The sequence below is a fragment of the Coptis chinensis genome, chromosome 2, assembly GCF_015680905.1.
Source record: "Coptis chinensis isolate HL-2020 chromosome 2, ASM1568090v1, whole genome shotgun sequence".
Lineage (NCBI taxonomy): Eukaryota > Viridiplantae > Streptophyta > Magnoliopsida > Ranunculales > Ranunculaceae > Coptis > Coptis chinensis.
In genome coordinates, this window is record NC_141457.1 from 106,096,842 (window position 1) to 106,335,438 (window position 238,597).

Here is a 238,597-nt window from a genome sequence, read left to right on the forward strand (position 1 = left end):
TCCTTGAGTGCCAAGACGAGGGCGAGAAACACAACACCTATCAAAGCTGAAGATAGAACAACGACTAGTATAGAAAATTTGGCTACCCTTGGTCTCCTTGCTCCAAGTTCATTGGAGATTCTCACACTGCAACAAATATATGATTTAAATGCTTAATAGATGATATGTGGAATCTTTTGTTGCTATAGGAACATAACATCCATTTAAGTGCCAATAATATACACATTGCTGATTAATTGAAATCTTGAGGAACTCTTGAGATATGAAATTCTAAGTGTTTGAATGCTTTTCATCTTAACTCGAGAATTTCCCGGCAGAGTTGTTTAAAATCGCATACCACGATTCCAAAAAGCAAGTCCAGCAATGACCATGTTCTCAGTGGAAACAACATCAAGCTCTAGTGTTGTTAGATGACCTGCAAATACTTGTCACTGCTCCAAGTGAGTATTGTGCTATAGCAGTAAAGATAGCTGGACCTGCTATGTACCATAACTTCTTATTCTCAATTATAGCTTCCTTTACAAACTGACCAAAAGTAGTGATTTCATCTATATCTGCTTCACCTCCAAGCAATGTATTGTGTAAGTCACTTCTAGCCATCTCAAATTTTCTCCAATGTTCGTTTCACGGGCTGTAAACTTGATTTTGTGTTTATGGGCTTTTATGGACGAGAATCTCGTGGGTTGGCTTGGCACAGACTTCTTGTGGGCTTATTCTATGCCTCTGTTCCTCTGGTGAGTGGTGAGTGGTGAGTGTTAGTTGTATTGGATGTTTGTCTCTCTCAAATTTTTAACTTTTCCAACACTTGTCTTACATATTTAGTATTGTCTACTTGCCTTCTAATGACGAGTTCGCCTAATTAGTAAAAGGAGCAGGTGAGAAAATTTATAACCTTTTAAATTGAGGGAAGATTAGTAGGCAATGTTATTGTGGTGGTTGTTGCTGTATTATTATTAGACCACACACTACTCACCCCAGTTGCTGCTACGATTAGGAAAAATATGATGGTAATCCAACAGTGGTACATAAAACGATTAGGATTATTGCTCTTGCGAGGTGGCTTATTTGTAAGAGTAAGGTGGTTGGGTTGTGTCAGTACGGCTCTATGATAATGATTGCATCTGGATAATGGATGATGTCATTAGGTGGAACGTTCTGCGTGAGGGTGTGCGAACTGATGATGTGAGTCGCTATGAATCGAGTTGATGATGTGAGGTTTTATTTGTCTCTTACAAATAAGGAGATGGAGGGGAAATGATTTGGGAATTGGTTTAGACCGAGTTTGTTGTTGAGCGAACTGCCTATATATCTTCTCTTGATTCTAGGGGAGAGAAGAATCAAGTCTAATGTAGCTCCAGCGAGGGTATCTATATCTGTTGAGCTGAAAACATGTCTGCTACTTGGCGGTATGTACGATGTGTGTCAAGATCAGGGATGCGTATAGAATTGGTGGTGGTAGGAAGTCCGCAATGATGGGGAGTGGTTGGGTTGTTCAAGCTAATCACGTAATGATTGCATCTGGATAATGGATGATGTCACTAGGTGGAATGTTCTGTGTGAGGGTGTGCAAGTTGAGCTAATCTGGAGCGAGCTCGGAGGACGCTTTAGATCGGCGAAATGATGATGTGAGGTTTTATTTGTCTCTTACAAAATAAAGAGATGGAGGGAAATGATTTGGGAATTGGTTTAGGCCCGAAGTTAAGTTGTTGAAATGAAACCCTGCGATATCTTCTCTTGATTAAGGGGGAGAAGAATCAAGTCGGCGTAGTTCCATGAGAGGGTATCCGTATATGTGGGCGTGAAAATCTGCTATTCTGGCGTGTATTAACGATCTGAGATGTGTGGTGAGATCGAGGGGATGCGTGTAGGATTGGTGGTGGTAGGAAGTCCGCAATGATGGGGAGTGGTTGGGTTGTGTCAGTACGGCTCTGGTAATGATTGTATCTGGATAATGGATGATGTCACTAGGTGGAACGGTCTGCGTGAGGGTGTGCGAGTTGAGCTACTCTGGAGCGAGCTCGGAGGACGAATACTTTAGATCGGGTGTGCGAGCTGATAATGTGAGTCGCTATGAAGTGAGCTAATAATGTGAGGTCGGTGCGATATTTATAATTGTGTTGGACAGGTGTGTAATATTTATTGGATGTGAATACTACTCCCTCACAACCACGATTTTGTATCTTTAAAGAATCAATAATACATCAACTTATAGTGTTGATGAAAAGAAGCCAAATGCCTTGAATATCAAATTATCAGCTCTCCACAATTAGATTACGTATCCATTGCCAAGGATCCATGTGCAGTACCTGGTTTACATGGGACTTGGATATTGGACGATCTAAAATGTATGCATAGGTAGGCCATTTGGACTCTTGTACTTGAATGACCCAGGGTCCTCGGGATTTCTATGTGGACCAAATCCAGCTAAGTTGGATGTCGACAGATTGCACGGATAGTCCCCAATATTGAAGTGGATTTGGTCAATTTTGCGTATAAATCACAGACCCAATAAATAACTTGGTGGGGTCTTAGTAAGCTATTTTCCAGCCCACTGTCAACCACAGAACAGGCTTCATCCACCTAAAATGAACTCACAAATTGAACCCCACCATCCCAATTCCCATACATTGAACTGAAAAGTCTGAAAGTGTCGAAAACACCTCAATGCCTACCCACCATTTGCATTTATCACAATAGAGAACTGATAAGTTGTCCCATATCTCTTGGATACAGGCATACAGCCATACAGACAGGATACCAAGTTTACTTGTAAAATCTTAGGCCTATGACTTCGTGCAAGGCACTTGCCGCAAGGGGTACAAGGTCAAATGTTGGCGGGCTTGCATGACCTTTCAAAAGGAAAAGGAAACTACGCCATAGCCCACTCCTTCGTTCCAGAGTTCCTTAAGACGGTCTAGGCATGGAGGAGCAACTCTTCGCCAACGAGGTCAAAGAAAAAGTTCAAAATATTTTGTTAATTTTCTAATATCATAATTTTACGGTTTTCTTGTTCAGGGTGTTTTATTTTGTGATTCACATGGATATTTATGTGGCAATACTACTACTTAAGCCTATGAATTTGCTAAAATATTCAACTTTACCCCATATATTATTTTTAGAACGCAAACCACCTTAAATTTGTAATAAAATTCCATTTTATCTATCCGGCCCATTTTACATCCAGCTCCATTCCATTTATCCGACACAATGATGTGGCAGATGATACATATCTTGTGTCATTGTGTTACACGTTATGTATCATCGTGATATATGTCATGTATCATTGTGTAAAAAGGTGATATATGTCATCAAGGGTGGACCCAGGAGTTTCGTCGAGGGTATTCAAGCTAAGTCGGAAATTTAACAACGAAAATTTTCTTTAGTGTTATGTAAAATAAATAAATAAATAAAAAATAACGAGTATAAACATATGATTTCAAAAAGCAAAATGATACCCGCAAGAAATTAAATTGAGAATTCGAGATGGTTTGATAAATGATAAAAATGAATCCGAGAAAAAATGTCCAAATAATTATTCATTTGGGTAAAAATAAAAGGTGGATTGATAGGTCTTAAATCGAATCCAAAATGTTAAAAATCATTTAATGAGAAATTTTTTTGGCTAAATACTAATGGGTTAAAAAAACTACTATTTTTAATTTTATTTTTGGGAAAATTTGAATTATTCATTTATCCATGCGCCACTGGAAAAAAATAAAATAAGGTGTGGATTTGGGTTTGGCCTAAAAATAGTATATGGTCTTACAAATATTTTAATAATTTCATAGACTTAAGTGATAGTATTGCCTATTTCTGTAGTTCCATAGGACCAGCCAATATTGGAGAATACACTTCACATTGTTTTGGTACTTGACTATATACTTGTTTATAATTAAGCATTTGCACACCCTCACCAAGCAAGCCCGGTTTTCCGGGATAAGCTCATCTACCCTCTAGTTTTAAAAAGTTTCGTAACTTACTGAGCATATTTTTTCCTTTCTTCTAGACTTAATTGTGCATATATAAAACAGCACACATCGAATTGGGCTTTTTTGACTCTCCTTTCACAATAATTGATGAGAGTCGCAATCTAAATTACCTGAAAAATCTGATTGATAGAGTCGTTAGGATGTCAAATGAACCAGCTTCCAAAATGACCATTACAAATCTGTTTGGAAGCTACGTTTTCCTGACCATTAGAAACGATGTGATATCTCTTTTGATCTTCTAATCATTTAAGTTAGGTCTCATGAGAGTACCTGCTAGTTGATTTGGAAATGAGGCCGCATTTGCCTTCGTGTGGTGTATAATATCCAGCTTAGAAATTTAGTACACTTTTGTTTGTGCGTGGTCTTATGACCGGGACCCTACCCACCACCTAATTCCATCTATGCGGACACACATTGTTCAAATGGACAAAGCTGAATTTGTCGAAATTCGATAGACAAGCCCACGACCCTTTTGTCACATTTAAATTAAAGGTTAGGTAAAGAAGATATATCCTTTGTACTATAGAAGATTGAAATATTATCCGTCCATGTATCATTTCTCCCATATCACATTATCACTTACTTCGGAAATGGATCCATAGATATTCATTTGATTCAGTGGTTATGTCCCCTTTCCCTCTTAATTGACCCAAGGAAGAGCACAATGCAGCATGCGCTTTTCACATAGGAAAAGATAAGGCCTTTGTTACTTCTGTTTACGTGCAGTGTTATTTTTGGGTAACTACATAGTACGTACACTGAATTGTGATGAACCACAGACCGAACTACAGAAAGTGAATCTATGCAGAAAAAAGGAAAGACGCGACTATCAGACTCTGGTGGTGGCTTGACCCTAAACCAAACCACGAGCTGGAATTTTATGATCGATCAATTCTGCATTCTATAAAAAAAACATTCTTATTGGCCGGTGAGAGATATTTGTCACACAGGATTTTAGCAGAGGCCTTAGGTTATAAACTTCAACTTGCTTGGATTCTAATTATCGACTTCTTATCATTTCCAAAACTTGCAATTTGCCGAAGTACATACAGTTACTCAGTTAGGCCTAAATCATTTTCCGGCCTGAAAGTGTTCCAAGCATGCTCAAAAAAGGCTATCTGCTATATGTAGTTTAGCTAATCAAGTTCATCCTTTACCTCTGAATCTACGTCCAATAATTTGATCACTCAAAGCAATATTGCACTATTGCACTATATATGTGCAGTGTCTATGTGTCTACAGCTAGCCATGAAGTAGCATATCCATACAAAAGTAGTTCATGACTTCATGCACCAAAACCAAGTTTCTAAAGTATACTATTAAATCATAAGCTTAATGCCCCTATTGTTCCTTCATTTCCATGTAAAAGGGGAAGTCCAACTTGCACTAGAGTGAGTGATTAAATGTTCATGCCTTCTTTACTATACAATGCTTTATTTATTTTCTTACCTCTTTCAATCAAACAAATCTCATGGTTCCTCTTTCCTTGTTTCACAAAGTTTTCGTTGTTTTTTGTTAAAAGTACCTAAAATGAAATTTTATGCTTAAAACAAATAAGTTGTAGGGTTGGATTCCATAATAAACACCTATATGGGAAAGGTTTTCACTGAGTACTGTCAACTTCGACTCGCATATATGCTCAACAATTATATATGAAATTATGAAAAGTAGGTTGGACTTGCGACTGTGGGACTCATTTGGTGCTATCTGAGTATCTGACTTCTACTATGAAAACAGAACAAGTTCATGCTGTGTGAATCTACTTTAAACGTCCATTTTAAGTACAATTTAAGAAACACTTTTTATTCGCTTCATTGACAGATGATGTGTTTTTGAATTTTGATACCTTTAATTCTCTAACTGACGTTTGGAGCTCTGTACGTGCAAAATACACACGTTCCTTAGCTGGTGATGAACTGGGGATTGGTATATGTATTGATTTATGTTCACGATGGTTTTCAGTTTTCACCATAGTTCGACTTAGTTAGAGTTGCAAAAAAATAAAATAAAAAATAACAATTCAATAATTTTATGGCCCTAATTTTATTCTGACCGTTTGATTCTAATCAAAATAAAATGTTAAAGATTTTCACAAAAATATTTTGTAAGGGCATCTCCAATGGGAGTGTAAAATTACACCTCCATATAGGCTTCACATACGTGCTATTAGGATTTAACAACTACTTACCCACTAATTTATAGATGGCATACATCCACACTTTATGGAGAGATGTAAAAGTAAATAGATTTTCAACTTAGCGTCACTTGGAGTGACATTTGAGTTTAATTTAATGAGGACATATGAGTTTAAAAATTAGAAATCAACACATTAGAACTAAAAAAGAACATCAACGTCCAAGATTTTTAACAATTTGTATCCGGGTGGAAAATTCTCCACTTGCTCTATTAGTTATTACCTTATTAACTATGGATTACAAGTCCCATTGGAAAGAGTTTTTTGAATTTAGGAGAATAAACTTTACACATTACACCCCATTGAAAATGCTCTAATACTCGTTGTAAAACCACTAAACAAGAGTACAGATTGGAACATTTACTGATTCATACGCTTGATTCAAAGTCATATAGTTGCAAATACAATCAAAACTTGAGTAACATTTTCAAACCACAGAAGCTTGATTCGATTTAATTTCCATGCATTGAGATCTCATGGCACACCTTCCAGATTTCCTTCACAAACAGAAGTTACAATTTATTGTTGCAGAAGCACAAGCCATTCTATTTGTCAAGTCGAAAGCGCAATGCACATCTTCAATAGGGCAGTGGGCATTATTACTGGACTATTCTGAAAAACAAATAAAAAGAAAAAAAAAATGTCAAAAGCAAAATCTGAAAAAGGGAGTCTTATCTGTAGGAGAGAACAAAGTGTGGGATCAATAAATATGCGTGAAACTAACCATCTTTAACTTCCTTTAAGTGGGCCCCAACGCTGACTCTCTCTTATTTCCCTGGTTTTCGTCTTCCCTTTTTTCATCCTCTTTTTAAATGGTGATAAAGAGTGACAACAAAAATCTTCATTTCCCTCACTTAAACACAAACAAAACCAGTTCACTCCTCATTTCTCCTCTTCTTCTCTATCTCTCCAAAAAGAAAACTTTTTTAACAAACAACAAAAAAAAAAAAATTATCTTTTCTCTGTTATGATTTGATGTATCTTGAGATCTAAAGCTTTCATTACCACATATTTTTTCTCTCTTTCAGATCACCATCTTCTCCAGCTGTTGAAGCTGACCCACATAGGAACAAAAAAAGCCAGAGAGAATGGTGAGTGGTTTTTGTTTTTTTGTAAAAAAAAGGTGTGGTATTTAAGGTGGTTTTTGAGGAATTCTAGAGTCTGGGTTTATATTATTTTGTGGTTTTTGGTTTCAGGTCTGAAGGAGACGTTATTTTTGAACTAAGATGGATGACCAGACACTTGTCTTTGAAAAAAGTGGGAGAAAAGGTGTGTTTGACCTCCTTTTTCCATCTACCCTTTCATTGTTTCATTATTACAATATATATTAGTGGTTGTGAGTTTTAGTTTCAAGAAGAAAATATCAACAGGGTTTAGTCTTTAGACCCCTTTTGTGTTTTCATATGGTGTATTAGTGAAGATATATTTGTAATCAGTTATGTTCTGTTGTTTTTATACTGAAGGTGTGCAAGGGGTTTGGGTTGAAGTTTGAAATGCATCCCTATTGGATGTGGAGAAACTGGAGGCATGTCTGGATGAGATGAGGGATGTTATCAGGATTGATGAATCTTCTGAAATCCTGTTGGGGGCCGTTGTCGCCGGACCAATATGTTCACAGTGGTTCAGATGCAGTGGGTCGACAAGATGGTTTACTTTGGTACAAAGATACTGGACAGCACTTGAATGGTGATTTCTCCATGGCTGTGGTTCAAGCCAACAATTTACTTGAGGATCAGAGTCAACTTGAATCTGGGCCGTTGAGCTCACTCGAGTCTGGCCCTCACGGAACTTTTATAGGCGTATATGATGGGCATGGTGGCCCTGAAACGTCGCGCTACATCAACAATAATCTCTTCCACCATCTCAAGAGTAAGGACCTCAATCCATGTGGAATTCAATACAAACTGAGTTAACTTATTAATAGTGAATGTTGTTTTCTAAAGGTGAATTAAGTTTAACTTCAAAAACTTTAGATTGTGCAGCACCTGTTGCTACATTCATTTATGTCATGGTTAAATTTTTTTTGATGTGAGGGGTTATATATTTGGTATTGAATGGGATTTGGTCTCTATTCTAGATGGTAAATTAGATTCTATTTTGATTTATTTAGATTCATCTGCATTTTTTTTTAAATATTATGTTTTGTTACTGTCACTTCCGTTCTGTATAGATATATGGTCTTTGTTCTTATACCGCATTTTTGGCTGTTACCCTGTTGCAGGGTTTACGTCTGAACAACAGTCTATGTCAGTGGATGCAATACGGAAAGCATTTCAAGCAACCGAAGAAGGATTTTTCTCAATTGTTAGTAAACAGTGGTCAATTAAACCCCAGATTGCGGCTGTTGGATCTTGCTGCCTGATTGGTGTTATATGTGGTGGAAATCTCTATATTGCAAATGTAGGTGATTCTCGAGCTGTCTTGGGGAAGCTTGTCAGGGCCACCGGGGAAGTTTTGGCAGTCCAGCTGTCAGCAGAGCATAATGCTGCTATTGAGTCTGTGAGGCAGGAGTTGCATGCTTTGCACCCAGATGATTCACAGATTGTAGTTTTAAAGCACAATGTATGGCGTGTAAAGGGCCTCATACAGGTAATATGATCTTTGCAGGGATCAATGGTGATTAATGTTTTCCTTTTTTCCGCTTGTGAGTCTCTTTTAATTGCACTTTTTTCATTATTCCCATTATCAGATTTTTCCAGAAACTTATTTTACTGTACGGTAATTAAAAGCATGTCGTTTACTGGGAATGCAACTGTCTTTGAGTAGTGAGTTCAGTCACTAGCGTTCAATGAGCCAATAGGAAAGCAATTTCATTGTTGTTTCTCTGTTTTAAGGTATTGATGTACTTGTGAAAGGTGCAATGAAGCCATGTTTGATAATGTAATTGTTGCAACTTTGCAATCATGGGACTATAAAGAACCACCCTTTTAGTTGGAATTAGATCCATACTCATAATTTCTATTTTCGGTGAAGATATTATGGGACAGTAAAGCACCACCCATTTATTTGGAAAGAAATCCCTACTCATAATTTCTATTTTTGGTGAAAAGACCAATGAATTTCATCAGTGTGAATTAATCAGTACCCTTGACTCACAATGTTGACGTAGGAATCTTACATACTACTTGAAATGATGGATCAAATTATCAAGGTTGGCTGAGATATATTGGGTGACTACACCATATACTGCTTATAAATCAGGAAAAGTTGGTTATGTATTCCCATAATACCATAATGATTAGTTCCGGGTGTACCTTTCTTTAGAAATCGCAAAGTTTTCGATAAATTTATGCATGCAATGCATATTATATGAATTTACTTCCACTTTTAAAATTGAGTTATCTTATTTTTCATCGCAATGTAGGTAATTATAAATGTTCTTTCCATTCCTAATTCTGTTTCCATGTTACAAAGATTTAACCTAACGAGTGAATAGTTGGGATTTTATTGACTCTTGGTTTATGGTTGACGGAACAATTCTGGATTCAATCCCCCAACAAGCCTTTACGTGTGATTTAAACAAATTAATAGAGAAATTGTGTCCCAACTCCCAAATATATCTCAAGTGTTTGTGTAGCATATTGAGACTATCTGTTTTTTGATAAATCCCTTGCATGTGGGGTTAGAGCGCCTATAGAAATGAATGCAACTCCTTTGGTTTATAGATCACTTGGCCATAATTTTTTAGCATAAGCTTCAACAACAAAATTAACTCCCTGATTTTAAAAGCTACAAGCCTACAAGTGGAAACTGATGGTTCTAGGTCTTACAGATTTCTAGATCCATTGGCGACATATATCTGAAAAAGTCTGAGTACAACAGGGAGCCATTATACGCCAAGTTTCGTGTTCGTCAACCTTTTAGAAGGCCAATTCTCAGTTCTGAGCCAGCAGTTACTGTCCACAAACTGCAATCACACGATCAGTTTCTTATATTTGCATCAGATGGGCTCTGGGAGCATCTTAGCAATCAGGATGCAGTTGATGTAGTTCAAAATAATCCTCGCAGCGTAAGAATTTTCTCATTGCTGAAACCTCTTAGCTCATTTGTTCAAGTGTTTTATTCATTGCTTTTTTGCTCATAAATTTACTTATTTGATGGAGCCTTTCCTCAAGGTTGGTGGATTACTCTTTTTGGTATATATAAACATATATTATTCAGATGGATACACAACTTGGAGTAGATCTTGTCTGTACATTTTTTTCCCAAAAAACTTTTTCTGTACCAATTTGCTGCATCCCATTTTTTTGTGTACAATTTCTTTATATGCTTTCAAATGGTTTTGAAATATCCATGATAGAATGATAGCGGGATATATTGCTGATATACATCGGTTGTTGGTCCACCCAATACAAGTACATTACAGTCTAGAAACATCGCCTTTGTTAGGATTTTTCCTGTTAAAATAGTAACAATTGTTTGCCTTCTAATGCCAGGGAATAGCTAAAAGACTAGTGAAAGCTGCACTGCAAGAAGCTGCTAAGAAAAGAGAAATGAGATACTCAGACTTGAAAAAGATTGACCGTGGAGTCCGCCGGCATTTTCATGATGACATTACAGTCATTGTTGTGTTTCTCGATTCTAATCTCGTGAGCAGGTCTGGCATTGTAAAAGGTCCAACTGTATCTGTAAGAGGGGGTGGGATCAACATACCATCAAACACTCTTGCCCCTTGTGCCACGCCTACGGAACTTGGTGTTGCCTAATGAAGCCAATCTTTGTTTACCCTTACTAATCTCAATCCCACTTGTATCCTATGTGAAGATCTCTCAGGTTATATCAAACATGGCAAGGACCGTGCGGATTTAAAATTCTTTGATGTACGCTGAAATGATTAGCTAGAAGATGAGTATGAGTCACAGTTCAGTGAAGGAAAGAGGCTTGAAGGTAGCCAACGTCCTGCTTAAAATATTTGTTATTTTTAATCCTGTTTTTTTTCTCATTTTTTTTGCCCTCTTGGGGTCTTTTGGCGTCTGTATATCGTGGAGTATCCTTAGCAGTTTAAATTTCAGCTTCTGTTCAGTTGTTTACTTTACCCTTGTCGGTGGTTCCGTTAGGTTATTTTAGTGTTAAGTCCCAAGACAGTTGAGAAGGACGAGTGTATTGACGCTGTAGATAGGTGAAGATGGCACTGACCATGCCCCGCTGTGATGAAACATGAAAATTATTATTACTGTTACAGTTTTTACTGGTACCTATGATGAATGCTGTTGGATTTTGTATCGAGTGTTTTGTCCCACATTGGTTGCCTTGTACATTCATATAAATAAAGGGAGAGCCATAAATTTAACCCGGTTGATGGCTTGGTTGGAGGACGGTGGCTCACCATGTTCGATGTGGGACAATAATTTAAGCTTACGTTAAATCAGAATAGCTAGTAATCTGGAATACGTAAGGTTTCGAAATGTGGCTAGTAACTCTGGCCACCAGACATCCAAACTAGAAAGATAGTATGATAGAAATGTTCGCCCAAATTTACTTCGTATGTGCTTCGCAAGTCGCAACAAGTACCTTGAAGAAGACGTTTCTTCTATGCCGAATTCTTTTGGTGACGAGCTTGTTATAAATCACAAGTTCGTCAGCTACACGTAATCAAATGTTCGTTGTGCAAATTCAACAAGTTTTGGGTGAATGGGAATTGATTGGATTTTTTCTCAATGTTGGCAAGCGAGTGAGATTTATGCAAAGCATAACCACAACCTAACCAAAACAGACCACCAGTTTCGGCACTAATTCTTAAATTTTCTCGCAGTCATTTACATTTAAAGAAATTGATATTAGGCAATGATGATTATTATGGTAAGGAGATTGCACTTCCCGGATATGAAGCCTGACTGAACTTCGTGCCTCAGTGACACGGGATGACTAAGTGTGACAGATATCATTGGGCACTCATCAAATTGGATTGGGCAACCCAAAAAAAATATATATATTACAAGTTTGTCATTTTACAAATTTGCCATCAAAGTCCAGACCCAACAACCAATCTAATCGGTCTTGCCATAACAAAACTATCGGGTCGTTTGAGTGTACACTCAAACGGTCTCGCCATGTTGTTTCACTGTACACTCAAGCGGTTTTCGTGTGTTGTTTGAGACAAAATTCTTGGTTTTTAGCTAAACGATATGGCGGGGTCGTTTGGGTAGTCTCCAGGACAACATGACGGGGTCGTTTGGGGACTCTCTTGGACGACATGGCTAGGTCGTTTGGATTTAAAAAATTCGGTTTGTTACGATGTTCATTTTAAAAATCTACTTACACTTATTCAACCCAAACTCCATCAAGTTTGGGTAAACTCGAACTCAAGTTTAATCAACCCAATCTTCCATCCAAACTCCAAAAAAACATAAAGTTTTAAATCATCAAGTTTAATCAACTCAATCTTCTACCCCAATCAAATTTAATCAAGTTTAATCAACCCAACCAAGTTTGAGTATATACTCAAACGGGACACAATTGGGTGAAGTCGCTAACTTCAATTCTTATTGTTGATTCACAACTTAACACTCGAAGTATGAACACGACAGAAAACTCGAAGTTGGTTTTTTTTTTTTTTTTGGGTTCAGTCTCCCGAGAATGATGATACCGGCTAAAAAGATTTGAAAAAAATAATAGCCAGTATGCGTTGAAGTGGGGGGAGAGTGTATTGGGCTATTGTTGTTGGACTTAGTTGTCGAGCTTAGGCCGAAGGCCGCCCAATGCAATTTTATCAGTGCCCGATTAAATCACCTATCATAGTCATTCCATAACACTAAGGAGACGTTGCCTCTTCAATGTACCAAAAAAAAATGAAATAAGGATAATAAAATTGGATTATCTTTATCAAAAATGAAAAATAAGAAGAAAAGCATACAAATAATACAATGATTAATTAGAGAATTAAAGTGCCACCTGGATCATTCATACTTAATTACCTAAGCTGAAAACTCCCAAGTTTTACCGACTACTTTTGTCAAGCAAATATGATAAAATCATGGAAGGGTCAAGGATGACTTATTCTCAAACGACTTTATTCTATCTTATCCTGTTTTAAATTCATCTCAATTCAGCTACCGTGTAGTTTAAACATCTACTGTGTGATCACAATTGAGTAACTGAAAATCACACATCATGTTATGTTATGTATGATCGATGAGAAAAATAGGGTGTCATCTTTCTCAATTTCTCTCCCCAGGCCCCATTCAGTCAGATCGGGCCATTGCTTCCTCTACCACTTCTATCGAATAATAACCTTCTATATCACCATTTTCTTTTGACAATTTTCTAGTTTTTTTTTTATTATTATTTTTTCGACCATGGTGCAAATGTTGAAAAGTATATATATTGATCTATTGCAACTATTTAACAAAACACCAGAAAGTTTTGGATATGGATCCGTTGGAGTTTTAGACAATCGATATTTGAAAGTTTCAAAATATATACTTATATTTAACCAACTTCATGTGGCCAAAATATTGGAAATTTCTACGTGTGCATACCAAAATTTACCACGGCACGCCCTTTTGTATCCATGGTTGATATTTCAGACTCTGCCACGGTGCGCGTAAATTTAGTCCCACATCGTGAATTTAGAACCTTGTGATCCTGAGTCGTAATCTGGGAAGAACGATCTCAGAAACTGTAAATCCTTCTTGAACGAAAAAGTGGAACTAAATAAATACAACACGTGAACATGATAATGACTTGATTCAACTTCACAAGAATGATTTGCAATGACTCAGTAAGTTTTTGTAGTCCCACATCGTGACACAGATTATTTTACAATCATGCGATGACTTGCAACTGTATCGCAATCGTCTACGCTCTACACACGCCTGTAGGCCAAGTGCGCAACCAGAATATTTTGTGACATTCTTCAGACCCATGACAAAAAGGATTAATGAATCAGAGGTCGAAACTTGAGGTTAATATCATAATATGATCTGCCCTATCTCCCAAGGCCCAAATCTGTTAGACCCACACACCATGAGAGCCTTGGATCTAAGCATAGCATATATCCTACGCCGACGTTCGCAAGGCCTAAACTTATAAACCCACATCGAAAGCGTTTAAGACCAGAGTATCTTATAGTCCAATGGCGGGGGAGATTCAGAACCTTGTTGATCGTGGTCTTGATATCTCGAATTCATGCGAAAAGTTACTAACGATCTTATGAACCAATGAGTAAATTGAGATTACTAAATAACTGCAATACATTCCCTTTTTTATCAATATATTGAGGGTACCCATAAGTACACAAAAATGGTCTGATGTTTCCTTCTCAGAAGTACTTTTGTAAAGGTTCGTCTGACAATATTCAAGTGTAGTGTGGAAGTAATGTGTGATTTGGAAATTTAGATCACATTCTCCTGTTGGCACTGGACATTATTAAGGTTCAGACTTGAGACCACTTCACCTCATGTCAAACACAATTATAAAAGGTAAATTGACATGCATTTCTCAAATTTCATGCAATGATGGTGTCAAATTTATTAGTGATCTGCTAAACAATTAGGTTGTTTAATTAGATGGCTGAAAATAAATAAGAAGACGGTCAAAGTTGATTGAGGAATGCGGACTCCTCAGTTCACATATGACATTCAACACTGCCAAAACACTTCTATGTTAGACGCCTCTGAGTTCAGACTACTAAACTGACATGCATCCCAAAGACATGATAACAAAATAGAATGAAGAAAAGCTCAGTCTTACACTTCAACGTCTGTCTTTAAGTGGATTGCAATTTATCTCAGAAGCTATAAAGTATAACCAAGAGAAACAGTAAACAGAAGCTCTATGGCGTCTATCCTCAGGTGAACTGACTATTGCTTAGCATTGATTTAACTCATGTCAGATGCTTCAGCTTTAGAGTGCCATGAAATCAAAAAATACATATGATGGCACTATTGACTAACAAGAAACACAAACTTCAACATCTAATTTCACTTGCCATCTATATTGCATTCAGAACACAACATTGCAATGGCAAGCGTGAAGAAAAGTTCAGACCGCAAGGTCAGATCTCACTTGCTATCTATAACTGGTCAAAAAATTACTCCAAACTAATCTTATTCCTTTCCGATGCTTCAGTATTTAGAGTAACTGCAATCCCAAACCCAGGGAGAAATAATATGAAGAATAAGCTCAAACTGCAATGTCTGCCCTAATTCGCTACTATAAATGGACTAGAGTTTACTCATTCACTTTAGTTTATACTATGAACAAAGCACATGAAACTCTAGAAGAAGCTAAGGTCGTCTGAAACAACAAACCGTAAATAAAATCAAGGCATATGCTATAACTGCAATAGATGTATAATTCAACAAGTCCTTCCTATTGAGGCCAGATGAATACCCAAGATTAACTCGAGAGCTGATTATAAAAATTATTAAATAATTTGTATATACTAGATCTCATTTAAATTTAGATAGAATATACAAAATGTTAGCAAATTAAGACACTAAATATTGCTTTATTGAGTCATTTAATGTGAAAGATTTTCAAAGCCACCTGTCAAAAGGTGACGGGGATTAGTTGTTTTCTCATTTTTTCTGCAGTAAAAGCAGAGGTAAGAGAAGGCTACAAAGATTCTCATCTTTCCACCACCATTTACCTTCTTCAAGCTATAACCATCTTGTATTACCAGAAGCATATGGCATAGTCATTTCCATCACTATCTTCTATTCCCAATAAACTCACAACTATTCACTAGAACAGTAGAACTTACTGCTATATACCTGGAGATGAGGTGGGCCAATTCATAACTAGTTTGAAATACCTACCTCTCTTTTCAATCAATTTCCTTCAAATCATATATACAAAGAGCACAGCTTCATCTCCAGTAGAGAGTTGGATTTTTCTGAATCAACAACAGACATCACTTCAATTAACATTTCTCTCTGTAATAAGTCCTAGAATCTAGCCTGACCACTATTTATCAAGATCCCCGATATCTCTATTAATCAGAAGAGATGGGCTGTGCTGTCTCTAGGTATGAAAGAATAGATGCCGTCTCACTCTGCCAAGAAAGAAAAGACTTTCTGAAATTAGCAATTGAGCGTCGAAGAGGTTTAGCTGATGAGCATGGCAAGTACGTTGACTCATTCTTAGCAGTGGCAGCAGCAATAAGATTGTTTGTTGATCGACATACTTCTCCATCTTCGCCATTCCTCCTCACACTTCATCCTCCTATATCCCAACCCATGGATGACCCAAGTTCCAATTTACTGCTGCTCCCACAAAAACAATCAGAAGAAGAAATTGATGAAGCCACCACTTGTCATTCCACCAATTCTTCATTTCTTTCAGAAGAGATGGGGAAAGGGTTATGCAAAGATGATGACGAAGACGAAGACGACGACGACGACGACAACGAAGATGAAGAGGTTTGTCCATACTTCTACGATCTAGAGCCTTCTCCAATGTCATCCCCACATAACGAATCCAAATGGAATTCCTTCGACCAGTTTGATGGCGCGAGACCTAAAGAGGTAGGTGGCAGTCAAGTTTTGCATGAGGAGAATCTGAGGGCGGTGAGGCAAGAGGAAGGGATTCCAGAGCTTGAAGAAGAACAAGAAACAGATGCAGGAGAAGGAAAAGGAAAAGGAGCAGTAGTGGCAGATGAAGATAGTAATGAGACTGGAGTTGAGGTTGGAAAGTTAAAACATTGTACCAATGTAAGTCCGGAAGACAAGGAGGACAAGAAAATGGTTAAAATTCCAGAAAGGGGCAGGGACCTTTTGCAGGCATTGAAAGAAGTTGAGGACTGTTTTGTTAAATCTAGTGATACTGTCAGAACCGCCAAGATACTGGGCACAAACAAAGTTCATCTGCAACCCAGTTTGGAGGATGTCAAAGGTGGCTTTTCTTCAACCCTAATACAAAGAACAATTTAGTAAACAAACACAGACTTAATTTTCTATCAACCTTGGTTCTTGAATGATAGAAATAGAAGTTGTATGGGTGTTTTTTTGCTTCTATGAATATATGGAAGACTACTTTAACCATGCATTACCATATTTATCTATTGCGTCTACTAATTCCATTCGCCCTCATGCACATTTACCAGTTGTATGCTAAGACTTCCACTGAAAAGGCTCATATGTTTCTTTCTTTCATGCAGGAAACTCACCTAAACTTGAGCAAGCTATCAGATGGAGTTGGTCCACTTTGTCTCGATCATCATCCTCTAAGAGCTTACTTTCACCCAGTTTCAAAAAGTCTTCAAACCAGATACATATCAAGAATGTAATTCCTGAGAAGCAAGGAGGAATGGAACCGGATAGCCACTTACTGACGTTAGAAAGGTTATATACTTGGGAAAAGAAGCTTTGCAAAGAAGTTAAGGTACAAAAACTCCACCCTTCATGACCTTACCATCTTGACCTTTGTAATAACTTATGTTAGTCTCTGGACTCTCTGCTAACATTGAATATGCTACCCGAAATGGATTAGTTATCGTCACATGGAAATTTCTTCCATCTATACCTAAAACTGACAACCTGTTGTCTTTCTTTTTTTGGTGATCAACCAGTTGTCTTTTATAGTAACGTGTAAATTGCTATATACCTATCAAATAATCATAATTTCAAATCTCGACAACCCCAAAAGATTTGTTTTAACTTTTAACATGTCTATTTATTGATCGAGAGTGCGAAGTTATTGAGCAACCACGAACACACATACACATGGGTCAAGGTGACCTACTAGCGAAAAGGGAAACATGCTAAACAAACCAAGATACACTAGGATATCCCATGCAGAACTAAGCATTCATTCCCTGAAGCTCTCAGCAGACTAATGTCAATCACAGAGAAAAAAATAAAAAGGATTACAACTGTAGACAATTCCAAAAATGTAGATTGATTAAAAAAGGATCTTCTAGGCAAGAAGTCTTCAAAAGTCATTATCAGACTATATTTAGCACTGATTAAAGGATATAAGCAACGTTGACAATTAACGCATCAGTTTCCTAATACATTTTCATCTATATTCAATCAACTCCAAACCAGATTTGTTTGTTCCCCTTCATAAGCTTTAAGTTCCAAAATATATATTTTTCTCCTCAGTGTCCATTTTGGTTGTCAACCCCCTTTATAGTGCTCCAGTACCGTTCTTTAGCACACTAGATATTGAACTAAACCTTGTTTCATGTATCATCCGACATACCAAGCCCAAATCCACAGTGGCTCCACCATCATTCTCCTCATCAGCTCTATAATGCTATCATTAATATCTTTAAAGAGATGTAGAAGTCATATCCATCATGAAGGAATTATAAATTCTTTGCATTAGAATATATTTCGGTTTAGACATTTATGATTTAAAAACATATCTCAACCTGAGCATGGATCACAATGATCTGCATTTGCTCCTCATGAAAAAATTTACCTATTTAGACATTCTTTCCATCTCAGGCTGGACAATGCCTACAGAAAATCTATGAGCGGGAATGTGCAAAACTGGGAATTCCAAAGGACAGGGAAACAAGCATACAGGGAACAACTGAATCATATGTAAATGGTTTATATGCTAGGATCCTAGTCTCCATCCAAACTGCAGAGACAATCTCAAACAGAATCCAGAACCTGAGAGATGAAGAATTTCAGACACAACTGATTGAGCTGCTAGAAGGGTAAGGCACTAAAGGACATGAATTTATCACAAAGGTCCATATACTCTCAGATTTATCTCTAACTGCCGCTTTGCACTTTTATCGTTGCAGCCTAATGGAAACCTGGATGATTATGTTGGAAACACATGAAAAACAGAATGGAATTATGCTAGAAGTGAAATCTTTTGTTTGCCCCAGTTATGGAAAGTTCTGTGAAGACTCACATCGAAAAGCCACACTTCAGCTTGAAACCGAGTTTCAAAATTGGCATACGTGCTTTGTGGGATATTTTGCAGCACAGAAAGCTTATGTTGAGGCTCTCAATGGATGGCTATCAAGGTTCAACATCCCCGAAGTTGAATTTTACTCCAGAACTGTATCTTTCGTACCACCAAATCTAGTTCGTGGTCCTCCACTACTCATGATCTGTCGTGACTGGTTAGAATCCCTTAAAAGGTTGCCAGGTAAGGCAGTTACTTTTTCAATGAAGAGCTTTGTCAAAGAGGTGAGGGTCTTGTGGATTCAGCAAGGTAGGGAACAGCAGCAGAAGATGAAGGTTGATACACTTACTAAAGAACTTGACCAGAGGGTTGTCACTTTGCAGAAAGCAGAAAGCAAGATGTTCGAGCCCAAGCAGTCAAAACAAAAGGATAAGCAGGATATGCAGCAGGAGATTGATCACTTGGACAAAAGGACTAATCTGTTAGACAAGTTTAGAAAGAAGCTCGTTGCAGAGAGAAACAAACACCATACTTGCATGCAGGAGACACAGAAAATCGCATCAAATGGAATTCAGACTGGCTTATCTTCTATTTTCAAGTCACTTACGGAGTTCTCGAAGGCTTCGCTAGAGATGTACAATGAGTTGGTCTCTTACAGTGAGAATGCACTTGGAGAAACCATGAGTGGAAACCTTGTTTCATAGTTGGCTTTCATATTTTGAGTAGAAAACTAAATAAAACTAGAATCACATAGGTATCTTGGTGTTGGATAATAAATGACTTTCTTCGTGAAATTTATAGCTTCCTGAATTATGACATATATTATGGTGTGCAGTGGTTATATAAAGAGCTTTTAGAGCAGATGGTTCAATTTTGGATGACTTCATTGTGCAGTCATATGACAGTAAGATATTGAAGTGACACTTAGGGAATAGATGTGAGGTCCCATTGGGGATCTACTTCTTATTGATATTAAGATTTCTAAGTCTTCACTACAAGAAATATATTTAGCTGAATATAATCTAGGTTACATTGACACGGGCACGCGTGTCGGTGTCCGACACGGATACGGGGTGTCGGATACGGCGAGCAGTTGAAGATCGACACGGGGACACGTATAGGAATAATTAATTAATTTTTTAATAATTATAAATTTATTAAATTAGATGGTAAATCAGAAATTCGAGGTAAATTAAATACAATATGTGTCCGTGTGTGTCCAACACGGATACGGACACGTGGATACGTATCCGACACAGATTTTTTTCAAAATATGGCATGTCCATGTAACCTAGAATATAACAGACATTTAATGTTATTTGGTAATAACTTGCTAATTGCATGTCTATAATAGTTCGAAGAGAAATTTTGTACAACTAATTGAGATTTACAGAGGAAAATCCTTTAACGATTCAATTTCTATTACATTTTTTTTTTATTACATCCTATGCAGGTGAGGCAGCTTAATGAACACGCAAACAAATACAGCACCAAGCAATTAAAGTGATACTTACAGCTACTAGAGTTACAATAACTCCTCCCAACCCTACCTTAGATACAAGGAAACCAATAACTGAGAGAAGATAATGAATTCGCTTACTACAACAGCAGGGGAGTGTATGCCAAAAAATGGGACAATGTCCACCTGCAACCAGTTCTCAACTGCCGATCCCACCACAGCACCCACAACCAGTCCCCCAATAGTTATCACAGTTGATTTTCCTGAAAGATGCACAACAACGCACTTCTTCTATACTCTCACAAACTGAAAAACTAAATGTCTAGGTGCATTTGGAAACATATTAAGGTTAAGAAAACAATCAGCAGAATAACCTTAACAATTTGACTTCATGATCAAGTCAATCAAGATATGTTGCAAGTTACAAAGTAGAGCAGGATGACAAAGACTGGTTCATGGAAGACATTTTGAAAGGCGATAAAAGCGTGTTAAGATGTTTAGTATAATCTCACATGGGACATTCAAAGCCCTTGCATAACAGAAAAGAAGTTCCTGTGCCACTTCACTCATGGGCTCATGGCTAATTGGTTATAAGCTGGATGCTCCACGGTTAAAGAACAATGCATAGAACAATACACCAATTCCAACTGAATAAAATGATGGAACTTGTTTTGCAAGGATAATGTAGTTGGAGTCTATAACGAAATGAAAGTTGGTTTTAAGGAAATACTAGTTATGGAACAACTTGACTATAAAAAGTGTGATGATGGCATAGTGTAGACATGCAACTATTGCAGCTCTGTCCATAATAGACTTCAACCACCCAAGTTTTACGCTAGCTGAATGTGAATAACTGTAAATAAATATGAAGAACTATGATGCCCCCAATGCACCCAAAAGCTCACTAGGCTTGCCTATGCTATAGATTCACCCATCAGGGATCACACATGGGGTACCTAGTCTTTCCTTGGAATAGGAAATAAATTATGAAAACTGAAAATAAATTGAGTGCATACCTAGTTTGATGTTCTTTTTAGTCAAGAAGTACAACGAAGCTCCAAAACTAGTAGCTAAGATCAGCCCAGGAACATCAGCCCCAGCATATGGCGCCGAAGAAGATGTAGAAACTCCATTGGCATACGTTAAGACCATTAAGGCTCCATATATCCCAGCTTGTACACCCAAGTTGCTAGCTGGCGGTGCTTCAATTGAAATGGGTGGATTCTTAACTGAAGCCTGTAGCCACCGAGGCATGGAACTCATTCCCTGACTACTTACAGGCTTAACATCAGCATAACGAATATTACTACTAACAACTTTTCCTGCTCGACGTTGAGTTAAACTCTGCATAAGTAACATGTCATATGCAGCTTCTACCTGAAACCAAACCCAATTTCACACACCCACACTAAAAAGTTCAATTCTTCAGCAAATATTTAATGCTTAAAACTAAAAACCCATGAACTTTAACATATTAGTAGAGAAAAAAAAGATGGTGCAATATTTGTAATATTATACCTGGGCAATAGCGTCTTGGTCATCACGACAAGTAGCAATAATAGAATTTTTGGCACGAAGAATTTCATCAAAAGAAGCACCATCAGAAACACCAAGAACTTTCAAAGCATTTTCAACTGACATCTCATATGAGTCATCTGCTCTTGAACCAGCCAGAACAACAACTCTCAGCCGTGAAGGAACAACAGCACCACTTGATTGCTTACTATTATTATTATTTTTCTCTTCCTTAACAATAATAGCTTTGTTGCACTCGGACGAGAAATGGGTCGAGTCCAAAATTTCGATTGAGTTGGTAATAAGTTATTGCACTGAGTCATCACTCGGTGGTTCGGTCCAAAGGACAAGGAAGAGGATGTTGCCATTTCTTTCATTATTGTGAGCCGTGCGTGCAGTGTTTATCACCTGATCATTAAACCGTTGTTTTTGCTTGCAAGCAAAGTAGATTCTTTTTGGTCCTAGTCTTGACTCTTTTAAGACAGTTAAGTTGGAGTGGGAAAGCCGTAATAAGAGAAGTGAGATAGACTGTTGATTTTAGAGGGCCTAGATTTAGCACATTTTGGGCCACAATAAATTGACTGGACCATATCTTTTCCTGGGTAAATATCATATTCTCAACCATGGACCATAATGACATTTAGGAGTAAAAATCAACCAAGCATAGGGGCAATTTAGCAATATTTGGTAAAATATTGGGGCAGTTTAGTAATTTCAAGTAAGAGCCGTCTAAATTTGCCCTATTCACTGAGATAAAGTGTCTCACCAACCAAAGATCTCCAATTTATATATGAATTATTTTAGTTTTATTTTGAATTGAGTTATATATGAACTACACGTAGGAGTGTGCATGGGTATAATCGAATCGGAATATTATACTCATTACAATTGGGTCTTTAAGAGCCAAACCGAACCGAAAAAGAATCAGAACCATTAGAACTGAATAGTTAAAAATCTATGGGTACTCAGACCGCCGAAGGATGTGTTTGTGGGTGGTTGGAAGTTGGAATGAATCCTACATTCCTATCCTAGAGGTCATCCAAGCCCGTTAGGGATAAATCCTACATAATTCCCACTTCACAAGACTCGAACCAACTCCCTCCTGGACTAGTTGGGTTATCATGTTGGGGTGTTCGGGCTCTTCGCTTATTTTAAAACTCAAATAATAAATGAGCATGATGAAACTCGCCTCAATGAAAACTCGCCTCAATAATCTCAAATATCTTCCCACATTGTAACATAACCAAGCTACAAGTATCAACTATATATATGAGCCAGACTTGAACTTATTTAAAAACTCGCTTAATAAACAAGTTATGTTTAAGGAAAAATGAAACTCAACTCATAAGCTTGAATTCCACAATGCAATTACTACAATTACCGGAAAATCTAATTTCTTAATAAAAAGATTATTAAAAGGCGATGTGGGACTATGTTTTGTTTTTCATCTGCATCTTCGTAGCCATTGTCGTGCTCCTTGATTGAATCTCCTTGTTCAGTGAGGCTTTGCCTATGAATATGATGCGAGTGAGTTATTTTATTTATTTATCTGTTTGGAAATGTGGGTGAGGTCTTTATATCCAGTACTCCAGTTGTAAGTTCTAATGTTGTTATTTTGAAGGCCAAATGCATTTCTCATAGGCCGTAGTATTTGGCGATAAGAGACTACCGAATGAGGGCAGATAGCCTGGTTGATATCAATGCCCACTGGTTGTAGAATTTTTTTTCCACACGCCCTTTACTGAAACTGCAGTGTAACATAAGGGGTGGTCTGCAGTTTCATCAACTTGAGTGCACAGTACACACTCTGCATCCACATCCTTACCCCTTGCGCGCAGTTGATCTGTTGTCAGTATTTTTCCTTGTTGTAAACACCAAAGGAAGAACTGCACTTTAGGAGGTACACCACCACACCACGCCATTGATAAAAGCTTTGGAGTTATAGGTTGGGGTGGGTAAGGAATGCTGTTGGCCAGAAGATTGTAATAGGATCGAGAACTGAAATTACCGTTCCTTCTTCAGTCTTTGTTGGCTTTACCTACTAGTCTGGCTAATATGCCCAGATTTATCACAAGCAAATCCATATTTGATCATGAGTTTGACATCTTGTTATTGATATATTATAACTTGGCTGCTTAAATTTGCGGCAGACGGCTGCTGGGAAATCGGTGTCTGGAGGTCTGTGGTCTTTGTTTGAAGATCAGGTGACTATGCTTCTTTCACTTTAATTACCTTTTTGGTTTGTCGTGCTTTGTGAAAGGAAGTCCTAAATTTATTATTTCAGGCACTTGCTGTCCTTGTACATGATATGGGTCCAAACTGGGAGCTTGTCAGTGATGCCGTCAGCAGCACTCTGCAATTCAAGATATACCTGATTTGGATTTTATATTTCTTACCCTAAGTCCTTAATATTTACCTCACTATTCTTATATCTGTTCGAAGACACTGTTATTAAACTTTCCAAAATTCTTCTAGTTTCATCTCTTCGTGAAAAATAGGAAATGCTAATTTGATTTTCCTGTTTGACTCTTACAGTGTATATATGGAAACCCTAAAGAATGCAAAGAACGCCACAAAATTTTAATGGACTGGAACGCTGGTGATGGGGCTGATAGTGCAGAAGATTCATCCGTCTACTTTGCCAGGCATTCCGAAGGTATGAATGTCTGGAACTGTTACAAAATTTGAGTTGTGTTTTGGATTTGGATTTTGGAGCAATAGTTTTCATATTTTTTATTGGCACTTGTCACTAGTCATTTTCCCTAATCTTATCTTTTTGGATGCCATGCCCATTCATCAGGGCAGTGCCAGACAATTGTTTCAACATCTGCAAGGACCAATGGAAGAGGATACTCTGAAGTTTCATTTTGAAAAGATCGTTTTCATTAAATAAGGGGATTATGGCTGCTGGAAATCAAGTTGCTGAGAAAGGTGAGCAAGTCATGCATCTGTTGCAAGGTCAGAGTTTGTTTTCTGGTTCAGGCTCAACTCCTGTTCAGCCGAGTAAACCATTGGTTCCTCAACCCTCAAGCTCATCACAACAAAAGGTGTTTTTGCGTTCACCTCCGTCATCTTCAAAGCAAGTCCTGCAAATGCCGTCTCCCACAGATAATAGCAATCAAGGCCAGGTACATCCAATTTCTTCCGGCAATGCCCAACAACCAGTTCTTCCATTAGGTATGCCTCCCCACCAGCAGCAATCACTGCATAGACAGGCCAGTCAATCACAACAGACTATTCGTAGAATGCTTCCACAGAATCGTCAAGCGAGCTCTGATTACTCCATTGGTCAGGTTAACCAGCTGCCTGTTAATGACACTTTTCACATGTCGACGAGCACTGATTCTACTAGTGTTGTGCCCGTCACTTCTTCAAGCGCTCCTCCTCAGTGGAAAGCGCAGGAGCCATTTTATGATGCAAGTACACCAAATGCAGCTAGTCAATTGGCTTCTATTGGAAATCCATCTTTGCCAAGTTCATCGGGGGATGAGCCAATCACTTTGCATAGCCAAGGGAATAAGCCAAAGGCAGTTCTCAGGTGGCATTCCGATTCATAATCAGAATGTACAAACACAGTGGCAGCCACAAAAGCAACCACTACTGCAATCATCCCAACAATCATCTCCCCCACTAGCACATCAACCACCACCTTCCCAGCAACCACAATTGCAATCGCAGGCACTGCCACAACAACCACCTCAGTAGCATTCACCACAAAACTCTCAAGTCGAGCAAGATGGTCTATGTGTGAGGCCTACCAACTCTGGACCAGGTTAAACACCAGAGTGTTTGGTCAGTTCACTGAGTATTGAGTCCATTCAGGTTTGCGTCGCCACACCGGTGTGACGCTGTGTACAGGTAATCTGGAGTTCTGATTTATCTGCTTATTTTTCCGAGTAGAATAAGAAATGTAGTGTTTCATGGTCAGGTGATATTGTCCTTGGAAATTTACTTACCTTTGGGATATGGATGTTTTGTTTGATAGGATTTTGTTATTTCTTTGATTTGCACAAACATATGAAACTTGACAAGTAATCTTTGGTTTTCGTGCAGATTGAAGCTTGACACTCCTAAACGGCTTAACCAATTATGGGGAGAGGTGTAAGGTGTGATGTGCAGGTTTTGGTAGAGTTGAGGGAGTTATTGAATAGAACTCTTTTTCGGTGCCTTTTGGTTCTTTTTGGACATTAAAAGTATCATCTTGGCTGTGGGAAATATATAGATGAGGGATAGAAGTAAAGTGTACAGGGATGTTGTCCCTACTATGTTCGCCCCCTTGAAATGTTTTTTGTCTAGGGCGTTGATGGGGATGATTTTTCCATTTTTTCTTGCCCCTAGGTGGTGCATGTATCAGTTAGGTTTTGGATTAAGCTTGTAATGTACAAAGGCTTCTATTTTAATTAGCACGCCTTTGGGCATTTTTGTGAAATGTAATTTATTTTAGCCATGTACAGGGATGACCAGCTAGGTGCAGGTTAGCTTACTGTCCAGGATCTGGGAATGATAACCAAAACAATCTTGTAGATAGATCTAATACATTCTCCGGGAGCTGGATATTTTTTGTTTCTGTAGTGAATTGTGTTGTCACCATGTTTGGTGTCTAGGCACATTGGAACTTAAAGTCTGTAAATTTGTTTCATGTGCATCTGTACTGGTTGTCTGAATACCTAATAACCCATGGCCGCATATTCCAATTTGCAGTTCTATTTTACTCCAAGTTTTGATGCTGCATCCCAAAATGTAGGTTGATAGCTTCAAAATATCAGAGTCTCAACCATGGTGCAAACTGCAGAATGACATTTCGGTATAAAACATTGAACACCAAAAACAAATACTTATAATCCCTACTTATAATAAATGAGGTCGCTCAACTTGTAATAATACATCCGCCCAAACCTTCCATCTTATTTTGGAAAATTGCTAGTGTTTGCAATTCCGTTCGGAATGTCCGAACTCTTGGATGCTTTTTAGGTTTTTCAAAAATTAAAAAACGACATCAAGATGGGAATTCTATTGGGTCCGTACCGTACATTCGTTAAAACAAATCACAGTATTCTGTGATTTGTGACTCTTGGTCACACTTTTTATGACGGTTTTGCCCATGTTACGATAATACCCTTACTGTCTTAATTATTCCACAACTTGCTCCCAATTAAAAGACGATGTGGGACTATGTTTGTTTTGAAGAAAAATGGTGAAACAGTGATCTCGAGAAACAGACCCTGAAGATGTTATTGTAACTGACATGGAAGCTCAACGCTCCGTTTCTCTGCGGCTTAACCGTAGAGGAGATGGTAATATTCAGGAAACCAAGGGTAAAAACACTTGCCTTTATGCTCGATATCGGTTTCAAATGTTTAACTGAGTTGTATGGTGAATGGCAGATGTTTTAAATGCTTTCTTATCTCCTTCTGGACGAATGTCCCCAGATTATCCAATGAAGATTATTTGGAAGAAGGGTTTTATACGTTTGTTTTTTGTCGTGGGCATTCTATGGATGCTACTCATTCTCACTGTGTTATTGTTTCACGTCTGGTCTTGCCAATCTTCTATTACTTTCTTTTCAGGTATGTTTAAAACTGTAAAGTTCTACCCTTTATTGTTCGATTGTGGTTTGAGAGTATGATCAGAAGAGTAATGCGTGCTTTAGCATTTCCCTAAACTTTTTTGGCGTGTGTAGCAATATATAATAAAGATAGCAAGGTAATTGTGATGCTGGATACAATGGGGCTGTTACCAAAACCACAACATCGTAAGTATTTGGAGGTACATGCCTTTTATACTCTTTAAATTGCAATTCTAAGTTAATATTCTGATATTTTTGCAACTAGGTTGTGCAATTCCTGTACTGGATGACCCAGACGCTGTAACTATTCCAAAGAGTAGAACTCCGGATAAAATTGTTGAAAATCTCTTATATATTTCGGACGAGTCCGTGAAGGATAATTCAATTCCATTTTCTGGAGGTTTTGTAAAGAATAACTCAGTTCCACTTTTTGGAGGGTACCAGACTTGGACTCAGCGAGATAATAGTTTTAAATTAAACTCGACAATGAAGGTAAACGAAACTTTATTGGAGCTGTTTATTTTAAATCTCCGTGTTGTTTTTTTTTTTCTGTCTACCTCTGTATTCTCAAATTAATAGTAAGGATGCCTGTGTCACGATCATGGAATCTTGTTACTTTATACATTTTTAAACTTTGCATTTTAGTTTAGTTTTTAAACAAAGCATGGTGAATGGAGGTATGCTCTCGAGTTGTAAATGTCCTTTTTATGGATTCAGTTATGTGTATCCTATTCTGTAAGACCTGGCCATGATTTAGTTCTACTGAATGTCAGGACAAATATAACTTTTTTAATATCTATATACTTGCTAATTTTGTGGAACGCCATTCATCTTGATTTCGTGAAAATTTCTATGTTGTCAAGCTAAGACTTAATTATACAAGTGGCTAAGAATCACAACATTGTAGTGTACCAACTATTGACATGCACTAGACATTAGTCTGTGGGGGCATCTTAATCGGATGCTACATTGTACTCCACTAGCCACAATCTGCAGATGGATTTCTGTTCTATTTCCCACTAGCCACAATCTGGATTCGCTTTTTGAGACATTGTGAGTTATAGACACTATGTTTTTCCTTTGTTTTTTTCCCCTCTAAGTGTGCCTCTTGCTTAGGTTTCAATACTTCTAGTTGAATGTGGTGTGCGCAATTTGCTTTATTCATTTTTTGTGGTATTCAGGTGCACTGTGGTTTCATACACAATGGGGGCGCAGAAATGGAACCTAAGGATGTCAATTATGTGGAAAAATGTAGATTTGTAGTTGCTTCTGGCATTTTTGATGGTTATGACACACCCCACCAACCTTCAAATATAAGCCCCCGTTCTCAAAAGCTTTTCTGTTTTCTTATGGTTGTGGATGAAAAATCTTTCAACTTCATCAAGAAAAATCTGACTGTCAGATACGATAGTGATGGGGGGAAATGGGTGGGTATATGGCGCTTGATAGTACTTCACTATCCACCCTATGATGAGCCGAGAAGAAACGGGAAGGTTCCGAAAATATTAACCCACAGGTTATTTCCTCAAGCACAATACAGCATCTGGATTGATGGAAAAATGGAGCTTATTGTCGATCCCTTACTTATGTTAGAAAGGTGTGTTGGTGAGATCTTTCATATATATATGTCATTTGTCAAATGCTTTAATTTTTATTTTATTGGTATCCATATTCATTCAGTGGTTGCATACATATTTCATATAAAGCGACAATTTTTTATCTGCACGAGGCAGGTTCCAAAGAGACTGAGATTGGCTAAATACATTTTGACTAAACCCAACATCTTCTTACCTCGGATTTTAGTTCAGTAGCACTTCCTGCCTTGTTGCCAGAGGGGCACATATATTCTTCTTTTCTTTCGTTATGCAGTTCTTAAGACTCTTTAAGGGATGTACTTATGCCTGAAAACTGAAGAATACAATATGGACTAGGAGAGACTGAAGAGCACTTTCCACATCCCATTGAGAGCAGTAGTCAGATGAATGATCTTTATTTCATACATATTGTTATAATTTATAATACGTATTATAAACATGTAATTCTTCTGCAGCAGTAAGAAAATTAGTACAATATAAAGTTTCAAGATCCATTTCAATAATTTTAAACAAATAGCTTTGGTGGTTCCTGTACCCGCTGTATCCCCTTAATTTTTTTTGGAATATGGTTGAATATTTGGCACATTGTTCCACTTGCCTAAGGTAAAGAATGAATGCTACACCTGCTTGCTGAGGCTTTAGGTGTTAAAGAGTTAATGGAAAAATCTTGTAAAAAGGAATTTACAAAGTTATTATATACTATCAATCCTGATTCCTCGTATCATTCATCAAGGTGCAGATAGAATGGACTATTCTTCGTATCTTTGCTAATCTTACATGATTTTCTTTAGCTGTATTTTCATATTTCACCAAAAGATATAGAATATGTAGTTTGTTGCTTAAAAGTGGCTTCACTGCTCCGTGGCTAAAGTTGTTTGAGACATGGATTTTGCAGATATTTATGGCGTGGGAAACACACATTTGCCATCGCTCGTCACAAACACCATCAAAGCATATATGAAGAGGCTGATGCAATAAAGCGGAGAAAGCGGTATGCCCGACCTCTTATCGATATTCAAATCAAAATATACCGATATGAGGGAATGGAACCATGGAGTCCGAGTAAAAGGACAATCAGCGGTATGAAAAATTAAACTCCCCACTCTTGTATTACTTTATTTTACTCTCAATATGTATGAAAGCTAGGAGGAAATCTAGAACCCAAAATCATGGTGTCACTGAGAGCTGTGTTTTCAAGTTTCTCTAGGGATTTGTTAAAGATGCAAGAAAATTGGGATTTTAATGTTGAACCCAAAATAATGAGGTGGTGAACCACGGAGTCTATCAACAGTGCAGATGATGATTTCATTATTCTGTTTAGAGTTAACCTTTTGACAATCTCCATTTTCTATACACATGCGATGTTGGACAAACTTTCATTTGATGGATTATTCTCTCATTAGGAACTCGTCTATTATGTATGGTCATAGTGCAGATTATCAATGTTACTTCCTCTTACATACTCTGTATTTTGAATTGTTTATATGTTTTTCTTACCCGATTTTTCATTTTAATAACATAATTGATAAAATGCAGATGTGCCGGAGGGGGCTGTTATCATTCGGGAACACACTGCCTTGAACAACTTGTTTAGCTGTCTGTGGTTCAATGAGGTCAACCTATTTACACCAAGAGACCAGCTGAGCTTTGGATATGCTCTCTACAGATTAGGAGATTCATTCAAGCTCTTTATGTTTCCAAATTGCGAGTACAATTCTATCTTTTTGTTGCATAATCATACTAGGGAGCATTCTTCCAAGGTTGAATGGGTGAAAGATTTGAAAGAATTTAAAAAGAATAGCACCGGATTGATAGAGACAAGGGGTGGATTCGGCTTATTTACTTACCCTGTAAATGTTACCTCAGTCGACCTCCCGCCTGTAACAAGAACATCCCAAGCAGGCTGACTTGTAGTCCTATCAACTTTAGTTGTCTTTGGATTCGTGGTCTCATGTCAATTTTCAACTGCTTGGGACAAGTAAGAAATGCAGTATTCAGGAAAACATTCACCACCAAGGACTGAGTTTATGGACATGAGCAGATGGGCAGGATCTTATAGCGCACAGCTGAGGTTTTGTTTGCTATATGAGATGCCAAATATTTATAATCTAGCCAGTGAGGCTGGTCCCCAAGTTGATGCTAGGATTCGCCTCATGATTTTGAATGCTGCTGAACTGTTTCAAATTTCCCAATGGATCAAATGGACCTTATTTGTTGGGGTGGAGGGGCTGGCTTGCTTACAAAGTCTAATTGCAGATTTTTAACTAGTGTTTGACTGTCCTTAGTCACCCTTTGTTAGCAAGACGCCAGTATGTGTAACATTTTGGTAGTCAATTTTCGTTTTTGCTTTTTATGAATGAGAAGTCTCTGTCACTGATGGACTTGAATTGTATTGTCCTTGTGTATGCTAAAATCATACTGGCATGTAACTACAAATTTGTAGCTTGGTTCACAAAGTTTATCATAATTTAGTGTTGCTTTACGTTTATAGGCTAATTTAGTGATAGCTTGGTTCTCAATGGATGTTGCTATCTGTTGAAAATGTATAGACACAGTAGATGTCATTGTACTATCTTGCCAAATGAAACACAATATAGAAAATGAAAATGTCACAACGATACAGCAAGAGCAAGTAACAAAAATGGAATAATATCACAAGTTAACTAAGAGTGCCACAAGTAAGGGGTTGCTGCTTTAATTGAAACAGTATCGGGCCGAAATACTATAAGTCTACAAAAAATTTCTTACTACTGACAAATACAGCCAATTTGCCAAATAACTTCATGGTTCTCCTTGCCAATAGCACCATAGCAACTTCCGAATGGAGAGTGGTCTGTGTGAAGCAAGAATTCTTTATAAGTCTAAATTCTTCCTGATCTTACTTTCTGCAGATTCTGAATTCAAACTCTTGATTCCACCAGGAGACTACAAACATCTCGCCCTGCCATTACGCATGCCAACAGCGTGTAGTTTTAGAACACATCAAGCTGCCAGGTATACATGCATGCACATTGCTGATTCTGAACTCAAACGCTTGAATCACAATAGGAGATTGCATATATCTCACCCTGCCACTAAGCATGCTCATGGCGTGTCTTTTAAGAAAACACGATACTCCTTCGTAATATACGCATTCACTTCAGCAAAGATAGGTCAATTCTCCAATGAAGTCTGCAAAATCAAATAGACAAACGTCAGCAACTATGATGCAAGACTGTAACCATCTGAACAAGACGGAGCTAAAAGCCCTTCAGGCAGGTTCTGGTTGAAGCACTTGCATAGCCAAGGTATGGCTGTCTGAACCATCCAAGGCAACTCTCGCAATAGACATCTCAGATGTCAATTAACACATGGTCTTTCTTGCGTGTGTGAAAATTAATTTCAGTTCATCCATGACTGGGATGTCTCAATTTTTTATACCAACAAAGGAGCATGCGACGAAATAAATTTGGTACCAGAAGTAAATGACTGTTTGTGAGGAACATACCTTTTTGGAGCCCATATTACGAAGTAGACTTAAAGTCTCAACAAAATCTGTAGGGGGTGCACATGAAAATTTTATACGCTCTCCAGTATGCGGATGCTTAAACCTACAATAACGCCACACATGCCATCAAACAATCTTTGATAAGTTTTCAGAATCAGTTTAGTAATAATTTGGTTGCACTCCTCGTTTGACTTGGCCAACCAAGGTGATACCAAACCGGTCTACAGAGACTCAAGATACAAATCTCGCATAAGCGAACTCTATGTTAGACCATTTAAGTTTTTTGCTGAATATCTTAGTACTACCAGAACCAATCCATTTTTGGATGCTGCAACCAACCATCACAAAACTCGGCCAAGCAGAATCCAGGATGAACAGTTACGTGGGGAATGGTCAGATTCCTCAAACCATACTTGTTAACTTATTGACTTGAGTAAAGAAATTAATATAATTTCAATAAGTCAAGTTTCCTCACCCGAGGGCCAGAGCATGGAGACAAGGCCTTTCTAACATTGAAACTAATTTTGTAAGGTCAGCTCGATGGCTGGACGAGATTCTAGGTTGAAGCAACGACAAGGCCATGCTCTTCGTTCCTCCATACACTTCATCTCCTAGCAGAGGAATTCCCAAGTACTTAGCATGTGCACGTATCTACCGCAAAATAGCAGCACAAACACTGTCAGTTGAAAATATATACAGAAAAGTTGGAGAAGAGACAAATAATACTTTTGATAAGAACTTAGGAGTTAGGATCGAGACCTTGAAAGAGTAAATAATCTTCTTTTTAGGCAACAAGACAATACAGTTGGTTATTATGGCCTATTTTTGTGTGAGTGTTTTCGCCAGTAACAAAATTACTTTTTAACACCTGAGATCCAAAAATTAATAATTCAATGTCATATACACTTAAAAGTACCTGATGAGTGCGCCCAGTTTCTAATCTCCACTCAACCAATGCAGAACCACCACCTGCAAGTACTTCAATCACCTTGTACCTAGTTCAATTTCAAAACCACTTCAACATAAAAAGAGAAAATGTACTATATGTGAAATACTGAAAAGGAGAAGACTTGACTGATGTTTAGGAAAACCAGAGAGTTAAAGCAGGAAAGGAAAATGACCTACTAGCAGCATGGCTTAACCTGTCTAGAGACACTAGGGCAAGGTATAGCAGCCATACGAATCCGATTGTTGATATCACGACCTATTGGGACCTCAACACGTCCAGAAAGGGTGGTGGGAACTCCCGAAGTAAGACTTATGTACACTCTATGAATGGTATGCTGCTTGAACTGTTCAGATAGATGGGCATGAGAATACTCGTCCTGCAAGAGATAAGATGATTCATAGAATCATATTCTTACCAAAGTTCATATACATCTATATAAACCAAAGCAATACTGAAACTCTTCTGTATTCTTTTGCCAAGAAAAAAAACATCTGGATTATCTTAAGGAATTACATTTAAAAATACGGGGGAGATAGAGAACAGAGATAACATAAGCAAAAGGAAGTCAGTATTGTGGAAGAGGTTGAGATAGGAAACTGATCAAGGAAGAGGATTGGCAGAAGTGAAGAGTCAATGATGACTTCACAAGTCGGATTACTTTGGTACCATGTTATGAAGCTACAAAAATGCCTTTAGGGTGAATACATAATGGACACAGCCCCGCAGATATATGTGAATATAACCTTCCAATCTTACATTAATTAGCAAAGTACCAATGCTCACCTTTGCAACAACAAGTAACCCGCTAGTTCCTTTGTCCAATCTATGTACAATTCCAGGTCGTATGCTAGAACCAATCTCCATAGAGGAACTCCGATCATCATGAGAGCCAGTGAACTCAGCGTCAGAATCATCATCGAGGTCAGAAAGTATAGAATTGCTTGATATATTTGGAAGAGCGCAGTGATGAAGAATGCCATTTACAAGTGTGCCATTAGCATTGCCAGGTGCTGGATGAACAACCTGAAAAATTCCCTCCCCCCCCAATTCATATTACTAAACATACATACAACTTGTTTATATGCGAATAACAAAAAGTAAGAAGAGACAATTACCATATGAGCAGGCTTGTTTACAACGAGAACATGAGCATCTTCAAAAACAATATCTAGAGGTATATCTTCTGGTTCAGCTCTTAATGGCTGCAACTCAGATATTGTGCAGTTCACCTTATCCCCACCTCTTATGACATGTGAAACCTGCTCAGCACATAAAAGTATTTATTCTTGTAAAACTACGTAAACAAAAGAGATGAAAGAAAATGATGATTATTACCTTATCTATGATTCGACCATTAACAGTAACTAGTCCAGCACGAATACTGGACTGCACACGTGCTCTACTAACATTACTAATGCGAGAAGATATCCAAGAATCAATCCTCGCTTTCGATGACCCATTATTCTCAACGGTCTCTTGTAGTTGGACTCCAGCGTAGTTTCCACTCTCTCCACCGGTAACAGGTTCTTGGGAACTGAATACTCTGAGAAGCCCAAGTGTTGGTTTTGTAGTTTTTTTAATGCGTAGAGCTTTTGCAGATGATGATGGTGAGCAAGTCAGTGCGAACATTTTTTTTTTTTTTTTCTCGTTTTCGTTTGCGCCCAGTGTCTTTCTTCTTAAGGATGATTCCGAGATTGTGTCGAAATGCCTGCCCCGATATATTTGTCAAAGTACCTGTACTTTTCCGATACATGTCACCAATATATCAAGAAACATCACATTGGTGATGCAATTACGGATATATGTTTTTTATTGTTTGTTGTTGGTACGTAATTCTTGTCTATGACAACTAAAAAAAACAAGAATTAGATTAAGATAATTATAAACGAAATTTATAAATTGTCAAATTGTAATTACCCAGCTTTGTATTGTGATACCACTTGCATTTCAAGCCTCTACTACATTCACAATTGCAACAAACTTGTTCATCATTTTTGAAATATATTTCCATCTCCTGCAAATTGAATCGGAAGACCTATCTGACCCACGTGTTGATTGAACTCATTTGTTACACGATTCTAAAATTCTTTTGCATTTTGGAAAGCACCAATAACAGAGTCTTCATTAATTTTTATCCAAGCAAGACATAGGAGCTCGATCAGTGAGTCGATTTCTTCTTTGGTTTTGATTGAGTGCTACCACTTGCTTGAGATGTCATTTGAAAGTAATTTAACTGATTTTGAAGAACTTTTTTTTTTAGGAACTGATTTTGAAGAAGAAGAAATATGATTGTTGGAAGTGTGAGTTGAAATGGAACAAATGTTGTATATATACCAAAAGTTTTAATTTTTAACTGTTTTTTACCATTTTGACTTTCTGACCGTTGTTGGATATAAACTAGCCCCAACTGGCTTGGTGAACATATCAGCCGTTTGTTCTACAGATCGAACAGACACTGGAATGATAATAGCAGCTTTGACCTTTTCTCGTATGAAATGTATATCTACCTCAATATGTTTCGTCCGCTCATGAAGTACAGAATCGGAAGCAAGCATGATAGCTGAGTTGTTATCGCAGAATAACTTCGAAGAAGGCCCTACTGGAAATCCTAACTCACCATAGAGAGAACGTAACCAAAGAAGCTCACGTTTCCCTCGAGCCATTGCCGCGATATTCACCTGCGAAAGATCCGAGGTAACATTTTGTTTCTTACTTTTCCAAGATATCAGGTGTGACCCAAAGAAAGTACATAAACCAGATGTTGACCTTCTATCTGTCTTGGAACCAGCATAATCTGCATCTGTATAACAAGACAGTCCTGATTGTCTACCTGATGCATAGAACAAACCAAGTCCTTTGAGATACCTCAAGATATGATAAACAAAGATCCATGTGAGATGTACGGGGAGCATGCATAAATTGACTAACAATACTAACCGCAAAGGCTACATCGGGCCCGGTGTTAGTCAAGTAAATCAATCTCCCAACCAAAACCCGATCTTGTAGATGGATCGAAAGTAATTCTCCGACTCGGAAGAGAGTTTTGCATTAGGATCCATAGGTGACAAAGTTGGCCTACATCCTAACATGCCCTCAGATCCTCCAACAAGTCTAGAATATACTTCCTCCTCGAGATAGAGATCCCATGTGAACGTGCTACCTCAATACCTAAGAAGTAGCGAAGGAGCCCCAAATCTTTCACATCAAATGCCTTACTCAAATCAGATTTTACGAGCAACACCAGATATATCATCACCGTGTAACTATAATATCATCAACATACACAAGAAGGAGGACCACGATGGCCAAACTTGTTCATTCGAACGAAGCAAGTGTGATCGATTGGCGTGGCCGAAACCAAGAGACAAACACCACCGGTGAAACGAAAAACCCGCACGCAGGTGATCAAGTTTCAAACCATATAGAGATTTCCAAAGACAACACACTTTCTCGACAAAACTCCCCTCACCGCGAAAACCAGGTGGAGGATCCATATAAATAGTTTCTGTTAGATCACCATGAAGGAAAGCATTCTTGATATCCAGCTGATACAGAGGCCAAGAATACGAAGATGCTAATGAGATCAAAAGCCGTACAGAAGAGAGTTTTGCCACTTTGAGCAAATGTATCACGAAATCTTTGCCAGGAACCTGGGTAAACCCCTTGGCAACCAATCGAGCCTTGTAACGATCCATAGTACCGTCTGCCAAATACTTAATAGAAAACACCCATTTGCATTGAACTGTTTTCTCACCAAGTGGCAGGAAAACCATATCCCATGTATGGTTCCGTTCGAGGGCTTCCATTTCACAGTGCATTGCAGTAACCCAATGGGGATCACGCAAAGCCTCAGAAACTGATCTCGGAATTAAAACCGAAGATGTTGCGTTCCAAAAAGCCCTGTAAGAGCTAGATAGTCCCTGGTAAGAAACAAACTTGCTAATAGGATGGTGAGTGCAACAGGTAACAATGAGACGGTCAGTTGGATGCCTATCCCGTGAAGACTTACGAAGTGGTAGCGGTGGTGGTGGTGGTGGTGGTGGGGTAACATGTGGACCAGATAATGTAATAAACTCAGAAATAGGACTAGAGTTACCGGGAAGAGGCACCGGGGGCGAGGAGTCCGGGGTGGAACATGGGAATGACGAACATCTTCCTGTAAAGGCTGCTCAAGTACCTGTGAATTAGTATCAAAAACAGGTAAAGGATAAATAGGGATAGAGTTTTCATTTCCAGGTGGAAAAGAAGAGTCCATAAAGGTATCTTGTTCTTGAAAATAGAGTTTGAACAAAGAATGGTGTATCCTCCAAAAAGTCACATCCATGGTATGATACAACTTACGAAAGTGGGGATCATAACAACGATATCCTTTTGAGAAGACAAAGATATCCCGTAAATATACATCTAATTGCTTTATCATCCAACTTTGTTCGACTTGGACTACGATTTTGGACATAGCAAGTACATCCAAACACCTTGGGAGCTATCGGGAATAAGACTCTATCCGGATGAAGAAGACGTAAGGGGGTTTTATTATTCAAAACAACTCGTGTAATGGGTTAAGAAGATAACTTGCAGTCAAAACAGCCATATGCCAATAAGATTTGGGAACATTCATTCCTCGTAAAAGGCAGCGAACGATTGCCATAAGACTCCGGTTTTTTCTTTTAGCAACCCCATTTTGTTCAGGTGTGTATAGGTGTTGGAAAGTTGTTGAAGAATGCCTTGTTGATTAAGTTGGGACACAAAGGCATTTGAAACATACTCTTTGGCATTGTCAGATCGAATACCCCTAACGGTAACATTATACTGGGTCTTAACCATTCTGAGAAAATTGGTAAATGAAGAGAGAACCTCAGATTTTTGCTTGAGCAGATAAACCCAAGTACACCTGGTGTGATCATCAATAAAAGTGACATAGTACCGGTGTCCTGACCAGGATGTTATTGGAGACGGTCCCCAAACATCAGAATGAACAAGATCAAATGCACAGGGAGTACGATGCATTCTAGAGATATAACTAGAACGAGTATGCTTAGACAAAGCGCAAATGTGACAATGAAACTTATGAGACTTGCAAGCTTTTATTAATTCGGGAAATAACAAACAAAGATACTGGAAGTTAACATGTCCTAAGCGAGCATGCCATAAGTTCAAAGACTCAGAAAAGAAAACATAAGAGCCGGTCGGCAACACGTAGCCTTTGTAAAGCGTTGGCCCGGTGGAGGTTCCCCAAAATAGTAAAGTCCGTCATGCTCATACCCCATGCCAAAAATCGTCCTCGTACTCCGGTCCTGGATAAAACATCGGTCAGAGAGAAAAATGACAGCACAATTGAGATTTTTGGCTAACTGACTAACAGATAACAAATTAAGGGAAAGGTTTGGCACATGTAGGACAGACTGAAGCGTAATAGATGGTGAAAGACAAACCTCCCCCTTACTTAGAATAGGGGTAGATGACCCATCAGCAAGGCGTACAGACCGATGGACAGTAGATACAGTGGATGTAAAAAGATTAGACTCACCAGTCATATGGTCATTAGCCCCTGAGTCAAGAACCCATGTGGGTTTAGCAGAATCCAATCTAACATGAAGAGCAAGTAGTAATTACGAGGCGTCATAGCTGTAGGGACAGTTGAATTCTGGACACGAGAATTCTGAACTATAGTGAAAAGCTGATCAATCCTAGAACTCAGCTGATTAATGTCTGCAGGTGCATCTGATGGAGTCTCAAAAGATGCTTCACCAATCGCAGAAGATTTGAGAGCACGGTTCTTAGAATAGTTCTGAGAACCAGTCTTAAATCTCAACTCCGGATACAGTTTAAAACAACGGTCTTTAGTATGTCCCGTATTCCCACAGTGATTACAAACGAATGGCTCCTTTTTGCGAGTTCCAGCAAAAGAAGCCTGAAATCGAGATCCGGAATTAACAGCAAATGCCATCTGATCAATGGGAGTAGGTGTCTCTGAAGATGGTGTGACTTTTAAATGGCGGCGACGTTCATCACTTTCTACCATAGCATAAGCCTCACTCGGAGAAGGTAGTGGAAAAGTACCCAAAATCTGACAGCGAAGGGTCTCATACTCATCTCGAAGGCCCAAAAGAAATTGGTATACCTGCTCATCTTCCGACGCTTTGTGGAGTTCCTTAGCAATAACAGGAGTCATACCAGAAATACTAGCCAGAAATTGAGACTTGTAATGAGCTAACTCGTCCCATCCCTTCTTCAGATTTCCATAATAAACCTTCACCGAGTCATTTTTTTGACTAGCATGAGTAACGTGCCCATAAATTTCGTACTTACGGATTTGGTTACGAGAATGTGCATACATCTCGTTCAACCCAGTCCATAACCCATCAACCGTATCATAAAACATAAATAATTCATAAACATCAGGCTCCATAGAATTAAATAACCAGGTTAAGATCTTACACCGGTCGGTTTCCCATTCTCGCCAATTTGGTAGAATCATTTGGTTTTGGTACCTTCCCTTGCAACCAACCAGCCTTTCCCTCGACACAAGAAATAAATTAACGAAAAGTGACCAAGCAGAAAAATTCGCCACTAAGCAATGAATTAGTAATGCGATGATGCATTGACGAATTAACTACAGTCTCACCGGCCATTATGAACCGAAAAAAAAAAAAAAAAATTGACCTGAAGATGTGTCAAACAGAACTGCAGAAGCCCACAAAGAAGAACAAGGTTTGCTAGAGAGAAAAAGAAACGATCTCCAGTTATTCTTTTCCAACAAAGAGACACCGACCAGCTAGAGACAATATAGAGGCACTGACCAGCATGTGGCAATGAGTTGATATTAATCAGCAAACTTCAGTACGTGGGAAAAAAAAAAACACACACACACAACATCTTCTCTACAGTCTATCCAAGTCGTCTTTAACCGATGATTACTTCAACACTTTGGCCTCATAGAGAAGTTTTCTAACAAAAAGAAGATAAGGAAATGAGTTCATTGGATCGAGACATGCTCTGATACCAAGTAGATTGGGTAGAAAGGCTTATCTTCTTAATAGACAAGGGTCCTATTACTGCCAGACCCCAATTTGTGTTTTAGTCTTGCGCCCATTGGTTGGCGCAACTCATAAATCATACACCCCCCAACCAAATACCAATAAACCGGCAAACCGGCAACCCCACAAACCCACACACACTCGATTTCCATTTCACGATTTCTGCTTCAAACCCTCGATTTCGCGCTCGACCAAAAACCCACAAACACTCATAATCATCCCTTCTACTTAACTTAGCCACAAATATCCTCTTTCTTTCACACACTCTGTTTCTCTCTGTTTCACACACATATTTTAAAATTTAAACAACTCGTAAGCTTGCTTCTTCAGTTAAGATGTGATTTGATTAATGTGCATCTGAACAACCAAGATCCAATCATCCAACTAATCAACGATTCACGTTTATGCGAGCCATTTTTTTCTTTAGTTATTCTTTTGTTTCCTTTAGTACTGGAAGAAGCACATATGATGGGAGTCAATTATCTCCATGAATATTTAGTGATTGATTGTGAGCTTCATTAGCATACATAAAAGACAAATACTATTTTGCTCGATGACCCCATCATTTTTTCGAAATTTGAACTCATTCAAAGGAAAGTTGGTGACTCAATTAAACTACCATCCATACCAATAAAATATTTTGCTTACAGATTGTGAACCTTCTAATCGAGCTTTGTATCCGTTGACGCCAATGCTATTAATCATCGAATGAAACCGCAATGGATTTGGCGGATAAACTCCAATATGGAGATTAAGGAAGGTCCGGTTGAGGCTTGGTCGCGAAGCATGCTAGGTATGAGGCAATGGAACCGAAAAGAATTTAGTGATATAAAGCATGAGGTGCATTCACAGCTTATACGTAAATGCAAAGACCCACAAAAGAATGTCCGGTATTGCCAAAAGAGCTACGGAAACCGCATAGAGAAGCCGCTCAAAACACAACAAATTCTATAACCGTTGTCGCTCTTTTTTGCTCTATAGCATTCATGGCTATATTCAATCTACCCGGTCGATTTTGCACCTTGACTGATGTTGGGAAAGCCAACATTGCCGACAATGTTGGGTTTCAAGTGTTTTGCTTTTAAATGCTACATCTCGTTCATATCTCTAGTCGTTGTTGTGTTCGATATACAATATGTCAACCGGAATATAAAAAGTATATACCATCGATTGCAAAACTCTCAAGCATTCTTAGAACTGTTTCATTTCTAGAATTAAATAAATTTTCCAAACAAATACAATACGCACCATATAAAGATTACACCAATGATCATTTTGCCGTTTTTGAGTGTTTGATAAGCCAATCAATGACACTGTCTATGTTGATCGAATCCTTGCATGAGATCATGTAGCAGCAGACTTCTCTATCTTTGATGGACTCCAGACCCCTTGTATGTATGTTTTGGCATTTGGGCCATTGGGCCACACCGTTTGAGACTAAGTCCAAACGGTGTGGCCACACCGTCCAAATGCCAAAAAAACAGCAAGTCATATTTTTCCAAGTACTAGTTTCAAACGACATGGCCACACCGTTCGAGACTAAGTCCAAACGGTGTGGCTACACCGTCCAAATGCCAAAAAAACAGAGAATTTTTTTTGCCAAGTTCAAATCTCAAACTACATGGCCACACCGTTTGGACTTAGTCTCAAACGGTGTGGCCATGTCGCTTGAGACTAATTATTAACGACATGGCCACACCGCTTGAGACTAAGTCCAAACGGTGTGGCCACACCGTCTTCAAATGCCAAAAAAATAGCAAGTCATATTTTTCCAAGTTCAAATCTCAAACGACATGGCCACACCGCTTTGGACCTAGTCCAAACGGTGTTGGTGTGCCATGTCGCTTTGTGACTAACTTCAAACGTTGTGGCCACACCGTTCAAGTCGCAAAAACAGATAAATCGCTTTTTCCAAATTCAAATCCCAAACGACATGGCCACATCATTTTGGACCGCAAAAATCCGGGACGGTGTGACGACCGCTTGGTGTGAAATACAAACGACCTAGCGTCGTTTAATTACTACATGCATAATTATTACATGTATAATCACCGCATAATATCAATAATTCCTACATGCATAATTATTACATGTATAATCACCGTATTACATTAATAATTCCTACATGCAAAATTATTACATGCATAATTACTACATGCATAATTATTACATGTATAATCACTGTACACATCAATAATTTCTACATGCATAATTATTACATGTATAATTACTACATTCATAATTACGTTTAATTTATATTTACTTTATTCTTATTAAATGCATCATCATCCATTCCTCTATTTTCTTCACTTTGAACTTGTTCTACATTCTCTTTTTGAATGGGGTCACTTGGAACTTGTTCTATATTTTCTTCTTGAATGGGGTCATGATGCATTACATTTTCTTCGCCATCTTCATGTTCTAAAATGGGGTTGGGCTCTTCCATTAGTGTTTAGTGTTAGGGTTTAAGGGTTTAGGGGTTTATGATTTTTATGGTGGAAGAAATAAAAAAGAGAAGGGTTGAAAAAGGTTGCAACAAGTCAAATTCACTTTGGTTTGGGTCCCCAACACAAAAACAACTTTTAATTCAATGACACATTTGTAATAAGTGTTTTAGTTTTTGGTCCGCCTAACACAATATATGGTCCGCAAAATGAAAGTACCATAGACAATAGCCAGATTTATTGATTCATAGAGATTACACTTTCCTACAATACAAAATCATATAATCTACATATGGAAAGAAATCAACATGAGTATATTCTATATCTTCCAATACGTTAGGACTTCGGACAGAATGCTTGATTCCATATGGAATATATATATATATATATATATCGAGATGGGATATTTAATTCCGTCCGATGTGTTTTATAATCAGACGGAATCGAACATCCCGTCTAAAGTTCACAACTCAACTACTTTCTCGGTAGGCAACTGCTACTCTCATTTTCACTTAGTGACAAGTGATCGACTTTTTCACTTAGTGACGAGTTTTTCCCAAAAAAAAAAAACTGTGAAAATTGTCAATTTCCCTCAATAGTGATTGTGATTGGAAATGCAAACTAATTCTCACGTGGTACAATTTACTTTCACGCGGCGTGGTGACTATTTACTTTGACTACCTGATTTACTTCTTAATTACGCAATTGTTACTGACTTTTTTACTTCTATACATAGCTCCAGGCTACAGTAGTCCAGTGAGCATAATAGGCCAAATTCTTCATTGTTCTGCTTTAAATTTCAATGAACGTTTCTGTGTATTTATAAACCATCACCTAAATCTCGTGTTCGAAAGTCGAATTAAGATATAATAAATAAAGCCTAGGTTTCTGCAATGGTCAATAACCGCGTATGTTCAATTCTACGTACGTTAGTTTTAGTTTACGGCTCTTTATCTAAAACAATATTTCAGAGCTACTGCCTTATTTTTTATGGTTTTACTCGTTTTTTATTTATGTATTCTGTTTTCCAGAGTATTACAAAATGTTTACAGGAAGGGTGTATTTGATATCATGGAAGAGTGCCTGTGTGCACATCTCACTTTGTAGTGAAGAGTTTTCCTAATGCGATTTTGCAAACAAAGCAGCTTAGTTCTTGAGGATGGTGTGTTTATTAGTAATGTTCCACTTTGATACATTGCATGCATGTTTTCTTAAATCTCTAGGATATTTAGCATTTTTATTTTGAAATAGCCTTTTCGATGTAATGAAGATTTCGATTGTTTCGAAGTTATAACTTGTCTAGTTTTGTGTTTTTTCCTTCTGGCAGTAATCTGATGTTCTGAACGTATAATCAATGTCAGTAGACATTCAAAGGATCTAGGTTTTTTCTCATTATGGTCTTGGTCCTTAGATTCCACCAGTTCATTCGTCTGATTGCCTACTTCTTCCATGAGTTTCTTGTGTTTTGTCATTTTTCCGTCTTTGCTCTTTGCCTTCGATGTAGGAATGTCTGGAAACCGAGTGTCTTCTAGGAATCAGTTAGTAGATTATTCCATCAGTTGTACGAGTTACTACTGTGTTTTTTTTAGGACTTTGTTTTTATAGTATGACTGAAACCAGCCGTCTTAGCTCAGCTGGTAGAGCGCATGTCTTTTAACCATGTGGTCGTGGGTTTGATTCCCACAGACGGCATTTTATTCCTTTGTTCCTTGATCTATAAATGAAAAAGAAGAAATATGATTAAAATTTGCTTGTTTCTCTTCTTGGGTCTCTGCCATTCTGCCGGCTCTCAAAATTGTGGGCCTTCTATGTCTACACAGGTATGTACATCTTTCGCTTGGTCTCTTTGGATTTTTTTTTTTTGCCCTTTTGATGCATGAGGTTTTCATTTATTATAGTTCCACTTGCTATTGCGCAACAACAGAGCAATTTATTCTAATTGGATAATAACAATATTTCCTTGTTGGGCAATGTACGTCTGTGCCAAATGCTGGAATAAATTCTGGTCAGAGCTCCACTTTTCTAAGCCGCTGCAACAGATGCTTCTGAGATCTGGCCAACAGGTCATGGTCCTCCATCACAAAATCAAACAGGCATCCTTCCTCATTTACTGTATGAGTTCGTGTTAATGTGTATGTATCAGATGTTGTTTACTGAAGAGTGTTGAATGAATTCTAATCTCTCATTTATTGTGATTGGACTCATGTAGTTTGCACCATCTTCTTATGGTGAGCTCCAATTTACATCAATGTTTCAACTCAGTACCAACCAATATCACAAATGAATACACATGCTATTCCTTCAGCTGGACAGCCTTAGTTGTCATCCGGAAGCCAGAGTGCACCAGCTGTCCCTGCTATGCAGCAGATAGGCCAGCAACCATCAGTTGTTGTTTTTCGCAGTTCATGTAAGGGTCTTGCTATCAATTTTTCATTGTTCTTCTATTATTCCGTTCGAGTGTTCTGTTTCTGATTCCTGGCTGTTGTTTAATGGGAATTCTCTTTTTATTTCTGTTTGTTGCAATTTTTAGTCTACAGTTATCCAGCCCAACCCAAATAGCTAAATTTTATGTTTGTTGAAGTTATGGGGAACGAAATTCAGCTGGAACAAGGTAGTGCATGATAAATTTTCTTGCGTTTGATGCTGCCGGCTGGTCTTTTTATCCAGGTACTTTCTGATTGTGATGACATGGAGAAATGGAAGGTGTGTATCATTTGCTACAGGTTTATGTTTCGTTTATTGATGATTGAGTGAAAATGGTAGGTGTATCTTTTTGGTGAAGTGTTACTTCAGGTTAATAGTTTCTTAGTTTCTAAGCCTTTCTGTTTTCCTTTTTGAGCTTGCATGTACGTCCAGTTTGAGCTTGCATGTACGTCCAGTTTATGGTTTCTATTATCTTCTTCAAAAGTAAGACAGACAATATAAGATTGTAAACAATAAGTATACAACAGTTTCATAAGATGTTTGAAATTGTACAATCTAAAACTAAAGCCAAAAAGAGCAGGTCATATCATTATTCTCCACCAAAACAACATTTGTCAGACATCCCAACCAAACACCATCCATATATTTAGAGTGCATAAAAATGTTCTGCTGAATGGGAGAAGCTTCTCATTTCTTTGTTTACATACATTCATCTTTGTTTTTCATCAGAATCATGAATCCCCTTTTTCATCATCGCAACAAACTCCTCATAATTGATTTTACCATCCTACAAAAAGGAATTCATGTAAGAGAACTTTGAATTCAACTCATTGAGTTGGTAATGCAAGGAAAAACAAGAATAAATTGATAACAATGGAACTCACATTATCAGTGTCGACATCTCTAATAACTTCATCTATTGTCGCTTCATCTCCCATTCCGTACTCACTCATGGCGTGTTTCAGTTCATCTCTTGTGATAAACCTTTTGATGACAAAAACAAAACAATGACAAGTACACAACCAAGTTTCTTAAGAGGGAGTAAACAGGTTTATCGGGGAAAAAAAAGGAGAGGGAATAAACAGAAACTAACCCACTCCCATCTTTGTCGAAGTACTGAAAGGTTTTGTACAAATTCTCTTCTTTCTCTAGCCTATGCCGATGCATAGTAGCAGTGATGAACTCAATGTAATCAATACTTCCATTTTTGTCAACATCGGCCTGAAGAAACCACTCAAACATTAAACGCATGATTATGCTTATCTACTATAAAAGTCAGTCTAGGACTCCAGGGATCGGAGTGACTTACGGCATCCATTAGCTGCTTGATTTCAGATTCTGTAAGTTTTGATCCCAGTCTAGAAAGTCCAACCTTCAGCTCCTCTAATGTAATAGTACCACTTCGATCAGTGTCCATGTTGTTGAACATTTGTTGTAACCCCTTAATTTCTTCGTCAGTCATACTCTGAGCCATGACCTTTAAACAACAGACACATAATTAAGACAAAACAGATAATGTAAGACACAAACATGCATGTCTGCATGGATCTTGGAAACAGAAAGAGGAAGGTACCAAAGGACACACCACAGATTTTCCAATTTGATGAAAGAAATGGACTCACCTTTAAAGCAAGTTTCTTTAGCTTGTTCATTGCTCTGAACTGCTTCATCCTGATTAGAACAGCACTGTCAATTGGCTTGTCAGAGGCTTCACCATCTCCCTTCATCCATGGATGTGCTGATTCATATGCAGTATATATGACAAAGTTATTCTGATGGTTGTGGTAATCAAGAACTTATTTATAGGAATTGCTTGAAATTGTTGCGCTTTTGAGTCACTGAATAATTCAAGAGGGCTAAAGGGATAAACTTACTAATAGTTAACTGTAAGATTCAAATTTGGAAGTGTGATTACTCACCAAGGGCTTGGGCAGCATTAATCCGTTTCTTAGGGTCCCATGTTAGCATCTTCTTTACAAGATCCTTCGCAGCGTCAGATATAGAAGGCCAAGGTGCGCTTCTGAGGTCAATCTTACCTTCTAAGATGGCATCAAATATACCCTTTTCTGTCTCTGCGTTCAGTTCATTCATTTAAGTGTCACAGTAAAACAGATCAGAATATTGTTATGTGAGCATTGATTTCAGCAACTGAGACATGAGACTAACTAAACTGAGGCAGTGCTTGGTTCAAGCAAAAACACTGCAGTGTGCAAAATGTAAGAGGTGTGGTTTAAATAGTCTACTTCAGAAAAACGCTGACAGAGGCATGCTAGCAATTCCTTCTTCTCTTTCCACACACAATTTGGTGCGTGCAAGATTTAAATCATGCATACTTCTATCACTATTTCATCTCTGATCTCCATTCCTTTCTTGTTTTTACTGGATATGCCACTTTTTCAGGTTTTAGACCACTAAACAGTTCTCTCAAATTATGAGTCTAGTGAACAAGCAGGATTAGACAGTAGCAGTTTGCATCTCACCGGCCCAAAATGGAGGTACACCACTCAAGAGAATATATAAAATTACCCCGGCACTCCATACATCTATTTCCTTCCCGTAGCTCCGACCCAATACCTCAGGTGCCACATAATAAGCACTTCCTACAATGTCACGATAAACTTTGCCTGGACAATCATTTTGAAACGAACAGTCAGCATAAAAAGATACGTACGTCAATTATCTCATTCAACATATCGTAAGTTATTCTAGATTTTGCAATGCCAAACACAGCTTGATAGAAACTAACCTTCTTCAATGAACACTGAGAGTCCAAAATCGGTGGCCTTAAGAGGAGAATCCTCACCCCGGTTCACTAGCAAGAAATTTTCAGGCTTCAAGTCCCTATGCATCACTCCCATGAAATGACACACATGGACTACATTAACTACTTGTCGGAAGATTGTAGCCGCAGCCCTCTCCGAATAACTCCCCTTTGCGGTAATCTTATCAAAAAGTTCTCCACCCGAACATAATTCCATAACCAAATGAACACTCTGTTTATCCTCATAAGCCCCTTTAAATTCCACAATGTTGGGCTGTCCTGTAAGATGCTGGAGGATCAATACCTCTCTCCTAACATCCTCAATATCCTTCTTGTTTAAAAGCTTCCTCTTCGATATTGATTTACACGCATACTTCAATCCAGTCGTCCTTTCGGTGCAAAGATAAGTAATCCCAAACTGCCCTCTACCGAGTTCTTTTTGTAGAACATAAATGGAGCTCAAATCACACATTGCGATTCCTAAAATAGGTCCAATCTGTGCAGATGACGGGGTTTTAGTAAAAGTAGTTGAAATGAAAGTTGGTTTTGGTAGTGGTGGAGGTGGTGCTGTTGGGTACATTTGCGGTTTTGGTTGGTAATGGTGAGGTGGAGATTGATCTGGAGAAGATGATATTGGGATTTCATGAGTTCTAGTGAAGCAAATACCCATTTGAAGAGATTGGCTGGCTTTGAAGTTTTTGTTTGTTCTTCCTCTAATGAGTTTGTTTGATTTTGTTGTAGAGAGTATTTGAAGGTGTAAGAGATAGAAGGGTATTGATTTCTTGCTTTGTTTTTAATTTTGTGCTTTGTCCACTTGGATTGTTCTTCTCACAGTTCATGATCACCTTTTTATATTGAAAAAGATAACTTCGCTTTCTTAGAGTAGCTAGAACATAAAAACGGATAAAGGTGTTGTTACAATGTTTGTCCTGGTTTTCTGATTCCAAACTTGTTGTCAGCTTCGCGCTTTAAAAGAGTTTTCCCAAAAAACCCATCTGCATAGGATGTTCAATATTAAACATTCCATGGGTAGCATTGTCACTTAAACTTGAAGAATTAGGAACAGAGAGACCACTAAAATTAAAATCTAAAATAAACTCAAACCAACTACGCACGTTTCGATCAACAGATCATTCTCACATACTTCCACTGAAATGAAATGCAGACGCGCACAGGTGCAGTAATAGTTGCGCCTACTAGAGGGCTTATCTGATCCAAAAGCCCAAAAGGAAGCACTATAAAGCATAAAATACATACTCTCTACGTGTTTATTAGTGAGAGAGAAAGAAGAAAAGAAAAAAGTGAAAAATAAATAGACAGGATTCTTTGACTAACATCCACTCCTTTACTAAGTAAATGCTCCCTAGAAAGCTTCAAAGGTTATTTATAAACGAAGGCATAATGAAGTATTTCTTTTTTGGTGGCTTGGTGATCAGAGTTTTGTTGTATTCACTTTATAGAGCAGCAAGAGATACATTTTAGAAGAGAAAATAGTATGTTTACAACTATCACTGCGACACTGTTCATTATGGAAAAGGAAATAAGACATAAAAACATTTGCAAATAGGCTTTCTATACTAAGATGATTGATAAAAGGGTTTATTCGATTTTGGTCCCACTTTTAATAGGATATTCAGCATTTGGCTCCTATAAATTGCTTAATTCATTTTTGGTTCCAATTCTGTTAGTTGACTGAGTCAACTTTAACTGTAACATATCATATTTTTAGAATGACAATTTTACCCTTCATGTGACTTGCATATGGAATTTGTAAATATCAGTTTTGATTTATTTCGATTTTGAATTCCAGTACAATTTCATTTTGTTGATTTCGATTTAAATGACCATCTAAATTAAAAAATTGACGGCTTGGATGTTAGTTTTTACATATCACAAGAAGTCAAGAAGGAGTTAGTTTATAATTAGGGTACTAAAATGACTAATTAACAATTACCCTAACAATTAGGGTTTAAGGTTACTTACAAAATTTGGGGTTTTTTTTTTCCAATTATAATTTATTTGTCAAATTGAATATAAATTGGCCAAAATTATACTATATAAATTGGGGTTTTTGTCAAATTAGACTTCTATTGTGCATATTGTACATAAATTGGCCCCAATTACATGTACACAAATAGGGGCTTTTGTCAAATTAGAATTATATTGTGTATATTATTGAACATAAATAGGCCCTAATTACACGTAACAAATTAGGGGTTATATCCAATTAGGGTTCTATTTTGCAAAGTGAACACTATGATGAAGTCTATTGGATTGTGGGATTTTAGTATATTTAAAAAAAAACCCATTTAAATATATTTTTATTTTTGGCCTCTATTTTAACAAAACTTTTAAGCTTTTAGCCCCTCCTCCATTAAAAGACTATGGGAGCAACATTCAAAGCTCAAACGGCTAGTAGCTAATGACCCATGGATGCCAACTATAAGATTTCGACACGTGTTATTTTGTTTTGTTTAAAAAAAAAACAACGTGTGGCACATGTGAGGGGTATTTAGGCCATTTTAAAATTATGAAGAGCAAAACATATTGTACCGTTAAAATTGACTCAGTCAATTGACATAACTAGGGCCAAAAATGAACCCTTGATAATACCCTATTAAAAATGGGGCCAAAATCGAATAAACTCTTGATAAAACGATGAAAAATGGTGACATAAGCCGGTGTAACATGCAACACATGCCATGGTTCCTAGATTAGATAACGAAACATTAAAACACTCTCGTACCATGACACGTTTTGTGCACTTGTACACAAAAGTGAAGCATTCTGAATTTCTGATCGTCCCACGCACTCTTTTCTGTATGCCAATGCCATAGTGCCGTACACTAGCCATTGTGGTCATCCCACCCAGGAGAGTGACTGTTTCCAGCATAGCAGCATTTAGCAACGACCTTTAAGAAATTTTAACTGATCAAAATGCTAACTTTTCTGCCCTTGAAAATGATTTTCGGCAGTGAGAAACTTCTTGCTTGGCCTGACATTGTGTTGCAAACATAACAAAGTAGTGGTATGGAGGGCTCCATAAAGATCCTAATGGGGTGGGTATGGAGGGTGCTAAATGGAGATGGAGATGGAGATGGAGATGGGTATAGAGAATCCCCACCTCTTTCCAGGAGGGGATAGGAAATTTTTCATTAAAGTATTTAGTATTTAATATGCAGTGGGGGCATGAGCAGAGAAAGAGTGGAAAAGAGAGAGACATGAGTTTTGCCCGCAATTTGAGAGAAAGAAGATAATCAAGTGAGGGGGGAGCAGTAGGTGTGAACGGGGAAGAGGTCGGCTGAGGAAAAGTAGGGAGAGAGAGAGAGGTTTGCCCAACTTTCCAAACCCAACTCAAACGTTCTCTACCGCTCACTTGATTATATATATATTTGTTAAAATGGTGCAAGAGTGAAATTCAAACTTATGACCTCATTCTTGAAACCATAATCATCTTTCTACTAGGCTAATGCTAAATTCATGAAGTGTCTTTGATATATAGACGAAAAATAGTTAATTTAGGTGAATATAAATAAAGATTTTATTTTTAAGTTGGTTAATGGAGAGTGGGGCGGGTACGGGGAATCCTTGACTGCCTCTCAAGTGGGGATCGGATGGGTAGGGGGAATGAAATTGAAAGGTATTAAATTACTTGGGACCAATATTGTTAGGCCCTTCCAAAAAAAAAAACAATTATTACAAATCATTTTCGGCAAAAGTTGTTTTGTGTTGGGCAGAAACCAACGTGAATTTCACTTGTTCTTGCAATCTTTTCAACCTGACCATCCTAAACTTTAAATCATATAAAAAAATTATATCATAACACTAACATTAAACAAAATATGCGTAGCAAGAATGAGAAAATTCGAACACGCCTAAACGAGGATATAAAAACACCAAAACACATGCAGTCACACCCAAAACGATGTTCATGTCATTTGGGATTTGGACTTAGAAAAAAACTTACGTTTGTGGTCACACCGTTTGGGTAAGTCCCAAACGGTGTTGGCCATATCGTTTGGGATTTAAACTTGGAAAAAACATAAAGGGTTTGTTTTTCCTAATGGGGTCTTTAAACGGTGTGACCACAAACCATGGAGGGACTTAATCCAAACGGTGTGGCCATATCATTTTTGAACTTACTCCAAAACGGTGTAAGTCCCAAGAATCCCCCCAAATTGTTCTTTCCAGGACTGTTTCGAGTTTATTGGAGATAAAGGGTGATTGCCCATTTAAGTGTTTTTGGTTGGGGGTGTATTGTTACAGGTTGTATGCAGGGGACCCGGCCCAACTCAGAGTCTGCCCAACACAAATAGGAGTGGCAGTAACAGGACTCAATTGAAATCTGAGATGGGGAAGGCAAACCCGCCCCATTTACATCCTAAGGCCGCCTTTCGTGTATCTCAAACATTGCAACAAATCGAGCATCAAGAAGCACTAGATAGGCGCGTACCATTTTTCAGTACGCAAGTGCTCAACTTACAAACCGGATACCCTGTTAAGCCCACAGGCGCAATCCAGTATTTCATATAAATCATATAATTAAAATTGTTAATCCTGTTCTCCATCTAATTATTAGAAAATAAATCAGACCAGAAATTTTTATAAATGGGAAGTTCTAAAATCTGAAAATGATACATTGTGTATTATTTTGAGATTTGATTTTTGTCAATCCAACTGTGAAATGTCAAATGTGATGCCAAAGTGTCAAACTACCAAGAATTTGAATCGAAAGTTTTAAGCTTTAAATTCTACAGCCTTCTTATTTTTATTCTTTTTTCCGTTGGGACAACTTTTATACTAATTTTAACTGAAAATGGTCAACAGCAGCATGGACTGATTAACAGACATACTAATTACGCAACTACAACTGTTAACATAATTCATTTGAAATATATACTTGGCCTGGACTGTACTCCAATGGAAGTTGATTAATGATTACATATACAACTTGTTTTAGGTAATTGTTGATGCGACTGTAACTGTTAACATAATTCATTTGAAATGCACACTTGTTATATACTTATATATGCATGAGTGTATGGCTTTTTTTTTTTGGTAATTGCATGAGTGTACGACTTGTTTGAGGTTATTGTTGATGCAAAACACAACTGTTAATATAACTAGCTTTCGAACCCGTCCTACGAACGGATGCCGTTATATTAAATTATTGTAAAAAATATTAGCAATTATGCATAGCTATGAGATATGAAAATTATATTAATCAGTCATTCAAATTTCTTGCACCACTCTCTATAAAAATGAAGCATCAAACCTTGATAAAACTCATTGACTTCTTTTTGTTGTTAGGTTTAATAATAGAAGTTTGATTAAAATTTTGTGAGAATGTCTAATGTGACGAAGATAATATTGAAGCTACTTGAATAGCATGACATTCTTAATCATAATAAAAAAATTATGATAAATACTACTTAAAATGAAAAACTATATTTGTCGAGACATTTATTCCCTCTTACTTATAATACAAACATGTTTTAGGGGTTATTAGTTCAATACATTTGCATTAAGTTTATGATTTTCCATTAATTATTCTTTGAAGTTAGTTCAATGTAGTACATTGCATTCGGTTTCAATTTCTCATTAATTATTCTTTGAGGTTAGTTCATCTTTCACCTCTTGCATCAAGTTTTCGATTTTCCAATGCAATTGCATCCACTTTATAATTTCCCGTTTGTTATTCATTAAGGTTAATTTAGTACAGTTGCATCCAATTTTTTATGTTTAATTAATTAGTCTTTGAGATTAGTTCAATGCATTTGCATCAAGGTTCCAATCTTCCGTTAATTATTCTTTGAGATTAGTTCAATACATCTGCATTCAGTTTCTGATTTTCCGTTATTTATATTTTGAGGTTAGTTGAATGCAATTGCATCCAATTTTCGATTCCCGTTATTTATTTTTTTAGGTTAGTTCAATGCAGTTGCATCCAGTTTCCGATTTCTCATTAATTATTATTTGTGGTTAGTTCAATACATCTACATCCAATTTTCAATTTCATATTAATTGTTCTTTGAGGTCAATTCAATGCATTTGCATCAAGTTTCTGATTTCCGGTTAATTATTCTGTGAGATTAGTTTAATGTATTTGCATCCATTTTCTGATTTCTCGTTTATTATTTGATAAGATTGCATTTGGATCTAGTTCCCGATTTCCAGTTAATTATTGTTTGAGGTTAGTTCAATGAATTTGTATCCAATTTCTGATTTCCCGTTAATTATTTCTTGATGTTAGTTCAATGCATTTGCATCCAATTTATTATTTATGCTTTAAGGTTAGTTCGATGCAAGTACATCCGGTTTCTGATTTCTCGTTAACTATTCTTTAAGGTTATTTCAGTGCATTTAGTTTCTTATTTCCCACCAATTATTTTATGAGGTTAGTTCAATGTAGTTGCATTTGGTTTTTGATTTTATGTTAATTATTTTCTGAGTTTAGTTCAATGCATTTGCATCCAATTTCTGGTTTCCCATTAATTATTATTTTTGAGGTTTGTTTAATGTTTAATGCATACCGTTTCACGATTTCCCATTAAATATTTTTTAAGATTTGCATCCATTTTCTAATTTTTCCGTTAGTTGTTCCAAATTAGTTTAATGCAATTGCATCCAACGTTTCTAGTTAATTACTTTTTGAGTTTAGTTTATTGCATTTGCATAAAGTTTTTGATTTCCAAATTACTTTTTGAGCTTAGTTATGTATTTGAATCCAGTTTTTAGATTTTCTTTTAATTATCCAATGTGGTGTGTAATACCAACTTCTACTTGATCTATCTATAGTGTCCCCAAACATGACATAAAAAAAAAAATTATGTTTGATTTACTATGTTGGATCATCAAAGATTATCTAGTTCCCAATTATTCTTTAAATTATGCATGACTCACTATATGAAATCTGTAAAGATTATCTACTTTTAATAGGTGTTGTTATATTAATTATTCTAAAAAATATTTGCAAATATGCGAAACTATTATATATTAATATTATATTGATCACTCATCTAAATTTCTTATAACCGTTTAAAACCTCACTCTCCATTAAAAAAAACTCACGTTTGATAAAACCTTTCAATTTCATTTTGTTGTTTAATAATAGAAGTTTGATTGAAGTTTTGTGAGATTTTTTTAAAGTAAGTTCATATATATTGAAGCTACTTGAATAGCAATAAGTTACCAATCATCTGAGAAACAGGATAAGATAAACACAATTTTAAATGCAAAACTATACTTATCGAGACATTCTCACAACATATAATCCAACTATGTTTTGAGGTTAGTTCAATGCATTTGTATCCAGTTTCTGATTTTCCGTTATTTATATTTTAAGGTTAGTTCAATGCGGTTGAATCTAATTTTATTCCCATTATTATTATTTTTTAGGTTAGTTCAATGCGGTTGCATCTAGTTTCCGATTTCTAGTTAATTATTCTTTGCAGTTAGTTCAATACATTTGCATCCAATTTTCAATTCCACCAATTGTTCTTTTGAGGTCGACTTCAATGCATTTGCATCAAGTTTACGATTTCCAATTAATTATTTGAGATTAGTTTAATTCATTTTGCATACAGTTTTTGATTTCAATTATTTGATAAGGTTGCATTTGCATCTAGTTTCGATTTTCCGTTAATTATTGTTTGATATTAATTCAATGAATTTGCATCTAGTTTCCAATTTCGCATTAATTATTTCTTGAGGTTAGTTCAATGCATTTGCATCGGTTTATTTTTAAGATTAGTTCAAATCAAATTCGCGGCCGGTTTCGATTTTCCGTTAATTATTCAAGATTAGTTCCACGATTTGCATCATGTTTCCAATTTATAATTAATTTTTCTTTGAGGTTAGTTCAATGCGGTTGCATCCAGGTTTTCGATTTCCCATTAATTTAATCTTTAAAGGGTTAGTTCAATGCATTTGCATCGGATCGATTTCTCAATTATTTTTTTTATATTAGTTTGATGTATTTGCATCCAAGTTTTAATTTATCGTTAATTATTATTCTTTGAGATTAGTTTAATGCGGTTGTATCCATATTTACATTTCTATTAATTACTTTTTAAGATTAGTTTAATGCTTTGCATTTTGCATCGAAACAATTTCCGTTAATTATTTTTTTTTTGAAATTTGATAGGCGCGTATATATATATATATATATATATATATATATATATATATATATATATATATATATATATATATATATATATATTATATTTGATGCTCAAAATTTATAAAATTATAAATTTAAATTGGAATATGTAAGTAATTATTATAGCCAGGAATTATGATTTTTGGAATCTTTAACTATGAATAAATGTTTAAATCCCATTGTGGATGGCGCAACAAATCGAAAGAGTTTTAGGAAAATTGTTTTCGGTGGAAACTATTGTTTTTAGCAATTTAGTTTTTTGTAATATATATATATATTTTGTAATTAGCTATATTGTTTAGGAAAAGTTGGAGAATGTGTGACACTCTAGATGGGATTATTTTTTCATAATTAGTTATAGTGTTTAGGAAAAGTTATAACTCTCTAAAACTTTATATGGGAATTTTCTTTATTTATATCCTACTTTTTATAAATAGTAATAGAGTTTAGAAAAATCTGAAAAAAATATAGATTGGTTGAGGGTATAGTATAACTATAATTATATCTAAGGAATTGGAATTTGATTTTGTGTCATTTTTGAATCCTTAAATAAATGTCTAAATCACATAAATGTCAAATCGAAAGGGTTTTAGAAAAATTGTTTTCCGTGAAATTATTGTTTTTAATTTAATTTAGTTTTTGTCTCAAAATTACAATTGTTTAGAAAAAAGTTTGAATCGATGAGATTGTTTTTTTAAGTAATTAGCTTAATTTAAGAAAAGTTGGAGATCTTATTTTTGTTTTTTCAGTTTATATAGTGTTTAGGAAAAATTGGAGGATGTGAAACTCTAAATGGAATTGTTTCTTTATTTATATCCTTTTTTATATTTAGAAAAAAAATGGTCAACATAGCTATAATATATATCTGGGATAAAGATAAATATTTGTTTCCTATTTTATCTCCTACTTTTTTTTTCTTAATTAGCCAACTACAACTGTTAAAGAGGGTAGATATATATATAAATCCTAATTCATTTAATTAAATGACACTTGGACACTCTAGAAACGTTTTTCTCAATTGAAGAGAGTAGAGCTATAAAATATAGATGAGATTGTTTTTTTTTAAGTAATTAGATTAATTTAAGAAAAGTTGGATTACATAAACAAAATGAGATTGTTTTTAAGTAATTGTTTAGGAAAAATTGGAGAGAAACTCTAAAATGGAATTGTTTTAAATTTATTTATATCACTTTTTATATTTAGTTAAAAAAGCATAAGGATATAAATTATAATATATATATATATCACTTAAAGATAAATATTTGCATATTTTATCTCATATTTTTTTTTAGTAATTGCATGAGTGTACGATTGAAGAGGGTAGAGCTCTTGTATATATAAATTATTTTATCTCCTATTTTTTTCTTAATTAATGTTGATGCAAAACACAACTGTTAATATAATAATATATATATAAAGACTAGTATGTGTGCAAGTGTTTTGCACCCCCGTGAGCAAATAACAAAATAAAAGAGTGGTGGGACCTATGAGAAAAAATAATAGAAAAACCAAAAAGCAGGGGACAAAACTGGTTGGTGGCATGGTGGGTCCTAAGTGTGAAAAAAAAAATAAGGTGGTTTCAGTTTACAAATATACCCCTATCTATATGCAAAAGTTATTGTCTGTCCAAAGGACACAAACGTCATTTCGTTCATCTTAGTATAGAAAGCCTCTTTATATACGTTTATATACCTAGTAAATATTTCTTTGGCATGCACACTTGACCTGCACTCTAGTGCAGGTTTTAGTAGAAAAACTTGTCCTATACTCTTATTTCATGGATATAATGGGTCCGCATTAATATAAAACCCATTAATCTTTAATTAGAATTTTTTGGATGACCAAAGAGAGGCCTAACATTGTTACCTTTAAATGAAAATCTTAAGCTTTGGGCCCGCAATGAATCTTCTAACCTCTTAAGACTAAGACTATGATACGATAAACAACCAAAAGTAGGGAAATATACTGTAGCATGATCATCAAGCAAGCTAGGCAAGTGGGATAACATCATTAAGTAATCTAAATTAAATAATTTCATTATAAGCTTGGTAGTCGGATTACTCAACTTACAAGATATACCAAAAAAAAAAAAAAAAAATACAAGATATAAGAAATAGTTAATTGGCGGATCCAGAATTCTCTACCAAGGGCCTACTCCTACTAATTTTTATTAGAAAAATAATATAATATTATGTTGTGTTGGGCACACTCGAAAAAAAACATAGAATTATTACAAGTTTGTTATTACATGTTTTGTGTTTTTGTGTTAGGAACTCCCCCAATTATATGAAGGTAACCTATTATAACCTTTCACCCTAAAAAACTCGAGTCCTATTATTGTCGGACTCTATATTGTGTTGGGAAGACTCTAAAAAAAATAATTATTACAAGTGTGATATTGATCTTAAAAAGTCCAAAAAAAAAAACAAATATTACAAATGTGTCATTGGTTTCAAAAAATTGAATTCGAAAACTTCAAGCTTAAACGACCCGGCTAGATCGTTCATTGTGCAAACCCAACAATGTGGTCACACCGTTTGGACTGAGTCCCCAACGATGTGGTCACACCGTTTGGACTGAGCCCCCAACGACTTGGCCACATCGTTTGGGACTTAGTCCAAACGGTGTGTCTATACCGGTCAAGAGGCCAAAAAACAGAACTTTATATTTTTTCAAAATTCAAATCCCAAACGGTGTGGCCATATCGTTGGAGACTTAGTCCAAGTCCAAACGGTGTAGCCATATCGTTGGAGACTTAGTCCAAACGGTGTGGCCACACAGGTTGGGATTTGAACTTTGAAAAAATATAAAGTTCGACTTCATGGCCTCTTGGTGGTGTTAACACACCGTTTGGACGAAGTCTCAAAAATAAAAAACGTAACTTTATATTTTTCAAAATTCGATCTCAACGGTGTAGCCACCGCCGATTTGACTAAATCCCAAACGACGATGCCACATCGTTTTGGGACTTAGTTCAACGACATCGCCATCGTTTGGGGACTTCGAATGGAACGGTGTGGCCATATCATTTTGGTTTGCGAATGAATGGCTTAAGCCGGGTCGTTTAAGCTTGGGGTTTTGAATTCAATTTTGGGACCAACGACACACTTTGTAATATTTGTTTTTTTTTTTTTTAATTTTTTGGGACCAATGACACACTTGTAATAATTGTTTTTTTTGTTGGAGTCTACCCAACACAATATGGGGTCTGTCAATAACAAATACCAAACTCTTTAAAGTTTCTCATTCTCACACACCGGGTGTGCACGGGTCGGGTTTGGATCTAAACCAATAACTGAACCAACTCTATTGATTTATATTTTTTTGGAATCGAATCGAACCGGCTATGTTATACTGATCGAACCAAACTGAACTAATTTCCAGCCGAATTGATATCCGAATCGAACCGACTGGGTTATAGTTTAACCGACTGGTTTTCATATATTTTAAAATTAAATCAATTATATATATATATATATATATATATATATATATATATATATATATATATATATATATATATATCAACTCTTAAAATGACCTTAAATAAGTATCAAATCTAAAACAATTCACAACTTTACCTACAAAATAATTTAAAACTTAATTTTTTGTGCATATGATCTACTAACCACAAATAATATCTCTACAAAAATTCAACTTGTTTGACAATTTTTAACATTGGCAAAAGATGATTGTAAAAACTAGATATTTCTGGACCATTAGATATTTTTTTAAAAGTGGACAACAATTTTTATCAAAGTTAGAGGATATCAAATGAGTTGAATTTTTGTAAAGATGTTCTTTATGGTTAGTAGATTATATGCACAAAAGATTAGATTTTAAATTATTTTGTAGGTAAAGTTGTGGGTTATTTTAGATTTGGTACTTATTTAATGTCCTTATTTAAGGTTATTTTAGAAGTCGGGCTGTGTATATATGTGTGTGTGTAGCGGGTTGGTTCGGGTCAGGTTTGGGACTAAACCGGACGACCAAATGGACTCTATCGGTTTTTAAATATACTTAACCAAATCAAACCGCCTCATAAACATAACCGACCCGAAACCGATCGGTTTGGTTTTATCGGTTCGATCGGTTTTATGCACACCCCTACTACCCTCTACATTAAAAACTCAACAAACAAAATTTCTCTATGCATCTTAATCAAACTCAATCAAAACACTAAATGGAAGACTCCAACTATTTAGAACATGAATATGAAGATTAGGTTCAACAACAAATTAGAGAAATGGGATAAGAGAAAATGAGAGATTGAAATTAGAGAAAATGAAAAGGGATTAAGAGGAGATGTGGAAGGTGAAGAAGTTGCAATGGAAAATAAAGAAATGACAATTCGAAGTGAAGAATTTGATGATGTGACTAGTCCTTTGAAATTGAAAATGGAAAATGTTTTTAATTGAAATCAAATGTGTTGTTGATAATTCTTAGCATGTCGTAGCATTCACTTACACATAAAACCCCTTCAAAGTAAAAAAATAAATCAAGTCCTTGAAAGTTCAAAACCACAAGTGTCTCGGGTTTTTGCCTTAGACGACATGCAAACTTGGTCATTTGGGGACTCTCTTAGGCAACATTATTGGGTCGTTTGGACCAAATTTATTGCGAAGTTTAATTTGTTTTTTGGTCACTTTCAAATTCCTGATTTACAACTAGTCAAATTCCACTTGAACATACATCAAATTCCAATCACCAAACAAATCCCACTTAAACATACAACAAATTCCAAAATACATCAACACACATCAAATTCCAAAATAAACCATCAAATTATCAAATTCTACTATTGTAATGCCCACCAATGTAATTGCACCGAGTCAAGTTGTACATCTCCAGAAACTCTAACCTTGCTTCCTCGGGAATAGCATTCTCACCAAATTGCAGACCTCTCTCTAGAGATGAGAACGAGAGAGAAAACTCGAGAAAATAATTGCGGTTTCCCTTGTTAGGTTGAGACCCGAGAGAGATGGTAACCTGCTAGAAAAGATTGTAATCGGTTTTCAGTTTTCCTTTTTAGGTGAGGTGTATTGGACTATTTCTATTGGACTGAGTTGTTGGGCTTGGGATTTGGGGTGTGCCCAACAAAGGACGACCCTATTATTACTACAAGTTATCATTTTTGAGGGAAAGTTGGAGTGGGCGATATCCAGACCTGACCACTCCCTAAATCGATCCGCGACCTAAAAATCCCGAATAGACACCTTAAGTAAACACCCTAACACAGAAGCATGACCAGCCCTGGGTCTATACTGCCTAAGCCCTTGCCTAGGTCCCTAAAAATAAACTAAATTCAAGAGCCCATTCTCCGTACAAAAGCCCACTACAGTGGTAATAAATTCATTACAAAAACCCACTCCACTAAAACACATAAACACAAAAGCCCATTTTCAAAGAGGTTTTGCATAGGGCCTATTGGAATTCAGGGCCGGCCCTACCCAGAAGAGAATTTTCGCAAAGGATTTAGCACTCAATGTTTTTGGTTATGCTCTCATAATCATGGAGGTCATATCTACAAACAATCATCTCATTTAATTTAGAGTAACCGTGGCAAAAATGTGGTCAAGTTTTACAATTTTTCCTATAATGGTACATCTTAATAATTCTTGAGGTTAGACACTTAGTTTTTCTTTTTGTGGTTTATCACTATACAGAAAGGTATATGGTCAATTAGATTTCGGATGACCAAGCTATATGGTACATTTATTTAAAAAAGCTTACGAGAACCCAAAATTCAAAGAATAGGAAAAAGAAATAAAGATGGCCACATATTTTAATATTTTAGTACTGTAGCTTGGGACGGAATTTTTGTATCATAGTAAAGATACCATATGTACGTCTATATTATGAACGAAAAACAATTAAAAAGGGTATTAAACTATACACCTTTTGACAATTTGGGGACCAATTTTTTTTTTCTTGACAATTTCGGGACCAAATTGTTTGTTTTTTGCAATTTAGAAATTTCTATCAAATTTCTCAAACACTGTTTCAAGTAGGGGTGTGCATGGGTACCCAATTACCCGAACCGGAACCATTTATAGCGGTTATGGGTCCTAAAATATTAGACCCATTTAAAGTGGGTCTTCAAGAACCGACCTGATAAAGAACCGAAACCGTTATAACCAAATAGTAAAAAACCGATGGGTACCCGAACCAAAATCGGAACCGATTAGTTTGATTTTGATATATAGAATTTAGTATTATATTACACTAAATAAAGACAAACCCAAACATTATTATTATATATAGTTTATATTTGTTAGGTGTAAAATTATACTAAATATATATAACATTTAGCATAATAGTGAATGTGTGTTATTAAATGCATCTTTTATAATATTATATTAAATATGTGTATTATAAATATTAATAATAATATTTACGTGTCTACGTCTACACGTATAGTCGTATACTATGAATTAACTAATGCACTGTCTATATTAACTAATGCATGAACATGTATGTGCTTGATATATTATGGGTTTATTCGTGAAAACCCCCCATTTTATGACATGCTTTTGTGTTTACCCCCCAAATTTTAAATCATCACAAAAGTCCCCCATCCCGTCCCGGCCCGTTGTCATCCATATTTACTCTATTGTCTAAAAATACCCTCGGGGGTAAACACAAATGTATGTTACTGTTATGTGAGTGTTATTAGACATCCATCAAACAAGCTGCCAAGAACAATTGACTTTGAGAAGGAGGGATCTATGGTATTTCAAATCGATGGATAATGTTCATCTCCTTCATCTTGCTTTTAACCATCGACAACCACCAATATATATCTCCATCACATCCGATATATTACAAAGTCACCATCGAAAAAAATCAAGATACAAAAATCCAATAACTATATTTCGTTTTGAGTAACTCAATAAAAAAAATTTGTGCTATATAAAGCAAAAAAAGTAAAGATTTAAGTAAATGTCGGTTTTAAGATAAAGAGACCCTCTTCATCAAGAAATTGAAGGTAATATGTATAACCAAGCTATTGGCAGCCATTAATGGTGCTTGGTTCTTTGGTTCGAAAACCCATTAGTTACATGTGTGACAAATGTCATTCTCACTATGATTCAATTTGGTGTGAATGTGGAGTCGAGTAGAGTATTGGCTCACTTCGGAGTTCCTTTGTGTCTTGAAGCTTTTCAATAATATATACTTTTTAGGAATTGGCGAGACACTTTGATAAAAAAGTGTGAGAGCTCAATCAAAACATTCCCATATAGATGAAATAAAATCTAATTAGTGATGTATGTATGTATACTTGAAAGAAAGGGAGTGCGATGAACCGATCGAGCTTAAGAGTGAGTTGATGCCAAAGCTTCCTTTCATCTGAGATCAACTTTTTTCCGTGTTCTCGGTGTGCTTCAGCGAATCTAAATAATCAAACCCGCCATGCTTTTTTTTTTGCTTCGTAATGGATGTATATCTATCACATCATGTGGTCAAGAATCTTTTCCAAAAAACCGGAAGAATTTTTGTTTTAAAATGACCTCTTCCTTGATCAATTTATATTTCTTTTTAGAGTTATATTTGTGAAGAATGATCTTCTAGACATTGTTTTACTCCTCCTGATAATGCATTATATGGCTTAAGATCTTAGCTATATGCGGATGCAACTTGCAAATAAGTCTGCAAGTTCTCTTCCATACATTACTGTAATTCTTTGTGACAATGCATTATTGTCGCTCTCAGAATATGTACACTTTTGGAAAATAAAAAAAAATCGGTTCTGTAATCACGATGGTTTTGTAAGAGGTCTTCAATGCAAGGTGCAAAAATGCTTTATTGACTTTTCCTATTCCTTGTTGTTATTGCATAGGAACTCTTCTAAAAGTAATGAGCTATATCTTTTATAACAGGATAGAACATTTTTCTGTTTCTTCTTTTTGCCATCCACACTACTTCTTTTAAAGTCTTGGGGTCCGAAAAGGATGTTTGCCATCATTACCAGTTCAATGTACCAGGTACCAAATGTTTACTAACGCCATATCTTTTGCAATAATTTGTGTTTACCCCCAAGGGTATTTTAGGCAATAAAAATATGGATGATTTTTGGATGGGGGGCGGGATACTTTTGTGATGATTCAAAATTTGGGGGTAAACACAAAAAAGCATGCCATAAATCCTTAAACCCCATATATATATATATATTATATAATATATTGTGGTATATTTATTCTATATATATATATATATAATATATATATATATATATTTTGATTTAAAATAAACATATGCGTATAATGTATGAGAATGTATTTAAAATTTTTAGATAACTTTCAAATATTATTATTGAATTTAAAACTATTACTTCTTATGAGATGACAAAAATATCGATGACAAGTGTTATAGTCGCCGTAAACAAACTTTTATATCGGTTATATAATTAAAAAAAAATAATTTTAGCAATAAAAATGTATAATCCAATAAGGAATTGAAACCGGAACTGAAACCGGAACCGACTTAATTAATGGGTATGGGTCTGGGTTTTCAAAATATAAGAAAAAACCCGAAAAAATCAAACCCGATAGGAACCGCTAAAAATAGACCCAGAACCGAAACCGATAAAAACCAACCCAAAACCAACCCATGAACACCCCTAGTTTCAAGTTTCTAATTTGTATTAATTTTTTTTTCTCTAACACTGTTTCAAGTTTCTAATTTGTATTATTTATTTATTTTTCGAAAAATAAAAAAGACGTGGTACAACAATAAATATGTGGCTCACTAGGTCTTCCCAAATTACAGTTTCGGTGATCGAATACAGTTTTTACAGTTCTTAAAAGAAGCTTAGGAAGAACTGAAGAACTTAAATTAGCTTATATAAGCTTGACTTATTTATTAAAACTCCTGCAGCCCCCCCCCCCCCCTTCTAATCTTTGAGACTTGCGGTTTTCGTAGTAAATCTATAGGAGTCGAGATCTCTACAACCGGGTATAGAGATCATCTCTGTAACCGTGTTATCTTGTCGTTGATCTGAATCCGAGATGTGTGTGCGTGCCTCGATACCTGTGTGTGTGCTCCGAAATGTGTGTGTATGCGCCGAGATACGAAATGTGTGTGTGGTACAGAGATCAATCTCACTACCCGGTTATAGAGGAACCGGTCTCAAATCTATATGCATACGGTTCACAAAGACTTTGCAGAGTCACAGTGTTGGGATTATCTAAAGAGAAGGCTTGATTGTCATCACTTCGATTTTCAATTTTGACAATAACAAAAAAATAAAATAAAATAAAATTATACAACTTGATTTAATAGACGTGGAAATGGATAATTGTAATCGGTAATTGTACGGGTATGTTGATGATCGAGTACGCTAAGTAATTTGAAATGGAAGGTAAAGTGGTAACTCGTAATTGACTAACATGAAATATTTTATGCTCCTCTAGCCGATGAACTTGTTGCACTACTATTGTCTTCCCCTTCGTGATCCCACAAAGAGCCCACACTAGTTGTTGACCAGGTGGATAGACATTTGAGGTGTACTCATGCATTATTAAACTTTGTTTAACAGTGTCTTCAAGAATCCTATTAGTCTATTACCACATACGAATCATCAGGGTGATTAATAGCTAGGATTTGTGTTCCTTTACTATACCTGCCATTGTTTTTTTCGATCACCAAATTACAGGTTTTTTTTCGATCACCGAAACTGTAACTTGGAGAAGACTATTGTTACCCCGTCAGCATATTTTTTATTTTTTTGAAAAAAAAAAAATAATACAAATTAGAAATTAGAAACAGTGTTAGAGAAATTTGATAGAAATTCTTAAATTGCAAAAAACAAACAGTTTAGTCTCCAAACTGTCGAGAAAAAAAATTTGGCCCCCAAACTATTAAAAAGTGTAAAGTTTAATACTTTTTTAGTCGTTTTCCATTTTATAAAATCTACTTGTGATCAAGACTCAATTCCAAGATACGTACCAGTTTCATATTCAATGAACCATGCATTATTGGTTGAAACTTATTAGCTTGCAACTTGAAAGTAAACCGTGCACGATTGCACATCCAGTTGTAGCCCCAGAAGCTTGTGTATGATTTCACAGTTTAGCTGTTTAAGATACAAGGTTAAACACTTAAACTCAATAAGATATATATGAGTTAAGGAAAAAATTTGAGAGTTCTAGAATCTAGATTGCGCATGGAAGTTACAGTGATGATTGATGACACTCTTTCCATATAAGTGACGCAAATAAATAATTAAATACTCAAACTCAATACTTTATATCTGCCTTGTGATGGGATTGATCGAGCCACATCCTCATGACCCTAAGAATTAAGGACCTACGTTAAGTGTCTCGTAACATAAGGTATATTAATAAAGGGCCCAATGCTCTCTCAAGTTCAATTAATTATCCTATTTATAGCATTAAAGCAATTCCAATGGATGACTGCTATAATGGGCTGTTAAAAGGTGCCACATAGGCTTTTTAGCAGGCCAGCTAAATTTGGCAGCCCAAGTTTCTAAAACCATTCCAACGACATTTTTTAGCAGCTGGTAAGTTCGGGAGACGGACGGTTGAAATTCTGTCGTCTGTATGTTAAGTTGTAATGGATGGCAAAAACTCTGCCGTCTGTCTAGTCCAGACATCCCAACGGTTAGAAATGGCTAGTTTTTTTGAAATTACAAATTTATAGCAACTACTTCACATAACTCTCTCACAATTTGCTTTCAATTCTCATACAATTTCCATCTACTCTAACTACAACAATTACTACTCCAAATACAACAATGGATTTAAATGAACATACAACCACATTAAAAGGAAAGAAATCTACAAGGTCCATCAAATTTTCAATTCAGGAAGACGAGGCTTTTTGCAAAGCGTGGATATATGGTAATGAAGATCCAATTGTTGGTGCGGGACAACGAGTCACACACTATTGGAAGAGAATATTAGAGAAATTTCGAGAGAAAATTGGCGAAAATAACAACAAGAGAAGCAAGAATTCGGTGTCCACTCAATTTTGACACATCCAAAAAGCTTACAATCGGAGGGCGGGAATTATCTTCTCTTCGGAGACAACCGCAAGAAGTGGCACAACGATCCAAGATCGGTTAGCTGAGGCAAAAACAACATATATGTTGGCTCATAACACACACTTTCAATTTGAGCATTGTTGGGTCCTCCTCAAGGATAGCCCAAAATGGAATGAAGAATTGGAGAGCCGGTCCACAACTATATCGAGGAGACGAACCAACATCATTCTCGATGTAGATAACGAAGTCGTGCCTTCAACACCCACAACGCCGTCGGCAACTTTTAGTGGCGTTCCAATTGATCCATTTCCTACACAAGTTGGGGATGGAAGTGGAGGTGGAGGTGGAGGTGGAAGTGGAAGTGGAAATGCAAGTGGAAATGGAACCAAGAAGAAACGACCACCGATAACAAGGGGTGAGAAAGAAAGGATGAAGAAAGGAGGAGATAATTACAAGATGATGGAGAAGTATTTGGCACAAATGACAAATGCCGCCATCGATAGGGTGAAGATGATGGGGCTCAAGAAGTGAAAAGAAGACAACAAAATATTACCACAAGATACTTCTACTCTTGAGCTGGAAGTTGCCAAATACTTCAAGACGATAAAAATGGAGATAATTCACCAAAGAAAAGAGAGTAGAATGTTTGGAACTCCAAGTGGTGCTTCTAGTGGGGGTGGTGCTTCTACTACTTAAATTAATTTCAATATTGTTTTAATTATTTCATTTCCATTGTTGTTGTTATTGTTGTTAGTTTATTTCCAATATTGTAATTTCAATTTTAATTTGAATTGTCTTGAAACAACATAAAGTCAAACATAGATAATACTCAAACCATAGAACAAACATAGATAATACTGAAACTACAAACATATAAATACTCATATTACATTCCTTGATCCGCACCAAATTGCCAAAGGTGATTGATGAGGTCAACTCTTAGTTAAACATTAGTTTCTCTGCTCTTAATGTGACAAAGTGTGTTGAGTCTTCTTGCAATTTTCTCATTTCGATTCCCGACAACATGCAATACGACTGGTGGCTCCCAATCCATGTCAATTTGTCAATCTTCGATATCAATATCTCATTTATCCTCGACAATCATATTATGTAAAATTATACACGTCTTTATTATCCAATTAATGTCATCCCTACTCCACATTCGCGCCGGCCTCTTGATTATCCCCCATCTAGCTTGTAAGACACCAAATGCAAGCTCCACATCTTTGTGACACGCTTCTTACATCTTAGCAAAGAATCCCTCTATTTGAGTTGTTGGGTGAGGGATTGTTTGTACAAGTGTATGTAGCCTATTTAGGATAAATCCTATCGGCTAGATAGTAACCCATTTTGTATTGGCGACCATTCACGGTGTAATTCCAACGAAGAACATCACCACTCATAAGATTGTCAAAGAGGTGAGAACATTGAAGCACGTTAATGTCGTTGTTTGAACCCGCCATACCAAAAAAAGCGTGCCAAATCCACAAGTCTTGATTGGCAACGGCTTCCAAAATGATTGTAGGTTTCTTCTTATGTCCTACATGTGTACTTTGCCATGCCGTATGACACATTTTCTATTACCAATGCATACAATCCAAACTTCCAAGCATACCCGGGAAGCCACGATTTTCACCTTGTGCAAGTAGACGCTGAATGTCTTCTTCGTTGGGAGCCATCAAATATTCTTCCTCGAAGACTGCCAACATGGCATCATAAAAATGCCTCAAGCTTTCGAACGTATTCATCCCACGCATCCGCACCACAACCATATGCAAGCAAACGAATGCAAGTAACCACCTTTTGCATACCCGTCAAACATGGCTTTCCAATGCCATCAACCTTGTATGTGAAGTACTTGTCATGGTCAAAGACGACTTTCAAGATTCGGAGGAAGAGATGGCGGTGCATTCTAAACCTCCTACGAAGATATCAAGGGGATACTCCGGGTTTTGCATGCAATAATCTCTCATAATCCTATTGTGAGCGTCGATTCGATCATGATAAATGTACTTTTTACCAGGGACCGAGCCTCGATGATCACAAGTAGCTTCGTGCATGTTTTGTAACAACGAGAAAATAGGTATGAACATGTTCTCATCGTCATTCATCATGTTCTCATCTTCAAATGAGGAGCTTGATTTAACATAGCGAGAAGAATAAGTCATTTTGAATGTGAGAAGAAAAATTACAAAGTTGAGAATGAATGTGAGAAGAAAGGTTGCAAAGTTGATAATAATAATGTAAAAGTATGAGTGAAGGCAAAGTTGAGAAATTTGTGGTCTATAAAGTTGACATAAAAAATAAGGTTGGTGGTTGAGGAGTTGATGGTTGAAGAGTTGAGGGTTGAGGCTTTGATGACAAGTAAATGCATGTGAGTAAAAAATTGGTTTAATTTGGCTAAGTCTAAATCGTGTTGAGTGTCTGGAAAGTACGGACATCACAGTGTCTGCCATCTGTCCATTTAATTAAAATGGGAGATAGATGATATAGTTTCTGTCATCTGTACATAAATAACTGATAAGCACCCAAAACTGTGATATTATACCCCATAGAGACATAGCAATTTGGTTAATTATGTGTTTAATAATCAGGAAATAATCACATTTTCGTGCTTTTGCAGGTTAGAGCAACTAACGTAAAAATGATGATAAAATCAGCATTTAAGCACGAAATAGGAGTATACAGAAGCTTTCCGATTAAGCCCATGTGAAGCCCAACAAAATCAGGACTAAAGCCCAAAGACTTCAAACGATTACATAATCCAAAAAAAATGGGATTACGCATTACCGTATGTCAAAACTTTCGAAACTCATATCTCTTGAACTAGGACTCCGAATGTGACGAGTGAGCTGCCTCGACGATCGCATTACGAACTCCCTAATAGAAGCAAGAAGTTGTAAAAATGCCAAAAGACCGGACCGCCACTGGACACTGCACATAGACCCACTAGGCGGGCCCACAAAATTTGATGAGTCATCATGCAAGTCAAGACAAAGGTGCAAATAATTGGTGCAAATTTGACACCTTGCATAAAGTTAATGAGTTGGTTGAATTTAGGTGATGATTATTTTAAAAAATGAAAGGTGTCAAATGGGTGAGTTATGGATAAGAGAAAAATAAATGAGAGGAGAGTGTTTCACGTGGGAGATGAGAAAAAGGCTCTCTTATGTAAAAGGGGGTTGGGTTTTAGGAGTTGGCTAGCTTTTACTTCCTTGACTTTTACTTTTCATTTACTTTCCATGTCTTTACTTTTAGTTTTAGTTTTTAGTGTGAAGAAAAAAAAAGCTTGTAACTTGTTAATGGGGAACTCTCTCTAGTTTTTAATAAACTCTTTTTCATTTAGGTAAACAGGTTGTAGTTTTTTGTTTCATTCTCATTCTCTTTCATTTCACATATCTTCTTGTAGTTTAATTCAATCCTAGGATCATGAGCTAAAACTCTCCCAAGGGAGGGTTAATGATGCTCATGTGAGGATCAAACTACAAATTTAGGATTCCAGAAATCACTACTTAAAGACTTAGGTTCTATTTTTCATCCTGTCCCAAAATGACAGAGATTGACCAATATCTGATCAATTGTTGTAAAATAGAACTAGGAGTTGGAATGATATTTCAGAGATGAAATATCATTTCAATTCCACATGCTAACATGATATGTTTAGAGATAGGTATATTGTGTTAGGGATTTGAGATGGTAGTGACCTGTTTCTAAAAGACTTGTAGCTAGGCTTTGCATGAGTAGGATTAATCCTTCCTTATCTTTCTCTCTCTCTTTTATTTAACTATAAAACAAACTTACAATTTTTAGATAACTTGTGTAGCAAAAATCTATCTATCAAATCCTTCTCACTTAATTCTCCAAGGTGTAGATTTCAGTTTTGATAATTTAGATTCTTGTCTTAGGAGTGGAACGAAATCTCTACTCGAACTAGAAAAAACAGAAAAAAAATAGTGAGTAAGGAAATATTGAGTTTTAGCATGTAGTAAGTAAATTTCTAAAAACACTGAAAAGTGCTAAGATTAATAACCAACAGATGGCAGAAACTATGTCGTCCGACTCTCAAAACTTATTATGGCAAATGTTAGTGAAGGTCTTAACTTTGGCTGGGTTTTTGACTCCTTCCAAATTTAAGACCCTTTTAGCAGCCCCATTGGAATGACATTTTTGTGGCTGGGGTGCTATATTTGCCTTTACCAGCCCATATAGCCCCCCCATTGGAACTTGCTCTTATAGATATTTCTAGGATCTGGATCTTCACTTGAAGTCTGAAGACGTTTGGTGACTTGAACCCCCAAGGCCCAAACATCTAGTATCATCACCCAAAGGCGAGGTTAATTTTACTAATACTATAAGGGCATCTCCAATGGGGGTGTAAAATTACACCTCCACATAGGCTCCACCTAGGGGCCATTAGGATTTTACAATTCCAATTGTAAATTATTGTATAGCCCATAAATATCCACTCTCTATTGTTTCCAATGAAGAAATGTAAAAAAGTTCAATTTTAAACTCGGACGACACTTGAAGTGACGTCCATATTTAAATTAAAGATAGACGTAATTTCAAGTGTCGTCCGAGTTTAAAATTTTCAAATTATGACTTTAGAAATAGATAGTGACGTCCGAACATTTCTTTTGTTCAGACGTGTGTTCAAGTGTCGCTTGGGCTATTTATCAACTGATAGCGAGATGGAGAATTCCCCACCCCATCTATTAACTAATAGTCTATTATCTACGGTTTAACACTCCATTGGATAGAATTTTTTGACATTTGGGGTGTAAACTTTTCACTCTATATGGTTTACACCCCTCATTAGAGATGCTTTAAGCTAGCAGATAGTTACAGTTTCATCATCATCAACTTGATCGGCCTCGATCTGCTGAGGACACCAAAAGGACCCAACAAAAAAAAAATTATAAACTTATTCATTCTTAACAGTTGACAATCTATCGAAGCTAAGTAACTTTTGGTCATATGGCCGGCCCGCGGCAAAACTTATGCCGAATGACCAATCACCAAATTCTCACAAATCAATTTATCAAATGGATATCAAATTGTAAATTTATTTACAAAGAAACCGGTGTGACGGTGCTCTTAATTAATCTTTAAGTAGTCTAGTGAAGTACTGTCCTCCACTACTAACCCACGGTGAATGAAAGTGTGAAACACTAGTAACATGTAGGTGAATTTCTTGAAAGTCATTTACTAATTAGTTTTTCTACGACAACACACATTATGAACCGAATGGGCAAACACAATGACGTGGCAAGGGAAACTCACGTGCCTTATTTTGCTAACACCAATTCTGGCCCATCGACCCATCTTTAACCTCAGTATCATCTACTGTTTCTACATACCAAACAGGAACTACTTCTTGTAAACCGCTATTAATTGTTTTCTTATTTTCACTTTAACCATTTATCTCTTGATATATTGCATCCATCTATCTTCATTTTTCAATGATCCAAAAATCGTACAAGACAACTTATAAAATCCCAAAATTGTAGTTTTAACTCTTTTAACAATATCGCTTTTGACCAATTATGTGATTAATAAGTAAGAGTTAGTACTACTATCGTGTTCTTATGTATTTCAGGCATTGGAGTCGAATATGTGCAGAAATACGCCCCTTTTGTGAGATAAAGGAGCAATGGTTGGTTGCTAAGAAGTTCTGTGATTAAAAACCAATATTTAAAGGAGAAAAACATTTTTAAAGCCCGGTCAAAACTGAAAAGTCAAAGTCAACGCGGGTAGAAACAACGCACAAAAGTCAACAAAACTTCCGAAGGCCGTATGTTTTGACTCAGACCTCGAATTGAGCCTACCTTATATCAAAACGACCGGATCGAAAAGTGTTTTCCAATAGTCCAAGTCTTAACCCAATCAGAGGAGCAAAAGTGGATGAAAAGTCTGTAGAAATCAAATCTAGCTGAAAAGACCTCTGTGGACTAAAGAAATTGGGTTTTGGGATCGATTTTCCAAAACATAATATGGCTCCTCAACTCATGCACGAAAAAGTGGATCTGGTCTCCTCCATTTGTATGGAGAAGACTTAACTCTTAAGATTACTTAGACCTAGATCTAGATTAGAAAATTAGGTTAGACTCCATTAATTAGTTTGAATAGCTTGTTTTAGATCTAGTTTTTACCTTCAATTAATTAGTGTTAGAACAAAGTAAATTATTATTTAGAATCACTATTAGTTTTATAATAAAGTATTAGTTTTCATTTCACTTTAGTTATTGATTAAATTCTTATTTAGTTTTAGTTGTTTTAAATTCATAAATTAGGTTGTCTTCATTTTGATTCTTAGACTATTGTTAAAATTAGATTTATAAAGTTTAAATTAGTTATTAAATTATGATTTGTTATTATTGTTTTTGTGTTGTGAATAATAGTATAATGATATTAGGCTGAAACCTCCATTAGAGGAGGTTAAGGAAGTCATGTGAGGATGATTGCTTGTTAGAATAGTTGTTATTTAGAATAGAAATTTCACATCTCATTACTCTCATCATTGTTCCTTGTGTTTGATTAGTTGAATTATATTTAGTCTTGATAGATTGAGAGTGGAACGATTCCGTACTCTATATATTGTATGAATATATATGTGAGAGTAGAAAATAAAATAATTGATACCGTAAAAATTAAGTTAGAGTAATCTAGTTGAGTTTTTACGGGTTATCAACAACACATGGATAAATATCCTAAACTTTTGATATATTACTAAAGACAATTTTTTTGTAAAGTTGTAAATCTTGTTTACTGTATTAATTAATCATCAATGTACCTATCCGGGTATCCTACTTGTTATCATCATCAGTGTAATGTCGATTAGTTTCAAATAAGAAAACATAATTAGGAAGGTTAAAATCGTTCAATCCTTAGTTAACTGGATGCTCAAAATGAGGAATGAATATATATTAAAAGGTAAATCTTCTGTCAATTTGATAGTGGTAATTAATGGTAGATACAACAACAACCAAGTCATAGAAGTTCAAAGGCAGTGAAAAGAAGTATGTAAGAGACGAGGCAGTTGAAGCAGTGAAAAGAAGTTCAAGGCAAGACCCAAAATATTGAATTCGGTAAATATTTTGATGTACCCAAAAACCGATATATATATATTAGATATATTGGAAATATCGGAAATATCTATTTTTTTGTTGACCAGTCAAAATTTTGTTTTGTATGTCGATATATCAGAAATATCATCAATATATAGGTCAAAGTCAACAATATTTGGTCAAAGTCAACAATATCGATCAAAGTCAACAATATTTGGTCAAAATCAACAATATCGGTCAAAGTCAATAATTTATATCGGATATATCGGTCGATATATATCGTTATATCGGAAATTGTGATATATATCGGAAAGAAAAAGATTTAATATTCGGCTGAGATATATCGAATATATCGATGTCGGTGTAAAAAAAAACGATATATATCAGCGATATATCCGGAGATATTTTGGGCCTTAGTTCAAGGCACGTGAGTTTTTTTGCCACGTAATTGTGTTTGCCCATTCGGTTCAAATTGTGTGTTGCTATAGAATTTTTGTTTACTAATTCAGCAAGGTTAATGAGTTGTGTGACTTGTGAATGAATCACTAAATATATATAGGCGAATTACAAGTTATGAGTAGTTTATCAAGTCCTTCCACAACCACTTAATTATATTAATCACTATCTAGTTAAGCGAGGAAGGTAACAAGAAAAGGTGGAAGGTCTCATATGCAATGTTGAATTGTTGATGTTGGCATGCCATAGTCCACCTCAACCTAAAAGGGTCACACGTCAAAGGGGTGGAACTATCTAGTTAGTGGATACCCATCATGTGGGCCAAATAATCAAAGTTTTCTTAATCAACGCGTAAATAACTCTTACAATCTACATAGACTGTTTCCATTCTGACAGCCTCTCTTCTTTATAGTGTCCATCAGAAGGTTGGATAAGATCCATTTTTCTGTACACTGAAATGTTAATTGAAAGTAAGTGTGTTTTACACTTTTACCTAGCAAAAAAAAAAGAATTAGAGAATTTGAGCAGTATTCACAAAATTCAGAATATCGATCTAAGTATTTTGTTTGCACTGCAACGGAAAGTTCAGACAAATTAATGTGGCATTGCAAATCAATTAGAGACGTACTTTGCACGCCCATTTGTTAAAATTTCATACAAAGGACGTTGCCACGCGGAGTGATTGTTATTTGTCGAAAAAAAAAACGAAGGTTTGGTATAGGCTCGTGACTTTTTAAGACAGAAGAAAAAAGATTGAATAACAGTGAGAGGATTGAAAGGGAGAAAAAGAGCATTTAATGCATTTCAATTCATGTGGTTTCCTCTTATTCATTCTTCTCTTAACGACTAAGCATCATCACCTTCTGTTTCTCTCTCTCTCTCTCTTTATATATATATATATTCCCTATATATATATAACACATAACACATTCATTCACCTTTATTCCATTTCACCTCAATATTATTCATTTGATCCCTAACAAAATGGAATATTTCTCATACCACCCTTCTCCTTCTTCATCAAATCCATCTTCTTATTTTGGATGTTGGGTTGATAAAGTTAGACATATATTCAATTCTGTGGTATCTGTTGTTCTGGGCAACCTTGTATCTGCAATTCTTACATTCTCTTTCGCAGTTGGTAAGTATTCTTTTTTTCAATTTCACTTTTGATTGTCTTTTGTTCTTGTTAGGAAATTTGTTGTAGAAATGGTTTTGTTTTACATTGCTTTTTATCTTAAATAAAGTAGGTACAAGCTCGTCTTTTCATTTTCCAAGATGGGTTCTTTGTTAAATGCTTTTTAATGAGCTTTTAATGAGCTTTTAATGCTAAATAAATCAGCCAACTTCTTTACCAGAGTAATGAAACAAGATTTTGATTCTGTGGGCATGCTTCCATGTTATTACATGGTAAAGTTCTTCCAAATTGTTGTTTATTTATGTAATATAATAAGTTTGTGTGGTTGCAGTGGGTACTACCTTGGGAGCCATGACTGGAGCATTGATAGGCCAAGAAACCGAGAGCGGTTTCTTTCGAGGGGCTGCAGTTGGAGCCATATCTGGAGCTGTTTTCTCGATTGAAGTATTTGAGTATTCTCTTCTTCTATGGAATTCGGATGAAACAGGAGTTGGGTGTCTTCTCTACTTGGTAATTGAACTAGTCAAGTTGATCTTGATTTGCAGTATCTTTACTAGATGCACACCTGTTCTTATATGTATTGTTTTCAATTTAACAGGTCGATGTCATTGCAAGCCTTCTAAGTGGAAGATTAGTGCGAGAGCGAATAGGCCCCGCTATGTTAAATGCGGTTCAGAGTCAGGTACCAGCAAATCCTTGATTTGAATTGTTGATGTTGAAATTTGAAACTCTATTTGTGATCTAACGGCACTAGTAAAATTATAATTTGAATGTGTGTTAACAGATGGGAGCCATTGAGACTAGTTTTGAGGATTCTCCCGACATCTTCGCCATTGGTGGAGCCAAGGGGTTGTCAAAAGAAATAGTTGAGAGAATACCAAAAATCAAAGTCACAACTAAGAACAATGTGGATGCTTCAGGAGACAAAATTTCCTGTTCAGTGTGCCTTCAGGTTTAGTCTTAATTCTATACAAATTTCGAATATGTATTGTACAATAGATGAAATATAATGAGACTGACAAAATCGTTACATTGTTCTTGGCTTTTCAGGATTTCCAGCTTGAAGAGAAGGTCCGAATTTTACCTTTCTGTCACCACATGTTTCATTTACCATGCATCGATAAGTGGCTTATGAAACAAGGTTCCTGTCCACTGTGCCGAAGGGATATGTAGAGTGGAGCACCATTACGTGACTCCCCAATCAAGGTGCCCTCCCATTATGTAAAAAAAGTTTGTAGCACTCTTACTGTAAATTACGAGGTCGCGATAACTCTACCCTCCCCCACTTCTTTTTTGATCTTGAGGTTTTTTTCCTTCCTTCGATTGATATCCATTTTGAGCCTGTATGTATCTAGTTATGTAAACCGTATCATATCTTTGAACGGTATACCTGTGAACAGAGATTGTATACAATTTTGAATGTATCTCTACACCTTCTGTATAAATTTAATACTGTTTTCGTTTTAGATACTCTGATTAAGGAGAGTATCAAATCAGTGGTAGGTGAGGTGAATATATTTTTCTGAATTTTGGGATGAAGACTTTTGTACAACTTAGATATTAAATTTAGTACTGGAGCTTAATACAGGTTGCTGTTAGATGGTTTTAGCTCCCTCTCGTAGTCATTAGTTATATTTAGATTGGTAGGTCGGTAGATTAGAGATGTCATGGAAATCGACTTACCGATAATATGGTTGGGAGTTCCCTTAAAACCGTGATTAACGACAGACCAAGTTTCTCTTTTCTGATCAAACTTACTAGGACCAAATTTATTCAACACATGTTAAAATTCTCCAAAAGAGACCAGTTCTGTTCCACATTCTTCACCCACCAAAGAGGACTTCTTTCACTCCATGAATTTCTTCACCTCAAAACATGGTTGGTTCTGGTTTTCTGGACTTTTTATTCTAGGCTTCGGGTAGGCTGGAAGACATATCTAAATGGTAACTTTTGGAACTGTAAAAGCATATCATAGACTGATGAACCATGGTACAGGCACTACACCCCAGCTATTGAAAAAATACACATACAGAATATACATCATTATTCTGCATCAATTGTAGAATGCTTTTTGTAAGCCAAATTTAATGGCGACCAAAAGGAAAAGGATTGAAGGAATACGTAATATTAGAGATTTATTTCTTTTGTTTTTAGCTTATTCCTTTCGCAAAATGTCCACTGTATGACTGTATCTTGAGTCTTGACAAATGGCGACAACAACGAAAGATAAAGACAAAATACTATAAACTTTCGGCAACCACTAAACTAACAGGAAAAACAAAGAATTGTTTGATTCTCTCTCATGTACATAAAACTTTTCCGAGTTTTCCTCTAAACAAATTGTGGTCTATTTTCAATGAGCCAGCAACGGTTCGATGCGAACAAAGAAGATTACAATCGTAGACGCTCTAAATATCTTACGTTTATAAAAGCAACAATATATGATGGATGATACATATTGGTGTGATTTCAGCTATAAAGTTAGTCTTCATTTCAAAGATATAAACAAATAAGAAAATTATTATGGTTAATATGCTCACTTAACACTTCCATCATATTTTCTACATCTACCACTCTACCAACATACTTATCCGGTGAGAGATTACTTTCATGATTTAAAATACTTTCAGGTGTTAACAATTTACATTATTCCTCACACAACCCTACCGTGGGGCTACACCGCTACGGCACTACTTACTGGTTTGTTCAATATCAAGACATTCCTTGGCCTTGAACACATATCCTTACAGACTCTTAAACTCTTCCTCCGAGATAACGTTTACACTAGGATGATAAAGTGCTCGGACACAGGTATTATTTATTAGTTGATTCTGAGAAATTATACAATTGACAACGACATTTTTTGGAGCTCAATCTACCATTTCTGCCTTGAATTAACAGTCTCGAACAGAATCATGAAAGCTGTGATGACTAGAACTTTTTCCAGGGTTTTTTTTTCCCCATTTTAAAGAATAAAGTGTATTTATACACAACGTTAAACTAACATCAATTATTATCTCTAGTTTTCAAACAATGAGAGCTTCAATAGGATGACTATACAAAATTATGAAATTAAGCAAGCATAACATATAATAGGGGCACGATGACCTAAAGAATATAATCGCCCATTGTTCTTTACACATCTTAATTGCAGAAGCCTTGCCCATAACACTCCTGGGCACACAAATAAATAAAAAGATACAAATGTTACAAAAAGATATATCATTCTCCGAGAAAGAATAGCGTTGACTAGAATACCTAAAACTGGGACTTCAAGAGACACCGCTCATTTATTCATGCAAGATATGACAAGCTCTGTGGCCTAGTAAAGAAAGAAACAGCAAAAGAGAATCCGGGTGACCTCATGTTTAAGCTACTCAATGAACTAGGAGCAATAACAGCTTGCTTTGCATTGGTCAATTAGCTGCATCTCGACTATAGAACGCATCTAGAGTTTTAGCTGGTATACGGTGGAGAAGCTCACGCGGGAAAATCCGAAGCAGTGTCCATGCCAAATCAAGTGATTGGAAAATGTTGCGAGTGTCGTATGCTCCTTGGGCTACAAACTTCCTTTCAAATTTGTCCAGAAACTCGAGATAGAGCTGTTTCATCAAGACATAACTAAGTATTAGTATCAATAACTATTTTCAGTGAGATACGAGTATCTTGTATGCATAAGTGAGTGGGTTGTAGTTTTGTAGACAAGGATGTGTGTGTGTGAGAGAGAGAGAGAGAGATGCTTTGTGTGTGTGTGTGTGTGTGTGTGTGCATTATTAGAGGAGCTTTTAACATGTGAGTGTGTGCACACATATGTCCAGATGAAAAAGAGACCAGGTCCTCTGATGACAATGCTTCTTCTCCAACCACAGCTTTCATTGCTTGGACATCTTTCCCAATAGCATAATTTGCATATAGCTGTTTACAAAACAACAACAAGATCGGTAAGAATTAAAAATCTTTGAAACCTTATACCTCAGGATAAACAAGGATGTACACCACCAATTACCTGATTGGACACATCAGAATGGTCTCGGCGAGTCATTCCCTCTCCTATAGCACTCTGCAAAAGTTACCAACCATACGATCTCATAAATATCCTGACAATAGATTGTTACGAATTGTACACTTGCCAGCCTAATGTGAGCAAGAGGTTCAACATGAACCAAAATACCTTCATCAATCGCGAGAGAGATGGAAGGACATTGATTGGTGGATATATCTGCGTTTAGAAACAAAGCACAACATTAATTTCTGGTTACAATCATATAATAAACAATAACAGTTCATCAGATGCACCACTTTCAGAGCAGAAGTCAACCACTAATATTGCTATAAATTATGCTTGTAAAGTTGTAATGATATGACTCGGCATTTTTGCAAGCTTAACTATTCATATTCCACATATCAGCATAAACTGAGACATGTCATTGTCAACTAAGCCTTTAGATTATTCGTAGAAAGTATTTTAACTTTCGATTTAATCTTTTCAAAGTCTTTATATACTAATAATATATATAATTAATATATAGTTTTTAAAACAAATTACAAAGAACTGGTTGGGATTGGGTGTCAGGTTGGTCAATGCCTGAACCCACTCCAAGTCCAAAAATAAAATCCCATAATCAAAGGTTGGCTCACGCCAGACATGGATCATATACGTGTTTCAGCCCAATTTGTAGCCTTAAACTATATGGCACTACTCAGTTCCTTGTGTAGCTAATCTATACCTCCTCGCAGTTCACTTTATTTTCGTATTGAGTAATCAACTTTGCATTTTGTTACACTATTTTATTTAAAATAATCACATATACTATATTCTCTTTACGGATGCATCTGCCCTAACAGTTTACAAAAGATGCAAACCAAAATGTATTGACATACTTGTCTGTTGTAGAGCTGCCTATCAATGTATATCTGCCCTTCAGTAATGTAACCCGTAAGATCTGGTGTGGGATGTGTAATATCTGCTCAAGGCAAGAAGAGCATTCCTGAATATTTCTCAACTAAGATGAGACAATGTGATACAAGGGAATAAATATGGGGTTTACCATCATTAGGCATTGTCAATATAGGAATTTGGGTAATTGATCCTTTTCGCCCTTCTATACGTCCAGCACGCTCGTAAATTGTTGCAAGATCAGTGTACATGTACCCCGGATACCCACGTCTACCTGGCACTTCTTCTCGGGCAGCAGAAACCTGCAGGAAAAGGAAAATGACTATAATATAGCTTCCAATGGTAATTTCACTTTTATATGTCTACAAGTATCTGAACTTTAAGCACGTCATTTTATGAAATGATCAAGAAAATAAGAGAAAAAGCATGTGTAATTTACCGGCCTTCAAACACAATATATGAGCTATGCTAGGGCCAGTGACTGATTGCTATGCAATCGGATGGAGTGTACTCATACACAACACTTCAGTATCAAAATACCTCAAGACTATACTAGGCTTAACCACCACATCAAGAATCAAATGGCTATCAGTTATCTAATATGAATAAGTTATGAAGTTGTTGCTGTTTGCCATGATTAAGTTAACTGAACTTTGTTTGACAGACCAAACCATATTGTACAAGACCAAAAGGAATATAATAAGAGGATGTTTATTACCTCACGTAGTGCATCTGCATAAGAGCTCATGTCAGTTAGTATGACCAGAACATGCTTCCCACATTCATAAGCCAAATATTCTGCAGTTGTGAGAGCAATTCGAGGAGTAATAATGCGTTCAATAGTTGGGTCGTTGGCCTGCATGAAAACCATATTAGTGAAGCAGCAGTAAGATTAACAAGTTAAGTTTTTTTATCACATTAATAAAAGAAGACAAGACAGCAAAAACTCAACTCAATAATTACCCCCCAGCTCACTGCCTCATTAGAAAAATAAATAAAAAATGATGATGACGATGATAACAACAAAAATTATTATTATTATTATTATAAAACATCCAGTAAAATATTAATAACTTTAAAACATACCAGGTTTAGGAAAAGTGTCACTCTCTCCATTGATCCATTCTCCTCAAAATCACGTTTAAAAAACTGTGCTGTTTCCATATTTACTCCCATAGCTGCGAATACAATTGCAAAGTTATCCTCTTCCCCATCCTGATCAAAGCAATTGGACAAAAGAGGTGAGACTACCATAATGGGGAGTCCTGTAACAGAGAGAATAACTAACTTGAATCTGATAATTAAAATTTCTCAATGAATAGTAAAAATTGAAGCTTTGAGCTGCAAGCACAACTAACAATTCTAAGCAGTTCAGTAATTCAAGCGCTCCGCAGAACCAATACAGGCTTTGGCCCAACTTTCACTCATACAGCAACCAAATTTAACTGCATAGATATCTACATTACAGTTCATGGTCTAGTATGTTCCACACATGCAAGTATGAGTGTCAAGGGCTCAAATAGGGAATTAACAAACCCAGATTCATTTCCAAGTTCCGACCAGTTATTGCCATACCTGGATTTTTTTAATGGTTTTGAAAGGTACCTACGCCTTCTTTCATAACTTGGACACTCAAGTGTTATGCGATTTACAATTAGGAAAAAGAAAAAAAATGAATATATTACAAAATCCCAACTGAAGTAAAACTCAAGGAAAGAAATCATAAAACATCACTCGAAAAGAGCAAAACTTGTAAAATAAAAAAAACAGAGTAAGTGGTGCCTTAAAAATGTTTGAAAAAACGAAAAATAAGATAGATCTAACAGAGACTGAATTATCAAAACTTAGACAATAGCTCAGCATTCCCCCATTTTAGAAGACACCATGGCAATCCGCAATAGCATACCATCCACTCGGAAATGAATTTCAAATAATAAGTCGAAACAGAATCAGAAACCGACAAAACCTATTGCAACTGCAATTTTTTAGTCATTCAGGTAGTACTACCTCCAAGAGATTATCAGTTTTCTCCAACCGCTTCACAAGACCAGCCTGGCGACAGATCTGAGCAGCTATTTCATTATGGGGAAGACCAGCAGCAGAAAAAAGAGGGATCTTTTGTCCTCGAGCAATGGAATTCATGACATCAATGGTTGAAATCCCTGTCTGTATCATTTCTTCAGGATAGGTTCTCTCGCTAGGGTTGATAGAAGAACCTGAGACAGATAATATATGAATCTTTACAAAGTGAAGTCCAGGAATGACGTGAGAATTGAGAAGTGATTCAGTGGTCGTTAAGCCAATTATGCCTAAGGATGAGACCTGGTGGAAGAAAATAAGATGAAGCTCAAAAGCGTCGTCTTTTGTGTTTTGTGATGGGCTGATGGCAGATTTTGCCAAAGGTTACCCATAAAGGCTTAGTTGACTATTTTATGTGGAAACAAATTTAACAATATTCTCCTTTTGATAGGTAAGGTCTATTATGGTGCATGTGCTTTTCTCATGTAGAAACTAATTGGAAATTAACTTTCTTGGTGATCTGTACAATTGTTTGATGAATCCTAACCCTTATTTCGGACGTGATATATGTGTTAGGCACCTGACAACCACATATAAGCATCAGGCTGAAATAAGAAAACGTGCCAACCAGAAATATTAAGATATACACACATTTCAATATTTCAGAACAAGCTCCTGATGGCATAAGAATTATATACAGTTCCTTTTATGACATACCAGAGATGTCCAAGTAAGCCTCGGGCAGAATGGGGGGTCCATTATCAATAGGTGTCCCTGATCCATTAAAAATTCGCCCAAGCATGTCCAAAGATACAGGCGTTTTCAAAACCTGCATGAAAAAATTCTTAAAAATCATTGGGACATTAAAGAAGTTAGAAATTTGCAGAGAGATCTATTGCAATGGGGGAAAAAATGGAAGAAGAAGACAAAATGACTGGTCCTTTTTCACTCCCAGTCTGAGCAGACTAGCAGAGGTTGCTAGCCATGGTCATCTTAGGCATCAATTTGACGTGATCCAAGAAACAAAAAAAAAATTACATGAAATAATAAAGGTTAAGACTGCCATATAAATACATCATATATTAAGAATAGTGCTATGAGGGTTGTAATTGCTATGCTTTCAATACCCATCAAACCAACAATATACATTATTTGTCCTTTTTTTAAAAAGTGACTCAGTTTCATAGAAACAGCACGGTTAACATCAAGCCATGTGCAAACAAGAGAGAGATTAGAGAAACAAAGGATACTTTGTAAGAAAATTAAGCAGAAGAATGGAAACTGTGTGTGTGAGAGAGAGAGACTGACAGTGAAAGAGTTGCAAGATTGCAACTCTTAAAGCTTAGACTGCTTGTGGGAGAATCTATTTGGGACATGGAACATTAAAAAAATTATACATAAACGTTAGTGTATAAAGCGTGTGGGAATGACAATTTTCCCACAAGATTGATCTTTTCAAATAGAGAGATATGAAAATGACCCATGGGTATAGTTAACAAATAGGAAAATGTTTCGAAAAATACATTTCCACCCTCTCAAATACCACATGAAAACAAAATTCTCCTGTGTTAGTTATTTTCTACAAAAAATTTCCTAATTTAGTTAGATGTTTCAAAGTTTCAGTAAAAGAACATACGTTAATAAGATGAAACACGAGAGAGATGGACACAATACAAATTTGTAATGTAACTCCCAGAAGCGCACATCTAGGAGAATGAACAAATAAAGAAAGCGTACCTCCCCTGTGAACTGTACAGTTGTGAATTTGTTGTCAATTCCTGATGTTCCTTCAAAAACCTGACAAAAGTAACACCAGTGAGTGAAATATACAGTTAAAATAATATACCAACAGTTTTTTTTTTTTCTTGAGGCACAATAATCAAGTAGTTTCACATATTGATGCTGTGAGGAAATTTTCACAACTAAGATCTAATAAGACATCTCAACAAGAAATGAACGATAAAAACATCAGTATTAGAAAGTGCTTTATTCATGGAAATAAACCAGAAAAATGTATCCTTGAATGGATATTCTAACTTAATAGGGTGACATAAAAATCTACAGACTATACTTCGCTTACGTGCTATTTGAGGCAGATTAACTTTCTCTGAAGTTACAAAATTGTTTTTAAAAAGGGATTTACCAAAACTGTAATTAGAAAAGTGCATTTGGCTACAATAAACGAGAAAGAAATGCATACAGATTACAGATCCAAGCATTGGAACATTTCTACAATCCATTACTATATAAAGAGTGGAAAATGACATGTAACCTGCACAACGGCTTTCTCCCCATCAACCTCAAGAACTTGTCCACGCCTGGTCGTGCCATCTCCTAAACGAATATTAACAATCTCCTGGTATTTGGGACCCTGAAATAATCATGGTCCAAGATTAGTGAAAAACAACGACCGACTTGCCAAAATAGCATAGCAGCTAGAAACTAAATAAACTTGTTACCTTGACTTTCTCTAAAATGACAAGTGGTCCTGCCACCCCGGAGACTGTTCTGTACTCTGAAATTTATATATCGAAGAGTTCAACGACAACCGTTAAAATTTGAACTTGTAAAAAACTTGATTTGAAAATGAGGTAACACTTACCCATGCCCATCTCAAGTAAACCCTCCTCCAGTTCTGTTGTTGCGAAACCCATCTTCAATCTATTAACCTGAAACTCACCAGGAAATAATAAAAAAATATATATATATATATATATATATATATATATAAATATATATATATCCTATATATATATATCCTCGTTGATTCAAAAAACTTTTTCTTATAAAAGAAGCAATAAAAGTAATCCAGAACAAACACAAATACTATAATCAGGTAGTTTTCAAGTTCAATTTTCATTAACAGAAAATCGGAATAACTGAAACTAATCATAATAATAATAATAATAACAGTTTACTTCCGAATCTAACCTTTGTAATAAAAAAAAACCTAGATAGTCTTTCACTATTGCTTGGAATAATTCTGTTATCAGTATATATGTTCACCAAAAAAAAATAACGATTTCGATTTCAATCTTACGATTCACATGAATAGATTGAATCACAAGAATAAAAAAAAAAACTCACCTTTGATCTGAGAGTCTCGTGAGTTCAGCGAGAGAGAGAGAGATCTGATGGGACGGGAAAAATAGATAAATAATAAAAAATAATAATAATGTGAGTGAATTAGAGGGTGTATGATGTGTTACACCCTGGTGTGGGAAAGGTTTGAGTGTATTACGCAATAATGATAAGACACGTGTGATAATATTGTTGGTACGTTATTCAAGTTGACGTGGTATGAGATGTTAACCGACACTTGTTGTAGATTGAGTAGTCTCCATACTTGTGGGTGCAGATAAAAAAAAGTTGTCTGAGATTTTTGTAAAGGTCAATAAAGTAAAATCGCTAATGATTAATTCAGTTGACCACATAGTTTAACGTCAGCAACGTGCGTCGACAACACCGTTACGCACGCACGGTGACGTGGCAACACGGGATACGAACCTGATCGTTTGTTTCTAATAATGTGAGTGAGATTGTGATACTAGAAAGTAGAAACAACCACTGTGGGAAAAATAGATGACGGAGAGGAAAAACATGAGAAAAAACTTGGTCCCATAATTTTGGGTTTGTTTTGTGATTGGGTGGAAAACAAATCAAAACTATGAAAATGTGAAGATTTTATAATTGTGGCAGTGTGGGGTTTCCATAGCAGAGAGAGTTCCGATCTTTGGGGAGAGAGATGGGTGAAAAAGGTATTTGGTGAAAAAAAAAAATGAGATAAGATGAGGACAGATGGATATTGGTTTTGTCCGCAAGATTTAAAATTTAATTTATTTTTTTATTTATTTATTTGATAAACTAAAACTTGCGGAACTTGGGTTTCGGAGATGATGATGGGTGCGGATTCTCGCTAGACGGTTAAACTTGATCAACTTTGAAGGTTCAAATTTAATTTAATGTTTTGGGTTTGATTGAGTTATGTTTTCCGGATGCATCGGCTTTAATTGGTAATTTTTAATGATAATTCGATTAATGGAGTGAAGGTTCATAAAGTTGTTGGTCCGGAAGTATCGGCTTTACTTTATTATGATGGTGATATGTCTCGATTTGGTTCGGATGTGGAGGACTTGGAAGAGGATTTTGTTGTGCAAGCAAATGTTCCGGAAGAAAGAGAGGGTGGAAGAAGGAGAGGGTAATAAGTTCGATGAGAAGATAAATTTGAATGAAGAGCGTATAGTATGTATAAGCAATGGGAGTGCGGATAATGTTTTTCAGGTGACTTGGTTCATGATTTGGATAGTTTACAAGAAGATATATAGCAAATTTTGTTGAGGAGAAGCCGAGAGTTCGGCGTCTTTTAGATGAACAATTTGATATGGTAAATTTTTATTTTCTTATAGGAATTAATGTTAACGAGGCTGCCCAAATTTTTTTGGAAACCATTATTCTGTTTTTTTTTTAATAAAAATAAAATAAAACAACTATAGCAACAAAGCTTCCAAATGCAAGGGTAGTTTTGTTGGTAACCTTGCATTGGAAATGCTTTAACAATTTGACTGTTTTGTTGCATCTCACACTTCAGGAGTACGAGACGGAAAGTGATAGTGAATTAGATGGTTCTGTTGTTGCCAAGGATGAAAGCTGTGCAGATAAACTTAATTTTTCCCTTAAAGGACATGTTAAAGATGAACTGGAACTTGATGTCAAGTATAAAGTTCCTACCGATATCGTTTGTGAAAATGAGGGGTAAAAAAATGGTGAAGCTGGGGAGTCGGCGGTGTATAGAATACTGGCGAGATGTGTGACAATGATGATGATGAGGTGGTTACTAGTGGAGGAAAGTAATGATGAGTCTGAGTTGTGGGATTGTGAGACTATTGTATCTACATATTCAAATCTGGATAACCATCCTGGGAAAATAGAAGTTCCAAGGATTGGCACTCATGTAATTACTCTTCGAGGAAAGCATAAGCTCCCAGTGGATAATGTCAAAGAAACTCGAGGATCAAGATCTAATAAGCAGAAGAAGAAACGACATGGTGACGAATCAAAGGAGGAAAGAAAGGAAACTAATGAAACAACAGGGTGTGGAATCAAAGGAGGAAAAGAAACAACGGAAGGTAAGCTTCCAGTGAATATTCAATCGTTTGATTAGTTTCGTTGTTCCTAGATATGTTTACTTTCGAAGTTTGTTTTTTAACAAATGTCTATTTGGCTTTTAAAGGATTATAATAAGAAAACCTCAGAATAATGGAGAGGCACCGGGCATTGATGATGCTGAATCGATATTGTCAGATAAGAACTTTGAAGAGGCCATGAGTGCTTTGTACCCTGGTTGCAAGAATTTCACTGTCTTAAGGTTTGTCATAAAGCTATTTAGAATCAAAGTTACACGTGGGTGGTCTGACATAAGTTTTACTAAGTTGCTTTAATTACTTAAAGCAGCATTACCGGCGGATAATAAAGTTCCGAAAGACACGTATCGATCTGAAAAATTAGTTAAGGAGTTGGAGCTAACTTATGAGAAGATCGATGCATGCCCAAATGATTGTATTTTATATTGGGGGAAGAAAAATGAATTGTTGCAAGAATGTCCTACTTATAAGGTGTTGAGATATAAAATTGCTACAATTGAAGAGAGAAAAAATCATGTAAGACTACCTGTGAAGCAGTTGTGGTACTTTCCAATTGGGGATAGGTGGAAGAGAATGTACGGTGTCGGTTGGGTAACCAAAGCTATGTGCTGGCATTCCACAAATAGATTGGGGGATGGTGATGAGTTGGGTCACCCAGTTGACTCATCATCTTGGAAACACATTGATAGGACATACCCAAGCTTTTCTTTCGAGCCACGTAATGTTCAATTCAGCCTTGCCACTGATGGGTTCAACCCCTTTGGAATGCAAAGCACATTGTATAGTTTTTGGCCAGTGATGTGTCACATATAACCTCCCTCCTTGGCTATGTATGAAACCGCAATTCACTATGTTAGCACTGCTCATTGAGGGACGACGACAACCTGGGAATGATATAGATATTTATTTACAGTTGTTGGTCCATGAATTGCAATCCTTGTAGGATAAAAGAGTGCTAGTCAAAGATGCTAATAGGGGTGATGTGTTCAATATGTGTGCAATTCTCTTATGGATGGACAATTCACGGTTTCCTAGCTTTTGGGAACATCTCTGGATGTAGGACTAAGGGGAGATATGCTTGTCCCCCTTGTGGTCTAAATACATCCTACTGTGAGACTTGTTCATGGGAGAAAAAATGTTTACCTTGGTCATAGACGATTTTTGCGACAATTAGATTCAAATAGACTTGATGTGAGAGAATCTACTTTCAACAAGGAAGAAGAGCTCAGGTCACAACCCCTGTGTTTGTCTGGGGAGAATGTTAAAGAGTTAACTCAGAATCTCAAAGTGAAATGGGGAAAGTTAAAGAAAAGGAAACGGGGAGGTGGTGACTCTGAGGATAAGGAAGATGTGGATGGGGAAGATGTGGACAGTGATTCTAGTTTTTTGAAGCAATCAATATTTTCTAAACTTCTTCCATATTGGGAAGAACTCCCGTTCCTCGTAACATTGATGTGATGCACACTAAGAAGAACGTATGTGAAATTCTTATTGATTTGATGTTGGACACGAAAAAAACCAAAGATGATTTCAATGCACGCAAAGACTTGAAACTTTTGGGGATAAAGAAGAAGTATTGGGTGACAGACGATAATCGTAAAAAACGTGGAGTATTCTGTCTTACACCTGCTGAGAAGTCTTTGCTTTTTACCACCTTAAAAAACATACGCGTACCTGTTAGTTTTAGTAGCAATTGGAGGATTATTGTCAAGGAGGGGTCCATGGAACTCAAAGGGATGAAGTCTCATGACTATCACATTATAATGCAACATTTGCGTCCTGTATTGATCCAGCACGCATATAAAGATTGGAAGGAGGCTTGGGCGGTCATATTGAGTTTTTGTACTTTTTTTTGTACTCTATGCTCGAGGAGAATTGAAGTTGATGCTTTGGTTATACTTAAGATGGGTATGGCCAGAACCTTATGTGAGCTTAAGAAGATGTGTCCTCCGTCGCTTTTTGTCATAATGATGCATCTTCCTATTCATTTAGCCTATGAGGCCCGCGTGTTAGGACCAGTGTTCTATCGGTGGATGTATGTCTTTGAAAGGTATACTTAGATCAAAAACTTTTCACATGATTATTTGGTTTTATTTCTTGTACTTTCTATTTAAGTTTAAAGGTTAATGAAGCAGTACAAGGATTATGTTACGAATAAAGCATGCCCAGAAGGTTGCATTGTTGAGCGATACTTGAAGGAGGAGACAATGATATACTGTGGAGGATGCGAAGGAGGGGGTGGCTCCTTCAAAAGCTAGAAGAGTGCACTAAGGTAACAATGCCTCCTGGTTTGCTTGATGAAGTTGACGGAGTAGGTCCTCTTGGTCCAAGTAAACGCTACCTTTTAGAGGGTGGTTGAGTGGGAGCAAGCACGTAAGTGGATATTGAAAAGTCATCCAAAATATGAAATGTGGGAGAAGTAAGTCTATTGAGTTTATGTGTATGTATTTTTCAATTACCAAATAGACATTTTTATATTATTTATTGTGCTTTTATTAATGATATTGAACAGAGAGTACAATAACTTCCTTGAGGTTTGCAAGAGAAGCACAGGAAGAAAGTCCGCCGGAGTTCAAAATACACGAAAAGACGAGTTCATGCCATGGTTGAGGAGACAACTTGATGTTCAAAACCCGAAAGATGACGAGCTTATAGAAGTAGCAAGGGGACCAACACGTTTTGCCATAATATATGAGAAGTATGTAGTCAATGGTTTTTTATTTGTCACCAAAGATTATGAGTTGACTAGAAGAAACCAAAACAGTGGAGTTTGTACCAAGTGCCCAACTACCTTTTGCTCAAGTGCTAAGGATAAAAATCCTATAAAAGCATCTACTGAATACTACGGTGTTCTTAGGAAAATTGTTCAATTGGAGTACCGAAATACTAATTACAAACCAGTGTTATTCAAGTGTGATTGGGTTAAGCTCCCAAATGGTGTGAAGTTGGATAACGAGTCAAAACTGTTGTTGGTCAATCTATCCAATATGCTTGGCTCATCTCAAATGAATGACGAGCCATTCATTCTTACTGAGCATGTATCCCAGGTCTGTTACTCTAAAGACCCAGTGAATCTTGATTGGCTTGTGGTTATTGAGGTTCCAAGGAGGGTTTATTTTGATCTGGACTCAACAAGAGTAGTGTCAGAAAATATAGTTGTGGATGAATTGTTCGCGAGGCCCATCATTCCCGAACGTATGGAAGATGAGTTGATCTTTAATGAAGAGAATATGGTTGTTGCTATTGAGGTTATTAGCAAAAAAAAAGACCTAGAAAGAAATGACATGTTATTTTATTATATGAAGTCTTTTGTTCCGAGAATTACATATTTAAACCTGTTTTGCTGCTTGTTTTGAATTCATATTTAAATTAGTGGTTTACGTTTTTAAATTAGTGTTTCACATTTTGACTAATTTTTGAATTCATTATTTGTTATTTGTACATTGATCCTTATTGTATTGATCATTAACTTAACTGTATATGCAAATGCTTGTTTAATTTCCAGAGTTTAGTCGACGCTTTGTACCATGGTTTGTAGCACATCCCCAGATTCAGCTCAACCACTAGAGGTTTCCCCCAACAATAACACTGATAATTAGTTCATAATTCATGATTATCTGATTAAGTTAATTATTTCCATTTCATTCTTGTATAACATCATCAGTTTTTGCATTATCAGGTGGGTTTGCTACTTCATGACCACACTCAGATAACACTAGAGGTCATACTCTACCTATATCCGATCATTTGGAAGAGGGGCAGAGAATTGAACTTTGGCTTAATATCTATAACCAACCTGATTTTCCTGAAGAAGGTGTCAGTAGGCTATCTAGTGAAACTGCTTCGCCTTGCGGACCGTGAGATCCCATGCTTCTATAAGGATTGGCCAACTATGATGGAACTTAGTAAATGAACTCACTATAACAACATCATTAAAAGCTTGAACGACACTTTTGTATTTGTTAATGGTGACAAAGACAAGGGGGTAGACTGTAAGTATGTTCGGATAAAGTCATGGCCGCTTGGAGGAGCCACAAGTGTGAACTGAAAAAGAAATATGTTGCTAGTAAGGATCCAAAAATTGTGAAAATGAAGGCACCAGACGGAATCCCTTTGGAGGATTGGAAAACTTTTGTGAATCATTGTCATTCAAATGAATTTAAGGTATTGTCTTAGACATTCTAACGATATACTATACGATATTCCTTGTCCTTACTAGCTTATAAGATGCAAAACAAACTATAACTTAATTTGTGTATGTTATGTAGGCATTAAGTGCGAGAAATATTCAGAACCGTGCAATGCAAATTGAACCAAATTGTGGGGGGAGGACACCAGCACAAGTTTATCGTCGTAAAATTGCAAAGGAACAAGGTGTGTCGGTGGAAGAAGTTGATCAGGGTGATATGTATGTAGAAATGCACACACTTAAAAAAACTGGTACACCCCAATGACAGAGTTAGGCAATAAGTCTTTATTTTATATAAGCCATTTTCTTGGATGCTTAGTTAATGCATCACTTATATATATACTATTTAAAAGTGCATGCTTAGTTAATGATACATTTGTGTTATCTATATGATTTTAGAATGTTTTTATATTTTCCATTGAATAGGATAAGATTTCTCAACATTCCCCTTTGAACTCTAACATGACCTCTAACTTCGACTTTGAAGCATGCGACAATGATGTTGTGACAGAGGTATGAATTTACACTTTGCTCATTTTTTTTTATTCCTCAAATTAAAATCTCCAAGATCTCCAAGTACACAGGTTGTTGGTAAAGACTCAAGAGGGCGCATGCGGGTCATGGGTTCTGGTGTCTCTAAGTCTTCATTTAAGCATTCGGCTCTTTATAGGAAGAGATATCAGAAACAAATTAAGGCCACCGAGGAGTTAAAAGATCGGTTTGAAAAAGAAAATTGATGAGTTTGAAGGACTCATTTGATGGAAAAGTAAATCGAGTTAATGAAACTAACGTCTAAAAATCTTGTCCGCCAGATGCCACCCACATGTAATTCCCCTGTTGGACCCTTTTCTTCTGGATCACATGATATATTCTCTCAGGTATGAATACGTATGAATTTATTTTATTCTCATAGTAATAGTAAAATTTAATGGTTTGTGTATTTGAACTTTTAACTAATGTTATTTTATTTTATTTTTTATCTATTTTTGAAGGGACCCGATTACATGAATGTTGAAGTCAATCTGAGAGCCTTTTGGCCCTTGAGAAAGGTTGCTGGGAGGGTGAAACAAGTTGATCCAACATTTAAGATTGGAGATAGAACGTTTACATTGAGGTGATTACGGTAGGTTCTTGCGAATTGCCTGTGCCCTATAATCACTTTTGTACCCTTGGTCAAGTTAGGCAGGGAAATGTTATTTGGCCCAAGGAATTTCTGCAGTTTCTCCCTCGTCGTTGTTAAAGGCCATTTCTCCTCTTTTAGTAGACATAGTGTCATTTTCATCTTGGACTTGAAAGTATTTTATTTTGTATTAGTCAAGTCAGGATTTTGGATGTGTTACTTTGCTTTCTGGATACGTTGTTTCGTTATGGATACTTCCAATGAGTTATTTTGTTTTATGGATATTTTGGTTGTGTTATATGTTGGGTGAGCTTGTTTTATAGATATTTTGGTTGTGCTATATGTGGTACTTGCAATTTGTGTGGTTGTGTGTTTACTTTCTCAGGTGGCGGGATTCACTACCCTTTTTAACTCCGCCAACGCAAACTAGATATTTGCGTTACTGGTCCCAAGCCCAGATAAAGGAGGAGGGAAAAGGCGGAACTGATTGGTTTTTGCAAGTTATGAAGTGAGAGCAACCTCACCTGTCCCTTGAAGCACAAGAATATGCAGATTTAGTTCCCGAGTTGAATAAGATAGTGTCTGCAATTCAAGTGTTTGGTAAGTTATTGCGTATAGCCGTGTTAATTACTTTGATACTTATCCATTTTTTTTCTTCCAACGAACACTGAATCTCTTGATAGTTTCTTGAATGTGAGAATTGTTCGTAGCCTAAGAGGTTTGAGTTTTTTGGAGGTTCTTCTTGGAATCTAGAAAATTCCAACCAGTCCGTGATGTGGAGATGGGAATTTTCTGCAGGCCAGTCACTTCATGGACGACTCTATCCTAGTTGTAGGAGTGAAGTCAGATCCCACAGTAGCTAAAGAGGTGTGTTTGTGGAGCTTTATTGTGGTTTCTGAATATATTCTCTCGAGCTTCTAATCATAATGAATCTTTACTTGTGTCATGTAAGTACATCTACATTGATAGTGCATTAGTGTCTGCTTACGTCATTGACAATAATTTTTTCTCATTCAACCTCTTTTGTTCACTTAGAGGTCTGATGTTTCGAACTGGAAAAAAGTGGAGTTTCTGTTGGTAGCTAAAGCAACAGATCATAATTCCTGCTTATATGGGAGCTTATTATGATATATTGACTAAGTATTCCTGCTGACACTTACACTGTTACAAGGGCATGGTTTTAGGAAGGAGTTTGTCGAGATGCTTGCTGATCTAAAATCTCGTTTTATCAGATTTCCAGGTATAAATAAAACGATATATTATGTCGGGCCTTAAATCTATGAATTTTTTAAAAATCTGGTTTTGTTTTGCTTCCTTTCATTTAGTGGTAAGAACTAAGAAGTACTGCTATTGGAAAAGGTGCTACAAGACCCAACTACGTACAAGTAATGTGATAAAGACGAAGGGTAACAAGAATTTTGCTTCAAAGTGAAAGGAATGGAAGTCTTTTAGCAGCGCTTGCAGAAACTGGATTCCTCATTGGGATGGAGAAGAATAGGTCGGTGTGATTCACTGTTTACATCTTATATAAGCTTTGTACATTCATTCAAGTGCTTAAAAAATAGAGCAAAGAGACCAGATATAAACAGTTTAAAGGGGAATCACCAAGTGTGCTCTTTCCTTGATAATTAGTTTATGCATTTAGTTGTATAACGTTTGATTGACCAAAGTTCTATGAGATTGAATCATATTGGTTTATGAAAAGTTGTAATGCTAAACATAAAGGAAACCTTTCCAGTTCATGGATTACCACTTGAGTATGTGTGCAAAACATTTCTCAAGAGTTTGCAACCAATGATAGAGATACATGATGCATTAGCTTATAATTTGAAGTGTCTCCAGGTGTAAATTTAGCTTTTGGCATATTATTAGGTGTTTCTAGACTATTTGCAAGTTGCATGTGTTATCTTCTTGATGTCTTGAGAATTAGAGGTCACTACTGTCTTTCTAGTACAATATTTTGAGTTTCCTTCTCTATTTGAAGCTTTCGCACGCTCCCATAGAAATGTAGCTATTAATTCCCTACTTAATGATTTATCTTCCACAAACTTGGTTTCTTAGTGAGTTTGCTATTAGCCCATTAATGGTTACCTTTATGATGACCTGTCTGAAGTTTGAAAATCTTGATTGGAACCCAGATGCAATATTCCTGAATTCGTGGCAGCAATATGGGACTCCTAGCTACTGGGTGCAACAGTTTTTCACGAAATCAAGCAGGGCAACCGTTCTAAATACCACCTTCCAATCAGACTCCTTGGCTTTTTGATGGCCTCTGCAATTTTTGGGAGAACTCTAAGGGCAAAAAGTACATAAAAATAAAGGTATTCTCTTTATGTGCCACAATAGGGTCATTCTCTATCTTCAAGTTCTACCGCAGCTTAAAAATATGACATGTAATACACCATTCTCTATCTGCTTTGCCCATGTGTGCCATGTGACAAGTAGGACGCCATGAGGAATTTGTTTCTCATAAATAGAACATGTCCTTATAAAAAGATCCCGTTCAGGCTTTATAGAACTCTCGTCTGATTTAGTGGAGGCTGTTGTTGCTGCTGCTGTTGCTCATTGCCAGTTGATTGTGGTTTCTAAGTAAGCTTCTCTGCTTTCTTTTTGCTAATTGGCATTTCTATCGCCCCAAAGTAATTAGTATAGTGAAGAATAAGTCTTGCAGAAGCTTGTCGTGATTCCTCACAAACTTTGATACACAATCTAATTGTTTGATTAATCGTGTGAGTCATGTTGCACAGATTCAAAGAGAAGCTACAACAAAACACATCTGGAAAGGGGGTGAAAGAACAGCTACAGTTGCTGTTTGGGATATATGCCCTCTCTTTACTTCATAAGCATTAGGGTGATTTTCTTTCCACTGGTAGCATAACACCTAGGCAAGCCTCACTTGTAAATGATCAGCTTAAATCTCTTTATGCCCAGGTACTGATTGTGTAATTCATTAATTTCCATTAGGACTCTCTTGGTTCAGTTCTATATTTCTATCTAACCTTGCATGACCAACTAAATTGATATGTCTAGATGTCTCTTAATAGGTCCGTTGCAATGCAATTGCACTGGTTGATGCATTTAACTACACCGACCATTACTTAGGCTCTGTCCTTGGTCGCTATGATGGGAATGTATATCCAAATCTATACAACGAGGCATGGAAGGACCCACTCAATGATTCAGTTGTGCCCGATGGCTATCATGAATACATATATCCTATGCTCAAGCAAAAACTCACGAATGCAAAGCTCTGAGGTCTGTGACTCCAACAAATTTTAAATTGTAGAATAAGCTTGCATTGCATCAACTCCCAGCCACAGATACGGTTTAACGCGTAGTTCTATTGGACTATCAACATTCCATAAAACAGTGGGTAGTAAAAGTGACAGTAGCACGCTAGCATTTGGAATTGCTGAATTGGCTACATAATTAGCCTTGACCTTAGTGTATGTTTAGCCTAGTAAAAGTGACAGTAAAAGGCTAGCATTTATAAGTTTTTTTTTTTTAAGGTATTTTGTTTATTATTAATGTGTGTTTAAAATTGTATAGGGAAAAGTTTGAGTTCGGATGATGAGGATTCGGATTCAGATAATGATGAATTGGATATTGAGGAGGAATCTAGAAAGATTGATGAGAATCGGGCAAGGGAACAAAAGGATGCTGAAGCTGAGCTTCAACTTAATATTAAAGAGGAGTCTGATGAGTTTCGTTTGCCAACTGAAGAGGTTTGTTTATTTTAGTTATTAGTGAGTTATGATTTTTGTAAATGTAGTTTGAGGTTGCTTTTTGGATTTTGGTAATGTAGGAAATTGGAGCAGAGGCACTTCAACCACCTGATCTTTTGAATTTGCAACGGAGAATTAAAGAGAGTTAGTACTTTGTTTTTTGAGTTTAGTATTGAGAAATTAAGTTTGCTTTTTAGCTTAATTTTGAGAATTTTTTGTTGATGGTTGGTTGTAGTTGTTCAGAACTTCGGATACTATCAAATTTTAAGACTTTGAGGCAGGAAGGGGTAACACGTAAAAATTATGTTGAGCAGCTTAAGAGGGATTTTAGCTCTTATTATGGATACAATGAATTTCTTATTGGGGTTTTGGTTGAGGTAATATATTGATAGAATGGTTTTGTTTCAATAATTGAATTAGGTTTATGATTAGTAACTTGACATGTGTATATTTTGATTGCCTTCTCATTACAGATGTTTCCAGTTGTTGAATTATTGGAACTTATTGAGTCTTATGAAAAGCCACGGCCCATCTGCGGCCCATCTGCCTACGGACGAATACTTCGAACGTGGAAGGGCAACCATTTAATATGTAGTATTTTTTTTTTTTTTTTTTGCTTCTCCTTTTATCAAATGACTTCATAATGAACTACTGTTTTGATTTTATTTTGTCACGAAGAAGAGATTGGCCTGAAGTGTTGATAAACAGAGGGGTAAACTGTGACCTTTTAAGCAAGTGGTCTAAGGTAAAATCACTTAACCATAGGTCTTAATCATTTTCCATTTTTCATTGTAATCTTAAACTTATTTTATGTTGTGATTTTCAGGTTGGATTGGTTGTGTATGACTCACAAGTGCCCATTGGTGCCACTCCTGAATATACGGCTGGTTACTACATGGTAAATGGTGTTTGTAGGTTCTCAGCATTTTATCGATGTGCTGTTTTTCTTTGTTTCCATCTTCTTTAAGTTGCATGCTTAACATTGCCACATCTTTTCTGTTCACAGCTGCAAAGTGCAAGCTCATTCTTATTCTTACCTGTGATGGCTCTTGCTCCTCAGGAAAAGGAGCGTGTAGTGGACATGGCGTATGTATTTATACCCTTTATAATCAATTTGTGTAATGGTTCTTAGAAGATAAATTTAGACCAAACTTGCTATTTTAATTTCGGAGTAGTCTAAGTAATTATGTATTTTAAACAAGTTTAGAGTAACATGTTTGAGCACGCAACAACATAATGTGGAAGGGATGAGCATGCAACCTATTCTTATGTTTCCATATCTAATGACCTAATGAGAACATAAATGAACTGTAACAGATATCATAAGCACAGTGTATCGTTAAGATCCTTCATGAATAGATTTTAATTATGCTGATGAATGAATTTTCCATCTCGCGAGTTAGTCTGTAACTGGTTGTAAAATTTCAGACCTGAAGAGCTTTCAAAAGTGCAGCTATTTTGTTCTTTAGGACTGATTGGTATAAAGCAAACATTGCACTAGCTAGATGTTGCACGCGTGAGGGGGGATCAGAACCTGACATTTTGGGTGTTTGCTAGAGTTGTAGATAGTCTTTGATGCTGTTCTTTGTTTTTTTTTGCTTTCCCTTTTTTCTTGTGTTTTGGAGATGACCTCAACCTACTGTATATTTTAACAAAAGTCTTCACTTCACCAAGTTATAGTAGGCTGGGTGAGTTTCATCAATTTTCTAGTTTTTCTGAAAGCATACATTTTATAGAATTTTCTCCATCTTTGATAATGGATTTGTCATTAGAACATGCACAAAACTCTGAATGCACTTTCTCCAACACAAGGTACATTTCTAGCTATGACTAATATGTCTCCTGACTCCTCTGCTTTCTAAGAGTATCTTTAGGAGAGCTACCAAAAAAACACCAAAATTTTGAATAAAAAAAACATCAAACCAAAAAAACACCAAGCAACTTTAGGAGCAACATCAAATTTTCACCAAACAACTACGCGGTTTTGGATAAACCGTGCCATATAGCTCATGCGGTTTTCCCAAAACCGCGCCACTAAAGCCCGTTTGACAGGCCCAAGCCCACGCGGTTTTGGGAAAACCGCGCCATGTATCGCACATTAACTTTTTTATTTATTTTCTTCCCAAATCTCTCACGCGGTTTTGCCAAAACCGCACCATAGAAGCCCATTTAGCAGCCCAAGCCCACGCGGTGTTGGGAAAACCGCGTAAGTGATTTGATACAGCATCAAACCTAGAACCAAATATTAGCCGATTTGGTGTTTGGTTTGGTATTTTTTTTGGTGTTTTCATCAACATGTAGCTCTCCTGAAGTTGAAAAAACACCAAATTGTTAGAAATTTGGTGTTTGGTGCTAGGTTGATATCACTCCTAAAGATGCTTTAATAGTTTTATTTGCTTTTGATTTCTTCTGTGCAGTATTAGTTTTTTTTTTCTCTTGATTAATTGCACACATTATAGAACCAAGTGATGCCTATTTGCTCTTGAGCACATCTGAATGAGTCAAATGGAGTATTTAGTGTCAAAAACTCACAAATGTAAAGCTCTGAGATCTGTGATTCCAACAAATTTTAAATTGTGAATATTGGAAGATTTATCAGTTAAGCCGTAGGAACACACCGCACTTGGTACATAAGCATTGTTTTCGTAATCACCAATTTCTTTACAGAATGGGTGATTGTGATGCATGAGCATAGATTATTAAATAATTAGTAGTTTATATTTTATTTTGTCTCCTAATTGAATTAGGAATAAGAATAAGATGGTTTTCTATTTGGTTTCCAATTAGGTTTAGTAGTTGTTTTCTTATATAAAGGCATCTAGGCCTTCATTGTTAGGAGGTTATTATTGATTATTAATTTTTTGTGAATTGTTCTTCATATTTGAATGTTTAAACCCTAGATTTAGGTGTTTGATTTATTAAATCTTATTGATGTTCATCCATTGTTAAAGCTTTCACCAACAAGATACATCAAAATTGGTATCAGAGCCATTAATTTCTTGAGAGATATTGTGATGGATTATCGAAGAAGAGGTAGAAGAGAGTCACCGCCACCGCGAAATCCCCATGGATTGAAGTACTATACCGATCCTCATACTTGGAGAGATTGTGATTTAGATCGTAGCTGCCGTGCAAGATTTCCTCCTTCAAGAAGGTATGAACCTCCTTCTAGATTTCGTTCCCCAACTCCCAATTGCCGCAGCCAAAATTTTGAGCCGCGAAGATCGTATTTTCGTAATGAATCCTACGATTATGATGATGATGAGTCTTTTATTGATTCCGATGAAGATGAGTATTCCAACGGATATTCTCACCAAAATAAGTATGCTGATCCCGAGACATACTACCCATAGTACAAAATATCCCGATATATCGCGATATTTGGGGATATCTATCCATATTTTAGAAAAAGATATATAAATATCACGATATGTTAAGAGATATATACGACTGTAAATATCTACGATATTTTGACGATATTTTGACGATATTTGCGATATTTGTGATATTTGAGGATATTTGGAGATATTTTGTGTATATAACAATTTTATTTAATATTTACCATTATATTTTAAATAAATATAAATAATGTATCATAATATATCAAGAAATATCCACAATATCTACGATATTTGTCGATATTTTAGATATATCCACGATATTTGCATGTGAAACAATGTCAAATATCCCCAAAGAGAGGGATATATCCACGATACATATCCAGAAATTGAGTATCGATAAATACCCATATCCTGATATTTTGTACTATGATACTACCCATCCCAACCACAACAACATAGTTATGCTTGGGTGGCTGAACAAACTACTCAAGCCACCAGGCAGCAACATTTATTTGATTTTGGGTGATGAAGCCCCACCATCTTCAATTCGACAACAAAGAAAAGTCCAATTTCGGCGTGATGAAAAACAGGTGCTAGGTCACAGGTATTGTGAAAATCAACAAAGCGGAGATGATCGTGGAGGCCATCTTCGCCATCTTTCTTTGAATTCCGGGACATGGAAGGAGAAATAGTCATTAGGTCATATTCCTCTGAACCAGTGACACGATGACAACTTCCAGCCTCACAACCCGCTACTGAAGCAGAAGAAGAGTGCACCACTACTTCAAAAGCCTCGAACTTTAAATTTTCATACCGTAGATCACCGACATAGTCAAGAAATCCAACTCCACTGTGATTCATCAATTTCAGCAGCACTTCAACCTCTTAATGTTGCTACACAACCTGAAACAATGGTGGTTGCACCTGTAGCAAACGCAGAAGAAGAGAACACCACGGATCAACCAATCCCATCTCAGGTTGAAGTTTGTACACCAAATCAAAATCAGGAAGAAGGTGAGGATACTAAGCCCACTCCACCTCCACCACCACCTCTTTTTCCACTTTCGCTGCCTCCATTGATCCGAAACCAGAGAAGGAAAGTAAGTGAGAAGAAAGCCCTCGAAAAATCAGTTGGGGAATTTTTGCTTCATGACTCTTCTTGCCATGAACTTGAGAACAAGTTAACAGTGGCTCCAGAGACTAGGATTGACCGTCATAGTCTTGTTTGGCATAAGTCAGTTTCCCCATCGATTGATTTTATAAATTTTATGTTTGCTTTGAAGCTTAAATTTTAGGGAAAAAGCTATATATGATATACGAAGGGTGACTATTTTTGGGGCAGATCTGCATAACTGTGGGCTTGGATTGACGCATGGCCTGGTGGTGGCTCAAAGTCTGAACTTTGTTTCTATTATTGCTAACCAGCCGAAGGTTATAGTAAGGGCAGATTTTCTTAGTAGTGTTCCTCTCATTACACCCAATCAACCGCATGGGTTGGAAAGGTTTAACTGGTCATGCATTGCAACAGTATCGAGGAGATGTTAACAACTATGGCATAATCGATAGAGATTGGGTCGTACGATCATGGGGTAATGGATCACTTTTGAATTCCTCATTCGCACCTTCATTTCGTCAAGGTAATCTACAAAGCCTGATTGCACTTCATAACGCCTATGGAGCCAATGACCTTGTGATTGCAAATTTGTTCAATCGAGGCCAAGATAATTTAGATACTGTTACAACCCTCTTCTTCTTATGAGCACTATTCCCTATCTCCGCCTTCTCACTCTCCACTTTCTCCCTAGGTCTACTCTTCCTCTAGGTTAATGACTCCGCCCCTTTTTCCTCTCAGCCACTATTACTCTTTATACCTTTCTTTCCATCCATCATGGCCCTCCACCTGTCCTTCCATCTCGCGGTCCTCTTAGCTCCATGTAGGGTTTTCCGTCTGCGACCCCCATGTTGTCGGCCTATCGGTGGATCGCGGACTTAGGTGTTATCTTGACCGACCCGTCTCACCATTCATATTCCGGTGATACATCCCGCCACTTCTGGATGCCCCTCTCGAGTCCACGATAGTATCTCGGTCGAGAGTCGAGGATTCTCCACATTAACCTTTCCAACCGTAGCGCCGCCGTCTTCCTTTCACCGGATTCCGCGAGTTTCCATGTGTTCTTACTGGCGGCCTTCGTTTCTTGTGCATCCACGCGTCCATCATTTTTGGTCGGTTCCTTTTGGTGTCCCCTCGATTTCAAATTCCCCTCAAATTACCTTTTTACCCCCCTCTTATAAAAAGCCCGCTCGATTTTTCCTCTCTCACCTAGCTTTTCTTTTTGCTTTCGGTTCCTCCGACCTCTCCTTCTACCTTTCTTCTTGTTTTTTCCGGCCCGGTCGCTCTCACGGTCGTCTTCTCCGGTTCTTCTCGGAAATTCTTGCTCCTACCGCTTTTCCTCTTACCTCGGGTTGGTATCCTCTTCTCTCTAGCTCCGTTTAATTGCTATATTGCGCATTTCTCCTTTGTCCTTGGTCTTAGAATCGTTCATCTTCCGCTTCTTTCTCCACCTTGTTGTGGTGAGTGTCTTCCACTCCAGACCCGCGATGTCGACTCGAGATCCGCCACTTCTTCCCTCTTCCCCAAATCCGGTAGCCGTGCTTCCCCACCTTTCCCGACCGGACCGAGGCCCCTTCAACCTCTGGGCAAGCTTTTGCCCTCCGCCGCCCACCACGGTAGTAGACATAACCTTGAGGTCACATTAAAGTGGCTTATGGGATACCCGGTGGCGTCATCTTAGAACATGTGCGACCTAACTTCGTTTCCAGCATCTAGTTCCCTACGGTAGGGGTGCCTTGGCCACTACGGTAGGATAGATTGTTCTTGACTGCGTTTGCCCCTCACCCGCCTTGATGTCGGGGTGTGTAATCACTTTAACATCCCCGCGCCAAAGGCATCGCAACCACGGAGGGTCATGTATGCCGCGAACCACTACAACCGTTCGGTACCCAAGATAGCGGTTCGCGACATGACCGCTCACTTCTTCATCAAAAGAGCACCAAGGATGTCGATTAATCGGCTATCACTCTTTTTGTGTCCGCCCTAGAAAGCGGCATTTTATTCTTCATGTCACTTCCTCCGAATAACCGTGGCATCACTACCCTCTTTATATCTCGGGCAATTTCCTCTCCGCAGATCTTCCATCCGAAATGAATCTTAACCACTTGGCTTTTCTTCCTAGTGGTGAGTCTCTCTTTTATCTACACCCCTTTGATGTATATCTTTTGGTTTCTCGAATTGACTTGGCGGCTCTCTTTTTCGGGTTAGGCCCGGCTCAAAGTCAGCGACCTTCGACCACATTTCCTCTACCACTTTCGGAAGATTCGCGACACAGGACCTGCTTCAAGCCGTGATACTTGGGGATTGACCACCGAACCACCACTCCCTATTGTCCGATCCCCCGAATTGAAATCCATAGGAAAATCTTTGCCCCATTTTTCCGTCCTCCTCCCCCCAAAGAAAGCCACGTGACCTCCACCCCAAGGGAAAGCCCATACCACGAAACCCCACTCTGTCCCAAGCCCGTTAAAGCAAGAACCCTTCTCCCTCCGCGGCCCTTACTCCCTACCGATCTCGACCCACTTGGGAAGATCAATACTCATCCTCTCATTCCCCTTCCACCGCCTCTCAAGCTTCGGACATGGGTGTTAACAAAACGCGAACTTTTCGACAAAATGACTTCGGACGAGGATGTCGTCCCCATTCTTGCCCCCTGGCGCTGCTCATTCCTCTCCTCCCCGGCCTCCAAAGCGTCCGCGGCCACTCGCTCACGAAGAGGGTCCCCAAACTAAACACATCTCCACCTACGCTGCTTCCCATCCCGTGCGGTGCAATCCCGGAAGGAGGTATCGCCCCGGACTGATAAGGGGACCGTTGGACCCGTTCCTCCGTTCTGCCCCGCTTTCAAACTTCGCAACTGCAATCTAACCATCAACGACTCTGCCTTGGAAAATCCGGCAGTGGCTTCCTCCCTATTCTTTGGGTCTCATCTCCCTAAAGATATGGCATACGCTGAGGGGGGCACCTTTGAGTCTCACCGGACTTCGTTCTACACCGGCTGGGAGAAGGTAACCCTTTCTTTTCACTCAAGTATCTCTCTTCCCTTTCTCTGAGTATTCTAACTCCTATTCTCTTTTCCAGATGAGTTTGGATATCTCCTTCATGATCCGCGGCCTCTTTGGTGCCATGGCGGGCGGATCGATGAAATTGACAAAGGAAGTTGCCCATTTGGAAAAGAAGAAGGACGCGGACATGGAAAAGCTTCGGGGCCGGGGACGAGCTTAAAACTGCGAGGCCGCCCCTTGCTTACATGGACAAGGTTAATGACCGGCAGAGTAATCGGTAGCGAGACTCTCCAAGAGAAAGCACGCCGCCTCGGGCGGCCCTCTCCGAAGCATCGGGAGGAGGTATCGGCTCTCCTTAACCAACATGAGGCCGATATGGGCGAGCTCGGGGACGACTTCGGACCCAGCCGAAAAGAGGGTGGCCAAAGGTCAAGGAGGAATTTGATCGGCTCACCAAAGAAGGCCGTCTCCTTCCCCGGCCCCGCCGCTTGCTCCCTATCCGAGGTCTCAGTGCCCATTCCGGCCTCCATCACGAAATGCAAGAGGCGGCTGCGTTGGTATCCCGGGTGATAGATGAGGTTCGGATGAAATTATAGCGAAGCCCGTCGAGTCGATGATCGTGAAAGTCTTTGCGACTTGAAAATAGCTTGTTTATGCCACGGCTGGGCTTTCTTTGATGCTACTTTGTCATACTATTTTTTGCTACCTTTTGTTGTATTTTCACCCCTCTAGTTGGGATGTTCATATTATGTTATGTTTGTTAGATGCGGATTGTTTTACGTTGATACTCTTTTCGTGTATGAACCCGGCAATATCCGGACCCTATTAGTGTATTTACCCCGTTGGTTGGGAATATTTGATTTGCTTGCCCCACGCCCGGACCGGGCCTCAGCCACTCTCTCTACCTCGGCGGGCACTCTGCTGCGGTATGCCAAAGCCTCTTAAACCGTTTGCCTCTATCTCACATAGGTCGGGGCAACTCCTCTCACCCCGCCTTTGTGGGACCTCATCTTCAGCGAGGCAACTTCGTTTTGCCCCACTAAAGTTTGAACCTCTCGTCGCTTGGAGGGCTCACCCCTCCGCTTCCGCTTCACTCAGGGGCAATGAAAACTCATGCAATAATATTTAACTTCAAAGTGCTACGGTTTTATATATGTACCGGATAGCTCATGCCATTTCGGTTTCTCCCATTACATTTACTTTCGTGAAAATTTTTTCGGAACCTTACATTCCACGGCTATCCACGGCTTGCCCTCCACGGTTTGTAACTTGTAGGTGCGTTCCCCCACCTCGACCACCCATGTATGGCCGCTTCCCATGTCGGACCCAATTTCCCTCGGCGGCTTTCTTGGTCTTTGGGTGTCACTCAATTGAAGCACCTTGTCTCCCACCATAAATTTCCTGCATCTCGGTTTCTTGTTGTCTTGCGCTTCGCGGGCCAATGCGATATTCTTCGGTTTGGGCTACGTGTCTCTCCTTTCTTACGCTAGATTCATGTCCCCGGCGGAATGCCCCAATTTGACCCATCATTTCACGGTAGCGGTCCTAGTGGTTCTTTGCCACCATTTAAATGGGTATCCGCGACCTCTACTCCATCGCCTTGATGCAAAGGGGTCTCCTTGAATCGAGGTTAAATTAGGGTTGTCCGATAAACCCAAAGCACCAATTTAGTTAAATCGGCCCAGTCCCTTCTTGCCCTCCGGTTTCCTCTTGAGATTGTTAAGTATGGTTTTGTTAGAGGATTCCGTTTGTCCGTTTCCCTCGGGGTTGTAGGGGCCGAGAATCCCTCGTTTGATGTGATATGTTTGCGAGAAAATTCTTAACCCTTGATCCGTGGTGGGTTCCATTATCCGCAATGATAGAATAGGGCGCCCCGAACGGCATATGATGTTTTCCACAAGAACTTGATCACTTGCACCTCTTTCACTGCTGCAATGGCATTGCTTCGATCCACTTTGTAAAATAGTCATGCGGCCATAAGAATCTTCTTTTACCGCGAGCCATGGGCGTGGTCCCACTATGTCAAGGGCCCACATCGCGAATGGCCCGCGGGCTAGACACCTTTGTCTTGGCCGCGGCTCTGGCGGGGTCAATATCAACCGAAAAACCTCGACACTTCTCACATTTTTGGCGAATTCCACGGCGTCTCTTTTCATGTGAGGCTAAGAAAGTAGCCTTGTGTTAACAACACATAATGCCGTTGTTACGCCGCCCGAGTGGCTCCCACAATCCCCTTTGTGCAACTTCGGCGAGCACCTCTTGAGCGGTTTGACCCCGAATCATCTTAACAACGGTCCATTGAAATTCCTCGATATAATTCCCCTCCCACCAACGTGTATCTTAAGTGATGTCGTTTCGACTTTAAATCTTTCTGCGGGACAAATCCCTCACCCCTGTCAAAAGCTGCTTGATTGGCATCACCCGTCCATCGTCACCCTCCGCGGTATTCATCACTCCCAATGCTTCCTCGACGCGGCTTGTCGACTTCCTCACCGCCGAGTCTTTTCCTCGGACCACGGCATGGCCGCCGCTACATCGCCGGGCGTGCGCGTGGCGATTCTCCCCGGTTCAAATGTACAAAGCGGATTTTGCGAACCCGGCCTTGACTCTGCGGGACTCCCAAATATCTTGCCATCACGGGGCACCTCGCGTGAACCCTCCATTTGCACGGCGCACACTACCAAATTGAGTCGAATTATCTGATGAGTTCCTTCACCCCGGGCCCTCGCCATTCTCATCTTGTCGGCGATTACGCCTCATACTCAACCGTTGTTGGATCTTTGCGAAACCCGATTTCATTGTCGATCTCTAGCTTTGTTGTTGTGCGGCGTGACCAATACTACACCAATTCATTGCCGGCATCCGTCGGTGACCCGTCCGCAAACCTTTCTCCAACCGTTTTACGTTAGTCCCGGTGGGTTCAAGCTATCGACTCCTCTTCCCTTTTTCACGGTTCCAAAACCATCTCCTCCCCATGTAGGATCCTGCGGGAACTCGCCAAGAACTCCGCCACTACACGAGCTTTCTCATTTGTTTCTCACGATATTGGATGTCATACGAACTTAGCATCCGCGGCCCGTTTCAACATTCTTCCCTACTTCTCTCTCTCTCAAAGCGCTTAAGAGGCAAGTTAAGTGACCGATCAACTGCGTGTGCTTCAAAATAGGGCCCGACGAATTTGAAAATATCAAAGGCGGTATTCTCCCACCCGCGTATCACGGTTTTACGCATCGATAACGTCTTACTCGAAAGTATATTGGCCTTTCTATCTTATCCACTACTTTCGAACAAGGACCGAAATGATTGCATAATCTGTGACCCCGGTACAAATACAATTTTCTCCTCTCTTGGGGCCACGACAACGAATGGCATACCCTCTAAATACCTTTTAAGCCCACGGAATGCTGTTCACATTCTCCGTCCATGTGAAATCGTGGTGTTTCTTAATAGTGCAATACATCGACTACATTTTGTCGGATGATTTTGAGATGAACTTTGTGAGAGCAGCGACCGCTTCCGACCACCAGCCGTGCACCTCCTTCATTCTTGTCTTTGGTGATGGCATCTCCACCAACGATCTTATCCGCTCTGGGTTGGCCTCTATTCCTCGGCGTGTCCTGATATACCCGAAATTTTCGGTGGTGACTCCAAATGTGCACTTCGGGGGTTGAGTTTCAAGTTATTGTGTTCGCGATTATCACGAAATGTCTCCTCCAACCGCTTCCAAGTGCTCTGTTCCGACATACTCTTCTCCACCATATCATCGATGTATATCTCAATGCCTTTTGGATCTTGCCCTCGAACATCTTCTCTCCCAATGACGGAAGGTGGCCCTGCATTTTAATCCAAATGGCATTCTAGTATAGCGATATGTGCCCCCCACTCCACTCTGAAGGCCGTTTTTTCGATCGAGTCCATACATTGCCACTTTGTACCCCATAGAGCGCATCCATAAATGAGAAGAAACCCAGCCGTCCTGTCTACCAACTCATCCACTTTCGTGGCATTGGATAAGCGTCGCCCGGACATTCTAAATTTATGTCCGTGAAGTCCACACACATCCGTTACCTTTCCATTTTTTTCTTGGGACCGACCACGTTGACAAACCGATCACATGAACTCCACCTCCCTTATTATCCCCATACCGCTTTAGCCTCGCAACCTCTTACCAGTTCATACGCATATTTGGGCCTCATGCTTCTCATCTTACGTCTCCACTGGCGCGGCCCGGCGTCTCCCTCATGTGCAGCGATGACCGCAAAACTCGGATCTAACCTAGTGACATCCTCATCCCCACGCCAAAGGCGTCTGCGTTCTTCACCAAGCATTGGACCAACCTATCCTTCCATTCTTACGTAAGACTTCGACCACTATCGATGTGAACTTTTCCTCTTAGCCCTCTCCCCGAGTTTACTATCTCTATCTCGTCTAAAGTCTTGGGATCCTCCTCGACCTCCCTCCTTCCTCTACGGCCCGCCTTGTAATTGCTATGCCGACCTCTTCCTAGAGCTTCGTCGACTCCTCTTACGGTCCATGGGACATCCTCTTGATTGTATTACGGTGGATTGTTCTTGGATGCCACGATCTCCAGCGGACCTCGTATGTTCCGTTAGGGTGGTGAATCGGATAACTTGATAGTAAGTCGGCGGCACCACCACAAATCATCTAATATCCATCTCCTCCCGGGGATTGCGTTGTATTGGGGTTGAGTCGACCACCATGAACCTTGAGAACAACATCCGCGGGCCCGTTATTCTTGGCGGCCAAGTTCCCCATAGGCTCTGTCCTGCTCCATTGAATCCATACAAATTTGTCGCGGAGGCCTCGGTTGCCGGGTTGATCCCATCTCCTCAAGAGCTCCTCTGAATAGCAAATCCGCGCGGCTACCCGCCACGATCTATCAAGACCGCTTTTGACCACATAATTGCCCATTATGCCCTTTGTAATAACCAACGCGTCCTCGTGTAGGCGTATCCGCGCTCGGAGATCTACCTTGGAGAAGCGTGATTTTCTCCTTCCCGCTCATTGAATCTGCTCTCTATGTATCTCGCCTGCGTGGGACTCGTTGACTTCTTTGGATACTTTCGCCGTCCTCGACCTTATCGGTGGGCATTGTGACTCAATGACTTCTCCGGCCCGAAGATAACATTTATGGTTCCCCGATATTAGTCCGTCGGCGGGCGGGCTCGGTTTAGGTTTTCCCAACGAATTCCCTCGGCATCCCTTCTATTAATCTGGACTAACCATTTCAAGGCATAACAATCATTGGTTTTCGTGATTAGCGCGGGTGATACTTCCGCGGTATATAGCTTGTTGGGCATTTCGCCGGAATGGTTCGCGACCGCTTCATATCCTTGCACATTTTAATCGGTAGTATCTCCTTAACGGTTTCACCAACGGGACATGTTCCACCTCAGCGGTATGGCTTCCGCTCCTTTGCTCTCTCTGCTATCTCTCCGCTTCCCTCTTTCGGCCTTGAGGATTTGTCGCGGTACCTCTCCCGCCTCGGCTACTTCCACCGGTCTTTCTGCGTTCACCCCTTTCTCTACCGCCGATATTGTCTTGGCTCCTTTCTTGACTCATACGCATGGTGTCTTCATATCTTATATACTTCTCTACCCAGCGGATATAACTTCGTGCAATGTTGCTATCTCGTTCTTAGCCCGCGGTTGATGAGCTGCCGTCAGCGACCCACTTTTCGAATGCTATTACGCGTGATCCTCTCATCCAAATTCTCTACCTTTAGGGTCTTTTGCCTTGAAGGCGACCGGTACTCTCGACCCGATTCAGCGGATATCGTCTAACGTTAAATAGGGCGCGATGTTCCACAACCACTCCTCTTCGATGTATAAAGTGGTCAACAAGCGCTGCTCAAACTCTTGGAAATTGGTTATGCTCTTGAAGGCAACCGGTAGTACCGGTCGGAAGCCCACCCTTAAAGGCCGGAACATCATCATGCTGCGGACCATCATACCTCGCCTCTTGCCAAAGAGGCATCTGTATCTAAAATGATGGATGTGATCTGCCGGGTCACCCGTTCCATCATATCTCTCGAATCTCGGTGATTAAAAGCGCTTTGGTACCTCCAAGTCCATATCGCATCTGCGCAAGTGGGTTCGCGGTTCAACCCGCCACCACTTGGCGGCGGCGCTGTTTGGACCCTCGTTTCTTTGAAGATTAAGCCACTTTCGGTCAACATTAATCATTTGTTGCACTTGTTCGGCCGTTAATTAACCCGTCACGGATTATCCACCGAGTCGGTCCTTGTTCCTCTTAGTCCTCGCCTTTTCATTCTATGCTTCCTCCCCTGTTTCTTCCTCGGTCTCCTCCTCCACCCTCTCTTCTCTCTTCTCCGACTCCTCGTTTTTCCTCCCCGACCTTTCAATCTCTTCCCGCGTAAGCCGCCTTCTTAACCTTTCTTCCTCCTCCTCTCGTCCTTCCCCTTCTTCTACCACCGCTTCCGGCATCTGTTGCGACCACTTATCTTTTGGGGCCTACCAGCGCTTTCTTTGGTGCCATTTCTACTTCTCCCCGGGAGGGCCAGCCAAATGTTACAACCCTCTTCTTCTTATGAGCACTATTCCCTCTCTCGCCTTCTCATCTCCACTTTCTCCCCAGGTCTACTCTCTTCCTCTAGGTTAATGACTCGCCCCCCTTTTCCTCTCACCCACTATTACTCTTTATACCTTTCTTTCCATCCATCATGGCCTCCACTTTGTCCCTCCATCTCAAGGGTCCTCTTGGCTCCATGTGTAGGGTTTCGTCTGCGTGACCCCTTATTTGTCGACCACTCTCGGTGGATCGCGGACTTAGGTGTTATGCTGACCCGGCCCATCTCACCATTCATATTCCAGTGATACATCCTGCCACTACAGATACCTATGTGGATCCTTTTCTTTCTGACTCGAGAAATAAGTGTTCTTCTTGTTACACCAAAGCCTTCCGATATATCATCAATGAATTACCAATTTGCATTTATTCGCTGTGGAATTATCTGAATGGTGAAGTCGTGACATTGTGGTACTTGGTTCGTTTTGTGAGTAATTATTTGGGCAAAATTCGAGGTCGAATTCCTTTGAACTGCGGGAGGGTGATGGTGATGTACGTGACTTATGCTGACTTTTTGGAGCGTGTTCATGAAATCAAACTCGAGGACGAGTTTCTTTCAAGCGGGGGAGTATGATGCATGAGCATGGATTATTAAATAATTAGTAGTTTCTATTTTATTTGGTCTCCTAATTGAATTAGGAATAAGAATAAGATGGTTTCCTATTTGGTTTCCAATTAGGTTTAGTAGTTGTTTTCTTATATAAAGGCATCTAGGCCTTCATTGTTAGGGGATTATTATTGATTATTAATTCTTTGTGAATTGTTCTTCATGTTTGAAGGTTTAAACCCTAGATTTAGGTGTTTGATTTATTAAATCTTATTGATGTTCATCCATTGTTGAAGCTTCTGCCAACAAGATACATCATATTGTTTGCAATAGGTATATTTATGTAAAACTGATCTTTTTTGCATTTGAAAATGACACGGTTATTGTATAACATTAATTGAGCTCCTGTTTATCACCCTTTTATCTTTTGTTCTTTTTTGTTTTTGAGTACAACTTCCATATCTATGCGAGCTCAAAAAGAATTGTTCTGTATAAAACTTGCATTGTCTTTCCCTCAAGTGTCCTAACTATTTATCTTGCTCACAGCCTACTGAAGTATTTTATCCTGCTCCAAGTTTGGGTTCTGAACAATCTACTGCTGCGAGCTCGAAAAGAATTGTTTTGTATAAAACTTGCATTGTCTTTCCCTTAATTGTCCTAACTATTTATCTTGCTCATAGCCTACTGAAGTATTTTATCCTGCTCCAAGTCTGGGTTCTGAACGGTCTACTGCTGCGAGCTTGAAAAGAATTGTTCTGTATAAAACTTGCATTGTCTTTCCCATAAGTGTCCTAACTATTTATCTTGCTCATAACCTACTGAAGTATTTTATCCTGTTCCAAGTCTGGGTTCTGAACGGTATACTGTTGAAGCAACAGAGGAAGTCAGAGCACATGAAGAAGGTCAGCTTGATTACTCTAGTCGTTTGGCCAATCTTACTTTCCTTGGATTCTAGTCTTACTTTCTTTTTGGTTTTTAATGATTGGGAATTGTTAGTTTTCCGTAGTTGGTTTGAAGAATGTGAGCAACAATTTATATATGATGTACTAACTGGTGATATGAATTTGTGTGTCTTATTTGAGATGCAAGTACTTGAAGAGTGGCCTTGGGACTCTTGAAAAAGATGTTGAGAGGAGATTCAATTATGCACCAAGTAGAGAAGATATTGAGAATGCCATACTTGGAGACCAAGATATAGTCATAAGTCCTGACCCGTTTATTAAAGTTTCGGTAGATGATCATGAAAAGGTTAAGGCTAGGGGTTTGGGAAAAATTCTAGGACTTCAAATCATTTTTTTTTTTTACTTGAAATATTATCCTTTAGTGCATGACAATGATAAAACGCGTAGTGAAGAAACATGCCTTGAGGTTTTTTGGGAAATATTTGGAAATTCATATTTATATTGAGCTTGGATAGTAAATGCTACATTCATTTTTTTTTACTTGTATGAATATTAATCTCTTTATTATCTATTTTTCGGTAAAGGAATAGTGATTGGGAATATGTGTCTTCCTATTTTTCAGTCGATATTTGTGGCTAAAGATCTTTACCCATGGACTTGGCCGTGGCTAAAAGTCTGCTTTTTTGTAGTGCTAATTACGAAAAAGTAAGAGATCGACAAATAAGGAATTTCCAACTTTGGGCTGGACGTTTATGATAGGGTTATATATTAAAAGCATTACTTTTGTATTAACTCTAATTCTTTATATTTTGAATGAGAATCATATGGGCAAATGTTATGCATATTATATATGTTATTAGTTATATGCATGCGTCTAATACTTTATATTGTAGATAATATGGTGTGTGGTGACACACAGAAGATCATATCATCGATTACCTTATAAAGTATAAGTAAACGCGTTCACAACCTAGATGGATTTGGACAAACCATTGGTACAGTTGTAGTATAATATGGTATTAGTCTATCTTGACTACAGGATTACACTAGTACACTTTGTGTGTATTGAACATGACCAAGTGAGGTTATTTCTCTTTATACTGACTATATAAGAGAACAAACACCTCTGTTATTATGAATGTTTGTCCTCTTAATCCGGATATAATAACGGGCACTTACGTGCATTGTACATTGCTTTAAATCATCAATGAGTGAGATTCATTTGTGAATCAACAAACTCAATGGATTGAGAAATGACATTGTATGTAAGGTGTGCTGTTGATTATAAAAGGAATCCGTGACCCGTAGGAAGTCAGGTTGATGATGTCCCTTTGAGGAGCTCATAAGGATTGTCATGTAAACCCTGCAGGTGGATTTAATCCGACATGACAATGAAGTTGAGTGGTACTACTCAAGGACAAAAGAAGTTGATTAATGCAGTTGTCAGTAACTTGACTTAATCAACGGGCATTCGATATCTTAAACACAGGGAGATCAACAAGCATATAATATGGACCCCATAAATGTAATTTGGGATTAGGGCGGTAGTGCAACAATGACCTTTAGTGAAATAAGCCATTTGTTGACGGACTTGGGCCGTGTGTTCTGGGTAAACATGGGAAGCCCAAGCCCGTCAGGAGGCCCAACTCTAATTTCTCCTCATGGTCCCTGTTGTAACCTATAAATAGAAACCCTTTTTCCCGGCGTTTTACTGATTGATTGCTCAAGAAAAGTGAGATCCAAATTCATTTCCAACTTTGTGAGTGAGAGAGGCCAAGAGCAAAAGAAGAGGTTGGAAGATCGTTGCCCACACAACGTCCATTCTAAGGATAGGAATACAATAGAAGATCAAGAGGTTGCTGATTTCGTAGATCTTGGATTCTCAGAGATATCGCAACTGATCAAAGGTATGATCCTAAACAAAATCGTGAGAACCTTTATTCCGCTGCGCATGGTTTTCACGGTTTGTAAACTGCGACCATAACGGTTCCTACAGTTTATACTCTTTTTCTTACCTTGATTTTCAAGATGGTTAAGTTGTCAAAGTTAAGAGCGTATCTCATTTTTTTTACTAAGGCCATCAAAGTACTTTTCAAGACCAAAAGAGATATGTTCTAAGCTAGGCTATCCTATGTTTAAGGCCCTTCTAAGAGAATATAATTTGAAAGAACTCATAGAACTGTATAATCTTCATTAGTAGATTTAAGAGAAGGCATGTCCCATAACAAAAGTAGCAAGTAAGAACTTTTCTGCATGCCCTTCTACTACAAAGACCCTTAGTCTCGTGAAATAGATTATACATGTACATGAATTAATACTGGAGGAGAAAAAAAAAATCCTCTACTGAGGGTTTGATTACCAAGATATCAAATCACAACAACAACAAACATTCTGCAGTAGTACTTTTATGGAGAACATGCTGAAATGTACAGATGCCTACATGGGATGATGAAAAACTCCATTTCATATACAAAACACAAACTGTGGTTCAAGAGGCCGGTGACGATTCATTGTCTACATTTTCAACCTCTGTGGTTTCTACACTCTTCTCTTCCACAATAAATCCATCCCTGAGCCTATCGTAGTTTGTGCTTGTCTGCTCATCTGACTTCCAAGGACGTTCCCCTAGTACTTTAATCATGTCCTCTTGGTGTAAAACCTCCTTCTCCAGCAACAACTCAACAATCTGAGCCACATGCTCTTTATACTCGTGCGCTCCTCTATTAGTCTACATTAATAAGAAACCACTGAAAGAGAAAATTTCACTAAAGAACTTTTATGAAATTTTCAATCCTCTTTAGTTTTCTTTAAGGGGAGATGGTTGATTGGGCTGATTGCTTTTACACGGCCATTGACTTTTTCGGATTTCGCATTGGCTGATTGCTTTTATGAAATAATGTTTATCACAGAGATAGGATTTGGTTGAATTTCATGAGTAATCATCTCCCTGAATGTTCCATGTGCTTTTTAAAAATAGCCATTATGAACATATCCTACAACCATTGAGCTCCAAGAAATCGCAACTCGGTACGTAGTATCTTCGAAGAAAGAAGCAACAAATTGAATTGAATCACATTTTGTGTAAACAGATACAAGAGCATTTCTAATCCTTCTTTCAGATTCCAATCTGTTCCTATAGGAGGAGCCATGGATTTTTTTTTTTATCATTTCTTTACAATTATCAAGCTACACTAAAGATATTGCTGGCAAGGAGGACACTTGCTAAGGTTATGACATCTGGCTTCAAGCCCAACTACAACATGTCAATGAAAATGCTCACGACATCACTAGACATAATATATTGAGCAAGAGAAGAAACAACCCCACTATATGTAACTACATCTACATTTAACCCGGCATGCTTCATGTCCTGTAGGAGTTGTACGCTATCCTAAAAAAAAACCGTTTTGAGCATAGCTAGAAATTAGAGCATTCCACGCCTTATTGTCTCTTCAGGCTTGAGATTTTTAGCACTAGATATTGGTATTCTCCTCTTATAGAAGGCATCACACGTACACATAATTTGGTTCTAAACTTCAGTTAATAGTGAAAATGATTCATGTTTGTCATCTTTACCGATGGCCATGACTTTACATTTGATGGGATTTGCTTGCTATGGTTTGAACAGGTTTAATGATAGTTTAGGACATCTAAATAGGGCTAACAATATAGCTTAAACGAATACCACGACTTCAGTTATTGCAAGTAGCGAGCCTAGGGTGGCTGATAGGAAATTAGCCGAATCTATTGAATAATAAAAGCACACGTTTATGTTGCATTGTTGATTAATAAATTAAAGAGGCTTTGCCACATTGTTTATAGGCATTGGAAATACATAAAGCTCAATAAGGAGATGATGATTCAGTTGACGTTGTCCATTTAAAGTTGTATATAAGAATCGGGAAAAACGAGAAAGCTTTAGAGCAGAATCAACTGTCTCATAAGGTAGTTAAGAATCGGGGACTAAGTGCTAATGTGTAGAAGTTGATGTTGTTAAGTTGGGGAGGTTTTATGATGCCATTAGTATAATTTTTATAGCAAAACACATGAGGAGGGTATGGCTAGAGTCTAGAGCTATGACACTTATTGCTATTTTAGAGTCCCTCTATAACAACAAAAAGTTTTGATCTTCTAAGAAGTATCTTACAAAGGGGTTTGATTAATTTGGAGTGGTACTTACAAGGTTTTAATCATACTAAGATTTGTGTCACGAGACATTGAACTAACCTCAAAAAATAATTAAGTGAAAATTAGAAAATGGATTCAAATGCATTAAATTAATATCAAATAATAATTAACAGAAAATCGGAAACTAGATGCAAATGCATTGAACTATGTAACCTCAAAGAATAATTAACATAAAATCGGAAACTAGATGGAATTGCAGTGAACCTCAAAATATAATTAATGAGAAATCAAAAATTGTATGTAAATGCATTGAACTAACCTAAATTAACCTCAAATAATAATTAATGGGAAATCAGAAACTGGAAACTGAATGCAAATGCATTGAACTAACCTAATTAATGGGAAATCGGAAACTGGATGCAAATGGAATGAACTAACCTCAAAGAACAATTAACAGGAAATCAGAAACTATATGTAACTGCATTGAACTAATCTAATTAATGAAAATTCATAAACTGGATGCAAACGCAACAAACTAACCTCAAAGAACAATTAACGGAAATCGAAAACTGTAAGCAAACACATTGAACTAACATCAAAGAATAATTAACAACAAATCGAAAACATGAAGCAACTACATTTAACTAACCTCGAAAAATAATTAATGGGAACTCAAAATCTATATGCAAATGCATTGAATTAACCTCAAAGAATAATTAAAGGAAAATTGAAAACTGGATGCCATTGCATTGAACTAACCTCAAAATATTATTCACAGGAAATCAAAAATTAGATGCAACTGCATTGAACTAACTTCAAATAATATTTATCGGGCAATCGAAAACTGGATGCAAATGCATTTAACTAACCTCAAAAAATAATTCACGTGAAATTGAAAACTGGATGCAAATACATTAAACTAATCTCTAAAAATAATTAATTGGAAATTGGGTTCAATTTGGTCGCAAATGTATTGAACTAACCTCAAAGAATAATTAAAGGGAATTAGTAATTTGATGAAATTGCATGAAACTAACATTCAATTTTTTTTCATGGAACTAACCTCAAATAATAATTAATAAGAAATCGAAAACTATATGCAAATGCATTAAACTAACCACAAAGAATATATAACATGAAATCCGAAACTGAATGCAATTGTATTGAACTAACCTCAAATAATAAATAATGGAAAATCTATCTGAAACTAGACCCAACTGAACTGAACTAAACTCAAAAAATAATTAACAAAAAATCGGTTTGGATGCAAATGCATTGAACTAACCTAAAAAATAAACAATGAGAAATCAGAAACTGGATGCAAATGCATCAAATGAACCTCAAAGAAAGTCGAAAATTGGATGCAAATGCATTGAACTAATCTCGAATAATAATTTACAGGAAAACGAAAATTGGATGCAAATGCATTGAATTAACTTCAAAAAGTAATTAACGAGAAATCAGATTTCTAAAAAATAATTATCAAGAAATTAGAAATTGGATGAAACTGTATGGAACTAACTTTTTTTTCCCTTGCATAGAACTAACCCCAAAGAATAATTAACGTGAAATAGGAAACTGGATGGAAATGTGCGCATCGAACTAACCACAAATAACAATTAACAAGAAATTAGAAACTGGATGCAAATGTATTGAACTAACCTCAAAGAATAATTAATAGGACATCAGAAACTGAATTCAAGTGCATTGAACTAACCTCAAAGAATAATTAACGGGAAATTGAAAATTGGACACAACTGCACTGTACTAACCTTAGAGAATAATTAACCTAGAAATCATGACTGGATGCAAATGCATTAAATTAACCTCAAATAATAATTAACGGAGAATTGGATACTAGATGCAAACACAATGAACTAATCTCAAAGAATAATTAACGGGAAATCAGAAATCTGATGCAAATGGAACGAACAAACCTCAAAAAATAATTAATGAGAAATCAGAAACGGAATACTAATGCGTTAAACTAACAACAAAGAATAATTAATTAACGGGAAATTGAAAATTGAATACAATACATTGAACTAACCTCAAATAATAGTTAACGGGAAATCGAAAACTAGGTGCAAATTCTTTGAATTAACCCCAAAGAATAATTAAAGAAAAATCGGAAACTCGATGCAACTACACTGAACCAACCTAAAAAATAATTAACGGAAAATCGAAAACTGGATGCAAGTATGCAACTGCATTGAACTAATCTAAAAAAATAATCAACGGAAATCAGAAACTGGATGCAATTGTGTTTAGCTAAACTCAAAGAATAATCAACATTAAATCGAAACCATGCAATGCGCAATTGATTGACCTAACTCTCAAAGAATAACTAACAAGGAATCAAGAACTGGAAGCAACTGCATTAAACTAACCTAAAGAAAATCACTGAGAATTCTCAGAAATTTAAATGCATTGAATGAACTAACCCTATTTATTTATTTATTATTATTATTTTTTGCATGGAACTAACCTCAAAGAATATTTAATGTGAAGTCGAAAACTGGATGCAAATGCATCGAACTAACTCAAAGAATAATTAATGTAAAATCGAAAACTTGAGGCAAATGCATTGAATTAACTGAAAAGAATAATTAACGGAAAATCGAAAACTGGATGCAAGTATGCAACTGCATTGAACTAATCTAAAAAAATAATCAACGGAAATCAGAAACTGGATGCAATTGTGTTTAGCTAAACTTAAAGAATAATCAACATTAAATCAGAAACTGTATGCAACTGCATTGACCTAACTCTCAAAGAGTAACTAACAAGGAATCAAGAACTGGAAGCAACTGCATTAAACTAACCTAAAGAAAATCACTGAGAATTCTCAGAAATTTAAATGCATTGAATGAACTAACCCTATTTATTTATTTATTTATTATTATTATTTTTTGCATGGAACTAACCTCAAAGAATAGTTAATGTGAAGTCGGAAACTGGATGCAAATGCATTGAACTAACTTAAAGAATAATTAACGTAAAATCGAAAACTTGAAGCAAATGCATTGAACTAACTGAAAAGAATAATTAACGGGAAATCGAAAATTTGATGCAACTGCATTGAACTAACTCAAAGTATAATTAAGGGAAAATTAGAATGGGTGCAAATGCATTAAACTAACCTCAATGAATAATTAACAAGAAATCAAAAAATTGGATACAATTGAGTTGAGCTAACCTCAAAATGTAGTTGTATTATATGTAGTTAGAATGTTTGACAAGTATAGTTTTGCATTTAAAATAGTGTTTATCATATCTATTTTCGTATGACTGGGAATGACTTGGTATTCAAGTAGCTTAAGTATGATCTTCGCCTTATTGGACATTCTAACAAAACTTTAATCAAACTTATATTATTTAACAATAAATAGAAGTCGAATGGTTTTTATCAAGGTTGTGTTCTATCTTCTTATGGAGCATGGGGTTTTCACGTTACAAGAAATTTGGATGTGTAATCAATATAATATTCATATCTTATAACTCTGCATAGTTACAAATATTTTTAGAATCTATTATAACAAAACAAAATGGATAGACAAAGGCCGGGTGGTGGGGATTTCGTGGGGATCTGAGTTAGATGCGGGGCAGATGTGTGGTTGGGATCACTTCAGATGTGACTGCCAATTAACTCTCTCATTTAATTTCTTAATTTCTAAATTATCATTTATTTGATTTTAAGTGGATTAAACTCAGAATGACTGAATGAGTAAAAGCACAATAAGTGGGCTGATAAGAATATGTGCGTACATTAGGCCCGATTGGGCTTTTGTAACGATTGGGCTTTAAAACCAATAATTAAATCCCTCCCAAAAATGCCTATAACCTATAACTCACTTCGTCTTCTACGCTTAATGTCGCGACCTTTGCAATCCCCACTCTCCTCTCTCTTCTTTTCCTGTCATTGGCTCTTACACTCACATTTGAGTGTCGTCAATTTTATCATGCATGAAAGGAGGGGCAAAGGCTTAGAAGGAGATCACTTCAATTCCATAGCAGGTGAGTCATTTCTTACCAGAGTTTGAAGTGGGCTTTGGGTCTGTACTAACCAAACCAAAACTATTAATTGGTGATGAATTAATAGCTCAACTCAATACATGGGTATCGGTTATGCTGTTTACTTTTCCTTTGTTTGGGGTTGAAATTTAATAGATTACACAAGGCTTCAAAGTTGAAACGCACTATAATTGGCTTTAAACAAAATTAAGGATTTGCCTATAATCAATATTTACAGCAAAAACGTTTGATATTCTCATTTGTGTATGATGAGAATATTAATTAGCACAGCAACGCCAGATTAATTAGCATTTTAATTGGCACGTTAACACCTCTAAATTTACTGACACCTTTTCCTATTAACCCAACCTCTCTACCTTTTCTCAAGGCTTTCACACTAAATAAGCTCTCGAGGTCAAGATGAGTGATGGGCTAAGGCGGTCAGGGTATCTATTCATCTTAGTTTTTTTAGTTTCTGCAAATTTTTGTTATTTCTTTAATTTTTCCCTCCATGTTACGATTTTTCTGCGTTCATTGCTGTTGATTAAGTTTTAAAGTAAAGAATTAATTTCATTGTTTCCTTATACTATTTTCTAAATTTGTTGATGGGATCTTTGATTTAGTTGTTCTACTTTATCTTTGGTTTAGGTACATCTACTTAAAAGTGATGAAGCTAATGGATTATACTATAGGTCCATTAGGTTTCTTGGACCTAAGGCATGAGTTTAGTTCTTCAACATGAGGTAAGTTCCATTTTTTTAAGTCATTTTTAGTATTTTTTTTTCCCTGTTGGACTTGATACTACACCCCTCATTAATTCTTGTTGTTATTACACTAGGAGTTGTATCGCTTCTCAATTTGAAATAGGATGTTCAAGATTTTAGGTTTCATGATGTTTGCCGAGTTGCTAAACCACGGTAAACAATAGTTGTTACTTTCTCATGCAAATGTTGCCCAAAATGTTTTTTGTGAGTGTGTTTTATGTTTGGTGCTATGTTACCAATAACAGTTAACACTTCGAATTTAGTTTTTGCCAAAACCAGTGAGAGTGGTAAATAAAGGATGTGTCACGCTCCCGAATGGGGTCGCCACTTAGTTGGTATCTGCTCAATAAGTTTTTGTTTCCTAATTCTCCGTTTAAATGCTAGACTGGGTTTTACTGCTCATCTTTGCAGCAGGTTAGTTCTAAAAATGGATTGTTACCTGAACTATTTGTTTACCTATTCTAGCTTTATGAGTAAATTAATATTTTTGATCCCCAAGCTCTTCTTTTGGTTGCAAAATTATTAGTACATGTGAAGTGCTTTGCTGGTAATTGGATACATACCAAAGGTATGTGAAATGTGTTTATTATACCTGATTCGAGATTCAGATACCACTGCCCCCTCCCTAATAGGTAAATAATGAATTAGCATAGTATACACCTCATTTTCACATCCTAAGATTTTCCTTTTTAAGATCTACTTTTCTTCTATGTAATAATAATCTCTGTAATAAACCATTATATTTTGACTCGGCATGAAATGAAAATTCCAGGTTGAGAGAAGGTGTTCTATAAACAAGAATGAATTTGGTACTCAAAACAATGATTTGTGCAATTTATGACAAGTGTACACCTTTGTTATGGCTTCATACATGATCCACAAATTTCTAGAGAGATTCATTTGTTTTCGCATGTTTTGTGTACATTGGAATTCTTTTGCTTTTAATGCACATGCATAATTTTTATTCTTTTAAAATGCTTTCAAATTTGGAATTTCAGTTCTAAACTTAAATGTTTGATATTTTCAACTATGCTGCTATATTGTTGTCTTAGTTATTTATGTTTTGGTTTCCACTACTTATGATATTTGTTGGTTCCTTTCTATTTTTGTTTGTCAGATTGTTTGATTTTGATAATTTCATATTTTATGCTTAAAAAATTGTTTGTGGTATTTTATCAGTGCATTGTTTCGTTTAATTTGAAGCTTCCGATTGAATTTTTTTTTGACGAAAGCTTGTCAATACAGCCACGCTCACTCCTCTTCAGGTGGTGGAAATGAGGTAGGTCTGATTGAGAAGGGTGTAGTCTCTTGAAAACCATGCATGTATTGGAACTATGTTTAATGTCAACTCAATGCATTTTGAAGGATAATATGAGCATCTACATCTGTTAGATATGACTTTGTTATTTGATAAAGAATTGAGTGAGTGTGTCGGTGGTTGTGAAATAGGCAAGCATGCAGACATGCAGTTTGTAGTTACCTTAATTATTATTATTAATATTAGGGGGTAAGGCTTGATTTTTTAATTTCTTTGAGCGCCCAAGTCTAAATTAGTGGTGATGTTTATTAATGTCTAATTCCAATAACTCGATAATGAATTTTTAGGCCACTAAGAAATGACATGCATAACTACTATGTAACTAGAGGACTACAAATATGTTGCTTGGTTTCCTCTATGTGGTTCATTTATTTTTTTTACGTTTGGTTGTTTGATTATTTATGTTTTTTCTTAAGGATTCGATGGGTCAACTAAAATGGTGGAAGCAGCAAATTTAGTTGATTGTAGGCAAGCATTAGTCGGACAACGACTTCATATGAGACTTGATGGGGTCTTCGAGGTTTGTACATACTCGAGAGTTTATATTTGTTCATGTTGTTCCTGTATTGGATTTTGTAGTACGTACTTGAATTTTTTTTTAAAAATAAGGTGATTTGAGGTTGCTTTGGGGATTCAAGTTTAAAATATAGGTATGTCCTTTTTCGTTTAACCAAGCATTACACAACCTAAAAAGCTATGGTATTAGACAACTTAATTGCGTTTATAATAGACTGGAAATGGAAGCTATGTTATATTGTTATTGCTTTACACTAGATCGACTCAACACATTACATGGACCAGATAGTGTTCATGACTTTATTGGCACACTTTCTTTACATTTTCAATTATTTATCGCTGGATTCACTGTGATTGTGGTGCCTGATTTTAGAAGAAGTTGGTTCGTACAATATTCAATTCGTTTCAATTGCGTGTTTCATAACTTTATCATTTGTTTGTTAAAAAGATGCAGTACACCACAAATACACTCAACATTTGTTCCATACATCCTCCAACCCACACACAAATACACCACATTGTTAGTGCATTGTTGTCAAGCAGATAATATCATCGTTAGGGTTCTTCATTAGGAAGTTATTAAAGCTTTTTATATATGCAACTGAACTTATATCAATGTTCATTAGAAGAATATTATGCATGGATTATAACAGTGCATACAGATAAGATACAAAACAATGGAGGTAGTGTGAGACTCAGTAAAGAAATTCAAGTTGTGAAGAATATAATAAGAAAGATCTACCTTAGGTAGTTGGGTTTGCTATCCTGTAGCTTATGGTATGTGTAGTGGCATGATGCCGTCCCGTAATATCACGGGGGGAAAGGGGACGGAACATAACTTATAACGCATTGCCGCCGCACACATGATCATGATGATGAAAGACGTGGTCGCTGTCTCGAAACCCCTACACTTGGAGGGGAGGGGACCGCGAGATAGAGGGATAGGTGGAGGGTTGAGATGAGAGATGGAGGGGATATAAAAGAGAAGAGATGGGAGAGAGAAGGGAGAGGAAAAAGAGAAGAGGAGAGAAAAAAGAGAGTGGTAATACTGCCTAGATGGAGAGTGAGTGAACAGTGTTTGCAGATATCATTTGAGTTATAACATTTGGCTCGCCCGTCGGGGAGCAAGGTAGAAATGGCACCAAAGAAGCGGTGGGTAGGCCCAAAGAAGAGAGTCCCGAACAAATGCCGGAAGCGGCGTGGAAAGAAGGAGAGGGACGAGAGGAGGGAAGAGCAGAGGAGGAGGCTGCCTCATGAGAAGAAATTGGGAGGCCGGAGGAAAATGAGGAGTCGAGAAGAGAAAAAGAGAGAATGGAGGAAGAATCCGGGGGCGAGACAAGAGGAAGCGGAGAAAGAAAAAAGCGGAGAGGCCGAGGAGCAAGGACCGACCTTGGTGGACAATCCGGTGACCGGGTTAACGATGGAGCAGTCCGGCAAATGATTAACAAATGTGCGAAGGCGAGAACCTCAACCTTCACAAAAGGCTGGCCAAACGCACGGCCCGATCAAAGTGGTGGCGGGGTTGAATCGCAACCCCGGCGGATCGCGATATGGACTTCGAGGTACCAAAACGCCTTCACCGGCCGAGATTCGAGATATATGACGCACGGGTGATGACGGCATCACATCCATCACCAGACGGCAGATGCCTCTGGGCAAGAGGTGAAGGTATGATGATCTGCGGCGATGATGTTCCGGCTAGCCTTAAGGGTGGAGCTTCCGACTGGTACTATCGATTACCATCAAAGAGCATAACCAATTTCCAAGAGCTGGAACAGGCATTTGTTGACCATTTTATACATCAGAAGAGGAGAGTGGTAGATATCGCGGCCTTATTTAATGTTAGACAAAGGTCCGCGGAGTCTGTCAGAGAGTATTTGTGTCGCTTCAAGGCAAAGACCTTAAAGGTGGAAAATCTGGATGAGAGGACGGCGGTAATAGCATTCGAAAAGCGGGCTGCGACCATCCCATCCATCAGTCCGTGGCTAAAACGAGATTGCGACCTTTGCACGAATTATACCCGCGGGTAGAAAAGTACATTAGATCTGAGGATACCATGCGGAAGGAATCGAAGAGGGAGCCAAAGGCGATATCAATGATGAGAAAGGGAGGGCCAGCAGCGGTAAGGGGAAAGGGCGAGACAAGGAGAGATACCGCGGACAATCATCGAGGCCGGAAAGGGGAAGCGGAAGTAAGCGAAGAGAGAAGGGGAGGGGAAGCCATACCACGAATTAGAGTCCGTCCAGCTGGTGAGACCGGTTGTGAGATATTGCCGTTGATAAAAATTTGCAAGGATATGAAGGGCGCGAACCATTCCGTGGAAATGCCTAACAAAGCCATCGAGACTATCACCAAAAGTAATCATGAAACCAACGAATCGTTATGCCTTAAAATGGTTAGTCCGAGATTGGAGAAGGGGATCTTGAGGAATTTGTGGGGAGCCTCCAAACAGGGGAGGGCGGTGCGAATCGAATACTGGAACTATAAATGTTATTTTCAGCGAGGAATCGAGCCATAATGCCCACCGGACAAGGTTAGAAGGGCCGAAAGTATCCAAAGCAGGGTCAATGAGTCACACCGAGGACGGAGATCTGAGTGGAGTCAATGGAAGAGACAATTACATTCTCCAAGGCAGACCTCCGAGCGTGGATACACCGCGATGAGGATCGTTGGTCATTACCGCTTCGCGATGGGTAATTATGGGTCAAAAGGGTCCCGGATAGATCGCGGGTAGCGGCCGTGGATTTGCCGTTGAGAGGGGCTCTTGAGGAGATGGGGATCAACCCGGCAACTAAGACCTCCGCGGACAAGTTTGTAATGGATTCAATGGAAGTGTCACCGAGCCTATGGGGAACTCCTGCTTTGCCGGTAAATAACGGGACTGTGATGGTGTTCTCAAGGTTTATGGTGGTCGATTCCAGGCTCGATAACGCCGATCCCGGGAGGAGATGGATACATGAGATGAAGGCGGTCCGACGTCGCATATATCAAGTTATTCGATTCCCTACCCCAACGGAACATACGAGGTCCGTGGCGATCGGGTGGCATCCAAAACAGTCCACCGAGAATACAATCAAGAGGATGTCCCGGACGGAGGATAAGCCGACGAGCTCCGGGAAAGAGGTCAAGGTAAGAATTACGATCTTGGGGCCGTGGAAGGGGAGCAAGCGGGTGGTCCCAAAACTTTGGATGAGATAGAGATGGTAAACCCGGGAGAGGGAGAGGAAGAGAAGTTTACATCGATAGGGTCGAAGTCTTGCAGTTGGAATGGAGGGAGAAGCTGGTGCAATGTTTGGTGAAACAAAGACGCCTTTTGCGTGGGGGATAGAGGATATCACCGGGTTTAGATCCGAATTCGCATGTCATCACGTGATATGAGGGAGGACGCCGGGCGGTGAGAGGCGAAGATGAGGGGTATGAGACCCAAATACGCGGAAGGAATCCGAGAAGAAGTTTCCAGATTAAAGAATGCGGGGATTATAAGGGAGGTGGAATTCACGGACTGGTTGTCCAACATAGTCGCGGTCCCGAAGAAAAATGGGAAGGTCCGGATGTGTGTTGACTTCACGGATGTAAATTTAGAGTGCCCGGGAATGTTTATCCAATGCCGCGAAGTTGACGAGTTGGTAGGAGCGGGGTGACGGGGAGGTTCGCATGTTCTCGTTTATGGACGCATCTATGGGGTACAACCAGGTGGCGATGTACGGTCCGGATCAGGAGAAAACCTCCTTCGTGGTGGAAGGAGGCACATACTGCTATACGAGGATGCCATTTGGGTTGAAAAATGCAGGGGCCACATTCCAACGGGGGAGAAGATGTTCGAGGGCAAAATTCGCAAAAGGCATTGAAATATACATCGATGATATGGTGGAGAAAGAGCATGTCGGAGCAGGAACATTTGGAGGGGTTGGAGGAGACATTCCAGATACTGCGAACCCACAATTTGAAGCTCAACCCCGAGAAATGTACATTTGGGGTAACCACAGGGAAATTTCTAGGGTATATTGTGACACAGCGGGGGATAGAGGCAAACCCAGAGCAGATTAGGTCATTGGTAGAGATGCCCTCGCCGCAGACAAAGAAAGGAGGTGCCGGTTGGGTTATGCGGAAGGGTCGCTGCTCTCAATAGGTTCATATCGGGTCATCCGACAAATGCGGGGCGGTTGCATTTAATCGCGAGGAACACCGCGGATTTTACATGGACAGCAGAGTGTGAACGAGCATTCCGAGGGGGCTTAAAGTTATTTGGGGAGATGCCCTTGTTGTCGCGACCGGAAGAGGGAGAAAAGTCAGATCGTATCACCGGGTCCACGTTTCACGAATCAGCTTCGGTCCTCGTCAATAGTGGATAAAATAGAAAAGACCGGTGTACTTTGAGCAAAGACGATGTTGGATCGCGGAAACCAGATATAGTCGTGTGGAGAATGCGCCCCTATTTGATATTTTCTGCTGAAAACTAAAGCCCTATTTGAAGCCCACTCGGTGATGCGTGGTCCGCGAACTTGCCCCTTAGCAAGCCTGAGAGGCGAGAAAATCGGGAGAATGTTGAAATGGGCGTGATGCCGAATGCATATGAGATCCAATACCGGTTAGGACAAAGAGAAAGCTCAAATAGCCGAGTTCTTGGCGGAGTTCCCCGCAGGAGGACCCTACTTGGGGAGGAGATGGTTTTGGAAAGTGAGGGAAAAGAGCCGGGATAGCTCGGATCCATGGGGCCGAAGGTAATGGTTGGAAGTGTTTACCGACCGGGCCGGCGGATGCAGAAGTGCCGGACCGGCGTGAGTATTGGTCCGCCCGCACAATACCGGCTAGAGCCGACGATGAAATTAGGGTTCATGGCATCCAATAACGAGGCGGTATGAGGCGGTAATTGCGGGCATGGGAATGGCGTAAGGCTTGGGGGTGAAGGAACTTCGCGGTAATCTCGACTTATTTAGTGTGCCAGGCGAATGGTGGATTCGCGACACGATGTCCCGGGATGGCAAGATATTTGGGGTCCTCCGGGTCGGTGGCGAAGTTCCACTGGCCGATCGGTTTGTACATTTGAACCGTGGGAGAAATCATTGGCGATGCTCGCATATGTGGTCGCAACCATGCGGGATCCGAAGAAAGGTCTATAGAGGTGAGAAGACCGGGCCGGAAAGCAATCAGAATCATCGAGAATAATGAATACCGCAGAGCGTAGAAGGATGGATGTTGCCTATCAAAGCGGTTCTTGTGGGAGGAGAATATTGGTCCTGGAGGAGCGAAGGTTGGAGCAACCGCTCAGGAGATACACATTAGTGGGAGAGAGTTATCCGGGAGAATTTCAAAGGACCTTTGTTGAAATGCTTGGGGCGGGGCTGGCTTTCGAGAGCAGGGAGGTACATGAAGGGATTGTAGGAGCCACTCTCGGCGTGCGGAGCAACGGTGCACGGTTCTTTGACGGGGGGTTATACGGCCTCGCGCGAAAAGAAACCGCGTGGAATTCTCAAAAAATGTGAGAAGTGTCGAGATTTTCTCGGTTGATATGAGCCCGAGCCGTTACGCTGATTTGTCTAGCCCATGGCCATTCGCGATGTGGGCCCTTGACATAGTGGGGCCACTGCCCATGGCCCAGCGGTAAAAAGGAGGTTCTTATTGTTCGCGGCCGACTATTTTACCAAGTGGATTGAAGCGTACCGTTACAAAGAGGTGAAAGAGGTGCAAGTGATCAAGTTCTTGTGCCTATTTGGATGTTGAAAATGGAGCTCCCACTTATGTTCAAATTTTAAGTGTTTGATTGATTCATGTACTTCACTACTTGCTCCTTTGCAATTCTTTCGCTTCATTTATAAGATTTTTGCTAATTCAAGAAAAAAATTGAATATCAGGTATGCATTCCATAACTGTTTTAGTTTAATGAATTGTGACAATCCAGTGTGCTTTCTTACAAAGCAAGCAAAGTGTTCAACCATAAAATAGAGTTATCCTACGCGAAAGCTATTCAAGGACTTGATCAAAGAACCATTGTTAATGAATTGCTGAGAACTTTAGGCATGTCAAGTGGAGACCTAGAACCATTGTTACATTACGCCACAATTTATAATCTGCTTCTATTTTCAGCATGCTGCAGTTCTACATAGGTGGTGGTGAGACTTCAAGTACCTTCAATGGAAGACCTAATAACGTCTCATGGCTATTAAGGCACTTGATAGATACATATATTCAGAACTCAATTCAGTTTCTTCAACAAGAGATAATCTTAGGTGTGTGGTCTACTGAACTCAAGCTTGAAAGTGTGAATTGTTTTAAATCAACTTCGCAATATAATTTAATTCCATGCTTTATGTCACGGTGTGGGTTCCTTTTATTCTCAGTTTTTCTAGGTCCTATAGAGCAAGAAAACATTACTTGGTGGCTGATGCCCACTTTCTTATTGCATCTAGTCAAATTCTTTTCATTTTTTAGTATTGAATGTTGGTATAGCCCTACAGAGCAAGAAATCATGGAGTCAATCTATTCACGTGTGATTTGCTGAGAAGGTAAAAGATAGTTTTAAGTAGTGGAAATGAGAAGTGTAGAGGTGAAAAAATTGTTAATGGGTTATGGTTGTTCCGTATGTAGTTTGTTACATGTGAAGGCAATGCTTTTAAAGGCACACTAAGTTGAATATCACATTTGTGTGTTGGGGAGTGTCAAAGGCCAAAGTTTAGACATCACCTATAATTTTTGGTGTGGCCACATATCAAAAGTATTAAAGCAACAAGTAGATCGATAAAATATCTTATATTTGAAGGACGTTTGTACTATTAAACCTTCAAACAAATATGTACTCTTCCCATTCTTGGATTTCTAGGTTTACACCAAGATGCAAGTAACAAACAAGTTAATTTGTTAGGCATCCCTTCTTTGAACTTCACATGCATAGTTTGATCCTCTCAATCTTAGTTATAGTTTTATTAGTCACTCTATTGCATTGGTCTAAACATTGTCTGATAATATTCTTTGGAGTCTAAGGCTTACTAGACCCAAAAGAACATTTGAGATTCAAATTACTTAGTCATGTAAGAAATGATGCATGTCATATGCTCTAAACTTCTCAAGTTCTTTGTGATTTTTGTGTTTGAAGTTTAGCTCTAATTTTCTGTGATTTTTATCTAAACATTGTTTATTGGCAGAATGGATAATCTTTCCAAAGCACCCGATGAGACAGTCAATAAAGTTCTTACTTCCAGTAAAGACAAATACCCAATTTATATGTCCATGCATAGCCTCAGCATTCCAGGTCATCAAACAGTCTTAACAATATACGACTACATTTACAAAGCTCACCTAAAGCTGACTCTCACGATTGGAAAAAAACAATAAAGAAAATGTCTCAACAAAATCATAATGCCTGTGTGGTTTTGGCAAACCAAATCAATTTGAGTCTTCCAACAATTCACAATGCATGCAGAGCATAGATTAATAAGTGCTCTTTGAAATTCAGGAGATTAGTAATCTAATAATAAAAAGTGTTGTCAACAATTTCTGGCTTGGTGTTATACAATAATAAATGATTGACATTAATCTTAAGCAGACAACAATAGACATTTCACGACATTTATGTAAAAGTGTAATACTCCTACTTGTCATGTCTTTCTATCTCCTTCCACCTTAATTGTAGTCTCCAGGGAAACTATAGGCAATGACAAATAAATTTGAGAACATTTTTCCATACCACCTGTTCTTCGACATTGGTAGAGTTTCAAATGTGAAACTTTGGTTTACATATTTATATGCGAAAGAAAAGATATTTCATTCCATTCATTTAGAAAATGAATGAAGAAAAACCTAGCTTTAACATTAAATGTGAACATCTATCCATTGTTGAGAGTACAGTGGATGAAATTCATGACTTCAATTTGGGTTTTGGCATTTGTTATCACATACTAGCATCCACAAAATAAATAATACCACGGAAGTACGTATGTCATCCAACATGTAGATCTAATGCAAAATAAAATCTCTACAAATTTTCATATAGGTCACACATATGAAAATACTAGAGTGTACCAAGATTAATGTTACAAACAACATAATAAACACCTAATAACCAACCATGTCGTAGGCACAGGTAATACTTAGTAGATAAATAATAAAAAATAATAATATGTGAAGTGAATTACAGGGTGTATGATGTGTTACACGGGGTCATTTTTGCTGCAATGTTTGCCAAGCTTAGTTTGCTTCCCACCCAGTTAAAAATCTCCACGTGACAATAATTACGGACCACAAAACTCATCCCGTTTCTCCTCCCCAAAAAGTTGACTTTGTGAATTCTTAGTAGTGTACTATTGGGGGCCCACTACTAGTGCTACTACTATTATTGTGTCTTGATTCTTGCAAAAAATAGACAAAACTAAAACAATCCGGAGTAAGGCAAAATAAATAAAGGCAGTTAAACAAAATATGTTTTAGTTTTTAATTTTTTATCAGTTGAATGAATTAGTAGAGATACTGAGCGTAGAAAATTTTGGAGGAAAATTGTGAGTGGGCGATTTCATTTTGTATTGTTGGAACAGTAAAAATCATGATATATTGTGAAATATCACGATAAATATTGAGATTTAAATCAAAGATACATAAATATTGCGATAAGTTTAGAGATATATACAAAACTGCAAATATCGGCGATATTTATGATATTTTAATATATATTGCGATATTTGACGATATTTTGTTTAGATAATAATTTTATTTAATATTTACCATTATATTTTAAATAAATATAAATGATATATCGTGATATATCAATAAATATCTACAATATTTCACGATATTTTAGATATTTTATATATATCTACGATATTTGCATATCAAACAATGTAAAATATCTCCAAAGAGGGGATATATCCACGATACATATCAGAAATTGAGTCGATAAACACCCATATCGATATTTTATACTATGGTTGGAACTAGGGGTGTCAACAGCGGTTAAATTTCTTAGTGTTGTAGAACCAAGAACCATTAATTTTCTGATTTCTTGGGTTATGGTTCGGGGTTCTTTCACGGTTATTAAAATTGTGGAACCATATCCCTAACCATTGGTTCCTAGTGGGTATTCCGGTTTTGGTTCTTCATTTCGTTCTTCATTTCGGTTTACCATCTTTTCATTTTTCATCCGTATTTCATTTCATTTCATTCGGTATTTCATTTTTCATTCGATTATTTCATTTTCGTTTACCATCTTTTCATTTTCATATCAAACTCAAATGAAAAGATGGTAAACCAAAATGAAGAACCAAAATGAAGAACCAAAAACCGAATACCCACTAGGAACCAATGGTTACGGATATGGTTCCACAATTTTAATAACCGTAAAAGAACCCTCGAACCATAACCAAGAAACTGTAAAATTAAATGGTTCTTGGTTCTTACAACACTAAGAACCGGACCAGAACCGGACTGTTGACACCCCTAGTTCCAACCATAGTATAAAATATCAGGATATGGGTGTTTATCGATACTCAATTTCTTGATATGTATCGTGGATATATCCCTCTCTTTGGAGATATTTTACATTGTTTGATATGCAAATATCGTAGATATATCTAAAATATCTAAAATATCGTAAATATTGTAGATATTTATTGATATATCACGATATATCATTTATATTTATTTAAAATATAATGGTAAATATTAAATAAAATTATTATCTAAACAAAATATCGCCAATATCGCCAATATATATTAAAATATCATAAATATCGCCGATATTTGCAGTTAATATATATCTAAACTTATCGCAATATTTATGTATCTTTGATTTAAATCTCAATATTTATCGTGATATTTCACAATATATCGCGATATTTTTTACTCTGTTCCAACAATACAAAATGAAATCGCCCACTCACAATTTTCCTCCAAAATTTTCTACGTTCTATATCTCTACTAATTCATTCAACTGATAAAAAATTAAAAACTAAAAACATATTTTGTTTAACTGTCTTTATTTATTTTGCCTTACTCCGGATTGTTTTAGTTTTGTCTATTTTTGCAAGAACAGTACAGTCTTTATTTATTTTGCCTTACTCCGGATTGTTTTAGTTTTGTCTATTTTTGCAAGAACAGTACAGTAATAATAGTAGTAGCACTAGTAGTGGGCCCCCAATAGTACACTACTAAGAATTCACAAAGTCAACTTTTTGGGGAGGAGAAACGGGATGAGTTTTGTGGTCCGTAATTATTGTCACGTGGAGATTTTTAACTGGGTGGGAAGCAAACTAAGCTTGGCAAACATTGCAGCAAAAATGACCCCTGTGTTACACCCTGGTGTGGGAAAGGTTTGAGTGTATAACGCAATAATGATAAGACACATGTGATAATGGTGTTGGTACGTGATTCAATTGATGGATGAGAGTTGACGTGGTATGAGATGTTAACTGGCACTTGTTGTAGATTTAGTAGTTTCCATACTTGTGGGTGCAGATAGAAAGTTGTCTGAGATTTTTGTAAAGGTCAATAAAGTAAAATCTCTAATGATTAATTCAGTTGACCATATAGTTTAACGTCAGCAACGTGCTGAGAAGCATCGAGACCGTTACGCACGCACGGTCACGCGGCAACACGGGATACGAAATTTCATCGAAATATTTCAAATTTAAAAGTGGGAGTTGAACTTTTCGATTGTTTGACTTAATGAAAATTTGTGGATATTGAACTGTTAATCAAATATTTTCGACATTGTTTGGTATATGAGAGAGCGTGCGCGGGGGATAGTGTGGTGTAATTTCCCCCCCTCCTAACTCAAATTTTTGGCTCTGTCCCTCATCGTTAGAATTTGTATCAAAGTCATGTACGACTTGTTTCTAATGTGAGTGAGATTGTGATACTAGAAACCGTTGTGTGGAAAAGATAAATGTATGAGAGAGGAGAAGAAACGAGAGGAAAAAAAAAGTGACATTCACTTTTCAATGGTGGTGCTGAAATTGTAGATTTTGCCTCCTCCGATACACCTCTGTTGTCGATTATGGATTGTCCACATTATTTGTATTTATTTATATTTATTTATTTGATAAACTAATTTGCATTAATCTAAAGACGCTCCACAAAGTGAGCCGAATAAATTGTTCACATTAATTTGTTCTTTGTTATATTTGATCCACCGTCCACGGCTATTTATTAGTGTTGATGTTTTTTTGAGTTAAAACTCACATCCATAAATAATCAAGCTTTGAATATAGGCATTTGGGGGTGTCTCAGTAGGCACAATATCGACACACTAATACAGTTGAAGTGGTGAATGGAGTAGAGAGATATTTTGCCCTCAAAAATAAACAAAGGCCAGAGAAGGGTTTTTCTTTTAGAAAATGAGATCTAAAAACTAGAGGATCAAAATAAATTTACAAGTGAAAATAAAATTGGCGAGGTTGATTTGCATGAACAAATTTTTCAGAGAAAACTAATTCTTTGAAAAGGTCGAGATCATCCAAAGAAAAATCACTGGTTAGATTTTGTCTTTTGACTTATAGAAATAGAACCAATCGTTTGAGTTTGAAGACTCTGTATGTAGTTTCATTTAATGTGTTTGGAATATTGATTGAGTTGTGTTTTCCAGGCTTATGATGCGTCGATAGTGAATGTGTTAGGAATTGGTGAGAATTGTTGGATTTTATTGAATTCCTAAAGATGTCCCCACATGATGGACGTCATGTATAATTATTGGTTTATAAAATATGGGCTTATATGATGAAGTATCTAAATTCATATGAATATTATGGCAATTAGAAATTGTTTCTAATTATAATCTAATTTTTATGGAAAATTATAATTATTGTCCAATTAACAAAACTGTCCTCTCCCCCTTTTCTCTATATATACACATGTCTCATAGTTATGTATTAGGTAAAGAAAACACATTAGGATTAGAGAAAATGCTTAGGGTGAGAAACAAGTTCTCATTCGCCGTTCTACACGTTTCTTTCATCTAAAGCTATGGATTAAAGTATGTTTGTTTACTTTTAATCATTGATTTATGATTATTATGATGTTGGTGAGTTCATGCGATTCAAGATCCTTGGTTTAAATTTAAGAACATGTTTACAGTTGGTACTTGGTATGAGTCACTTTGTTGTGAATCGTATGTTTCTCCCATAAAAAAGTTTAAACTTTCGAATATTTATGTCGACAAAAACTTAGTTTTGATCGTTTATTGTGTGTATCCCATTTGTGGTCAATTTTATTTGATGTTGTTAATGTTCATGATTAGATTAAATTTAGTATTGTTGGCTAGTTTGATATTTGCTTAGTTCAAACATTGAATCAATATCTTAGATTCAGTATGACGTATCCGGTATCCCACTGTTTCTGTATGATTGTATTTAACCTTTTCCACCATTGTATGTATTCTTTTGAACTATGCTCATGTTACAGTGGATGATTATGACCCATCTATATTATTGTTTCCGCATATACGTTTTTTGTTATTGGAAAATATAATATATAAGTTTTGCCACCATATTGCTCAAACTATTGTTCATTGAAACCATTTCAAGAACATATTATATATATCTTATTGTTTGGATTCTATCATCTGAAACTTACGTTAATTGCTTTCCCTTTCCGTTTATGTTACGATATCAATTTCAAAAGATGGGATCTGTAACAATTTTGAATTCTAACAAATCCGGTGACGAATCGTGTCGGATTCGGTACGGTGATCATTAAGATTGGAACACCAATAGCAAGTAGATCATGCCTACCCAGAGATGGTATAATGGTTATCGATGGTCCTAGTATATCAGTATGCAGGGCCGGCTCAAGGGTGGATGTGGCCTTAGGCGACGATCCAAAGTGAGGCTTTTTTTTCTAAGCTCATTGACAAGTTTTTTTTTTATTCCAACATTTCATATCCAATTCATGCAAACACCATAAATCAATCATAATAAGCTGATTTCACGGTCTCAATACATTCACAAATAATTCCAATAAAAGACAAGTATTGATGAGCAATAGCTTGGAAGAATGAAGGTCCAAATTCTAGATTGTCATTAAGACCTTCATTTTCTTCAGGAATATGTGAACTATGCATTTCATTATCAGTAATATTTTCATCTCCATCAATTTGTTCCGGTCTTTCGTTATTTTCTAATTGTGTTAAATTGCTTGGTGGCTCATTTACTAACTCTTCAGTAGAACTAGTTGGCACATTTTCTTTAGTTTTAGTGACATACTTAAGAAGAGCCCCTTTTTGCGATTGAATCAATTCTTCCTCTTTTCTCTTTCTTTTGAGTTTGGTATATCCAGGAATCAAATTTTCTTGACATACTTACAATAAAAAGGACATCAAAAAAATAAATGAACAAGAGAAAAGAACAAAATCACCCTTGATTTTTCGAGAAAATTAGTGCCATTTTAATTTCTTTTAGTGTGTAACTCTCGTTAATAGGCCAAAATGCAAAGAATTTCTGAAATTGACAACAAAGAATAATATGTAAATAATAGATTCATATCAAAAAGAAATTATCAATTTCACATTAAAGAGTATAAATTGATTACCTTCCAAATACAAAAAGTATTAAATACTAATTTGTGAGATTGTGAGAATGTGATTTTAAGATATCAATGGTTTGGGAGTGAAAAAATGGAGTAGTAAGAGAGAGAGAGACGTGAGAAAGAGATAATTAAATTTGTCTTTAATTAATTTAAGAAGAAGTGGAAAAGGTGCCATAGAATGTGGAGATTTTGCATTAACCGTGGGATTTTCTATTTCCATTTATTCTTTCCAGTTAAGAGGTCTAACTAGATGAGGACACTCCCACAAAAAATTAGACTACTACGTGTTTTTAGCCATCAGATTTGGCATATAGTTTTGAGATACAAATTATGTAGTGGACCACTGGATATTATTTCCTTTAAACCAATTCAATTCCCGAAATTTAGTGCGGTGGGGAGAATTGGAAAAAACAAATAGACGACATTGTCCTTTTTTGTGTTTTGTTTGCCTTTTAAAAAAATGGTAATATCAAACATGTGCAAGGAGAAACAAGGGAATTTTGAGGCCTTCCAAATCTGAGGCCTTAGGCGGCCGCCTAACTCGCCTAATGGATGAGCCGGCACTGTCAGTATGTATGGTTAACCGAAACGGCGGGAATTTAAAACCCATTAATGGTTCTGTGCGTGCCTATGCTGAGAGGAAGAAGATGTTTATGTCATCATGACATCACGAATTATAAAGAGTAGTTTTGAGCACGTGGCTACGCCACTCTGCCACAATTTGCATTGACCAATTTTTCAAAAAAATTCTCAATACATTTTTGCCCCTAAAACATAACAAATATTAAAATAATATAAAAACAATTATAGTTTGTAATTGAAGATGTAAAATAGGGACAGAATCGTCCAATAGTTTGTATTGATAGAGACATCTCAATCAAAAAGTTGGCCACGCCATCAATAAAGTAAGTTTCATTTTTTACTTTTTAGCCCCTAAATAAAACAACTATTACATTTATATTTAGCTGACTTTTTTGTATTTTAAAATAGAAATTGAGGGTAAAATCGTCTGAATTGGTGCGAACGGAATTTGCCACGGCAAATGGCTCGCTTGCCCACGCCTCATTACAGTGTAGAATAGATTTCCTTGGAGTTCACCAATTCAATTTCTTTTGGGCTTTAAGTTTAATATAACTTTGGGCTTATACTCTTTATGTTTTGTTTGTTCCAGCCCACATTACCTTTCTGTTTGGGCCTAATTTTCTCAACCCAACCAATTATTAGACTGGCCCAAGAACCAAACCTGTTTCCTTATTTAGGTAGGTCCAAGTTGACATTTTTTAAACTGGGCCAGATCGAGGCCTATAAGAATCTGGTCAGTTTTGGCCCATAATGATCGGTCTAGCCCATTAATAGCTTGGGTGTGGACATGACCCATAATGACAGGTCCAGTCTAACCCATAAAAACCGGGTCAGATCTGAACCATAATGGACAGGGCAGATTTTGAACATTAAAGTGGCTTTTAAGCAGGCCTAAATTTAGGCTGATTAACCTTCTTTTGGACTCACAACACTCATTTAAAGTCCCTTTTTGACGAATGAATAGCCATTACGAAGATTTTTTCAAACCGTACGTATTGAACAACCTTGAAAGTGATTTTGAAGATTTAAGAATTCCAATATTAAAGTTGGAAGTTTATATAATCTTTATAGCGTGCTAAGTTGGGTTTTGACTTATGAACTTGCGTGCATTATTTGCTTTATTATGTTCAAAGCATGCAATATGATAGAATAAATATTTCTTTTGGTTTATTAATATTATTGATGTCTATTAATTTCCACTATAAAGATTATTGCATAGTGAACTTTTTGATCATGTACATTATGAAAGTACACGTTAATTATTCCGCTGCATGTTTAGTTTTTCACTATGATGTACGTTAATCAATGTTATTTAACAATTTGGTACTCACAAATTAAGTTGTATTGGTAGCTGCCACAGTGGCCCAATATTAAAATATTGTGAATACTTCATTGTATTATTGTTATTGACATTGTATAATGATATTTATAATGATGATTAAGGATCCATTGGGGTTTTAATGAAGTTACACGAATTGATATAAAGTTGATTGATCATTTGGTAGTCACCACAGTGACTCAACATTGAGAAGTTGTAAATATCATTTAATTTTGGGTGATAATGTGTACTAAAGAGTTAGATATGGAATTGACTGCCCACAGATAGCAGACCTATCTAATTTTGATGTACTTAATGACTTAGCCCTAAATGTAAGTGAATTCTTTGTATGTTGTGATACATGCCTATATGTGGTTTCGCAATTATAATATACGTTCATTATCATAATATTATGGAGTGAACACCTCGTGTGTGTGTGTGTGTGTAATACTCACCCACATGTGGTATTGCAATGACACTATTATGTTCATCATTAGATTTTAATCTAAATTATAGTTATTTGTGTTAATAATTAAAGCTTTTGATGTAGTGAGTATTATTTTGTTTTATTAAAGTCTCGATTTATATACCTTAAAATTTTACTTGTCAAAACCTAAGGTGTCGAATATTCATATTACGTATAAGTTGGTGTTCACCACAGTAATTCCAACCTAATTAACTTTGTCTGTGAATATTGACTTAAAACATTCACTTTATGTATAGTTTGGTATTCACCACAGTGAACCAACTATGTTCTTGGAAGTTATAATAGTGACAATAAATGTTGTTTGTTTATTCGATTGTTTTGAGTTATCCATAGGTAGACCAAACATGTAAGGTTGAATAAACATTAAGAGATAAACTAATGCTAAGTTAAACTAAACTAAACTAGTGATTGATTCTATGAGAGGGAATTCAAGAGATTTGAATCCACCGATACATTTAATCCGTGATCTTCTACTTCAATTCATGGTTGTTCTCACAAGTAGACTACAATTAAGCAATCAAGCGAGTGTTGATGCCTTCTTGGATGAAACATCGTTAATACTTATTTTTATTTAAGGTTGTTCCTATGTTTATACTATTAATATATTATTATATATATTTTTTTTTATAAACTTGGGCATCCATTCAATGTATTACCGAGAGCAACATCAAGGAGTACTTCCTAATTAGGCAGTCATTCAATGAATCACCACTTAAAGTAAACACAAAAAATACTTCCTCTAGGCAGCCACTCCTTGAGCCCTTCCAGGGCAACACAAAGAATACTTCCCTAACTCTAAAGAACTAAAAATGTATCAAAACCTTTAACCAAATTGAAGCAAGCAAGGGAATGAAGCTCCGAGTCAGTATCTATTACAATACACTTCAAATTCCTTACAAAAGAAAGGTTTACAGACAAAGGAGTAACGTCAGACCACTTTTCACAAATTATACATTTCAAATCAACAATCATACAATTCGTCCCAACACGGGCACTCGTCATTTAGGTATCGTAGATAATAACAAAAAGAACAGTCCTATCCATGTCTGCATTTGCAAAAAACAACAAAGAAAAACTGATGAATGAATCTATGTAAATGTATTTTAACATAGTCATATATCTGTAAAACTTAAAAAGCTCAGTGATTTTAAAACATGACAATATCACCAATGAAACACTATGTAAAACATGACAATACATTTTCATGGCTTGGATTTAACAAGTAAAATAAAAATCGAAGATTGAAAAGAGGTGAATCAAAAGTTCAAATAAGTGTATTGCCGAACCTTATTTTTCAATGAAAAAATAGTGGAATCTCTTCAACGTCAAACTTTATTTCGTCAACAAGAGAAGTTAAACCTTATTTTATCTGCTTGGATAAATTGTGTTCTTTTTTGTTGTAGACTTGTAGTGACGATGGATCTGTAATTTTCTCAAAAGGGTAAAAAAGAAAATAAGATAAAATGAGAAATAAAAAATAGTATAGATTTTATATCTTTTTTGGAAAACAGGGAGGTTATTTAATGAGGTCTAAATAATAGGGAGGTTATGTAGTATGGGCCATTGGGAGGGTGTTTTTACTCAAATGGATTATAACCAAGTGGTTGAGCCTCATTTCTTGCTTGTTGGCTCTAGTCCCACGGTCCCACCATATTCTAGCCAAAAAAAAGAAAACGTGCACCAGCATGTGCTCAAAACTAGTTTACTAAAAAGTTGTTTTATTATGAGTAATGACCCATTAATTATACTCCACTTTTTGGCATTATATGGGCCCAGAGAGGGCGAATAAATGATACACATGCTTCCACGTGCAAAACACATGGCATATTTGCTAGTATTTGTAAATCACACATGGTGACCAATATGCGAACAACATCAACAAATCTCACATCTCACATCCATCTGCCTAACTGAAACACAAATCGATAGTCATATGGGAATGAAACATGCAAGAATTAATTTTGGCAGGGTGGATTCAGGATTGCCACTCAAGGGGGGTTGCTACATACTACTAACACACTATTAATATTTTTTTTTTGGGTAAATCATACATTATTATAATTATTATTTTTAGTGAATCATATACTATTATAATTACTATTTTCTTTTCGACGGAAAAGTTGGGATCAGTTTTTCGTGTAGGGATCAACTTGATTAACAAACATGTAACGATAAGAAACCACAAATATAGTTGTCAAAGTCTATTTTTTGTGTCCGAGTGTGTAACCCACAAAATGTAGTGAGTTTGAGAAATCTAACTAAATTGTACTTTTTGGGCAAGCTATCATCTGTATATATGTGCTCCTTTAAAGCAATGTGGGTGAGCTAGCCAATGGAGCTGTCCATCGATTCTAACAAACTGTAATTTTTTGACATGTGGGCGAGTTATCCATTTGAGCCGGTTCGTTTTTTTTTCCGCCCCACTAGACTAAAAAAGGAAGAGAGAGAGAGAGAGAGAGAGAGAGAGAGAGAGAGAGAGAGAGAGATGATAAGTGCCTAAAATTGTATATTATATATATGCATTATATAATATCATTTATGTTTAATTGCGTAATTTTAACGTAAAACCATATATTATTCGTTTTATTCCATGACATTATGCACATTTTTTGTCATAAAAGATTATTTGCATATATGTGCATGTCTTTGAAAAAGTCTGATGCAAAATATGTTGTATTAAATTGGTTTAATATTTTTTATAGGAAATAAAGATGTTGATCAAAGCTTGAGCCCATAAGCCAAAGATGATCATTTAAAGAATCAATAAGTGAGAGCTCATGAAATATATTGTGCTATAAAAAATGGAAGAAAATGTTAGAGAATTGAGAATTATAAAAGGAAATCAAGAAAAATAATTGCACCTACCACTATATATTCTTACCATTTTCACCACATTAAATATCCTCATTTCCATTGATTATTTATTCTATTGATTTCATTATATCAAATCATTCCTTAATACCTTATATTCTTGCCAATCACTCCATTCCTAATTCAAAACCATATCATTTCATTTTATCTTTTATTTGATTACCAATTAATATTTCATTCATTCATCATGCCTTGATAATATCTCTTTTATATTCCATTTCCTAAATTCTTTTCTCTTATATTTTCTTCACATATCCCAAATATTATTTCTATTTTGTGTGAAAATATTATATGCATCAAGATTTTGTTCAAATAAACTATAAATAGAGAAGAGAATTGGCATTGAAATGATCATCATTCTAGTATTCAATTTGTAAAAAATTTATTTTGTAGTTTTAGTTGATTTAATTAGTGAAGAAGAGTGTTCTAGAAAGTAATTTTCTGAAAATCAACGTCAAAGCAATAAAGACAGTTTCAATGTTCATTATATCTCGTATTTAATTATTCAATTTTTTCATGTTAATTAATAGCATGGAGGGCTATGCTACCACCCCAAGGGAGAAAAGTAAAAGCTCTCTATGAAATTCTTGTTATTTTGCTTTTGTCATTTTTGTTAGAATCGATCACCAATATGTGTTTTTCATGAAATCGAATGATATCTCTTTTTAATCGATTTTTATACTAATGTTAAATGTGCATGGTTTCTATCATCGTGGAAAATACCCCGTATTTTCCATTGTTAGTTTATTTTTTTTGTTAAAAATCTTTTAGACTCAACTTTAATTATTAGTTATTAAGGAATTTTTGGAATTTTTTATACTTCTAACATTGAATGCCTAAAAATTTCTCATTTATTTGGAGTAAAAAAGAATAGAAGATTTAATTTAATATTGAGATGTTTTATTATGTTATTAAAGTTATATTTTCCGCTAATTCTAGAACTAGCATTTAAGATTTAGTGAAGTTTTGAAGAAATTACCAAGAGGTATAAAAATGAAATAAAAGAATTGTTGGTGAGTTGATAACTTTCTACCAAGGGTTTTGATAAATTGATCTTTGAAAATTAATTGTTTTAGTTAGTCATTATTTCCTTACAAATTAGTTTTATTTTTAGTTTATATAAGAAATTAGAAATTTTTAACAATTGTTTTAATATTAATTACCAAGGTAGTTATTGGTTTATGAAATCTCGTCTCCATCATTTATATATCCACTTAAAGATGCATGAACCAAGCTAGGCTAGTATACATAATACGTATACATGTTTAAATCTCGATCCGACCTTTGCTTTCTCAATATGGGACCACTGTTTGAAAACTAGCCAAGTTTCCTTCTCTCTCTTACTTAAACCTAACAAACCTAAGTTTCCTTCTGTCTCTTACTTAAACCTAACAAACCGCCAGCCAGCTGCCCCAGTTTTGTGAATAACACATGACGCGCGTGCGTATGAAAATGATCTAGTATATATAGAACCTAATGCACTGCACATTCTTGATTAAATTATTTGAAGTACGAACAGTCAGAGAAAATTCGGTTCATGGAAGTTACATCAAAATCACTGCCTTATGTTCTCAATGAAAAGATGGAGGTGCCTCAGAAGTTGCGCGCCATATTCTACACTGTCGCGGTAACGCATACCATGTGCTTGTTTGCGCCTTTCACCTTTAACTGGGGCGCATTCACGGTGGCAATCGTGCTGCATGTTGTGACTGGACTTTTCGGGATTACTCTATCTTACCACAGAAACCTTACACATAGGAGTTTCAAGCTTCCAAAGTGCCTCGAGTACTTGTTTGCATATTTTGGACTCCTTGCTGGTCAAGTACGTTTGTCCAATGACTCTTTTGACACACACGCACACGTCTCCAACGAGATCAAAGTGTGCTATACAAAGTGCATCAATTCATAATGCGCGGAAAGGGGTAAATCTGGTGCATGCACGAGATTACTTCATAATATACCTGCTGCGTTTCCTGGTAGGGTTTGATGGTAATCATGACATGTACATCACTCTTTTGTCTGTTTATTTCAGGGAGATCCAATATTTTGGGTAAGCGTACACAGGTACCACCACAAAGTCACTGATACTGACCAAGATCCACATAGTCCAAGGGAAGGCTTTTGGTTCAGTCACTTCATTTGGATTTGGGACGATAAATATTTTGTCCACAAGGTAACTCTCTATCTTTTTTCCTTCTATTGACAAGTTGTAAGACGGTAAGACCCATAGAAGCTTGGTTAAATGGAATTTGATATGTGAGAGTTTATACCGTGTTACAGGGTCACAATAATGGGAACGTTGCCGATTTAGTGAATCAAAAGTATTATAGGTTTCTGGGGAACACGGTGGTGCTTCACTTGTGCCTACTTGCCTCTCTATTGTATATGTTGGGAGGGATTCCTTTCGTTGTTTGGGGAATGGTAGGTGTAAACTTGAATTTCTTCTCCAAATGTTATTATATTTCTGATGCATATATAGTAAGTTTCTCATCATTAGGAGTCGCGCACTTCTATCTTTTTGGAATATCAAACTTACAGTGACATTTAAGTCAAGTTATGTAACGGCTTACTGAATAACACGTACACTAATCTAGAGGTCCCTCTGTTTGAGAATTCACGGCTGTACATTCGGCTTGATTGGAATGTTGACAAGTAGTATGAGCGGCTTAGCCTAGGTTCAACAATATGTTTAGTTTCCTTGTATATTATATTTATTTTTAAGACATGATGAACTAAAAATACAATATATTTTGCAGTTTTTGACATCAAATACAATGTATTATTATTTTTTTTTGCCTAAAAAATACAATATATTTTCAGTTTATTACAATTGATGGCGATCGGTTAAATCAGATTCAACTGAACTCGATTTAGCCATTAAAAAACAGTCCGCTGACTTGAACCCACCTTCCATTTTCCCTCATCCCTATGAGATATTCTCGTGGTAGCCCAGGCTTTTGGAAAAGAGTTTGTCTACCCCGAGGATATTCTCATAGGGACGAGATCCGAGACCGTTACATGTGTGATCCAACGGTCAAAATATCAAAAACAAACTCACATTCTCTCTCTTCCTTGAGGAACGAGATCCGAGACCGTTAGATGTGTGATCCAACGGTCAAAAAATCAAAAACAAACTCACATTCTCTCTCTTCCTTTTTGTTTTTGATTTTTGGACTGTTGAATCACACTTTTTTTTTTGCTGGGTAAGTTAAAATGTATTAAAAGAAAAGTAACAAAATACAAAAGGTATTTAGAGATGCAACATGTTACATTCTCTAATGTTCATGCCAACTCAAGCAGTCGACTATTACCATTTATAAGAATAGTAATAGTTTACATTCACTGAAATCTATAGAAGGTCTGGTAAGGGCCTTCCCATTTCTTGAGCCCGATCCCGGTTTTCCTTCACATATAACTCGTTCATTAGCAGCCAACAAAGCTCCAATCTTGGCTAACCTATCTGCAGTATAGTTAGCTTCTCTAAAGATGCTGGTGATCTTAATATCTGGAATTGCAAACGTACAATTGTTCCATCTTGTTTGCAATGTCCATGGTACATTTCCACTCCTAAAAACTTGTGCGGTTTTGCCTTCGAATCGGTTTGATTCATAGCTTGTACCATCCCTTAGATATTGCAATCTCCACCCCTCAAGAATGGCCATACACTCTGCCCAAAAATTGGTACCTACACCAATACTCTTCCACACCGTAAGCTTGAAGCCACCCATATTGTCCCTATAACGAAATCCCAATACCGCCAGGTCTCGGGTTACCTAGAGAAGCCCCATCGGTGTTCAACTTCAATATATTTGGAGCCGGTGGAATCCAAATACAATCGCTAACGCTTGGTGCATTCCTAATCTTCGATGCCACATCCCAAAATTTGATCACACCCGCTTTTTGTCGTGATATGAAGTTGTGGTGTTTGGCCAAGTGTCCCGAGAGTTTCACGAAGTTCGAATGTAATACTTACGATCGCGCTAATGTTTCTCGTTCTTCCTTCAAAATGTATCAAATTTTTCTCGCTTCCATATACTTCGTCGGCATAGCCACTATACAAGTATGCCATAACTGCTTTGATCTAGGGCTCCATTGGCTATTCACCTTCAAAGCATCATCCAAACACACTATATGATCGGTATTAAAAGCTTTTAAGCTAGCCAATCGCCCACAACTTTTGAGAGAAGCAACACAAACCGGAAGAGGTGACTATGTGTTTCTGGGCATTGCCGACAAAGTCTGCAACAAGAAGCCATGTGTACTCCCAATTTTTGTACCCTCTCATCAGTAGGAACACCTTTTTGTAAAATCTTCCATGCTATTGCTGCGGGCCTTGGGTGTATGTAATTATTTAAAATACATTTACTCCAGGTAACAACTTATTTCTTAGTTCTGATTTCTTCATATGCTGACCTTGTAGAGAAATTTCCTTTCATGTCAGGACACCACACCACATAATCACTTAAGCTTGAATCACACTTTTGCACTCTAGCCATTACCTCTTATAAGATGTCTGGAATGCACCATTGATCATTCTTGTAACACTAGCCATTACCGTTGGATCACACTCGGAACCCTCATCCCTATGAGGATATTCCCGTGGTAGCCGAGGCCTGCACTACTCACGTGGCTAAAGTCAAGCAAGCACCAAAGGTTTCCCTCGACATTCTCCAGAATGTCTTGACTCTTGAGCCACCATTTTTTGAAGACTGCAATAACAACCACATCAAGTGTCCACAATATTTCACATATCATCATTAAACTAATCACATATCATAGCTAGCTTTTTGTTTTTTTCCCACATTGATTATTGGTGAATTAACTCATTAGACATATAATTCTACACCAAGAAAGCCAGTAATAATCTTTGAATTGAAGCTGATCGATATGGAACAAGATATCACACATATATAGTCAATTAAAAGAATATATGCAATTTATATAGGGAGTTGATCATCTTCATAACAGGACAACATATAATTCTATTTAGTTTTGTGACTCGATGATGGATGCAAATCACTCTGTATATTCATGCAACAGACCTTATTTGTCTTGTAATAAGATCGATTTCAGAAAAACTCGTCAATATCTAGCAACAAATACTCGCCTTCTAGGATTTGACATTAGAAACTCATATCTTTCCAACTGATCATGGAAGTCAGGGTGAAGCAAACCCAATAACAACGGAGACTCACATCTAACGGAACCAATTTCACCCAATATTGTACTATATTTCGAGGAAGCCGATACTCTAGACCAGTCAGTAGAAGATTTTCTTGTATCCCCGTGATTGTTGTTAAAATCAGTAGGAATTTGGTTTTTGAAAAGAAGACTAGATCGTGCGATACACCTGCCATGACATAATCTGCGCACTAAACAAAGATTATAAGCGAGATAAGAAGCTAGGTTATGTGCTAAGTGCCGGAAATCTTGAATACGACTGTTAAATATTCGATAAATTGGGGTTTTGGTGGAAGAAGTTGTGAGTGTAATGAGGTGAGGGGTTGCGTCCATCTTTGAGAGAGGTTATGACCGAATCCATCATTGGAATTTAGCCATGTAAGTACAGTCCATTCTTTGAATTTTCCAAAACACAAGAAAATGGAAAATGGGCAGGGTGCAAGTCGTGACTGTTTTTTAACTGCTAAATCTAGTTTCTCGAATCTGATTTAACATATGATATCAATTGTAATAAATTAAAAATATGTTATTTTTAGATAAAAAAAAAATAATACATTGTATTTAATGTAAAAAACAGCAAAATACACGTTATAGATATTAGTTAGTAAGTGAATTAAAATTATTGGGTCATTGCATATACGCAAGTGTGCGCAATTGGTTCAGAACCATCCAAGAAGTCTTCTTGATATTATTTTTCACTGCAGGGAGTGAGAACTGCGACCGTGTACAATGTCACTTCTTTTGTAAATTCAGTTTGTCATATATGGGGACATCAAGCTTGGAACACTGGAGACACATCTAAAAACAATTGGTGCGTCTCAAGTACACAGTTTGTTCCTCCAATTTTTTTTTCTCTTCGTTGATCTCTTATGCTCCATGTTTTAATGCCCCCTGTTCTATAAATGTTGTTCATCAGGTTCATCGCCTTGCTTACTTTCGGAGAGGGGTGGCATAACAACCATCACGCCTTTGAATTCTCAGCTCGACAAGGACTCGAGTGGTGGCAACTAGACCCGACGTGGTATGTGATCAAGGTACTTGAACATTTTGGATTAGCAACCAATGTAAAGTTGCCTTCTGATACTGATAAAGAAAATAAGTCTTTCAAGATTGAATGAGTTGGAACATACATATATGGAGCTCTCGACTAATAGTAAGATGCAAAAGATTGATTAAATAAAGCGGCGAAACTAATAAGTCTATAAGTAGTCTATATGTAATTCTTTTCTTGTTTTCGAGAAGAAGGTTAGGCTGTGTATTCGTTCATGAATAAATGTTGGCTCCTTGATTGCGTCCATATAGCGCTTAAGGAGTCATAGATTTGGTTGTTAAGTTTTAGTGTTTGAAGGTCGGAGGAAATGACGGGTTGTAACTGTATACAGTATATAATATAATTCTAAGGAACCACGCTCCTTGCGCTATTCAAGTTCAAGAGATCAAAATAAATGCTAGTCCCATATGATAATAAAGTTTCCCATTTCCAAAGTCAATTCCCTCCTATTTGTATTTTGAAAACAGTTCTGATACCGTGTATTAGGCTATTAGCCTACATTATCTTCCACGTACTGTACCAACAGAAATTTAGTTAAACCACAGAAATTCATCGTCATATCGTATATAGTGGATTTGTTTTTGAGATAGGCGTAATGTATTTCATACATTGTCACCAAATACGGTGTTTTTTGGAAAAAAAAACGCGTTTAAAACCTGAGATATTGCCAAAGGCGGTTCCAGCTTTAAAACACTGGTTTTCAAAAAAACGCCGCGTTTTAAACCCGTTTTAAACTTTAAAACGTTTAAAACCCGAGATTTTGAAAATCTCCAGTTTAAAACTTTTTTTTTTTTTTTAAAACGCTAGAAAAGAAAAGGGTTTTGGAGTTTACCTTTTTGAAGAGTGGGCGTTAGATTGACTTATTGAGACCGTTCTATTTTGCTTTGGACTATTAATAATTAATTGAAAATTTTAAAGTTATTAACTTATTTGTAGTACTTAATTATGTCATTATGGTTTGTAATTAGTAGTGTCTTATTTTGAGTAGTGTTTTGGCACTGAATCTAAAACTTCTAGTATTTGGATGAGTAATGATAATTTGATACTTTCATGTATTTGAATTTTCTTTCATTTGCATTATTATTATTTTTATTTTATGTGTCTATTTTTTTTTTCCACTTTTATAGAAAATCAAATTCCTTATCTATTATATTATTTATCACCGGTTTTTACCGTTTCTTTTACGTATTATACGTTTTAAACCCGTTTTACCGTTTTAAACCCGTTTTTTATGCACCACGTTTTTTTTCCGTTTTTTTTCCCGAGACATTCCGTTTAAAACATGAACTAAGTTTTTTTTCAAGTACACCGTTTTAAACCCGTACCGTACTTGGTGACAATGATTTCATATCATAAAAGGAATTTTAAGAACTACTCACAGATAAATTCAAAGGTTTGCTGGTTTTTAATTTTTTATTCATTGGTTCATGCACGGATAATTGCTTGGATTCTTCACATTGATTGCTGATTAATGATGACTGATTCACAGCCACACCAGTGTGGTTAGATTAGATCATTCAGAAAGGTATAACATACGAGCTGTTCTTCAGTGCGCGAGATGTATTGTGCGCAGGTTATCTGGGCTGTTGGATTCAGTACTTCTGCCGTCCTATACACCCGCACCCCTGGCATGAGTGGCTGTGATTTCACAGCGCACCATACGCCTTGCGCAGGGTAGATTTAGCCATAACATATATGTCAACACTCAAAAGTGAAATTTATAGTGGTGAATGCGTAGAACTATATAGTCACACCTATTACAAGTTTTTTTACACAGGCAGCAACATCTGAGTCAGAACTCAGAATTAGAGGTGTTCATTTGGACCCGAAACCAACCCACACCTGATAAAATCCAAACCCGAAACCTACCCTAATAGATAGATTAGGGCTCAGTGGGAATTTGGTACCCGAAACGCACAAATTAGACGTGTTAGTGTTGTGTATACTGAACTTGTCTCTGGTCCCTAGTTTCTTTATTGACTTAGTGTACTAGTAGGTGTTCTTTCTCTGTCTACCCGAACCCAAGACCGATCCAAAACTATCGGTTCGGTTATCGGATAATCCAAAACCAATTAAAAATTGGATTTTTGGTTACGGGTAACCCGACCACCCGAATGGACACCATTACTCAGAAGGGAAAACTTGCCTCAAAGAAGGAAAGTAATCCAACGAGATGATTGAGGGTATGGCCGTATGGCCAATAGTTTTGGTACCATATTGGGATTATTCGTGCATCCCGGCCTTTCGCCGGCATATATTTATGAATGATCATGAAATGAAAAGAACTGCGAGGAGTCCTTGTGCACAAATCATATCTTTTGCCCAATTTCATTTCATGTATATATATACTATACTGAGCCCGTTATATGAACTCCAAATTCATGTCAAAGCCAAAAATCATGAGTTCTGGCAAACAGTGGAGGTAGGGAAACTACCCAAACGGTGCACGCACTGCAACATTGTCGGTCACTTGGTCACCGAATGCAAGAGGCTCAAAGGGGTCATCAATACCTCTGACAAAGGAAAACAAGTTGTAGTCGATACTACTCCACCTCCGGAAGACAATGGATGGAAAAAGAAGAGAAACAGAAGGAAAGGGACAACATCCAACAAAGCAACATGGGTTCAGAAAGATGCACCTACTGAACCCCAAGGTGTGAACAATAGATTTAGTGCTTTATCCGAAACTCAGGTGGAGCCTGAACATCAAGAGGCGGCAGCCGAAGAAATTGTTGAGGTCGAGCAAATACATGCTATGCAGGTAGACTCAAATGAAGACGGTAAAAAAGACAGTGGTTTAAGGGCCCTTGTAAGAGCAGGACTTCTTGACTCTCCAGTTAACATGATAGTTTCTCCACCAAGATCACCTCATCTAGTTGTGGACTTCTCAATGTATGACCTAAGTAAGCGTACCACTCCTATCATAGTCGAGTCCGCATCCATGACAGTTGAGTCTCACTCTGATGCCATTCAGAATGTTCCTTCCTCAGGCAGTAGTACCAGACACAATGTAGCCACAACAGTTGAGAAGGAGGCGACTCAGGTCCTCAACCTCCTAAATTCGCTTGATAAGGCAGTAATGTCCAAGACTTGTGATCCTCCGGATATTGCATCAAACAGCTTGAGGAGAACCAGCTAGACAGATATTGTCCAATGCCAGATGGCCTTTGATGTTGACATTTCAGGAAATCCTCCAGAAAACTTACAGCTGATCTCCTCCCCACTTTCGTCAAAGTCAGTGGGAAAGAGTTCTTCTAACTGAGGTAACCCCTCATTCCCAGAATAAAACTCTACTTTTTTGTGATTAATAATGAGGTACCTATTCTGGAATATTCGAGGGATTGGTAACTCAAGATCCCAGGAAAGACTCAAAAAACTTATCAAAGAGTTGGATCCTGATTTTGTGGGCATTGCGGAACCAAAAATCGCACATGTCAATTTCATTTCCCTACAAATGCAAGCTCTCGGAATGCATCATTCGGTGATAACTAATGATACTGGTCAAAGAGTCCCTAATCTCTGGCTCTTTTGGAAAGCTACCTTACTGAACCCTATTGTTCTCAGTGTGTCTTACCAGCATATCACAGTAGAATGCCAAGGTCTATCTATTTCAATAGTACATGCTCACTCTCTCTACTTGTATAGAAGACAGCTTTGGCAGGATCTCTCGCACATATGCTCTCTCCAAATACCAACACTTATCATTGGCGACTTCAACTCTTACCTAAGCACTACAGAGAAAAAAGGTGGCAGATGGCCATCATCCACTGCAATGGGTGACTTTAGGGAGTGGATGGATAACAATTTTATGCTAGAGGCTCCTTGTTCAGGCCTATTTTATACATGGAGTAATAAAAGACGGGGATCAAAAAGAATCATGGGTCGCCTTGATCGTGCTTTCTATAATAAGGAATGGCAGGATTCCTTCCCTAACTGGGGTCTCAAAGCCGTTGCAAGATTATGCTCTGACCATGCACCTCTAATTGGATGGCATGAGAGCATCCCCAAGCCCAGAAATGCTCCTTTCAAGTTCTTTAATATGTGGCTCTCACACTCGGACTTTATGGCAGTGGTCAAGAATAGCTGTGAGGAGTACATAGAGGGTCATGAACTCTTTATACTAGCTCAGAAACTAAAGAGACTTAAAGGTGCAATAAAAAACTGGAACAAGCATTCATTTGGTCATCTGGGTTCCAAAATTTCTCTCGAAACAAAAAATCTGGAAGAGCTTCAACAAAGTTTTGAGCTCGATTGCGACAACGAGACTCTTGCAAATAAGGTAGCGTTGAAAGAGAACTTGGTAGAGTCCCTATTACAACAAGAGGAGCTCATGTGGAAACAGAAATCAAGAGCAAAGCTAGACAACGACATGGACAGAAACACTAAATTCTTCCATGCATTGACAAAGATGAACAGGGCAAAATCAATGATTAGAGAAATTAAAGATGATAATGGGTACTTGATAAAAGCCCAAGATGCTATTTCTGGCCACATAGTGGAGCATTATGAATCTAAATTCAAGGGACAGGTGCACACTCAAGATCATGAGCTCATCAACCTTATTCCACAGAGAGTCACTGACCAAGAAAATGCCTTACTTGTCAAGTTGCCTAATTCGGATGAAATTAAACATGCAGTCTTCGCACTTGACCCAAATAGTTCTCCTGGTCCAGATGGATTTGGGGGAAGCTTTTTTCAGGCTTGTTGGGGTATAGTGGGTCAAGATCTCAAAGAATGCAAATCCTCTACTTCTTCTTGCGCGAGAATGACAAAGAGCTTCAACTCTAATTTTCTAGTGCTGGTGCCTAAAGAAAGAAATGCAAACCATCTTAGCAAATTCAGACCAATCTGCTTGTCCAACTTCGCCTACAAAGTCATCACAAAGATACTAGCAATTAGACTCATGCCAATTGCAGCAAAGGTTATATCCAAGGAGCAGTATGGCTTTATTGCTCAAAGAAACTCTCACCAAGCCATAGGTTTAGCCTCTGAACTGGTTAATGAGCTAAAGGTCGCAAGATATGGAGGAAGTATTGGTATAAAACTTGACATATCTCAAGCTTTCGATTCACTTGACTGGGATTTTCTTTGGGCTGTCTTAGCCCGATTTGGATTCGCACGAAGGTGGATTGACTGGATCAAAGAAGCCATATGTAACAACAACATCTCAATCATGGTAAATGGAGGTCCTGTGGGATTTTTCTCAGCTGGGAGAGGCCTTCGACAGGGGGACCCTCTGTCTCCCCTTCTCTTTGCATTCGCAGAAGATAGTTTAAGTAAAGGGATATAGTGGTTGGTTGTTAACAGAAAATTCAAGCGAATGATCATGGATTCTAAGTTCTCCAGTCCTACTCACTTAATGTTTGCGGATGACATCTTTATTTTCAGTAACGCAAACAGAAGGTTCCTTAAACACCTTATGCTCCTCATTGACAGATATCAAGACTCATCGGGCCAGCACATCAACAAAGAGAAGTGTAAGATTTTTCTGAGTGAAATGAAAATTCAAAGGAAAAATGAGATTCATAATCTATTAGGAATCAAAGAGGGCTCTCTCCCTGAAAAATACCTTGGTGTCCCTCTTATCACTGGAAGAGTCTCAAGAGCAACTCTAGCGCCAATGATAGAAAACATGAGAGCTCGAGCAGCTAGCTGGGCTGGGAAGATGTTGTCTTTCAAGGGACGGGTGGTACTAGCAAGACATGTATTGGGCAGCATCCCTATATACAACATGGCCTTGTACAAGTGGCCACAAGCTGTGATTTGAGAGTGCGAAACTATTATCAGAAACTTTGTGTGGTCTGGTAGCCCATCGAGCAGGAAACTTATGACTCTGGCGTGGGAGAAAACTTGCAAACCCTTGGAAGAAGGTGGGCTTGGGCTTCGTAGGCTAAAGGACATCAATCTCTCCATGATCATGAAGATGGCCTGGAGCTTTCTTAATGAAGACAATGACTGGGCTAATTTTATGAGGGGGAAATACATAGCAAGGAATGGAGATTGGTCCTCAAGTAAGACATCCACTGTTTGGGCTGGAGTAAAGTGGGCTCTAAAGGAAATGAAAGTCCATACTGGTTGGTGCATTGGCAATGGTCGCGACATTCGATTATGGAAGGATAATTGGCTTGGGAATAAAGCCATTTGTGATAGAATAGAAGGTAGTGCTACCTCCTTTTGGGCAGATAAGAATGCAAAACTCAGTGATTGCATTAGTGGAGATCAGTGGAGCTTCTCACCCGACATGATCATGGTCCTCAATAGACTAGGCTTTCAAGTCAATCATCTCCCTCAACCATGTCCAGAAATCACAGATTCAATGATATGGCAACCTTCCACCGACGGCAACTTCAAGGTCTGCACAGCCTTTGAAGCAATCAGAAAGAAAATGCCCAAGCCCCCTTGGGCACAATTTCTATGGAAGTCAAAAATTCAACCAAGGATAGCAGGGGTGGGCTCGAAGATCTTACAGGGTGTCATGCACACGGATGATAATCTAAGAGCAAGAAACTTCAAGCTTGCTTCAAGGTGCTGCCTATGTCAAAAAAATGAGGAGTCAAAGAGGCACATTATTTTTACATGTCCATTTGCCTTCAAACAGTGGAATCATTTGAAAGACATCTTTCAGGTTAATGGGGACGTCTCCAACTTTCAAGATCTCACTAATGTCTGCAGAAACTGGAGCACATTACTAAAGGACATTTGGTCTGCCGCTGCTATCTCATGCATGGTATCTGTCTGGAAAGCGAGGAACAAAGTCGTTTATGATGGGGGAACTCCAAGTCATGTCAAGGTTTGGTCCCAAATAAAATTGGCAATTCACTCAGCCTACAACTCTTCTGAAGGCCACATGAGTAACTCTTGCCAAGATCTTGCTACTCTCCACATATTGGGACTTCAATCTCGACCAAGAAAGGCTCCAAAGATATATGAATGTTACTGGCTTCCCCCTCCTCCAAACATTATGAAAGCAAACACAGATGGCTCGAGTAGAGGAAATCCCTCCGGCGAGGGGGGGAGTTATATTCAGGGACAACAATGGGGTGGTACATGGTACTCTGATAGGAGGACTAGGGGTGTGTACATGCTATGTCGCAGAATGCAAGGCAATTGTTGAATGCATAACAAAGGCAATAGAGCTCGGTTGGACCAGGCTTTGGATTCAAACAGACTCTCCTCTTGGTGGCGACTTTCAACACAAATAAAGTCCATTGGCGAAGCAAGGCTGCTTGGGAACAAGCAAGACACAAAATGGAGTGGCTTCTCATTTCATCTACATGGCGAGAAACGAATTTCTCAGCCGACTCTTGTGCTAGGAAAGGAGCTTCATTACCCAAAGGGGTAAAACAATGGTGGAACTCTCGAAAGCGGACTTTATCTTGAGGATTGAAGACCCTAACACTACATACTTCAGATTTGGTTAAGAAATGTATTGAGGGACTTGCACAAAGAGTGCTTCCACTCTATATGATATAAGATCTCTGATCACTTGTAATTGTTCATGTAACCCACTTTTTGCTTAATACAAGTTACCTTTAGCAAAAAAAAAAAAAACTCCAAATTAACTCCACCACCAAAAGTGGATTTATAAGATGAATTCAGGACTGATGTTTGGTGAAGATAGTCAGCCCAAATGAAAATGTTTAACCTCGTTAAAAGTTGTTTTGAAATTTGAAAAATCTGAACCGTTGGATAATTTTAGAATACTGCAAACAAATTTGATACGTTTAGACATCTTCAAAAGTGCTGATTTTTTCTAAAAGAATGATCTATATTGTGGGAAGAACATTTCCACCAAAAATCAGCTTCTAATCCATTGTTTTTCATGGTAGAGTTTTTTTGGAGTTCGTTTAAGTGGAGTTCATATAACGGGCAGGGATACTATATACACAACTCCATATACTCATAGTTCAGGATTTCAGAATTCAAAAAATATGGAAAACCAAAATTGATAATATTTCTTTTCCTCTCCTCAACCATTTCGGGTTAAGAAGATGTGAAAGTGCGTTTCTCTCTTCTCTATAAGAAATAAGAACGGTGCCTTCCGAGGTGTAAGTAAAGTGGGAGATAAGGGATGTCATAATCGGGACCCATGTCATGTTTAAAAACCGAAATATCTGGCTGAACTATGGACAAAATAAAAGGGTGATCTTTGACACACCCATAAAACACTCCCATACCCCATAACCAATATAAAGTTTTGTCATACCCCAATAACTACTTAAATCTAATAACATCTCTCAAATTAAGTTGGGGTATTTCCAATAAGGGCAGAGGCAAAATGATTAAACCTTAAAAAATAACGACACATCATTTGGTACCTTTTTTTTTTTTTTTTTTTTTTTTTTTTTTTTTAAAGTTTCTACACAGAGGAAGGGAGGAAAAAAAAAGGGAAAGAAAACCTCTTGTCTTACGAAGGGTTACGAAGTTATCTCCTATTTGCATATTATTGTACTTTTGTCTTGGCAGCAAACAAAGGTTATGAAGTTAAACAACTTTAGTGTTTCTAACCGACAAAGGTTACGAAGTTATCTCTTATTTGCATATTACTGTACATAGTTGTTTGATGAAATGCCGCATTGAGGGGGAAAGTCGTGTTGCTGATTTCGTGTGCGCAAGGTTGTGAAGATTGCCTACGTTCATGTCTTCTATTTTGGATGTGGTTAGGCTAGGAGAATGGAAATTTGAATTTGGTGTGGTGAAGTTAATCTTGTTTGGTTGTTTGGCTGGGAACAATTGATGTTCTATGCTGTTGGGTTATAGATTATACTCTCTAGGTGCTTGTTATGTTATGAGAATTGTTATTGGCTAATGGTTGTTTGAAGTGGGCCCTGTTTGTATGAATTTGGGCATAGTCACTTGACCTTGAACTTTTTATTACCTTCTTGTTTGCTTTACATCTGACCTTAACTTCAGTTTTTCTTGTTTATACTGAACCATGGGAATTAGTGTAGGAAAGCATAGTCAAAAACATGAAAACTCTGCAGCTTTCAATGACGTCGAACCCACTGTAAATTCCAATACAAGTGAAGCTCCATAATGTAGAAAGAGAAGTAAGAATATTGCAGGCTTTGACTGACATAAAACCTAGTACAGATTCCTCAAGATGTTGTTTTGCTTGATGTGAACACAGCCCTTATTGTAACATTAGGACCGTGAGTCGTGCGCTTAAATCTCTACTCGGTCGCTACTCGCTTGAAGAGCTTAGTAGTGAGTAGGTGTAATCGGGTCGGGATTAATCAGGATTAATCGGACGATTTTTCATAACACTATATTTCTTTACAAATAATTATTAAATATATTTAACTTTTAAATACCAACATAATGAAATCAATTAAGAACCCAATCAATCAATAAACAATTAAAACACTCAATCAACTAAAATAAATATGATTAAAGTGTAGAACTTTACATAATCGAGAGTTGGTCGAATCGGCGAAATGTTGAGTTCAATGTTTAACATTGAAATAGTTGAAATAGTGAACACAATTACTCGGCTAATCAGCTAATCGGGCCTAATCGGCCGAGTACTTTGGGGAGTTTTTGTGCCCGATTGTGATCGGGGATTAAATTCTTAGTCGGGTCGGCTAAGTAGCGAGTACTCAACGATTTAATAGCCCACGACCAGAGTCTTGAGTAAAATTGGATGTTGTTGTGCTTGAAGGTGATTTCAACAATGAAGACGACGAGAGTTGGACTCAGCAAGAATTTGAAAGCAATGTTGTCAAAGAGCATGAAGGAAAGAGACCTCTTCTGTCGGGAGACCTACAGGTGACTTCGAAGGAAGGTGTAGGAACCCTGGGTGAACTCACATTCACTTGACAACTCAAGCTGGATTCGTAGCAGAAATAAAATTCCTGGCCATGAAATTGTTTACTTTTGGACCAACCAGCTCTACTAGTTTTCTTCTAGCTAGCATCACAACTTTGAGGACATAGCATCAAAGTGTCAGGCCAAAATAAATGTCAATAATACAATGCCAAAAATGTAAAGATACTGATTATACCAACATTGTGGACCTAATTAAAACCTGGCTTCATTAGAGATATTATTCGAGCACAATCAAGCTTTAGTATATATGTTAATGCCTGGCTTATATGATCGATTTTTTTGGTGGTTGTTAACAATTTATGCAGGATTCAGTCGTTGTGTGAAAAACTCAAAGTGCAGGATTGGTAAATTTATATCTTCGAACTTGAGTTGTACTCATCATTTTTTTTTTGAATTTAGTGTGGAGCTAGACAAACTTCACAATGATGATCGATGGCTAAATTTCTATCTTCGTCAAGGGCAGTGGCATGTGGCCTGTGCGAACTATGGTTTCGTTGCACATCATTTTTCTTGAGAAGTTTTAATTTGGAATGCAACCAACTTTGTCCGGTAGAGTGCTGTTACCTTAAAATAAAAAAAATTGTGCCAGTCGAGGTAGGATCACAGTACCCGCAAAAGATGTAGAATTCTACTTATATTGTTGAACATTGTAGTAATCCAAAGTATAATAGTCTTCTGCGTTCTCCCATTCGTTAAAATTTGATTTTGAATTTTTTTCTTCATTTTCATTTGGCTGGTATTCATTCTCATTACTTTGGTATGATTGATTCAAATCAAAAGTGGGTGTTTGCATATTCATTGATGAGATAAAAGAATAAGAGGTTATTGGAGAAGAAGAAACAAAAAAAAAAAAAAAAAACCCGTCGGTTTTTTTTTTGAATCACGCCTATTAAAAAAGAAGGGTAATTTAGAAAGGTAAATATGTCTAAAATTATTTTATTTATTTATTTTAAAATTGGAGTACGGGACTCGGAAGTGCTTTGTTGGGCATGTCCAAGATCACCCAAATAAAATTACCTATCTTGGTTTCTTGGACATTAGTTTCTTCATATTTTTTAAGGAAATAATTGAAAATGAAAGATTTTCACGTTTTGAATGACTTCAGCATGTTATTTTTTTCATTTTGTCATGAGCACAGAAGGAACTGAAGCTCGTAATTTTATATACCAAAATAAAGTACAATTACAATGATGCGACCAGAGAAATACTGACTCTTAAGTTGATTTGTAAGCTCTAACTCAACGATGACACCTTCAGGCTCAGCGTTGTATCAACACAAAGAAGGACAATATCTACAGACTTGTATATAGACAATGGACGCTTAGAAATCATTGCATTCTTCCTCCAGTTTTCGTCCTATATGGCTATATATACTCTTAGTCGGCTAAACAACTCCATCATTTCTTTTTTGTGAACCAATGGCAATGGTCTCCGATGATGGACTCGCTAAGATTGTACTCAGACAAAATTTCAAGAGATCTTGCCAAGGCAGGGTCCAAACAAGAGTGCAGGGGTGCTCGTCTGCATCCATGCGCTAAGCAGCGCAATTTGACGACCTGTTGACATAACACCAATGCCCTTCCAATTAAATATCTGACACTTTCATATAAATTTGAATCATCTAATGAAAGCCTATGGGGTGTTTGGATCCTATTTATTTATTGCCAAAAAGTGTTTATTAGTGAAAAAACATTTTTTTAAAAAATAAATGTGTTTGGTTTCTATTTAAAAAAATAATAATTTTTCATCCAAAAAAAACTTGTTGGTCCCAAAAATTTGTTTTATGATAATTAGGTAAAATTTGTTTTTCAAGTTAAAAAACTATTTTTCTTTGAAGGAAACACTTTGGGTGCTAAAGGAAAATGAACTCCTTGGATGTTTTAGACTTTAGTGATTTATGCCACGACATGCCAAAATATATCGAGAAACATAACGTGAAATCTGATTTGATAAAATAGCATTTAAAAAAAATCACAACCAAATATATTTATTGAAAAACTGTTTTTAGAACATATATAGAACATGTTCAGATGCAGGTGGGCTAGTTCTCTCCCTTAAATTGTATCTTGCTTCAAGTTCTATACATATATAGAACATGCACACATTTCATTTTCTTAGCTAAAACAAAGTCAATTTTAAGTACTCATGGAACTTACAACAACACCAACGCTGCCATCGCCTTTTGTTTTGGAGGAAAATGTGGTGGTGAAGCTTAAGAAGAAGAGGGCAACTTGGTTTACAAAATGGGAAATGAAGGATTTGCTCTATGTATCAGCTGTGCTGCTAATGCATGTGTTATGCTTGTTTGCACCTTTTACCTTCAATTGGAATGCATTTTGGTTGGGAGTGGTGCATTACATTTTGTGTGGGCTCTTTGGGGTTACACTCTGTTACCATAGGGGCCTTTCACATGGGAGTTTCAAGCTTCCAAAGTACCTCGAGTACTTGTTCGCTTATTTCGGGATGCTCGCGCTACAAGTATGTTGGCTTATATATAATTTCCACTCTCTACCGAGATGATAATTGAAACGGATATACAAAATATGAACATCTGGGCGTGTAACGTTTAAACTTTAAAGTCTAATTTCCTGGTTTCTCTTGTTAAATATATGCAAGTATGTGCTCTTAATTTTGAATGTTATCTTGTATTTCTACATGAATGTACACACGCTCTGTTCGTATTTGTTTTGTTTTTTATTTTTCCTTCAGTGGAGGGTCTAATCTTCAACGTATTGCAATAAACAACTTTAAATACAGCTCACTGATTTGGGATGAGAAGTTGTGTTTACATTTTTACCTTTTTTTTTATGGGACGTTTACACTTTTATATACTCCCCATTCCCCATATTGGCATATTCAAATAAGTAGGTTTTTTACTTGGTGAATCTTACAAGAAGTTGGGCTCTTTGGTTTTGATGACAATTTCAGGGAGATCCAATATTTTGGGTGAGTACCCACAGGTACCACCACAAGTTCACGGATCCACATAGTCCAGTTGAAAATGAAGGGTTTTGGTTCAGTCACATGGGCTGGATCTTTGACGACAACTATCTTGTTCAGAAGGTATATCTCTCTTCTGGTGGGTACCAAATGCAATCAAATTTTTTTGACTACTTAAATGATGCGTACGATGTTTTGTAGGGCGAAAATTATGTAAATGTTGGAGATTTAGTGAGACAACGCTACTATAGGTTTCTGGAGACTACTGTCGTGATTCACTTACATGCAGCTCTGTTGTATATGCTTGGAGGGTTTCCTTTCGTTGTGTGGGTTGTGTGGGGAAAGGTAAGTTCGTGTTCACTGAATACTAGTAGTTTTTATTTATTTATTTTTGATGGTTAAACCGAATACTTGTAGTTTATCGAAGAGTTATATGTCCTGTGAGTCTAATGGTTAAGTCCAATGGTGCACCGTATAACATCCATACAAAGAAAAAGAATTTTAACATTTGCATGTTTAACTCCCTTGAGGTTGTCATGCTAGCTGGTGTGAGTGAGTGGCTAATCTGCAAAATTATGTTTTTATTGGGAGGCTTGTACGCGCATGTCACAAGGGAGTTGGGGAGTTGGAGACTTGGAGTTGCCTCCTAGCATCCCTCTTTTCGTAAACCTTAAAAACTTGTATGAACTGAAAGTCTGAAACTGATGGAAATGGCATGCGAATACAGGGAGTATCAACCGTATGGGGTTACCACGTCACTTTTTCGGTGAATTCAGTATGTCATATTTGGGGACACCAAGCATGGAACACAGGAGACTTGTCAAAAAACAATTGGTGAGCACATATAACACCTTTCCATCAGACAGAATCTTCATGTTTTTAATTTCTCTATTTCTTTAATCGTCCAGGCTAATTTTTGTTCAGGTTCATGGCCTTATTTACCTTTGGAGAGGGGTGGCATAACAACCATCAAGCCTTCGAGTTCTCTGCTCGACATGGATTGGAATGGTGGCAACTAGATACGACGTGGTATGTAATTAAACTGCTTGAGCATTTTGGATTAGCAACCAATGTAAAAGTACCTTCAAAGATTCATAAACATAAAAAGTCATTGAAGAATCGAATGGATGACATGAAGCCCCAAACCGATATTAAGATGCAGAAGATGATTTCGGTTGACTGCAGTGAAGCTAAGGCGTACTTATCAACATGAATTGGTCTCAAAGAATTATTGTGGGCATATTGCACTATGGCGTATATGAGGGATGGTAACTCAGTCCATTACGTACTTAATTAAGGTTGTCTATGAAGATCGCAAGAACTATCCGGTATTTAAAATTTTAAATTGATGACATCTTCTTTTTCTTCCCAACCTAGTCTTAATAGTGAAGTATTAATTAACTAAGATGCTATAGTGTAATTTCTCTAATTTGTCTCCAATAACATGTAAAACTAACTTAATTTGGCGTGGATTTGTCTCCACTAACACCATGAGTTGTATCACAAAGTAGAAATTCTAAGGAAACACATGTTAAAAAATTTCCAAAGCCAAAAGCACGAATACAATGATTAAATAATTAGTAGAAAATCAAAAAAATAAATAAGTCTACTATCACATCTCTCTATATTAAAGCAGAGTCCACCTTAGGTGGCAATCACAATCCTAGGTGGCAATTTCTTATAACAGAGCTCTCCCACGTAGACTCATCTCTCCACTAAAACTCTGTAGATAGATAACATCACAATCTATTAAATATTATTAGAACAAATTCTATTAGCAATCAAATTGTGCTGCTCATCTTCTATATATTAACAATAATTTGTTCATCTGCCCAAGTTATCTCCTGATCTATCCGCAGCTTCGAGTCCACCCGAAAGTATTTGCCTTAATCTCAATTCTTTTGTTAAACTTGAAAATAAATAATGGAACACCCACCGTGTTTAATAGATAAAAATAGTTGCTAACACCCACCGTGTAGATCAACATGGATAGCTTGGACTGGCAGTAACTTCACCATCAGTCGATAAGAGGTTCACCTTAACCTATATACACAACATTGGTCGATAAGTCATTAAGTCAGACACACATATATAATGAACAACCATGGTGTACAATTAAGAATCAAAGAACCAAAGTTTTAATAAGGGTCCTTTGTAGTCTTTCCAAGGAAAGTCATTCCCAACATGATGGAATGCAACAAGACAACTAAACTAGCATAAACACGAAAAGCACGTAAAACTTATATCTACAGGCAGACAACAAAATCACTACACATAGAACGTAAAACATCTAACATTTTTTAAAGTGATTCAAATGTATATACTTGGAATCTCCAAGCTTCTGATTGTAATATGACTCCGGCAACTTCAACGAAATAGCAAGATTCAAATTCTGATTAGGAGCAACAACACGCGATCCTACATATTTTTCAAGTTCAATATTCTCTTTACAATTCAAGCCACATGACACGCTTGGGCAAGACATGATGATGGAAATAATACTCTTGGTATAATCGAAGTTAAGGTTATCGATATGTGAATCGTTCTTCATCAAGGTAGTACATTGTAACACCACCTATAACGAATCCCAATACTAGCAAACCAAACAACAAGAAACACACATAAGTTGACCAGAAAAAATCCCCAACAAAACCTCACCACCAACTTCAAAAAGAAAACTTTAGTCCGTAAAACTTTAGTCCGAAACCATACCTCGCAAATCGTCCAACATATGCAATTAGATTGGGCACATTCAACATTGTAAGAATCCAATACACTAATCATAGCGTCCTTGATTTGTTTCATTAGATTTCTTTTGGTACTTTTCGAGAGCCATTGAAGTGAATATGAACAAGAAATAAAATGGAGAGACTCGGGAAAAAGGCAAGAGTAAAAATAACCGGCATGGTACTGCTGCTGCAAAATATTGTCTTTTGGGAGAAAGGGAAGTGAAGAGTTTGTTGAAGTCATCTGAGACTTGATCACTAAAGAATACTTGAAACTCAGGGGTTTGAGGGCCAAGGCCTTGCGATTGAAATATGCATTATATGGCTTCTACTATGGTCTCAGATTGCAAGGAATGTATTCTCGTCCCCATCTTGAACATCCCAAGTTTGCAATATAAATAATTGTGCTTGATGGAGAGGAAGAAAAACATGAAGCTTCTCTCCAATCGCTTCTCTTATCATTCCTTGGCACCATCCATTGCCCCAGATTCCACCAAATACCCATGTAGGCCTTTACATATCTGGGCGAACATCTTGCTCAACCGACCACATTAGCATAGTCACATTAGTGCAGAACGGGTATCCCACTTTGAAATGCTTGGGCTCTTCTAGCCTTCCTTCAAGGCTGCCTCACCGAGGTAGGCTTCAAGTCGGTGGAGGCTCGATGACCTTACGACATAGTTGATACCAAGCCCTCGAAGGGGTTTACTCTTTCTCCTCTTTCATCTCAATTCTTACTTTGAGCCCGAAAATAAAGAATGGAACCCGACTTACTACGAAAAAATAAAAAAAATAGAACAATATTAATCTCAATTTCATTTCTATCTTATTGAACTTTAACGGTTTATTTCGGTTCTTCTACGTCCATCCTGTATAATAGACGTCATGGATTAGATCAAGGAAGCTAATAAGTGTTTTTATTGTAGTCTGATCAATTACCATACCCTTATTAATGGAAATAATAGTCCTAGAACTGAGTTAACTCCTAGAACTACGAGTCCTCGAACTAGAAATAAATAGATAGACCTATATCCTCAATTACACTTGAATAAAAATTCCATTCCGAACCCCAACTCACATTGATTTTTTGTTCAAACAATTAGAGAATCCAAATTTGATTGTCACGTCATAAGAAAAAATTAAAGTAACTTCTGTAGATAAAGTTCCGGAGAAGAAAAAATCAACATGCACAAATTTTACAAACGAGACAAGGTAGGAAATGTAACAACCTGATTGGTTTGACACATAGCCTGAGCTTCATAACATTTGGAAAGATTGGCAGTGAAACCTACGCTTACGATTCATAACAAATCCACAAAGCTTCCTCCATCTCTCGAATGCTTCATCTGATGAGTTTTCGTTGCTTATTCCTTATATATTAGATTGTGAGGCCTTCATAAGCTGATCTCCATTATTCATAGCACAATAACATTCATAGTAGCACGAGGAGTCACCATCCCTGCAGAGCATGCCATATTAGTTTGTATATATTTATTTTATTGACTAATTTATTTTTATCTGCGAACTAAATGGATATCTCCAAAAACTGAAGGCAAAACAAGCACGATCGAAAGAATGTTTAAGTTGAGAGCAAAGGGAAACCATACACACGTAAGAAGAATGCATAACACACGAGACAAAACTCACCCGCCCGGTCAAGCATTTGGTAATTCTTATCACATTCATTTATCTCAACAAAGACAAGCACGCATACAAGCATGAACTAACATATCTTTATCTCAACAACAACACAAGCACATGGATACTTTTCTTCATATCCATTATTTTTCCCGATACAATAGCAACGCGTGCAATCATCCCCCGTGATTTCACATTCACAATACCAATACTTTCCTTATGTTCAATATTCAACAGCACAAGCACATGGATTCTTTCCTTCGTATCTATTATCTTTTCAGTACAATAGGAACGTGCAATCATTACCTATGATTTCACATTCACAATACCAGTACTTTCCTTATGTTCAACATTCACCAGGTAAAAAAAACTCATATTTATATTATATTTATATACGTTTATGAGAAGTTAATTACATCATTATGTGTGCTGCAATTGGATATAACAATGTGCAGCCATCACATCCAATCTCACAATCATTATTCCAGCAGACTCAATATGCAAATCTTACTTAATATCAATCAGGTACAATATTGAAAATATGATAATATATTTATGAAATAAAACTTTTAGGATTCTTACTTTTCTCATCTATACGTCCAGATATTGGCTCTTGCAATACATAAAGGTCACAAGAGGTTTCGACTGTATACACAAATGCCACAACCTTGGCAAGCGATGATCATATGGAAATTGATTATGATACAATTGGTAATACCTTATTAATGCATTTCTTAGTGTATATCACAAAATCATTTGTTAACACCTTATTAATGCTACAGACGATGACAATTTAGCAGACGAGATATCATGTTTACGGATCAACAGAACAATCAAGACAAAGTTGTCACCAATAGTAAGTTCTAATTGTATTATTGTTTTGCTAAATTAATTTATATTATTAACATGTGTGCATTTTCATTTTCAGGAAAATTCTCTACGCCGTGGAATTTCGGAGGACCTTCAAGTGTTTACTCTCACTGTGGTGCTATACTTTGGTATGAGGAGAGGAACACAAAATATAGGAGACCCAAGAATCCAAAGTTCACCATCTGTTGCCAACAAGGGAAGGTAAAATTGCCATTACTAAAAGAACCTCCGAGTTTTCTAAAGCAGCTCATGGACTACAATGGGAGACCTAGATCAAGAAAATTCAGAGAAAACATACAGTCATACAATAAGATGTTTGCAATGACGTCTATGGGTGGGAAAATAGACAAAGATATAAACAAAAAAGGTTGTGGACCCTATGTTTTCAAATTGACTGGGCAAAAGCATCATAAGATAGGTTCTTTACTGCCGATGTCAGGTCAGAAGCCAAGATTTGCTCAGTTATATATACATGACACAGAAAACGAAGTTCAAAACCAAGTGGATTTTTTGAAAAGAAAAGAAAAGGAAGATCCGAAAAACATAGATAAAGAAATTGTTGACGGATTGATAAAAATGTTCAATGTTGAGAATAATCTAATAAAATCTTTTAGAACAACAAGAGATAGATTCCGAGAGTCTGATTTGATCCACGTGCGCTTGAGAATCATCGGAACACGAAACAAGGATGCAAGGCAGTACAACATACCAGAGGCAGCAAAAGTTGCTAGATTAATTGTTGGAGACGGACATGAAAATAATAACGGTAGAGAAGTAATTGTCGAGAAAAGATCAGAAGGCTTAAAAAGGACGAATGAGTTACAACCAAGCTTTATGGCTATGCAGTATCCTATTCTTTTTCCATTTGGAGAAGACGGTTTCCATTTGCAGATTTTAAAAAATAATGTACGTGGAGGTAAGCTGACAAAACGCAATACATTAAGCATTAGAGAATTCTATGCTTACAGGCTTCAACATAGAAAAAATGAAGGACAGACACTGATGAGAGGTGGACGTCTTTTGAGCCAGTTAGTTGTTGATGCAGAAACAAGCGTGGTGGAACTCCGCCTACGTTGGATACGTGATAACCATAAAAAGATCATATCAGAATTGTACCAAGGTCTCCAAGATGCAGTTGTTGTCGGAGACACAACACCAACTTCAGTTGGAAAAAGATTAGTTCTACCTTCTAGAGTAGACTGTAAGATAAAAAAATAAAATAAAATAAACGTGGATAACTAGAAAAAATTACCTTGAATTTACAATTCTTCAATGCTTCCTTTCCAAATTTTGAGTATATTTATCATACTCAAAGTCGTAGCATTGCTTGATGAAATTATCAATAATGATCAACCAAACCGAGAATAGCAAGATCTTGCCAGAGTGCCAATGGCGAGTGTTTTTGAATTGTTGAATAGTAAATAAATATCGCTATGTGGAACTCAATTATATTTATTTAATATCGCAATGCGTGTTTCTAATTAGTTGGAATTTGGATTACACGTACATGGAATTCGCATACTAATTATTATCATTGTTGAATATTAAAGAAATATCGCTATGTGGAACTCACGATATTTCTTGGCATATTACTTTAGCAAATATAATTAACAAATGTATTGGTAAATGCCACATCCGGAATATTGCATCGGCACGATAGTAGATATTATGCCAAAATGTATATAAACTTATTCACAATTTAACGTACTAATTATGTTTAATTTTTTGTGCAGCAAAATGGATGATCATAAAATATTTCCTATTTCAAGGAAAGCAATATTGAATCAGATACTAATGCATAACGAAATTTATACACCACCAGTTTACAAAATGGAAATTATAGGCAATAGATTTGGATCTAATGTGACTATAGACGTTCCTATTTTACAAGGAATATTTAAAGAATATTGTGACGACTATGATAATTTGTCAATATTGCAAACATGTTATGGAACTCTAGAAGAAACACAAAATATAACTGAAAATCAAGCTGCAAACATGTTATGGAACTTCGTGAATTGTACCAATTCGACGTCAGAGATTTCAACTTCAAAGAACTTAGCCATATACGACAACAACTTAAAGAAGCAAGGAGCGAAATCAATCATTTGTGTCAGATTCATGAAGAAGCTACAAACGAAATCATACAACTTCAAGAAGCCAATGAACAGTTTCATGAAATAAATCAAGAACTGCATGTTGATATTATGCACGTTGGGCAAGAAAATAGAGAATTACTTAACATCATTTGCTAATGTTGACATGACGAAAGTGATGAAGTTGTTAAGATAATCAACATTAGTGATGATGATGATCAGAGAATAAATTTTAATGGAACTATTACTTATTTTAGGAGTAATAATTAGGTTATAGATTGTGCCAAGTTTTAAGCTTATCAAAACACGCAAAATATATGCTTAAATTTATTACATGTTTGTGATTTATTACGCAATAATTTCTCAATTAGTTAAATTACATGATAATACACTTACTCCTATTACACAATGTTGGAAATGAAATTTCTCAATCAGTTAAATTACATGATAATACCCTTACTCTTATTACAAAATGCTGGAAATGAAAATTTCATAAAAGAACCCGGGCATATTACCTAGTTTATATACTAAAGCATAGACTTTTACTAGAGGATTTTCTCTCTCCTATGTGGCACTATAATATGAGAGTTAGCCTTTTCTCTCTCCTATGTGGTACTATAATATGAAAAATAGTCTTTTCTAATAGTCTACAATCTCACGTACATGGAACTTCTTTGGAGAGTTTGAGTGTATTCATATTTTTATATTTAGAGAGTTTGAGTGTATTTCCAATTCTTATATATTTGATCAAATCTATATCTTAATATTAAAACTCCCACAGGGGTATTTTTCGAGCTCTATTAAAATTTCACGTCATCTCCTATTAAAACGGGAATTTCTCTCCTATTTAAAAAATGGAAATCATTTTTTACAATGGGAATTCCACTCATATTATAACGAGAATTCTTCTCCTATTAAAACAAATTATAACACTTCTAATTAAAGCAAGAATCCTTCTCATATTAAAATGGGAATTCCTCCCCTGTTGAAAATTAAGGAAAAATCCAGCGTATCTAATTAAAACGGGAATCATTCTCCTATTAAAACAAAATCTTTCTCTCAATTGAAAAAACGGGCTTTTAAAACTTAATTAAAACTTCATTTAAAACAATTTGTTAGAAAATTAAAATGGGTTAGCGACTAAAACGGTAGTCCCAATTTTCTAAAAAAAATTCTAAATGTTTTCAAAAGACCTACAAGCTAGTCTTAATACTAAAGCTCCCACAAGGGGTATTTTTCGAGCTCTATTAAAATTCTACGTCATCAACTTAATAGTTAACTTAAAATGGGAAACTCTTTTCCTTTTAGAATCCAACTTCAAATGGGAATCTTCTTTCCTCTTAAAACCAAAACTCAAATAGTAGCATAAAAACTCTTTATTTACAAATTAAAATAGTATCCCTACCCCAATTTAAAAACACGGGTTTTTAAAACATAATTAAAACAATTTGTTAAGAAATTAAAACGGGTTTTTAAGACTTGATTAAAACAATTTGTTAGGAAATTAAAATAGGTTAGCGACGAAAACAGGAATCACGATTTGTTATGATTGTTGAACAAATTTTTAAAAGAGCCGGTGCATATGCACGGGTCTACTTTATAGTAAAATATATAACTCATAAACTAGTTATAATTTTTTATATAATTTAGAGAAGAGAGTTGTCCACGTTGATAATTAATTGCTATAAATACACCTATACCAGGAGTTTTTCCTATTAATATCCGAATTTAAATGGATTTTACAAAATTATTAGCTTTTGATTCAAAAGAAAATTAGTTTATAAGTCTAATTATAAAAAGGGAACTTTTTATTGTTATTTTACAGAAATAATAATATTCGTAACATTCATAACCAAAATGTTTAAAAGATCCCGGGCGTATGCTCGGGTCCAAAATCTAGTCTATATATACTAAAGCAGAGACTTCTAATGGAGTATTTTCTCTCTCCTATGTGACACTCTAATATGAGAGTTAGTTTTTCTCTCTCTCCTATGTTGCACTCTAATACGAAAGATAATCTTTTCTAATAATCTATAATCCCATGTACTTGGAACCTCTTTGTAGAATTGAGTATATTTCTAATTCTTATATTTGGAGAGTTTGAGTGTATTTCCAATTCTTATATATTTGATCAAATAAAAAAAAATTGCTAAAAAATAGGTGATTTGTAAAAGGTAATTTCCTATTACGAATCAAAAACTTTTTTTTATATATTTGATCAAATAAAAAAAATTGCTAAAAAATATGTGATTTATAGAAACTAATTTCCTATTACAAATCATACAATTTTAGTGTCTATGATAAAACACCGACTTATTTCGAATATATCCTTAACACGGCCTCAAAACATAGTTAAAAACAATTATACAAAAAATAACATCACAAAATATATAATAGAAAATGAAAAAAAATAATGGTAAAGCAATAATGACAAATATTTTTAAAAATATATAATACTGAATGAAACCAACGTAAAATAAAAAAAAAATGGGGAACCGAAAACTGGATGCAAATGCATCAAACTAACCTCAAATAATATTTAACGGGAAATCGGAAACTGGATGCAAATATAAGCATTAAACTAATCTTAAAAAGTAATTAATAAAAAATTAGAATATGGATACAATTGCATTAAACTAACTTCAAAGAATAATTAACGGAAAATCAAAACTTGGATACAAATACATCAAACTAACATAAAAAAAAAAAAAAAAAAAAATTGTCAAAAAATCGGAAACTGGATGCAAATGCATTGAGCTAACCATCAAAGATTAAATTAACGGGAAATCAGAAACTAGATGCAACTGCATTGAACTAACCTCAAAGAAAAATTAATTATAAATTGGGAACATGATGCAAATGCGTGGAACTAATCTTAAAAAATAATTAATGAAAAATCGGAAACCGGATGTAACTGCACTGAACTAATCTCAAAAAATAAACTAGATGCAAATGCATTGAACAAACCTCAAGAAATAATTAACGGAAAATCAGAAACTGGATGCAAATTCATTGAACTAACCTCAAACAATAATTAACAAGAAATCGGAAACTAGATGCATATTCAACTTTATCAAATAATAAACGAGAAATAAAAAACTGGATGCAAATACATTAAACTAATCTCACAGAATAATTAACAGGAAATCAGAAACTGGATGCAAATGCATTGAACTGACCTCAAAGAACAATTAACAGGAAATTGGATGCAAATGTATTGAACTAACCGAAAAAAATAATTATCAAGAAATCAGAAATTGGATGCAATTGCATTAAACTGATCTCAAAAAATAAATAACGGAATTTGGAAATTGGATGCAACTGTATTGAACTAACCTCAAAATATAAATAACGGAAAATTAGAAACTGGATGCAAATGCATTGAACTAACCTCAAAACATAGTTGGGTTATATGTTGTGGGAATATCTCGATAAGTATATTTTTGCATTTAAAATAGTGTTTATCTTATCTCTTTCCGTATGATTATGAACTCCTTGCTATTCAAGTAGCTTCCATATATATGAATTTCACCTTATTAGGCAATCTCACAAAACTTCAATCAAACTTCTTTTATTAAACAACAAAATGAAATTGTAGGGTTTTATCAAAGGTGAGTTCTTTTTTTTTAATGGAGAGTGAGATTTTTACGTTATAAGAAATTTGGTTGAGTGATCAATATAATATTAATATATATAATAGTTTTGTATATTTGCAAATATTTTTTAGAATAATTAATTTAACAAGACCCGTTCGTAGATAATCTTTGAAGATTTCACATAGTGAGTCATGCATAATTTAAAAAATAATTAATGGGAAATCGGGAACTAGATAATCTTTGATGATCCCACATAGTAAATCAAACATAATTTACTTTTTATGTCATGTTTGCAAGGACACTACAGATGGATCGGTAGAAGTTGAAGTTGGTATTACGCACCACATTGGATAATTAAAAGGAAATCGGAAACTTGATTCAAATACATAACTAAGCTCAAAGAGTAATTAACGGGAAATTAGAAACTTTATGCAAATGCAATAAATTAAACTCAAAGAGTAATTAACTAGAAATCGGAAACTAGATGCAATTGCATTAAACTAACGTCAGATAATAACTAATGGGAAATTAGAAATTGAATGCAAATCCTTGAAAAATATTTAACAAGAAATCGGAAACGGTATGCAAATACATCAAACAAACCTCAAATAATAATTAATAGGAAACCGGAAACTGGATGCAAATGTATTGAACTAAACTCAAAAAAATAATTAACAGAAAATCAAAAATCGAATGCAATTGCATTGAACTAACCTCATAGAATAATTGGTGGGAAATCAGAAACTAAATGCAAATGCATTGAAATAATCTCAAAGAATAAATAACGGGAAATTAGAAACTGGATATAATTGCATCGAACTAAGCTCAAAACATAAATAATCAGAAACTAGATGTATTGAACTAACCTTAAAGAGTTATTAACGGGAAATCGGAAACTGAATCCAAATGCAATGAACTAATCTCAAATACTAATTAACGAAATATTGAAAAATGGATGAAACTGCACTGAACTAACCTAAATAAATAATTACAGAAATTATAAATTTGATGTAACTACATTGAACTAACCTCAAAAATAATTAACGGGAATCGAAACTTGATGCAAATGCATTGAACTAATCTCAAAGAACAATTAACCGAAAATTGGAAATTGGATGCAACTGTATTGAACTAATCTCAAAGTGTAATTAACGGAAAACCAAAAACTGGATGCAACAGCATTAAACTAAAATCAAAGATTAACTAACGGGAAATCATAAATTGGATGCAAATGCATTGAAATAACCTCAAAAAATAGTTAACTAGAAATCAGAAGTTGGATGTAACTACATCGCACTAACCTCAAAGCATTGAAATAACCTCAAAGAACATTTAACATAAAATCAGAAATTGGATGCAACTGCATTGAACTAATCTCAAAAAATAATTAACGGAAAACCAAAAACTAGATGCAACTGCATTAAACTAAATTAGAGATTAACTAACGGGAAATCATAAATTGGATGCAAATGCATTGAAATAACCTAAAAAAATAGTTAACTGGAAATCGAAAGTCGGATGTAACTGCATCGCACTGACCTCAAACCATAAATGTCCACTTTTTTGGCCTTATCACATGAGTAATTACGAGTAATTGGGAACCCAAAATGAAAGTGAATTTATAAAAGCAGACTCTTACATGTATGCAAACTGTATAGAAATTGTAAACTATCGAACTAACCTAGAAAAACAATTAACGGGAAATCAGAAACTGGATGCAGATGTATTAAACTAACATCAAAGAGTAATTAACAGGAGATTGGAACCTGGATGTAAATGCAATGAACTAATCTCAAATACTAATTATTGAAACATCCTTGAATGCAACTGTACTGAATTAACCTTAATGAATAACTAACGGGAAATCATAAAGTGGATGCAAATACACTGAACTAACCTCAAATAATAATTAACGGGAAATCGAAAACTTGATGCAATTGCATTGAACTAATAACCCCTAAAAATATTTGTATTATATGTAGGGGGAATAAATGTCTCGACAAATATAGTTTTGCATTTTAAGTAGTGTTTATCATAATTCTTTTATTGTGATTGGGAATGCCTTGCTAGATCAATGATGTATTAGGAAGGGTATACAAATGATGTTACCTTACCTTAGCAGTTCTTAATCTTTAACTTATACTTTTGTAACCTTTATTATTTATTAATCAATTATCTTTTAACAAAAAAAATTGAGAATGCATTGCTATTCAAGTAGCTTTAATATTATCTTCGCCACATTGGGCATTCTCACAAAACTTCTATTGTTAAACCTAACAATAAAAAGAAGTCGATGAGTTTTATCAAGGTTTTATGCTTCCTTTTTATAGAGAGTGGTGCAAGAAATTTAAATGAGTAATTAATATAATTTTTATATCTCATAGCTATGCATAATTGCTAATATTTTTTAGAATAATTTAATATAACGGCACCCGTTCGTAAGACACGTTCATGTAATAAATATTTTCAAGTAAGAGTAGTGTATTCTTTGAGGATATGGAAACCATCAATCTATTTTAGTGATTTGTACACATTAGTACGTAAGCCGAGCGGTGATGATTTACCGCTAAATCACCATAAATCTAATAAAACTATTATACAAGCTAGATCAAGTTTAAGATAATTCTATTTAAAAATTACGGATTAATATCCTAAACCACAAAGTGAAGAGGCTATCTCAATTTGATCCCTTAGTTTCCAAGTACTTATACACCATAATCACTGCTCATTAACGTATTTCGGTTTATTTTCAATAAAAAATATATTCTGTTTCAAAAATTTACCGCTAAATCACCATAAATCTAAGAAAACTATTATACAAGCTAGATCGAGTTTAGGATAATTCTATTTGAAAATTATGGATTAATATCCTAAACCACAAAGTAAAGAGGCTATCTCAATTTGATCCCTTAGTTCCCAAGTACTTATGCACCATAATCACTGCTCATTAACGTATTTCAGTCTATTTTTAATAAAAATATATTTTGAATAAAAAATTTGTATCAGACATTTTGTAAAGCCTTTTCAGCACACAAAATATTTAATAGATCCAGGGAGTATGCCCGGGTCCAAAATCTAGTTTTTGTCTAAGAAGGGAGAGATGCAATATAAGTAATAAGTTGAAGAAATCGAAAACCAAAAGCTATTTTTTTCAAAAACAGAATTGCTTTCGCGTTGAGAAAGAATGCTTCTTAAGCATTTTATTATAAAAAATAGTAAGCATTTTATTATCAATAATTTTATCGTAATATTATAGGTTTTGCTACACACAATTGATTGGAAGCCACGCACTGAGAACTGTTTCTACTTTGTTGGCCCCTTTAAACTACAATGCCGCCAACTCTATTTTCATGTTCTTTCTCCACACATATGAAAGTTATCTCCTTCTCCCTACCAGCTGCTACCTCCCTTCGCCATCAGAAGCTTCAGCGCTAATTGCTTCTCTGCCTTCTCCACCATCATCTGTAACACCACCAGTTGCAACCAAAAGTTAGGTCATAGGCTAAATAAATACAAGAAACAAGAAGGTTGCATTAGAATATTAACCTCGATAGCATCATGGCTAGATCTGATACACAATATTTTGTCTCCACATTGGCTTTTTCATCAGAGATTTCTTTTGACACCTAACCATCTCCAATATAATGCTATGCATTACGGTCTTGAACATCCATAAATAACTTCGCCTCCTGTTTGGCATGCTTTGATATCGTACTACTACTAGATGGAATTGGAGATTTCGATCAAGAGGATGTCGTTATTATTTGGCAGAAAGATAATGAAGGTTGATTTAGCAAACTATCTGCTCTGCCCAGGAAGTCAAGAACTAAAGACGTGAAACACTGAAACTGTGGTAGTTACTTACACTTGTCCCCTATGAAAGGGAGGGGTCATTAATTGATAAGAACATCATTAATCCAACATTACATATTACATATTTCATATCCATTAATTGAATTTCTCCCTCTTTCAAAATCTCACCCAATCCCTGACAACTGTCCCTTTCTTCGGCCATAAGCTGCAAGATCCGAAGAATTGATCACCGCAAACACAATGTCTGATAACGTGGCCCAAATACAATGTCTTTTCACAAGGACATTTCATTCATTGATACAGTTTCTTTCTCTTTCAAAATTTTCCCCAATCTTCAACAACTTTCTCTTCCTCAAGTTCATTACTTAATCGTACCCACCATATGTGGGCACCTCCCTTAAGTCCTTATCCACAGTGCCGGAAATGACATGACATTTATAAGCATAAGAAATAAGCATTATCATAAAATGATAATTCTCGAATATATATACTTTATAGACAGAGAAGAAAACTATTGGGAAAGGGAGACAATTAAGACAAGTAAGAAATTTAAATGTTAAGAAACTTTTCAGATAGTAAAAATTAAAAAGGAGAACACTAAAAATCACACTTAAAACAGACACTTTAAATCCAGACAGATTATTTAGATGAAAGTACGAAACCTTATGAAAACCAAAATAAATTATACCAAACTTCAAACGACTTACGCCGAAGTAGAAAGTAACCTTACTTCTCTAGCTGACATTCCCAAGCCAGATAAGAGAAAGTGCTGCAACAAGCACAGGATGATTCGTTGGTTCCTTCTTCCTCATTTGGGTTTACGTTTACCCTCTCTCCAGCGTCTATCTCCTCTTGGATACATATTCTTAGTCATCCCCTTACCATGTGCATAACACTCCCGCAAGTCCTTATTCACCAATACCGAAAGGACAATTATCATCATATACGTACCCATATGGGTTAATAGTAATGCTTAAAAAAACGACAATTCATTCAAACAAAATTTAAGGTTTCAAAATAAAAAACCATTCACAATCGAATTACCTTAAAATTTTAATAAAACACGTTTTGAATAAAGAAACAAGACCTTAATTATAAGAAACACTTAGAGTATAAAAATAAATCGCATTATGTCATCAACAAAAATTACTACTATAAAAATAATAGGCATCATCTACAATAGTGTCATTAACGAAAACTACTACTATTCTGGGATTTAAAGAAGAATATGAAAAATTAAAGTGAGCCCTAACATTATCTAATAGCAATGAGTTTCCCTACCTTGTCTTCATTCCTGCTACTCTTTTTTCCAACGATTTCACCCCCTTGTTATTACTAGCCTCTTTGTACTGTCTTCGCCACGTAATCAATCCCAACAATTCCCAATATTAATAGGAGCAGTTACCAGTATAAGGTAGCAAAGTCTATCGCTCTCTGTGGAGGTAATCCAGGGCAAGTCTTCGTGAAATACATCGGCAAACCGGGACGAACAATAGGAATCGTATGCAGCTGTGGTGCCTCCTTTTTCTCTTCCCCCATACTAGCCATCAAGGAATATTGTCTCTTCCGTTTCGACCCTTCTGTTAGAATAGAGACCGCTGAAAAGAACTTACTACCCATAAACTTGAAAACAGGTTTCCCCAGAATATGGAACCTAACTGTCTTTGAGAAACAATCAACATGTGCATGATGTGCAGACAACCAATCCATGCCTACTATGACATCAAAGTCATGCAATTCTAGCACAGTCAAATCTACATTCATCTCATGATTATCTACCATAATTGTGCATGACTTACAAACTTGGAAAGGAATCCTTCTAGTCCCCAAAGGAGTCGACAATAATAACGCTTTCCCAGCGTCAAAAGGTATTAACTCTAGTGCATTTACGATACGTGAAGAAATAAAAGAATGAGTAGATCCAGAATCAATAAGAACATGCACCAAAGTACTAAAAAGGAGCACCGTACCTTCTATGACATCATCAGAAGCCTGTGCATCAGCCTGAGTTAATGAGTACACTCGACCCTGAGTCAACTGAGTCTGACCCCCATGCTGATGCGGTCCCTTTGGGCAGAATCTCTGAATGTGTCCGGTCTCACCACACCCATAACATGTAACCGGAGGTTTACTAGCCTGTCCCTGACTCTGCTGCGTTGGACGTGGTAGTGCTGGTGGAAGAGACGGAAACCGTGGCTGTGGAAAGTACTGAAACTGCTGATCTGCCCTTTGTGGTCTAAAAGGTGGAACTGACTTTATAGGCCTTTGTGCTTGCTGACCTTGAAGTGGAGTCATCTGAAACCTACCTTGGAAAGGCTGGTTATACGGCCTATACACTTGCTGCGGCCTAGGATCCATAGTTAACATTCTTGGTCGCTTTGATGGATCATATCCACTCGAAACTTGTTGTGTTGCAGGTTGACTTGGACCTGTTTGGAACTTGGACAACTGTATGTCTTCATCCTCTCTCTCTATCCTTTGTGCTCTATTAACAGAATCTGCATAACTGGTTATCTCAAAGCCTGCCATCCGGTCCCTTATAAACTTCTTAAGGCCTCTCACATACTTCTTAACCTTTTGTACTTCAGTAGCTATCAAGTCTGGAGCATAATGTGACAACCGAGTGAAATCTGCCTCATACTGATTCACTGTCTTGTTCCCTTGAACCAAACTCATGAACTCCATGTGTTTTTTGTCTCGAGCACTCTCCGGTACATACTGTTCAAGGAAAATCTGATGGAATTTATCCCAAGCCATAGGAACTTCACCCTGAATATTCTTTCTAGATCTCCAACAATGGCCGGCTCCAGCTTCAAGCATGAAAGAAGCCAATGTCACTTTCTGAGTTTCATTACACTCCATTGCTTCAAGTATTTTCTCTGTTTGAATCAACCATTCCTCAGCTTGTTCAAGATCAGGTGACCCTTTAAATGATGGTGCATGCATCCTCCTAAAATCTCGGAGTAAGGCTCCAGTTTGCCCTTGATAAGGAGTCATACGTGCCATCGCTCTCAGTACAACATGAGGTGGAAATATAGGCGGAACTTGGGCAGCTCTCTGTTCATGAAGGATTGGTCGTACCCCAACCTGAACTTGAGATTCATTTTGTTGCCTCTCAATCCCATAAATTCGTCCCATCATCAGAGTTTGATTATCTCTCATTTCACCCATTACCTGTAAGATTCTCTCCATTGTGCCTTCAGGACTCTGATTGGATGAATCTCCTTCATGCCCCTGTCCTTGTGAATTGCTCATCGTGTACCTTCAAAACAAAACATATAAACTAACAAAATGCTACACAAAGTAATTCACACAATGACACCTATTATAATACACAAACAAATTCAAACAAGCATACTTTTATCATATTAACTTCTTTATAAAAAAAAAATTATTTTAACAATCTTTATAGATTTTTTTTTTTTTTTCAATTGATTAAACTCAAGCCCAAAGGATTCTAATAACTGGGCTCTAATACCATTCTGTAACGCCCCAAAATCAATAAAGATTACGAGGCGTTAATAAGATTACTTTCAACATTAAAATTTAAATAAACAATCATATATATATATTTTTTCTACAAAAAATCCGGCAGAGTTTCCTTTGTATATTCAACATTTCATATACCTAAACCTGTCATAACCTGAAAAATCAAAATAACCTAATATTCATATATCAACCCCTTCCAAGTTATATAACTTTACATAGTTTGAAAACCAAAACATATCTATATACAACGCGAACTAAATATATACAACCCCATCAAAACATATACACAACACCTTCCAAAAGATAAAGTATTGACTACACTACAAACATATACATACAGGGAAATAAAAGGTTAACTATAAACAACTTCACTCCAAAGCTTCTACTCCTCGTGCTGCTCTACATACTCCACTAAACTCGTACTGACATCTTCGACAATTATATCTGAAAAAGGGAGATAGGGGAAACAAAAGTCCAAAGAGGGAAGATACAACTGTTATTAATCACGCATATATATAATATTCTAGTATAAGCTTAAACATTTAAATAACCAATTTAACCTTCATAGCAATATCTACCACAACCTGAGTACATTCCACAAATCAAACCACATTCTAATTAATCTACAGAGATAAATGGATGCCCAGAAAAGTATGTGGGATTTCCCGGATTACGTTAAGAATGTTTTCATCTATTAGAAACCCCATAACCGCTAAGAGATGTATTCCTTAACCATCCAATATAATTCTTTGTTGCCGGACGAATACAAAGATTTATATATAAGGAATTGCAACCAACCCTCTTCCAAACATCCCAGAGTATCGATATACAAGTATTTAGAATAAACTATGGCCCACGACCTATTTAAATGACAAAGCCCGTGGCCAATTTAAATGACAATGGCCCGCGGCCAATTTAAACGACAATGACCTGCGGCCTATTAAAACGACAATGGCCCACGACTAATTTAAATGACAAAGACCGCGACCAATTTAAAAGACAAGCCCGCGGCTAATTTAAAAGACAAGCCCGCGGCTAATTTAAATGACAATGGCCCGCGGCCTATTTAAACGACAATGGCCCACGACCTATTAAAAGACAAGCCCGCGGCTAATTTAAATTACTTACACCCTTAATCAATACTTACCATTCTTCAATCCTGTAATCATAACTGATAACTCAATAATATAGCAAGCTATACTATCAACTAACTTCCATCTCTAAAACCAATACCATATATAACCAATCATTCTACAACACAACCAAACAATCACACGCATCACATCAAAATATCATACAATATATATTTTTCATAAATGACTAAGAGAAGTAATATCCACCTACCTTATACTCGCAACCAAAACCCAAGCCTCGATTAACTCGCAACCACTAGTTCTCTTCCATTCCAAACCACTGAAATAAATATTGGTAACTTATATTAATCATTAAGTCATACTCTAAACTTATAAGAATTCTCTAGTTTCTAACCGTAATACCAAACACTACTACACTCAACATGATTTAAAATTCATCGACGACAATCGAAATACACTCCACTGTTATTGTTCATATCCTCCATTCAATATAATCAACTGACACAATGAAAATTACAACTACTCAGCTTCAAATTCGTGTTTCTACAAATACCTAACAAAAACCCATGAAAAATCATGTCTAAATACTTAAAAACTAAAGAATATAGTATGGTTCTCATAGCATAATGATAGGGTAGTGTTTAAATCATAAATTTCTACTCAAAATACGATTCTAGATGATAAAAAAAGAAGAAGAAGCAAAGAGGACGGAAAATCAGCAAACTTACCACTTAAAAGCTTTAAATTCGTCACCCAAATCAATACCAAAACCACCCTAATCACCTAGAGAACTCAATTCAATCATTTCTAAACAAAACCACTCTAAATTTTGTTTGAAAACGCAAGCTTTCTTTGAATATTGAATATGCTTTCTTTTAAAACTAAAAAACTCTGTTTCTGTAAAAGATTTTATGTTTATCTACTAAAACTCTTAAACAAATAACATATTTATTATAAAGCCCTCCCTTTGTTCCAACTTAAGCAAATAAGCCCTCCCTTCTTTCTACTTAAAAAAAACCCTTTTTCTATACTAACACTTTATTAAAATATATATATATTCAACTAATATCAATAGTAATTAAGATTAATCCACCCATAAACCTTGCATCATTACATCAACAATCATATTTACATCAATCTATGAACATATATTAATCATACACGTTAAAATATTTACCATTCATGTGATAATTTTAAACTTTGATATATAAATTAAAATAATCAAATATCTAACCCTAAAAAATTTGATTTTTTTTTTTTACGTGCATACACATATATTTGTTTCCTTGTATTATCTCAATCATGTACACGTGTAAGCACATATATTTGTTATACAATCAAATGCATTTGTTATATAATCACATATATTTGTTACCTTGATAAGATTTTACGTGATTATATTTAAATATACACGTACATAAGTTAATAAATATAAAATGTATTAGTTAATTCATAATCTACACGTTGACATTATTATTAACATCCATATCTATGATACACTTGTTTAACATATTGTTATAAAATATACATTTAATAACACACACTCACCATTATGCTATATATATTTAATAGACTTTTACACGTAAAAAACATATTTTACCCTCCTACCCCATATTCTTCCACATCATCATCCTGCTCATCCTGCTCATCCCCCTCCTCACCCTCCTCATCACCCTCCTTACCCTCCTTATCATCCTCCTCACTCTCCTCACTCTCCTCTTCCATTATACTCTTCCCTTTGTCCATATTTACATTTAAACCTACATTGTTATCACTATCTACACTATCTTCACTCGATGAATCAACTTCAGGAACCTCTTTTTCCAAATGGTCCCTTCTACGCGCTTATGCTGTTAACCCCTCTCGCCTCTTTGTCTCTTTTTTTCCAATTAAGGTCACCACTAGAGGAACTGCCACCAAATAATTTCTTCACACCCTTGAATGTAGTTTTCGCTACATTCTTCACATTCTTTGATCGAGGACCCATCGCTACAAAGAAAAATAAAACAAGTATTAGTAACTATAATAAGTTTAATCAAATCTACACCTATGTTAGAAACAAGAAAAATACAACACCTGGAAGAACCAATAAGTCCATGGTAGCTATATAAATCAAATCGAGGCTGAACATATATAAAAGGGAAATCTCAATCAAGTAATCGTTGACCTATAAGTCCATGGTAGCTATATCACAATAATAAGCTTCTATATTACAATCAAGTTGATCAATAATTTGACATCCAACAAAGTAGTAATGGACGATTATTTCCTGCATTTCAAACTTGTGGAAAAACAAGATAACAGATACTGAAAGTTGAATGGACAAGTGGCTAATTAAGTGTTGATCGATTACAAACACATACACACACTAAAGACATAAACACTGCGACACTAAAAACATCACTCTCAAATTAACAGCAACAAATTTAACAAAGATAATAGGAGAGTTTAAAAACATCTTTGTTTTGGTTTATAAGGGAGTTTGTTGCATCCTGCGGGTTCGAGAGTTAAGGGGTCTCTTAAGAAATTTTAGCTTCTAGAGGTCCAGGTGTGGGCCATGTGGCCCACCTGTGTTAAATCCCCTACCCTCCTCTTGACATTCATTATTTCCACCCACTCTACAAGTTTGAGCTTGTGATGTCAATGTTAAGGCATATGTTCCTATTTTTTTTTCAAAAAGCATACCCCAAGCAGGCTTGGCCGGTAAACGATTAGGGAGTTGTTACCACAAACCTGGGTTCACTACCAACCAATAATGGAGCCGGTTGGGGAACAAATTTTTAATCAGTAAAGCACAAAAGTTGAACAATCAGAATTGACCAATATACAAAATGGTCCGACAAGTGTTCTATATATTGCCTACATTGCGTGTGTGTAAATCTCTTGGTTGAACTCGAGATTAAAAAGAAAATGAATATAAGAGACTTTCACCTCTTTAAATGATATGAAATGATCTGACATATTAGCCAACTTATTTCAACTCTCAAAAGACCAGTGAGATCAATTATAATATTGAATGCCTCTAATCGCAAACTAAATACCTAAAAGTAATGAATTAAATGAATACATTAATATTCTCTAATGGGTCAAAAACCTTTTATTTTGTAAAAGAGTTTGCACAGAGCATCCCAATTTTAAGAGAACGTTGACAAAGACTATAGGGCAGCAATTGGTGCTCAATCAAATGATGCAGATAAGTGTGCTGACAACAAATAATCATTTACTTCCACTAGACCAAAATTCCTTTTTCAACCAATTCAACTACTACAGTAAAAGTATAGCTAGATATATTTACACCACAACCTAACAACTTTAGTAGTGTCAAAACTATTTTCATGTGGCAATTTGATAACATACATTCAGTAAGTTTGAAGGAAGGGCAAACAGTCAAAAAAACACCACAATGCCCTGGGATAACACACTCGGCTTTTGGGTCTAGTTATATGGCATTGCTAACATCAATTTGGGTAGAATTAGAGCCTAATGCTGTCATATGTGCTTTTGGGTCTAACATTCTACACTGGCAGAGATAGTAAAATAGGTAAGTGTTTATAATATCTCAATTCAAGCTCGGCTTTTGCTACTTAACTTCTCCTTAAAGAGAAGCCAACTACTCTGCCGACACCCAAGTATAGATCAATCTTAGCTAAATATATGTACATTTTAAATCCTACACGTGAAACACAAGCCATTACATTTTAAAACGCATGCTAAAGAATTCATAAACGCAATAAAGAGAGAAATATACAGAGTGAGAGTGAAGTCCATTGGTCATAATTAAAATAATGAGCCTCATAATTTAAAACATTTAGTTTCAATTATTAGTTCAGTTAGTAGTTACCTTTCAGAAAAATGCAGAATATAGCTTTTACGACTAAGGCTTCAAAGCTTGAAAGCAAGATTGCTAGTCACTCATCGACCACGATCACTTCCACACAAGCTCTAACATATGCAGCAAGCCTCGCAGCCTAACCGATGCTTACACTAAGTAGAAAAAAGAAAAATTGAATCAAAATCCACATGATAAAAAAAAAAAAACATAGACAGGTTTAGAAGTTATAATGAAATCACTTAGGACGAAAAACCTACACAAAGTCGTTTCTCCCCCATTAACTATATCGTGAAAAACGAATAGCAAGCACAATAATGCTCGGCAAAACAGAAATACTCCTCTTTCCTTCTAGATTCACCAACAACCTTACACACCCAAATAAAAAATCAATATCAATAAACAACAAAATTGGAGGAAACAAAAGTTAAGATTTATGTACTACGATTGCGAATCGAAAATTCATTGTTATACGACGATTAAATTCGTTGTTATACTACAATCGTACTACGATTATACTACGGAATATTATAACAATGATTAAAAAATTATTGTTATACTAATGCCGATGATAACAAAATTAAGCTCTAAATCAACCGAACCAAGATTATCGACAACATATAAACAACACGATCAACACTCTACGGAATGGGCAAACCAATCATATAACTGAACCAAGGTATCAAACATTAACATTCGTTCTAAATCATTAATCATATAAGCATTTGCAATATAAAACATATAAACAACACAGATCAAAACAAAACCTAACTCAAACAACAGATGAAAAGAGACAATAGAAGAAAACTTATAATTAGATTGGGCGAGAATTGGAATGGGCGAGTATTGGATTGGGCGATTCTCAATTTGATTGGGCGATTCTCAATTACAATTGTAGTGAAGCATATTCTAATTGGATTGGGCGAGAATTGGAATGGTTTTGGATTGGGCGATTCTAATTCGTTTTTGGTTAGGGTTCGAAGGGTTTTTTGGCCGAGTGCGCGAGAGAGATGACTGCCTAGAGAAGGTTTTTCCGGTTTCGCGATGGAAGTGGGGAGTGTATTGGGCTTTTTGTTGGGCTTCGCAATTTGGGTTTGGGGTCACCGAGGTCATCCCAATCCACTCGGTGGCTTGATATAGGACCCAAGTTTAAACTACAATGCCGCCAACTAGGGGTGGGCAATGGGCCGGGTCGGGCTAGCCCGGCCCTAAACATTTAAAGCCCTTCAGATATTAGGGCCGGGTTGGCCCGGCCCTAAAGTCAGTATAGGGCCGGGTCGGGCCGGTCACAAGTCTAAATCTCAAGCCCGACCGATCACTAGCCCTCTTTAAGGGCTTTAGGGTCGCTTTAGGCCGGCCTATATATTTTTTTTTTACTACATCGGTTTTAAAAACTCATTTATATTACAAAATGTACAATAATCTACAAACTCAAAGTCCAACCAATCTAGTAATAATCCTCAGATAAGTCCAAAAATTTAAAATGCACATCCACAATCTAATGAACTGAAGTACATCGAGAGTTCGGAATTTGTTCTTCTTTGTACTCAAACCTCACTAAAATTACATTTAACATTGAAATACATAGACAAATAATTATATTATCATTTTAAAGGAAGAAGTAATAGATATAAAGAAGAAACATAATAGTTTTGGTTAAGGGTCATGGAAGTTGTTAAACTATTTGTAATATCATAAATTATTTCTATAATAGATTCAAACAAATATAATATTACCTTTCTTCTAATTTAAAAGTGATTCAAGCTTTGTATATGGAAATGAAAATATTGGCTTTTGAACAAGTGATGGAGAAAGGTTTGAGATTATAAATGTCATTTTTCTGACAAAGGGTGTTTTTTGGTTTCTATGTTACAAATGTCTGCTCTGTATTTTGCTTTAATGGTGTGGACTGTGGAAGGAAACCTTTAGTTTTAGACTTGGCTTGGATGTGAATAAAAATATAATTTATAAGAAATAAGTGAGAAAAGAAATTGAGAATAATAAGTTATGGACTTTGACTTGATGATCAAAGGAATAAAGTCTTATTTTTATTTGGCTAGTGCTCATTGTTCTTCATGGGCTAAGTTGACAAGTTTTTGTTATATAAAACAAGTTATTGGAAGTACCCTTGGGTGTAAGTGATAAATTACAAAGGACAATGTTATTTTAATTGAAAATATTTAACAAAGAGTTGGACAATTATGGTATGTGTATTTATAGTGAAAGTATGAAACAGGGCCGGTTAGGGCTTGGTTAGGACTTGGTTAGGGTCGGGCCTATGTTTTAGAATCTTAACCCTAGCCCTGCCCTAGAAAGCATTAGGGCCGGGCCGGGCCGGCCCTAAACTCTGTGAGGGCTTTAGTTGTGAGGGCTTTATAGGGCTTAGGGTCGGGTCGGTCAGGGCCGGGTTAGGGTCGTTAGGGCCAAATTCCCACCCCTACCGCCAACTCTATTTTCATGTTCTTTCTCCACGCATATGAAAGTTATCACCTTCTCCCTACCAGCTGCTACCCCTCTTCGCCATCAGAAGCTTCAGCGCTAATTGCTTCTCTACCTTCTCCACCATCATCTGTAACACCACCAGTTGCAACTTAAAGTTAGGTCATAGGCTGAATAAATACAAGAAACAAGAAGGTTGCATTAGAATATTGACCTCGATAGCATCATGGCTAGATTTGTCTCCACATTGACTTTTTCATCAGAGATTTCTTTTGACACCTAACCATCTCCAATATAATGCTATGCATTACGGTCTTGAACATCCATAAATAACTTCACCTCTTGTTTAGCGTGCTTTGATATCGTACTACTACTAGATGGAATTGAAGATTTCGATCAAGAGGATGTCATTATTATTTGGCAAAAATACAATGGAGGTTGATTTAGCAAACTATATGCTCTGCCCAGGAAGTCAGGAACTAAAGACGTGAAACACTGAAACTGTGGTAGTTACTTACACTTGTCCCCTATGAAATAGAGGTCATTAATTGATAAGAACATCATTAATCCAACATTACATATTACATATTTCATATCCATTAATTGAACTAGCATCATGCACGGGCGATGCACGTGATATCAGTACAAATTTGTAGAATAGGGTAGGACCTTTAAAAGGTTCTGATTTCAACTTAACTCAGTTAACATCTAATTATTTTTTACATAGAAAGTTTCTATGTCAACTCAGGCATAATAAAAGTCGAATATATGTGTTACATAGTTGAGAGTTGAGACACTGGAATTTGAACACATGTTTGAAATCCTGAAATTGACTTTATTATGTGCTCTCCGAGTAAACTGCTGGCTATAGTCATTGTGTTCACGACCAAAGTGTACACAATATTTCAAAGAAAAAGATTATACATAACATGTATACAAACTGAACATGCATTGAAGTTTTAGTTTTTTGTATGTTAGATTGGGTGTAGGGCGGTGGAAAGAGATAGATCATCCTTCTAGCTAGCAAAAAAAAAAAAAAAAAAAAGACGGATCACCCAAATTAAAAAGCATGAGTTGTTTATCTATGTAACTACTAACTTGGATGTATTCATTGAGACATGTTATTTGATGGTCCCAACTGCAATGACTGGTTTATTTTTTTTTTATTGATAAAAATAATGGTTTAGTTAGACTTTTGAGATCTAGCAACTCACCAATTTGATTGATATGTAATAGGTAGTAGAGAGCAGGTATAAGAGAACTGAAAATGGTGAGTGGTAGAATGTATAGGAACTGATTGCACTAACTTATGTATGTATCTGATATAGATTGAATTTTAAACTAAACAAAAAGCAATTGATGTAGTAAAGAGGAATATCCGCACACAACTGACATTGCAGTCGTAGATGAGATTCCTTGAGAACCAAATAAGCTTTGGCGGCAAACTGATGCTGACATTGCTTAGTAACAAATAATTCAAAGTTAAAACTAAATTATTGAATGAAAATTATTGAATCACATTTTGTGTAAACAGATACAAGAGCATTTCTAATCCTTCTTTCAAATTTCAATATGTTCCTGTAGGAGTACGTAGCCATGATTTTTTTTTTTATCATTTCTTTACAATTATCAAGCTACACTAAATATATTGCTGGCAGGGAGGACACTTGCTAAGGTTATGACATCTGGCTTCAAGCCCATATCCAACGTGTCAATGAAAATGCTCACGACATCACTAGACATAGTATATTGAGCAAGAGAAGAAACAATCCCACTATATGTAACTACATCTGCGTTTAACCAGGCATGCTTCATGTCTTGTAAGAGTTGTACGCTATCCTCAAAAAACCCGTTTTGAGCATAGCTAGAAATTAGAGCATTCCAAGCCTTATTTTCTCTTCGGGCTTGAGATTTTTAGCACTAGATATTGGTATTCTCCTCTTATAGAAGGCATCACAAGTACACATATATAATTTGGTTCTAAATAACTTCAGTTAATAGTGAAAATGATTCATGTTTGTCATCTTTACCAATGGCCATGACTTTACATTTGATGGGATTTGCTTGCTATGGTTTGAACAAGTTTAATGATAGTTTAGGACATCTAAATAGGGCTAACAATATAGCTTAAACAAATACCACGACTTCAGTTATTGCAAGTAGCGAGCCTAGTGTGGCTGATAGGAAATTAGCCGAATCTATTGAATAATAAAAGCACACGTTTATGTTGCATTGTTGATTAATAAATTAAAGAGGCTTCGCCACATTGTTTATAGGCATTGGAAATACATAAAGCTCAATAAGGAGATGATGATTCAGTTGACGTTGTCCATTTAGGCGTCTTCTTAAAGTTGTATGTAAGAATCGGGGAAAACGAGAAAGCTTTCAACTGTCTCATAAGGTATTTAAGAATCGGGGACTAAGTGCTAATGTGCAGAAGTTGACGTTGTTAAGTTGGGGAGGTTTTATGACGCCATTAGTATAATTTTTATTAGCAAAACACATGAGGAGAGTATGGCTAGAGTCTAGAGCTATCTAGAGCTATGACACTTATTGTTATTTTAGAGTCCCTCTATAACAACAAAAAGTTTTGATCTTCTAAGAAGTGTCTTACAAAGGGGTTTGATTTATTTGGAGTGGTACTTACAAGGTTTTAATCATACTAAGATTTGTGCCACGAGACATTGAACTAATCTCAAAAAATAATTAAGTGAAAATTAGAAAATGGATTCAAATGCATTAAACTAATATCAAAGAATAATTAACGGAAAATCGGAAGCTAGATGCAAATGTATTGAACTATGTAACCTCAAAGAATAATTAACATAAAATCGGAAACTAGATGGAATTGCAGTGAACCTCGAAATATAATTAATGAGAAATCGAAAATTGTATGTAAATGCATTGAACTAACCTAAACTAACCTCAAATAATAATTAATGGGAAATCAAAAATTGGAAACTGGATGCAAACGCAGCGAACTAACCTCAAAGAACAATTAGCAGGAAATCAGAAACTGGATGCAACTGCATTAAACTAACCTAATTAATGAAAAATCATAAACTGGATGCAAACGTAACAAGCTAACCTTAGAGAACAATTAACGGGAAATCGAAAATTGTAAGCAAACACATTGAACTAACATCAAAGAATAATTAACAACAAATCGAAAACTTGAAGCAACTACATTTAACTAACCTCAAAAAATAATTAATGGGAACTCGAAATCTATATGCAAATGCATTGAATTAACCTCAAAGAATAATTAAAGGAAAATCGAAAACTGGATGCCATTGCATTGAACTAACCTCAAAATATTATTCACAGGAAATTAGAAATTAGATGCAACTGCACTGAACTAACTTCAGATAAAATTTATCGGGCAATCAAAAATTGGATGCAAATGCATTTAACTAACCTCAAAAAATAATTCACGTGAAATCGGAAACTGGATGCAAATACATTAAACTAATATCTAAAAATAATTAATTGGAAATTGGGTTCGATTTGGTCACAAATGTATTGAACTAACCTCAAAAAATAATTAAAGGGAATTAGTAATTTGATGAAATTGCATGAAACTAACATTCAATTTTTTTTTCATGGAACTAACCTCAAATAATAATGAATGAGAAATCGAAAACTAGATGCAAATGCATTGAACTTACCACAAAGAATATATAACAGGAAATTTGAAACTGAATGCAACTGTATTGAACCAACCTTAAATAATAAATAATGGAAAATCTATCTAAAACTAGACGCAACTAAACTCAACTAAACTCAAAAAATAATTAACGAAAAATCGGTTTGGATGCAAATGCATTGAACTAACATCAAAGAATAATCAATGAGAAATCAGAAACTGGATGCAAATGTATCAAACGAACCTCAAAGAAAGTTGAAAATTGGATGCAAATGCATTGAACTAACCTCGAATAATAATTTACGGGAAAACGAAAACTAGATGCAAATGCATTGAATTAACCTCAAAAAATAATTAACGAGAAATCAGATTTCTTAAAGAATAATTAACGAGAAATTAGAAATTGAATGAAACTGCATGCATGGAACTAATTTATTTTCCCCCTTGTATAGAACTAACCCCAAAGAATAATTAACGTGAAATAGGAAACTGGATGCAAATACGCGCATCGAACTAATCACAAATAACAATTAACGGCGCGAGAAATTAAAAACTGGATGCAAATGTATTGAACTAACCTCAAAGAATAATTAATAGGACATCAGAAACTGAATTCAAGTGCATTGAACTAACCTCAAAGAATAATTAACAGGAAATTGAAAATTGGACACAACTGCACTGTACTAACCTTAGAGAATAATTAACCTAGAAATCTTGACTGGATGCAAATGCATTAAATTAACCTCAAATAATAATTAACAGAAAATCGGATACTATATGCAAACACAATTAACTAACCTCAAAGAATAATTAACGGGAAATCAGAAATCTGATGCAAATTGAACGAACAAACCTCAAAAAATAATTAATAAGAAATCGGAAACGGAATACTAATGCGTTAAACTAACTACATATAATAATTAATTAACGGGAAATTGAAAACTGAATACAATACATTGAACTAACCTCACATAATAGTTAACAGGAAATCGAAAACTGGGTGCAAATTCTTTGAATTAACCCCAAAGAATAATTAAAGAAAAATCGAAAACTCGATGCAACTACACTGAACTAACCTAAAAAATAATTAACTGGAAATCGGAAACTGGGTGCAAGTATGCAACTACATTGAACTAATCTCAAAAAATAATCAACGGAAATCGGAAACTGGATGTAATTGTGTTTAGCTAAACTCAAATAATAATCAACATTAAATCAGAAACTGTATGCAACTGCATTGACCTAACTCCCAAAGAATAACTAACGAGAAATCAAGAACTGGAAGCAACTGCATTAAACTAACCTAAAGAAAATCACCGAGAATTCTCAGAAATTTAAATGAATTGAATGAACTAACCCAATTTATTTATTATTATTATTTTTTGCATGGAACTAACCTCAAAGAATAGTTAATGTGAAGTCGGAAAATGGATGCAAATACATTGAACTAACCTCAAAAAATAATTAACGTAAAATCGGAAACTTGAGGCAAATGCATTGAACTAACCGAAAAGAATAAGTAACGGGAAATAAAAAATTTGATGCAACTGCATTGAACTAACTCAAAGTATAATTAAATGGAAATTAGAATGGATGCAAATACATTAAACTAATCTCAATGAATAATTAACGATAAATCAAAAAATTGGATACAATTGCGTTGAGCTAACCTCAAAATATAGTTGTATTATATGTAGTTAGAATGTTTGACAAGTATTATTTTGCATTTAAAATAGTGTTTATCATATCTATTTTCGTATGACTGGGAATGACTTGGTATTCAAGTAGTTTAAGTATGATCTTCGCCTTATTGGACATTCTAACAAAACTTTAATCAAACTTCTATTATTTAACAATAAATAGAAGTCGAATGGTTTTTATCAAGGTTGTCTTCTATCTTTTTATGAAGCATGGGGTTTTCAAGTTACAAGAAATTTGGATGTGTAATCAATATAATATTCATATCTTATAACTCTACATAGTTACAAATATTTTTCAGAATCTATTATAACAAAACAAAATGGATAGACAAAGGCCGGGTGGTGGGGATTTCGTGGGGATCTGAGTTAAATGCGGGGTAGATCTGTGGTTGGGATCACTTCAGATGTGAATGCCAATTAACTTTCTCATTTAATTTCTTAATTTTTAAATTATCATTTATTTGATTTTAAGTGGATTAAACTTTGAATGACTGAATGAGTAAAAGCACAATAAGTGGGCTGATAAGAATATGTGCGTACTTTAGGCCCGATTGGGCTTTAAAACCAGTAATTAAATCCCTCTAAAAAATGCCTAAAATGCACTTCGCCTTCTATGCTTAATGTCGCGACCTTTGCAATCCCCACTCTCCTCTCTCTTATTTTCCTGTCATTGGCTCTTACACTCACATTTGAGTGTCGTCAATTTTACCATGCATGAAAGGAGGGGCAAAGGCTTAGAAGGAGATCACTTCAATTCCATAGCAGGTGAGTCGTTTCTTACCAGAGTTTGAAGTGGGTTTTGGTTCTGTACTAACCAAACCAAAACTATTAATTGGTGTTGAATTAATAGCTCAACTCAATACATGGGCATCGGTTACGCTGTTTACTTTTCCTTTGTTTGGGGTTGAAATTCAATAGATTACACAGGGCTTCAAATTTGAAATGCACTATAATTGGCTTTAAACAAAATTAAGGATTTGCCAATAATCAATTTTTGCAGCAAAAACGTTTGATATTCTCATTTGCGTATGATGAGAATATTAATTAGCACAGCAACGCCAGATTAATTAGCGTATTAATTGGCACGTTAGCACCTCTAAATTTATTGACACCTCTTCATATTAACCCAACCTCTACCTTTTCTCAAAGCTTTCACACTAAATAAGCTCTCGAGGTCAAGACGAGTGATGGGCTAAGGCGGTCAGGGTATCTATTCATCTTCATTTTTTTAGTTTCTACAAATTTTTGTTATTTCTTTAATTTTCCCCTCCATGTTACGTTTTTTCTACGTTCATTGATGTTGATTAAGTTTTAAAGTAAAGAATTAATTTCATTGTTTTCTTATACTATTTTCTAAATTTGTTGATGGGATCTTTGATTTAGTTGTTCTACTTTATCTTTGGTTTAGGTACATCTACTTAAAAGTGATGAAGCTAATGGATTATACTATAGGTCCATTAGGTTTCTTGGACCTAAGGCATGAGTTTAGTTCTTCAACATGAGGTAAGTTCCATTTTTTAAAGTCATTTTTAGTATTTTTTTTTCCTCCCTGTTGGACTTGATACTGCACCACTCATTAATTCGTGTTGTTATTACACTAGGAGTTGTATCGCTTCTCAATTTGAAATAGGATATTCAAGATTTTAGGTTTCATGATGTTTGCTGAGCTGCTAAACCATGGTAAACAATAGTTGTTACTTTCTCGTGCAAATGTTGCACAAAATGTTTTTTGTGAGTGTGTTTTATGTTTGGTGCTATGTTACCAATAATAGTTAACACTTCGAATTTAGTTTTTGTCAAAACCAGTGAGAGTGGTAAATAAAGGATGAGTCACGCTCCCGAATGGGGTCGCCACTTAGTTGGTATCTGCTCAATAGGCTTTTGTTTCCTAATTCTTCGTTTAAATGCTAGACTGGGTTTTACTGCTCATCTTTGCAGCAGGTTAGTTCTAAAAATGGATTGTTACCTGAACTATTTGTTTACCTATTCTAGCTTTATGAGCAAATTAATATTTCTGATCCCCAAGCTCTTCTTTTGGTTGCAGAATTATTAGTACATGTGAAGTGCTTTGCTGGTAATTGGATACATACCAAAGGTATATATGTGAAATGTGTTTATTATACATGATTCGAGATTCAGATACCACTGCCCCCTCCCTAATAGGTAAATAATGAACTAGCATAGTATACACCTCATTTTCACATTCTAAGATTTTCCTTTTTAAGATCTACTTTTCTTCTATGTAATAATAATCTCTGTAATAAACCATTATATTTTGACTCGGCATGAAATGAAAATTCCAAGTTGAGAGAAGGTGTTCTATAAACAAGAATGAATTTGGTACTCAAAACAATGATTTTTGCAATTTATGACAAGTGTACACCTTTGTTATGGCTTCATATATACATAACGATCCAAGAATTTCTAGAGAGATTCATTTGTTTTTGGGTTATTTAGGGATTGGTCCTACTTATTTAGGGGTATTTAGGGATAGGTCCTAAAATTATCGATTATTAGGCTTTAGTCCTACTTCTATCGATTGACCTTAAGTCAACTCAGTTGACTGTGGTCAACTCATTTTATAATAATATATTTTTCAATTTTTATCAAAATGGCCAAACTACCCTTCAGCGTGTTTTGCATGTGACTTTAGAGTCGTTGAAAATGGCCAAACAATGGGCACGTGTCAAAATCTGACCAAAGATATTTCATCAACTTAAATTCACCAAAGGTATTTCATGAACTTAAATTCAAACTCTTTAATGGCAAAAAAGTAGGACCAAAACCTAATTAACTCAAATACAGGAGGGGTTAACTCTTAAAAGACTAATTCTATGTTGTATCAAATTCTAATTTTTTTTAACTTAATTGGTTGATCAGACCAAGGATATGGTTTGCCAATAGGAATTGGGATTTGAGTCAACGACTCATTTTTCACATCGAAATAGGATACAATATTATTCAAAACCAAAAGAATCTTATATTATCCCCATTTGCAACAAGAGTTCTAAGAAATTATTCAAAACATTTACGAGTGACCTGATGTGGAGGGTTAGGAAGAGGGCAGGATAAGTTTAATTATATATGGGTCGAAAACTTCAGCCCAGGGTGTTGGTTCAAAAAAATTGTTTCCAAACACATAGATTTTCTAGCGCTGGATTAGACCTCTTGGCAAGCAAGTGAGCGGGACTCCTTTAAGCCATTGAAAATTGATTATTTGTTGGTTTTGGTATCAAAGGAGAATATATCCGTAAAACCTTCAAGTTTCTCTTTTTTTGAAGGTTCACCGATAATACCACCCATCATAAAGATCTTGGACCCAAGAGCGACATAACCACTACACTTGCCGATTTCAGGGTAAGGAATTATGCAAATAGGAGCCAAAAGAGTTTGAACGTTGTTGATACACTTGCTAGGATCGACCCAGTACCAATAAACACTATCACGAATAGAGAAACGGAAAAATAGTTTCTTCGCCTATTCAGAGTCAGACTTAGAACAGCGATGTAGAGAAGAGGACGAAGACTCACTCACCTTCAAATCAGGAGCTTCTCTCAAGTCTGAGCAACGACGCAGAGATGAGGACGAACACCACAAAGGGCTCACCTTCAAATCAGACATTTCACTCCTGCCTTTCTCACCATCCATCTTTCTCTTCTTCTCGACGATTTCATAGAGGCTGTGGCAATCATCCCTCTAACTTTTTGAACTTAATTGGTTTATCGAGTAATTATGCTTCCGTGATTTTGACACGTGTTGATTGTTGGCCATTTTCAACGACTCTCTAAAGTCACATGCGAAGCACGCTGAAGGGTAGTTTGGCCATTTTGATAAAATATGAAAATTATATTATTATAAAATGGGTTGACCACGGTCAACTAAGTTGACTTAAGGTCAATCGATAGAAGTAGGACTAAAGCCTAATAATCGATAATTTTAGGACCTATCTCTAAATATCCCTAAATAAGTAGGACCAATCCCTAAATAACCCTTTGTTTTTGCATGTTTTGTGTACATTGGAATTCTTTTTCTTTCAATGCACATGCATAATTTTTATTCTTTTAAAATGCTTTCAAATTTTGAATTTCAGTTCTAAACTTAAATGTTTGATATTTTCAACTATGCTGCTATATTGTCGTAGTTATTTCTGTTTTGGTTTCCACTACTTATGATATTTGTTGGTTCCTTTCTCTTTTGTTTGTCGATTGTTTGATTTTGATAATTTCATATTTTATGCTTAAAAGATTGTTTGTGGTATTTTATCAGTGTTTCATTTAATTTGAAGCTTCCGATTGAAAATTTTCTGACGAAAGCTTGCCGGTACAGCCACGCTCACTCCTCTTCAGGTGGTGGAACTGAGGTAGGTCTGATTGAGAAGGGTGTAGTCTCTTGAAAACCATGCATGTATTGGAACTATGTTTAATGTCGACTCAATACATTTTGAAGGATAATATGAGCATCTACATCTGTTAGATTTGACTTCGTTATTTGATAAAGAACTGGATGAGTGTGTCGGTGGTTGTGAAATAGGCAAGCATGCAGACATGCAGTTTGTAGCTACCTTTATTATTATTATTATTATTATTATTAATATTAGGGGGTAAGGCTTGATTTTTTAATTTCTTAGAGCGCCCAAGTCTAAATTAGTGGTGATGTTTATTAATGTCTAATTCCAATAACTCGAAAATGAATTTTTAGGCCACTAAGAAATGACATGCATAACTACTATATAACTAGAGGACTACAAATATGTTGCTTGGTTTCCTCTACGTGGTTCATTTACTTTATTTACGTTTGGTTGTTTGATTATTTATGTTATTTCTTAAGGGTTCGATGGGTAAACTAAAATGGTGGAAGCAGCAAATTTAGTTGATTGTAGGCAAGCATTATTAGTCGACAACGACTTCATATGAGACTTGTTGGGGTCTTCAAGGTTTGTACATACTTTCGAGTTTATATTTGTTCATGTTGTTCCCCGTATTGGATTTTGTAGTACATACTTGAATTTTTTTAAAATAAGGTGATTTGAGGTTGCTTTAGGGATTCAAGTTTAAAATATAGGTATGTCCTTTTTCGTTTGACCAAGCATTGCACAACCTAAAAAGCTATGGTATTAGACAACTTAATTGCGTTTATAATAGACTGGAAATGGAAGCTATGCTATATTGCTATTGCTTTACACTAGATCGACTCAACACATTACATGGACCAGATAGTGTTCATGACTTATTGGCGTACACTTTCTTTACATTTTCAATTATTTATCGCTGGATTCACTGTGATTGTTGCCTGATTTTAGAAGAAGTTGGTTCGTACAATATTCGATTCGTTTCAGTTGCGTGTTTCATAACTTTATCATTTGTTTGTTAAAAAGATGTAGTACACCACAAATACACTCAACATTTGTTCCATACATCCTCCAACCCACACACAAATACACCACATTGTTAGTGCATTGTTGTCAAGCAGGTAATATCATTGCCAGGGTTCTTCATTAGGAAGTTGTTAAAGCTTTTTCTATATGCAACTGAACTTATATCAATGTTCATTAGAAGAATATTATGCATGGATTATAACGGTGCATACAGATAAGATACAAAACAATGGAGGTAGTGTGAGACTCACTAAAGAAATTCAAGTTGTGAAGAATAAAATAAGGAAATCTACCTTAGGTAGTTGGGTTTGCTATCCTGTAGCTTATGGTATGTGGAAGAATCAAGATCAAGTTGTGAAGTGACTCAAGCAACCTTGCAGATTTACTAGCTTTTCTAAGGGGGTCCCATCAAAGTGCAATGTTTAAGCACTTCTCTTTTTAGGAAACTAAACACTAGACCATGACTTATTAATTTGTAAGATTTATTTTATTGCAAAATCCTTTGTTTGTAATAGTGCAAGTGCAAGTGTTTCATGTATGTAAGGCTTTGGATATAAACTTCGCAATTTATTAGAAGATGATGACTTATTATTATTTTTAAATGTAGAACTTCTTTTTTGCAACAGTTCCACGTATTGAAGGCTTTCGATAAAAAGTTGATTCTTAACCAATATGAAGGCTCGTGATGCTGCAACAAAGAATACTACATTTAATTGGTTGGGCATCATGAGCAAAAAACGAGAAGTGCCAATGCAAATAGGTGGCAGGGAGTACATGATCTAAAAATTTACTTGTTGAGATTGGTACAATCTGTGTGCTCATTAATATGTATTTTACTTTTTGTTGAAATAGACTTTGGTTAATTGTTAATTGCACATGTGCAACAAACAAACATTTAAGTTGAAGCAATTATAACATTCAATCAATGCTAATATTTTTTTTTGCAAAGTTCATGGATTGAAAATTGCAACAACCCATTATCCAGTATTTTTTTTTTTTATTCTATAAGTATATTTGATGCAATGGTTTAAGTAGTTTCCCTTATTTTATCAGTTTATTAAACTGTTCACGTTTAAATATATAGAAAAAGTTATGGGTGGCTCTAGGCCTTCAATGGGTGTGAGTTCATGTAGCTGATTTTAGAAATTACAGTTGTGAATTTATTTTGGTTAGCTGCAGGAACACCAGTTTCAAAGCTGAATGTTGTGGGATCTCAGAAAGCAATGAAGAAGCATTAAAGAGAGTCGATCTGGCTTAGTTGCAGCAGTACTATGTTCATTGGACTACTCAACTCCTATGGAACTTCAATCAAGGATGCGAGAACTGCAAGGAGGAGGGGAACGAACTTTGTAGCAAACCAATCACGAAACAGCTAATCGTGCAGCTTGATTAAGACAACATAATGTACATAACATTGTATGTATGCCTATTTGGATGTCGAATATGGAGCTCCCACTTATGTTCGAATTTTAAGTGTTTGATTGATTCATGTACTTCACTACTTGCTCCTTTGTAATTCTTTCACTTCATTTATAAGATTTTTGCTAATTCAAGAAAAAAAATTGAATATCAGGTATGCATTCCATAACTGTTTTAGTTTAATGAATTGTGACAATCCATTATGCTTTCTTACAAAGCAAGCAAAGTGTTCAACCATAAAATAGAGTTATCCTACGCGAAAGCTATTCAAGGACTTCAATGCCGAACCATTGTTAATGAATTGCTGAGAACTTTAGGCATGTCAAGTGGAGACCTAGAACCATTGTTACATTACGCCACAATTTATGATCTACTTCTATTTTCAGCATGCTGCAGTTCTACATAGGTGGTAATGAGACTTCAAGTACCTTCAATGGAAGACCTAATGACGTCTCATGGCTATTAAGGTACTTGATAGATACATATATTCAGAACTCAATTCAGTTGCTTCAACAAGAGATAATCTTAGGTGTGTGGTATACTGAACTCAAGCTTGAAAGTGTGAATTGTTTTAAATCAACTTAGCAATATAATTTAATTCCATGCTTTATGTCAGTTGTGTGGGTTCCTTTATTCTGTAGTTTTCTAGGTGCTATAGAGCAAGAAAACATGACTTGGTGGCTGATGCCCACTTTCTTATTGCATCTAGTCAAATTCTTTTCATTTTTTAGTGTTGAATGTTGGTATAGCCCTACAGAGCAAGAAATCATGGAGTCAATTTATTCATGTGTGATTTGCTGAGAAGGTAAAAGATAGTTTTAAGTAGTGGAAATGAGAAGTGCAGAGGTGAAAAAATTGTTAATGGGTTATGGCTGTTCCGTATGTAGTTTGTTACATGTGAAGTCAATGCTTTTGAAGGCACACTAAGTTGAATCTCACATTTGTGTGTTGGGGAGTGTCAAAGGCCAAAGTTTAGACGTCACCTATAATTTTTGGCATGGCCACATATCAAAAGTATTAAAACAACAAGTAGATAAAATATCTTATATTTGAAGGATGTTTGCACTATTAAACCTTCAAACAAATATGTACTCTTCCCATTCTTGGACTTCTAGGTTTACACCAAGATGCAAGTAACAAACAAGTTAGTTTGTTGGGCATCCCTTCTTTGAACTTCACATGCATAGTTTGATCCTCTCAATCTTAGTTACAGTTTTATCAGTCACTCTATTGCATTGATCTAAACATTATCTGACAATATTCTTTGGAGTCTTAGGCTTACTAGACCCAAAAGAACATTTGAGATTCAAATTACTTAGTCATGTAAAGATCGAAATGATGCATGTCATATGCTCTAAACTTCTCAAGTTCTTTGTGATTTTTGTGTTTGAAGTTTAGCTTTTATTTTCTGTAATTTTTATCTAAACATTGTTTATTGGCATAATGGATAATCTTTCCAAAGCACCCGACGAGACAATCAATAAAGTTCTTACTTCCAGTGAAGACAAATACCCAATTTATATGTCCATGCACAGCCTCGGCATTCCAGGTCATCAAACAGTCTTAACAATATACGACTACATTTACAAAGCTCATCTAAAGCTGACTCTCACGATTGGAAAAAAAAAAAACAATAAAGAAAATGTCTCAACAAAACCATAATGCCTGTGTGGTTTTGGCAAACCAAACCAATTTGAGTCTTCCAACAATTCACAATGCATGCAGAGCATAGATTAATAAGTGCTCTTTGAAATTCAGGAGATTAGTAATCTAATAATAAAAGGTGTTGTCAACAATTTCTAGCTTGGTGTTATACAATAATAAATGATTGACATTAATCTTAAGCAGACAACAATAGACATTTCACGACATTTATGTAAAAGTGTAATACTCCTACTTGCCATGTCTTTCTATCTCCTTCCACCTTAATTGTAGTCTCCAGGGAAACTATAGGCAGTGACAAATAAATTTGAGAACACTTTTCCATACCCCCTGTTCTCCGACATTGGTAGAGTTTCAAATGTGAAACTTTGGTTTACATATTTATATGCGAAAGAAAAGATATTTCATTCCATTCATTTAGAAAATGAATGAAGAAAAACCTAGCTTTAACATTAAATGTGAACATCTATCCATTGTTGAGAGTACACTGGATGAAATTCATGACTTCAATTTGGGTTTTGGTATTTGTTAGCACATACTTGCATTCACAAAATAAACAATGCCACGGAAGTACGTATGTCATCCAACATGTAGTTCTAATGCAAAATAAAATCTCTACAAATTTCCACATAGGCCACACATATGAAAATACTAGGGTGTACCAAGATTAATGTCACAAACAACATAATAAGCACCTAATAACCAACCGTGCCGTAGGCACAGGTAATACCTAGTAGATAAATAATAAAAAATAATAATATGTGAAGTGAATTACAGAGTGTATGATGTGTTACACCCTGGTGTGGGAAAGGTTTGAGAGTATAACGCAATAATGATAAGACACGTGTGATAATGGTGTTGGTACGTGATTCAATTGATGGATGAGAGTTGACGTGGTATGAGATGTTAACCGACACTTGTTGTAGATTTAGTAGTTTCCATACTTGTGGGTGCAGATAAAAAGTTGTCTAAGATTTTTGTAAAGGTCAATAAAGTAAAATCGCTAATGATCGATTAATTCAGTTGACCATATATAGTTTAACGTCGAACGCGTCTTTGAGAAGCATCAAGACCGTTACGCGACGCGGTGACGCTGGTCAACACGGGATCTGAAATTTCATCCGAAATATTTTAAATTTAAAAGTGGGAGTTGAACTTTTCAACTGTTTGACTTAATGAAAATTTGTGGATATTGAACTGTTAATCAAATATTTTCGACATTGTTTGGTATATGAGAGAGCGTGCACGGGGATAGTGTGGTGTAATTTTTCCCCCCTCCTAACTCAAATTTCTGGCTCTGTCCCTCATCGTTAGAATTTGTATCGAAGTCATGTACGACTTGTTTCTAACGTGAGTGAGATTGTGATACTAGAAACTGTTGTGTGGAAAAGATAAATGTATGAGAGAGGAGAAGAAATGAGAGGGGAAAAAAAATGACATTCACTTTTCAATGGTGGTGCTGAAATTGTAGATTTTGTCTCCTCCAATACACCTCCGTTGTCGATTATGGATTGTCCACATTATTTGTATTTATTTATATTTATTTATTCGATAAACTAATTTGCATTAATCTAAAGACGCTCCACAAAGTGAGCCTAATAAATTGTCCACATTAATTTGTTCTTTGTTATATTTGATCCACGGCTATTTATTAGTGTTGATGTTTTTTGAGTTAAAACTCACATCCATAAATAATCAAGCTTTGAATATAGGCATTTGGGGGTGTGTCAGTAGGCACAATATCGACACAGTAATACAGTTGAAGTGGTGAATGGAGTGGAGAGATATTTTGCCCTCAAAAACAAACAAAGGCCAGAAATGGAGAAGGGTTTTTCTTTTAGGAAATGAGATTTAAAAACTAGAGGATCAAAATAAATTTACAAGTGAAAATAAAATTGGCGACGTTGATTTGCATGAACAAATTTTTCAGAGAAAACTAACTCTTTGAAAAGGTCGAAATCATCCAAAGAAAAATTACTGGTTAGATTTTGTCTTTTGACTTATAGAAATAGAACCAATCGTTCGAGTTTGAAGACTCTGTATGTAGTTTCATTTAATGCGTTTGGGATATTGATTGAGTTATGTTTTCCAGACTTATGATGCGTCGATAGTGAATGTGTTAGGAATTGGTGAGGATTGTTTGATTTTATTGAATCTCTAAAAATGTCCCACATGATAGACACATGTCATCATTGTCACATATAATTATTGGTTTACAAAACATGGGCATATATAATGAAGTATCCAAATCCATATAAATATTATGGCAATTAGAAGTTGTTTCCAATTATAATCTAATTTTTATAGAAAATTATAATTATTCTCCAATTAACAAAACTGTCCTCTCCCCCTTTTCTCTATATATACACATGTCTCATAGTTGTAAATTAGGTAAAGAAAATACATTAGAATTAGAGAAAAGGCTTAGGGTGAGAAACAAGTTATCATTTGCTGTTCTACACGTTTCTTTCATCTAAAGCTATGGATTAAGATATGTTTGTTTACGTTTAATCATTGATTTATGATTATTATGATGTTGGTGAGTTCATACGATTCAAGATCCTAGGTTTAAATTTAAGAATATGTTTACAGTTGGTATGAGTCGCTTCGTTGTGAATCGCATGTTTCTCCCATAAAAAGGTTTAAACTTTCGAATATTTATGTCGACAAAAACTTAGTTTTGATCGTTTATTGTGTGTATCCCATTTGTGGTCAATTTTGTTTGATGTTGTTAATGTTCATGATTAGATTAAGGGTGTGTTTGTTATGATGGAAACACTATGGAAAGGAAAGGAAAATAAGAGTGGTCCACATTTTCCATAGTTTTTAAGGCGTTTGTTTATCCATGGAAAGGAAATGAGATTTTTCATATGGAAACAAATGGAAAAGGTTTTGTGTCCTTAGCGAACCTCTGAAAATTTTGTGAAAAGGAAAAGAAAGGAAATAGATAGATAGGGACTTACTACTAATACACCTATGACCCAACAATACAATTATTCCTTTCTATAGCTTTTTTGCAAAACAAACACGATTATTCCTTTCCCCAGTTTTTTCTTTTTCCCCAAGGTTCTTAAACACATACCATTTAAAATTATTTCCTTTCCATTACATTCCATAGTAGACCACCCATTTTATTTCCTTTCCTTTCCATGAGTTAAAATTTAACAAACACACCCTAAATTTAGTATTGTTGGCTAGTTTGATATTTGCTTAGTTCAAACATTGAATCAGTATCTTAGATTTAGTATGACGTATCCGGTATCCCACTGTATGATTGTATCTAACCTTTTCCACCATTGCATGTATTCTTTTGAACTATGCTCATGTTACAGTGGATGATTATGACCCATCTATATTATTATTTCCTCATATACGTTTTTTGTTATTGGAAAATATAATATATAAGTTTTGCCACCATATTGCTCAAACTATTGTTCATTGAAACCAATTCAAGAACATATTATATATATCTTATTGTTTGGATTCTATCATCTGAAACTTACGTTAATTGTTTTCCCTTTCCGTTTATGTTACGATATCAATTTCAAAAGATGGGATCTGTAACAATTTTGAATTCTAACGAATCCAGTGACGAATCGTGTCAGATTTGGTACGGTGATCATTAAGATTGGAACACCAATACCAAGTAGATCATGCCTACCTAGAAATGGTATAATGGTTATCAATGGTCCTAGTATATCAGTATGTATGGTTAACCGAAACGGCAGGAATTTAAAACCCATTAATGGTTCTGTGCGTGCCTATGTTGAGAGGAAGAAGATGTTTATGTCATCATGACATCACCAATTATAAAGACTAGCCTCATGCACGTGCTTGCGCACGTTATATTAAACAGACATAGTAATAACAAACAAAATAAGATCCAAATAATGGGAACATTACTGTATTTTCCAAATAATTAGAACAATAAAAAGAAAAAAGTTCTAAGTCTATTTACATAGCCATGCAAAAAGCTCTGGTTTTATGCAATGGAACTTCTTGACTTCCCTCCTTTCCTCCTTATAAAAAAGGGATCAATGGTTTATCTTTTTCCGTCTTGAGTGAAGGATGTCTCTCTAGCACTTCTTCACTATATTCTAGACTAATAATTGGAGCTAGCGAAGGAGCTAACAAATTTTATGTACCGTGTTTTTCTGAAATTCTAGCATAATTATGTGGCCATTGCAATCACACTCACACTCAACTTCGTATCAATAATCCAACTTTCGAAAGGTTTTATTTATATGGTATCCCTTGCGTCGTTTTTTCCAAGTAAATTTGGTGCCAATGCTCATACTTGAATCATGCAAGCATATATGAAATCTGCCAATCATGTATCAGGGAGTTAGTAAACATTTTCACATAAATGAGAAACATAGTAATCTTAAACTCATAGTTGAATAGTTAATATTACCTCCCATTCTTCCAAACTATAGTAATTCAACAATGGCCGCAAGTTTATATTTCTAGAACAATATCTACAAATACAAAATGAAAACAGTGTTATTTGAATTTGAATGTGTATATCTTCTCACGTCATGTTAACAACATAACTGGACAATCAAAATGACATCGAACAGTTTCCAAGCAAAAGTAAATGCCTTCTCAAATCCTTGCTTACTCGACGCAAGTCACAGAAGGATGAGGCAGTGTATACTTTCTTAGATGAATACAAAAACACACAATAGAATCAATCTAATATAGATCCATAGATGCAAATCATGTATAATGAATTCAAACAAAAAAAAATCGTGTTTTTAGGATCTTCTTACCTTTAGAAATCAAGTGAGAGATGTTGTTCGAGTGAGAGATCGAGAAGAGAGATGCTATTCGAGTGAGAGATGTTGTTCGAGTGAGAGATCGAAAAAGAACGAGTTTTATTTGGAGAAAATAACCGGGCCGGTGCAGTTTGCCTTTAGCGCAGATGAGAGAGAGATGAAAAAACAGTTTTTTGTCTTAAAAAACAAGTTTTACCTAATTATCATAAAACCAGTTTTTCGGACCAGTAAATGTTTTTTGGATGAAAAACAATTTTTTTTTGAAAAATAGAGAACAAACGCATTTATTTTTTCAAAAAACGTTTTTTGACTAATAAACACTTTTTGCCAATAAATAAATAGGATCCAAACACCCCCTTAGGGTTCTTTAGAGGGGTTTTTTGTTTCCTGCAGAGCCGAATTTTTTTAGAGTTTTGTTAAGTGTTTTAAGTGTAAGCTGAAAAAGAAAGAATGGGGAAGGATAGGCACGTGACCAAATTGAATTTTCTTTTTCATTTTTTAATTTATTAGCCCTGTTACAAAATAGCTATGTAGTGAAATAGCGCAAAAATCATGAGTCTCAGACTTTGAGTATAGTTTTGTATTTTGGTCTAGCAATTAGTTGTGTCGTTTTTTCTCTTTTCTTTTATAGTAGCTATTTTTTATTTGTTTTCTCTTTACTGAAAAGTGGCACAACAAGGCAAAGCACTAGTGTCACTTTCAAATAATGTGACCCATAAAATTAAAATATTTGTGTCACTTTTCTTAGAAGCAACACATCAACTCTCGTTACATATAAAAGTGACATCAAACTTTTGTGTGTCACTTTTTGGTAGTGAATGACACGAGACCTAAAAAAAAAGTGACACAAAAAACTCTTTTTTTAGTAGAGGTAGGGAAACTCATTGCTATTAGATAATGTTATGGCTCACTTTAATTTTTCACATTCTTCTTTAAATCCCAGAATAGTAGTAGTTTTCGTTAATGACACTACTGTAGATGATGCCTATTATTTTTACAGTAGTAATAATTTTCATTGATGACATAATGCGATTTATTTTTATACTCACTCTATGTGTTTCTTATAATTAAGGTCTTGTTTATGTATTCAAAACGTGTTTTATTAAAATTTTAAGGTAGTTCGATTGTGAATGGTTTTTTATTTTGAAACCTTAAATTTTGTTTGAATGAATTGTCGTTTTTTTAAGCATTATTATTAACCCATATGGCCTGCATATGGTGATAATTGTCCTTTTGGTATTGGTGAATAAGGACTTGCGGGAGTGTTATGCACATGGTAAGGGGATTGTGATATTCTCATTTAGGAATATCAAGCACGTGTCCAGCATAATGGAAATACCACACCGACCTCATGCCCTCGTCTTTTGAGTTGGCTCCAGAGCAACTCACATCATCAGCTCGCGTATCCGATCTACTAGATCGCTCCAGAGCGGCTTAGCTCGCATAACCTCAGGCAGAACGTTCCATCTAATGACATCATCCATCTTCTAGATGCAATTATTATCAAGCCATACTTACACAATCCATTACCGCAAAATACGAACCACTGTAACCACTCCCCATCATTACAGACCGAATTCCTACCAACACCAGTTATACTGTAACGCCCGTATTTAAAATACATATTTATTAATTAATTATTTATTTATTTATTTAAAAATTGGATCGGATTGGATTTGGGATACGTGGGCCTGGTTTCTGGGCCCGAGTCTATGTTGGGCTTGGGTTTCAAACCCAAGTATATAATCACATTGTTCTAGAGAATAGGGTTTTTAGATAATAAAAAAATAATAAAAATGGAGGCAGAGATAGAAGCTGGATTTCTATAGCGTTAGAACACGACGATTCGGACTAGGAGGATTCGTGGAGCTTGGGATTAAGGTGAGTAGATTAGTTTTTCTATTTCAAGTAAAATTTTATTGTTCAAAGTTTCGCTCATTCTTCGATCATTGTTGTTTGTCCTATCGTTGTTAAACACTTGTTAAAATTGTCGTTGTTAAGTTTTGGTTAAACTGTCATGGTGGAAATTCGGAAAAATTGAGGTTTGAGCTGTCGAACCTTGTTTGGACCCGTCAATGGCGGCTTAAGCCCAAAGAAAAAAATCGGGCTAGTAAGTGGGTTGTCTTGGTATACGCTTTTGATGGTTGGCTGATGTCGGGGTTTATGGAGGGATGTTGGGTTGTGGTGGTACATCGTTAGGAGCCGTTCCACTCTGAAGGGCGTCAATGGCGTCGCCCAGCCAAAGGAACGGAATCGTCCTGTTCATATTTGTTTAAACTATGTTTTTGTGATGTTAAACTGTGGTATTTTGTTATGGGATTGATTGATGAGTTGGTGATGTTTCGATTGGGGGTGGTTGGAGGTTGACAGTGGTGCGGTCAAAGCTGTAAATCCGGCATCAATGGTGTCACCTGCCCGTTTTTTTTTATTTTGAACCCTTGTGGTTGTGTTGTTTTGCTTTGTTGGTTTGAGGTTAGGTAGTGATGTTTGATTAAATGTTGGATTTGTGTGAGGGCTGTCGGAGGTGGTTGAAGCCATTAATGGCGGCGCGAATTTTAGATCTAGGTTGATGAATAATCGGGATTGAATGATTTAGAGTTTTTGGCTTTATTAAAGTTGTAGGTTTTGTGTATAGGAGTGAAACCGCTTGGTTTGTTTGGGGTGGTGTGTGAAGGTTTTGTGGTGGCTGGTTTTGGTGGCTGGAGGAAGAGAAGCCTGGAGAAGATGAACAGTAGCCGATTTGGGCTTGGGCCAAAGTCTTTAGGTTTGTTAGTTGGGTTGGGTCAAAGTTCTATTATTTGGTCTTGGGCCTTAGTTGGTTTTGGGCCCGATTTTAGTTTGTTTTGGTTTGGGCCGAATTCTAGTTTAGTTGTTTTGGGCCTTTTCCAATTAGATGTGTTGGGGCGGACCTTAGTTTGTTTTTGGATGGGGCCAGTTCTAATTTTTAGTCCTGGGCCAATTTTTCCTTTATTTCTTTGGGCCGAACCAAGTTAAGTTTTTGGATTTTTCCCCACTCCTCAATCAAAGAAGTTGAATCTGGTACTTGTAATCTTTATTACCTTGTCACAATGTGACTTACTGACTTGTAATCTTGTAACAGTTTAGTGAAGCTCTTCTGCGGCTTAAAGCAGCTTTGCTCTCTTGATTTATTCTTTTCATTTCCCCCTCTTTCTTGTTCAAATTTCAAACCGGGAATCCTAGTGGCTTGGGTATACTAACATTATCCGGGTCAGGGTCCTTTCTTTCTCTCATCCCGAGTAGAGAATAAAAAGGGATCTATCGTGCCGTAGAAACGATTATCTAAGGCTTCTTATTTTACATCTCTTATCCGATACACGATCTAATTCTACATCCGACTCTATCACCTTGATTTTCTGATTCTGAACCCAATCTTTCCTGGGTAGCGGCCGCTAACCGCTCATTTGGTCCGCATGGCAAGGGTACAAAGGGAGAGATGTGAGGATGAGGATCTACGGGAAAAATCAAAAGAAAACAAATATAGAAAAACTCCAAGCCGATATGAAGAATCTGTTACGCTCAAAAGAGAAAAACAAGTTAATATTGGTTGCAAAACGCGTGGTAGGAAATCCACAAGCACATACAACGTTAGTTGGGAAGCTGTATGGGGGAAAACATATTGCCTTGCCAGATTTTGCGGAAGAGGTACATAGGTGCTGGCAAACAAAGGGAGAAACAAACATCGAAATGATCACAAAAGGCTTTTACAAGATGGTGTTTGACAATGTGGAAGAGTATAATCATGTAAAACAGAATGGACCTTGGGTTATACAAGGATTCATATTATCCATCAAAAAAGGTATATATTCAGAAGTCTTGGAAGCAGATCGGAAGTTTGACAGAGTGGATTTCTGGGTCCAAATACATGGGCTCCCAAGGGATCGGATAAATGAAGAGAATACTAGGATCATTGGGATGAATCTTGGGAAAGTGAAAGGGGTTGACATCTGTTGTTCATCTGAATTCAAAAAACCTGTTGCGCGGGTGCGAGTTCGTATGGACATGAAGGAACGGCTTCTTAAAGGTATGGAGCTATGCACGGAGATGGGGGAAGTTATTCCAGTGACCTTCAAGTACGAAAAGCTAGACATTTTTTGTTACTTCTGCGGGTGTATTGGGCATGATCTGCATTTCTGTAGCATATGAGACAAGCACAGTGCAGAGATAAGGAAACTGGGAGGTTCCCCTAAAGATATCAAAAATAACTTTTCTTTTGTGTTGAGGGCAAATGTGTTTTACAATGGAGCAGCCTCCTCCTCCCCGACAACAGTCACTATCTCGGGAACCCCCCAAAAACCAAGGTTGGACCAGATTCCAGCCAGAAATAGAGGGTCTCCGGGCAGAAGACACTGGCAAGGGATGGGGCTGTTCTCTACTCCCCCAAGGGTTGCCAGCGAGGCTGTTGGGAAGGAGAGCAGGACAAGGGAGACAGAGGAAAGAGGAAGGGAAAAGGGAGGCAGAGGAAGATAGGGGCTGACCGACGGGGAGTCGAAAACGGATGGATTAGGTTTGAATGATCCTAAGTCAGTAGCCGTTGGGGGAACAGACAGGGAGGGTCAGAAGGAGGGTGGGGGAAACAACCAATTGGTAGTTTGGGCCAAAGGCCTGGAGTCTCGACATAATGAAGCCCAGGAGGATTGTCTGAGTTTGGGCCTTGGGCCAGCATCAAGGGAACAAGGTCTAGTAATCTGGGGCTTGGATAACTCAGAAATGGATCTGGATCCACAAAAGATGGATAGGGTAGATGGGGCAAATAAAGCCCAGGTGGACAAATCGAATTCTCTGGAAGATACAGCTGGAGGCCTAGGGGCGCTAGCTCTGAGAAGTGGATCTGTGGGAATAGACAACAGATCTGGAGAGGAGCACGCCTCGCCGAAAGCTCTCTCATCTGGTTTTGAGACATTCATGCCACATCTTGAGAATATCAAACAAGATGGGTTGCTGCAAATCAACACATCAGCAGCAACAGCACCAACCCCCTTTAGATTCTCTGGATCACTTGCACGTGGCAGGGGGGTTTAAGACGTTGGTGTCTCGAGGTAAAGGTAAAGGGTTGGCTAAAAGGAGTGTGGATTCAATACAAGGGGTTGAAGTGGGAGAAAAAAGAAAACTCGGTGATAGCTCTGGGAGAAAGCTTGGAAACATGGATGATGGTGAGTGGGAACGATACTGTATTAGGAAGGTAGTAAGGCAATCCAAAAAAGCGAAAAGGGAGGCTGATGATTTGCGAGCTAGAGGTTTGGGGCATTTGCTCATTCCTGATGAAGCACCAGTGATAAGCATCTCAAGTGATTCAAAGGTATCCACTGAACCATCGATCTCTAATAGATCCCTGGACTCTGCCATCCCATCTGATGACTCAGGTCACTCCATCCCTGAGGATCAAATTCCCTCTGATGCTTTTACAGAATGGGGGGAAGACTATTACTCTCAAGAGGATGGAGCAAATTTGGTTGCTCAGAATAATGGGGGGGGGCAAGAGGAAGTGTCTGTTGGGAACATGCCTATGGAACTTGCTCAAGGCAGTGGGGAAGGAGGGGAGTATGATTCTGAGGATAGCATTACTCAGATCAGGTTCCCACAACCAAAGCCAATAGCTGTGGATGATTCCTGGGTGATCAAAAAGGGATCCGGTATAGAGCAGACACAGTATAAAGGGGAATGTTCAGGTAAGGTTAGCAAAGAAAAAGAGGTAACTGATAAGGGCAAGAGTAAGTCTCGTGGTAGTGGAAGCAGTGGGGTCCGTGTCTCCTCCGGGGTTCAAGCGAGCCCCATCCAACAAATTTGCCTCGGCAGATATATATACAAGCCTGGAATTGCCGGGGAATAAGCTCCTCCACGGCAATTCAGAATCTAAAGGACTTAATAGGTAGATTTGATCCTGATATTATATGTCTGTCTGAAACAAAGGTAGGTATAGAAAGGATGCAAGGGATAAGTAGGATGATTAAGTACATAAGCTGCTATTGTGTTCCAGCTGAAGGTCGAAGTGGGGGCCTTGCTGTTCTCTGGAAGGAAGGGGTAGACCTGACTATCCTGGGGGCTACTAGGAACCAGGTGACAGGTAAATTAAATAATTATTATTGCACTGAACCCTGGTTTTTTTCTTTTGTGTATGGGGCACCCTTAGCATGTAATAGACATAAAGTCTGGTCGGAGCTCGGGGGATGTAGCCTCGATCCCCGACCTTGGTGTATGTTTGGGGACTTCAATGCCATTACTTCTCTCAATGAAAAAATTGGGGGAAGAAGTACTTTTGACAAGAGTATGGTGGAGTTCAACGGTTTGATAAATGAACTTGGCTTGATCGACCTAGGGTTTAAGGGCCCGAAGTATACTTGGAGCAATAATAGAGCCCCTCAAAGTCACATAATAGAAAGACTTGATAGAGCTATGGCTACTGATGCTTGGGTTATACTTTTTCCTAATATGCATGTATACAATGTGGTAAATGCTAGTTCAGACCACCTGGCCATCATGATAAATCTAAATGACACAAAAGAGAGTAGAGGAGACCATGAAAAACCTTTTAGATTCTATAACATGTGGTTCACTGATAGTACTTGCATGCCTGTTATTTCTACTGCTTGGAATTCTATTTCTCATGATTTGCCGGATATTAATGTCATTCTTAAACACAAGATAACAAAACAACATCTCTCCATTTGGAACAAGAAAGTGTTTGGCAATATCTTTACCAATATTAAAAAAGTCAATAAAAAGCTGGAAGATGTGTTGAAGAAACCTTTCTCTTTATCCAATTATGAAACAGCAAAAGGTTTAAAAACTGAGCTGTTAGAGTGGTTGGTAAAGGAGGAAAGCTTCTGAAAACAAATCCACTATTCAATCTGGTTGAAGGAGGGGAAGAATACTAAGTTTTTCCACCTTTCAACCATTTTCGAAAGAAGGAAAAATAGCATAGAAAAGCTACAGAGGCAAGGGGGAGGATGGAGTGTAGGGAGAACTGCAGTAGGGGAGAATATAAACTCCTACTTTAGAGATCTCTTCCACTCTGATCATCCCCAAAGAAATGAAAGTATCCTAAATCTGTTCAAACCCTGTATCACTGACAAGGAAAATGAGAGCCTTACTGCCATCCCTTCTTATGAGGATATCTGGAGAGCAGTAAAAAAGATGGGCAGCCTAAAGGCTCCTGGACCTGATGGGTTCCAAGGGTGTTTTTATCAAAACACATGGGATATTGTGGGCAGTAGTATTGTTGCTTTTGTTCAAGAGTTCTTTACTAAGGGGGTGCTTAACCCCACTTTTAATGAAACGTATATTACTCTTATTCCTAAAATAAATAATCCGGAGACTGTGGCTAATTTTAGACCTATTAGTCTTTGCAATTTTTGTTATAAAGTTATCTCTAAGTTGTTAGCCAATAGATTAAAGAGGCACCTAAACAAGATTGTTTCTCCCTTTCAAGGGGCTTTCATAAAAGGGAGAAATATAGGGGATAATACTGGGTTGGCTTGTGAGCTCTTTCACCATATGAAAAACATGAAAGACAAGAAGAATGGGTGGGTTGCTTTAAAACTGGATATGGCTAAGGCCTATGATAGGGTAGAATGGTCTCTGATGGATAACATTTTTGAGAAGTTGGGCTTTAGCCAAAGGTGGAGAAGCTTGATTAAACAATGTATATCTACTGTTTCTTTTCAAGTCCTTTTGAATGGGAATCCACTTGATAAGATCATCCCTGAAAGAGGCCTGAGGCAAGGGGATCCTCTATCCCCCTATCTTTTTATCATTATGTCTGAGGCTCTTTCAAGGATGATTGCCAAAGCTGAAGAGGAGGGGCAAATCCATGGGATTAAAATTAGGAGAGCTTCTCCTCCTATATCCCATCTTCTCTATGCTGATGACCTAATCCTGTTCACAAGGGGTAATCTTGAGGATGGGGGACACCTCAAGGACATCCTGAAGGACTACTGTGATGCTTCTGGGCAACTGATTAATTATGATAAGTCAAGCATTTTCTTTAGTAGGAACCTGAAGTTTAGAAACAAAATAAAGCTAAAAAAGTTCTGGAAAATGAGGCTTTTTGATCCAAAGGATAAGTATTTAGGTATCCCTATTATGCTGTCTCAAAGGAAGGCAGAGGATTTTGACTTTTTAGTGGATAAGATCCACAATAAGATTAAAGGCTGGAAGGCTAAGGTGTTATCCCAGGCTGGAAGAGCTACCCTAATCCAGTCTGTGGTTCAAGCCACTCCTCTCTATAATATGTCAACTTATATGCTTCCAAAGTCTACCTGTGACAAGATAGACAAAGCATGTAGAGAGTTCTTTTGGCATGGCACTGAAAATTCGAAAAGTGTCCATACCATTGGGTGGGACAACTTATGCAAACCTAAATCTGCAGGGGGTTTGGGTTTTAGAAAGATGAGAGACATCAATGTAGCCATGTTAGCCAAGCTTCCTTGGAAAGCAGCTACTGACTTTGATTCAATATGGACAAAGACTCTTGCAAGTATATATGGAAAGAATTGGATTGGGGAAGTATGGAAACCACCTGGGTATGCTTCCTATTTTTGGAAAGGCATACACAAAACTTTCAATCTGATTAATGGGGGTTTGATATGGGGGATCCATAGTGGGACTTCCACATCTGTTCTGGATGACCCTTGGGTGCTCTGTAATGGAATACCCAAGACTCTGAGAGAGCTAGGGGTGGAAGATCCCAGACTGGAAGATCTCCATGTGGCAGACCTGTTCCAGGAGGACAAGTCTGGATGGGATGAAGCAAAGCTCACTGCCTTCTTTCCTCCCTTCTTAGTTGCAAGGATCAAGGAAGTTTTAATCAGACCTTTGGGGCAAGGGAAGGATAAGATGGTTTGGAGTGAGGAGAAGACAGGGAAACTCACAGTGAAATCTGCTTATAAACATATCTCGAAGGAGAAGGATATAGGGCAGAGCTCTAATCTAAACACACATACTGTGAAGCACATATGGAAAGCTAGACTCCCAGCTAACCTCCAGCTATTCCTATGGAAAGTGTATATGGATGCTTTGCCAATAGGGGATAGGCTGGAGGCCAGACATATGGTGGGGGATTTCTCCTGTCCTTTGTGCTACAAGAGTATGGAAACAGATAGCCATCTGTTTTTTGACTGTGAATGGTCCAGACTGCTGTGGTTCACCTCAGGCTTAGGTCTGAGAATGGAAAACAAAGGCAGCAACAAGGCCAAAGTATGGATCACTAAGTTTCTTAGTTGGTGCAATAGCAAAAGCCAACACATATCTCAGGCAGGAGTCCAGGCTTGTTATCTGCTTAATAACATCTAGAAAACAAGAAATGAAGCCAAGTTTGAACAAAGGGTTCCAAACAGGGAAAGAACCATTAGAAGAAGTGAGATGGAGGCCTGCAAATGCACCAATAGCTTTGAAGAAAGCACAAAACAGAATGAGATCTCTAACCCCCCTGAGTTTACTTTAGATAGATTTAAATACGAGTTAGATGCAATGTTTCCTGAGATTCCCAATGATTGTGTTAACTTAAGATTTGATGCTGCGTTTCAGGCTTGCTCAGGAGAGGCAGCAGCTGGGACAATAGCTTGGGACTCGGAAGGAAAAGTGATAGGGGCAGGCACTAGGAAATTCAAAGCTAGATCTGCAGAGGAAGCAGAGATGGTTGCAGCTGAGGTGGCTATAGGACTAGCCCTTGCTTTTGGATGGACTGAAGTGTATATAGAAGGGGACTGTTCAGAGGTTATAAAGGCACTAAATAGCCAGTCGTGTTCATGGTTGTATGAGAGCTTGAGAGACTATGTAGTTCAGTCAAGCTCTGCTTTTGAGTTCTGTAAATTTCAGTGGATAAACAGGGAGTCTAATGGTGAGGCTCATCAGTTAGCAAAATGGGCCTCCCAAATGCAACAAAGGGAGCAGCTACCATTTTGTATCCTAATAAACAAGATTACCCCTGTAATGATCTAGTTCTATATATATATGAGTTATTATCGAAAAAAAAAAAAAAAAAAAAAAAAAAAAAAAAGTTTTGGGCTAGTTCAGTTTAAGTGTTTGGGGCAAATTTCTAATATTGTTTGGGGCCAGTCCTTAGGACTTGATGGAGATCCAAATGGGTCTTTCAACATTTTAGACTTTTGGGTTCTAAGGTTTGGGCTTGGCCAGTTGGGTCCGAACCATTAACTTGGTCATGAGCCCATGAGCCATGCACATTACCCTTAGCCATGAACCATGGCTATGACCCTGAACCTGTCGAACATGGAAACGACAGTTTGACTTTGACCTTTGACCGTTGACTTTGGCCGTTGACCGTTGACTGTGGAATGTTGACTTTTCCAGTTTTTCACATATTTAAGAATATGGACAAATGTAGTAATAAAATATTGTCGATATTGTATAACCTTGTTTGTCATTATCTAATTAAGATTTGACGTGAGTAGTGCGTAAAACATATAATGTTTGACACGTAACAAAAGGGGAATTTTTATAGGACTAAGATATATACGTTTTTACGAGAATTAAATTATATACGGATTTAGATTCATGGACTTTGATTGTGGACTGTTGATTGTTTAATCGTGTTATGTTTTTTATATATTAAATTGTATGGACAAATCAAATGCTAAAATGCTGTGGAAGCTTGTATAAATTTGGTGGTCATTATCTAATTAAGATTTGACGTTGATATTGTGACATTATATAATATGTTGAGATATATATATTAAATGCAATAGTTTTGGAGAAATAAATGTATAAACACTCCATTATTTTATCTGTGAGATGCTAGTAGAGTATTTGTGGATATTTCCCACGAGATTGTGGCGTAGTGTAATAATATATTGGCACGTGACAGAATGAAAATGGTTATGAGATATTTTGAGATATTTCTAAATATTATGGCTTAGTGCAATAAGGTATTTGACCTGCACGTGATATAGTGGAATTTTTATGAGTCATAAATGTATGACACTTGAATAAATTACATAACGAAAATCCTAGAACCTAGCTACCACAACTCATGTGATTTGGCCCTTCTGGCGTTTCAGTGAATCTGAATGGCCTTCGGGCGTAAGTAATGTGATCGGCCCTTCTGGCGTTTCAGTGAATCTGAATGGCCTTCGGGCGTAAGTAATGTGATTGGCCCTTCTGGCGTTTCAGTGAATCTGAATAGCCCTTCTGGCGTAGCCGAATAGTGGCTTGATTATTCCGTTCGCAAAATAGAACGAGACGCGCGATATATTATGCCGAATAGTGGCAGTACTTACATAATGGCTTTCGTGTGAGGGTTACTTGGTGTGCGGCATCCCGCTCAAGATAGTTACGCACGGAGTTGTTCATTATGTGAGGGGAGGCATGTGGATGTACATGTTCGGCGTTGGGAAGCGATTGTGGTAGCCAGGGAAACTAGGTAAGACATAGATATGACGTGATTTTAGGGACACACAAAGAAAGCCTTAATTAATATAATTATGGTAATATGTTGGTTAATGATATATCTTTAGATAGATGATTGTATATGCTTGGCTGGTTATAGTTTAGTTAGAACCTAAGGCGCCTCGTGGAGGAACTAAATGCCTTTTTATTATGTGTATGGTTTGTTGTGTGGATAGTGGGAAGTTAAGGCGCCTCAGTGGAGGAACTACCTGCCTTAATTATTGTACTTAAGGATGTTGTATTAGTCGTTGAAAGTTAAGGCGCCTCGGGGAAGGAACTAACTGCCGTATGGATTGTGTATATATTTGGTATAAGTATATGTTGTATTTTAGAGCTACTCACACCAAAGATTTTTATAATGTCAACCCGATTGCATGTTTGCTTATCGGTGTGTTCGATAAATGAACATAGTTGATAAGTCTTGACAGGTTTAGTGTTGAAGAAGATTGGTTGCTGCTTGTGGGTTGCGTTAGCATTGCATCTCAGGATATATTTTGTTTTTCTTGGAGGTGATATAGATTTTCAGTTGAGATAAGGTTATTTGCATTTTCATTTGTTAATTTTTTGTAATGAAGATGACTTTTGTTAATTTGAACTTTTTATTGGTTTTTAAATTATCCGCATATTTAAACTGTTTATGGGTTTTTGGGAGTTGAGAGTGCGTCACACCTCGAAGATCGAAGAGTCGGGAACAAATATTGTTTTTTCCGAATTCTGTCGAAATTCGGGGTGTGACATATACACTCCTTCTCAATCTCAACCCTACATCTATGATTGTCAATACACGTGTTGCGTGGTTCCTCATGTTCAATAACTATAAACCCCATTATGAACTACACCAGACCTAATTCTACTCTCCCCAAAGTGAGAGATAGCTAGACACGTAGGCAGTTCGCTCAAAACGAACTCGGTCTTTCCCATCAAATATCCCCCTCTCCTCCATTTAATCAAAAGTTGTAAAGCCCAGACTAATTCACTCCTTTACATTGGCGCAGCCTGTGGTCTTGATTTCTTGAGAAACCACTTTACAAAAACAAAAACCCTCAAGCCCACGAAGCATGGCAAGCCTCAAAGCTCAAATCCAGAGCTTAGCAAGTCAACTAGGTATAATGAACGAGCACATCACCTTGCTCAGGCAGGAGAATGTTGCTTTGTGAGCACAAGTGGATGCACAAAATCCACCTGGTGCTATAGCAGAGGATGGTATCAACGAAGTTAATCAGCAAATTAACGAGCTGTCACAAAGAATAGATCAAAGCGCAGTCAAGAAGGATGCCACTCATATCATTCAAAAGATGTTGAAGACTTACCACGCGTCCCCTTTCACTGCTGAGGTATTGAGTAAACCCTCTCCTCCAGATTTCATCCAACCATGTTTTGCAATGTATGATGGCAGCACATGTCTCGGTCAACACGTGGCTCACTACATTCAAAGCCTCGCACTCTATAATGCCCAGGAGTTCGACCATCTCCTATGCCATTTGTTTCCTGCCAGCCTGAAAGATGGCGCTCTAGATTGGTTATTTTCACTCGAGCCAGACTCGGTAAAGAACTTCGAGAATCTCACCGATCTATTTGTTAGCCAGTACATCCACAACCGGCGTAAAAAAGTAGACCTTGATTCACTTTTTTAGCTCTCACTGGGTGAAGATGAACCATCCGTGCTTTCTTAGGTCGGTTCAAAACCGAACTGCTATGCATGGAGAGTGGCCTCAAAGAGTCACTTGCCACATTGGCATTCACCAATGCTTGCCGTGTGTGCAACACAGCACTCTCTAGATCGCTTTTGAAAGAACATCTAGAAACTTTATCTAAGTTGTATGCTCGAGTAGACAAGTACATCAAGTTGCAAGAAAGCCTGAAACGTCAAGGCTTAACAGAAGAACAACAAGTGGCAGCAATCTCGGAGAATTCCCCACCTTTAAAAAAGCGACCCAGACAACAAGGACAGAAGTCTGGAAATAGAACGAACAACAGCTGCGAGTTTGTTGTACTCACCCGATCTCCCAGTTACATACTGGAAAAAATCAAGAAAGCTGCCTATTACCGACCTGAGGTGCGGCAGCCAGAGGATCGACCTGGCAAGCCTTACTGTGCCTTCCATAGAGCAAAGTGTCACGACACCGACGAGTGCTGGGGGCTCAAACATTACCTCCAAGACCTCGTCGATTCGGGACATATCAAACATTATACCAATATTGCTGATGGCGACCTGCGCCATAAACTTATGGCCTGGAGAGAGCGTAGCAGATTTCCAGCTCGTCATAATCGCCATAATGTTCAAGCTCGCTCTCGTAGTAGAGGACGTCCCAGCGACCGTTATGTGACAACACTCATCTGACAGAGATAATGACAGGATGATCAACATGATCATGTTCCAGGATGATTATGTTACATCCACTAGAGAAAAGAGGAGACGCATAGGCACTCTCCAGGAAGTCTATCAGTTCTCCTCTCAGGCAGCACCTGCTCCATGCAGTTTAAGTCGCAGTTCAGGTGACATAACTTTCACGGAGGCCGACCTCAACAAGGTTTGCCTCCCACATAATGATGCCCTAGTTGTCCATGTCAAAATCAGCGACTGGACCGTCAAACGTGTCCTGGTAGACCCAGGTAGTTCATGTGACATTTTGTTCTATCAGACCATCAAAGAGATGAACCTGCCCAGATCGGTCTTTATAGATCCAATCGCCCCTCTCTATGGATTCAATAGGTCTCGAACTGATCCAATGGGAGACATCATACCTCTTGTTTCTGTTGGATCCAGAGAAGACAAAGTCAGCATCAATACACGTTTCAGTGTTCTGGATGTCAGCTCATCCTATAATGCTATCCTAGGACGTCGCTGGATCCATCAAATGCAAGCAATATTATCAACACTCCATTAAGTACTCCGCTTTCCTGGCCCTAGAGGTATGATGGAGCTTAAAAGAACCCGATTTCGAGGCTTACCATTGCAATCAGATCCTCTCAGCGAACAAACCTGCTGGGGCTTCCATCCGAACCAAGAGCGCCCTCACCAGCACCACGATGGCCAAAGATTTAATCACCGAGGTCAAACCTAAAGCGCCAAAGGAGAGAGCTGGGGGCTGTGTCATAATAGTTACTCCACCAGTCCGGGACCCCAAGTAAGCCCCACCCTTATTACTCCACCGGTCGGGGCGGAGGTCGCACCATCCCCTGTTGTCGTGACCACAGAGGTCGCATCAGCCCCTGTTGTCATAACCACAGAGGTCACACCAACTCCGGTTGCCAAGACCTCCATTCCGCAAATCGACAAAGCATCACTCACGACTAGCTCCATTGAGGTCGCTCCAGATTCTAAAACAGCAGTTCAAACTGAAGAAAAAGAGTAAGTGAACCTAGGGACTGAAGACGATCCCAAGTTTGTCTATGTAGGGGCTAACCTTGACCCTACTCTCAAGGCACAACTTGTAAACTTTTTATCATTGAATAAATACGTTTTTACTTGGTCGTACATTGATGTACCTGGTATAGATCCTAGTATTGCATGTCATAATTTAAATGTCAACCCCAATGCTAGGCCAGTCCGTCAGCGACCTAGGAAGTTATCCTTGAGATTTCAAAAAGCAATTAATGATGAGGTCGATAAACTCAAAAAAGTAGGCTTCATCAGAAAGGTAGACTATCCAGAGTGGATCGCTAACATAGTAGCAGTCCCATAAAAGAACGGTACAGTTCGCCTTTGCGTGGACTTCACCAATCTCAACCAAGAAACACCTAAAGATAGTTTCCCCTTGCCAATAATAGACCGACTCGTGGACCAGACCTGTGGCCACAAGCTCTTGTCATTTATGGACGCATATAATGGATATAAGCAGATTCCACTCGCAGAAGAAGACCAAGAGAAAACTTCATTCATCACAAAACAAGGGATATACTGCTACAACGTTCTCCCATTTGGCCTCAAGAACGCGGGAGTGACCTACCAGTGACTCGTTACTGACATGTTCCAAGACATGTTAGGGGACACCATGAAAGTCTGCATAGACGACATGGTGGTCAAGAGCAAGAAAGCGGTTGATCACCTCACTCACCTCGAGCAGGCGTTCTCCAGATTACTCCTAACTCAGATGAATCTAAATCCCAAAAAAATTCTTGTTTAGGTTTTGTATTTGCTAAGAAAAAGGAGATGTCTGACTCTGATGATACTCGATCTGAGGAGATTCGAGAAGTGTCTTTAAGTTGTGGTGAGTATGAGGAAGATAGAGAAAAGTCAGTGAGGGGTGAGAGTGAAGATGATGATGATGAGGAGGAGGAGGAGGATGAGGCTAGGGATGAAGAGGATGCACGATCAGATCCTGTGGTTGCTGTAGCTAGCACTTCAAGTCGCGAAGAGGGGTGGTCGTCTTCTAGTGGGCTGCCCCCTAGGGTTGTAGATAAACGTGATGTTAAGGCTTTCGCCGATCTGCGAGAAGCTTATGGGATAAATGTGAACGACCTGGAGATACACGAACTGGGAGAAAACGCAAACGTGTTTAGTGAGAGGTACAATCCGGTGAACTACGGGGTAGTAGTCTGCAAGGGGCAGCTGAGAGCTGGTATGAGGATACCGTTCTCGAAGCTGGTTTGTGAATTCTTGAACTTTTGTGGGAAAGCGCCTTGCCAGTTCGTGGGTAACACCTGGCGGTTGCTTAGGGTATTCGACCTGTTAAATGCGAGTGGTGATTTTTCTCTTAACAACTGCTCAGATTCTCCCACGTGCCAACTACTATCTCACATCAGTTCTTCATACAACATGAGCTGACTTCAGAAGCAAGGCTGGTATTTCCATTCATGTCGGTTCGCTTCCTCACCCATGCTCAACACGCGCCACCATTTTCTCTCAGCAGATTGCTTCAATGTACAACACGACCTACTAAGAGGGGGCTGTGTGAGGGACTGATATTCTCATTCAAGAATATCAAGTGCAGCATAACGGAAGTACCACACCGACCTCATGCCCTCATCTTTTGAGTTGGCTCCAGAGCGACTGACATCATCAGCTCGCGCATCTGATCTACTAGATCGCTCCAGAGCGGCTCAGCTCGCACATCCTCAAGCAGAACGTTCCATCTAATGACATCATCCATCTTCTAGATGCAATCATTACCAAGCCATACTTACACAATCCATTACCGCAAAATACGAACCACTGTAACCACTCCCCATCATTATAGAATTCCTACTAACACCAGTTATACACTCCTTCTCAATTTCAACCCTACATCTATGATTGTCAATACACGTGTTGCGTGGATTCTCATGTTCAACAACTATAAATACCCCCAGTATGAACTACGCCAGACCTGATTCTACTCTCCCCCCAAAAGTGAGAGATAGATACGTAGGCAGTTCGCTCAAAACAAACTCGGTCTTTCCCATCAAATATCCCCCTCTCCTCCATTTAATCAAAAGTTGTAAAGCCTAGACTAATTCACTCCTTTACAGGGATGACTAAGAATACGTATCCAAGAGGAGATAGACGCCGGAGAGAGGGTAAACGTAAACCCGAATGAGGAAGAAGGAACCAACGAATCATCCTATGTTTGTTGCAGCACTTTCTCTTATCTGGCTTGGGAATGTCAGCTAGAGAAGTAAGGTTACTTTCTACTTCGGCGTAAGTCGTTTGAAGTTTGGTATAATTTATTTTGGTTTTCATAAGGTTTCATAGTTTCATCTAAATAATCTGCCTGGATTTAAAGTGTCTGTTTTAAGTGTGATTTTTAGTGTTCTCCTTTTTAATTTTTACTATTTGAAAAGTTTCTTAACATTTAAATTTCTTACTTGTCTTAATTGTCTCACTTTCCCAATAGTTTTCTTCTTTTTCTATAGAGTATATATATTCGTGAATTATCATTTTATGATAATACTTATTTCTTATGCTTATAAATGTCATGTCATTTCGACCGGATAAGGGATAAGGACTTGAGGGAGGCGCCCACATATGGTGGGTACAATTAAGTAATGAACTTGAGGAAGAGAAAGTTGTTGAAGATTGGGGAAGATTTCGAAAAAGAAAGAAACTGTAACAATGAATGAAATGTCCTTGTGAAAAGACATTGTATTTGGGCCACGTTATCAGACATTGTGTTTGCGGTGATCAATTCTTCGGATCTTGCAGCTTATGGCCGAAGAAAGGGACAGTTGTTAGGGATTGGGTGAGATTTTGAAAGAGGGAGAAATTCAATTAATGGATATATATGAAATATGTAATATGTAATGTTGGATTAATGATGTTTTTATCAATTAATTGTAGAACCAGAGGACTCAATTCAATTCAGTGTTTATTTATTTGATTGAATTCTAAGAGATTACAATTTGGTTTATATAGAGGTTACAACAAATAGAAACAAAACAGTCGGTGGCTTAAGAAACACGGGGCGCGGGTCGCGCTCTGTTTGTACTGGAGACGAGCGCGGGTCGCACTTATGTTACTAGAACTTGCTCACGCCTGAGGCGCGGGTCGCGCTCTGTTTGTACTAGAGACGAGCACGGGTCGCACTTATGTTACTAGAACTCGCTCACGCCTGAGGCGCAGGTCGCACTCCATTTGTACTTCATCTGAGCGCAGGTCGCGCTCTATACATGAAAACTAATATACAACTTTCTACACTCCCCCTCACGTTGGTGCATAGATGTCAATCATGCCCAACTTGACAACTGAGCTGTCAAACACCTTGTGAGCTACACCTTTGGTAAGAACATCAGCTAATTGCTCCTCTGAGGTTACGAACGGAAAACAAATAACCTTCTCGTTAAGATTTTCTTTAATAAAATGACGATCAACCTCCATATGCTTTGTTCGATCATGCTGAACTGGGTTATGTGCAATTTGAATGGCGGCTTGATTATCACAATGTAAATCCATAGGCTTTTGAAGCTCGAATCCCAATTCCATCAAGACAGTACAGATCCATAACAATTCACATACTCCCTGTGCCAGACCTCGAAATTCAGCTTCTGCACTCGATCTGGCAACAACTTTTTGCTTCTTACTATGCCAAGTTACAAGATTTCCACCGACAAAAAGTGAAATATCCCCGATGTAGAATGTCTATCAGTTTTATCACTAGCCCAATCTGCATCTGTGTGTCCGACAATATCCAATACATCAGACTTTCCAAACAGTAAACCTTTGCCAGGTGCCTTTTTCAAATACGTCAAGATACGAGAGACTGCATCCATATGTTCTTCACTAGGACAATGCATAAACTGACTAACCACACTCACAACATAAGCAATATCAGGTCTAGTATTAGAGAGATAAATTAACCTTCTTACAAGACGCTGATACCTTCTTTTATCAGTAGGAACTTGATTAGGATGAATGGCGAGTCCATGATTCATCTTAATGGGTGTCTCCATTGGTTTGCAATCCAACATTCCTATTTCAGCAAGCAAATCTAGGACATACTTCCTCTGTGAGAGTGAAATCCCTTTTTTAGACCTTGCAACTTCAATACCCAGAAAATACTTGAGTTGTCCTAGATCCTTCATTTCAAATTCTTTTCGACAAATACTTACGCAATTCATTTATTTCCTTCGATCATCCCCCTGTAAATCATCATGTCATCAACATACACAATTAGAGCTGTAATCTTACCATCCTTGTGTTTGATAAACAAGGTATGGTCGAATTGCTCTTTGTACCCAAAACTCTCATTGACTGTGTAAGTCTTCCAAACCAAGTTCTTGGAGATTGTTTCAGGCCGTACAAAGTCTTCTTCAGTTTACACACCTTCCCAACATCTTTGGGATGGTTCTTCACACCTGGAGGCATATCCATGTATACTTCTTCATCCAAATTCCCATTTAAGAATGCATTCTTCACATCAAGCTGGTGCAAGGGCCAATCTTTATTTGCTGCAAGTGAAATTAAAATTCGGACCGTATTGATTTTTGCCATAGGTGTGAAAGTCTCCTCATAATCAATTCCATAACGTTGTGTGTATCCCTTGGCAACCAATCTCGCCTTATATCTATTAATAGTTCCATCTGCATTAAGCTTCATAGTAAACACCCAACGACATCCAACAGTCTTCATTCCAATAGGTATATCAACTACCTCCCATGTTACATTCTTTTGAAGAGCTTCCAATTCTTCATTCATTGCTTTCTTCCATTTTGGATCTTTCAAAGCATCCTACACATTACTAGGAATAGATACAGTAGATAATTGATTTATGACAAGTACAAGTGACTTAGAAAGGCTATGGTTAGACATAGAGTTAGCTATAAGGTATTTGGCAGTGGCTTTGATGTATGGTTCATATTGTTTCTTAGGAACTCCCTTACTAGTTATTTGTGATTGTCTAGGTTCAAGACTTTCTAACCCAACAGATTCATTAACGGTTATAGGAGGTACCTGAGGCGGATCATTTTGATCGAGATCTTCAGTTATTGATGTAGAAGGGGAAATGTCTTGTACGTACTACAGTTTCAGATACATCCAGATCATGTGCTTCTGTCTCTACTGCTACAAGATCAATTTCTGCTTCAGGAACTTCAAATCGTTCCTCCAAGTGTTCCAATTCCCCAAAGACATCAGGGTTCCCTTTACCGGCACTCTCCCCCTGAAGGGAAGACTGGGAAACTCCGGCCCCCTGAGTAATATGGGCCGGATTCATGGAATGAGACATCAAGAGATATATGCATCTTGTCAGTAATTGGATCATAACACCTATACCCTTTCTGAAACTCGGCATAACCCACAAAAATACACTTCTTCGCACGAGGATCAAGTTTACTTCGATTTGGTTGTGGGATATGGACATAAGTTAGGCATGGATGGGATGGACAAAAGTGTATGGAGTTTCTGATAAGGATTCTGGAACTCAATTACCCGTGAGGGAGTACGGTTTATAACATAGGCTGCTGATTTCACTGCTTCACCCCAATAGGATCGAGGTACATTCATGCCAAACAAGGAAGCACGAACAACTTCCAACAACTGCCTGTTCTTCCGTTCTGCTAAACCATTTTGTTAGGGGGTACTAGAATTGGAGGTTTGATAATGAATTCCAATTGACCGGCAAAATTCAGACATGAGACCATTCACAATTCGCCACCATTATCGTCAGACTAAAAAACCCTAATAGATTGTTGATACTGTGTCGCCACCATTTTATAAAACCCATTAAACATCTCATATACATCACTTTTGTTTTTCAGTATTGACACCCAAGTCATGTGAGTGCAATCATCAATAAAAATCACATAATAGCGAACTCCAGAAAAAGAAGAAACTTTGGCCGGACCCCAAACATCAGAGTGAATTTTCATAAAAGGAACAGGACATTTATTAAGACTTGGTGAATATGAAATATGGTGGCTCTTGGCCAGTTCACAAATGTCACAATGAAACTCAGAATCACTAACAACTGAAAATAACTGAGGTTGCAACCTCTTAAGATAACTAAACGAAAGATGACCTAACCTATGATGCCATAACCACACAACTTCTTTTGCATTCTCGACCCTATTGACCTGATTAGCTTGCCCAAGAGAATTCTTCTGTTTCTCTCCAGTTTCTGTCAAATCCAGATAGTACAATTTCCCCATTCTAACACCATAACCAAGGACTTGTCGAGTCAGAATGTCTTGAAAAACACAGAAGGATGGATAGAACATCACAGTACATGTAAGTGCTAGAATGATTTGACAAACAGACAATAGGTTATAAGCAAGGGATAGAACAACTAAAACAGATTCAAGAGTGAGGGTTTTAGATAACACAATAGAACCTTCTCCGCTAATTAGAGTTGGAGTGCCATCTGCAGTAGAAATAGCGGTTTGAGATGAAGCTCTAAGACTTTCCACAAGGCTAGGGTCATTTGTCATATGGTCAGATGCACCCGAATCAATTATCTATGTACTATTCGAAATAACCTTACCATTCATACCTGATTGAGTTACATTAGCCGGGCATGATGGCGGATGTCCATGCACAGCATTAGTAATAACAGCCTAGCTTGCTTATATTCTTTCATGGCCTCTTTGCGAAGTCCCACCAATCAGGATAGCCAATCACTTCATAACATTTCTCCTTGCTCGACCCAATTCTCCACAAACACGCACTTTTTATCTGCATAAGGATTGGATTTACCTTTAGGGTTCGTGAAGAACCAAAGAAACCGGGTGGAGTAATCGTCTTGCTATGAGCAAATCAAGACAGATGATTCGATTGATCTGAGAGCACCCCATAGCTTTGTTTCTCCCGATTACACCTTGCGAATGTAAGCATAACTTTGCTCCAAGGAAAATTTAGGGTCCTTGCGAAGAATCTCTCCACGCACCTGATCATACTCCAAATCGAGTCCACACAAAAATATATGAACCCGCAATCTGGACATTATTGACGTGTCTTGGACTACATTCGCAACATTGTTATTCTGGGAAGTCACCCTTTGATCAATCTCCTGGAACATGACCACCAATTCGTTGTAATAGGAAGGAATATGTCTCCCATTCTGCTTCACTTCAAAGCACTTCGTATTCAATTCAAAAATTCGAGTTTCATCAGAGTCATCATAGAAGGTCTTCTCCACAGCCTCCCAAATGTCTTTTTGCAAGAAGACGGAATATATCGATTCATAAGAGAAATCTCCAAAGAATCAATAAGCCAACTTTTCACCTTTTCATTATCTGTTGCCCAACCTTCATATTCGGTCAAATTCATATCCGGTTCAACCTTTGCGCCAGTAAAAAAACCAATCTTTCCCCTTGCTCCAATACGCATCCACATGAGAGGAGCCCACATGGTATAGTTGGACTCATCTAATGAAATAGATTTTGGGAACGCAGAGTTGTCTTATGGGGTGTAGTGGTGATGAATGACATTGGAAGAATTGTTGTCAGATCCAGCCATTGCAGAAAAAAACGAAAAATTTGGGTTTTAGGTTTAGGTTTTGGAAAAAAAAATTGGGTTTGAGATTCAAGGATTCAAGGATGGTTTGATTAATGATTGTAATACGCAGCGGATTTCAATGGTTTGGCTCTGATACCATATAGAACCAGAGGATTCAATTCAATTCAGTGTTTATTTACTTGATTGAATTCTAAGAGATTACAATTTGGTTTATATAGAGGTTACAACAAATAGAAACAAAACAGTCGGTGGCTTGAGAAACACGGGGCGCGGGTCGCGCTCTGTTTATACTAGACACGAGCACGGGTCGCGCTCATATTACTGGAACTCGCTCATGCCTGAGGCGCAAGTCGCGCTCCATTTGTACTTCATTTGAGCACAGGTCGCGCTCTGTACATGAAAACTAATATACAACTTTCTACATTAATGACCCCTCTATTTCATAGGGGACAAGTGTAAGTAACTACCACAGTTTCAGTGTTTCACGTCTTTAGTTCCTGACTTCCTGGGCAGAGCAGATAGTTTGCTAAATCAACCTCCATTGTCTTTCTTCCAAATAATAACGACATCCTCTTGATCGAAATCATCAATTCCATCTAGTAGTAGTACGATATCAAAGCATGCCAAACAGGAGGCGAAGTTATTTATGGATTTATGTTCAAGACCGTAATGTATAGCATTATATTGGAGATGGTTAAGTGTCAAAAGAAATCTCTGATGAAAAAGCCAATGTGGAGACAAAAGATTGTGTATCAGATCTAGCCATGATGCTATGGAGGTTAATATTCTAATGCAACCTTCTTGTTTCTTGTATTTATTCAGCCTATGACCTAACTTTAGGTAGCAACTGGAGGTGTTACAGATGATGGTGGAGAAGGCAGAGAAGCAATTAGCGCTGAAGCTTCTGATGGCGAAGGGAGGTAGCAGCTGGTAGGGAGAAGGAGATAACTTTCATGTGCGTGGAGAAAGAACATGAAAATAGAGTTGGCGGCATTGTAGTTTAAAGGGGCCAACAAAGTACAAACAATTCTCAGTGCGTGGCTTCCAGTCAAGTGTGTGTACCAAAACCTCTAATATTACGGTAAAATTATTGATGATAAAATGCTTACTATTTTTGATAATAAAATTCTTTTTCAACGCGAAAGCAATTCTGTTTTTGAAAAATAGCTTTTGGTTTTTCGATTTCTTCAACTTATTACTTATATTGCATCTCTCCCGTCTTAGACAGAAACATATTTCTTTTTTTGATTTTCAACTAATTCTTTAATCATTGTATTCGTGCTTTTTGGCTTTGGAATTTTTTTTAACACGTGTTTCCTTAGAATTTCTACTTTGTGATACAACTCATGGTGTTAGTGGAGACAAATCCACGCCAAATTAAGTTAGTTTTACATGTTATTGGAGACAAATTAGAGAAATTACACTATAGCATCTTAGTTAATTAATACTTCACTATTAAGACTAGGTTGGGAAGAAAAAGGATATGTCATCAATTTTAAATTTTAAATACAGGATAGTTCTTGCGATCTTCATAGAAAACCTTAATTAAGTACGTAATGGATTGAGTTACCATCCCTCATATACGCCATAGTGCAATATGCCCTCAATAATTCTTTGAGACCAATTCATGTTGATAAGTACGCCTTAGCTTCACTGCAGTCAACCGAAATCATCTTCTGCATCTTAATATCGGTTTGGGGCTTCATGTCATCCATTCGATTCTTCAATGACTTTTTATGTTTATGAATCTTTGAAGGTACTTTTACATTGGTTGCTAATCCAAAATGCGCAAGCAGTTTAATTACATACCACGTCGTATCTAGTTGCCACCATTCCAATCCATGTCGAGCAGAGAACTCGAAGGCGTGATGGTTGTTATGCCACCCCTCTCCAAAGGTAAATAAGGCCATGAACCTGAACAAAAATTAGCCTGGACGATTAAAGAAATAGAGACATTAAAAACTTGAAGATTCTGTCTGATGGAAAGGTGTTATATGTGCTCACCAATTGTTTTTTGACAAGTCCCCTGTGTTCCATGCTTGGTGTCCCCAAATGTGACATACTGAATTCACCGAAAAAGTGACGTGGTAACCCCATACGGTTGATACTCCCTGCATTCGCATGCCATTTCCATCAGTTTCAGACTTTCAGTTCATACAAGTTTTTAAGGTTTACGAAAAGAGGGATGCTAGGAGGCAACTCCAAGTCTCCAACTCCCCAACTCCCTAGTGACATGCGCGTACAAGCCTCCCAATAAAAACATAATTTTGCAGATTAGCCACTCACTCACACCAGCTAGCATGACAACCTCAAGGGAGTTAAACATGTAAATGTTAAAATTCTTTTTTTTTGTAGGGATGTTATACGGTGCACCATTAGACTTAACCATTAGACTCACAAGACATATAACTTTTCGATAAACTACAAGTATTCGGTTTAACCATCAAAAATAAATAAAAACTACTAGTATTCAGTGAAAACGAACTTACCTTTCCCCACACAACGAAAGGAAACCCTCCAAGCATATACAACAGAGCTGCATGTAAGTATACGTGAATCACGACAGTAGTCTCCAGAAACCTATAGTAGCGTTGTCTCACTAAATCTCCAACATTTACATAATTTTCGCCCTACAAAACATCTTACACATCATTTAAGTTGTCAAAATTTTTGATTGCATTTGGTACCCCGCCAGAAGAGAGATATACCTTCTGAACAAGATAGTTGTCGTCAAAGATCCAGCCCATGTGACTGAACCAAAACCCTTCAACTGGACTATGTGGATCCGCCTCTGTATCAGTGAACTTGTGGTGGTACCTGTGGGTGCTCACCCAAAATATTGGATCTCCCTGAAATTGTCATCAAAACCAAAGAGCCCAACTTCTTGTAAGATTCACCAAGTAAAAAACCTACTTATTTGAATATGCCAATATGGGGAATTGGGGAGTATATAAAAGTGTAAACGTCCCATAAAAAAATAAGGTAAAAATGTAAACACAACTTCTCATCCCAAATCAGTGAGTTGTATTTAAAGTTGTTTATTGCAATACGTTGAAGATTAGACCCTCCCCTGATGGAAAAATAAAAAACAAAACAAATACGAACAGAGCGTGTGTACATTCATGTAGAAATGCAAGATAGCATTCAAAAGAGCACATACTTGCATATATTTAGCAAGAGAAACCAGGAAATTAGACTTTAAACGTTACACGCCCAGATGTTCATATTTCGTATATCCGTTTCAATTATCATCTCGGTAGAGAGTGGAAATTATATATAAGCGAACTTACTTGTAGCGCGAGCATCCCGAAATAAGCGAACAAGTACTCGAGGTACTTTGGAAGCTTGAAACTCCCATGTGAAAGGCCCCTATGGTAACAGAGTGTAACCCCAAAGAGGCCACACAAAATGTAATGCACCACTCCCAACCAAAATGCATTCCAATTGAAGGTAAAAGGTGCAAACAAGCATAACACATGCATTAGCAGCACAGCTGATACATAGAGCAAATCCTTCATTTCCCATTTTGTAAACCAAGTTGCCCTCTTCTTCTTAAGCTTCACCACCACATTTTCCTCCAAAACAAAAGGCGATGGCAGCGTAGGTGTCGTTGTAAGTTCCATGAGTACTTAAAATTGACTTTGTTTTAGCTAAGAAAATGAAATGTGTGCATGTTCTATATATGTATAGAACTTGAAGCAAGATACAATTTAAGGGAGAGAACTAGCCCACCTGCATCGAACATGCATGTCCCCGTCGTGACCTCGTGGGTGCGTCATGCTTGTGAGTATTGTGTGCTTACTAGATTTACAATTTCATACTTTTTTAAAATGTTTTTGTGATACTAAAGAACTAAAATACACCTACAGGCAACAACATATCAACTTATCAACTTATATATCAACTATGTTTGGGCGTTGCCTAAATATACAAATTACAATTTCTTAGAGCATTCCCAATGCAAGAAACAACTTGTTACCTCCACATAAGCGCCAAAGAGGACTACTTTCTCTCATAGTTATCTTCTTGGTGAGAAACTACTAGGGATTGCCCAATGCAAAGATAACTTTAAAATTCGGACGGAATGTTTTATTCGGTTTGAATGTAAAAAATAAAAAATATCGTTAAAAACACTCACGAATGAAACATTACATTTGAAAAGAAAAAAGAAAAAAGAAAAACAGTCAAAGCGAAGAGGCTGTTTTCTGTGACGAGAAACAGGACGCGTCCGAAAAAAAATTAACAAAAACACGCGAGACAGAATAAAAGGTTCCGTCCGAAGATCACAAGTCGGTAACTATCTCAATAGCAAGTGCTAACTTCTATTGTAACTTAGTGAAAAACTACCTCATTGTCATCTTTGCATTGGGCCATTATTTTTGTCTTATAAGGGTGACAAGTTGCTATTTCCCCTCAAAATTGTTTGCCTTGGGAATGCTCTTAAAGTGAAGCGGGCAAACCGACCGACGGCAGTCGACACAATAATGATCATTGACGACTGTATGTTCATTGAATGATCAACAGAAGTGATCACATGGAACTAGTCAATAGGAGGGAAATGGACTAATGTCTCCTGAACTTTTATTATAACTCAACCAAGTATCCGTACGTAGTTAAGATCGACTATTACTTCTGAAGGACATTAAAAACCCCAACGCTACAAGTTGGAAGCAGAATAAGAAGAATAGATGTCTTGATTTGTAGCCAGCTATTAGTTCGTGACCTCATGTATAAGACTGTTGAACGCTGAGCGGCTGAGGACACAAGATAGTTCACGTAAAGCCATAGGCTTCCATTAGATGATTCAAATTTATATGGAAGTTTCAGATATTTAATTGGAAGGGCATTGGTGTTATGTCAGCAGGTTGTCAAATTGCGTTGCTTAGCGCGTAGATGCAGACGAGCACCCCTGCACTCTTGTTTGGACCCTGCCTTGGCAAGATCTCTTGTAATTTTGTCTCTGAGTACAATCTTAGCGAGTCCATCATCGGAGACCATTGCCATTGGTTCACAAAAAAGAAATGATGGAGTTGTTGAGCCGACTAAGAGTATATATAGCCATATAGGACGAAAACTGGAGGAAGAATGCTATGATTTCTACGCGTCCATTGTCTATATACAAGTCAGTAGATATTGTCCTTCTTTATGTTGATACAACGCCAAGCCTGAAGGTGTCATCGTTGAGTTAGAACTTACAAATCAACTTAAGAGTCAGTATTTCTCTGGTCGCATCATTGTAATTGTACTTTATTTTGGTATATATTCTAAAATTACGAACTTCAGTTCCTTCTGTGCTCTCATGACAAAATGAAAAAATAACATGTATGAAGTCATTCAAAAGGTGAAAATCTTTCATTTTCAATTATTTTCTTAAAAAATGTGAAGAAACTAATGTCCAAGAAACCAGGATCGGTAATTTTATTTTGTCCATAGTTCAGCCAGATATTTCGGTTTTTTTTAAACATGACTTGGTCCCCAATTATGACATCCCTTCGTTTTTTTTTAAACCAGGCACCATTCTTATTTCTTATATATATAGAGAAGAGAGAAACGAGCTTTCACATCTTCTTAACCCGAAATGGCTGAGGAGAGGAAAATAAATATTATCAATTTTGGTTTTCCATATTTTTTGAATTCTGAAATCCTGAACTCTGAGGATATGGAGTTGTGTATATAGTAGTATTTTGCCCGTTATATGAACTCAACTTAAACGAATTCTAAAAAAACTCCACCATGAAAAACAATGAATTAGAAGCTAATTTTTGGTGGAGATGTTCTTCCCACAATATAGATCATTCTTATAAAAAATCAGTACTTTTGAAGATGTCTAAACGTATCAAAATTTGTTTGTAGTATTCTAAAATTATCCAACGGTTCAGATTTTTCAAATTTCAAAACAACTTTTGACGAGGTTAAACATTTTCGTCTGGGCTTATTTTTTGTAGGAAGATTCTCTATTATGAGAAGACTATCTTCACCAAACATCAGCCCTAAATTCATCTTATAAACCACATTTGGTGGTGGAGTTCATATAACGAGCTCGGTATAGTATATCACTACAATATAAATTTTGTTACACTTCCAAAATGTTACAAAAACCTTTTGTAACATTTCATTAAATGTTGTAAAAGCCCCTGTTACAAAAGATTATAACATTTCTAAAATGTTACGAATATACACTATGTAACATTTTGAAAATATCACAAAATATATAATATTTTGGAAGTGTTTCGAATTGAGCTATTGCAACACTTTAGACATGTTACAAAGATGTTTTTGTGGATTACCTAATAGATGTGATCACATCCATATGGGGTTGTCTCTTTTTGCTGAATTTTCAATTTTGCCGAAATTCGACCCAAAATTGGTTCGGCTCATATGGGTGTAGTTTTCATGGTCCGATACTGTAGTGGTAGTATTGGGGGCCCAAAGTATCAAAGAGAGGATGCTCGAAGTTAACGAAAAGATAGCATGCCGCCATGACGTCTTTGGATCGGGCTAAGTCACGGGTCGCAAGACGAAACCCTACACGCGTAGAGAAGGAGACCTCGAGATGGAGGGACAGGTGGAGGGCCCGGATGAAGAAAGGAAAGGATATAAAGAGAAAGTGAAGGGAAGAAGAAGAGGAGGCAGCCATTAGAAGAGGAGAGGGAATAGTGTCTGAAGAGAGAAAAAATAGTGAGAGGAAAGAGATTGGAACTGTAACAAGTGTCCGAGAGCTAGGGGTTAGTTCTGGTAGTAGAAAAAGGGTTGTAACATTTGGCGCCGTCTGTGGGGAACGAAGAAATGGCACCAAAGAAGGCGGTGGGTAGACCTCGGAAGGTAAGAGTCCTAGAACAAATGCCAGAAGCGGCGGTGGAGGAAGGGGAAGAGCGAGGGGAAGGAAGGGGAGAAGAAGAAGTTCGACTTATGCGGGAGGAGATTGAAAGGCTGAGGGAAGAAAAATGAGGGTCGAGGAGAGAAAGAGAAAGGAGGAGGAGTCCGGGAAGAGACAAGGGAGGAATCGGAGAACGAAAGGGTGGAAGAGGAGGAGGAACAGGGGCCGACTCTGGTGGACAACCCAGTGACAGGATTAACGATGGAGCAAGTCCAACAAATGATTAACAACGACCGGGAGGCGAATGCCGCAAAACGAAAGTTCGGACGGGCGCCGCCCGGTGGTGGCGGATCAACCGCAACCCGGCCGCGCAGATCGCGATATGGACTTCGAGGTGCCAAAACGTTTCAATCAGCCAGGTTTGAGAGATATGACGGAACGGGGAGACCCGCGCATCACATCCATCACTTTCGACACGAGATGCCTCTCGGCAAGAGGCGGCATCGATGGTCCGGTGTATGATGTTCCCGCCGCCTTTAAAAGGAGGGCTTCCGGACCGGTACTATCGGGTGCCGTCAAGGAGCATAACCAATTTCCAAGAGTTGGAGCAAGCCTTTGTTGATCACTTTATACATCAGAAGCGGAGGGTGGTAGACATCGCGGCCTTATTTAATGTCAGACAAAGGTCCGTCGAATCAGTCAGGGAGTACCTATGTCGCTTCAAGGCGGAAACACTTAAAGTGGAAAATCTGGATGAGAGGACGGCGGTAATAGCGTTCGAGAGGGGGCTGCGACTAGGTACGGCGGTACATCAGTCCGTGGCAAAGAATGAGATTGCGACATTGCACGAGCTCTATCCGCGTGTAGAGAAGTATATCGAGATAATGAGGACACTATGCAGAAAAGACTCAAAGAGGGAGCTAAGGCGATTACATACCGTAGAAAAAGGAAGGGAGCCGCAGGAAGACGAGGAGAAGATGAGGTAGGGAAAGGTATCGCGGTAAGACACCGCTTTGGCCGAGAGAGGGAGAGAAATGGCACGCAGGGCGAGGGAGAGAAAGCCATACCGGAGGTGGAACAAGTGCCCCGCGCGAGACCGTTGAGTGAGATAATCGCCGTTGATAAAGAATGTGCGGATATGAAGGTCCGCTGACGTTTCTGCCGAAATGCCTAATAAGCCCCACCGCGAATATCACCAGTGCACAATCATGGAACAAACGACTGCTATGCTTTAAAATGGTTGGTTCAGAGATTAGTTGAGAAGGGAGTGATGAGGGAGTTCGTAGCGGAACCACAGAATAGGGAGCCGGTGCCCAATGCTGGAAGAATATTGGGAACCATAAACGTTATCTTCAGTGGGGAAGCACTGAGTCACAATGACCACCGGATAAGGTCGAGGACAAACGAGCATTCAACAAGTTAATGAGTCCCACCGAGGGCAGAGTTACGGCACGGAGCTAAGGAAAGGGGAATAGGGGATTACATTCTCCAATGAAGATCTCCGAACCGTGGATACTTCGCATGAAGATGCGCTAGTCATCACGGTAGCAATGGGTAATTATGTGGTCAAAAGAGTCCTGATTGACTGTGGCAACGCCGTGGATTTGTTGTTTAAGGGAGCTCTTGAGGAGATGGGGATGGACCCGGGGCAACTAAGGCCCCCGCGGACCAGTTTGTATGGGTTCAATGGGAGCGTCACGGAGCCTATGGGTGAACTTTTGCTGCCAGTGACAACGGGTCCGGTGACGGTGTTCTCGAGATTTATGGTGGTGGACTCCCCAATCCCAAAGATAACGCCGATCCTAGGGAGGAGATGGATACATGAGATGAGAGTGGGTGCCCTCGACTTATTATCGGGTCATATGCTTCCCTACCCCTACGAGAACATCACGAGGTCCGCGGAGATCGGTGGCCTCAAGAACAGCCACCGAACAACACAATTAAGAGGATGTCCCGCGGAGGGGGTGGATCGGCGAACCCGGAAAAAAGGTCGGCATAGCAATTACGCTCTGGGGTCGTGGAGGGGGCGGAAGAGGCCGCTGATGGTTCCGAAGACTTTAGATGAAACAGTAAGTAGTGGATGTGGGAGGGCGGAGAGGGAAGTTGACGCCGATTGGATCGAGGCTGACGAAATGAGTGGAAGGCTAAGTTGGTGCAATGTTTGGTGGAGAACAAGGGCGTGTTTCGCCCGGGAATAGAGGATGTTACGGGCTTGATCCGGGATTCGCATGTCATCGCCACATATGAGGGAGGACGCTGCCCGTGGAGACGAAGATGAGGGGATGAGGGCTAAATACGCGGAAGGAATCCGGGAAGAGGTTGCCGCACTAAAGAATGACGGATCATAAGAGAAGTGGAGTTCACGGAGTGGTCATCCCAATATCGTTAAGGTCCCAAAGAAAAATGGGAAGGTGCGAATGTGTGTCGACTTCACGGGGCGTAAACCTGAGTGTCCGGGATAGTTATCCTATGCCGCCGAAAGTGGGCGGATTGGTAGACGGGGACGACGAGCTTCAAGATATTCTCATTTATGGATGCGTCCATGGGGTACAACCAGTCGCGATGTATGGTCCCGATCGGAAAAGACATCATTCGTGGTGGAAGGAGGCACATACCGCTATACTGAGGATGCCATTCGGGTTGAAAAATGCAGGGCTACGCTCCAAATGGTTGGGAGAAAAATGTTTGAGGGCAAGATCCGGCGGGGCATTGAGATATACATCGATGATATGGTGGAGAAAAGCATGTCGAATTAGAGCACCGGAGGGTTTGCGGGAGACGTTCCGATAATCGCGGGTCCACAACCCTGAACTTAACCCAGAAAAATGCACATTTGGAGTCACCACAGGGGAAATTTCTGGGTACATCGTGACGAATAACGGGAATAGAGGCAAACCCCAACAGATAAGATCATCGGTGGAGATGCCGTCGCCCGTGACAATGAAGGAGGTGCAAATGGCGGTAGAGTCGCGGCTCTCAACAGGTTTATCTCAAAGTCATCCGACAAATGTAGGCCACTGTATCGACTGTTGAGGAACACCACAGATTTCAAATGGACAGCGGAGTGCGAAGAGGCATTCCGGGGGCTTAAGAGTTATTTAGAGGAGACACCGTTGCTGTCGCGGCCCGAAGTGGGAGAAAAACTATTTTTGTACTTGGGGGTCACAGACTACGCGATCAGCTCCATCCTCATTCGGGTAGTAGATAAAATAGAAAGACCAGTGTACTTCCAGAGCAAAACCTTATTAGACGCAGAGACTAGGTACAGTCGAGTAGAGAAGTACGCCCTAGCCTTGGTGTTCTCGGCCCTGAAGCTGAAGCCCTATTTCGAAGTCCATGCAGTAATTGTGGTGACTAACCTGCCCCTCAAGCAGGCTCTGAGGGCTGAAAAATCAGGGAGGATGCTGAAATGGGCCGTGATGCTTAGTTCATATGAGATTCAGTATCAAGTCAGGACAGCGGAGAAGGCTCAGGCAGTGGCGGAATTCTTGGCGGAGTTCCCTGCAGAGGATCCTACATGGGGTGAGGAGATGGTTTTGGAGCCCGAGAGAGAGGAGGAACTGGATTGTCTGAACCCCTGGGATGCAAGGAATGGTTGGAAGGTGTTTGCCGATGGATCGCCAACGAGATGCCGGCAAAATGAATAGGCGTGGTAATCGGTCACCCGCAGAGAACAATAGGTTAGAGCAGACGATGAAATTGGGCTTTGCAAAATCAAATAACGAGGCGGAGTATGAAGAAGCGGATCGCGGGCATGAGAATGGCGGTAGAATTGGGCGTGAGAGAACTCACCGTATACTCCGACTCCAATTTGGTGGTATGCCAGGCGAATGGAGGATTCGCGGCTCGGTGTCCTAGAATGGCAAGGTATTTGGGGGTCCTGCGGGCTTGGGCCTCGAAGTTCAACCAAATCCGATTCATCCATCTGAACCGTGGGGAGAACCGCCACGCCGATGCTCTGGCTTACGTGGCGCCGCCATTCCGTGATCCGGAGGAAAGGACAATCGAGATAAGGAAATTGAAGCGGTGATGCATCGAGGAAAGGTTAGAGGGTAATGATCACAACGGAGGGTGATGATGGATGGATGGGTCCGCTCAAACAGTTCTTGAGGGGGTCGAGGTGAAAGACCCTAAAGAAAGGCGGAGA

The 238,597-nt window shown here is 37.3% G+C and overlaps 15 protein-coding genes, 3 long non-coding RNA genes and 1 other non-coding gene across 58 annotated transcripts; 12 read left to right on the forward strand and 7 right to left on the reverse strand.

Annotated features, from left to right (window-relative positions):
• Window positions 1-6,366: 6,366 nt before the first annotated feature.
• On the reverse strand, window positions 6,367-7,047 carry LOC147520107 (uncharacterized). Its single transcript, XR_015212429.1, has 2 exons — window positions 6,908-7,047; window positions 6,367-6,795 (listed from the first exon to the last, which is right to left on the reverse strand). It is a non-coding gene; the product is annotated as an uncharacterized LOC147520107 (long non-coding RNA).
• Window positions 7,048-7,133: 86 nt separating this feature from the next.
• Window positions 7,134-11,405, forward strand: LOC147520108 (putative protein phosphatase 2C 60). Its single transcript, XM_086591564.1, has 6 exons — window positions 7,134-7,274; window positions 7,380-7,452; window positions 7,647-8,052; window positions 8,405-8,772; window positions 9,956-10,192; window positions 10,620-11,405. Exons 3-6 carry the CDS (start codon window positions 7,731-7,733, stop codon window positions 10,887-10,889), a joined length of 1,197 nt encoding a protein of 398 aa, XP_086447690.1. The 5' UTR covers window positions 7,134-7,274; window positions 7,380-7,452; window positions 7,647-7,730; the 3' UTR covers window positions 10,890-11,405.
• Window positions 11,406-16,133: 4,728 nt separating this feature from the next.
• LOC147520109 (protein ALTERED PHOSPHATE STARVATION RESPONSE 1-like) lies at window positions 16,134-19,700 on the forward strand. Its single transcript, XM_086594238.1, has 4 exons — window positions 16,134-17,019; window positions 17,285-17,508; window positions 18,579-18,796; window positions 18,887-19,700. Exons 1-4 carry the CDS (start codon window positions 16,134-16,136, stop codon window positions 19,698-19,700), a joined length of 2,142 nt encoding a protein of 713 aa, XP_086450364.1.
• Window positions 19,701-20,382: 682 nt separating this feature from the next.
• Window positions 20,383-22,453, reverse strand: LOC147520110 (chaperone (DUF3353)). Of its 2 annotated transcripts, none has more exons than XM_086591565.1 (3): window positions 21,974-22,453; window positions 21,472-21,832; window positions 20,383-20,718 (listed from the first exon to the last, which is right to left on the reverse strand). In XM_086591565.1, the coding sequence occupies exons 1-3, from the start codon at window positions 22,094-22,096 to the stop codon at window positions 20,543-20,545; spliced, it is 660 nt and encodes a 219-aa protein (XP_086447691.1). In that variant the 5' UTR covers window positions 22,097-22,453; the 3' UTR covers window positions 20,383-20,542. The 2 variants fall into 2 exon arrangements, with proteins under 2 accessions (XP_086447691.1, XP_086447692.1); XM_086591566.1 differs by having other exon boundaries at window positions 20,383-20,740; window positions 21,974-22,418.
• Window positions 22,454-23,697: 1,244 nt separating this feature from the next.
• Window positions 23,698-26,615, forward strand: LOC147520111 (uncharacterized). The gene is made up of 4 exons (XM_086591567.1): window positions 23,698-24,174; window positions 24,255-24,626; window positions 24,771-25,828; window positions 26,024-26,615. Exon 3 carries the CDS (start codon window positions 24,871-24,873, stop codon window positions 25,525-25,527), a length of 657 nt encoding a protein of 218 aa, XP_086447693.1. The 5' UTR covers window positions 23,698-24,174; window positions 24,255-24,626; window positions 24,771-24,870; the 3' UTR covers window positions 25,528-25,828; window positions 26,024-26,615.
• A 499-nt stretch (window positions 26,616-27,114) lies between these two features.
• On the forward strand, window positions 27,115-31,619 carry LOC147520112 (Sept9 (DUF616)). Of its 3 annotated transcripts, none has more exons than XM_086591571.1 (7): window positions 27,115-27,285; window positions 27,400-27,537; window positions 27,651-27,722; window positions 27,802-28,028; window positions 28,718-29,133; window positions 30,027-30,211; window positions 30,668-31,619. In XM_086591571.1, the coding sequence occupies exons 1-7, from the start codon at window positions 27,216-27,218 to the stop codon at window positions 31,036-31,038; spliced, it is 1,479 nt and encodes a 492-aa protein (XP_086447697.1). In that variant the 5' UTR covers window positions 27,115-27,215; the 3' UTR covers window positions 31,039-31,619. The 3 variants fall into 3 exon arrangements, with proteins under 3 accessions (XP_086447697.1, XP_086447696.1, XP_086447694.1); XM_086591570.1 differs by having other exon boundaries at window positions 27,123-27,264; window positions 27,355-27,537; XM_086591568.1 differs by having other exon boundaries at window positions 27,125-27,285; window positions 27,355-27,537.
• Window positions 31,620-31,705: 86 nt separating this feature from the next.
• LOC147520113 (RNA pseudouridine synthase 2, chloroplastic-like) lies at window positions 31,706-35,248 on the reverse strand. The gene is given in 9 exon segments (XM_086591572.1): window positions 31,706-32,302; window positions 32,619-32,721; window positions 33,094-33,269; window positions 33,535-33,613; window positions 33,740-33,753; window positions 33,755-33,943; window positions 34,351-34,590; window positions 34,683-34,826; window positions 34,903-35,248. Coding segments are annotated over 9 exon segments (1,257 nt in total). The 5' UTR covers window positions 35,197-35,248; the 3' UTR covers window positions 31,706-32,284.
• Window positions 35,249-43,891: 8,643 nt separating this feature from the next.
• LOC147520114 (uncharacterized) lies at window positions 43,892-45,848 on the forward strand. 2 transcript variants are annotated; one of them, XR_015212431.1, is made up of 4 exons: window positions 43,892-44,868; window positions 44,947-45,180; window positions 45,258-45,455; window positions 45,579-45,848. It is a non-coding gene; the product is annotated as an uncharacterized LOC147520114 (long non-coding RNA). The 2 variants fall into 2 exon arrangements; XR_015212432.1 differs by having other exon boundaries at window positions 43,898-44,868; window positions 45,059-45,180.
• TRNAK-UUU (transfer RNA lysine (anticodon UUU)) lies at window positions 44,668-44,740 on the forward strand. Its single transcript has one exon. It is a non-coding gene; the product is annotated as a tRNA-Lys (tRNA).
• Window positions 45,849-45,975: 127 nt separating the features above from the next.
• On the reverse strand, window positions 45,976-49,172 carry LOC147520116 (calcium-dependent protein kinase 29-like). The gene is made up of 8 exons (XM_086591573.1): window positions 48,219-49,172; window positions 47,953-48,096; window positions 47,392-47,544; window positions 47,095-47,210; window positions 46,782-46,949; window positions 46,566-46,693; window positions 46,357-46,456; window positions 45,976-46,259 (listed from the first exon to the last, which is right to left on the reverse strand). The coding sequence occupies exons 1-8, from the start codon at window positions 48,901-48,903 to the stop codon at window positions 46,182-46,184; spliced, it is 1,572 nt and encodes a 523-aa protein (XP_086447699.1). The 5' UTR covers window positions 48,904-49,172; the 3' UTR covers window positions 45,976-46,181.
• Window positions 49,173-75,338: 26,166 nt separating this feature from the next.
• LOC147520117 (NEP1-interacting protein-like 1) lies at window positions 75,339-77,529 on the forward strand. The gene is made up of 5 exons (XM_086591574.1): window positions 75,339-76,066; window positions 76,395-76,573; window positions 76,662-76,745; window positions 76,848-77,015; window positions 77,114-77,529. The coding sequence occupies exons 1-5, from the start codon at window positions 75,910-75,912 to the stop codon at window positions 77,234-77,236; spliced, it is 711 nt and encodes a 236-aa protein (XP_086447700.1). The 5' UTR covers window positions 75,339-75,909; the 3' UTR covers window positions 77,237-77,529.
• Window positions 77,530-79,127: 1,598 nt separating this feature from the next.
• LOC147520118 (V-type proton ATPase subunit B 2) lies at window positions 79,128-86,160 on the reverse strand. Of its 2 annotated transcripts, none has more exons than XM_086591586.1 (15): window positions 86,067-86,160; window positions 85,582-85,648; window positions 85,439-85,494; window positions 85,252-85,350; window positions 84,717-84,776; window positions 83,697-83,808; window positions 82,968-83,176; window positions 82,047-82,175; window positions 81,679-81,816; window positions 81,112-81,262; window positions 80,945-81,027; window positions 80,235-80,282; window positions 80,070-80,123; window positions 79,895-79,978; window positions 79,128-79,665 (listed from the first exon to the last, which is right to left on the reverse strand). In XM_086591586.1, exons 2-15 carry the CDS (start codon window positions 85,631-85,633, stop codon window positions 79,480-79,482), a joined length of 1,461 nt encoding a protein of 486 aa, XP_086447712.1. In that variant the 5' UTR covers window positions 85,634-85,648; window positions 86,067-86,160; the 3' UTR covers window positions 79,128-79,479. The 2 variants fall into 2 exon arrangements, with proteins under 2 accessions (XP_086447712.1, XP_086447713.1); XM_086591587.1 differs by lacking the exon at window positions 86,067-86,160 and adding an exon at window positions 85,911-86,061.
• Window positions 86,161-88,146: 1,986 nt separating this feature from the next.
• Window positions 88,147-112,688, forward strand: LOC147520119 (26S rRNA (cytosine-C(5))-methyltransferase NOP2B-like). Of its 25 annotated transcripts, none has more exons than XR_015212438.1 (17): window positions 93,086-93,187; window positions 93,302-93,432; window positions 93,860-94,029; window positions 94,113-94,376; window positions 94,465-94,669; window positions 94,755-94,927; window positions 95,568-95,750; window positions 95,875-96,018; window positions 96,177-96,360; window positions 96,474-96,684; window positions 96,979-97,154; window positions 97,235-97,298; window positions 97,390-97,531; window positions 97,628-97,745; window positions 97,833-97,899; window positions 97,981-98,052; window positions 98,161-98,529. XR_015212438.1 is itself a non-coding variant. In XM_086591598.1 (17 exons), the coding sequence occupies exons 14-17, from the start codon at window positions 97,798-97,800 to the stop codon at window positions 112,417-112,419; spliced, it is 360 nt and encodes a 119-aa protein (XP_086447724.1). In that variant the 5' UTR covers window positions 93,086-93,187; window positions 93,302-93,432; window positions 93,860-94,029; window positions 94,113-94,376; window positions 94,465-94,669; window positions 94,755-94,927; window positions 95,568-95,750; window positions 95,875-96,018; window positions 96,164-96,360; window positions 96,474-96,684; window positions 96,979-97,154; window positions 97,235-97,298; window positions 97,390-97,531; window positions 97,628-97,797; the 3' UTR covers window positions 112,420-112,688. The 25 variants fall into 25 exon arrangements, 20 of the variants coding, with proteins under 20 accessions (XP_086447724.1, XP_086447721.1, XP_086447714.1 ...); XR_015212437.1 differs by having other exon boundaries at window positions 97,836-97,899; XR_015212439.1 differs by having other exon boundaries at window positions 95,937-96,018.
• An 8,009-nt stretch (window positions 112,689-120,697) lies between these two features.
• LOC147520120 (uncharacterized) lies at window positions 120,698-198,366 on the forward strand. Its single transcript, XR_015212440.1, has 4 exons — window positions 120,698-120,814; window positions 121,460-121,554; window positions 123,310-123,413; window positions 198,110-198,366. It is a non-coding gene; the product is annotated as an uncharacterized LOC147520120 (long non-coding RNA).
• Window positions 143,626-158,906, forward strand: LOC147520121 (acyl-CoA 5-desaturase AL21-like). 2 transcript variants are annotated; one of them, XM_086591575.1, is made up of 6 exons: window positions 143,626-143,995; window positions 144,206-144,346; window positions 144,454-144,594; window positions 148,059-148,165; window positions 148,271-148,388; window positions 158,067-158,298. In XM_086591575.1, exons 1-6 carry the CDS (start codon window positions 143,711-143,713, stop codon window positions 158,175-158,177), a joined length of 903 nt encoding a protein of 300 aa, XP_086447701.1. In that variant the 5' UTR covers window positions 143,626-143,710; the 3' UTR covers window positions 158,178-158,298. The 2 variants fall into 2 exon arrangements, with proteins under 2 accessions (XP_086447701.1, XP_086447703.1); XM_086591577.1 differs by lacking the exon at window positions 158,067-158,298 and adding an exon at window positions 158,633-158,906 and having other exon boundaries at window positions 143,631-143,995.
• LOC147520122 (acyl-CoA 5-desaturase AL21-like) lies at window positions 161,218-162,545 on the forward strand. The gene is made up of 4 exons (XM_086594925.1): window positions 161,218-161,296; window positions 161,375-161,518; window positions 161,901-162,007; window positions 162,098-162,545. The coding sequence occupies exons 1-4, from the start codon at window positions 161,258-161,260 to the stop codon at window positions 162,384-162,386; spliced, it is 579 nt and encodes a 192-aa protein (XP_086451051.1). The 5' UTR covers window positions 161,218-161,257; the 3' UTR covers window positions 162,387-162,545.
• Window positions 175,298-181,392, reverse strand: LOC147520123 (uncharacterized). Of its 10 annotated transcripts, none has more exons than XM_086591583.1 (5): window positions 181,224-181,389; window positions 180,746-180,814; window positions 179,740-179,845; window positions 177,883-179,174; window positions 175,298-175,561 (listed from the first exon to the last, which is right to left on the reverse strand). In XM_086591583.1, the coding sequence occupies exons 4-5, from the start codon at window positions 179,165-179,167 to the stop codon at window positions 175,500-175,502; spliced, it is 1,347 nt and encodes a 448-aa protein (XP_086447709.1). In that variant the 5' UTR covers window positions 179,168-179,174; window positions 179,740-179,845; window positions 180,746-180,814; window positions 181,224-181,389; the 3' UTR covers window positions 175,298-175,499. The 10 variants fall into 10 exon arrangements, 8 of the variants coding, with proteins under 8 accessions (XP_086447709.1, XP_086447708.1, XP_086447710.1 ...); XR_015212434.1 differs by lacking the exon at window positions 175,298-175,561 and adding an exon at window positions 175,935-176,316 and having other exon boundaries at window positions 177,194-179,174; window positions 181,224-181,392; XR_015212433.1 differs by lacking the exon at window positions 175,298-175,561 and adding an exon at window positions 175,935-176,819 and having other exon boundaries at window positions 177,194-179,174; window positions 181,224-181,392.
• A 10,495-nt stretch (window positions 198,367-208,861) lies between the features above and the next one.
• On the forward strand, window positions 208,862-209,506 carry LOC147520124 (uncharacterized protein At4g02000-like). Its single transcript, XM_086594239.1, has one exon. The coding sequence runs from the start codon at window positions 208,862-208,864 to the stop codon at window positions 209,504-209,506; it is 645 nt and encodes a 214-aa protein (XP_086450365.1).
• Window positions 209,507-229,099: 19,593 nt separating this feature from the next.
• LOC147520125 (acyl-CoA 5-desaturase AL21-like) lies at window positions 229,100-231,269 on the reverse strand. Its single transcript, XM_086594927.1, has 5 exons — window positions 230,924-231,269; window positions 230,342-230,482; window positions 230,123-230,263; window positions 229,638-229,744; window positions 229,100-229,547 (listed from the first exon to the last, which is right to left on the reverse strand). Exons 1-5 carry the CDS (start codon window positions 231,254-231,256, stop codon window positions 229,259-229,261), a joined length of 1,011 nt encoding a protein of 336 aa, XP_086451053.1. The 5' UTR covers window positions 231,257-231,269; the 3' UTR covers window positions 229,100-229,258.
• Between the last annotated feature and the right edge of the window lie 7,328 nt (window positions 231,270-238,597).

Bases quoted from the DNA above. Each gene is read 5' to 3' on its own strand.
- LOC147520110 (XM_086591565.1), bottom strand. From the start codon at position 22,096: ATGTCAGTTGAAAATGCTTTGAAAGTTCTTGGTGTTTCTGATGGTGCT. The intron at 21,833-21,973 runs GTATAATATTAC...GTTTGGTTTCAG, and splicing joins ACCAAGACGCTATTGCCCAG to GTAGAAGCTGCATATGACAT. The intron at 20,719-21,471 runs GTATGCACTCAA...TGCATCTTTCAG, and splicing joins TAAAAAGAACATCAAACTAG to GAAAATCAACTGTGATAACT.
- LOC147520111 (XM_086591567.1), top strand. From the start codon at position 24,871: ATGGCTGCTGGAAATCAAGTTGCTGAGAAAGGTGAGCAAGTCATGCAT.
- LOC147520108 (XM_086591564.1), top strand. From the start codon at position 7,731: ATGTTATCAGGATTGATGAATCTTCTGAAATCCTGTTGGGGGCCGTTG. The intron at 8,053-8,404 runs GTAAGGACCTCA...ACCCTGTTGCAG, and splicing joins TCTCTTCCACCATCTCAAGA to GGTTTACGTCTGAACAACAG. The intron at 8,773-9,955 runs GTAATATGATCT...TAGGTCTTACAG, and splicing joins GTGTAAAGGGCCTCATACAG to ATTTCTAGATCCATTGGCGA.
- LOC147520109 (XM_086594238.1), top strand. From the start codon at position 16,134: ATGGGCTGTGCTGTCTCTAGGTATGAAAGAATAGATGCCGTCTCACTC. The intron at 17,020-17,284 runs GTGGCTTTTCTT...TCTTTCATGCAG, and splicing joins CAGTTTGGAGGATGTCAAAG to GAAACTCACCTAAACTTGAG. The intron at 18,797-18,886 runs GTAAGGCACTAA...TTATCGTTGCAG, and splicing joins CTGATTGAGCTGCTAGAAGG to CCTAATGGAAACCTGGATGA.
- LOC147520112 (XM_086591568.1), top strand. From the start codon at position 27,216: ATGGAAGCTCAACGCTCCGTTTCTCTGCGGCTTAACCGTAGAGGAGAT. The intron at 27,723-27,801 runs GTAAGTATTTGG...TTTTGCAACTAG, and splicing joins GTTACCAAAACCACAACATC to GTTGTGCAATTCCTGTACTG. The intron at 29,134-30,026 runs GTGTGTTGGTGA...TGGATTTTGCAG, and splicing joins CCCTTACTTATGTTAGAAAG to ATATTTATGGCGTGGGAAAC.
- LOC147520124 (XM_086594239.1), top strand. From the start codon at position 208,862: ATGAAGAATCTGTTACGCTCAAAAGAGAAAAACAAGTTAATATTGGTT.
- LOC147520116 (XM_086591573.1), bottom strand. From the start codon at position 48,903: ATGGGTATTTGCTTCACTAGAACTCATGAAATCCCAATATCATCTTCT. The intron at 48,097-48,218 runs GTTAGTTTCTAT...ATGATTGTCCAG, and splicing joins CTCAGTGTTCATTGAAGAAG to GCAAAGTTTATCGTGACATT. The intron at 47,211-47,391 runs GTGAGTAATCAC...CATATGAATCAG, and splicing joins TAATGCTGCCCAAGCCCTTG to CACATCCATGGATGAAGGGA.
- LOC147520119 (XM_086591598.1), top strand. From the start codon at position 97,798: ATGAACTACTGTTTTGATTTTATTTTGTCACGAAGAAGAGATTGGCCT. The intron at 97,900-97,980 runs GTAAAATCACTT...TGTGATTTTCAG, and splicing joins TTTTAAGCAAGTGGTCTAAG to GTTGGATTGGTTGTGTATGA. The intron at 98,241-112,313 runs GTATGTATTTAT...TCTTGCTCACAG, and splicing joins GAGCGTGTAGTGGACATGGC to CCTACTGAAGTATTTTATCC.
- LOC147520118 (XM_086591586.1), bottom strand. From the start codon at position 85,633: ATGGGTTTCGCAACAACAGAACTGGAGGAGGGTTTACTTGAGATGGGC. The intron at 84,777-85,251 runs GTTACATGTCAT...TACTTTTGTCAG, and splicing joins GGGAGAAAGCCGTTGTGCAG to GTTTTTGAAGGAACATCAGG. The intron at 79,666-79,894 runs GTCTCTTTTTCA...TTGATGAAACAG, and splicing joins CATTGTCATCAGAGGACCTG to CTCTATCTCGAGTTTCTGGA.
- LOC147520122 (XM_086594925.1), top strand. From the start codon at position 161,258: ATGGGCTGGATCTTTGACGACAACTATCTTGTTCAGAAG. The intron at 161,297-161,374 runs GTATATCTCTCT...GATGTTTTGTAG, and splicing joins ACAACTATCTTGTTCAGAAG to GGCGAAAATTATGTAAATGT. The intron at 161,519-161,900 runs GTAAGTTCGTGT...ATGCGAATACAG, and splicing joins TGTGGGTTGTGTGGGGAAAG to GGAGTATCAACCGTATGGGG.
- LOC147520117 (XM_086591574.1), top strand. From the start codon at position 75,910: ATGGAATATTTCTCATACCACCCTTCTCCTTCTTCATCAAATCCATCT. The intron at 76,067-76,394 runs GTAAGTATTCTT...GTGTGGTTGCAG, and splicing joins TACATTCTCTTTCGCAGTTG to TGGGTACTACCTTGGGAGCC. The intron at 77,016-77,113 runs GTTTAGTCTTAA...TTGGCTTTTCAG, and splicing joins CCTGTTCAGTGTGCCTTCAG to GATTTCCAGCTTGAAGAGAA.
- LOC147520125 (XM_086594927.1), bottom strand. From the start codon at position 231,256: ATGGAACTTACAACGACACCTACGCTGCCATCGCCTTTTGTTTTGGAG. The intron at 229,745-230,122 runs GTAAGTTCGTTT...ATGCGAATGCAG, and splicing joins CTTTCGTTGTGTGGGGAAAG to GGAGTATCAACCGTATGGGG. The intron at 229,548-229,637 runs GTGAGCACATAT...ATTTTTGTTCAG, and splicing joins GACTTGTCAAAAAACAATTG to GTTCATGGCCTTATTTACCT.
- LOC147520123 (XM_086591581.1), bottom strand. From the start codon at position 179,167: ATGAGCAATTCACAAGGACAGGGGCATGAAGGAGATTCATCCAATCAG.
- LOC147520121 (XM_086591575.1), top strand. From the start codon at position 143,711: ATGGAAGTTACATCAAAATCACTGCCTTATGTTCTCAATGAAAAGATG. The intron at 143,996-144,205 runs GTACGTTTGTCC...TGTTTATTTCAG, and splicing joins TTGGACTCCTTGCTGGTCAA to GGAGATCCAATATTTTGGGT. The intron at 148,166-148,270 runs GTGCGTCTCAAG...GTTGTTCATCAG, and splicing joins GACACATCTAAAAACAATTG to GTTCATCGCCTTGCTTACTT.